At 41.1% G+C, this 288358-nt stretch overlaps 4 protein-coding genes across 5 annotated transcripts; all 4 read left to right on the top strand.

Moving 5' to 3' along the window:
• The first annotated feature begins 129942 nt into the window (after nucleotides 1–129942).
• On the top strand, nucleotides 129943–150377 carry stx12l (syntaxin 12, like). The gene is made up of 10 exons (XM_049583214.1): nucleotides 129943–130272; nucleotides 134160–134319; nucleotides 134445–134514; nucleotides 134638–134737; nucleotides 140750–140887; nucleotides 141029–141072; nucleotides 143134–143239; nucleotides 143332–143404; nucleotides 143491–143573; nucleotides 149226–150377. Exons 2-10 carry the CDS (start codon nucleotides 134220–134222, stop codon nucleotides 149316–149318), a joined length of 807 nt encoding a protein of 268 aa, XP_049439171.1. The 5' UTR covers nucleotides 129943–130272; nucleotides 134160–134219; the 3' UTR covers nucleotides 149319–150377.
• A 19312-nt stretch (nucleotides 150378–169689) lies between these two features.
• popdc3 (popeye domain containing 3) lies at nucleotides 169690–184174 on the top strand. Its single transcript, XM_049583211.1, has 3 exons — nucleotides 169690–170322; nucleotides 174583–174691; nucleotides 180449–184174. Exons 1-3 carry the CDS (start codon nucleotides 169817–169819, stop codon nucleotides 180725–180727), a joined length of 894 nt encoding a protein of 297 aa, XP_049439168.1. The 5' UTR covers nucleotides 169690–169816; the 3' UTR covers nucleotides 180728–184174.
• A 2922-nt stretch (nucleotides 184175–187096) lies between these two features.
• On the top strand, nucleotides 187097–207102 carry bves (blood vessel epicardial substance). The gene is made up of 8 exons (XM_049583199.1): nucleotides 187097–187267; nucleotides 192943–193206; nucleotides 195020–195144; nucleotides 198889–199076; nucleotides 199929–200037; nucleotides 200753–200920; nucleotides 201081–201222; nucleotides 205656–207102. Exons 2-8 carry the CDS (start codon nucleotides 192978–192980, stop codon nucleotides 205769–205771), a joined length of 1077 nt encoding a protein of 358 aa, XP_049439156.1. The 5' UTR covers nucleotides 187097–187267; nucleotides 192943–192977; the 3' UTR covers nucleotides 205772–207102.
• Nucleotides 207103–227730: 20628 nt separating this feature from the next.
• hace1 (HECT domain and ankyrin repeat containing E3 ubiquitin protein ligase 1) lies at nucleotides 227731–279571 on the top strand. Of its 2 annotated transcripts, XM_049583129.1 has the most exons (25): nucleotides 227731–228044; nucleotides 232008–232062; nucleotides 232287–232376; nucleotides 234960–235064; nucleotides 239471–239546; nucleotides 240385–240516; nucleotides 242771–242853; nucleotides 243105–243201; nucleotides 243301–243402; nucleotides 243523–243629; nucleotides 245406–245556; nucleotides 247815–247889; nucleotides 251048–251352; nucleotides 257101–257169; nucleotides 257346–257433; nucleotides 259357–259468; nucleotides 261069–261166; nucleotides 261308–261395; nucleotides 261542–261691; nucleotides 264148–264344; nucleotides 266289–266420; nucleotides 270890–270988; nucleotides 274210–274280; nucleotides 274368–274481; nucleotides 276078–279571. In XM_049583129.1, exons 1-25 carry the CDS (start codon nucleotides 227954–227956, stop codon nucleotides 276178–276180), a joined length of 2790 nt encoding a protein of 929 aa, XP_049439086.1. In that variant the 5' UTR covers nucleotides 227731–227953; the 3' UTR covers nucleotides 276181–279571. The 2 variants fall into 2 exon arrangements, with proteins under 2 accessions (XP_049439086.1, XP_049439087.1); XM_049583130.1 differs by lacking the exon at nucleotides 247815–247889.
• The last annotated feature ends 8787 nt before the right edge of the window (nucleotides 279572–288358 follow it).

The following is a 288358-nucleotide window of genomic DNA, read 5'->3' as shown; positions in this document are numbered from 1 at the left end:
AAATAACTGGTCTTGCTAAAATAACGTGGTCTGGGGGGGTAATTTGTAATTTTAATTTTGGGGGTGGGGGTGGGGTGGGGGTGGGGTGACAAAATCTTTAACTTGGAATAAAATTCTGGGGTTCGAGTGGTTTATTAAAATTAAGCTAGAGAAGAGGGATGCTCTTGCTTCTTTAACTGCTTTTTGGTAGGTCTTCACCACATCTCTCCAGATCTCATAAAATACATGTCAACCAGTTTTTTTTCCATTTTCGTTCTTTTCTCCTACAGTCTCTCTTTAATTCCTGGTTTGAGTCATTAAGCCTGGGCTGTGATGTACTCCTTGCCTCTTTGTAGGGCTGTGAAAAAAAAACTTGGCGGTGGACCAGCGTACTGCAAATGACAGGAAGCTGGGATAAAACCACACTAAATAAAACTGCTTTGTGATCAGACACACAGCTATCCTTAGTCTTAAAATTATCAGGGCTAACCAAATCCAGAGTGTGACCCTTTGAATGTGTAGGTTCTTGAACAGCCTGAGTGAGGTTAAAAGACCTAAAATGTCAATAAAATCTTTGACAGAAGTCTGAGAGGAGCAGCAAACATGTATGTTAAAATCACCTAAAATAAGAATTCTGTCAGATTTCAAACTAAAATGGGATAATAACTCAGCAATCATGTAAGAGGAGTACAGTCACCCTGAGTTAACCATGTCTCTGTGAGAATAAAAAAGTCCAAGTTATTAAAAGTAATAAAATCATGACATAAAAAAGATTTGTTGTTTAGATACCTGATGTATAAAAGACCAAAGTTTACGGGATGACAAACAGGTGATGTGGGTAACAGAGGTTGCAGGGGGACTTGGATTAGATTATTATGATTGGCAGCAGAGGGGTGGGATATCGAGCATGCTGGATCTATGGTAGGAAATGATGGTGGAAATAGAAGAAGGTATACCAGTCCAGTTAGCAAAGATAGGGGGTGGTGGAGGTGACTTGTCATTTCCTACCGTGTAAGTCTCTCAGAGCAGAGTCCATGTTCTCAGACAACATCTGGGATCAGCTCCTGTTTGGGTGGTGTCTGTCGTGCTTCAGAAAAATGGGCCTCGCCCAGAACAGGTTGAAGTTGTTGATGAAGGGGATCCCAGAGGCAACACAGTAGTCTTTCAGCCAGATATGAAGGTGAAACAGTCTGGACCACCTCTCAATTCCTCTGTTGTGGGCAGGGATGGGGCCTGAGATTATGATCTTGTTACCAGTGTCCAGTAGTGAGTTAAGGAGTGACTCAAAGTCCCATTTTAAAACCTCTGATTGTCCAGTTCGGATGTCTTTTGTGCCAATATAGAGGATGTCATGGATGATGGAGCTGCCGATGACCAGGATGGAGGTAGTTGCGTCCACAGAAGGGGGGTGGGGGGGTGTCAGACAGCCTGCGCTGAAAAGACTGGGGAGAGTGGAGAGGGGGGTGGGATTGGGGTCTGTAGGGACCAGGCTGCCTGGGAGCAGGGGGGGCGGGCAGATGAGGGCTGAGAGGGATGAGGTGGAAAAGAGGGGGGGTGTGCTGGGGTGGGATGTGTGTCGTCCGAGGCCAGTGCATCAAAGCGATTTTGACAGCTGGAGGGGAGGGTGGTGTGAAGAGATCTGACCCTGTGATCTTCCCTGATGCCGAGGTACCTGCTTCCAGGGGAGAATTAGTGGGACAAGGGAGGGTAGATGAACAAGGGAGAGAGGCTGTGGGGGCAGGGGGGTCCAGAGGAATGGCATGCGTAGTGGTGGTGCTGGGGGTGGGGGGGCTGAGAAGCGTGCGTGGCGGAGATGGCAGGAGGGTCCTGAAGTTGCAGAGTAGCAGCTAAAAGTCCAGAGTGGAAAGGTCCAAGTCCAGGGGAGCCAACTAAAACAGTGCTGTTAAAATTGTCCAGCATTTTGGATTGCTCCTTTGAAATATCATTTCACTCAGTCAGCAGCTTGATTTGAGCACAGGTGGGAAAAGTACCGAATAATTCTACTCAAGTAAAAGTACCTTTACTTTAATGAAATTCTACTTAAGTACAAGTAAAGCTACCAATCTAAAAATCTACTCAAGTAAAAGTAAAAAGTAGTTAGTTTAAAATGTACTTAAAGTAGAAGTTACTTAGTTACTTCCAACAACTTGATGGGGGTCACTATGCAGTGCAAACATGGTCCAGGGGTCATAAATCCGATCCAAAAACTGGTTATTTTTGTATGATGAACCATAGAATTCAATTCAATTTAGGGCTGCTCAATATCATTAGAGCCTCACCATCACAATGTGTTCTTGTGCAATAGTCACATTGTGAGACTCTCAGTATAAGTTCATCATATCGATATAATATCAGTCAAAGGCAATATGCCATACTTAAAAGGGAAATTCAATTATCTGTCAGCTCATCTATTGTATGTCAAAAAATTATAAAGCCTGATGGCTGTTGGTATATAGGATCTTCTGTATCTCTCTGTCCTGCATCGTAGAGAGAGGAGCCGTACACAACAGTTTTTTGGTCCATCAAGGTGTTGTGGAGTGGATGATCTGGGTTGTTCATGATGGCCTCAAACATCTTCAGTGTGCATCTCTCCACCACCTCCTCCAGTGTGTCCAACATGACTCCAATCACAGAGCCAGCTCTTTTGACTAGTTTGTCCAGCCGCCTTGCATCTTTGTGTCTGATGCTTCCTCCCCAGCAGACTGCAGCATAAAACAACACACTTGCCACCACAGACTGATAAAACATCTGCAGCATCTTACTACAGATGTCGAGAGATCTGAGCTTCCTCAAGAAAAAGAGGCGGCTCTGCCCCTTTTTGTAGAGAGCGTCTGTGTTTAGGGACCAGTCCAACTTATTATCCAGGTGTACATCTAAATACTTACAGCTTGGCACCACCTCGATGTCCACCCCACAGGTATTCACTGGCTGAAGAGGGGGCTTGGACCTGCGGAAATCTATCATCATTTCCTTGGTTTTTGAGGTGTTCAGGAGGAGACAGTTCTTGTGACTCCAGTCACTGAAGGCTTTTATCAGGTTGTGAAGTTCTCAATTTTTGACACTTTGATTGTAAAATGTATATTTCATGCAAATACAGCCTTTCCAAAGCCCAAATGATGACTTCTTTCCAAATAGAGCTATTCAAGTTATTGCACTACACTGTATATTGCAATACATATGGCAGTATACAAAATCGTCTTCACTTTGTCAGTTTTGTCTAATATTGCGCAGCCCTCATTCATTTTGACTCACAACTGTTAGACTGATGATACACAGAGCAATTTTTTGAGCAATGTTGTTGGGCATTATTCTCAGGGATGCACACAGGTGTATGGTCAAAAAGAGAGAGCTTGTTGAAGTGAAATTCTTAATATTAAAATACACTAACACGAATTTGGAAGAATACTGTGTATTCCAAAACAGAACAAATCCATTGAGCAACAGTGTTTCCCCTATATGCAACTAGCAGCGGTGGTGCTCCGCTGCTGAAATATGACCGCTGCTGCTGATTTATTTTAAGTTTGTTTTTTTTTTTGCTCTTTAGAAACTAGCCTACTGTTATATTATTTGTTGCTATGGACGCTTCATATCCAGGTCAATTCACACACTTGTGAGTAAAGCATAGAGAGGAGAGGGCTCCTTCTTATCTTTTCATAAACTAGAGTTATATTATTTTGTGCGACGGACGCTTCATATAATAACATAACAATATACTATTTATCATGTTATATGGTGAAACGTTTCACTTTATAACGTGATGACTTATATTGTTTACATGACTGCATGTCATTTCTGTCTCTACATGGTCGCACCTTTACAATCCTCTTCTGCTCTCTGTGTCATGCACGGTGGAGTTCGGCCCTGATGCGCACACACACACACACACACACACACACACACACACACACACACACACACAGAGACAATGGTGTTTTGGGTCAATTCCCCAGTTTCCCAGATTCAACCTTTTGGTTTCCATTTACCTGAAAACTTTTTTTCTTTTTTTTTTTTTTTACTCAGTAACGGATGTGATTTCAAATGTAGCAAACCACAATACTTCAGTCAAAATTTACTTAAGTAAAAGTAAAATTACAGATTTAAAAAACTACTGAAAAAATTACAAATTACACAAAAAAACTACTCAGTTACAGTAACGTGAATAAATGTAATTAGTTACTTCCTACCTCTGGATTTGAGCTTATGTACTTCTTTAAGGACACCCCAGCCATACCATAAGGAAACCCATTTTGCACGCTTGTATCTATGATTTTATTCTTTTGGTAACGACCTTGAGCTCATTACGACGGGGACAGGTTAAAACGTACATCAACTGGTAAATAAAAGAGCCTATCCTCTGTGCTCAGCTCTATATCTTCTATAACAGTTTGGTACAATGGCAACATCATGGTTGCACCAATCCAGCTGTTGATCTCATAATGTTAGACCTACATGTTTCTGGTTACTTTAAAGGCTTAGTATCCATGCTGAAGTTTTGTCACTCATTTTGCTTGTGGTTTTTATATTTGTAGCATGTTTGTAAATCTTTGGCTATTTTCAAGTACAAAGGCCTTTCTTTTGCATTTCTTACTTTGTCTTTCTTTTATGGGAAGACGGTGTAAATTTGAAACAACAAGTAAAGGAACTATGGTAGGCTGATCTCAGCCTTCTCATTCTGATAGTGTTCAGCTCAGAGCCATTTGGCAGAAGTACCCCTCACCTGACAGCTGTTCAACTTGACATCCTGTTGCAGAGTTAATTTATTGACTCCACATCCCCCAAGATGGTCCGTAGGAACCCTGCTGCAGTGAGATAACCAGAGAGGTTTGCACTTGAATGCTGAGTCTGCAGAGGTTGAGATTAATTAAAACAAAGGTTCACAACGCAACAGGAAAGAAAGGATATTATTTTGCTCAAAAAAAAAGAAAAGTTGCACAGCTGCACAGAGCTAAAGGCTAAATGGAAGGACAAATGGACAGTGTGGGAAAAGAACCTAAAAGCAGGAAAGTACAGTCACAGACAGAGAGAACTTATGGCAGACAGAAACAGATGTTGTCCAGTGAACACAGGGAAAACACAGAAATCCACAACCATGTAAGAAATCACATCAACAGAATAATAATGAGGAGGATGATTGTCTACAGAGAGCAGAGGGCCATAGACTTCGAACAGCAAGCCGCTACGGAGCAGTCTTTGTCATATGGTGGTGAATGCATTACATCTCTGATCTTGCTGTCCGCTCAATGAAAAGTTAATTAAGTCGCCAATAACCCAGCAACCCCATACACTGAGCCAACAACTCCTCAACTAACAAGTTGTTTGTCACTGTCTTCAAAAACAACCTGTATAACTGTTTTCTCAATTGTTATCTCTGTGGTTAAGGTTCAGTACAGTGTAGGCAACTAGACTACATTACTTGGTTAAGGTTAGAGCAAGACAGGGGTTGAGAGTAATTAAGTGCATTCACTCAAGTACTATACTAAAGTGCAATATTAAGCTACTTGCACTCTACTTGAGTATGTTCCTTTCATGCTAGTTTATACTTCTATTCTACTACATTTTAGAGGGAAATATGGAACTTAACTGACTGTAGTGGATAGTGTAAAGTCCCAATTGCAGCACACGGGAAACCAGGAACAGTTGGTATTGACAACTGTGAAGTGACAGAATGTCCCACCATCATGGTTCTTATATTGCCAGATTCCAGAGAGTCTCCCCTTGTCATACATGGCAGAATGTGTCTACTTCAAACTTGCTATGAGATACATGTAAAAATGTAAGAATTTAGTAACACAGATTTTTTTTTTCATTGATATAAAAATTAATATAAAATACAGGCACATAGAAGGACATGGAATGATGGCAAATCTGGTTAGCAGGTTGTCTTGAAAAAAAAACAAAACAAGATATAGCATGTGTATGTAGCCTTTGTAGTGACTGTGATATGAGCTTAAAAGTAAAGGCAGTAAAAATACCCCCAAAAAGGCCTAGGGCCCAAAGGGTTAAAAATCTGAGTAATTCTGCAGCACTGGAGAAAGACCATGGTCATGATTAAAAGACATCAACATAAATTGCAGTCTCTTGTGACAAAGTAGGTACAATACATCCAATTATCTGCTCAGACATCCTCCCACTGCCTTTCATAATTGTATACCAATGTTGCGCTGGTTATGCTTTTGATTCTCAGGGATAAAATACATAATCGGAAGCCACAAGAGGTTGTTTGGCAACGATATGTCGACATAGTATTTCCAAAAATAACTTTGACTGTGGTGATGGCAGTGTTGGTCAGTCGAGGTGCTCACCAGGAGACAAATGCTTAATATTTTTGTAACCCTTTTCTCTAGTGCCACCAACCAATCAAAGTTTTCATTTCACAAATACATTGACAAGTTACCAATGGATTGACACTACATTTAGTTCAGACATTGTACAGGCCTAATGACTCCCTGAATTTTCCTCTTGCACCACCAGTGTGTTCAGTGTGAATTGTCTGTTGGATGGGCCGCCATGAAATGTGGTACAGACATTCACTTCCCATCCAGAACACTCAAGTCAGAAATCTGAATTGTCCAAATACACACAATATTAATAATATTCTCACCAGTCCCTACTGTTCTTTGTGTTTTGTGCTAATTAGTTATGCATACTGATATTCATTCATTTTCCATAACCACTTATTCTGTAAGGTGTCGCGGGGGGGTCTGGAGCCTAACACAGACATTGGGCGAGAGGCTGGGTACATCCTTGACAGGATGCTAGACTATCACAGAGCTGATACATAGAGACAGGCAACAGTTCATGCTCACATTCACACCTACAGCCAATTTAGAGTCACCACTTAACCTAGTCTGCCTGTTTTTGGACTGTGGGAGGAAGCTGGAGTACCCAGAGAAAAAACGTGCTGACAAAGAAAATTAAAAAATAAGTTTTAGTTTTTTACAGATTCCACAAATCAAACAAATTGCCTACATTTCTGTATTAAAAATTCACGAACCCTTATAATGATACTGAGCTTCATCAATAATACACTGATAAAGGTTGATTTTATGGTGCCATACCGTTTCGATGGCCCAAACACCCAAGGTCCCATTAGTCCAGAAAATGTCCCATCGCTCCAAAGACTTGCTGCAATTTCGGGTTTCCTGCAGCATTTGAGCCACTGTTCCCAAGTGTTTTTACCATCTCTTCACAGCCTTTCCTCGAAGTGTTTAACCCACCAATTCTATGTGTTTTTGCCAGCACCTCTCAGCAACATTTTAGCCGCCAAACCTGGCTGTTTTTTCTGAACCGTCCCTGCTTTTTCAGTGGTTTTTGTGCTTGCAAACATGGTTGTTCTCACTTAAAACATCATTTTTTTAACCATAACCAAGTGGTTTTTATGCCGAAACCTGCATTGATGAGAGACGTTAAGTTTTAAAGTAGCCCATCTGCTACAAATTAGTACACAAATGTGTTAGAATCTCAGCCTTAACACGGGCCTGACTTCGTAACAGATCTCCAAATACAGTATCAAAATGGAAACGGAAATAATTATTAAGTATTTCTGCACATTATTAATTATGTTAAATAATGCGCCTTATTTTACAGTTAGTGATATCAGTCACATAAAATACACTAAACTATCAATTTGGAATTTTGATTAATAGTTAAATTAATAGCCATAACCAAAATTACCATATTAATAGTAAAGGCTGAAGGATTTCAGAGTTCTTGACGCAGCAGAGGTTGACCATTCATTCACTATCGTCCAACATTAAACAGACAGCAGGTACAATTCCAAATATATTTATTCATAAAGAAAGCAAAGCAACAAACCACACAAATTCTAACTACATACAAGCATGGGTGTGTATGTGTGTGTGTGTGTGAGAGAGAGAGAGAGAGAGAGAGACACACACACACACACACACAGAAAGAGAGAGAGAGAGAGAGAGAAAGACGAAAGGTGGGTGTGTGAAACAAAAGGCTATCTGGCCTACTAAACAAAATGGCTGACAACAGAGAACTTCAACATGACTAAATCAAAGATGGCTTCAGATCGGGGGAGGTTTGCTTGACTGTGTGGTCAGGACAAAGACAAAGGAAAAGAAGCGGGAACTTTGAGTTGCCTTTTTGGTGTAGCTATGTTGAAAGTCAATTTGTGAGTGAGTATGTGTATGAGATATGTGTTGCAAAGGGTCTGGATTAGTGCAGAGGATGTTCAGGTGCATGCAAGACTCTCTGTGAAAAGCATTAGCAAACTAACATCACTTAGCTTTGGTGAAGCCAACTAACTCATAACCTAACTGCAAACAATCTCAACAATAATTCGATAACAGCATTAGATCACAACTGACAAAGTTATACAGTCTTGCTTAGCCTGTACAACTACAATAATGCTATGCCCAGTTGTTACATTATCACTCCTTGTTTGGTCATTAGGTTCTGAAAGGAGAAAAAAGACAAGAGTCAAGGAACAAGTGCCCCCTTTTATGGTTCAGGGGCAAGAGAAAGCAAGACAGGAGAAGTTTCTCCTTAAGTTTATTTGGTGACATCACAATGATATGTCACTGCGTCAGTAGTGCCCAGTCTGATTTGAAGACTGGTCTCTCACTTAGATGTGACAATGAGGCACGCTGTAGCGAATTGGCTGTCCTTTGTTTGAAGAACAAAGAACATGTAGTCTCAGCCACCATTCCAGATAGCAAGACCCAGAGGGAAAAAACTTTGCATGTCCAGTTTATATCACCACAAATGGAAAATCATCTGTGGTCCAGTGAATCCCAACAAATGTATTAATAGTTTACAGAAACTTATAGCTTGAACATTTTTTCTTGTGATTAGGTTGTCCCACTGCAGGGAGTGTGTATTTCCAGAGAAATGGTACTTTAAAGAAAGTGACATATGGAATGACAGGTTGTCAGAGAAATGGGCTTTCAGTTCAATGGGACATTTTTTTGGACTTACAGGGCTTCAGAAAATTGGGCTGTTGTAACAATTACCTTATTACATACCTTAGTGGTAGTTAGGAGTGTGGTTCCAAAGTTCAGGAGGCAGAGGCAGCTCTTAGGCATGCAGAGATTGTAGGTAATGTTCAGTTTGGTTGGGGAGGCCTGGGGCTTGGCTCAGGCAAACTGGTATGGAATAAAGCAGGTCTCAAAGATAACAGAAAGCTGGTCGTGGAACAGATACGTAGACAGGAGGAGAAAGGTAGTGGCCCGGGCTAAACAGGGACAGTGGTTAAATTGGGAAAGTGTAGAGAAGAGGAAGCTTAGTTGGAGGGACCTTTGGAGTATGGAGGAGAATCGTATTAGATTCCTGGTAGGGGCTACATACGATGTGTTACCAACCCCCCAGAACCTAAAACTGTGCGTAAATGAGGACCCATCGTGCCCATTGTGTTCAGGTACCGCAACCTTAAAGCATATTTTGTCAAGCTGTAAAGTTAGCTTATCACAAGGCTGGTATACATGGTGACATAACCAGGTGTTGAAAAGTTTAGCTGCAGGCATCGAAGGGAAACAAAGACAGGTGAATTCAGAAGGTGTTAAGGATAGGAGTTTAGTAACTCAGTTTGTCTGTGAGGGAGAGAAATACAGAAGGGATAAGTTAGTAAGGAGGCAAGGGTGTGGCCGCCTAGAAGGTGCTTGTGATTGTGAAATGCAAGTAGATTTAGGGGGAAAGCTTGTTCCCCAGGAAATAGTTTGTACCAAGCAGAGGCCTGACATAATGTTGTGGTCAGTGAGTCAACGGATAGTTTATTTTATTGAGCTGACAGTTCCTTGGGAAGACTCAATGGAAGAAGCCTATGAAAGAAAAAAAGCTTAGATATGCAGACTTAGGAGCAGAAGCTGAGCAGTGAGGATGGAAAACTAGGATTTGTCCAGTGGAAGTGGGGGGTAGGGGATTCATAGCAAGATCAGCTGTCTCGCTCCTGGGGGAACTCGGAGTGCAGGGACAGAGTTTGAGGAAGACAGTGAAGGAAATGTCAGATGAAGCAGTTAGATGTAGCCAATGGATCTGGAAGCGACAAAAGAATGTCAGTTGGGGGCCAGCAGGGGGATCTACTAAGCAGGGTACATAACTCCTTGAGATCAGGTGGAGAGAGCCACTTCCTCTCAGGAGGAAATCCAGGAAGAGGAATGTTATTTAAGTGTGGGAGTGGCCTATTTGAATCCCTTTTGTTTGAGACCATGCTGCAAGGTGAGTGTGTTTGCTGATCCTGTAAGTTTATTTATCTCCTTTAACTTTAGCTTATATTGTAGCTATGCTATGTAGCCTGTGAAATAGAGTATGGTGAATGTGCTAGGAAAGGTAGTATCAGCACTGCTTCTACCTGGAGCTCGCATGTACGGAGCCTGGGTTTGGTTGAAGGTGGCAGTGCTGTTTGGCCTGAGAAAGTCATGTGTAAGTAAGGTAAAGGAGGTTATTGGGTTGGTGTGGGGAGCAGTGAGAGCTGGCATTAGGGGAGTGTCTCTGGGACACCAGAGATCACTGTCTAGCCTCCTGGAGGTGTCGTGGGACCAACTAGATGAAACACTGGTGAAAGGAGGTTCCCGCCCAATGACCCCAAAGACATGTTAGTTATCACTGCTCACTGGTCTGTATAGTTAAGCCTTGCCATAATAGCTTATCATAGGGCTTAGGAGGTTATTCACTGAGTGCTGATCCTTTCTCTAGAGCTCAAACTTCTTGTGTTTATTTGAATGAATTCACATCTTAAAGGGGCAAAATGCAAAATCATTTCACAGCTAGGTTTGCTGTAGACCAAAACAAAGAGTGTCATGAGTCACTCCTCCCTCTACCTCTGCTCTCCACCCCCCACCCTCCCACTCGCCTCATCTAGCAGTTAGCGATGTCTCGGTCTCTGCTGTGTTTAGCTATTCCCCCGCCTACTTCAATGATGATGGTACCTGTAATAAATGTAATATATTTGCTGAGATGGAGGCGAGGCTCATTGACTAGAGGAACTGGTAGAAGCGCTCCATAGCTGTTAAGTTACTCTAGTAGCTGGTGTCAGCTGACTCGGCTAGTGCTAACCCCGGGAGCTAACGCTAACGTTCCTCCTTGCAGGCCTCGCGGGCAGCCCGCGAGCCAGTCCATGAGCCAGCTGCCCGCTAGGCTAAAACGTCGCTCTCACTCACGGAGAAGAGGAGGAACGTTAGCGTTAGCTCCTGGTGTTAGCACTAGCTGGGATCCGGCAATGTCTCTAGCCTAGTCGACTGCCACTGGCTACTGGAGTAACGTACAGTTATGGAGTGCTTCTATCAGCTCTTCTAGTCACTGAGCCTCGCCTCCATCTCAGCAAATATATTACAAAAATGTAGCCTCGCGGGCTGCCCGCTCCAGACATTAACCCATCCCGGTGTTTCCTCCGCAGCCTCCACTTCACCCAGCTTCACTCAGCTGCCCGATAAACCCGCTGCTTCTTCCCACATTAACCTGAATAACAAACCAGGGCTCTGTGCTCCGGTTGGATCCAAAAAGAGAGCCGGGGCTAGTTGGGAAGCTAGCGGAGGCTAACTGGCTGGATTCACATGAACGTACATGAATGCGCAGCTGGACCGGCTTGTAAACAGTGGGCTGGAGATCAACACAGAGAGAGGATGTGTGAGGTCATGCTATACTCCAGATGAAATTACACCTCTAGTTCTTCACATAGCAATTTTTTAATTCCTTCAATCTAGAAATGATTAATTTTGCTTATTGCTCCTTTAAATTTACAGCTATTTAAGTACAAGTATACGAATTATAATTGATGCAGATTTGCAATTTATTAAAAGTGTCCTATATCCAGAGTGGGACATTGGTCAACCACAGTGCAGTAAATCAAATCTAAAGACAGCCTTTTTATTTGTGTATTTATTTTAATCAGACAAAAATGTAATGCAAAAAAAAAGTAATACATGGATATGTGTCAGTCCACACTCTCAAATGCATTAGCATACAATGATTTAATCACTTTAATACTTTATAAACAAAACCAGACATACAGTCTTAGTTGGCTCTGTCTTGTGGAGAGACAAGCAAAGCTGCAGCCAAACCATGGATAATTGCCTGGGAATCAAGCCTATGTGTAAACTACTTGTACAAACAGCAGCATTTACTCTTGATCCCCCACTCTTGTTTGCACATAGACAGACTGCCTGCTCTTCAAAGGATGCATAACAATAATCTAATGGGTTAAACATTTTATTTTACGTTTTTAGTTTGTTTTTCTCTCTCTCTGCTGTCACTCCGGTGCTTATGTCTGTGACGCTGGTGGCGAGTGAGGCTCACGATAGTAAAAGCTCAGTGTTGACATCAGCAAGCACTGGCTTTTTTTAAGAAGGTGGCATACCATTAATAAAAATAAAGAAAATGATACCACAGATAAAAGATATTTGATTTCATACAATTTATTTGTAAATGTTTCTAAGGGTAACTCCAGGGTTTTTGGCTCTTGTCACAAACTAAGGAGCGAGAATCTTAATCATGTCTTTCAGACAAGGACACTTCTATAGAACAAGTTAATAAAAACAAGGGCTAACTACAACCCCAATAATATATATTTTATTGAGTTAAGGTCTCTGTGACAACATCTTCAAAAACTATTGGAAGCTTCATAACACTTACGGCAGTGTTCTGTTGGATTGCATTAGATTGTACTCTGTACCTAACAAAGTGTCCACTGAGTGTGGTTGCACACACATCTGTCACATCTGTCCTTCAAGTCCCACAACAACAAAATATATTATTTGCAATTGCTGTCTTGATAACCCATATGCGTGTTTTGTGATCTGTCACCTTTATGTTTAATGTTTTGTTACATTTAGGCAAGTGAGACTACAAGGTTAGGGTCAGCGAGATGCAGTGGTGGATGATGTACACTGAGTGTAAGTAGTGTCGTAAGCCACCCCCTCTGTTTATTGATGAGACAGAAACTTGTCCACCCCAAGGACAAAACACCAAGACATAAGCAGAGTAATGTAGTGCATGCAGTTCACTGCAGCCAGGAATGCACAGACCTATACACTGGGGAGAAAAAACAACCACTCCACAAGCGCATGGCACAGCACAGGAGAGCCAGCTCCTCGGGTCAAGACTCAGCTGTCCACTTACATCTACAGGAGAAGGGACACTCCTTTGAGGATAGCAATGTGCACATCTTGGCCAGGGAGGAAGGATGGTTTGAAAGAGGAGTAAAAGAAGCCATCTACGCCAAGTTGGAACGACCAGCGTTAAACAGACTTCAAGTCTACATCTACATCAAGTCTTGAGATCCCTCCCCAGACAACTTCACACCCATTCACCCCTGGTCCCACCTGACCCTAACGACTCACATGGTGGCCAGGTGGGTCAACGACTCACATTGTGACCTGAATGACTCTGAAAGTAAGAGCTCATGTGACCCCTACGACTCTGCAAGGGTTCCCACCCACACAGGGTTTATAGCCTGCAACTTCGTACCAGTCATCTAGAACTGAAGAAGCTTCTTGGATGAGAACCGAAACGTCTTCAAGAAACGCAAGCAAGTCCAGTTGCCAGAGGTGGAAAAAGTACTGAAAAATTCTACTCAAGTAAAAGTACCTTTACTTTGATGAAATTCTACTTAAGTACAAGTAAAGCTACCCATCTAAAAATCTACTCAAGTAAAAGTAAAAAGTAGTTAGTTTAAAAATGTACTTAAAGTAGAAGTTACTTAGTCACTTCCAACAACTTGATGGGGGTCACTATGCAGTGCAGACATGGTCCAGGGGTCATAAATCCAATCCAAAAACTGGTTATTTTTGTATGATGAACCATAGAATTCAATTCAGTTTAGGGCTGCTCAATATCATTAGAGCATCACCATCGCAATGTGTTCTTGTGCAATAGTCACATTGTGAGACTCTCAGTATAAGTTCATCATATCGATATAATATCAGTCAAAGGCAATATGCCATACTTATTTGCTGGTTAATACTTTAGGCACAGACACGTGCGCACACACACACACACACACACACAGGTGAGCACACAAGAACGCGGCTCGGCCCGTATTTTTCTGACCGACAATTATAAACGGCACTGTGCACACGGGGTTTTCGTTTGTTTTGTTCGTTCATTTCAACTGCTACGTCTGCTTGTGCTTCTGCTGAAGCACTCCCACCCTCCTCCATCTCTCTCTACAGTAACTCGCTGCCACGGGCCACTTGTTCTTGGACAATTCCACGCGAGATTTCCGAGATTCACCCTTTTGGTTTCGATTTAGCTGAAAACTTTTTTTTTTTCCTTTCTTTTTTTTTTCTTTTACTTAGTAACGTATGGGATTTCAAATGTAGCAAAGTACTTCAGTCAAAATTTACTTAAGTAAAAGTAAAATTATAGATTTCAAAAATTACTGAAAAAATGATAAATTACACAAAAAACTACTCAATTACAGTAACGTGAGTAAATGTAATTGGTTGCTCTCCACCTCAGCCAGTTGCCTATGATATAGCACTTACGATATATAACTTATTTGAAATATGTAGTAGAGTAAAAGTGAAAATTGACAGGAATATAAAAACTGAAGTCCAGATACTCCCAAAAAAGTGCTGTAACAAAGTATTACTGCTTCATTACATTACACCACCAGAAGTGTGTCTATGCAAGGACTTGCTTGTTTGACTGCAAATGAGTGTATATCTCTAATCCCCAGTGACAGCTGAAAAGCACCATTGCACTTGATGAACCTGTGTGAGTCAACCACAGAGGGAGAGCAGCAGACAGATGCACGTACTGGAAGCCAAGCCAGATCAAAGGTTTTCCTCTGACGAGAATAAGAGCAGACACTGGTATGTCAGTTCTGCTGGTAATGTTATCCTTAGAAGAGTTCAAACTCTTTCACTCTGACACATTTCAAATTCATACAGTTTAATAAAATGAAGTTAATATTTCTCACCAGGAGGGGTTGACAATGTAAACACTTCTTGAGGAAACATAGGAAAGGTTATACAAACAACACAGATAAAACATGTTTCATACAATGCTGTTACACCAGTAAGAGGCATACATTCCTTTGTCTCAGTGATATTATGAATATGTACTGCATTTATATAACACAATTTGAGGTTCAGTATCTTGCCAAAGGATGCTTCGAGATGTAGACAGCAGGAGCCAGAGATCAAAACATGGACCCTCTGATTGGTAGACAACTGTGCTACCTCCTAAGCTTCAGCTGCCCCCTGCTACACTGTAAAATTTTGTACTATTATAGAAGTATTACATAACATAACAACATCCGCCTGTGTTTGTGGTAATGTAAACTTCTTAGAGCATCCTCATCTTGCTTAAAGTTATTTGTATTAGCAGAGAAATTGTTTTATCAAACAACATTATAGCCACATATAGGGGAGGGAAAACAAAGTGCAGTAGATACAGCATGAGTGCAGCTACACTCACGGATACCTGAGCCTCCTACCTGCACCTTTCTCCCTTGCTTTTTATTTTGTACACAGACAGCTGCATCTCTTCTAAAGAGAGTAGTAACCTGGTAAAATTCTCTGACCATACTGCACTTTTGTCTCTTCTTCAGAGCTCAGAGTCAGACCATGATCATGCCCTACCTGCTTTTGTTAACTTATCCATGAAACTTATCGATTTTAGAAAAAATAATGATAAACCCAGAGCTAGCACTATGCACTTGACAAGGAGGTTCAGATTGTTTACACTTCTATCTGGGGACCCTGTTCGACTCTTAACTGAAGTTCGATGTGAACAGGAAGTTGATCGTGAAACATCAACAACAAAGAACACACCTACTGCGATACTTAACTCCTTTATGTAACACCATTTTAAGCATTTTTTACCAGTCATTATTAACAAAATCTCTCAACTTCTTTTATTTGTTGATTTAATGGGTTGTCTGTGAGGGACAGGAACAGTCTCAACAGTATTGTTAAGGCCTGCTCTAGGGTAATCAGAGTCCAGCAGAGGGCCTTATACACTCTTTGGGAGAAACATGTAGCCCAGAAAGCAAAAGATCACATCCTGTCTAGCAAATTCACCCTAATGCCTTCAGGCCGGCATTACAAAGCACCCCTCTGGAGAACAAATCCCTAGTTAAAGTCTTTTATTTCTTCCACTATCAGACTGCTAAATGTTGACAGTAGTCTTTTGAAATTAATGGCTTATTTTGTAACCGCATAGTTGGTTCACTCTGTCTGTTTTTCTTGATATGGCTCGCAAGACCATTCATATCAATGTAGTTAAAATGTAGTTAAGTAATATGCAATGTACTAGAATGTTGTTGTGTTTTTTTTTACTTATTTATCCATTAAAGAAGGTGAATTTTTATTCTTTGCCTCGTCAGTACCCACTGGCCCACACAAGGTGCTCGAGTGCATCTTTTTCCTATATATCAATCACTCTGACATGTGTGGTCTGTATAGATTGTAAAAATGAATTGCCCTTCTGGGATCAATAAAGTTGTCGGAATCTGAATCTGAATTTTCGGTGCAAGTTTTCTACAGGCAAACAAAACACCCTGGTGCTGACTATTTACTGGAGTTTATCAGTGTTCTGATGTTGCACTGCTCATACATTATGAGAAAATAATTGCAAGCACGGCTGTTCTCACCTTCCTAGTTTAAAACATTTTGCTAATACTTTTCAGAAAATAATTGATCATTCTGTTCCTCTCTTATTTTGAATGTCCGAGAGTTCACCACTTTCATTTTAGTCTTATCTTTTCTTGTCAATGAAAACAAAACATACACTTCATCATAGTTTTTATTATCACAGATCTTTTTTAGCTCATCATTGTCTTGTCTTTGTCATGAAAAAAGGTCATTGACAAACATTTGTCTTCATGGTTGTTGTTAATGACATTAACACTGCTCAGAGCAAATGTTCAGAGCTTCAGGGTCAACTGCTTATGGAGAGTCTTGAACCCTTAAAAGAGCTCTGCCTTTGCACAATCTGCCTTTTCTTTTAAGGCTGTTAAAGATCAGTAGGTAACTCTTGTAAGAAGTAATTTTTTTATGGGTGGAGTGGTTTGCTGATGTTAGCGTTGTGAACAGAGTGCCCCATGGTGGTGGTATGGGCTGGCATTAACTATGGACAACACAGGCACATTTTATTGATTGCAGTTTGAATGCACAATGTGAAGGGGATTTGTCACACTGCATGAGGCAAATGGTGTCTCACCAGATACTGACTGATTCTTTGAGGGATCAGAGATCAGAAACACACTTCTGTAGCACCAGCTGTGAAATCCTTTTTTTTTTTTTTTTTTCTTCCAGGATCAAACTGCACATTAAGAGTGTGCTTTTATTGCGACCATTCCAAGGTACAGTTGTGTAGTAATGATGCTGTTTTATCAGCATCTTGATATGCTACACCTGTCAGGTGGATGGATTATCTTGGAAACGGAGAAGTGCTCACTAGATTTTAACAAATTTGTGCACCAACCTATGTGCAAATAAGTCTTTTGTGTTTATATAAATGTCTTAGATCTTTAACTTGAAGCTGTGGAAAAATCAGAGCAAAAACAAAAGTGAAGGGTTTAAGTTTTTTGGGGCAAATAATTGCATTAAAATTAAAATTTTAATGCCAAAAATTAATTAAAGTTTTTGGCATTTACACTGAGGCGGTGTTATTTCAGTTACTTTGTTATCATTTTCGTATGACCTTTATCCTTTTCTCTGTTCATTGTGATTTTTTGGTTAATGAATCCCCCCCACACTTTTTTTTTTTTTTGCATAGACTTCTGTCTCCTGAGCCATTCTTCAATGTAACATCTTTATCAGTTACCTCCAGTGCCAGCCATTTACACTAAAATTAATACCAGTAATGCTACATACATATAGCATTCTCACTCTTCAGTTCACTGCCCCTGTAACTGATGGTTAAAATCTTTCTGTGCATGCACATGGTTCCCAACTTTGTGTATTACTTAATGAAACCACTGTGTACATTTAAGTCATATATGCATACCTTTTCATAGTATACTATGCATCTCACATTCAACTAACTGAATTCTAGATCACACCCAGTATGTAATCAACTGTTATCTTTTGGTGAAACTTTAATATTATTTCATATCAACAACACAATTGATTGGGAAATATGACAACTTCCTTGTGGTGTCTTGCCGCCCTCTGGTAGAGTTTCTGTGTTTGACCAAATCTCTGCTTTGTGGGTGTCATCACAGGATTTGCATTAAAGCTTAGCTCAGTCTGTAAGGGACTGGACTATCATATGCAACATCATTTTATGTTGTGTTCCATTCCTGTCCCAATACAGCTTATGTCAACATGTTCCCTTTAAACAGCAGAAGTGGCTGCCAAAACACTCATGCATTTTCTTCAGGAAATGTGGTTCTGATGCTTTAAAATAACCCATTCCTCACAATTACATATTTTCATGTAAGAGAGAAAAAAACACATCATGGGTGGCCTGTGGTAATAGAAACTAAGGACTATTTTAACCCATTGAGAGTATATGCTCTGAGAAATTACACGACAAAATGCAAAAATAACAATGTTAAGCTCAGCAGATATCTAACTTTTTTTTTTCTCAAGTAGAACACTGAAAATTACAGTGTAAATATTTCAGGTCATTTGAATTTGATTTCTGTTTCGTGAAGAATGACCTTCAAAATGTAGCTAGGCTGAAACATTTTGGCAAAGCCCATAGGCGTTTCTAGCCCATTTTTGGGGGTGCTGAAGCCCCTAAATTGAATCCCAGAACCCCTAAAATTTGAGTTGTTTTTTTTTTTTTTTTTTTTACTGTATGTCCCTTTTTAACAAGCTAGAAAAGTGTCAAAACCATACAGTACTTGGTTGCAACGTAATATTTTAACAACAAAAATGCAGCACCAGTCCTCATTTTTGCTGCATTTAATCGTAGGTCACTGTTCATGTTGTCAGGTAGGAGTTAGCTGATGTTTTTTCTAGCTACAGGTGGTCAGTAGTCTACCACTGTCCTCTGTTTGAATTGGAATGAGAGAAGCTAGCTGTTGTGTCATGTGCATGTGTTAATATTAAAGCCATAGGCGTAGGATTGGGTAGGGACGGTAGGGACATGTCCCTACCAATATTCAGCCCCTTCTGTATTGTCCCTACCAATGTAAACACTGGCTGTCGGCGTCCGCTCAATATGGTACACAAAGGGTTAACAATTGTTGGCGTCTACCATACGTCCCGCCTCTAACCTCGTATTGCTCATCGATTGGCTCTACCATTATTTTGGTAACGTGTGATTGGTCCTCCCCAGCGCCGCTCTCTCCACTGATTTTGTGGGTGCGCGTCACCGTACAGCTCACGGCAGTTCGTGAGGGAACGACACATACAATAATAATAATAATAATAATAGCTCCTTCAATGACCGTCTTCAGCATCCATGGTGTGTGAAGGAGAGACTTAGGAGAATAGAGATCCACTGCTCCCAGTAAAAACACCAACACTGACTCATATTCATGTAATAGATATTGGGTGTAAGTGCAACATTTTGCACACAGTTGTATTATAATGATTTTGGAGCATTTACATTTTTGTTGATTTATTTTATTTATGTTTAACATGATGAAGCTGACTAACTTGTGTTGACATTATGGCTGTTTTTTAGCCTATATACATTCAGATGTTGTTTAATGAATTACACAATTGTAAAACATACAGTGTGTTTTCCTCAGGCTACAACAATCAAAATCTATGACTGTTGCATCTCAGATTGTCCCACTGTTCACATGTCTTGCATCAATATATTTTTTGTCAGATGACAAGTAGTAGAGAGACTGGAGGAGATGGAGGAGGAGAGGCAGGAAGAGAGACAGAAGGAAATGGAAGAGAGACAGGGGGAGAGAGAGGAGAGACAGGAGCCTCACAGGTGAGATTGAATCGTGAAGGATATATGTTGATAGTGAGATTCAGCATTGTGACTAGGGGTAAGTAAAAATATTGATTCATGCATAATGTATGTTTTTACCCAATATCAATATCAGTTCGGATCACTGTGACCAACCCAACTGCAGACCGCAGGCTGGTACTGAAGTTAAGCCCTTCGGAGTATACTGTTATTGTTATTATTATAGTTTACCCTGGGAAGCACATACGGACAGATGTTTTTATCTGTGTATATTCATGTAACTGATAACATTAGAGAATACAATAACCAAGACATTGCTGTATTTAGTGTAGATATCTAAATATGCATTATAAAGCAGTGATCAGTTTCACATAAAGTGAAACGGCATTAAAAATTCATCAGCATACAGGTCGCCACCATGGAGCACTTTAATGTCCCTACCAATGTGAAAATCAAACCTACACCCTTGATTAAAGCCATGGTGCTACTGACTAGCTAACTGACTGGATGCCCATTAACATTATAACTCCTACTGTGTGTATTTATTATTATTATTTTGTAGATTTCAAGCACTTTAATTTTTTGAAGTGTATTTTTATTTATGTATTTGTATTATATAATACAGACAAGAAGGAAAAGGCAGAGACAAACATTGAAAAAGTCAGTTACTGTTGATGTATTAATGTTACATGTTGTGCATTGCATTTCAAACAAAAGTCCAAAAAATAAGTCCAAGGTCCATTTTTGGTATTTTTGGTACTCACTATAGGGGGCTGGTTTACTCCAGAAACATACATACTGTTTATGTGTATGTTGAGGAGCTGCTGTATCAAAATGAGTTATCTTCCCCCAGAAATTAGGGTTACGATATGTTTCTTTTATGATTCCAATCCATTCCTCTTTTGCTGTGGCTCAGCATTTAAATAACCTTTATCAGATTTGATGGTTTAGTCACAGACTTTCCCAAAAAGTGTTGTGCTTTACTTTCACAAATGTGGGAATGAAATTGAGTTTAAAGGGACATTGTGTAACATTTTCAGTTGTTTATTGGCAAAAATTGATGTCTGCATTCATAAATATGTCATCACTGGTGTACTATTACCTCCACCAATAATCTGACTTATTCTCGTAAAAGGAGAATTTCGGATTTGTTTGTACATTGTGCAAGGGACATACAGCACCGCCTTCGGCGTTTTTGTTGAGAGCCAGGCCAGCACGTGACTGAGGAGCCGAAGGAGAGGAGCAAGAGGCACTTCGCTACTACCCTGGCAAATTTGAAACAAAGTCCCACTCTTTGAGCATAATGCAGGATCATGCATATGCAGCATCATGGGAGACGGAATCCTTGTTGCCAAGAAAGCGCAAAAGGGAATAGAAAAGGCAGCGTGAACGGCGAATTAAAAAAACAAAGGCCCACATCGGGGTAACCTTTCCCAGGTAGAGAGAGCTGCTGAGGGAGAATGGTAATGCAATCACAGGCTAGCGCCGCTGTTGGCTGTTAGCCGCTGTTAGCGGCCAGTCGCTAACAGCCTCATCCCTCTCCTCGCATCACTGCGCCGCTGTTAGCTGTTAGCTGCTGTTAGCCGCTGTTAGCGCTGGCCTGTGATTCTATTACCTTTCTCCTTCAGCAGCTCTCTCCACCTGGGAAAGGCAACCCAATGCTGACCCTTGTTTTTTTAATTCGCCGGTCACGCTGCCTTTTTGATTCCCTTTTGCACTTTCTTGGCGACGAGGATTCCGTCTCCCGTGATGCTGCATAATACATGATCCTGCATTATGCTCAAAGAGTGGGACTTTGTTATGCGGCAGTAGTGCCGCTGGCCACTAACAGCTGTTAGCGGCGCAGTAATGCGAGGAGAGGGATGAGGTGTGTGAGGTTGAGCCACTTGTCAGTTGTCAAAGGACAAGACGTGATTGGTTTGTTTCAATTTACATCCGCCCCAACAGTCCTACGTTGCAAACACAGCCAGCAACTCGCGTCACGTGTGTCTGTGTAGGAGCCTGAATGAATACTCCATGTAGTATCGCATGACATGGTTTCATCAGTGTTATCATAGCTTTTTGGTACACAGCGGCTACAGTTGTTGCAATACGTGTTTGAAACAGTGAGGCGCTAGAGTGCGCCATCTGTTTGAATGCAATATATGATTTCAACGTTAGATGGGAGAAATTCCTACACACTGTGGCTTTAAATGTACAAAACAGTAAAAGGTATTTTGCCTGGCCGGGCAGCTCTCTGGGTGCTCAGCACCCCTAAACCTCTGATCCTAGAATTGCCCCTGAGTAAAGCTAGAAAAGATAAGGTTTGCTCTACGAGTAAATTTACTTGACTGAATCACCAGGTTTCATGATCTGGGCATCTATGCCTGTACTGATGCAGCTAGTTGGCAGTGGGAATGTTTAATGGGTTAGAAAAGTTGGCATGCACTAGCAATTTGTTTATCCCCAAATGCCTTGGAAGTGTGTGTTTGACAATGTGCGGCTGCATCACCATATAGGCCTACCCACTGTAAATGACTTAAATAAAGTCTTGGAAATAGGGTTAAATATTATAGAATCTTCGAGGAAAAGATTTGAAAATTCATTGGTAAAAATGTGTCGGAACTCTGAGTTAGAAACAGAACCAAATCAAAAATTGACATTAAAAAGCAAAGCATAAATATTATCAATAATAAACACTGCAAACTATTGCCAGGAAGTTACATATGCAACTGTAATATTTCACAATAAATTACATTATTATCACGTCAAAAGCGTTTACTGTGATATTTAACAAAATTCTGAATTTTATTATGAAATTCAGGCAGGTAAATATAGTCATTTTACAGAAGCATACTGCTAAATCACAGTAACAAAACCTATTTTAGCCTCCTAAAAAAGTTACACCTAAAAAGAATCACTATCAGTTTAAGTTAACACTATACTGGGAGTGTTTTAACCACTGTACCTTGCTGTCAGTAATTTCCAATTTTCCCAGCATTGTGTAATAGAAGGCAACGCGCAGGTGGAACAACATTAATGATGACTCCATGCCAGCAATTACTGCAGTGCAGCTGTTCATGGGTTTGAATGTGACAGCCTATGATTTACTTTTATATTATGTTTATGTTAGTATCAAAAGTAATAAGAGATAACAGCCAGTCAGTTCAGCATAGTCACAATGAATCGAGCTTTCACACTGTTGTAAACAGCTGTGGCCAGGAGGGGGGAGGAAGTGGAAGTGGCAGAATGGGCAGCTCAGCTGTGTGAGGCAGGAAGCCAGCTGCAGCTGGACCGCAGCATGCAGCAACCTGCGCCCACTGTCACACATGATACAAGAGAGAGCACACATCCCTGCTCACTGCCACACACACACACACACACACGTGCGCGCACGCGCACACACGCACACACACGCACACACGCACACACACACACTAGTCCAGGCTGTGCCAGGGCCCAGTGTTTGCTGTCACCACCCCTCCTTTAATCAACTTCCAGCGACAAAAACGCTGCTGTGCTACTTTCAGTATCTGCTGTCAGAAGTCCCATGACTTATTGTCTGAATTTAGGAATAAACAAAACAGAAGTGTTCTGATGTTGCGATTGGACTTATCACAGTTAAAAAGTCACCGGTTCTCATTCATGAAATGTGAGCAGAACAAATTTGTCTGTAAACTGTTTGCAGAAGGAAATTGATGCATAATTCAGCAATCATTAATATGTTGGTAGCTCTGATCTTTTCTTATAGGTACTAACACAATCTAAACCTGCTTCTCACTGATCATAGTGTTTGTTTAAATTAAGATTGCACATAAACTTCATTTACTATGGGACTGACTGTGAGCCCCACGTTGCTGACCAAACACTGAGCTGTCAGTGGTGGCTGTCAGAATGTACATTGATTTAACACTTAATATAACACATACATCACCTTACCTTCTGAGTTTGCTGTTGACTGCTCAGACATGTCGCTCTCTCCATCAGGAATAATTCCTTAAAGAGACGGGGAATTATGCCCTCAATTATGTGTAACTTTAAGCTTTGATAAAATTTAAATGGATGGCTCCCGTACTGTTGTCATGAAGAGGAAATTTGTTATAGAGACCAAAACCATTTTTTGTACCAGCCTGTAAACATGTTTACATCTGTTGTAAAGGTTGGCATTTCAACATGGGGGTCTATGGGGACTGATTGGCTTCTGAAGCCAGCCTCAAGTGGTTGTTTGAAGTTGTTTGAAGAGCTACCGTTTTTGGTGGCACTCTAAATTTGCTTCATTTTTCAGTCAATGAGGTTGCGGCTAAGGGACCACACAAATTTGGCCATTCTATTAAGCAAGTCAGTTAACATATCACCATGGTGGAAAAATTCCTGCAAAAGCTATGGTAATCACCAACAAGGCCAAGACACTGCATCGACCATTTCTTCATGGTAAGGGAAACATATTCTCCACTGCCCAAACCTTTCCACACCATACCTGACCATACTTTGCCCAACCACTCTGCCAGGATACATCGCTGCTGCCTTGGCAACTTCACACTTCAGCAGATTGACAGTCAAATCAAACACTGTTTAAGACAACTGGACTGTGATAGCAATATCAGAGACTTGGCTTAATGAGGAGCAAACTGATATGGTTGAAAATGAGGGTTATACTATGTTTTTTATTAACAGGACTCAAATAAGAGGTGGGAGGGTGGCTATATACATATACATAGACAAAAGTTACAAAAGTAAATCGGTAAACACTATGTCATTTGCTATGGATAATATAATGGAGTGCATTACAGTTGAAATAGAGATGGAGAAATCAAAAAATATTTTAAGTTGCATATACAGAAAACCAGGATCTTGTATTGACACATTTAGGGAAATGCTACTTGGAATGTGTAACAATATGAATAAGAAAATTATTTTTATCTGTGGGGATTTCAATATCCATCTATTAAACCCACAAGAACTCATTATAACCACAGAGTTCATCAATTCAATGTACAGCATCAGTCTATATCCCTCAATCACAAGGCCAACAAGAATGACAACACACAGCGCCACAGTACTTGATAACATCTTCAGCAATATAAATGACAAGCAAGTAATGAGTGGAATATTAATAAACGACATAAGTGATCATCTGCCAGTCTTTGCAATAGTATGCAATTTTACCAAGAAAGGGACCAAGAAAGACAAAATATTCAAAATAATCAGACACAGAACACAAGATTTCATAAAATCCTTTGTATAAGACCTAAGGGAGCAAGACTGGAATAATGTCTTTGTGGAAGATATAGTTGTAGCATATGATACATTTTTGTCGATAATAACCAGCCTCTATGATAAAAATTGTCCTCTAGTAAAGAAAGTAGTAGAACAAAAAAATGTTGCGAAACAGTGGCTAACTGAGGGAATAATAAATGCTTGCAAGAAAAAAAAATCAAATATATAAAGAAGTTTTGAAGAAAAGAACCAAAGAAGCTGAACACAGATATAAGACATACAAAAACAAATTAAACAATTCTCAAAAATATTGGATAAAATATACTATAAAAGACTTGATGAATTCATCACGAAACACAAAATACTGTATGATCAACAATATGGATTTAGGAAAAAAATAGGACAACCTCACTGGCAATTAGTGACTTTGTATATAAAATAACAACAGCAATAGAAAATAAGGAATATGCAGTAGGAGTATTTTTGGATTTTAAAAAAGCATTTGATACAGTAGACCATGAAATTTTATTAAGAAAATTACAAAACTACGGCATCAGAGGAATGGCACTTCTTTGGATAACAAGCTACCTACAGGACAGATATCAATACATAGAAATATAAAATATCAAATCACAATCACTGAAAGTTACATGTGAGGTCCCCCAGGGTTCAGTGTTGGGACCACTACTGTTCATTTTGTACATAAATAACATATGTGAAGTGTCAAAAACTCTGGAAACTGTTGTATTTGCGGATGATACTAACTTACTTTGTTGTGGAAAGAACCTGGAACAACTCTTGGGTACAGTGGAGAAGGAGCTGGGAAGGATGGAGTAATGGTTTGATGCAAATAAATTAACACTGAATCTAAATAAAACAAAATTTATAATATTTGGAAATCAACCAACTAACTCAAACAAGAAACTTATGATGAATAATGTAGAAATAGAAAGAGTGTCTGAGATTAAATTTCTGGGGGCAATAATAGACAATAAATTAAATTGGAAGCCACACATAAATTACATTAAAGCCAAACTGTCTAAATCAATTGCAATACTGTATAAAGCAAAAGCTCTTCTGAATCAAGCATCACTGTATATTTTGTACTGTTCCTTTAAACTCTCATATGTTACTTACTGTGTGGAAGTATGAGGGAACACATATATAACAAATACAGATCCAATCTTCATCCTCCAAAAAAGATCAATAAGAATTGTAAGTAAAACCAACAACAGACAACCCACAAACTTTCTCTTTATTAAATTAAAAACACTAAAATGTAAAGATGGGCGGCACGGTGGTGTGGTGGTTAGCACTCTCGCCTCACAGCAAGAGGGTTGCCCCCTGGGCGTAGGGGCCCTTCTGTGCGGAGTTTGCATGTTCTCCCCGTGTCAGCGTGGGTTCTCTCCGGGCACTCCAGCTTCCTCCCACAGTCCAAAGACATGCAGATTGGGGACTAGGTTAATTGATAACTCTAAATTGTCCATAGGTGTGAATGTGAGCATGAATGGTTGTTTGTCTCTATGTGTCAGCCCTGCGATAGTCTGGCGACCTGTCCAGGGTGTACCCTGCCTCTCGCCCGATGTCAGCTGGGATAGGCTCCAGCCCCCCCGCGACCCTCAAGAGGATGAAGCGGTTAGAAGATGAATGAATGAATGAATGAAAAATGTAAAGATCTGACAGACTTTAAAATTGCTCAATTCATGTACAAGGTTAAACATAATAAATTACCCAAAAGTATACAAGGGTTGTTCCAGCCAAAAGAAACAAAATTTGACTTGCAAGGAATCTATAACCAACCAGTTAGGACTAATACAAAATATCACTGTGTCACAACAAAAGGAGTTAAACTATGGAACAACTGTAGCAAAGAAATGAAAACATGTGGCACATTAATTAAATTCTATAATAAAGACTTTTTAAAAACAATATATTGAATGGATATGGGATGGACCTGTGATGTTCTGGACTGTTTTTTAACTTGATGGATCCGAACTCGTAACTGAACTTAGTTCTTCCTTGTTTGATTTGAAGATTTAGTTTGTAGACTCTATGATCACTTTGATGATCTGTTTGTGAAGAATTTATACTGTGTGTTGAAGGAAAAAAACCATCAATCTGCAGTGTTGTACAGACATAGTGCTCGTATTTTGAAAGAGACTGTATGCAAACTGTACATTTCCTGTGAAAACAGAAGTGTACTTTGAAAACAGACAATGTATGTAACAGGCTGAAGTTGAGACGGGTCCATGTCATTGGTCCGACAGCCCATTGGTCCGACAGCCCATTGGTCCGACATCCCATTAGTCCGACGGTCCGCGGTGCTGATTGGCTCCTGGCGGGCGTATTTCTACCTTGATGGTACGCTGCGACCGGCTCTGGGTCAGCTGGGAAAGGCTTGAGGCGAAGCAGGCACACAGCTTATGTGTTTGTCACTTTCTTTTTCATTTTAAGCCACACCATGATCTTTTCCTGACCCTAACCAAGTGGTTTTTGTGCCTAAACCTAACCAGACCTTAACCACAGGGCATCATGATGATTTCGGAATGGACTTCAGAACAATGGGTTTAATATGGTCGGAACAATGGGATGTCAGACCAATGGGCTGTCGGACCAATGGGCTGTTCCCAGTTGAGACGGCGTGCATCCCAGAACGTCAACACCCACAATGCAGCCAGCATACCTTGCATGTCATATGTTGGTGTGGAAAGTCCATGAAAGTCCAAACGTCGATATGTAACAATAAGCGGATTGTTCAGACAGCTGAGAGGATCATCGGCTTCCCCTTACCAAACCTCTGTGACATCCACGCAGACTGTCGTTTCACACTGGCCACAAACGCAAGGTCAGACCCCTCACACCCCCTCTTCATCACCCTTCCCTTGGGCAGACTGAGAACCCCCATCACACACAAACAGGCTACGGAACAGCTTCCTCTTCAGAGCTGTGGACAGACTTCTGAGACTATATCTCATGATTAACAGAGATTTAGAGAGTGAGCAGGGCATGGAGGAGCTGAGCAAATCAAAATTATGCAGGCAGCTCGACAATAAAATAAGATTTTACCAGTTTTAAGATGACAAATTTGTGTTAAAATTGCAGTGACTGGACAAAATTGCAAGGTTGTGCAGGATTCACAGGAATTGGGTGAGTTGACATTAAAATTATTCCTAAAAACACATATTAGGCCACCACTATGACCACTGACCCTGGGTTGATTAAAACACTCATAATGAGGAGGACAGAGCTCAACAAGTTGGCTGCATTCATTAAGTTGCAGCCAACTTTCAGTTAAAAACAAAAGGCCTAAATTTGCTGACACAATAAAATCATTTGAAGGTCTTGTTGGACACCGATCTGACGTTGAACAGGGCCATTTTAAGAGAAGTTTTTTCGGGAGAAGCTGGAGTGATGGTTTGAATCTGTCATAAGTCATTAATATTATTGTGACTTGGAGCACTTTGGTCAATGGCCCGCCCATCAGAGTTGTCCTGACCAATAGGCAGAGTTGGGCAACAAGCAGTGACTCTGACTGGGATCATTTGAGGAGAGCTACTGTCCATGGTTTCTAGGAATAATGAATAAAGTGGTAGTATTGACTGGGGCCTCTGGGGGGAGCTAGAGAGAGGAACATTGTTGTGATTGGATGCTAACACAGACATCGAAGCAGAGAGGTGTGTCTTGTAAACAGTCAGTCATGAGGTGTGCACTGGTGTACCTGTACAGCATGCTGTGTGTTAGCCGCCAACACTGAACTGAACCAACATTTTGTGATGGTATTAAAAAGGCGAATATTTCTGGTGATGCTATCGCCCACTATCAGTGTGGTCGGGGTGAAGAGTGGGCGAGGAGAGGGGGAGGGAAGAGTGGACTCAATGGTGGGAGGAGTTCCCTCTGCACAGCCAGGGCAGGACGGCAGGAGTGGTGGCGCTCACGTGTCATTGGAAGCGAGCTCCAGGGAAATGCCTTTTTTGACTCCTTGGGCTTTGCTCCTTCCTGCAACCAGCGGGTTTCGGCACTTCCTGTGGTAGCTGAGCTACTGGGATGGTGTCGTCTAGCTCAGCCATGTTGGTGGTAACAGCCGCAGGTCCTACCAAAACCAGCGATTCCATGGATACCTCACCATCCTCGAAGGTCTTAGCAGAATGGATGGAGGACTGCAACACTTTCTGCATGTCATCCCCCCACTCTCTCTCTCTCTCTCTCTCCAACTGTCTCTATCTAATAAAGGCAAAAAAAGCCCTAAAAAAATAATCTAAAAAAAAAGAACGTGCAAAATCAATCAGCATAGTTTTGTTTGAATTAAGTTCTTTCAAAGCATATTCATGTCAAATGTCTTTGGGACTAAATACTTGAAAGGCTCAGTCATGAACCCCTGCTCTCTAGAGGTTCTGTAATTGTCAAACATTAACATCTCCATCCTCATATTTCACTCTGCCTCGTCCAGCAGAGTTTGTGTTTTGTGGTGTGATTTGTCATCGTGTCTGTCTCAGTTGGAGCAGCTCTTAAGCCTGTCGTACAGATGTTCCCAGACTAAACATCCGCCCATCACCTATCAGACAGCGGTCTGATGGGTGAATGTCACAGCTTGGCACAGCTCTGATACGAGATGGCAAACAACTAAAGCAGGGGGACGGACGAGAATTTTAAGATGCTAGCCAATTTCAAACACCTAACAATGAAATCTACAGCTGTGCCAAGAGTAGACTAAGAAAGGGCAACATATTGATGTTAAAATACTGTTTATCATATAGGACAGATTACCTGGCTCTTAGTGAGTAGGGTTGGGATAACTTTAACTGCTAAATCTTTTCTTGCTTTAGTGATCTTACAAAATCAGGATGGCTTTTGGTTTCAGCGCATGGTTCCCCCCATCTCCCTCCTTCCTCCCTGTGAGGTACTATGATGAGCTCCAGATGCTGGGAATTCAAATTGGAGGTTGGATTTGAGGCTGGTGATCAGGCTAGGGCTCAGGTTGAGACTTGGGGCAGCTGTGGCGTCAGAGGTAATATTAATGTTAAACAAGAGTCCTTGTTAGTCACTGTTTCATTGCAGCTTTCATCTTTGCAATGGCATGCAATTTAATTATCTCTTATCTTTTTTTTAAATAAATTAGTAATTCAATTAATCTGCTTATCACTTTTCTGAGAACAGGGATACAGACATGCACAAAACAGTCACAGCTGTTTTATACAATGGGAGAGACTGTCTTAAATCATTCAGTGGGACAGGAAATATAAAAATTACAGTGCTGATCCACGTAAAAGGCACATAATAAATTCTGAATTATTTAAACTAAATCTGAGAACACACAATGAGACTAATAAAAACCCACCAAGACCAGACACCCAGACACAGAACAGACACACATAATGACGCTTTCCACCAACATACACAGACTTTTTAGTCTCGACAGTCTGAAAGGAGCACATACAATGTAAATGCAGCAAGATGGAATGGGACATCCATCAAAAATAGTTTGACTTACCAGTTAAAGCTCCAGTAGGCAACATTGTTTTGGTATAATTGAGTAAAAATTTTATAATCCTCTAAGCATAATGTAAATCAAGTGGTCTGAGACAAACAATAGGTTTCTGCACCTCACCATGGCTCTGTGTTCAGCCCCTAAAGAATCAGTATCATGCCGATGTGCATCAACCAATCAAAGGTCAGCTCAGACCACTGCGTTCCTATTGGCTGTTCTACTGCATATGCGCGTTCCTGTGCCGCCGGCAGAAGGGGAGAGCAAGCGGCAATGGCGAACAGTGCACCAGGTAAAATAGCTATTCCAGCATTGGCTACAACTGCCTACATGGCTAAACCCAAAAAAGGAAGACAGAACTCGGTTCCCCGGAGCCCCAGAGGGAGCGGAAGTGTGAGATGGGGCCCGGCCCGGCCTGAGGACGTGAGGGTCGGCCATGGGAGCAGAGCCAAGGGCTCACCACGGAGAGTGAGAGGGAGAGGGATGGGGAGGGCTGCTGCGTGGAGAGGGAGAGTCAAGTCTTGGGGTATATGTGTGGGTCCACGAGGGAGGGATGGGGCGAGCTGCTGCGCTGTGAGGGAGAACCGAGGCTCCCAGAGAGGGAGAAATAGAACCAAGTAGAATAAAATACTCGCGTGCTTGTCTGGTAGGAGGGGCTCAGGGCGGAGACAAACGAAACCTAACTCAGATGAGACTCAAAAAGGCTTTGTATCTACTGCAGCTTTAAGGTACAATCTAGAGACCGAAAAGGCATGGGAAAAAATGCAAAACTTCACTTGCAATGCATTCTCACTCCAACTTTGTCAGATATCGACATTTGGTTTAAGACTTTCCCCATGGAGATGTGATGTGTCAGGTATCCTGGGTAGGTTGGTTGTTGATGTTTCAGGGCACCGTGTCATCTTCAGCCTGTTACATGTATTGTGTGCTTTGTAAATATTGCAATATTCTACTGTTTTCACAGAAAATGTACAGTTCACATACAGTCTATTTCAAAATAAACACTGTGTTGGTACAACACTGCAAATCAATGTCTTTTTCCTTCAACAGCAAACGCACGTGGTTACGTTTAAACAACAAAAGCATGCAGTTGGGTTCAGGAAAAGAGAACAGGGTTTGGCTGTACATCATACAGGAAGAAAACACTTACCTCCTGAGTGAAAGTTGGTGGTTGTTGGACCCATCCACCACCCCTGCCACCTGCTCCATTTGGACTTTCGCCTGCTAAACATTGTTCCCTGGTGATATCGTCTTACCAGGGAGAGTTTCGGGGCCCTTGACAGCAAAAGCGCATTCTTCTTTAGTTTTAAATCTAGATGGGAGGACTGTTAGTTAATTTTTGTCAAACGATCTGTGAGAGAGATTGCTTTCAGGTAGATAGGAGCGTAAAAGTTCACAGATGTACAGTGGTGCTAGATCATGTAGTGTGCTTTAAAAGGAATGAGTAAAACTTTAAAATCAATCCCAAAGTTAACAGGAAGCCAATGCAGGGTAGCTAAAACGGGGGTATTGTGCTCTCTTATTTGATCCAGTTGACAGTCTTACTGAGGTGTTTTGTACAATCTAAAGGTGTGAGCGTGCTCTATTGTTCAGGCAGGTAAAGAGTAAATTACAGTAGTCAATTCTAGAGAAGGGCCACACGGTGGTGTGGTGGTTAGCACTCTCGCCTTGCCGGTTGGGTTGGGTTGCCGGTTCGATCCCGGGCGTGGGAGCCCTTCTGTGCGGAGTTTGCATGTTCTCCCCGTGTCAGCGTGGGTTCTCTCCGGGCACTCTGGCTTCCTCCCACAGTCCAAAGACATGCAGATTGGGGACTAGGTTAATTGATAACTCTAAATTGTCCGTAGGTGTGAATGTGAGTGTGAATGGTTGTTTGTCTCTATGTGTCAGCCCTGCGATAGTCTGGCGACCTGTCCAGGGTGTACCCTGCCTCTCACCCGATGTCAGCTGGGATAGGCTCCAGCCCCCCCGCGACCCTCAAGAGGATGAAGCGGTTAGAAGATGAATGAATGAATTCTAGAGAAAATAAAGCATGAATAACTTTCTCCATGTCACAGAATGATAAATATGATCAGATTTTTGAAAGCATTTGAATTTGATAAAAACAGCACTGGAGTACATTATTGACATGATTGCTGAAAGTTAAATTTGAATCAAAGCTAACTGTTAGGTTTCTAGCATTAGATTGGGCAGAAGATGGTAAGTTAGGAAATGTATCACTGAATACTGAAGTGTCTAGTGGCCAAAGTAATGTTATTTCAATTTTTTTATTACTTATTTGAGTTCCAGTTGTTTGCCATCCAGCACTTGATTTTTCCTTCAACAGATATTCACGTACAAAACTACTGACATTCCCTTGCTGTACTTTGTGTTAGTGCTAATAATGTAATGTTAGCATGCTAACATGCTAAATTAAAAGGAACATGATGGGTTTGCTGAATTTAGCTAAGCTGCTGTGCTTAAGAATAACCTCACAGAGCTGCTAGCATGGCAGTAGATGCTCCCTAAATACTTATTTTTCCCCAAACTGTCCACATATGCCAACCTGTATTTTAGGCAAACTCTCTGGTACTTTAGAAACTATGGTACCTCGTTAGTGTAAGTCTTTCTGTCACAGCCCCACCTTGTTATTTATACCAATGACATAGCTGGATTTGTACCTAACCAAGTAACCCAGTGCAGCTTTAAATCGAGCTCCCTGTGCTGTCACTTTCTTGTTGTTGCTGCCAATATGTTTCACATTGTGTTTGTTGTTCCAGCAATAATGAAGTACCTTATGGTAAATTGCACAGTAAATGACACATCTTGGCAGTATCCATTGCCCGACCACGTCTGTTGACCTTTTGACGCGGAGGCCGCAGTGAGGTGGGGCCCTGGCAGCAGCACTTGTTTCAGGCTGGTTTTCCTCCACAGCTGTCTGGGAGCCCCACAGACATGAAGGAAGAGGCTTGTCATGAGATCACATACTCATGGAGAGCGCACGGTTCGGGAGTCTTTGATGTCTCTATGAGCAGCAGTGGTGTGTAGGCAGGGAGACACACATGGCACACTGATGGTTAAGTGTACTAGCTGTTGCATGAGATTTGTCAAGGCAGAAGCCTTCTTTCTTAGATTTTCTTTCCACCATATCCCACTTCATCCAACTGGACTCTCCCCTTTCTATTGTCTCCCTTTCTCAGCAGACATCAGCTCAGTAAATCTTTAGCTTTGTCTTGCATAATCAACACCACGGAAATTTCTACACTTGCTTGTGTGTACTACATAACTCTGAGCACAACATGGTGCTGTGATGAATAGCAGCTGTTACTGTGTGGACAATTATTAGTAGGTAACAAGACTAACATCTTTGGGGGAAGATCCTCAGTGCTCCTCTGATGTCACTTTTTTTTTATTCTATTTTTTTAGCATGGTTGTAGCAATGAGAAATAGAAAAGACTGTGAAAGTATCGCATCAAAATCAAAAGAAGAGAGGTATGCACAGAAAACCTATTGTTAGTCCCTCTAGGATGTTGCTTAGTTGCGATTGCAAATCAACACAAATTCAGCCAATCCCCGTCAATTCTTTACGACCTTTCTGTAGAGTGATTTCGTCCAATCCCTGCAACTTTGTCACAAATTTAACTATTTAAAACTGATAAAATCTCATTTCATAGAGTGCCCCAGAAATGAGTCCTAAACCTAGAAATGAATTAGCATTTTAGCACTCCTGGTTCCCTCATATTAAAGTCAATGGGGATTTTGAATGGGTTTTTGGTTAGACGCCTGAAATAAGGTCTGTGGTTAACACAGGCATTCACATTTTGTTTTACGACATAAAATACGTAAGAAAATACCCAATTTGTGAACTTTGAAGCTTAACGTGTCTTTAAAAAGGCGGTCCCTAACAAGTGGCTAAATGAGACTACAGAACAGGCGACTGTAGTGTATTTCATTCATAGACTAATGTTGGATTTTTACTTCTGGCAATTGCATAAAGGGTTCAAAAATCATATAAGTGGTGTTCATTTGTGAAGATCATCATGCTGAAGAAATGTATAAGTATCATAAATGTTTGTTTACCACGCAACTTATTTGCAGCAATCATCCAAAATCCAATGGAAAAATTCCATAATGTGATTCCAACTTCTGTGTCAGTCTACAGAAAAACCATCTCGGTGGCACCCTATTGTACTCTATTGTAGAGCTGCATGCAATGTTTTGATTTGCTCATCCTCACTCTCTCTCTCACTCTTATCATAACTATACGTTCACACCAAAAGCTGCCAGAGCTGCAAAATAGCTGAATTCACTCTAGCAGCGCAGCTGGTAAAATATTAGTGGCAGCGAAAGCAGCTCAAGTTGCTCATGACACAAATTTTGAACTTTCGATTACGCTTCTCAATTTAAAGGAGCCGCAAAGCAGGTTACTGGCTGGAGCACACAAAATTTGACTTCGTGCATTTGCCTGAGTACAGAAACTTTCATGTTAGGACAATGAAAACATTTGGACATTAAACATTAAACACACACAGCCTGCGTTGCATTCAGGCGTTGTTACGTAAATAACAAATTCCAGCACTTGAATAAGCCGTAGCACAACACAGCAGCATGTCAAGTGGGCTGAACCCTAACCGAATATGAGCAAAAATTTTTGATTTGTCACAACCCCCCAAAAAAAGCTGTAAACCTCAGGGAAACACTGTCAGTTGTCAGTGATTTGGGATAGAATGCCTACAGTGTGATTAGTTAAACTAGTGGTAAGGAGAGGAAATGAATTGCATTCCCGCTAATAACAAGCATTCCAGAACACAAAGAAATTGTATAAGTACATGCGCTTGTCCACACTTGTTTATCGATTCAACATGGAAGAAGACACTCTTGTCATTTGTGCTGCCATGTGGTACCTGCGCCGCTGTCGGGTCTGGGTTCACGATATCCTACAGGCCATGAATGGTGCGGGAGCTGCGGCTGGATGGGGAGAGGTTCCAGCGCTACTTCAGGCTAAACAAAGATCAGTTTGACAGCTTGTTGCTTGTTTTGAAGTAGGAACGAATGTGTGGTAGGAACTAAAATTTTCCTAGGATGTTCTCTGGGTTCCACACAAGCGATGGACATGTACATTCGAATTGGTTGTTGGTCATTTGCAGCTCAAACGTGTCAGAGCTAATTTGCATAAATGCCTCTGGTCACCACATGTCCATTGAAAATGAATCAGACTTGACGCCTTTGCAGTTCTGGAAGCTTTTGGTGTGAACACACAGTAAGACTATTGCTGCGGGACTGGAGCTCAGTGCCTAGGACAGAGTAACACATACACACTGTGACAAGGCTAACTCTCAGCATCACACAGCTAACGTTGCCCAGTGGTAATTATTGGGTTTAACAGAGTGAGATTAACAGCTCAGTGTCGGAAGTTGAACACTGCTGTGGGACTTTGGCCCAAACGGCAAAATATAACATGTAGTGATGAGATCATGTTGTGCTGTGTTAGCAAGCCTGTTCATATTTAGAAGTTGAAAGTGGATGGGTCCAGCAAACCCTGGACTTTCACCCTGGAGCCCAGTGTTCTCTCCCATATGAATGTAGAGCCAAACCATGATATTTTTCTTTCTAAACTTAACCATGTGCTTTTGTTGACATCCTGGTGTTGGTAGTGGTGGCCACAAACGTCAACAGCAGATGTGGGAGGATACCGAGCACGTAACATGTAGACATGAAAGGCCACTGAGAAAGCGGTGATATGCAATGACTTGGGATGAAAATGTGTTGCGTTAGCTCACGCTAACCAGGCAAAGAGAGCAACAGGGGAGAGTGGCTCATGGGGACGGTCCCTTACCGCTGTGTCAAATGACCACAACAGCTGATTGTCAGTGATCAGATCATAACTTTTCTGTAATTTTCACTTGTCCCCCAATATCAATGCAAAAAAAAGAAAAAAACACAAACATCATTACATGCCTTGCAGTTGTTGGGTTTTTTTTTGGTTTTTTTGTTACAAAAGCTGCAGTGAAATTAGAGGCTTTAGGCTGCAACAATCCTAAAAACTACCCACGATATCCTGTAACTGTAATGTGCTAAATGAATATTGTACATTGAATGTTATGCACTTGTTAAGTGCAATGGAAAAAAAAACGTGTAATACACAACTCCACTCACACTTACAATTTGGTATCTTTTGTGTATTTATCAACTGCACGGCAGTGAGTTGCACTGCAACTCATTTAAATCAGGGCTTAAAACATTACTATTTACTGCAGCTTACCAGTGAACTAGATATGTAACTTATTGTTAGGATAATCTGTAGCTATTGTTTTTATATTTGTCTGCTGTTGCTTTTGCTTTATGTTTGCTTTTTAAATGCATTTTCTGCACTGTTTTTCTTGCTTTTAGCTTTTGGTTTTAATGATCTATTGTTCCTTTAATGTTTTATCTTAATGTATTTCTCTTGTAAAGCACATTGAATTGCCTTGTGTATGAATGGTGCTATATAAATAAAATTGCCTTGCCTTGCCTTTGGGGAAGAAGCTCTGAAAAAAAAGATGTGAAAGGAATACTAACCCAAAAAATTAGTTACAGTCAGTTACTTACCCTGTGTTAAAGGGAAATTTCGGTTTATTTCAACCCATCTCCTATCGTTCTAAATTTGTTTCAAGCAACTAGTGACATAGAAATAATAGTTAGCATGTTAGCCGTTAGCCTAGATACAGCCGGGGCACATAGTAGCTTCAGACCTGTTTAAACGTAAGTGAACAGGCAACCTTCAACTGCAAAGTTAGTCCACTAAACAAGCTTTTTCTCCACAAAGACCGCCTCATATCGTTAGGATAAATGTCAGAGAACATATAGAAAATGACATGTAAACGTGTTATCTTACCCCAGTGTGCTGCCATGTTTGTTAATCCCTGTAGTTCTGCTTTCCAAAGCGTGGCCGAAATATCGCGAGAACAAGCAGCAATCTCATAGCGTGCCTGAACAAGCAGCAACAACTGGAAGGCAGAACCGGACAGTAGCCTGAAAAGTTCATTCATTTATTTTATGAAAGATTTATAGAATAATGGCTGACTTTTTGCCAGACTTCGACTTTGTGGAGGAGGAATTTGATTTTGCAGAGTTTGATGGCCGCCGTTATTTATTTGAGCCAGAATACACTGACGAAGAGCTTTGTGAAATTAAAGAACGGAGGAGGAGAGAGAGAGACGCAACAGGTAGAGGACGAGAGAGGAGGAATGGGTGCTGGAAGGCTGCGTAGCTCTGGAGACTGGTGCTGTGCCCCAGTGCCCACAGAAGAGGAATGCCTCTGTTGCAAGGAATGGGACCGGTTGCAGCCTTATTTTCAAGGTCTGGATGTGACCGAGGACGAGACACCTCCACCTGGAGTAACGTTAGTATCCAGCTGGGCTTTATCTAGAGCTGGTGAGATATATTTCGGCTGCGCTTTGGAAAACAGAGTTAGAGGGATAAACAAACATGGCACCACACCGGTAAGGTAAGACAACACGTTTACATGTAATTTTCTATATGTTCTCTGACATTTATCCTAATGATATGAGGCGGTCTTTGTGGAAAAAAACGCTTGTTTAGTGGACTAACTTTGCACTTGAAGGTATGCCCGTTCACTTACGTTTTAACAGGTCTGACGCTACTATGCACCCCGGCTGTATCTAGGCTAACGGCTAACATGCTAACTATTATTTCTATGTCATTAGTCACTTGAAACAAATTTAGGACAATAGGAGACGGGTTGAAATAAACCGAAATTTCCCTTTAAGCTGAATTTACGAAGAAAACTTTGCTTTCTTCATAAAATGAAGTAGGTTCTTTCCTGCATTTACGCATTATTCATTGTTCTCAGATCACAATGTTTTGGATATTCACCATTAAAAAGATGACAGCACTGTGGTGCAGTGGTTAGCATTGTCGCCTCACAGCAAGAAGGTTCCTGGTTCAAACCCAGGGTGGGGGGTTTGAACCCAGGGTGGGGGAGCAATTCTGTGGAGAGCCTGCGTGTTTTCCCTGTGTCAGCATGGGTTTTCTCCGGGTACTCCGGCTTCCTCCCACAATCCAAAGACATGCAGGTTAATTTGGTGACTCTATATTGCCCGTAGGTGTGAATATGATTGTGAGTGGTTTTCTGTCTCTATACGTCTCTGCAATAGTCTGGTGACCTGTCCAGGGTGTACCCTGCCTCTCACCCAATGACAGCTGGGACCCCCAACAGGATAAGCAGTTACGGTTACATTGTATGTACAGTTTGGTAGGCGAGTGACACAAGTACTGTAGGACAAACAGTGAAAAAAGTGGTGCTGATGTAATTATTTTTCTTTCACATTTACATGAGATTTAAATGTATACACACAAGTATCCATGTCCTGATCAGGAAACCACAAGATGGCTCCCAGTGCCTCCAATGACATCACAGTTTTTCAAATTACACCACTGATTGTGTTGACTCCTTTACTACCTTCTCTCTCACACAGTCATCCATTTCCATCCTCTGTGCCTCCCTCTTTCCCCTCTGCTGTCCCGCTGTGAGGTCGGCCTCTTAAACTCTTTTCATGAGAGCGTCCCCATTGGGATTAATCTCTTCTCCCACAATACCCTGCTGTAGATCAAACCACCACAGATGGACGTGTCAGCCATGTGGAGTAAAGGAGGGAAGAAAGAGGGCTAAGCCTCATTCTGTGTCAGTCAAACGGCCTCATGCAGGAGATTTCCAAGGCTTTGAAGTGCAGTTTCATACAGTCAGTCAGACACACACACACACACACATACACACACACACACACACGCACTAAAACACAGAGCGTCCTGTCTGATTTACTGATGTTTCCTACAGTCTCCCTGAGACTCCCAGAACAATTGTATGACTGAGAGGACAGCAGAGGAATTTTAGGATATGGAGCCTTGTGAAAGCTTGGGTGTCACACAAAGTTAACCACAGTCTAATTAGCGTCTTTAGTGGAATTTTACTGGCTTCCTAAAGAGCCAAGCTGACAGGTCCAGACCAGACGGGCCAGATGAGAACTTCCGGACGACAGGGCCTTCTTAACAAGCTTCTTTTCTTATTCTTAGCTGTATGACAACCGAGGTGTGCAGCTGATTTCCTCTTAAAAAGACCAGATGATGCTTTGCCATGACCAGTGTGCAAGCTGGTCACCCTCTGATCCACTGCCATTAGCATCAGCAAAGAGCTCCGATAAGCCAAAGATGTGTAATAACTAGATACTGACCTCCAAGATGGCGCCCATTCATTCCAGTGGAGTTGCTTGCTGGCACATGCGCCAAAAAGATTTTCTGGCTTCTGGGTTTACTTCCGTGGTATGCTGCCCACTGAATTTGCACAGTAGTGTTGCTCCTGCTGGTCCCGCCCATGATTTCCTGCTCAGTTTATAGACATTGTGATGGTCTTGTTTGCAGTTTGATGTCTCTTTTATATGAAGGAGGATTAGGGCAGTGTAAAGAAAAAAAACTGAGATTTCGAGAATAAATGTATAAATCTATGAGAATTAAGTCTAAATATTACGCGATTAAGTGAAAGTCGGGTAAATGGTATAAAAAGTGACAAATGTGTTCAAACAGTGTTGGGGGTGACAGTAATAAACATTTTAATAATAATAATAATAATAATAATAACAATAATAATAATAATAATAATAATACATTGGATTTATATAGCGCTTTTCAGGATACTCAAAGACGCTTTACAAAAAATAACAGCAATCAAGAAAAGAAAATGAAACAGATTTTAGAGGTTATAGGCAGTTTTGAAAAGGTGGGTTTTGAGTGTTCTCTTGGAGGTGGAGAGCGAGAAGTCTCTGATGACTTTAGGTAGTGAGTTCCAGAGGAAGGGAGCAGCAATGGAAAAGGTCCTGTCTCCCCAGATGCAGCGGTTAGTCCTGGTAGGGGGGACAGGAGGTTTGCATCAGCAGACCTAAGAGTGCAGGAGGGAGTGTGCCGGTAGAGGAGCTCAGACAGGTAGGGGGGAGCCACGTTGTGGAGAGCTTTGTAAGTGATGGTTAGGAGTTTGAAGTGGATACGTTGGGGGATGGGGAGCTAGTGGAGGTTATGAAGGACAGGGGTATGTGATTATGGGTGCGGTAGCATGTGAGAAGACGAGCAGCTGAGTTCTGGATACTGTAGTTTTTTTGAGTGTTTTGGCTGACAAACCGTAGAGGAGAATATTGCAGTAGTTGTCAGGGTTCAACGCTAAGGTTTTTTTTCACTTGCCCGGTTGGGCAAGTTGGTCAGAGATCTACTTGCCCTAAAAAAATTGTTTAATTTAAGCGGCTATCAATTAACAAAGACTGCAGTTATTTGTATGTTATGTAATCGTTATTCACACTGTATTTATTAATTAAAACAACAGATGTCATGTATTGTAGCTTAATTCCTACACAAATATGACAGTGTCAGGGCTTAAAGTGAAAAAATTGTCACTCATTCTCCGTCTATAATTTTGCACCCTACTTGAGCCATGCCCACCTCTATTTATTTTTCACCCTTCTCTCCAGTTCTGCTGTATTAACACCAGGTTTAATATATTTTGCTTCCATCTCTCTGCCCTGCTCTACTGTACTTCAACGCTACTTAGCTCTCTCTCTACTCTACAAGTAGACTACCACATCCACCTGTTGCACAAAACACACACAGCAGTGTTTCCCCTAGGATGGAGTTGTAGCAGCGGAGGTGAAGCACACTCATGAAAAATAATTTTCACATGCGTGAAACTTTTTTGTATGCTTGCAAAGCACAGCCTGCTGGGATGTTTCTGTGTATCTACTGGCACCAGAAGGGCTCTTTAGGACTAAGTACATACAGTACATGTGTGCACAGTAATGAACAGGTGAAATGTCTGTCTAGCTTACATATGAGGTGTCTCAAGATTTAGGAACATACAATTGTATTGAATATAATAAAAGTAAAAAGTCACTTGACATGCTGCTGTTTTGTGCTATGACCTATTTAAGTGTTAGAAGTTGTTATTTACGTGACAACGCCTGAACGCAACACAAGCTCAGCATGAGTGCCGTGCTGCGCTGCTTTACGAGCAGCTGTTTGTCTGTGCGTAATCAGTCTGTCGATGGTTATTTAGGCTACACACTGTCCATAACAATAACTTTGTCAGCTGACAAACTGCACCAGGCTTGGGGTCAGGTTTGGTCAGGAAAATGCGGCCCAAACCGCTCTAGCGTGCTCACCTGTGTATGGCGGAACTCCGCCGTGTATGATACAGAGAGCAGAGGAGAACTGTTAACGTGTGACCATGTAAAGACAGAAATGACACGATGACATAACACCATAAATAGTATATTGTTATGTTATTATATGAAGCGTCTGTCGTGCAAAATAATATCAATGGGGGCTGTGGGCAGGACATTGTTACGTGTGCCTGTGACTTCAGGCAGAGAGACCGCTGCATCAGAGCCGAAGGAGCACGTTTTAAAATGCATTTATTTTATCAATTACTTATTAACTTTTACTATTTTTAGCAACTTGCCCAATCGGGCAAGTGAGTTGTTAGTTCACATGCCCGACCTTGAGTTTTACTTGCCCCAGGCAATCGGGCAATCATTATTGTTGAGCCCTGAGTAGTCATGTCTGGAAGTAATGAATGCATGAATGAGAGTCTCTGTAGCTGAAAAGGAGAGTGATGGATGAAGGCAGGCAATGTTTCTGAGATGGAAGAAGATTGTTTTGGTGATGCGTTTGAGCACAGTGGAGCCATTAATGAAAAGGGAGAAGTTATGGGTGGATTTGATAAGAGGGTGGGACCAATGATGATGACTTATGATTTGTCACAGTTAAGTTTGAGGAAGTTGGTTTGCAGCCAGGATTTTATTTCAGTGATGCAGTTGGTGAGGGTAGAGTCAGTGGCAGGAGTGATGGCTTTGGAGGAGCTGAATGTCATCAGCGAAGCAGTGAAACTGGAGTCCATGGTGATGGGTTAAATGACCAAGGGGAAGAATGTACAAGATGAAGAGGAGGGGGCCGAGAACTGAACCTTGGGGCACACCTTGGCAGACGGGAGCAGTGGGGAAGTTTGCAATTGTTGATGCTGATGAACTGATATTATATTTGAGCCAGAAGAGAAGAGAAGAGTGATGCTGAAAGTAGTTTCAAGGCAGGAGAGAGGGTTTGAATGGTTGATGGTGCCCAGTGCTGCGGCAGGTCAAAGTTCAGCAGTCTACCACAGAGCAGAGTGGTTGAAGGAGACAGTTTTGGTTTTGATGGGAACAAGATGGCCAAGGCAGGAGGAGAGGGTTGTAGTAATTGGTGAGGTCAGATGTGGTGTGGGGGTTGGGGTTGTACATTTTTATTCATAAGAAGGAATGAGACAGAGGAGGAAGAAATGGAGTGGTGTTGATTGTTCATTTTTGTTTAGGCATGGGGGTGGGAGAATTAATGTCAAAAGTGATAGTTAAGTGATCAGAGATGGTGAGAGCTAAGTGGTCAGAGATGGTGAGATCAGAGCCAGTTAGTTGGTGTATAGTGAGACCACTGGGACAGACCAGGTCCAATATGTGTCCGCAGATGTGGGTAGGGAAGTTGACATGTTGAGTGAGGTTGAAGCAGTTTAGTGTTTGAGTGAAGTTGGTGGTTGCTGCAGAGTCTGTGGAGTCAAGATGTATGTTGAAGCCTCCAAGGAGGAGGCTGGAGGGTGAGAGAGAGAGCAGAGCTGAGTCAGGAAGTCAGAAAAGTCAGAGAGAAATCATGGATTAGGTTTGGGAGGGCGGTGGACTACAGCTATGTTTAGGTATGAGGTCCCACAAAGTTTGAAATCCTGGTGTTCAAAAGTAGGTGGGATGGAGATGAGAATAGTATTGATGTCCTGTCAGTGTACCACAGCAATGCCGCCACCTTGGCTGAAATATGTAAATCCATTGGGTGTGGTCAGATTAAGTGAGAGGAAGTCCAGTGGTTGTTGGCAGGTGTCAGTGAGGCAGAGAAAATCAAGTGTATTGTCAAGTATGAATTCCTTGACAATATCACTTTTATCGTTAAGGGACCGGGTGTAAGGCAAAGCAAATTTCATGTCATTTTGAATGGTTTGAAGTGGGTGTGGAGCTTTAGCCAGGGAGAGCGCACGTGTGTGTTGTTTTGATGATGACATAACAGTGGTGGGATGGAGCACTCAGATGACCAGAGTGATGGGATGGAGTGACCGGTCTGGGAGTAAACAAACTTGCAACGGGAGGTTCTGTGGATGTATCTGGGCCGATGCAGCAGTCCAACGCCGGATTTCCACTGGATGCGTGTCCGTTGCAGAAGGGCAGCGCTGGTTATCTGCTGCATGCTCCGCCGTCCGTCAATATCCACCGGCTGCGTTTGCTGTGCGGTGCGGTGCAGCTCCGCCGGAAGACATCTCGGTGCACTGCCATGATTAATATCTCCTCGTCCATGGTGTCAACGGGGTGAAATGACATCTGAAAACCTCTGACCTGTTGACTTCAGGCCTGCCTCTGCCCATTATGTAGTTTTTAAGGTGTAGTGCAGGGAAATATGATCCGCTGTGAACACTGTGTATTTTATTTTGAAAATTAACCGGATGTTTTATCGTGTTTCTGTGCACGACTTCCTGCCCCGCACGATCTGCTCTGTGCTGAATTGCTGCGTTGTGCTCCGGCGTCCAGCAAAAATAGAAGTCCTGCGTATCTGTTGCGGAGGGCTCCGGAGTGCCGGAGCTGAGACGGAGCCGGAACGCAGCACAGCCGCAGCCGGTGGAAACACACACATTGACTAGAATTGAATCCTATCGGCTCCGCTGCCGTGCCGGAGCGGAGACGCAACCAACACGCATCTGGTGGAAATTGGCCTCAAGAGTTTTGATTGCGTAGATGCATGGAGGAGTGGAGTTACTGATGAGTTTTACTAGTTGTGAAGCAGAGTAGGCTATTTCAGTGCCATGCCAGCCGGGAATGATGTAACGTTGAGCCAGGAGTTAGTAGCCAGTAGCCAAGGGCTGGTAGACTAGAGTGCCAGGCATAATAGGATGACCATAAGCATGGCAGATGAGGAGGGCTGAGTGCTGTAGTTGTCCTCAGGAGGAATGAGCTGAAGTTAGCAGCTAATGTAGGTGTGGAGATGGGAGAAGTGGCGACCCAGCCAGCACACACATGTGGGGCCCAGATGGGCTCCACCAGGGCTGATATGTGGGGCCCAGTCTGGCTGCCCAACTCGGGCCCAGCTAAATTTGTCCTCAGTTTCCATGGAGGCCCCACATGTGCCCTGATGGGCTGATGATGGGCCCTTGCTGGGCTTCATCCGGGTCCTACATGGGCAGAACTGTTTTTCCCCATGTGGGTCCCACAGATTTTCCCTTACATGGGTTGATGACGGGTCCCATGTGGGCAAAACCAGTTTCTCCCATGTGGAGCCTATGGAGTTTTTCATGGGTTGGTGATAGGACCCAACTCAGTTTTATGTAGTGCTTGTGTGGACCACAGCAGATGCATATGGACTAAATCACATTCACATGGATTCCTAATTACAAATATATATGTACATATATATATATATATATACATATATATATATATATATATGTATATATATATATATATATATATATATGTACAGTCGAGGACAAAATTATTAGCCCCCCTATGAAATTTGAAGTTTCTTCAAGATTTTCCCAAGTACTTTTTTAACAGAGCAAGGAATTTTCAACATAGCATTTCTGAACAAACTAGTTTTCTTTAGAAGGCACAAAGTATTTATATTTGCATACCAAAACAGAATTATTTAAGAAAAAACTAAAATGACCAGGGACATTATTATTAGCCCCCTTTAAGAAATGACCATTTATTAAGTCATTGCACAAACCACTTTTGTGCAATGATGTGCTTTAACTTCACAGGTGATGTACTTAAAGGTGATCAGGTGAATCAGGTGATTTCACTCAACAATTAAGTTAAAACATGGTATAAAAGCCTCAGTATGGGTCATTGAGCTGTCAGTTGAGAAAGCACCATGCCGAAAACTGAAGAAATCAGTTTGGACTTGAGAAAAAGAATTATTGATGCACACAAAGCAGGAGAAGGATATACAAAGCTATCCAAGCGTTTCGAAGTGTCAAAAACTGGAGTGAGAGGTATAATCCAGAAATTCAAAGACAGCCACACAGTACAGAACAGGCCTGGCAGAGGTAGGAAGCGAAAGATTTCAAAGACCCTGGAAAGAAAACTAGTGAGAGATGTGTCTAAAGACCCCAGAACAACTGCCAAGACACTGGTGAATGACTTGGACACATCAGGAATCATAGTCTCTAAGAAGACAATCACTAGAGCTCTGCAGAGGAATGGACTGTGAGGTTGCAGACCAAGAAAAACTCCACTTTTGAAGAAGAGACACCTTCAAGCCAGACTTAAGTATGCTCAGGACAACCTGGAGAAAGATTATGCATACTGGAAGCATGTCCTATGGTCTGATGAGACTAAACTAGAGCTCTTTGGCCACAGACACACTGTTTATGTTTGGAGAAAAAGGGAGAGGCATATAACCCAAAGAACACCGTCCCCACAGTGAAACACGGTGGTGGGAGTATTATGCTGTGGGGATGCTTCAGTGCATCTGGAATTGGAAATCTTGTCAAAGTGGAAGGAATCATGAACAATGAAAGATATGTGGAGATTTTGAAAGAAAACCTTAAGCAGTCAGCAGTAAAACTGGGTCTAGGTCGTCGCTTCGTCTTCCAACATGACAACGATCCAAAACATACATCTCTCTTGGTGAAGAACTATCTCCAGAAGACCAAAGTGAATGTAATTGAGTGGCCTGCACAAAGCCCTGACTTAAATCCCATTGAAAATATGTGGGGTGACCTAAAGAAGAATGTCCATGCCAGAAGGCCATCAAATCTGGAGGAGCTTGAGAGATTTGCCAAAGACGAATGGGCTGGGATTCCTCAAAAGAAGTGTCAGAGAGTTGTTGAAACAACAAACGACTGCAGGCTGTTATCCAGCAAAAAGGATACAGAATTGACTATTAGGATCCGGGGGGCTAATAATTTTGACCCTGGTAGTTTTTGTTTTTTGTGGAATATTTTCATTTCTGTGTGCAAACTAAAATAATGTAAGCATCCAAAATAAAACTAGGATGTCTTAAAAAGCTGTGTTAAAAATGTGTTGCTCTGTTTAGAAGCACTTGGGTGTGTGTGTGTGTCTGTGTGTGTGTGTGTGTGTGTGTTACATATAACATTTAGTTTAGTAAGGAAATGTGTGTAAAAGTAAAACTAAAATGTTTTTCTATATTCAGTGAACAGAGACAGTTGATTTTTTTCAGTACAGTAGCAGTAATGAGGTTGGTATTGCATAGTGGTGATGATACATGATGAAGTCTAACTGAAGAGGAAAACAATGATTAAAAGACTAAAAAGCTAATGTAGCAGCCTTGGGTCAAAGGTTGTAAAACAAAAGGGAAAAAAGGAGAGAGGCCAAACACATTTCTAAGGAAAACAGTTTATTCAACAACTGTAAATATAACAAAAACGGTGTAAAGCACAGAATGTTGTGTGTGTGGGTGCAAGTGATGTGTGTATGTGTGCTATGTAATGCACTTTCTAATGCTCTTATCTTAACACCTGAGATTTAAGGAGCAAACAAATAAACAACAAAATGTGAAGGTACAAGGCAGTTTGTAAGCTTCTTTCATAGGAGACATGTGACTCAGTATGTGTGGATGTATGTGTAGGTGTGTATGTGTGCTATGTATTGCATAGCGAGTGTGTGTGGGTGTGCATGTGTGGATGGCCTTCTTGTACTTGACCTACTCCTGTGCCATCCCTGTTCCAACGGACCTTTGAAAAGAAAAAAAAGATGAAGCCAGACCTTACCACATTTAATAGTGCTTTGAGATAGCTGATTACTGTGATCTGTTAAGTATCTCAGGGGTGCTCCAAATTGAATTTAAGACTTTTATAGACCTATACAGCCTATATAGCGATTTGAATCTATCACAGCTAAATTGTCATGAAATTTAAACCCAAAATGGCAAAACAACAGATGGAAAGGGGTTGGGGTGATCATTCTTGTAGCAAACATGATTCCTAACTATAAATAAAAAATATTCCTTAATTATTTTTTTTAAACCTTTAAGTGCCGTATTTGTTTTGATGCCAAAATTCACACCGTGATCATGAACACAGCAAACACTATAGAAAAAATAAAAAGTAATGAGTGTAGAAAAAGCACTGAGCACTGTGTCTGTCATTTATATCTTGCATATTGTGTGACTTACCGGTTTTGTTCTCCTCCATGTGCTCTCATGGCACAGTTGCCTCCCCTGTCCCTGGCACCAATCAGCCATTTTGGCACTGCCTTTTCCGCATCCTTCCTTGTTATGTCTTTGGTGAGGGAATTTTCTTTTCAAACTCCCTGTAAGTGACATCCGGAAAAAGCATAAGGGCTCATTTACGGATATGGGCCAAATGGAGCAGTACCACGGTTCCCTACCACTGGGAACCGTGGGGGCAGTGTTACTGTCACTACCCGATACGTAGCTCTAGTGAGACACAAAGAATAAATAACAATTCAATTTCTCTCATCGGCAGTACTAGAGAAAATAATTGGGTCCATGTCATTGGTCCGACAGCCCATTAGTCCGACTGTCCGCGGTGCTGAATGGCTCGCGGCGGGCGTATGGTGCGCTGCGACCGGCTCTGGGTCAGCTGGGAAAGGCTTGAGGTGAAGCAGGCTCACGGCCTTGCTTGTCACTTTCTTTTTCATTTTAACCCACACCATGATCTTTTCCTCGGCGTTCTCTCACATCTGGGTAATTAAATGTTAATTAAATGTTTTAGCAGTACCACAGTAATATAATGCGTCACCAACAACATTTACAATGTAACATAATGCGTTAGCACCCAAAAACTGTTTTCATTTTTCATTCATGCAGACTGATCCACACCACTCCACTTCCACCAACAGAAAAAAAATCCACTGAAGGCTGTAGCGTCATATACAGACTACATTATAGAAGGCTTCCACCGGTAATTACATATCTGGGGGATGCTGCACTAGGAGCTATAATGTTCAGTGTGTTCCTAGTCATATACCTACAATGCATCCCATTCTTCTTTGCATCCTAAGGTTGCCTGAAAGCAGGTTGTCCCACGTCTGGGTTATGCCATTGTATGTGCATTAGTATGTTGGATGTTTTTCCATTCATATCCCTACAACAGCAGAGAAACACCAGTACACAGTCCCGTTATTTTGCATAACTCTCTCTCTGGCGCTGCCGTCACTGACTGGCACACCAAGAACCAGCAGGTGGGTCTTCCAGCTCCAACATATTAATATGCACTCATCACCTGAGCATTTGTCTGTTGTGTCTCAAATGATAGCAGGCACGTGCACAGATAGACCCCAGGTGGTGCTCAAGCACCTGCCCTTTTTTGCAAGACAGTTATTTACTTTCTTCTTTTCATTTAATACTTTAGTTTTTAAATATTATGGCAATAATTCTCCATTAAAAATTGTTTTAACGTCTGACAACTGCATTTGAGGTTTAATTCTGTCAGACCGCACAAGCCCCTGCCCCTCTGACACTATCTCCCTCCAAACCTGTCAGATTCCTGTTCACCAACCCCACAGTGCGAGCAAAGACAGACACCGAATTGTTTTGCCACTTCCACATGTATTTAAAAACCAAAATTCAACTCAAAATAATGTTTAGATCTCCCACGCTATGGCTCTGATAATTCATTTAAATTAATGTGAAATGTGGTTTGGTGCTGCACATGCCTTGTGCCAATAGCACAGAGAAGGAGAGGAGAAGCCTGAAGCTGTAGCCACTGCAGGCATCAGTTCTCTGGAATTCTTTATGAATATTTAAAGCCTTTCATTCATTCATCTTCTAACCGCTTAATCCTCTTGAGGCTCGCGGGGGGGCTGGAGCCTATCCCAGCTGACATCAGGCAAGAGGCAGGGTACACCCTGGACAGGTCGCCAGACTATCGCAGGGCTGACACATAGAGACAGACAACCATTCACGCTCACTTTCACACCTACGGACAATTTAGAGTTACCAATTAACCTAGTCCCCAATCTGCATGTCTTTGGACTGTGGGAGGAAGCCGGAGTGCCCGGAGAGAACCCACGCTGACACGGGAAGAACATGCAAACTCCGCACAGAAGGGCTCCCACGCCCGGGATCGAACCGGCAACCCTCTTGCTGTGAGGTGAGAGTGCTAACCACCACACCACCGTGCCGCCCCCTATTTAAAGCCTTTTTAAAGGATAATTTTAAGTATAAGTACGTGACTAATGAAATCACAGTAGTTTTCTCGTATACACAAACTTTATTGTTAACTAATTCTTGGGCGGTAGATTGAAATTTTAAAAACATGAATGTAGTTTTATTTCTGAACCAACAGGAAATAAAGAATTTAACTGGATCACAGTTTACATTAAAGGGTTCAGATGGGAAAGTACAGGAAAAAATAACCACAGGAGAACACAGGAGAAAATATAAAATAAGCCTTGCATTTAAGGCCAGAAGAAAACGTTTGCAAGAAGCTGAATTTGATGCAAACGAACCAAACTTCCCCCCAAAAGGCTCTTGTCTCTTCAGCACTCTGGTAACTTCCTATCTAATTGAAGAACTTTGAGATAGAAATCATCCTTCCTGTGTCGGTGTTTCAGAGCAGCTTCTCTTTGTACATCCAGAGCCATTTAAACCTCCCTGCAGAACATGGTCCCTCATTTATACACAGTAAAACGTGTTGACTCTGCAGACAACATGAAATAAGACAAGTTTATCTACAGGAGAATAAATATTTGAAAGCAGTACAGAATGTGAATGAGAGTCTTACTGTATTACACTACATTTTTATTTTTATTTGTCACCTGCCACCTCAATTTTGGTTTCCTTTACATAAATACATAAATACACTTCCACCATAAATTGATCCAGAAAACCTCACCATAATGAATGGAAATGAATGGTTTAAGGCTCAAAATTTCATGGGGGAGGACCCCCAGACCAGCCACTAAATGTGTCCCCTGCAGTGTTTATACAAAATGATGTTTGCATCACTGTATAGGTATAGAAATAAATATGCAAGTAAGCAAGACGCGTTACTATATAAACCTTCATTCATCTAACCTCTTGAGGGTCGCGGGGGGGCTGGAGCCTATCCCAGCTACATCAGGCGAGAGGCAGGGTACACCCTGGACAGGTCGCCAGACTATCGCAGGGCTATATATAAAACTTACTTTTTTAAAATAAATAATTATGAGTGAGGTGTCTCTTTTTTTGAGCACCTACCTCCAAAAATGGCTGTGCATGGGACTGTATGATAGGCCAGAGATATTGATCACTATCTCATAATTGATCAGACTTTGCTATTGGATTTTAAAGGCGCTGTATGTAAGAATGTGGCCAAAACGGTTACTGCACTCAAATTCAAAATACTGCCGCGAGTCGTGTCCGCCCCCCCTCCCCTACAGATTTGAGGTTGCTGGACAGCGGCACGCTGGAGACTGATTTGTTTGCCCACGGGCGGCTGCCGTGGCAGGGCCGTGTCGCCGCGTCTGTGATCTTCGGTTTTCCAGCGGACCAAGCAGGTCAGGCTTCTCTGCTGCTAACGCTGCTGCCAGGATACAGCGGAGGAGAAGTCGGCTCCTAATGCTATGTACTGGGACACTGCTAACGCTGCTTGCCGTGCTGCTGTAGCTCAGTCGTAACTGTAACTGATGCTGAGACTCTACTGACTGCGTGACTGGTAGACGACGGTGGGTGGCGCAACAGGCCAAAACACAAATTCAAAACATAAACATGATTTGCGGACTGTAAAAATGTTTTTTAAATGCGCATATTCTGGCTGTACTGTTGTTGTCGGTGAGATCTGTATGTTATATGAACATTATTCCTTAGTCTCTGTGACATATTAGGAAGATTTTACAATTATTTGCTTTAGATTTCTTACATATAGCTCCTTACAGTGGAACTTTAAATTTAAACGTCAAAGGTCTGAAGTTTGACAATGAAAAAAATAAAATAAAATCTAGGGGTGTTGAGTTAGAAGGAAGTGATTTTTTTTTCTCTTTTGGCCAAGATCCATTTCTTAAAGTTATGCTCCATGTCCTAAAACTCTTAACACAAAAGTCTAACTGCTCACTTATCTTCACAAACTTCTATGTCAAAACCACACTCTCCATGCTGTGTCTTCTTACCTCTAAAACAAACTTTGCCTTCAGACAAAAAAACGAATAAACGCACACACTATAAAATAGCCAACCCTTTCCCATTTCGAACTTGTCAATTACCGCCACTTGGTTAGTGATTTCAGACGCTGATGCCAAAAGGTACTTCTCACAGTGGCCACAGTATGATACGCCACTGGACAGCATAAGTTTGAAACACTGCCGGTAATAACATAATATACAGAGCAGGAAAACCCTTAAAGGGCAGGTGGGAGAGGCGGTGGATCGGTCCAATGAGCCCTGGCTGGTGTTTGTTTACTGTATAAATGTAGAGCCAAACCAAAGACTGTAAAAATAATGAACGTAGCCACGGTGACATCACCCAGTGGTTTATGGACTGCTGTTTTGAAGCCTTGAGTTTGACATTTTGGCCATCGCCATGTTGAATATCTGGAGCTAGAGGACACTACAATGCCCACCTACACCGGCAACCTGATTGAATACTGCACGCTGTTGCCGTGCTAAATCGCTGCTAACAAAGTGAACTTCCATAATACGAGGTAAACTTTAGAGGTAAGTATTAAAGTAATCTTAGTGATGGTAGCTAATTGCATACATGTCCACAATTGGTAAATAATACATATACAAGGAGTGATGTTAACCTTGTAATGTTATTGCAGCATTAGCTGAAGTTAACGTTATTGTGTGTAAGCTAATGTAAAAGTGTGTGGGGTGTAGTTAGCATAACTGCGATTAGGCGGTGGTTAACACGTTACAGTAGGTGTCTTGGTGTGTTGATAGCTCAAAACCCAGCGGATGAAATTAAGTTTATTTAATATTATATTACAGTTCAATGTCTAGTGAGCGTGAGTTAATATTAATATACTGTGGTTAAGGTTGGTATTTGTAGTTTGTATTTTTTGTAGTTGGTGTTTGTAGTTTTTGTATTTTTTTGAATGCAGGTCCTGTTCATTTCAGTGTTGATGACAGTTAACTAAATAACTATCTGCTGGAATGATTCTTTCTCTTTCAGAAAAGGAAACAATACTGAGAGCTGCATCATTTCATGTGCGGCGTCACAAAGCCACAGAAGTGAATAATAGTTACTTTTCTATTGCTGTTTAGTGTAAAACAATACAGCATACTTTTTTTTACATGTAAACTAAGGGAATAGTGAATTTTCAGACAATTGTGTCAAGCTCATCTAATACATGGTTTTCTTTTGTTATTTTTCTCCAGCCTTCAATATGATACATTCCCTGGTATGGCAGTGTTGTTGTTTTTATTCATCCAGCCACTGTCTGGATCACTGGAGAAAGCTCCAGAGACCATGGGGAACAACTTTGGTGTTGATGATATGTCTGTCCAGTGGTTGGGCTGAAGTGGTCTGAGGTGGAAGAGCCTTCCCCCCTTCTTCACCTAGTCTCTACAAGCCAGCGCAGTCCCGAATGTCCTCCTCATCCACTGTGGTGGGAATGACCTGGGAGATGTCTCAAGTGTCAACTTTGTCACAGCAAAAAAGGAGGACCTGCAGCACCTCCACCTGCAGTATCCAGACATGGAGATCATCTTTTCTGGCACCACCCAGAGATGCAGGAGGAAGGCTGCTGCCAATCTGGGGAAGATTGATAAGACCCGCAGGTTTGTGAACAGTGTAATGGCTACATATGTTTGTAATAACCTGATAAATATCAGTTACACATATTTTTTTCTCATAAAGTGTGCTGTTATTTAAAGTTATTGACAAGATGCCTGATTAATATTAATTTGTCAAGGTTAAGTTGATATAACATGCAGGTAAACATTTAAATAAAAAACTGTCGTTAAAATGTATTTCATGGGTTTGTTCAGTATTTTTAAGACTAAAAAGCCTAAAAGTAATTTTTGTTATGTTATATTGTTAGTGACTCCGAAGAGTTAATTTCCGGTTCACCTGTCAAAAAAAGGGGTGCACTGCAGAAGAAGAGAGAGGGACGATTAATGGCGTAGAGGAGGGGAACTGCCCATTGGTCTGACAGCCCATTGGTCCGACAGCCCATTGTTCCAACCATATTGAACCCATTGTTCCGAAGTCCGTTCCGAAATCATCATGATGCCCTGTGGTTAAGGTCTGGTTAGGTTTAGGCACAAAAACCACTTGGTTAGGGTCAGGAAAAGATCATGGTGTGGGTTAAAATGAAAAAGAAAGTGACAAACACATAAGCCGTGAGCCTGCTCCGCCTCAAGCCTTTCCCAGCTGACCCAGAGCTGGTCGCATAACAAAACATAAAGTAAGCACAAAAAATTAAGGAAATTTGTGTTTGGTACATTATTTCTTTGTTGTAACAATGCTTCTTGGCAATAAATCTTATACTGTTGGAAAGCCTGTTTATTTCCCTTTAAATGGTGCCACATTTGTAAGGAACATGCATTTGCAGAGCTGAGTATGTGGGTTGGGCCCATGAAAAATTTGCTAAATCTCAAAACAGCTTTTTTTTTGCTGTGGCTACAGCTTTTGGTACCCCAAGATGCCGACAATCAGGTGTCTGATTGGCACCTGATTGTCGGCACCTGTGAGCATGGGCCCGTGCGATAGGGCAACTTCAAGCTAGTGTCCGTAAAACACATTGCAGCATTATTGGGAGTGAGCCCTAGTGCTATCTGCAAACTGAAGGCCAAGTTCCATATAACGAGGATGTCAGAGACAGGCCACGAAGTGGGCGTCCCAAGAAGACAGCACCCCAAGAAGACCGTTTCCTCATCTTGTCAGCACTTAGGAACCGTAGGCAGTCTTCTACAGATTTGCAGTCAAGGTTTGCAGGACGGTATGGCTAACGGCTCTCTGCCCAGAAAATCCGGAACAGACTGTATGCAGCCAATCTCCGGTCTCATAGGGCTGCCAGGAGGCCTGCTATGACTGCCTTCACTGGCTCGTTTGCGCTGGTGTCGGCAGCACGTGCACTGGAATCTGAACATGTGGAGGAACTTTATGTTCAGCGACGAGTCCAGATTCTGCCTACAGCAGTTGGATCGTAGGGTCAAAGTGTGGAGAAGATGTAGAAGAAGAGAAGAACATTTTGCTGATTGCTGCAATGACAGAGTAACATCTTTTGGTGGAGGCAGTGTGATGGTGTGGGGCAGCATCTCCCTCACTGGAAAAACAAAGCTTGTCATCATTGGAGGCAATCTCAATGCAGAGAAATATCGAGATGAAATTCTGCAACCAGTGGCACTCCCATATCTCCACAGTCTGGAACTGAATTCTATCCTCTAAGATAACAACACTTGGCCTCACAGAGCGGGGTTTATCAGAGACTACCTCCAGAATTTGGGAGTGGAGAAGATGGAATGGCCTGCCAGCAGTTCTGACCTCAACCCCATTGAACACTCGTGGGATCAGCTTGGGCGTGCTGTTCGTGCCAGAGTGACCAACACAACAATGTTAGCTGACTTGCGACAAATGCTGGTTGAAGAATGGGATGCCATCCCACGGCAGTGTGCTATTGAGGCTCCTGTTTGTTAAATGAATAAATTGTTAAATTGCCAATATGTCTTGTTTCTTCAGACTTCAATCATCCAATCCACCAAACAACACCATACAAGAGTCAACACCAAGAAAATAGTTGTCTGACATTGGCAGAGAAGATTTGGCAAATTTTTCTTGGGGACAACCCACATACTCAGCTCTGCTTCACATCCCACAAATGCACGTTCCTTACAAATGTGTTACCATTTAAAAGGGAAATAAACAGGCTTTCCAACAGTATAAGATTTATTGCCAAGAAGCATTGTTACAACAAAGAAATAATTTACCAAACACAAATTTCCTTACTTTTTGTGCTTAATTTATTTGGTTTTAAAGCTTTATTTGGAGCACAGAGGTCATCTAAGGCCGCCTGCCAGCCAGGGTTTCACAGGACCCTGGCCCTCCTGCAACAATGTTTCTGGTGGCCCTCCATGTCTGCAGATACCAGAGAATTTGTTTCTTCCTGCTCCATCTGTGCCTGCAGTAAGTCATCTTGCTGTGCTCCAGCTGGCCTCCTCCGTCCCATACCCATTCCTCACCACCACTGGTCTCATATAGCTGTGGACTTTGTAACTGGACTACCCCCATCTGAAGGTAACACCACCATTCTAACCATAGTTGATAGATTCTTCAAGTCAGTCCATTTTATTCCTCTGCCAAAATTGCCTTCAGCTCTGGACACTGCCAATCTGCTCAATGCCTCCCAGTTGTGGAAGGCATTTTGTCAAGCACCGGGGGCCTTGGCCAGTCTCTCCTCTGGTTATCATCCACATACTAATGGCCAGACAGAGCGGGCTAACCAGAACTTAGAGGCATCCCTCCAAGGTGTTGCTTTTCGTCACCCAGCCTCCTGGTCCACCCAGCTGCCTTGGGTTGAATATGCCCACAATACCCAGGTTAGCTCTGCCACAGGTATGTCACCTTTCATGGTCTCCATAGGTTTTCAGCCACCCCTGTTCCCCAGTCAGGAAACAGAGGTGGCAGTTGTGTCTGTCCAGGCCCATCTCCGCTGTGCCCAGCCAAGCCTGGGCTGCCCTCACAAGGACAGCTGCCTGCTACCAGCGGATAGCGGACCGTCACCGCTCCCCGGCACTCGACTACCAGGTTGGCCAGAAGGTCTGGCTGTCTTCGCGGAACCTCCCCCTGCAAGGTAAGGCCTGCAAATTGGCTCCCAGGTACATTGGTCCTCATGAGATAGACTGTGTAATCAACCCCAGTGTTGTGAGACTTAAGCTCCCGACTTCTCTCAACATGCATCCTTCATTCTGTGTGTTCTCTTCTAAAGACCGCAAAGCGTCAGGCGCGAGTGCCTCTGTGTTCCTGCGTTTTTCTCCTGTGTTCAGCTGGATTCAGTACCAGTACAGAGGACTTTCCCCACTCCCAAGCCAGCCTGCCTCCTGTCGCCTCATCTGTGCCTTTTTGCCTGTTTGGTTCACTAAAACCCTTAAGCTATGTAACAGGCGTTTGCACCTGCCTCAGTTGGTCCAGAACACTAACTCATCCTTAACACAATGTCACTTACTGAAAAACTGGAGCAATGGTGTCTTGGATGGTTAGTTGGTACAATTATTTGCACAGCAAGCCATATTATTTGTCCGATATTTGTACAAAAAAAAATCTCCGACAGGCTCCAGCCAGCCAGGTCCAGCACTTTATAACATGGCAAGGAGGTCAAGTTGAGCGGCCTGCAGTGAGGCCAAGCAGACAGCCTATCAGTCAAAGTGGCCATGCCTTTAATTATGTAGAACTTATAGAAAAATCCCCCCTTGCACTTGTCATGAATGATGACATAAGCCATAGAGATCAAACTGTTTTTTGTATCAGGATGCATGTATGTTTATTGCTGCTGTAAAGTTGGGTGTTTTAACATGGGAGTCTATGGGGATTTGCTCTGTTTTGAAGCCAGCCAAATCGCAGTTTTTGGCACTTCCTCATTGGCTTCACTCGTCAGCCATGGAGGTTGGTGATGTTTTTTGTCTAAGCCTAGCCACATGCTTGTGTTGCATAAAGAAATAAACATAAGTATGATGTGTTTTACTGGTGTCATAAGTTTATTTTGAAAAAAAAACTGTATGCATCTAATGAGCAGAAACTGTTCATTTACTGTGAAAATGGGAATGTATTCAGAAAAGATGCGATGCATTTAGGAAGCATGAATTGACACATCATTCCGGAACATTAACAACAAACGCAGGAGGATACTTATCTTGTAATATGAAGATGTAAACAGCACTGACAAAGCGGCAATATTTTATGAGTTAGGATGAAAACGTGTTGGGATAGCCATTTCACACTGGTGAGAGCACTTCGAAACACTACTGTAAAAACCTGTTACTGAAGAGAATATTGGTGCTTATCCCCTTACATGATGAACACAATATTAAGACACATCAGGGCTGCAGAAATACAAGTACTTATGGGATTACAGTAAATCATCCATTTTACAAAATGGGAGCATACAGTAACTCCAAAGTGATGTGATATGGTACTGTAATACAATGCATTTTAAACAGCATACAGTGCAGTAGAGCAAACAGCTACAATACATGAATGTGCTGTAACAGCAGAGAGTACAGCACCCCAGTGTGTAAATTACCTACCTAATTTCCTTTATGAAGGTTCAGATTATAGAAACTACTGTCATGCAGCTCACATTCAGTTGCACTCTTTGCCCAGCTTACCTAATGGACATCCCACTGACAAGTAGTTCTTGTCCATGGGAGTTCCATCCTCTACTTCAGCCACAGTTGCACAAATCTCATTGGAAATTGTCTCCTTGCCTTTGCCCTTTGTCTTTCACCTTCTCTCCTGTGTCCTCGTCCTCTGCTTTCAGGTCTTTGTGGAGCCATTGTTCCAAAACAAGTGAAGTGACCCATGGCCTTTGTATCTATCTGTCCTGAGGTTCTAATGGGTGTGTGAACAATTTTGACCCTTGAGCCCAATTCAGACCAAAGATTTGTGATGAGACACGTTGAAACTTGCAAGTACTTGCAATGTGCCAGTCTGCAACATTCTTAATGTGATAGAAGACAGTGTATTATCTCCATAGCAGTGACTTCTTGCACTTTTTTTCCGGCTTTTCAGGTACAAGTAATGACAGAAAACATACTTTGTTTTTTTGAGTGTGTGTGACATGCACACATACAGCCAGTAGCAACAACAACCCAACACCAACAAGACACACCCTGAGGATCAAGACAGATTCAGGCTCAGCACAGATGGAGGGCTGTTATCAGCCACAGTATGTTTGTTTTAATAAGATCCCCATTAGCTTTTGCATAGCAGAAGCTATTCTTCCTGGGGTCTTCATAATTCATGTGACAATACAAAACACACACATATCACAAAAACAACAACAAGACAGTACACACATCTAAACAAAAACACAACAAAACAATAGAAAAACACACAATATAAGCTCCAGTTTTGAATCATCACATCCAGCGAATGTTGTCGTCACACTACAAAATGCCCTGATCCTTAATGAGAAATACTAATCCTTTGATAGGAACCTTTCAAATTCACCTACATGTCCACAAGCAGATATGCATACAGAGACCATATCAGTTATCATACACTAACAACAAAATTTTTCATATCATTTATTCAAAACAATCAGCACAATCGGAAAAAAATATCAATTACTAAAGTTCTTTGTTAAATAATATTCTTTAAGTTTAATTTTAAAGCTATGAATATTTTCCTGTTTTGTTATGGAAATCGGGAGTGAATTCCACTCGTTCATAGCTCTATACATTACTGTACGTTGTACAGATGTCTTTGATTTGGGTAAGGTAAAACAACCATGACCAACATACCTCGTTGAATAATTGTGTGTCTCTGAACTAAAGGATAACTTTTTGTAGAAAATTAGTGGAATCTTAGTTGTGATTACATTTCTTATAAAAACCATTAACAAATACAAAAAGCTATTTTTTACATCAAGCCAAGATAGACACTCATGCATTTTTCCTGAACCCATAGGAAAGAGCAACACGTGCTGCTTTATTTTGAACTAGTTGCAGTTTTCTGATATTTCCTAGTGATGCACTGGACCAAACCACAGAACAATAATTTAAATGGGACAAAAACTAAGCTTGAATTACTTGTTTAATAGTTTGTTGTGTTAAATATTTTGTACATCGTCTGATCACTGACAAAATAGTATCCATTTTTACTACTGATCTCTGTATTTGTTTTTCCCATGATAGTTTATTATCAGTAATAACTCCCAATAATTTACTTTCATCCACCTGTTTAACACGTTTTGTATATTAAGATCAAGACTTGGATTTGAGTGCAGAGAATGATTTGTTCCAATTACCATACTAGTTGACTTAGACACATTTACGATAAGTTTATTACCATTAATCCAATCTAAGACCAACTTCATTTCTTGACTTAGGTTAGTATTTCAATCACCAACTGTTGTTTCAGCTAAATAGATTGTTGAATCATCCGCATACATTGAAATATGAGCCCTTTTCAATATTAAAGGAAAATCATTTGTAAAAATAGAATACAGAAGAGGTCCATGCCATCTGCTTACAGTTTGTTACTGACTTGACCAGCTGACTTTGCTATAAGCTGACTGGTTGTTGAAGCAGGTGACAAGTGCCTTCCACTGGATGCGTGTCCGTTGCAGAAGGGCAGCACTGGTTATCCGCTGCGTGCTCCGCCGTCCGTCAATACCCACCGGCTGTGTTTGCTGTGTGGAGCGGTGCAGCTCTGCCAGAAGACATCTCAGTGCACTGCCATGATTAATATCTCCTCGTCCATGGTGTTCACGGGGTGAAATGACATCTGAAAACCTCTGACCTGTAGTTTTCAAGGTGTAGTGCAGGGAAATATGATCCGCAGTGAAAACTATGTATTTTATTTTGAAAATTAACCAGATGTTTTATTTTGTTTCTGTGCACGACTTCCTGCCCCGCACGATCTGCTTTGTGCTAAATTGCTACATTGTGCTCCGCCCTCCGGCAAATATAGAAGTCCTGCGTATCTGTTCCGGAGGGCTCCGTAGTGCCGGAGCTGAGACAGAGCCGGAACACAGCAAGCCACAGCCGATGGAAACACACACTAGAATTGAATCCTATCGGCTCCGCTGCCATGCCGGAGCAGAGACGCAACCAACACGCATCTGGCGGAAATAGGCTGTTACATCCTAAAAGCCGCCACTGGTGACTGGACAAGCTGCAGGCGACACCATCAGCTGGCTTGAGTTGAGCTTAGACAGTTGACGGACAGTTGACTCAGACAGCAACTTCCCCCTGTTACGCTCTAAAACGGTTTCATATTGTCTAATCTTTGGTCTGAACTGGCTTTCATGGGGCGGCACAGTGATGTAGTGATTAGCACTGTCGCCTCACAGCAAGAAGAGAACATGCAAGCTCCCTCCTGGTTCCAGAAGGGAGCTTGCATGTTCTCTCCCCTGTCAGCGTGCAGGTTGGGGATAGGTTAATCTGGGACTCTCAATTGGCCATAGGTTTGAATGCGAGTGTGAATGGTTGTCTGTCTCTACTGTATGTGTCAGCCCTGCAATAGTCTGGCAACCTGTCCAGGGTGTACCCTTCTTCTCGCTCAATGTCAGCTGGGATAGGCTCCAGGCCCCCGCGACCCTCAAGAGGATAAGCAGTTACAAAAATGGATGGATGGGCTTTCATGTTCCCAGCTGGAGAATTGTGTGTTAATTGTGTTCAAATTGTGATTATGTAAATATATGACATTGAATGCCAGCGCTTCCTAATGATGATGTGACAAGTAATATCTTAAGAGATTTCTGCTTATTTTCACACAAAGTTCAACAAATCTGAATCATGTATGAAAATCTAGAAAATTGTGTTTATAGTTTTGGGGAATTAATCTTAGTCTTCTGGTAGATGGTGCCATGGTTTGGGATGTTCACAGGCCCAGCAAGCAATTGAGGAAAACTGTAAAAACAAGGGGATCTGTCATCCCTTTTACATTTTTTTAGCCTCTTAACTAGACAAAGCACAATAAGGTAGATACAGAGAAGACAAAGAGAGGTCAGATGTTCAGATGGTTGAGTCTTAGCATAAACCATTCTCTTACTTATGACAAGGCAGCTGCTTCCTCTCTGGTCAGATTTGGTGCTGCTGCCCAAGCCCTGGCTCACAGTTGTACATCTGCAGCCTCTCCACTGTTCAAGTCTCACACATGATTCCAAACACAGTCACAAGAGAAGATAAGGCTGACTAAAAAAAATAATCAAGAAAAAAATCCTGTTGGACTGATACTGGACACCAAATAACGTTTTTGGTGACAGAACCGGTGATGTAACTTGCAGTGACCTGGTCAGTCTTCTGGTTTCCTGAATTAAGAGCGCCCCCTAGTGTTCATGAAAGTTGTTGACAACCTTAAAAGGGTTACCCTGCAAGTTGCATCTTCCTGTTCAAGTTGTATTGTTGAACCACAGGGTGAGCTGAACTCACATGATGAAGCATTCTGGGGTAGAGTGCATATTGTCAGAAGATGTGTCATCTGCCAATATCTTAATGTAAACCATCCCTAAAGTTGACTGGTCAGTCCAACAGAATTCCCTCATGACTTGATATGCACCATTCTGTCTTTACTTTAATTTCTTTATTTTCTGTCATGTGTAATGTTACAGTGTCAGATATTTATAATAAAAGTGTCCAAAATTTCACATAATAAGTATGTAAAAATAATCCCTATGAGCAAAAACCTCAGTTTTCCTGTTGTTGCTTTGTCAATGACCTGCATCTGCTGTTGACAAACTAGGATGCTGCTACCAACGCCGGGACATCAATATAGCACATGCTAAGGTATAAGCAGCAAAAGCACATGGCAAGGTTTACAAAGAAACATCATGGTTGGGCTCAACATTCATGCGGTAAGTGAACACTAGGCACCTGGGTGAAAGTCGGGGGTTTGTTTGACCCATGCACCACCTGCCTTATGGGGACTTTCAGCTCCTTATTGTTATCCGCAGCTTAACAAAAAGCCTAACAAATGCCGCAGGTCAGCATTATGATATGCCAACCTGCGGCATATCATAATGCCGTAATAGTTTGCGTACAGCTGCATTATTAACTGATGCTCCTGCTGATGATGTTTTTTTAAGCATCTTAATATGTTCTAATAAAAACCCAAAACACAAGTGTGAGTCTGAAAATTAGCATAATGGGTCTGCTTTAAGTGTGCGAACAACTGGGAGTTCCTGTACTTCAATAATGGGCAGACACTAACACAAAGGCGCTTTTTTTAAAAAAATATGATAGGCTACCATGCATTGTTAGTTTGTGGCACTGCCAGAAAGCGTCAGTTTGTAATACTAGCAGCATAGGATGGGTGGCAGGGGAGGTGGATGGGTCCAACAAATCCTGGATTTTAACTGGGGAGCCTGCTGTTCACTTCCTGTGTAAATGTAGAGCCAAACCATGATGGGTTTTTTTGTTGTTGTTTTTTAACTTAACCACATGCTTTTGTTGCACAAGGAAATAAATGTGTTATACCAATGTTTTAAGTGTATTTTGAAAAAGACTATGCATCTAACACAGTGGTTCCCCATCAGTCCAGCCACAGGGTCCACATTTCTCCTTGGACATTAGTTCAAGGTCCACACAGTTTAATACATTTAACGTCATACTTGAGGTTGGCCATGTCGTCAAACTAGTTCTATGTCAAGTGGTTTTCCATTAGTAACTTACTCTATAGCAGCAAACGACACTTTAAAATAAAAGCTCTGTACTGGAAATTCACTATACATAAAAATGAACTTTGTTTTTTTTTTTTTTTTACACACTTGACACATTTGCAAGTCACCTGAATCCATTCATAATGGACCCATAACCCACTTTTGGACTTTGACCCACCAGTTGGGAACCACTGTTCTAACAAGCAGAAAGTGTACATTTTTGTGAAAATGGAAATGTATTTTGAAAAAACACTGTCCTGAAATGTCAACAGCAGACACAGGAAGGTCCCTGATGGTCCATATTAGATATGAAAGTTCAGTGACGAAGCGGGGATGTTTGACAGGTTGGGATGAGAATGCATTGCATGATCAACTGATCGGTCCTAGCAGCTACAGCACCACCAACACAAACATCCTGCATAATATTTATTACTTACTTTATTTAATACTTTATTTTCATGACTATTTACATTGTAGATTCTCACTGAAGGCATCAAAACTATGAATGAACACATGTGGAGTTATGTACTTAACAAAAAAAGGTGAAATAACTGAAAACATCTTTTATATTCTAGTTTCTTCAAAATAGCCACCCTTTGCTCTGATTACTGCTTTGCACACTCTTGGCATTCTCTCCATGAGCTTCAAGAGGTAGTCACCTGAAATGGTTTCCACTTCACAGGTGTGCCTTATCAGGGTTAATTAGTGGAATTTCTTGCTTTATCAATGGGGTTGGGACCATCAGTTGTGTTGTGCAGAAGTCAGGTTAATACACAGCCGACAGCCCTATTGGACAACTGTTAAAATTCATATTATGGCAAGAACCAATCAGCTAACTAAAGAAAAACGAGTGGCCATCATTACTTTAAGAAATGAAGGTCAGTCAGTCCGGAAAATTGCAAAAACTTTAAATGTGTCCCCAAGTGGAGTCACAAAAACCATCAAGCGCTACAACCAAACTGGCACACATGAGGACCGAGCCAGGAAAGGAAGACCAAGAGTCACCTCTGCTTCTGAGGATAAGTTCATCCGAGTCACCAGCCTCAGAAATCGCAAGTTAACAGCAGCTCAGATCAGAGACCAGATGAATGCCACACAGAGTTCTAGCAGCAGACCCATCTCTAGAACAACTGTTAAGAGGAGACTGCGCGAATCAGGCCTTCATGGTCAAATAGCTGCTAGGAAACCACTGCTAAGGAGAGGCAACAAGCAGAAGAGATTTGTTTGGGCCAAGAAACACAAGGAATGGACATTAGACCAGTGGAAATCTGTGCTTTGGTCTGATGAGTCCAAATTTGAGATCTTTGGTTCCAACCGCCGTGTCTTTGTGAGACGCAGAAAAGGTGAACGGATGGATTCCACATGCCTGGTTCCCACTGTGAAGCATGGAGGAGGAGGTACGATGGTGTGGGGGTGTTTTGCTGGTGACACTGTTGGGGATTTATTCAAAATTGAACACTGAACCAGCATGGCTACCACAGCATCCTGCAGTGACATGCCATCCCATCTGGTTTGCGTTTGGTTGGACGATCATTTCTTTTTCAACAGGACAATGACCCCAAACACACCTCCAGGCTGTGTAAGGGCTATTTGACCAAGAAGGAGAGTGATGGAGTGCTGCGGCAGATGACCTGGCCTCCACAGTCACCGGACCTGAACCCAATCGAGATGGTTTGGGGTGAGCTGGACCGCAGAGTGAAGGCAAAGGGGCCAACAAGTGCTAAACACCTCCGGGAACTCCTTCAAGACTGTTGGAAAACCATTTCAGGTGACTACCTCTTGAAGCTCATGGAGAGAATGCCAAGAGTGTGCAAAGCAGTAATCAGAGCAAAGGGTGGCTATTTTGAAGAAACTAGAATATAAAACATGTTTTCAGTTATTTCACCTTTTTTCGTTAAGTACATAACTCCACATGTGTTCATTCATAGTTTTGATGCCTTCAGTGAGAATCTACAATGTAAATAGTCATGAAAATAAAGAAAACGCATTGAATGAGAAGGTGTGTCCAAACTTTTGGCCTGTACTGTATATATACACATTATATTATATGTATCTATTAACACCTTTGACACCTGGCAGAGCTTGGTGGGCATGCACAGTCAGGAATGGTGCACAAGTTTCTGACTAACAGCAGGCAAAACATAACCTCTTTTGCATAATTCTCACACAATCCATGTTTAACTTTTCAAGTATTTCTTGAAGATAAACAGAAAAACTCAATGCAGAAAAAAGCTGAGCTCAAATACCAGGAGTATGTGACCTCCCCCACACAAGAGCTGGTTGAGTGAGGAATACCATGACAACGCAAAATTTTAAAGACACTTAAATGAGGCGTTGCCAAAGTGTTGTAAGTATCTCTCTCAGAGGATGTCGAAAGACATAAAGCTGCCAGGAAACAGGCGGTTTCAATCCCCTCTATTTACACATGGGATAAATAATGACTGCCATAAACTTCAGTGGGAAATTCACCTAGCTCCACCCTGTCATTCTCCTATATCAAAAGGCCCTGGCAAGAAAGAGAGGCTGGTGTTACAGAGAGGAAACACGAGGGAAAAGTCTTCAAAACAAATTGAAAAAAGCTGCAGCATCTGGTCATGATTCCCCGAGAAAGGCCTTTTTCACTGAACCAGTATGTTTTCCCAAGGTTAAGTCAGCCAAGAGATGCCCATTCATCCCTGCTCGTAGATAATACATCAAAAAGACACAATCAAATCAGTAATTTGTTTCAGTGGTTGGCAGACTGAGATCACAACATGTGTTACTTATATTATCAGATTATTCATTATGTCCTGTTTTGTAGAAGTCTTTGTTTCAGTTTTTTCTTTGAGGTATGATTCTTTTGGCACTGCTGTAAGGACCTACTATGTCTACTGAGTTCAAGAAAGATTAAAGTATAAATCTGGTGAGAAACTGTTTTTCCTCTTATTAACAAATTCCATGTGCAGATCAAAACCGACAGTGAATGTATCCCAGTAACAAGTATCATGTGTGTATCAAAGTCTGACAGATTGTATCCCTCTGAGCAATAGAGCTCCATTGTTGTCCACAAACTATAGATCTTTCCACAGTCCCAATATGTATATTTCCCCTCTTTGCCTCCTCTCCTCGCGATTTAGTCCCACCCACAGGAGATGCAAATGGACGAGTCTAGGAAGAGATGCGAGGAGAGAGGAGTCAAGGAAACAGGCATCTCATAAAATAAGACATCCTCTCCGTGGAGACATTATTTCAAAGTAATATCAATTAAATATGATGTGGGACACAGCTGCATCAGCTGTCTATTGCTTTATTACAGCCTGCTGCTGTATTTATGATCTTTGTCTGAGCATATTTACTTTTTATTCAATTCACAGTGTGGCATGATGTGACAAGAATGATTAGATGTAATAACGAATTGGAAAAGAAGGGGGTTCTGTTTAGACTATGAAATGGTCAGGAAGACCAACAAAGAATCCAGCCATGACTACAGGGAAAATTGTTCAGGATGCAAGAAGAGAGGAAAAAACACAACTTCAGCTTAAATATAGGCCTCTCTGCAGGAAAGTGGTGTGGCTGATAACAAAATTGATAACATAATTAAGGAAACATGTTCTCAGAAAATACTGAAGGACAATTTGCATTCATCAGTCCAGAAGCTGCACTTGGGATGCACTTGGATTTTCCATAATGACAATAATTTCAAACATAAGGCCAAATTGACCCTTCACTGACTACAGCAGAAAAAGTGAAGGTTCTGGCGTGGCCATCACAGTCTCCTGACCTTTGTACCATTGAGTCACTTTAGGATGATCCCAAACTTGCAGTTCATGCAAGACAACCTAAGAATAACAAGACCTGGAGGCTTTTTGCCAAGAAGAATAGGCAGCTTTACCACCTGAGAAAATAAAGGGCCTCATCTACTACCTCAACTACAACTATCACAAAAGATTTCAAGCACTGATGCTAAAGGGGGGGCAACATGCAGTATTAAGAAGTTAGGGTTTGCAAACTTTTGAATGGGAACCATCTCAGTATATCCTTAATTGCTGTGATTTTTTAATAATTGTGCTATTCTGTGATACTTTACACTTCAACTTAAATCTCGTTAAATATATAACAAATGTGTTTTGCCTGACGATGAATGTTTTCTTTAAAGACTGGTACACATCTTACAAATTCTGCCAAGGGTATGTAAACTTATGTTAGTGAGATGAAGTTTACTTGCAGCCATCCCTGCAGAAACATCACGTGTATCCCTTTTAAGAGACGCTGTGCATTTGTGCATGAGGGAACGCAGTGTAAGTTTTAGTTCTGTTTCCTGTTAAATTTAGAACTGCTTTTTTTTTTTTGCTGTCGAAATGTCCCATGATATTGCTCCAGTGACATTACTTTGTGCATGGAAATGTTTACAACACTCTCTCTAATCAATAAAGTAATTTGTTAAATAAAAGATACATCAATAAAATACATCATATGACATCATGACACAAATTCCCTCTCAGCAAGGGAGAATGACCTGGGATTGAGAATAATGAAATAAGATGGAATCCCGGCAACCCCAAAGCCAATTACCAAGGCTAAGCAACAAAGTACCCTCTGAAAGTTGGCTAGATGATGTGAATGCAGTACTACAAACTGTCCCCACTAGTACCATTACTGACATGAATCAGCTGATGTACACCACAGTAACAGTGATCCTAGAGATGCTTGGCAACAAAATGAACATTATGAGCCACAATAGTTTGGAGGTCACAGCCCCCAGTGCTCTGATAACCACTGGGACCACTGTTGCCTTTACTCTCCACATCTTTTCTAGCTCCTCTTTCAGCCCTTAGTATTTTTCGAGCTTCTCATGTTCCTTCTTCCAGATGTTCCTTTTGCTCGGAATTGCTACATCTATCACCACTGCCTTTTTCTGTTATTTGTACATCACCAGTTTGTCAGTCTGGATCTAGAAGTCCCACAGGATCTTAGCTTGGTCATTCTCAACCACCTTAAGGCCCAGCTCCTGTAGTAGCAATAGTTGTCGTGGTCATCCTGCGTTGTGTGTTTTCCTCTTGGGCCCCGTCTTTTTCCTCGTCTTTTGTTGTAATTGCCGGTTGGCAACCAGTACCGGCACCGAGCGGACTGGAGTGTGCAATAGAAATCCGGTTGACGCCTCGCAGCGCAACGCTTTTTGTGTGTGTTGGGGGCTATACTTCAGAAGTAAAATCAATGACATCGATCCATTCTTTTATCTCAACAGATTTTAACTGTCGACACACCTGGATCATTGCTTTTACCTGAGGAAACACTGGAGAGTTTTGCCCTGCTTGATGCAAGGACACTTGGTCGAGTTTTCTCCCAAGTAAAGCCCACAACCTGCCTTTTAGACCCAATTCCCAACCGTTTTTTAAAACATTATATGGATTCTTTGAGGAACAGCTACTGTAGATGGTGAATTGCTCTCTTCAGACAGGTGTCTTCCCGGCAAAATTAAGCAAAATTTTAGAAAAAAATGGTTTTCACCTAAGTAAATGATTTTTTAGATACAAATAACACTTTAGAGAAGTATCAGTCTGGTTTTAGGATGAACCACAGTACCGAGACAGCCCTTTTAAAGATTTTAAACAACATCAGGTGCAATTTAGATAAACTCACAGTCTTGGTTTTACTGGATCTAACCATCGCCTTCAATACAGTAGACCATCACATTTTATTAAATAGACTGAGGCACCTGGTCGGCCTCTCTGGTACTGTCTTTAACCTTTTTACCTTACTGATCGACACTTCTTTCTAAGTATGGATACATGTTCCTCAGGAATCCATGAGATAAAGTGTGGGGTCCCCCAGGAGTCAATTTTAGGTCCAACTCTTTTTAATCTCTACATGCTTCCCCTGGGGGACATCATCAGGAGGCACGGCATCAGCTTTCATAGTTATGCTGATGATACGCAACTGTACATCGCCGTGTCTCCTGATGACACAGGGCCAGTTGATGCCCTTTTTAACTGTATTTTAGACATAAAGTCATGGATGGCAGCGGATTTCCTGCAGCTCAACCAGGACAAAACAGAGGTTTTAGTCATTGGTCCTGAAGGCAAGAGAGAGAAACTTTTACCAAAACTACAGGATTTTAAACCAACACAATCTGTAAAAAATCTGGGTGTGATTTTTGACTCTGAGCTCTGTTTTATTCCACATATTAAAAACATAACAAAGGTAGTTTATTGTGTTGTGTGTGGTGTTATTTTAGTTATAGGTTTTAGTTTTGATGCATTTTATGTCTCTGTTTAGATCATTCTTCAATAGCTTTTTGTTTATTTGGTTAATTTTATACCTTTTATCCTATCTTACTGTTTTAGTCTCTCAGTTTTTAGCTCCAGTGTTTCCTCATGGGGGCCTACCACACTGAGAGTTGTTCTTCTCTTTTCGTTTTTGTTTTCTGTTTTGGTTCTTTGTTGTTTTTAACCTCCTTGAGGCACTTTGTGTTACTGTCGTATGAAAAGTGCCATATAAATAAAGTTGATTTGATCTGATTTGATGTCACCTGTGTCTGATTGTTGGTCCTGTCCTGATTAACCCAACCTGTGTCCTGTTATCCTTCCCCTCACCAGAGTATTTATTTTTTTTGCATCAGGTGTGCTTGAAACACATCAAATACTTGGACTGGCTATGGGTTTGTTGACGGTGGCAAAGTCAAGAGAATTGTCAAAAAACTTAAGAGATGCTGTCCTTGCCTTGCATAAACAAGGAAAAGGACACAAAAAGATAGCAAAGGCACAGAATGTTCTTAGAGATACAGTTGGAAGCATAGTTCACAAGTTCAAAGTTAAAGGAACACTGGCTACACTACCTGAACATGGCAGAGAGAGGAAGCTGTCAACGGCTGCCACCAGATTCCTGAGGAAGTTGGTGGTCAAAAAACCCTTGAGTGACTGCAAATGACCCGCAGCAACACCTGGTGGCAGCAGGCACTGAGGTTTCAGTTTGCATAGTTAGGTGCATACTAAAAGCAAAAGGTCTCCATGCCCAAACTCCAAGGCATACACCACTGCTGACCCAAAAGCACAAGAAAAGTTAGGTCCAGTATACTCAAAACCATAGATGATGGTTCAAATTTCCCACACCATCCGAAAGCCTTCCGGATTCCTGCCAACTGCCAGCCAATAGCTCCTCCCACAAGTCTTCAACAGACCGCCTCGATCTGTTTAAACTAAAAGGGTTCCGCCAATATGTCTACCCTATGAGGCGGAAAATTGGGCACCTCGGATCAACTCGCTAATCCGGCTCTGTGTGTCTGAACGCTTGCAGCTTGCCGGCAAAACGGCCCAACATTTGTGGAAAATCTGGCAGTGTAAAAGGGGCATTGTATGTCCTGCACATATAGCAATTGACAATGAAAACCTTTTGAATTTGAACTTTGAAATTATTAAGGAAAGCCTAAAATTTTGTTTTAATTGGCCCAGGTCTCCCTGATCTGAAAATATTGAGTTAGTCTCTCAGAATAATGAGAAACGTTCTGAAAAATAACTTAGTGCCTGAAAATAATTACTTAAATCATTTTGAAAAAGTTGCTCATTAATTTTAAAATTACATTACCTTAATTAAGAGACAAAATCATTTTCTTTGGTTTATAATGTGAAGAATTGTAAAATGTCCCTTTTACGAGGTTGTTCAGACATCGACAATGATGATGTGTTGTTGAATGTTTGCATCCAAAGTTCGTATAGCCCACTTAGTGTGATGATCTGAGTGACCAGGAACTTATTCAGATGGAAACACTCACCAATTCAGAGGTAATGAAAAGTTTCGTGGTAATGGTAATAATAATGCTAATGCTATGTGTTTGCACTCTCTCACCCAAGATAAACAGGACCATGTTATGTTGCGTTAAGGCCAGTTCACATTACACGATTTTCACCCTGATTTTGCGTTGCGGAGACTATCGTAATCTTTTGAGTGTTCCTACCTGGCGACGTGTTTCTGTCAGCAGGAGTCCCGCCAACTGCGTTACGCCCTGTGTGTGCACACCACAAGATTTCTCCACAGAGCACTTGCCAACAGAGCCCAAGCTAACACGGTGACGTCACCAAACTAAGTTTTTTAACTTGGAGACGACACATGGTAAAGGCATGGATATTCTTTCCAGTGTTGAATCAGATCTGTCTCCAGGGCCTGGGTCCAAACACAACGCACTCCCTGTGATCCTGTGGACAGCGCCATTGTTGTTGTTCCTTGCCGGCTTGTCAGTATTGCCATATCTTGGGAGAGAAACAAGCAACCAGGGCTATGGAAACAAGCCCAAAAGAAGTGACTCCCAACATACTATCATGAGTTTAAATAACTTATTATACAGATATATATAGCGAAAGGCAACATTTAGAGAGCAAGTCCAAATAAGCAACTTCACTTTAAAAGCAAGCCCAAAATCGCGGCTAATAGGCGGACCTGGCAAACCTGCGGCTTGTCCTCCTTGCATTTCTTCCGTCCCCCTGCTTGCTGACTCTTTGTGGGAGACTATCTGCCGACTCACCCCCAAACCAAGGTGGCTCTCAAGATCCTCTGCAACGTCAAAATCACGGTGAAAATCGTGTAATGTGAACTAGGCTTTAGTGAAAGTACTTCACTCCTTTTCATTTAAACTCTGCAGGCTACGTGCAGCTTGACCATCGTTGCGGCTGCATGTGAGGATGAAATGTTAATTTCAGCCTGTGATCTCTCACTGACTGACTGACAGCCTCATCGAAGCGACCTCTTTCATAGTCATGATTAATGCCATGGAGTTATTAAGTATCAAAATATGCACGCACAAAAAATAATAGTTTGCTCTAGGCTTTCGCACATATTTGACATTGACATTTGGTCTAACAGCACCATAAATTAAATCTATGTAAATACTGCCTAGCCACAATAAGATATACATATTATTGGTATTACTGAGCTGCTTAGTGTGGGGGCTGGGAATCTTGTTCATATGGCCACTCAGTGGCATTGGCCCATTCCGTAGGAACAAAAGGGTACAACATAATGCTATAAGCATGTGATAAATAGAAGAGCCGAGGAGTCATTTTGACACTATGTCTAAACAAATTCATGGAAGCAATCCTTCACAAAGCGCCACTCATTCAGCTGTTTTACAGACAGCGACAGATAAGATAAGATAAGATAAGATAAGATAAGATAAGATGGACTTTATTGTCCCAAAGGAAATTTGTCTTGGATACATGCGGTATCTGCTGTTAAAAGACACAAAAAGTTGACACATACAGTTCCTACATATATACAATCCACAAACAGAGCTGTCACTATTCACAATCTCACACACTCACTATCTACAGTACATGTACAGACTACCATCAGCCAACAAATTGCACACTGCCCATTGCACACACACACCTGTTTTACAAAGTCATCATAAAAAAAAAAGTTACATAGTTACGTTAAAATGTATATACATATATACACGTATACATACACGTATAGTTAAGCTACAGTTAGCTTCCCATTTAAGGCTTTAATGGACAGGGGGACAAAAGAGTTCTTAAAGCGGTTTAGCCTGCACTGGGGAACTCTAAAGCGTCTGCCTGAGGGGAGAAGTTGGTACTCATGATGGAGGACATGGGTGGGGTCTGAGATAATTTTCTGCGCCTGTCTGATTATGGTTTGCTCAAAGACAGACTGGAGCGTGGCATGCTCCCTGACTCCCATGATTTTCATGGCTCTCTGGATAATCTGGGCCTTCAGTTGTACGCTGAGGTTGCCAAACCAGGCTGATATGCCACACTGCAGGATGCTCTCAACTACGGCATTGTAGAAGAGGAGCAACACTTTCTGGTTTATTCCAAAGACCCTCAGCCTCCAAAGGAAGTGTAGGCGCTGTTGAACCCTAGTGCACACATTATCAATCTGAACACTCCAAGTTAGTTTATGGTCAATGTGTATGCCCAGGTATTTATATGATTCAACCCGGGCTATGTTTTGGTCATGGATAACCACTGGTGAATGGTCTCCAACAGATTTGGGGTCGAATATCATCTCCTCTGTTTTATTGATGTTTATAATGAGGAAATGTTCATTGCACCACCGGACAAAATTCTGGATCTCATGTCTGTACACAGCTGTGTCACATGTGTCAGACATGAGACCCAGGATGGCTATATCATCAGAAAATTTTACAATGTAATTGTCAGTGGTGCTGCTTGTGCATTTATTGGTGTACAAGGTGAACAGGACTGGTGAACTAACACACCCCTGGGGTGCACCAGTGCTGATAGACAGGGGTTCAGACAAAGTCCTGTTCACCCTGACCTGCTGGGTACAGTTAGTGAGGAATGAGTGGTACCACTTAGTAACGAAGTGGTTGACATTCATCAGCTGCAATGTTTCCAGGAGAACATAAGGCTGTAGGGTATTAAAGGCTGAGCTGAAATCTGCAAACAACAGTCTAGCATAAGCCTTAGGATTCTCAAGATGTTTAGTTACAAGGTGCACTATACTGTTAATTGCATCATCAGTTCCTCTCTGGTGTGTGTAAGTGAACTGGTAGGGATCTAGCTGTGGGCCCACATCCTGCTGTACATTGCTCACCATAAGTTTCTCCAGACACTTCATCACAACAGAGGTTAAAGCAACAGGCCTGAAATCATTATTCTCCTGTGGACATGGTTTCTTGGGAACAGGTGTGATGATTGCCCTTTTCCATTGTGCTGGTACAGTGTGAGAGTCTAAGGATCTCTGGAAAATGGGGGCCCAGGCAGTTGTCAATTCATCTGTACATGTTTTTAATAAAAAAGCAGAGATACCATCTGGACCTGTGGCCTTGTTGACATTGACTTGTTTAAAGACCTTATTGACACACTTAGGGTCGGTGTACTGTATAGTCTCTCAGCACCATCAGTATCAATGCCATCAAGCACCATGCCACATTCAGAAGAGAAATCATAATTGTCGAACCGCTTATAAAAAACATTCAGTTCATTGGCTTTAGCCAGTTCATCTATCACATGAAGAGATTTTAACATTGGTGGCTGTTTTTAATGAGTCCCATAACTTTTAGAGTTCATAGCCTGAAGGTTTTCCTCTATTGTCTCCATATAATGTTCCCTAGCATCTTTCAGTCTCTGGTTCAGCTCCTTTTGTACTGCTTTTTTTTGGAGGTGGTCCTTTGCCTTAAAGGCGCTGTATGTAAAAATGTGGCCAAAACGGTTACTGCACTCAGATTCAAAATACTGCCGCGAGTCGTGTCCACCCCCCCTCCCCTACAGATTCAAGGTTGCTGGACAGCGGCACACTGGAGACTGATTTGTTTGCCCACAGGCGGCTGCTGTGGCAGGGCTGCGTCACCGCGTCCTTGATCTTCAGTTTTCCAGCGGACCGTTCGAGCAAGTCCGGTTTCTCTGCTGCTAACACTGCTGCCGGATACAGCTGAGGAGGAGCCGGCTGCTAATGCTATGTACTGGGACACTGCTAATGCTGCTGCCAGATACAGCTGAGGAGGAGCCAGCTGCTAATGCTATGTACTGGGACACTGCTAATGCTGCTTGCCGTGCTGCTGTAGCTCAGTCGTAACTGTAACTGATGCTGAGACTCTACTGACTGCGTGACTGGTAGACGGCGGTGGGTGGCGCAACAGGCCAAAACACAAATTCAAAACATAAACATGATTTGCGAACCGTAAAAAATTTTTTTAAATGCGAATATTCTGGCCGTACTATTGTTGTCGGTGAGATCAGCATGTTATATGAACATTATTCCTTAGTCTCTGTGACATATTAGGAGGATTTTATGATTTATATTGCTTTAGATTTCTTCCATATAGCTCCTTTAAATGCCTGTTTTTTCCTGTTAATACAGTCTTTCACCTCCTTTGTGATGTAGGGTTATTGGCCTCTTTGGGATCACAGTGTCAACACAGAATTTAATGTAGTCTGTTGTAACTTCTTTGGCATTGTCCAAATTTGACTCTCCGGTAAAAGTATCCCAGTCTGTGCACAGAAAACATCCTTTCAGTGTTTCTATACTGTCCCCTGTCCATGCATTAACATATTTAATCAAAGGCTTGCTGCTCTTAAGGGCTGCCTTGTATGTGGGAATTAGATGGACAGTATTATGGTCAGAGTTAGACAGAGGTGGTTTAGCTATGGCTGTGTATGCGTGTTTTACATTCCCATAGCACTTGTCTAAAGTCCAGTTTTTCCTCGTATCACATTTAATATACTGTTCAAAACCTGGCAGTGCCATGTTTAAGTTGCAGTGATTAAAATCTCCCATAATGAGAATCGGGGCGTTGGGGGTGCGCTGTAGTTGTTCATGCACTGTCTGCCACCTGTGCTGCAGCTCTCGAGGCATTGCCACTGGGAGGCACATAAACAGAGCAGATGAGGATATTACCAAACTCCCGAGGTAAGTAGAATAGTAGGAAACTCACGCATAACAGCTGCACATCAGGATTACAAATCTTCTCCCGGACTGTGTGCTGTATGCACCACTTGTCATATACAAACAGGCAGACCCTGCCCCCTTTGCTCTTCCCTGACAGCTCGCTTCTGTCAGAGCGAATGAGTGAAAATCCCTCTATGTCAACACAGCAGTCAGGAATCTCTGGCTGTAGCCAGGTCTCTGTGAAAAGCATAACGCAGGACTCACGGTACTCAAAGCACGTATGGTCATCAATATTACAGCGTGCATATGCATTTTCTCCGGTTCATAATAAGGCTACACGATCCAAATCCCTCTCTTTTCCTCTTTTCTGTCTGTCTGTCTGTCTTCTTTTCTGTCCGTGTGTCAAAAGTATTTGAAAATGGCAGGGGGGTAAAAAATAATGACACCTTGGCGGTTCTAGTGTTAATAAATAGTAATAGAAATTTTATCACAAATTCCTCTTGCATCAGATCTTGTGAAATATCGCTTCCATGATTCTGTTTAGACAGACAGCGACAGATCAATGAGGTGAAGCCATGCTGCGTGTGGTCCGAACATCAAAACAATTATTAAAAAAGAAAAGATCTATGTAATCATTTCCAATATTCACAAGCTGTTTTTATCTCACGAAAGATTCTGCTACAGCCCATATTTGTTGGCATGTAGTCTTTGAAAAACAACATTATCGCTGAGGTTAAAAAAAATCCTCTCGTCTTTCGCACATTGGGGTGGTCTAACAGCAATCTAACAGCACCATAAATTACATTTATATAGCCATAATGATATTATACATCAATACATCTCTCTCTCTCTCTCTCTCTCTCTATATATATATATATATATATGACATTATTATCATTACCACTGCAGATAAACTCAGCTACTAAGACTATGGCTCAGTTCCCAGCCATATCACTTTAATTTTCATGCAATTCTTTTTAATAACAAACCACTGAAGCATTATATTTATGACCTATGATATGGTAACCTGATAATCATTTAATATGCTCTGTGTGGGAAGCTCTGTCAGTAATAAGAGGCGCAGTAAATGTGACAAACGTCATATGAACTCTGTTTTTAGCCTCACTGTAGCCTGTAGCTCTGACTGCTTCTCTGTGCTCCGCACTCACGTGTGCGCGCGCTCAGGGTGATCAGTGATCTCTGAAGAGCAGCAGTCTCGTCAGTACTGATGTCCAGATTCTCAAGTGCAGGCATCGCCAATTCCCAGTCTGAGCAGCAAAGACTTTCCTCATCCGTTGGCATTGCTTTGCATTTGAAACAACTACACCACCAGGTTTCCAGTGCTCGACTCCGGTATTCTGTGGCTGGCTGAGGGTTAGGCTCATGAGCTACGGCGGCTGCTTCGTCCAGTAGCCTGAGTTCCGTCCGTGTACTCTGGCTCAAACAAATATGGCTCAACAAAGAAATGCTGTTCCTCCTCAGTTTCAAAGTTTTCAGACGTGTTGGGCTGTCCTTTGCTAAAAGACCAAAGTGCAAATTATCTTTTAGCCACTGTGGTTACTGTTGTCTCTCCCTGTGGTGCACGTGTCATGTGATGTAAACACGGGTGAGCAAAGCTCATGCTTTCGCTGGTCTCGCACAAGCACGCACACGTGAACGCAGAGCACAGAGAAACAGTCAGAGCTACAGGCTACAGTGAGACTAAAAACATATGACGAGTTCATATGACGTTTTTCGAAACAACTTTTTATGTCGGGGCTTCAGCACACTTGGATCACTACGGATGAGCAGTTTGTGGATTCAATTTCGTGTTCTTGGACATTAGTGTGGGGCGGCATGTGCCATTAGGTGTGCTAGCCGCTCCCCCCTCCAATTTCCGCAAGGGATGTGAGGACTCTAAAACTTCACCAGGACCTCCCTCGGCATCAGGGTGAGTAGATAATGGCAGAATTTTCATTTTTGGGCGCACTATCCCTTTAAAGGACAAGGAATATTACCTAATAGGCTGACCAAACGTCTTCTTTTGCCCGGACATGTCCACTTTCACATCCCGTCCGGGGCGTCCGGGGGGTTTTTATAAACTGATGATAATGTCCGGTTTTCCGTGTGTTTGTGTGTGTGTGTTAGAGTGCGGCACGGGCCGCATATTTCTGTCCAAACCCGAACCGAGCCCGACATTATTTAATGACCAAAGCACTGAGTTTGTGTCACACAGTGGTTACAGGCTATTTAACAGGCAGGGCGTGCGCCGTGGGTGCTCAGCAGAGAGGGAGGCCTCCGTGTTTGAGATTGGAGCGGGCGGCGGGAGGTCCGAGGCTTCCAGTGAGAGGAGAGGGAGAAATATAACAAAATAAGATAAAATAGGAAGAACCTGTCTCCCTCTTTTATTTTATTTTCAGCGTTTAATCAAGGCAGAGGCGGGCAGCTGGAGGTCCAAGACTTCCAGCGAGGGGAGAGGTAGAAACAAACAGCCAATGACTGTCTGTGTGTTCAGGTGTTGTCACGTAAATAACAGTGCCCAAGCAATAAACAGGACAGACAATAGGATTTTATTTATTTTTACACTACATTTTCACTGAAAGCTGACCGAATCCGACCCGAGCCCAAATACAATTTATACATTTTTGTCCAAACCTGCGGGTACCATCGGGCTCAGATTGCCACACTCTAGTGTGTGTACTGTATGTGTCCCTATTGGGGCCTATCTGAATTTCTGTCTTTGAGAGATATTATTTTGTAATATAACTGAATTTTCTATCTATACATATAAATTTTAAATATTAAAATTATAAGGCATCTTTGAGTAAGCTGAGAGTATCATTTAAATAGGCTATGTCGTGGCTGGCCGAGTGTCCTCTTTTCTGGAAATCAAAATATGGTCACCCTATTACCTAACATTTACAAATTGCAGCCGAAGGATGATGTCAAGCCTGTAGTGCATGCCCCATGGAAAGTGCCAACACCACTCAGAACTGGCTTGAAAAAAGAGCTGGAAAGAATGACACAAATGGGTGTCATTTAACGAGTGAAAGAGCCCACAGATTGTGTTAACTCCATCGCATGTGTCAAGAAGAAGAATACAGGTGCATTATTACTCTGCCTTGATCCCAAAAATCTGAGTTAAAATATTCAAAGAGAACGTTATCAGATCAGGTGCCAAGTGCACCACTGTTAACACACCATTTTGATGTTTCTGTTTCTTGAGGCTTCCATTTGGCATCAAGTTGGCACCTGAGATCTTTCACAGAGCAATGGAGTCCATAATAGAGAGTCTGGAAGGAACAAGAGTGTACATAGACGACTTGGTGGTCTAGGGAAATATACGCCATCAACACGATAAGAGACTGGAGAAGCTTTTACAGAGAGTCAGAAAGAACGGACTGAAACTGAATAGAGAGAAATGCCTTTTTGGAGTTGCAGGGATGACTTTGTTGGGAGACAAGCTTACAGGTGAAGGAGTGACACCTGATAAGTGAAAAGTGCAAGCCATACTGGACATGCCTAACCTCACAGACAAATAAAAAGTATTACGAGCCATGGGAATGATCAACTTCCTGGGTAAGTTCATTCCTAATCAGTCCCTCCAGGATCTCGCGGCAAAAACCCCTTGAATTTGTGGCCAAAAACCCTTGAATTTCTGAACAATTTTGTCAAAAATTGTGATAAAAAATGTCGCATTTTAACATGATTTTTTTGGCAGAAAATTGTGGCAAATGACAAAAATTGTGGCTAATGACAAAAGGAGTAAAAAAAAAAAATATATATATATATTTAAATTACTACCTCCAAAAAAACATAAGTCATGTAATCACTTGCTATAATAATCATACTGAATATTACAAAAATAGCTGCAAACGTTTTTTATAGTTCTCTTCTAATATTGTAGCTCTCAAACCAGACAATGTGACTGTAAAACAACATGTAAGCTACATCTTCTGTAAACATAACATTTTAATACATTCAGCACTTATTGTATGCATTTAAACAGTGTTTCTCCATACTGCAATGCCATTAGCACATTTGATGACGCATTTGATGACGTTTCAAATGATGTCGCATGGGTGACGACTTCTGGTTGGCCGGAAAATGCGGAAAAACATGGAAAAATTGCGGGACTTCTGAAAAATTGTAAGCCCCTGCAAATATTGTGGACCTATATTGAATTTGCGTTAATCATTGCGATCGCAAGATTGAGATTTTCTGGAGGGACTGCCTAATCTTTCCACAAAACAGCATGCCCCAGAGAGTTGTTACAGCACAACACAGTATTTGAGTGGACTGTAGAACAATGAGATAGTGGAAAAAAATAAAGGAAGTTGTGACTACAGAGCCAGTCCTCACATTCTTTGATCCTTCAAAACCAACAAAAATCTCCACCGATGCTTCAAAAGATGGCTTGGGAGTGGTGCTGCTCCAAAAGAATCGAGACAAATGGCAACCTGTAGCATACGCATCCGGATCAGTGACAGAGACCGAGAAACACTATGCTCAAATAGAAAAACAAACTTTGGGCCGAGTGTTTGGGTGTGGAAAGTTTCATAGGTATGTGTATGGATTCCCAGCTTTTACGGCAGAAACTGACCATAAACCACACATATTAATCAGAAAAAAGGACCTCAATGATATGTCACCCAGGACTCATGGGGCGGGTGATGATGGCTAGCGTTTCGACTTTGAGCTAATCCATACACCTGGAAAATACACTGCTCAACAAAATAAAGGGAACACATAATCATCACAGTGTAACTCAAAGTCTATTAAACTCTTGGGATTTCAACCTGTCCAGTTAGGAAGCAATACTGATTGTGAATTTGTTTCACCTGCTATTGTGCAAATTGGACAGATGGAAACAGGTGGAAAGGAGAGGCAACTACCAAGACAACCCCTATTTAGGAATGGTTTTGCAAGTGGTAGCCACAGACCATTTCCCTCTCTGCATCCTTTCTGGTTGATTCTTGGCTAGTTTTGCATTTTTCCAGTGCCCTCACCACTAATGGTATCATGAGGCGGTATCTGCAGCCCACAGAAGTTGCTCAAGTAGTGCAGCTACTCCGGGTTGGCTCATTTATTGAGATCTGGGATGTGTGATTTAACTCTTCCCTTTATTTTTTTGAGCAGTGTACATCGTGCTGGCGGATGCTCTATCTCGGGCACCAACACCAAACAGTAATATGGTGGCTTTACAACTGATGATGCTGAGACACACATTTACATGGTGACTAATTCGCTTCCTACATCTGATGTCATGCTGCAGCAAATTGTGCAGGAGACTGCGAATGACCCTATGCTGCAGAAAGTGTTCCACCATTTACAAAGTGGCAGGTCAAAAGAAGTCTGCCCACAGTTCTGTCCAGTACGTGCAGGTCTGTGTATGACTAATGGCCTCCTATTAATACAAAACAGGATTGTTGTCCCACAATCCATGCTTCAACGTATCCATGAGCGACATATTAGCGTCGAGAAATCTAAAAGGAGACAAGGGAAGCAGTTTATTGGCTGGGGATCAACACTGATATTGAGGAGATGATACAAAAATGTGAGACATCATTACAAACAAACGAAAGAGCCAATGCTAATAGCAGACCCACCCACTACACCGCGGCAAAAGGTGGGCACTGATTTATTTCATCTACATGGCAAGGACTATCTTTTGGTGATTGACTATCACTCTATCCAGAAGTGGGGCAGCTTCTCAGTACATCAGCACAGAACAAACAAGGGTTTTTCGCAAGACATGGAATACCACAAAGCATTGTCAGTGATATGACTGTGGTGAATTCAGAGAGTTTGCCTTATTGCTGGGACAAGAACGCTACAGTCCTCAGTGAAGTAGGACCCAGGTCTTTTGTCGTGAAAACGGAAAATGGACTAATACTGAGGAGAAACAGGAAGAGTCTGTTAAAGATCCCGGAGGACACTAGGAAACAGGTCGAGGAGGCTAGTTCTGAACAGCAAGATGGTGTTGCACCAGATGTGAATCACACAGAGCCTTCTGCACCTTACCCAATGACTGTGACACTCAGAAGGTCTACTAGACCTAAAAAACCACTGAGAGACCTGAAAGAAAAAAAAGGGACATATTGATTCTGTGTTGAATGTGATGTGTTGTATTGTAACATGTTACTGAATGTTTAGACTCATTTGGTTTGGTCAAGGATATTTAAGTTAGCATACATTTTCTTTGTGCGGCATTCAGATTTGTTGGTTGCAGATGTAAGTGCTGTTACATCAATTCTGAGTTCATTATAAATTGAAAATAATTCATAAGTGACATCATAACTTCATGCAATAAATACCCAAATAAATGAATAATTAATCTGATGTCAGGTTAAAACTGATGTGTTGAAATCTGATGTGAAACAGGTAAAAGTTTATGTAAATGACTAAAAATGTTGTTGAACTGTATGGTTTTGCCCAGAACTAATGTTCCTTGTTTGCAGTTCCCCTGCGGTCATGTTCATGGTGGGACTGTATACAACACAAGATGTGCCTTGTCTCATTAAACGATGCTGTTTCATTCATTCGGGTTGCGTTCATGTCTGAGGCTTGAGCAGATGGTTTGGGGACTTAAGGAAACCTCCAAGAAACTTCCAAAGAACTATTCAAGAACTTAAAACCTCTTTTCACATCAAGCGGCCAACAAGTTCTCATGGTGTAAGACGTGGACGCAGCAGAGAAACGAGACATGGCCAAGCAATAAACGCCTGTTTAAAAGAACCGGCCTGTGTTGTGAAGAGAGCTACAGCAGATAAAAACAAAAGACTGAGATATGGAGTTAAAGTACTTAAAGAGTTGTAGTTTGTGAGTATTGTTGTGTTCACTTGTTGGAAGGGGGTGTAATAATAGGTGCTAACAAAGATGTGACCATTAGGTGGCAGTATAACATCTAGAGAGACCTGATACAGACCTTGGGTATATACATGTAGTAGAAGAAGAATGCAGAGCTGAGCATAAGATGAGTTACAATAAACAGCTAGCTGAAGGTAGCATGAAGTTCCATCTTCTTCTAACCGCTTCATCCTCTTGAGGGTTGTGGGGGGGCTGGAGCTTATCCCAGCAGACATCGGGCGAGAGGCAGGGTACACCCTGGACAGGCCGCCAGACTATCGCAGGGCTGACACATAGAGACAAACAACCATTCACGCTCACATTCACAACTATGGACAATTTAGAGTTATCAATCCCCAATCTGCATGTCTTTGGACTGTGGGAGGAAGCCGGAGTGCCCGGAGAGAACCCACGCTGACACGGGGAGAACATGCAAACTCCGCACAGAAGGGCTCCCACGCCCGGGATCGAACCGGCAAACCTCTTGCTGTGAGGCGAGAGTGCTAACCACCACACCACCGTGCCGCCCCTGAAGTTCCATCCTGTTGTCTTTATTCATAATAGAATTCGAACATGACACCTAGTTGGTATGTTAACTTGCTAATATTCTACCCTATGGACAAGCTAAACATTACAGCGTTACTTGTTAGTATATCTTACCTAAAACAGAAAGCTAACTCATGAAATAAAGTTTAGCACATTTTTCATTACAATAAAGTGACTCAAAATGTGCTCTACCAAATGGTTGAGCACAGTGTTAGTATACTTATTGTGTATTCTAGCATATTCTTTTGTTTTCTGTAGATATTATATAGCTGAATGTTATCCTAAGGTACTTTCTTGTATTCTGTATTAGAATGTATCTTATTGGTTTTATTTGTTGTGTTTATTTTTCTGTTGATAAACATTGCCCTCTTAGTGTTATGTGTATTTACTGTGTATCTACTGTTCCCATGCAGTGCCTGACTTTCCTGCTCCTGTATACCAACAATTTCCCAATCGGGGATCAATAAAGCTTGTCTGCCTCTCCGTTTTATATGTTAAACAAAAGAAGAAGGAGGCCTACAGGGCATGGTTGGTCTGTGGGTCTCTAGAAGCAGCTGACGGGTACCGGCAGGCCAAGCAGAGCGCAGCAGCAGCAGTCACGGAGGCAGAAACTCAGGCGTGGGAGGAGTTCAGGGAGGCCATGGAGAAAGACTATCGATCGGCTCCAAAGAGGTTCTGGCAAACCGTCCGGCGCCTCGGGGGGGGGAGGCGGCAACTTACTCACACTGTTTACAGTGGGGGCAGGGAGCTGCTGACGTCAACTGGGGACATTGTCGGGCGGTGGAAGGAATACTCTGAGGAGCTCCTCAATCCCACCAACACGTATTCCAGTGAGGAAACAGAGACGGGGGTCTCGGGGGCGGTTCGTCCAATTTCGGGAGCAGAAGTCGCCGAGGTAGTGAAGGAACTGCGCGGCAGTGGGCCCCGGGGGTGGACGAGATTCGCCCTGGATATCTCAAGGCTCTGGATGTTGTAGGGCTGTCCTGGCTGACACACCTCTGCAACATTGCGTGGACATCGGGGGCAGTGCCTCTGGAGTGGCAGACCGGGGTGGTGGCCCCATCTTCAAGAAAGGGGACCAGAGGGTGTGTTCCAACTACAGGGGGATCACACTCCTCAGCCTACCCGGTAAGGTCTACTCCAGGGTGCTGGAGAAGAGGGTCCGGTCGATAGTTGAACCTCGGATTGAGGAGGAGCAATGTGGTTTTCGTCCCAGACGCGGAACTGTGGACCAGCTCTTTACCCTTGCCATGGTGGTGGAGGGGGCATGGGAGTTTGCCCAACCAGTCCACATGTGTTTTGTGGATTTGGAGAAGGCTTACGACCGTGTCCCCAGGGGCATCCTGTGGGGGGTGCTCCAGGAGTATGGGGTTGGTGGCCCTCTGCTAAGGGCCATCCAGTCCCTGTACCGAAGGAGCGTGAGTCTGGTTCACGTGGCTAGCAGTAAGTCGGACCTGTTCCCGGTGAGGGTTGGACTCCGCCAGGGCTGCCCTTTGTCACCGGTTCTGTTCATAACTTTCATGGACAGAATTTCTAGGCGCAGCCGAGTGGTGGAGGGTGTCAGGTTCGGTGACAGGAAGATCTCGTCCCTGCTATTTGCGGATGACGTGGTCCTCCTAGCTCCATCGAACAGTGACCTCCAGCTCTCGCTGGGATGGTTTGCAGCCGAGTGTGAAGCAGCTGGGATGAGAATCAGCACCTCCAAGTCTGAGGCCATTGTCCTCAGCCGGAAAAGGGTGGATTGCCCACTCCAGGTCAGGGGGGAGGTCCTGCCTCAGGTTGAGGAGTTTAAGTATCTCGGGATCTTGTTCACGAGTGAGGGTAGGATGGAGCGGGAGATTGACAGGCGGATTGGGGTGGCATCAGCAGTGATGCGGACACTTAACCGGTCCATTGTGGTGAAAAGGGAGCTTAGCCAGAAAGCGAAGCTCTCGATTTACCGGTCGATCTACGTTCCAACCCTCACCTGTGGTCACGAGCTTTGGGTAGTGACCGAAAGAACAAGATCGCGAGTACAAGCGGCCGAAATGAGTTTCCTCCGCAGGGTGACTGGGCTCAACCTTAGAGATAGGGTGAGGAGCTCAGACATCCGGGAGGGACTCGGAGTAGAGCCGCTGCTTGTCCACATCGAGAGGAGCCAGTTGAGGTGGTTCGAGCATCTGGTAAGGATGCCTCCTGGACACCTCCCTTGGGAGGTATTTCGGGCATGTCCAACCCGGAGGAGACCTTGGGGCCGCCCCAGGACACGCTGGAGGGATTACATCGCCCGGCTGGCCTGGGAACGCCTCGGGGTTCCCTCGGAAGAGCTGACAGAGGTGGCTGGGGAGAGGACTGTCTGGGCTTCTTTGCTGAGGCTGCTGCCCCCGCGACCCAAACCCGGATAAGCGGAGGACGACAAGACGAGACAAAAGTTCTTCCAGGTAATGGCAGCCCACACACAGCTCCATCCTTCCAGACACAGGAACGAGTGTATCCACCAACACTTAAAAACAAACCCAGTGTTGCAAATCAGATACTCAACATAATGTAAATAGAATGTAAAAACTGTCCTTTAACAAACTGGCATCTTAATTGATGCTGTCTGATTCACAAAAAGCCCTAATGATATCCTAATAGATCTCCCACTGAGATAAGTGCCACACAAATATGAACAAACTGTACAAACTCAAACTGGTATAACACGTCTTTCTCACTTCCAGCCTGCTCCCTCTACATGTGATATACCTGTCAGGAAGGCCCATAATCTTTCCTGACTAGTGATATTTAGCCAAAGCAGAAGGCTCAGGAGGAGTTTGTTTGTTTTTTTCATCAAAGCCTGTCTTTCTCCTGCTGAGAGAGATCCCAGTTGCAGGCAAGCTGAGGATGCTCGCTCTGAATCATTCACAGGTTTATGAGGACTTGCAGACATGACACACACACACACACACACACACAGTGTGCTGAGCAGACAGGGTACTGTAAGCAGTGCCTAGACATATGAGCAAGGTTTTGCCTGTCCTCAGTTTAGCCACGAAAACGTGACTGTTGATTTTATGATTTTACTCACAGGCTGCTACAATGAAATGGTGATTTGACCTCCTGCTAGCACGTGAAATATCTTCCATCTGTTCAGAACAATTAATCTTGATATGTCAAATGTAGATCAGCACTCCCCTTAGTAGTGTAATGCCAGTTGTAATATCATTTTATTGGCTATTTCAGTATGTGGTTCAGGGGCAGCGGTTGAGAATTTGTCTGTTTAGTACAGCAAATTGACTGCCCCACTGGCTGTGTTATGCTGGGCAGTCATCTGTTTTTAACTCTCAAGTTAGTCACTCTATAGTGCATCTCCAGGCTATCAGAAATAACATGGTTTCCATGGTAAAAATCAATGCCATTTGGAATCGCCAGAAGAAAATGTTGGCATTGTATGTTTCTGCAAACGATGAATTCATGATATTTATAAGTCCTATACAGATCATATCAGCGTTTCTAAAGTGACGTAGTATGTGAGTTGGCTTTGTCATCGCAGGTGGAGGGGATGGTTGGATAGCATGTCGTCTAGGCAATACTCTTGTCAAGCTGCAGGCTTTAGCAAACCACTGTTCAAGGTCAACAAACAACAAAATCACTTTTTTTTTGCACAAATCATAGGTGTTTGTAGCAACCCATCACTGTTTAGAAGATGGGTGTTTAGTAGAGACCCATTGCTAATTTTCCAGCAGCTTCTTCGACAACAAACATGTTTAGTAGCAACCCATCACCGCTTTTTCAGCAGCTTCTTCGGCACCAAACATAAATGTGTTGTAGCAACACGTCGCTCTTTTTCCAGCAGCTTTTTGGGCACCAAACAAGGGTGTTTTGTAGCATCCTGTTTTCAGTGGAGATAGTGGCATAAAAAACTTGTTTTTACCAAGACATTACTGCTTTTCCAGCAGGGATTGTGCTCCCAAATCCAGGTATTTCCTGTCAATGAATGAACTATATACACATGAGAGTACCTAAATCTGCTACTACTGTATGTTATTCAACACTGGATTTTCCTTCTAAAGCTTAACTTTAACTTTTACACTCTCCCACTCCAACACTAGTTGTCTGGAGTTAACACAGATGACAACTTTGATGGTTCTCAATAGAAACAACAAGGTAATGGTACTGAAGAACAGTAACCATTGCTGACTCACTGGCCATTCACAGCTCTGCACATATACTGATGCTAAGCAAACCTTTTTTTCCCATTCTAACCTTTATGAGAGACTGCTGTGTTTGACACATAACTAAGCCTAGGATTTAAAAGATATATTGTAGGGGTTTCTCAATTTTTATTTATACTACAAGTAAATATTAGTACTGTGTAAAAACACCAGGATGACTAAAACAGCTGTGACAACTGAAACTCCCTCCCTGTCTATAATTTCTTTCAGGCTAATAAGAAGAAATTGCCTGGCTTGAGTTATTTCTATTCTGCCACTGCATGATTATGTAATGTATATCTTCATGTGATGTACTGTATATTTCAAGCTGGTAATTTCCATGTGATGTATCTGGAAACAATAACTTGAATCATGACATTGAGTTAGTTGTAGCAATTATTATTAATGAATTAGATTAACATTTACTACCAAGTGGGTTTTCACTTACAAGAAATTTGCCTTGGCATTTGGTGCATACCCACCTGGCCATCATATGAGTCATTGTGGTATACTGATTTTACACTTTTACATGACTATCCAGTTCTAATTTAAATGAACACTATTTTCTTAATTATTTTAAAACATGGAACATGGAATGGGAGTTATTTCTCTGGGATTAAGACAGGACAGGATTTTTTTCTCTTTTTTTGTGGCAGTGGGGTGGGACAGGGGTAAAAATCTACTCCCATGTCACCATTACTGGGGCAGCACTTCTTTGGCACCTTTGGAGGAGCCTGTTACACCTGTTGTTATTATTTGGTCTGGAATTGTAGACCAGTACGTGAATTGTGGTGAAATTGTAAAACTTTTAAATCAAACATAAAACAGATGGTCAAATTCTGATTACATTGAAAAACAAAATCAGGTGAGCTTTGGGAAGAAACAGAGGAAAGAGGTAAGGACTGAATCATGAGGGGAAGCTGCAGTGTTTTCAAACACATTTGAATGGGTACTCTAAAAAAGCCTGGAGACTGTTCTGCTGGCAGTGACGCAGGCTGCATACAATTACCATTAATGTGGCTGAAGCTCTCCAACAATGTGTATGTGTGTGCCTGAAATCCAACATTGGTTTGTGTGTGAATTTGTAATACAATTGTGCCTGTGCGCGTAAACACTGTGACGGTGAAAATTGGGTAATGTGGGGTGATGTTAACTCACACAGTAAGGGGTGGGGGGTAGGGGGTAAGGGGGGGGGAGAATAATTGAGAGGAGAAAGAGTCTGGAGCTGAGATGCTGCCAGTCCGCACGTAGGCCACCAGAGAGGGGAGGGTGCGCAGGGTGGTCAGGAGGGTTGGGGCGGGGGGGCAACCAGCCTGGGCTCCGGTTGGCAGAAATTTGATCGGGTGAAGTCTCACGTCGCCTGCTGGCACGCAGTGATTTGAGTGGATCACGTCACAGGACGAGCATGAATGGTCATTGTGGGATATGATGAATGTAATCATTCATGCCGTCTTCAATTTGAGCCGAGCTGAATTTGAGCTGATGAGGAAAAGGGAGGGCAACGCTGAAAAAGGGTCTTTTCTGGTCAAGGAAGTTGATCTGTCGCAGCCAAATGTGGTTTATGAATTTCTCCTGCTGCTGTCCTGGATGCTCAAGAAGGAATATAAAAGGATCGTGTCCTGTCAATATCCTGCTAGCCCATGAAGATCCATTTAATGCCTCCTGCAGAAGAGGGATTCAGCTAATCTCCAGTCAGAGTACTTACAAGCTTGTCTGGGTTTCCTCATGGCTCACTGAATGCTGATCACATGCAACAATCATAGCTCCGGAACTGTGTTGGACTTCTTTACAGCTGCAGTGAGTCATACCTGGGACTCAGGTTCAGAGTCAGGAGATATACCATACTGTAATATCAAAGGTGGTGCTGGCCATCACACCACATCCAGCAGGGCGGGGCCAGTCCCCTCACACAGATTCCTGTTATCGCTGCAGCTACCATGACAATCGAACCAACATGTCTGCATTGTTCCCCGCTACTCCCCATGAGATGTCAGGGCCCCTCTGTTCATGTGACAGAAATTCCTTTCACTTTCTCCTCGGTGCCCTAGTCGCCGGCCTTGTTTGTGCAGTAACGTGTGTCATTTAAATATCAAAGAAAGAAAGAAGGTGGCCAGACAATCTCAACTCACGTCTCCTGGCTTTACAAACAGTACAATGTGACTGCTGGTGCAGAAGCAGTTAAACAATACATGCTTTGTTAGCGAGGAGGCAGAATTTAGGTTTCTCATGTTGCAGAGCAAGATTTCACAGCAATACACTTTGATCTTAACAAACCATTAAGGCTGCAACAATCAAGTTTTCTTATATCAATAAAAGATCAAATAACTGATTAATGTAAAAGCTGTTACATGACACGCCGCCGCTCCCCCAACCCTCTGGAACTCCCTCCTACTCAACATCAGAAATGTGGGCTTCCTACAGACTTTCACATCACTGTTAAAAACCCATCTGTTTAAACTGGCTTTTCCCTAGTTTCCACCAGTCATTTTTCATTTTTATACTATTATGATTGACATTTTTCAGCACTGTAAAGCGTCTTTGAGTGTCCTGAAAAGAGCTATAAATCTGATGCATTATTATTATTATCACAAATACTGCACACTGTTACTTAGTGAGTATGGTTGTTTGTCTCTATGTGTCAGCCCTGCGATAGTCTGGCGACCTGTCCAGGGTGTACCCTGCCTCTCGCCCAATGTCAGCTGGGATAGGCTCCAGCCCCTCCGCGACCCTCAAGAGGATGAAGCGGTTAGAAGATGAATGAATGAATGAATGTATGGATAGAAAATTCAGTTATATTACAAAACAATATCTCTCAAAGACAGAATTTCAGATAGGCCCCTATAGGGGACACTTACACACACTAGAGTGTGGCGATCCGAGCCCGATGGGTCGGGCCAGATTTGGTCAAAACTATTGTCTGTCCTGTTTATTGCTTGGGCACTGTTATTTACGTGACAACACCTGAACATAACACACACACACATTGGCTGTTTGTTTCTACCTCTCCCCTCGCTGAGTCTCCCGCCAACCGCCTCCGCCTTGATTAAATGCTGAAAATAAAATAAAAGAGGGAGACAGGTTTTTCCTATTTTATCTTATTTTGTTTTATTTCTCCCTCTCCCTTTGCTGGAAGCATCGGACATCCCGCCTCCCAATCCCGTCTCAAACATGGAGGTCTCCCTCTCTGCTGAGCACGCCCGGCCTGTTAAATAGCCTGTAACCACTGTGTGACACAAACTCAGTTCTTTAGTAATTAAATAATGTCGGGCTCGGTTCGGGTTTGGACAGAGATATGCGGCCCGTGCTGCACTCTGACACACACACACACACACACACACACACACACACACGGAAAACCGGACATTATCATCAATTTATAAAAAACCCCGGATGCCCCAGACGGGACGTGAAAAGTGGACATGTCCGGGCAAAAGAGGACGTTTGGTCAGCCTACCCGACATAAAAAGTTGTTTCGAAAAACCTCATTTGAACTCTGTTTTTAGCTTCACTGTAGCCTGTAGCTCTGACTGCTTCTCTGTGCTCCGCACTCACGTGTGCACGCTCAGGGTGATCGGTGATGCACGGTCTCTGAAGAGCAGCAGTCTCGTCAGTACTGATGTCCAGATTCTCAAGTGCAGGCATCGCCAATTCCCAGTCTGAGCAGCAAAGACTTTTCTCATCCGTTGGCATTGCTTTGCATTTGAAACAACTACACCACCAGGTTTCCAGTGCTTGACTCTGGTATTCTGCGGCTGGCTGAGGCTCATGAGCTGCGGCGGCTGCTTCGTCCAGTAGCCTGAGTTCCGTCCGTATACACGGGCTCAAACAAATATGGTTCAACAAAGAAATGCTGTTCCTCTTCAGTTTCAAAGTCTTCAGACATGTTGGGCTGTCCTTTGCTAAAAGACCGTAGTGCAAATTATCTTTTAGCCACTGTGGTTACTGTTGTCTCCCCCTGCGGTGCACATGTCATGTGATGTAAACACGGGTGAGCAAAGCTCATGCTTTCGTTGGTCTCACGCAGGCGCACACACGTGAGCGCGGAGCACAGAGAAACAGTCAGAGCCACAGGCTACAGTGAGGCTAAAAACAGAGTTCATATTTTTTTAAATTCAATTTTACACTCTGTTGTCAATTACACACAGGTCCGAACACATATGACAAAGTTGTTTCGAAACAACTTTTTATGTCGCGGCTGCAGCACACTTGGATTACTACGGATGGGCATGTTGGAGATATTCTGTGGTTTCAAGTTTGTGTTCTTGGACATTAGTGTGGGGCGCCGTCAGCCTATTAGGTGTGCTAGCCGCTCCACCCGCCGATCTCTGCAAGGGATGTGAGGACTCTAAAACTTCACCAGGGCCTCCATCGGCATATGGGTGAGTAGATAATGGCTGAATTTTCATTTTTGTGTGCACGATCCCTTTAACTACATTTTAGTCCTTTTTTTCTCAGTTTTACATCAACCAAAACCATTTTGTTTATCTGTTTGTTACATACTGAAACATATCTTTTGATTTTGAGGGTTTAAATATTTGTGTTTATCCCAAATCCAAGCCAGTCAGTAAAGCTTTTGTAGATACAATAGAGTTTACTGGTTTTACACAGTATGTTCATATACTTACTCAACTTTATGGTCACATGTTGACCTAGTTTGACATGTGATCTTTCTTTCTCAGAGTCTCACCACATCTATCTGTGCTTCCAGATAATTGCTGTCTTACTTTTAAGGTTACACTGTCTAGGCATTGTTTTGCCACTCTGAAACCTTTGCTATCCGTTGTATTGACTCAACTACCATTAAAAACAGTCCCTCCAGAAAAACTTGATTATGGGATCACATAATTCAACGCATAATCAGCCAAAGTCTGCATATTTATGCAGGGGCTGCATTTTTTCAAAGACGCCGCACTTTTGCTGCATAAATTGCCGATTTCCACACAAAATGCGTGAAATATGCGAGGCTTACATGATTTCATAATCCCCGCATTTTTGTTGCAAAAAAGTCACGTATCTTAGCAGAAAGTTGAAAAATGTTGTGTTTACTTCACACAAGAGCAGCCATTGTCCCCTGCTGCCTCGGGAACATTATGAAGTGATGTAATTACGTGATGTGAACGTCATCGAAAAGATGCGAACCACCTTTGAGAGGGAGGAGATGGAGGAGGGGGAGGAGATGGACGTTGAGGGAGAGGGGATGGAGGATGAGGATGGCAAATGATTGGCCAGTGTTAGAGGCTATGCAGTTATAGTTTTTATTTTCACAGTGGACTGTTGTAGTTTCATTCAGGAGTTGATGCAACTTTACAGTTGTAAGACTGCACTTTTTTGTTACCAGTGGGTTAAATCATACTGGTTTCAAAAACCTTACAGTTGTAAGTATATTAGTAGTATGTAAATTTACATAACAGTAAGAGATTGCACTTTGTGCACTGGAAGCACTTATTTTAAAGTAATACGCCAACGATTTTGGAGTTATGCCCTTTCTCTATCATTTTCATAGTGAGGCAACATGATCGATATCTTTTTTGTGTCTGTACGTCCAGTGGCTGGGTCTCAGCGGTTAGCATTGCGGCTTAGCTTAGCGAATACAAGTATCTCGCTGAGATACAATATAAAAATACCTTTGCATGCGTGCCCTCGCCCACAGTATTTTACTCGATATGCGTAAATCCAAAGGTAAAACTAAATGTTGAAATAGCAGTAATACCACATTCATTCAAAAAATGACACAAGGGATGGAAAGGGGGAATGGCAGTATTAAAACGGGGATGATTTTGATCGTTTTTATTTCAAGGGGATGCCATCCCCCTCATCCCCCCTCAAGGGATGTGAGGACTCTAAAACTTCACCAGGGCCTCCCTCAGCATATGGGTGAGTAGATAATGGCTGAATTTTCATTTTTGGGTGCACTATCCCTTAACTATATCTTAGTCCTTTTTTCTCAGTTTTACATCAACCAAAACCATTTTGTTTATCTGTTTTTGTTACATACTGAAACATATCTTTTGATTTTGAGGGTTTAAATATTTGTGTTTATCCCAAATCCAAGCCCGTCAGTAAAACTTTTGTAGATCTAATAGCCCAGCAAGCATTTTTTGGTTTAAAAAACGTCTAATAGCCGTCTACATGAAGACCTGACATCTGGGCTAAATCACGGCTGAATTTGGGCTGTCAGTGAAAATTTGGTAGATGTCTAACCATAGCCAAAATGTAGACGTCATCAATTATACGTCTAATCAACGACTTCATGTATACGTCTATTAGATGTCAAAATTGAATTTGGGCTGTCAGTGAAAATTTGGTAGACGTCTAACCATAGCCCAAATACAGATGTCATCAATTATACGTCTAATCAACAACTACATGTATATGTCTAATATACGTCAAAATTATGTCTAGGCTAAATCAAACCTGAATTTGGGCTACCAGTGAAAATTTAACAACTACATGTGTAAGTCTAACATATTGCAGAAAAATGTCTTAAGGGTTCCTTAGGTTCAAATATTCTGTTAATAATTCAACTGAAACAGATGAAATGTAAAACATTTATTAACATAATTACCACATTTTAACAAACAATATTTAACAAACAATTTAACAAAAATAAGATATAAAATATATAGATATAAATACATTTAAGACGACTACACACAATAAAAATTAGGGGAAAATAAAGAACATTGTAAATTACATTACTTAAAATAAATAAAATTAATAACCAAAAATGTGACCCAAAAACAGTGGAGAAAAATGCCCACTCACTTACAACTTCACAGCCCACAGGTTGGGAAACAATGATCTAGATATTAATTGGGTGAAAACTCCAAAGGGGTAGAACCCTATTGTTTTCCTCCCGGTTTATCATTATTATTATTATTATTATTAGTAGTAGTAGTATTAATATTTTTCTTCTGCCTTGTGCTAAATTCCTGTGAGCCAAAATTTTGAAACTTTGCCCAATAACTGGAAATGATGTCCATCAGGTTCTCAGTGAGCCCAATTGGCCAGATGGTGGTGCTGTACATGGCCAAAAAACTATAAATATAAGCGATGGTTGGGGGATCCCGCTGTACTATAACCGAAGCATAGCATGTGTGTCACTCAATGCTAGAACTGCAAGCAGTTATGAACAGGTTCCAAGCCCCCCGCGCGCATCAGTCATGGCCCTGCCCAGCGGCTGACAGTCGGACCCTAAAATTCCCGGGAGTGCTGGCCAGGGCTGGACTGGGACAAAAAATAGGCCCTGCCATTTGGCTCAGACCGGATCACAACAACACCGCCCATCAGTACAACATCCTGACAATCTGTTCAATATGCATATGATGCATACCATTCATCAAAACCCCTATAGAGCGAACAATCCATCTAGATTACTCTGCTATCAACCATGATACTGTTGCTAAACTAGCAAAAAACAAACCAGTGATTTTTTTCATGAGACCTTATCGCTGCATTACCGAGATGATTACAGTACGTCTCATTAACCAACACTAGCTTGCCAACTGAAAAACTATTTTACCAAAGCCTGTATACCAAATATCCACGCTCCCTACACACTATGCATACGTTGCACGTCATATGCATAAGTAATACCACGTTATCACGTCATATGCATAAGTAATATAGACCATATGAAATAAATGATCCTACCACTTTTATTTATTATTGACATGCCAAACATCACGGGATATTAATCATTTCCTGAGCTGCATATAAAAAAAAGAACAATAATGAAAAACTTTTGTCTAGAAGTGGTCTACAAATAGACGGTCTAATTAGAAACTAAATCACGGCTATGTAGAGACCATGTCCAAAAAATGGAGATAAACATATTTTAATTACTGTTGACTCTCCATACGTGATTGAATATCATACCGCCCGCCATCTGCAATGGCTAAATTACATTTAATCAATTTCAAAATTAAATCAGCTAGATTTGGGTTACATGTAGCTCGACTAAATCAGAGCTAAATATAGCCAATACATTTAAATCACGACTGTTGCTTGCTGGGTATACAGCTGTTTTCCTGTTCGGTTTCTACATTAATATATAGCCATTTTTACCAGCTCAAGAAAAATACATTCAAGTGAGTAATTAATTTACAGTGTGTGTGTGTGTGTGTGTGTGTGTGTGTGTGTGTGTGTGTGTGTGCCGCTTTTGTTATGTTGATTTTTATATTGTATTTGTGTTCTAACACTGTGAATTCTTTGCAAAAGTGCTATAACGTTTATCATTGTTGCTGTTATTGTTATTATTAGCTGACAAGGCCAGTGTCAGTCGTGGAGTTGATGCAGAGGGACAGGATAATGCCAGTCATAGGACTGAGGAGGAGGAAGAGACAGATGAGGACGGACAGGAGAAGGAGGAGAAGAAGGAGGAAGAGGAGGATGAGAAGGAGGAGGAAGGGGAGGAGGAGAAGGAGGAGGAGGAAGAGGAGGAGGAGAAGGAGGAAAGTGGAGCAGGAACCAGCAGGTGCAGTGCAGTGCAGGTACAGTGTGCAGGACTGGGTTGGCAATAGGTGTTTGCATAGAATTATATTATATTCAATACACTCTACGGACTGACTAATCTGTGTGTGTTGTGTTTAATATCATTAGATTGTTTTTATACTGCAAATAAAGTATTTGTGTTAAAATTACGGTTCCACTTCCGTCGTACGATCGGAAAAAAGGCCCCTCAAATCAAGCTCCCGGACTGAATTTCAAACTCAGCCTGCCCCTGAAAATAAACCAATCATTTACTGTAAACACAATCTGCTTTATTATTTTTTGGGTAACACTACTTAATACGGCCCGCGTCTTTAGTGTGTTCCTCCCGTTCTCTTACCACCTACTTTACCCCAGCGTCCACAGACATACAGTGTAACTTCCGCTCACTTCCCGCACATATTTCCCTGTGTCTTACAGTATAATTAGGCTGCTTCTTAGAGCGTACCTCCCGTTCACTTATGTCCTACTTTGCTCGGACTTCCAGTGTAACTCCTGGTCATTTCCCACCTACTTTCTCCAGTCTTACAGCATAACTCACGGCCACTTACCATGTAATTCACGGAAATACAAAGCAAACTTACCTCTCTCAAATGCACATCTATGGAAGTCTTGTATTGTCATCCCAGGACGAAACACAAACAATACAGTAATGTGAAAATATACATCTATTTTTAAATGCACAATAATGAGTCATTCAGAGAGTTATAAAATGTTTTTATTATTTAATTACACAGAAACCACATGACAGGTGCTATTCTCTCATCCATACTCTGTAAGTACAGTAATGTAATTAGTGTGTAAGTAGAGAATACTTTTCCTGTAATTACTGAGTAAGAAGAGTCTACTTTCCCTGGAAGTACAGACTAACACTGGGGAACCTGGCTGGATTATGAAGTTTGCACTGTTCTCTCCTCCTTAGTGTGTAAGTAGAACCTACTTTCCCTGTAATTAGTGTTGAAGTAGAGCCTACTTTCCTTGGAGGTACAGACTAACATTGGGGAACCGGGCTGGATTATGAAGTTTGCACTGTTCTCCCCTCTTCAGTGTCTAAATAGAACCTACTTTCCCTGTACTTAGTGTCTAAGTAGAGTCTGTCTGTCTGTCTGTGCTAGGAAAGGTAGTATCAGCCCTGTTTCTACCTGGAGCTCGCATATACGGAGCCTGGGTTTGGTTGAAGATGGCAGTGCTGTTTGGGCTGAGAATGCCATGTGTAAGTATGGAGGAAGTCCAGGAAGAGGAAGGTTATTTAAGTGTGGGAGTGGCCTATTTGAATCCATTTTGTTTGAGGCCATGTGGCAAGGTGAGTGTGTTTGCTGATCCTGTAAGTTTATTTAGCTCCTTTAACTTTAGCTTAAGTAGTTATGCTATGTAGCGTGTGAAATAGAGGATGGTGAAAGTGCTAGAAAAGGTAGTATCAGCCCTGTTTCTACCTGGAGCTCGCATGTACGGAGTCTGGGTTTGGTTGAAGGTGGTAGTGCTGTTTGGGCTGAGAAAGTCATGTGTAAGTAAGGTAAAGGAGGTTATTGGGTTGGTGCGGGGAGGGGAGCAGTGAGACCTGGCATTAGGGGAGTGTCTCTGGGACACCAGAGATCACTGTCTAGCCTCCTGGAGGTGTCGTGGGACCAACTAGATGAAACACTGGTGAAAGGAGGCTCCCACCCGATGACCCCAAACACATGCTAGTTATCACTGCTCACTGGTTTGTATAGTTAAGCCTTGCCATATTAGCTTATCATAGGGCTTAGGTTATTTACTGAGTGTTGATCCTTTCTCTAGAGCACAAACTTCTTGTCTTTATTTGAACTACTTTCCCTGAAAGTACAGACAAGCACTGGGGTAACCGGGCTGGATTATGAAGTTTGCACTCTTCTCCCCTCCTTAGTCTGTAGCGTGGCACTCAGATGTTAACCCTTTAAACACAGTTCATAGTTCAATGCTTCACAAGGTAACAATATTACCAGAAAATAATACAAAGACAAATCAAAGTGTCCCTGACAAAAAAATAACAGAGTTCCACTTATTCAAGTTCAAGTTCAGTTTTGTTCCTTCTGGTATAAACTGTTCAGTTTAGTTTTAATCCTTTATTGTGACAAATGCACTTTTTAAGTCAGAAGTCAAGTGGAAAAGGTTTTCATGATACTACTACCACACTGGAGTGTGACGCTCAAGTGATGGAGATGGAAAAATGGATGGGCTCCTGCGGATAAAAGGTGATCTTGATCCAACTCCTTGGGTCAAGGCAGAGATCAGGTTCATGGGTGGCTCGCCATCTCTCTCGTCAGGTAGAATCTCAAATCCATATGTAATTTTCCATGGGATCTCAAAAACCTCACTTGTGTAGGACCAGAGCTGTTACTATTTTGCATCATCAACTTCAATTGTTTTATGGCCATAATCAATATCACATAAATACATCACAGTGACACAAAGTGACCGTACAGTTTTTCTCAGCATGGAATACTTTATCTTGTCTTTACATTTCACATCCTGAGTTATTAGCCTTTTAATCCATAACTTGTGATTATTAATCGTATTAATCAATTACAAATAATATGCATTTCCTTTTGAACTACAGAGTTAATGTTTTTAACCATTTGTTTAACGTTTTTCAACTTAACTATGAATAACAAAATCATGTATGCTATTAACACACATATTTCGAAAGTGTAGGTTCTCACGTAAGCAATCCACACGCAACACAGCACACATGACCCACACCTGCAGCTGATCAGCTAATTACAAGCGCTTTATTACTTACCTGAATCTCGAGTGCTACCGTTTGTGTCTGGATCCCAGAGCTTTAACACATCTCCTTGCTCCTGGCCTGCTGAGCGTATTATCCTGATTCCCTGTGTGCGTCTCCAAAACGTGAGTGCGGTTTCTCTTTTCCTATGTTTGATTGTTGCCGTACATCCAACAGCGAGCGTGAGGTCTTTGAAATAGCCACGCTACCGCGGGTGTTTGTTTATCTTGGGCAGCATGTGAGGTAATAATGCGTAATGTGCCGGTAACCCGGAAGAGGTTCGTAATGTAAATAATGTAAATATTTAAATGAGTGATTTAATGGATTATTGTTATTACTTTAGTTATGTTAATACTGCCATGGTAGTTTAATGATGTCATGACTATGTTTTGTGATATTTAAATAATAAAGAGATGATTAGGTAAAAGTGTAGACTAAGTGTGGATACGGCAAGCCAACAGTGCCACAAGTCTTCATTAGTGAACTATGTGCTGATTACTATAGACTATGCTAACTGTGTTGTGATGTGCTATAGACACGTAGGCTGTAATATAACAGAGTGATTATGTAGAGTGCATAATTGTCATGATGATGATGATGATCATTATTACTATTACTGCTATTACCATTATTGTTATTACTAATATTATTTCCCATGTTTTTCTGTTCTTTCCTTTGCTATAGCACACACACCTATACCTATGTGCAAATGTCCAACCTTTGCCCATGGCAAACTCAATAAATGCCCATTGGAGGCTAAACTGCATTTCAACCTGCTGTGTTCATCTGACTCTACCAATCATCTTATCGTGGTTCCCCTGCTCACCTGTGTCTTCCCACCGTGTCCCAGTGCCCCTTTACCCAGAGTGTCCCACTTGTTTTCAAACTGTAATGGTGTATACAGTACACTACTAACACAAACGGCAACGACCTTGAGGCAAAACAACTGCAGCACTTTACAGTTACGAGTAGGTCGTGAACAGTAATTGCAACGCCAAGTTAGTGTGGTATAGAGGGAAGCACACACTTTACATGGCGGGTGTCGATATCATCTGCTGCACGAGGTAACGTGACTATCTGTGTTAGCATTAACTTACCAAGACTTTGATAAACGTGGTAAAACTCATCGCACAGGTCCTCGGTTCCTCCCTCACGTCTCCTGCGAGTATCTCGGTGTTAGCTTTGTGTTTACATTTCTCACCGTAGACATTGTGTAATTTCACTCGTTTCTCTTTGTCGTCTGCTCGTGTCATTCCTGTGTCTATGAGTACAAGCTCCTCGCTGAGAGGTGGGACTTTCTACCTTTAACCAATGGGTAGTGTGCACCTCCCTGTTTGACCAATGATAGCTGGTCTAAGCAGAGTGACTGTGATTGACACCTTGTTTGATCAACAAGACTATGCCAGAACGATGGAGTTAGATTGACAGGTAAAAACAAACAAACAAACAAACATTCAAGCAACTTGAAGACAACTGAGGGATGATACGGGAATATTGTAAGAAATAAACTCTACTTACAGAGAAAGTATACTGTACTTTGCATTGAACTAACTATGTTTAAAGGGTTAACATCTGAGTGCCAAGCTACAGACTAAGGAGGGGAGAACACCACAAACTTCATAATCCAGCCTAGTTCCCCAGTGTTAGTCTGTACTTCCAAGGAAAGTAGGCTCTACTTCGACACTAATTACAGGGAAAGTAGGTTCTACTTACACACTAAGGAGGGGAGAACAGTGCAAACTTCATAATCCAGCCAGGTTCCCCAGTGTTAGTCTGTACTTCCAGGGAAAGTAGACTCTACTTCGACACTAATTACAGGGAAAGTAGGCTCTACTTACACACTAATTACATTACTGTACTTACAGAGTATGGATGAGAGAATAGCACCTGTCATGTGGTTTCTATGTAATTAAATAATAAAAACATTTTATAACTCTCTGAATGACTCATTATTGTGCATTTAAAAATAGATGTATATTTTCACATTACTGTATTGTTTGTGTTTCGTCCTGGGATGACAATACAAGACTTTCATAGATTGCATTTGAGAGAGGTAAGAGGTATAAGTTTGCTTTGTATACCAGCCGGCCTGTTATGAGCCATTTTCCATAATATGTACCCATTTCTCAACATATTCTTATTCCAAATCATACAGTAAGTGAACAGGAGGTACGCTCTAAGAAGCAGCCTAGTTATACTGTAAGACACAGGGAAATACGTACGGGAAGTGAGCGGGAGTTACACTGTACGTCTGTGGAATTTGGGGTAAAGTAGGTGGTAAGTGAACGGGAGGTTCACACTAAAGACGCGGGCCGTATTATGTAGTGTTACCATTTTTTTGTTTTGAATAAACTGCAACACAGAGGGGACAGTGGGCACAGTGGAAGGAGCAAAGGGTGGAGATGGACCTAAGATGAAAAACAACAACAAAAGCTAGTCATGTTAGATGTCATATTACACTTGAAAATTATGCTGTTAAGCTGTTAAGTAAAATAGTACAGCTATAGCTTGTAATAAGAAAACAATCTGCCAGTGGAACAACTGAAAATTGCTTGAGAAGTTTTGAAATAATATGCATTTGTCTAAAAACATGTCCCTTTTCATATGATTATATCTTATATTAAAAATTATTCATCTCAGAATGTTCTGCAGTACACTGAGCAATTACAAAGACTGTTTAGTTGTTAACTTACCAGGTAGAGCTGAGGTTGCAGCAGACACAGAGGAGACAGTGGGCACAGTGGATGGAGCAGAGGATGGAGATGGACCTAAGATGAAAAACATGTCCCTTGTCAAATGGTTATATCTTATATTAGTATATCTTAATGAGATAATTTGACTAGAAATTAAATATATATGGTGACAGTTTTTCCCTCACCTGATTCATTAGCCTTGGCTGAGCCTGAGGAGGTGGACTGCCCCTGGGCTGAGTCAGTGCCTCCTCCACAATACTTTAACAGTGCTCCTGGGGAAGTTTCATATAACTTATATAACTCACATAAATTACTATGCTCTGCAGCAAACAACATATCTTAAACTATAAGTTAACTAAGTTAATTCATTAATGCAAAAACATATTGCTAGCAAACATCACCGTGTGTGTAATTAATGTTAGTTGTTATTAAACATTAAAAAGTGACCCAGAATATATGTATATATATATATATATATATATATACACATATATATATATATATATATATATATATATATATATATGTACAGTACAGGCCAAAAGTTTGGACACACCTTCTCATTCAATGCGTTTTCTTTATTTTCATGACTATTTACATTGTAGATTCTCACTGAAGGCATCAAAACTATGAATGAACACGTGGAGTTATGTACTTAACAAAAAAAGGTGAAATAACTGAAAACATGTTTTATATTCTAGTTTCTTCAAAATAGCCACCCTTTGCTCTGATTACTGCTTTGCACACTCTTGGCATTCTCTCCATGAGCTTCAAGAGGTAGTCACCTGAAATGGTTTTCCAACAGTCTTGAAGGAGTTCCCAGAGGTGTTTAGCACTTGTTGGCCCCTTTGCCTTCACTCTGCGGTCCAGCTCACCCCAAACCATCTCGATTGGGTTCAGGTCCGGTGACTGTGGAGGCCAGGTCATCTGCCGCAGCACTCCATCACTCTCCTTCTTGGTCAAATAGCCCTTACACAGCCTGGAGGTGTGTTTGGGGTCATTGTCCTCTTGAAAAATAAATGATCGTCCAACTAAACGCAAAACGGATGGGATGGCATGTCGCTGCAGGATGCTGTGGTAGCCATGCTGGTTCAGTGTGCCTTCAATTTTGAATAAATCCCCAACAGTGTCACCAGCAAAATACCCCCACACCATCACACCTCCTCCTCCATGCTTCACAGTGGGAACCAGGCATGTGGAATCCATCCGTTCACCTTTTCTGCGTCTCACAAAGACACGGCGGTTGGAACCAAAGATCTCAAATTTGGACTCATCAGACCAAAGCACAGATTTCCACTGGTCTAATGTCCATTCCTTGTGTTTCTTGGCCCAAACAAATCTCTTCTGCTTGTTGCCTCTCCTTAGCAGTGGTTTCCTAGCAGCTATTTGACCATGAAGGCCTGATTCGCGCAGTCTCCTCTTAACAGTTGTCCTAGAGATGGGTCTGCTGCTAGAACTCTGTGTGGCATTCATCTGGTCTCTGATCTGAGCTGCTGTTAACTTGCGATTTCTGAGGCTGGTGACTCGGATGAACTTATCCTCAGAAGCAGAGGTGACTCTTGGTCTTCCTTTCCTGGCTCGGTCCTCATGTGTGCCAGTTTCGTTGTAGCGCTTGATGGTTTTTGCGACTCTACTTGGGGACACATTTAAAGTTTTTGCAATTTTCCGGACTGACTGACCTTCATTTCTTAAAGTAATGATGGCCACTCGTTTTTCTTTAGTTAGCTGATTGGTTCTTGCCATAATATGAATTTTAACAGTTGTCCAATAGGGCTGTCGGCTGTGTATTAACCTGACTTCTGCACAACACAACTGATGGTCCCAACCCCATTGATAAAGCAAGAAATTCCACTAATTAACCCTGATAAGGCACACCTGTGAAGTGGAAACCATTTCAGGTGACTACCTCTTGAAGCTCATGGAGAGAATGCCAAGAGTGTGCAAAGCAGTAATCAGAGCAAAGGGTGGCTATTTTGAAGAAACTAGAATATAAACAAAACAAACAAAAACATGTTTTCAGTTATTTCACCTTTTTTTGTTAAGTACATAACTCCACATGTGTTCATTCATAGTTTTGATGCCTTCAGTGAGAATCTACAATGTAAATAGTCATGAAAATAAAGAAAACGCATTAAATGAGAAGGTGTGTCCAAACTTTTGGCCTGTACTGTATACATATATATATATATATATATATATATATATATACACACACAGAGAATCAACTTATTCAAAGTAGGTTATTACACAAACACAAAAACGTTAGCTTGAATAGTAAGCTATCTAACCTACCAGTTAAAATAGAAATTTCTCTAGTTTTGAACTAACGTTAGCTACTTTGCTATTATAGGCTAACGTAGTTGAAACAAAATATCAACAATTAGGGACTTTCCTAATTTGAGGAAACTTTTTAAAATCTCCTTGACACCAAACGTTACATTACCAAGACATGCAAACAGAAATACTTTATTGATCCGTGAGGGGAAATTATTTATGTTGTTTATGTTACATACCTTTATCTTGTCGTTTTTTTCTCCTTTTCCTCTTTCTTCCTTTTTCTGCCCCTGAAGGGTATGTCCTTTTTAAGCGACATTATTAGGCCTTCCACCTGCTCCTAGCTCCTTGGATGTGCAGTGCGCACTGCACGGCTGGATGCACACCTTACTAGCGGAGCTCTGACATTTAGAGCAGAGAGGCAATAGGAAACTACACTCTGTTAACATAATATTGTCTTTTTGTACAACAACGTGCATTTGATAATATATGAATCATCATCACTCACACGGAAAAAAATAATTCTTTTTTTCTTTTTTCTTTTTTAAGTTAATTGCTCTTGGGGGCCCCCTAGTGGTCATGGTGCCCTAAGCAGGTGCTTAGTTCGCTTATGCCTTGGGCCGGCTCTGCTAGGAGTACTAAAAACTTTTAGTCTGGGTTTTAGGACTGATTTCTGCATCACCTTATAGCTAGACCTTCATCTGGTAACCAGAGGGTTAGGATAATGGCTGTGGCAGCCTGATGAAATCTCCTAGCCTCCCAAATTGATACATTTGTCTAAATGCTGTATTTTTGGCTGAAGTTCTCAGTTGCATTCTCCACCAGCAGAAGTCAGTGAGCCGGTTGCTGTGTACAGCCAGCTGGTTTCCATACATCGTAACAGACCATATGGAGTAGGCTAACACCAGTGAGGGGCCACAGCAGGCTTCTGGAATTGGTCTCCACAGTTTCTGTGATCAATGGTGCTTCTACAGGACTTTTGAGTATTTTTTTCTGAAAGTATTTCTGGTAAAGCATTAGTCATCAATACTTAATTTTAAAGTTTCATTTCCAATTAAATGCTTCTGTCTAATTAAAATTGCAACAGAAGAGAGTTTACCCCAGATCACTGCTACATATCTGTTTCTGTTTCATTTCTCAACATTTGAAACACACACATTCACTCTTTTTTGCCTTTCCAGATTGCTTTCATTTGGTCTCATCTCCTGAGGCTTCACCACCCTTTAAAACAACAACAGCTCCATGTATGAGGGTTAATGGGAATCAGGTGCTGGTTTCTCCTTAGGCTCCCCCTCCAACTCTCTCCACTTTGCAACCAATGCTGCCCCCGTTTGCCATGTTAGTATTATTACTAGTGGCAGTAGAATTGTCAGTGGTAGTAATCTGCAACCTGATGTCTAGTATGACCTCACTATTGAGCAATGCACATGCGGGCACTTAAAGTTTGGAACAAGCTAGGAGTTAATACACTTCACTTTTGGTGCTGTTAATGGTTTAAAATTCAGTTGAGTTTCAGAAAACAGTGCATTGACAAAGTCAGGGAAAGCACCTTTAAACACATTTAGAACATACGAATATTTTCACTTAAATACATTTTCACTCACTTACACAGTCACTCTCACATACATTGTCAGTTCCACACATATGTGATTTGCTATCCTTTCAGTCACATTGACCCTGTAACATGTTTTGAGTTTTAATACATTGTTGGAAATGGCAAATTCTTCGCTTTCTAATCATATTATTATTGTTTTCAACTACAAATAGTAAGCAATATGAGTCACGTTACATAGTAACTGTCACCAAGCCATGATTTTGAGAAAAGGTCTTCAAAGTTTGCTGTACATGGTCACAAAGATACAAGACAGCCCACTGGCCCACCAAACTGGGAGGGCATGCTGTACTCCAGGGACTGTTCCAGGGTGAATGATACCAGGGCTGTATCCAGCTCAGAATAATGTCAATTGAATCGGTTTTGGGGGCGGCACGGTGGTGTGGTGGTTAGCACTCTCGCCTCACAGCAAGAGGGTTGCCGGTTCGATCCCGGGTGTGGGAGCCCTTCTGTGTGGAGTTTGCATGTTCTCCCCGTGTCAGCGTGGGTCCTCTCCGGGCACTCCGGCTTCCTCCCACAGTCCAAAGACATGCAGATTGGGGACTAGGTTAATTGATAACTCTAAATTGTCCGTAGGTGTGAATGTGAGTGTGAATGGTTGTTTGTCTCTATGTGTCAGCCCTGTGATAGTCTGGCGACCTGTCCAGGGTGTACCCTGCCTCTCGCCTGATGTCAGCTGGGATAGGCTCCAGCCCCCCCCGCGACCCTCAAGAGGATGAAGCAGTTAGAAGATGAATGAATGAATGAATCAGTTTTGGCTGGTCAATACAAATATTGGACTATTTTTTTGAGAGTCTGAATGGGGTTTGCTTTGACAGTGTTGTTTGCAACCTAATCTGATCTAAGATTTGCTAACTATGCTAGCAACTGATTAGATATGTGCAGCAACATTTTTTTACTGACACTAGAAATAAAACAACAGCCAGAGACTGTATCATATTAAGTGCCTGTGAGCTATAAATTCACCAATTCTGTGCAGAAGGCAGAAGATAAAGTTATTTCAATCAGGAGAGACTCGTTCTGAGAGAAAATAATATTCATTTACATGTGCACATAAGTATGAGAAATGTGGAAAGTCTTTGGTGATTAGACCCCATCGTGATGTCATACATTCCAGTATGGTGATAAAGACGTAGTAGATTAGAGAACCCCCCCTGTGGAGTCTGGATGCTGGTGGTGGTAATGGTGGTGATGAGATGAGATGAAGAGGGAGCTGATTATCTAGATGAGAAGAGTGGGCTTTTGATGACCTTGTTCTGTGCTCTGGATCAGGTGACTGGAGATGAGTGAGGTGGAGGAGGGCATGATGATTCCACCTAAAATGACAGCTGACAGGAGCAGATAGGAGAACAGTTTTAAAATTCAGCAGTAGCAACACAAATGGCTGAAGGAGATCATGGCAAACTTTGATTGGCTTACTAGGAGAGGGAATGTCCGTAATCAGCTGACTGCAGCAAGCAGTGGGAGTGAATGAATATTGCACAAAGAAAGTCTTCCTGGGGGGTATTCCAGAAAGCGGGTTATGTGAAAACTCAGAGTAAGTTAACCCTGAGATGAGGGAAACTCTGAGTTATCCGTTCCACAAAGAGAGGTAACTGAAAGTCTGAGTCAGTCACCATGGTAACAGACTCTGTGAACATAACCTGCTCGCTGACAGGTTTTCTTCAATAAACCCTGAGTTTTCCTCTGTCTCCTCCCTCTTACACACTGATTGAGATTTACCATCTGTCAGTCTAAATCCTGCTGGATATTAGTTTGTTACTCAGGACTGTCTGTACTGAGTAACAAGTACTGAGTTTATGCACATCAATCATCTCTTTGGACATCGTTTTTTGTCTTTACATTCAAATATTACACAGCGAGAATTCACCCTCAGCTCAGAATCAAACCTCTGTCCTTTTTATATTTATTATTTTTTATAACACTGTGCACAAGGATCAGACTGTCAGTCTGTTAGAGCAGCTCCCAAATGTTTATTGCACATAATGTGTAGGTCTAATTATTTAAATTTTAAAAATCGGTATGAAGCTTTAGACACGTAGTATCAATGACTAATGATCTCTATCACTGAGGTCATTGGTCGCACTGATGGAACATAATTCCTATAGCCTAATATTGGGGATTATATGTTAATATTTCTGAGTGAGCAGTGGTGCAGCATTTCAGTGTCTTTAAATTTACTACATTTGTAGCTGAAATAAAGTCACTAAATGCTGTTGAGTCAAGATACAAATAGATGTGCAGCATTTTAAAATATACTGTATTTTAACCTCAACATCTTTTCAAGTGCAAATCACCAAACATATTATTACTGGGTCAGACTGTGAGTTTACAGTCATGTCTTTATGTCTTTGATCTATAGTCTAGCCCAGGGGTGCCCAAATACTTCTCAGTGGAGGGCCAAAAATGAATCAGGGTGGAGGGTCACGGGCCAAAACTAAACATTCATGTTGCAGTGCATTTAATTAAATGACTATGATATATATAAATGAGACCTGTTCTCTTACCGACCATAGCCGGGGCGCCGTCGGTCGTGATGCCAGATAGCTTTTCCCACTTTAAGCTGTTCCTATCCATAACTCGCTATACTGCCATAAAAACATCCACTCCTTTTGTTGTCCCTTTCAGTGTTTCAAGGCCCGCGAGTTCCTGACACACTTCAAAGTCCTCATTAACGCCTCGCAGGAAGACGAGCAGCTGTGCCGAGTCCGATATATCCGTGCTTTCATCACACGCGATGGAGAAGGCAGAAAATTGACCTGCTTTCTGGACAATTTGGCCCCGAACGTCTTCGGCCATATCCTCCACACGGCGGGTGACGGTGTTCCGTGACAAACTTATCTGGGAAAAAGCCCGCGTCTGATTTGGGCACACGGTGTCAGCAGCAACTGTCAGACATTGTTTCACAAAATCACCCACAGCAAAAGGTCGTCCGCTTCTGACAATTATGGAGCTAAGCTGATAACTTGCCCGAGTGGCATTCTCTTGTACAGTTGACGGCTGGAGTAGGGTACATTGTTGGGAGGTTAACTTTGATAGCAGGTCTCCAGCCTTCACCTTTCTCTCGTCTCCGGTGTATTTTGAGAACTGATGGGAATGTTGGGTTTCGAAGTGGCGACGGAGATTGTATTCTTTTAAAACAGCGACTCTCTGCTTGCATATTAGACATACTGCCTTGGAATCAATTTCAGTAAAAAAGTACTCATGTTCCCAACAATTTTTAAACTTTCTTTTGTCAGTGTGCCAATTCCTCACACGCTCCATGCCTCCATCCCAGCATCTTCTCCCTCTCTGGTCAGTTCCGGCCGGATTTGAGCTGACGGGAGCTAAACAGCGCCACCCTACCCTCAATGTAACACAATGCTGATTTGTGGTCAGTAGAGGAAGTGCAACAATAAATAAATATTTAAAGAGATATTCCGACTGCTGGCAGCGGGAAAATAATAATTACTTAATTATTGAAAATTTGAGCATGGGCCGCGGGCCAAAACTAATCGGTTGGCCCGCGGGCCCCAAATTGGGCAGCCCTGGTCTAGCCTATATGTTTTAAATCTTCCTATTTTTCAGTTGCTGCCTCCTGTGTTTTTCCCCATCACATTAAATCTGAACAAATATATTATTATATATTACTAATATAATGTAATGTATCTACAGCCTGATACACAGTCAGATCCCACCACTTTATCTTCATTAAGAATTATGTAAGTCTGATAAATGATGAATAAACGGACAACACTGAATAAAACTTTTTTTTATTAACTTTATGGTTAACTTATTTACACTTTCCTCGCTCTGACTCAGGCTCTTCTTTTAAAGATAAACGTGCACCGTCTGCTACACATGCATTAATATCTCTACATCCACTGGATTAAAATGGAGGCACTGTCTTTTATTTACCTGTTGCCATGGTGAATCGTGGAGTCGGCGCTCCATTGATGATGGCTTTTTATTGTCGGCTTAACTCAGAGTGAACATACTCAGAGTTGACTGAACTAACTCAAATCAGCTGTTCTGGAACCGGTAACTCAGAGTTTACCATCTCAGGGTAAATCAACTCAGAGTTCAGGGTTAGACTCAGAGTTTGTTGAACCTCCTACCTGGAATACCCCTCTGATTGATCTTACGCTGAACTTCATCTCCACTGCAACAACAAACAACAACAACAAAAAAAAAACTGACTGTCTGACTTGAAGGAGTCTTGGACGACTGAGGGGTCTCTGATGGATAATTCCAATCTTCAGCTTTCAGGGGGCACTTCAACTTTCTAAAAGATACACAGTTAAGCTTGTGGACACTTTGTTATAGCCAGCAAGGTAACAAAAACAAGCATACACAACAACATGGTGCATCTGTTTTAAGTTCTACAAGAATATTATTCATTAAAAGTACAGGCTTGGCAACTGTCAACGCCGGATGGCTGTACCATGAAGCCATTTCAACAGAGCCAGGCTCTCTTTGGACCTTTCCAAAACCAGACCCTACCATCTTCTACTTTGTTGTGGAGTGTTAATTGTAATGGTTTTGGGTCCGTGTAGCTCTTTGGAGTGAGACGACAGGCAGAAACTCACGTCCACACGAGTGCGGGAGTTCACAAATGCTCGTCATTTATTTTTACATCAACTTAAAAACACTCCAACCTTACCAAGCCCGGTTGTACGGCTACTATATTTTCATACATGAACAGAATAGTCGCCACACGTACTTATTACCATCACTGTTGTGTTGAGAGATAAAAGAAAAAGCAGGAGCTCATACGTCAGACCAGCGTTGGGTGCGCTGTCAACAGGCTCAAATCATAACAGGTGCTGTTTGATGACATTGCTGCTAGGCGACACAGTATACACTATGTTAAAGGCACATTTCATGTATTCGACTGTTACAAACTCCATTCGTAGTCACCCTTACAGCTGAATGAAGTTCCTTCATTAAGATGTAGGGGATAAACAGAACAGCAAGCTTTGGGACAAACTTCCCTCTTTGCAGCAGTAAGAGCAACTGTTGTAACTTTTCGGAAACATGGAGACAAAAATAAAGCTTAATCCAAGTTTGTGTTCTTTGTATGTATTATATATATATATATATAAAAAGAAGTAAGTAATCAAAAATAAAAGTTACTCGTAAGCTTCTTTGGTAGCATTTGTTTTTCTTCTCTTCTTTTTTGGAAAAATATGCTGCGTAAGTTACCACAGGGATCTAGCCAGGTTAAAAGAGAGCCCCCGTCATTTTGCAAAAAACTTTGGCTTTAGACTCAACATATACCTTGCTATGACACTCATCTTGCTTCATGGTACACCCCTCAGGTCACAGATGTTGTACAGCCTGAGATCCAGCCTGATAATGTAGTGCACCCACACCATAGACAATTTCTGCTGTGCTAATTGATATGTTTTATAGAATTCACAAACTGTCAAATATCTATACTAGCTTAAAAAAATTATAATAAGAGAGTTGAAGATGGAGTATTGCATAAACTGACAAACAAACAAAAAACTTTACTTAAACAAAAGTACTTGGACCTAGATATAGAGATAAAAAGAAAGACACTGAGGAAATTAAACACTTTGTGTCCTCTCTTTGTTGTTTCATGAATGTAGCCTACAGTATGTTATACGCATAGGTGCAGAATAAACAACGCAAGTCAGGCTGTGCCTCAATGCCATGTAAACAACTGAAGCATACTTTCACATGAGGCAGATATATCAGGTGAAATCCACAGGGTGGAGCTGTTGGCTACGTAGCATAAGACACCTTGTAACACAGTACATTACTGGTCCAGCCAACTTGGACTATGAAGTGGGACAAGACTGTATGGCTGCAGCCTGGAGCCTCCCGTCTCATGGCTCTCGTATCATGACCCCTCGTCTGGTGATAAAGAAGCCACGCCCCCCGAGCTTCTAAATTTCAGAATAAAAGCTCGCACCTTACACTATAGTTGTTTTAAACATAACATTGTATTTTGTAAAGCTCGCGTCTGACACTATAGTTGTGTCAAACATAATATTGTATTTTGTAATGTATTTTAGGAATCCTGGTAGATTTTCCTGGTAGAAAAGTTGTTTTAAACATATGACTGCAGCCTGGAGCCTCTCCTCTCATGACCTCTCCTGTGTTAAACATATGACTGCAGCCTGGAGCCTCTCCTCTCATGACTTTTCCTGTGTTAAACATATGACTGCAGCCTGGAGCCTCTCCTCTCATGACTTTTCCTGTGTTAAACATATGACTGCAGCCTGGAGCCTCTCCTCGTCTCATGACTTCTCCTGTGTTAAACATATGACTGCAGCCTGGAGCCTCTCGTCTCATGACTTCTCCTGTGTTAAACATGACTGCAGCCTGGAGCCTCTCGTCTCACGACTTCTCCTGTGTTAAACATGACTGCAGCCTGGAGCCTCTCGTCTCATGACTTCTCCTGTGTTAAACATATGACTGCAGATTGAAGACTGAAGATTTGTTTTTTTTGTTGCAGACACAAAGTCATTTTACCTAGTAACATTTGAACATTTGAATTCTGTTAAAAGTACAGTGTGAATACCTGGCATGCAGCTCTTAAATGTGCAGTTGCACTGAGCGCAGTTTTGTACATAACGTTAGGTATTAGCTAAAAAAAAAAAACGGTAAACGCTAACGTTTCTTCAAATAAAGATGTATGTGTTAACCCAAGGGACACGTAGAATCATCTTATGTTTCAAATGCAACATTACAAACTATCCGGATGGTTAAAATTGTAAAGTTAAGAGTTTAACCGTTTCATTTTTTTAAATGGATAGTAAAAAAAAACTGGTCTCTTTGGGAATTTACCTGTAACGCTGTTGCCATCTTCTTCTTTTTCTCCTCTCGGTTTGATTTATTGGTGGCAAGAGTGTCAATAAATCGCGAATTTGCATTTTTGACCCTGTAGACTTGCTGGTGTACACGCCCAAGTCATGGGACAAGAGGTCATGAGACGAGAACCATGAGACTAGAGGCTCCAGTTTGCAGCCATACCCGTCAAGTGGGAGGTAATTGAGTTGAAATTGTGCATCACCTGGTGGCTGTTTCTGGTATTGCATGCAGTTAAGTAATTGTATGTCCTGTGTAGCACAGAAAAAGAGTGTCAGACAGGAAGTTCTCTGTGCGTTCAAATACCCATTTATAATGCTTTATAACTACACTCAGAAACAGTCAGAAAACAGAAAACAGTCATAAAACATTACATATGTGACTTATGAATTATCAGTTTCAAGTATTTTATGGATGCACTTGACTACCTATAAACCAGAGGTTGACTGATGGGGCTTGACTGATGCATTATGAATACCTGTACTCATCTACACAGCTCGACAATCAGCTAGAGTAAGGACTAATAGTATGTTAGTCCATGCAGTATCAGAAGTTATCATTACATGTGTTGAGTAAACTGAAGTACATATTGATGCATCTTTAATAATGCATGCTTCCTCATAAGGTTTAATAGTTGGTGTTAAGTAAGGTGTGATACATTTTCATATATTTAAAATAATCTATGCTGCATTATCGTGATTAATGCCTACCATATACTAGAATGCTTTGATAAGGACTTTGAAAAGATTCAAGTCTGACACCCTCTCATGTCTAAAGACAATGTGTCATGAGTCAGAGAGTTTTTAGTCACAGAAACAGATTTTGTAAAAACTGGGGATCTTGCAGGGCCTCTATTTGCAATATTGTTTGCTTCATAGAGGAAAAAAAGTGGACAGAAATTGTTGCAGCCTTCAAAATCAGCAGGGAGTATGCTTTAAGCTAACCACGTTCCCCATTTCAAACAACGTTGCTTGTAAGCTGACATCAGCCACTGGGATGTTTGCAATAGCTGAAGATTTCTAGCTATTATAACATTCCTACTAGGAGTGGGGAAAATTATCTTTTCTTAGATGAATTGCGATGCGGACATGCACAATGCGGCATTGATTCACTAAAGTCAATAAGCTATTTTCTAAATGTTTGTTAATAACGTGATGTTGAAGGAGTCAAGAGGCGGAACTGTTGAGAGCAGTGCAGCACCCGGACCGTCTGCAGCACAGCACACATCAGAATTATAATAAAACTTCAGTTAGTAGCCCGGGCTAGCTTAGATCACTGGACTTAACAGGCCTATATTTGGGACAGATTTCTACTGGACTGGCCTTCCTGTTGCTCAGCAAAGGTGAGAAATACAACCAGATAGAGGGAGAGCTATGACACTCATTTGGCATCCGAGGGTAATGGCACCTGACATACCAACACAACACCACTTTATCTTGTTAAAACAATACTCTCAACTTGGCTTATTTTTTATGAAAAACCCTTTTGATTATTTTGCTTGGTGGACCCTTATGGACTAAAGGAATATAAATAACATAGTAGTCGAGGAATGGACACATATTCTGACTTTATGACAGCTTGAGAGGAAGATAAGATAAGATAAGATAAGATAAGATACACCTTTATTGATCCCATAATTGACAATTTCCAGTGTTACAGCAGTCAGGGGAAAGAGTCAGTCAATATTTAAAAACTTAAAAAACTTAAAAACACTAGGCATGCAAAAAAGTACAAAAAAATACAGAAAACAGCAATAAATAATAACAATAATAATAATGAGCGGATGAGTGGATAAAAAGTGAGCAATGGATTAAAGTGAACATATTTAGTGCAAAGTGAACATTGAATGTGCAAATAAACAACAACATGGGGGACAGCAATGCTCATAGTGGTGTTTAAGAGTCCGTGCAGTTTATTGTGAGCAGTGCTGGTTGTGAAGCCTGACAGCAGCAGGCAGGAAGGACCTGCGATAGTGTTCCTTCACACACTTTGGGTGAATCAGTCTATCGCTGAAGGAGCTCTCCAGAGCTTTTATCTCCTCCTGCAGAGGATGGGAGTCGTTAGTCCTCAGAGATGACAGCTTGGCTGTCATCCTCCTTTCTCCCACCACCTGCACAGAGTCCAGAGAGCATCCCAGGACGGAGCTGGCCTTCTTGATCAGCTTATCCAGTCTCTTCCTATCTGCAGCCGAGACACTACTGCCCCAGCAGACCACTCTGTAAAAGATGGTTGATGCCACAGTGTCAAAGAAGGTCTTCAGGAGCGCCCCCTGCACTCCAAAAGACCTGAGCCACCTCAGCAGGTAGAGTCTGCTTTGGCCTTTCCTGTACAGTGCTGTTATGTGATCAGTCCAGTCCAGTTTATTGTTAAGATGAACACCCAGGTACTTAAAAGATGTCACCATCTCAATGTCCTTTCCCTGGATGGGGAGGAGTCTGCGCCTGCGGTAATCCACCACCAGCTCTTTGGTTTTCCCCGCGTTGGTCTGAAGGTGGTTCCTCTGGCACCAGTCCACAAAGTCCTGGTTCAGTTCTCTGTACTCCCTGTCGTCCCCATCTGTGATGAGGCCGACTATGGCAGAATCGTCAGAGAACTTCTGCAGATGACAGGTGGGGGTGTCGTATGAAAAGTCTGCAGTGTAGAGGGTGAAGAGAGATGGTGCCAGCACCATCCCCTGCGGGGCCCCCGTACTGCAGACAACCAAGTCCGATACACAATCCTGGGTCCTGACATACTGCGGCCGGTCCGTGAGGTAGTCCAGGATCCAGGATGTGAGGTGATTAGCCACCCCTATGCGCTCCAGTTTGTCCCTCAGAAGTGCAGGCTAGTGTTGAAGTAGTGTTGAAGGTGCTGCGACAACAGCTTTGTTCATAGGTCGCCTGCTCTATCCACTAAGCCACCGACACCCTTTCACTGTGTAATGTATCTTTACGTTACGGAGTGGGCAACGTAGGTGTCTCTGTTAATGCCTCTTTACAAAACTGTAAATGCCAGTAAGTCGGTTACAAAATGTTCCTGTCATCAGTCTTTATCATATATCATTATTAATTCCATATCAAGTGGATCTGTGAGCTGTCTGTGCTTTCCCACAGCCTGCGAGTTACACATACGGTCAGAAGTGTTGGCGTGTAGTGTGGAGCAGCTCACTGTGGGAACATGTGATCCGCTCAGATTAACTTGTGATACTATCATCGATCATGTTTTACACCAAATGCTACACACTGTAATTTCGCTCAACACAGCGATATTCTTTACAGTTCATTTAAACTCATTCATAAACATTTCACATGACTGTGAACTGTAATTTTAAAGCGATGTGGATGCACAGGTGCGCACAGGTGTAGGAAACGCTAATCATCAGAGGCATGGACTAATGTTAATATTGTAGCCTATAGACTTAAATCGTGTGACTTTAACATATCAACCCGTTCACATTTTGGATGCATTCAGGTTTTTGTTACGTTATTGTGAAGTGTTTGCTGAATGTCACAGGTAATCGTGCTCTCCTGGCTCTCGTCTTGGCTTGACATCTCCGTGGCTCAACGTGTCTTTGGAGGATATCAGTGGAAACGGCAATTCATTAAGGTGAATGATGTCCAGACCGACAGCTTTAGATGAATGAAATACAGATGCGAAGCAATCGCAATGTTTATTTCCTGGTGAGCTGACAACGGGTTCACAAAGGCCACGCCTACCACACATCTGTCTCACCAGTTGATTCATCAGTTAATCCGGCACACCTGATCCCCGCACGCGATCATGTCCAAAGAAAAGTGGGAGAAAAACCGCTATAAAGAGAGCAGTCTTCGTTTCCATGCTAAAGCAAAACATAAGTGCTAGCTAGCTAAACTGAAAAAAACTCAAAGTGATAAAGTTTAAAGAAAAAAAATAGAGAAAAGCTCGGTGGTGAGCAGGAGCTGCTGTAACAGGCATCCGCACCGGGGACGCCATCTTTAGGACAAGGGAGTCACCACCTTTGTTTTTGGTCTCTCCTTTTTACCATGCCAGTAAATCTGAAGAATTATGTTCTTCTGTGGTGCTCATGGTTATATCTATATGCATGATTGAAGCACCAAACTAACGTTGCCTCAAGTGGGCAGCCAACAACCCAGTTTTATACATCCAAGAACTTCTATAAAAATGAATGGCTTGGCAACCAGACCAGGCAATGGTTGTCAAGTAATGAAGAGACCTTGGGTTATTAAAGAACTTGCAGAGGATTTACAGTGTGTGGATATTGCAGCTACTTCCTAGTTTCTAACAGCACAAAGACACTGGCTCCTTCCCTACTGACACTCCTTCACCTAGATCCACTCTCTAAGTGAAGATGTCTCACTCTAAACAATTCTATTTCCTTGACACCTCCCTCCTTTTACTCGAAAACAGTCTTACAGAAGAACTTTTGAATATTATCATATTATCAATTATCATAACAACAATCCTCAAAGGAAAAAGTAACTCTTAACAAAATATTTGACAGTATTAGTATTTTAACAACTGTATCCCTAGCAAAAATAAACATTCTGTTTCTAACTAACACAGGATGCTTGTAAACTGCCATTTTTACAAATTCAACCTGTTAACTGGCTTACAAGCTCTTCCAGCTCTTGTGACATTCTTCTCCTTCTCCTCCTCCTTCTGGGGTCTGTTTTTGGGATGTGTTGGTGTTTGTTCCTGCTGTTGAGGTGTTCACAACTCGTCTCTGGTCCTAGCTGTGTCTCCTGGACTGTAGATCTGCTTACATCAGCCTCTTGAGGGAGAACTGCAGATTCTGACCGTTCCTCCATTTCGTTCCTCCAGCGGGAGACTGAATCACATAGGCGCGCTGTGTGGCGCTCTCCTATATATATATATATTTTTATTTTGTATACTTTTATTAATCCCCCTGAGGGGAAATTCAATTTTTTCACTCCGTTGTCATTAACACACAGGTCCGAAAGACACACACATGCACAAACAGGACCTATACATGCACAAAGTGGAGAGATGTCAGAGTGAGGGGGCTGCCTTGGTCAGACGCCCCGAGCGGTTGGGGGGCTGCTACTCCAGGCAAACTCGCTTGTAGGTATGAAATCTTAAATGAATGTTTCTAGGTTCTAAAGTGTCTTGAATGCTACAGTGTAGTGGTTTTAAAATGATGAAGATCTACAATGGTAAGGTACAATTGTAGAATGTTTTGAACAAAGTGATGTTGTTGTTGTTCACACTACGACCCCATCCTATATGGAGTCCTGTGGCGGGCACTGCAGAAATGCAGTGCTGTTTGTACTAGCCATCCAGTCCTTGTATAACCAAAGTGAGTGCTGCATCCATGGCAAAAAGTTTTCAGTGGGTGTTGGCCTCTGCCAGGATTGTCCCCTTGTCATCGATTCTGTTTGTGATATTCATGGACAAGATCCCACCTCCACAGAAGGGGGGAGCAGAGTGTCTGGTTGGGGACCTCAAAATTGCATCTCTACTTTTGCAGATGATGTGGTTCTGTTGGCTTCATCAGACTGTGACCTCCAGCATGCACTGGGGTGGTTTGCAGCCAAACATTAAGTGGTCAGGATGATGTCAGTACCTCCAAGTCTGAGGCCATGGTTCTCTGGCAGAAAATGGTGGCTTGCTCCTTCTGTGCTAGGGGAGATTTATGAATGACAAATGAGACTCCTCTATAGGGTGGCTAGATAGTCAGCTTAACCCTTTAAAATCTGCAATTGGATTGGTCCGCCAGTGCCTACATTTTTTTTTTTCGCTTACTGTGATGGCATTTCTTGTATTTCTAGTATCTTCAAATGCTTTATATTCCTAAAATCTATACAACCTATGCTAAAAGGTCATTTAAGTCAGTAAACAAAAATTGGATGGTTTTTTTTTCATTGGAATTTACAAAAATAAAAACACAAAACACATTGATCCCAAAAGCTTTTTAAATAGAAAAACATGAAGAAAATATTTCTTGAAATACCATAAGTTCTTTGAATAATGTACATTATTACATAATAGTTTTTGAGATACACTTATTTTTATGAGCAGACTGAAAAAGTGTTCATTTGTTCTTCTGGCACTACTGCGCATTTTCGTGCAGTTGATGTCATTACAAGCATTCAACATGATGACAGAAGACAGAAACTTAAGCTTTCTGCTGAAAAAAGAATGTATGCTGTATCTATTATGGTTTTTATTTTAGACTGATATAGTGTATATCCAGGATTATGGAAACACTGACCTCCCACAGCCATTATAAGGAAATACTGGCATAATGACATAATTACAGTGAAATACCACTTTTGCAAGAACTGATGCTCTATCTATTATGGTTCTTGTTGTAGACCTATGTAAACACGCAGACAACACTCTCGCCTTTCACTGGAGGTCCGTTTTTTATGTGTTAATAGCCAGGATAAGGTGTCTACATGCAACAGTGTTCTGCTTTCTTCTGGAGTACTCCAGGTAACATATTCAGGGTTCTCATCAACAGGATAAGGTCTTATCCAGGTTCCTGAAAACGGGATAATGTGTTTTCATACTCAAACACATAAACAGGATACTGAAAAATCCTAATCATAAATGGGCTATTCATTCCCATGTAAACATACTCTGAAAACACTCTGACCTTAACCATGCCATAGCTGCCATGTGCAGATAAATTATTTTAAAAGCACAGGCCTCACACATAAAATGACATTGTCACTGATCTTAATACAGAACTTTCTTTACACATTTTTTCAAGAGTTTTTGGATTTGTCATTTCAGTCCATGGAACTGTCACTGCTTGTATTTGTTACACAAACATGTTACTTCCCTTGCATCACAGGGCTTTTTCCATTGAACCACCATGCAGTGCCAACAACTGTTTCCTTTTCCTGAGAATAAATAAGCTGTTATTAACACTATCATGTTATACGAGTCAGTAACAGGGGCATATTCTTTAACTAGGCTCTTCAAATAAAAATGCTGCAGGTAATGACTTTACTGTGTGTCTTTTCTAAAGTCTGGACGCAGACAAAGCTGCTAGCTGGGTGTGGTTTTTTTGATTTTGGAATGCTGACACGTTGTGTGTCTGACAGGTTTGTAGCACATTGCTTGTGTTTGTGAACACCTCCTCCCCCTGACTCTTACCAAGGAACTCATCTGCACCTTGATTTCATTACACTGCTGGCAGGGGGAACTAACAATGTATGGAGGCCAGATGGCTGTGTGACTGCACACAAGCAATAAGCACTTGAAAAATATCCTGTACATAATGCAAGACTATGTGTAATTCAACTCCACCTTTAATCAATCAAATAATGTGTACCATAGATACATTAGATTATCTTCTTTTTGAAACATTTCCTTTCCAAAGTCCAGAGGCCAAAATGCAAATGACCTCACATAACACTGCAAAAAGTTATAATCTCATACTGGAAACAACAGTGTTCTTATTTAATGTGCTCACATTGAACATGTAACTCCATGAATAAACAAATGACACCTGGTATTCTGTTTTGCTCTGAAGCGCTGGGACTTTTCCACAGCTGCCTCCCCATGAGCACTTCATCATCAGGGTTTTACCTGTTTCGAAAACAGATATTATTAGTGGTTATCAGCCTCAAATGTGGTTATGCACGGTGTTGCTGAGCCATCTAGTGGATTGAGAACGCCATATCATCCCATTGTCACCCGTTGTCATCTGGAGCAGTTTTATTAGGTTTAACTTTCTCTTTTGTTAGGCCTGGTCATCAATACCTCATGGTTAGGTTTAAAAAAACATCCTCCTATAAATAATTTTTGTTGTTTTCACTAGAGTCAGGCCAATTTCTGCTTTTGCTGTTCCAGTCTGGTGTACAAGTTCAAACAGGTTTGATTTTATGCAAGTCGGGTGAACCAACATTTGTCATCATGACACGTTCTGGCAAATTAAAGAGTAGCCTACATTACCAACCTGTGCTGAAAGTGTCACAGTGTTAAGTCCAGTGTGTATTGCAGTAGTAATAGGCAAGGGCAAAGGTCTCCACCTCCTCCACCCTCCGGCTGTAGGAGAGACGGAGACACAACGACTTGAATGAGGCTTCTGCTAAATGAGGCAATAACAAACAGGCTGGATCAAGTGAAAACCAACCATTACAGTGGGTATTCAAGAGCTACGGACCGTCGGTACCAGCACATTTGCTCCAGTCGGGACCATAACAAGCTCTAAAATGGCTCTGCACACCGGAGACAGCGGGATCAGTAGAGGATTTCCTTTGTGAGATGAAGATAACATCACCGTTAAGGAGCTGGGGTCTGAATGTGTAAAATAACGTGAGCGGAGCCCAGTATCATGGTGTTAGCCTAGCCGCTGGCTTACCCACTGATCGCAATCCCACTACCGCCTTCACTGCCACCTGCAAACATGACAACAAAACCAACCAAGCGGACTGCACATCCAGGATATATATGATCACTTGCCAAAGCCATATCAGTAAGTGATCAATCCCTTCCTGCCTCCTGTCTACAGCTGCAGTAATACTGCTCCACTATCTACTGCCTACAGCAAGACACCTGTACTGGCCATTGTCTTTTTTTTTCTGTCCCTTCTCCACAGATTTCCGCTGCACTCACAAACAACAATCACAAATTTTAATCCATACTGGGGCCAATGACATCAGCAAGCCACACTATCAGTCTTTTTGACCTGCTTGCCAACACTGGGAAATTCATTTTAATTTCCAGCCCCACCCCCACGTTCCGTCGTTGAGACATGCAGTTCAGTGGCCTGCTGGCTCTCCACACCTGGCTCCACTCTGTCTGCGTCACTCATAACATCACTTACATCAATAACTTCAATCTGTTTTGGCAAAGTCCCTCCTTCTATGCTCCTAATGGCCTCCACCAGAGCCTGTTGGGGGTCATGGTTCCTCGGTACAAATCTACATCATGCCCTGGCTGTAGTGGCGTCCAGAATTCCCCACGTTTGACTGACGGTACTGGTCACTTCCGGCCAGACCCAGCAAAGCCCCCCTAGCTGCATAACTCAAACCCCTAGATCCCCCCCACGGCCTGCACCCCGAGACCTGAGAGGATTACAAAATCTTTAAAACTGCTCACTGGATTGTCGGATCATAACATGACCCTTATTTCTAGAAAGCTTACAAAAAAGGTTTATTTATCACAAATATAGACGTCAATATTCTCATAAAATACCACAAAGAAGTATGCATGATTTTGAGGAGGAACTTAAACAACTGGATTGGGTGCATGTTCAATATTCCAAAAATCTGGAAACTTCATGTCAGTTGTTCATAAGCACAATAAATAGCATTACAGAAAAATTTGTCAATAAAATTTGAAATAGTCATAGAAAGAGTAATTTGCCATGGCTGAGTGATCAAATTTGGATCTTGATGAAAAAGTGAGATTATGCTCTAAAAATAGCATCGAAATCGGGTCTAAGACAAGACAGATCAATTTTTAATAGTATATGAAATAAAGTAGTACAAGAATTGAGGAAAGCCAAGGCACAATTTTTCATTCATAAAATAAATGAAGCCAAAGGAAATGGTAAAATGATATGGACAACCCTCAAACAATTAACAAAGAAAGACTATAAGTCTAGTGATAGAAATAACTTAGCTTTGGACATAAGTGGACACTTAATTCATGAACCTGATGAAATCTCAGCTGCGTTTAACAACCATTTTATTGACTCAATACAGAACCTGGCACATGGTTTTGGAGCTAGACTAAGGAGATGTTTGTTTCTGATCCATCTTACCCTGTGTTATATGCAAGCTCCTGAGCAAAAAATCCACAAGTTCCTAAGTGCTCTCAAAAACTCTAAAACTAAAGACATTTATGGATAGGATTCCTCTTTTTTTAAAAAGCAATAAAGTGTGGCTAGACTCACAAGTCAGTCTTTAGACGCTTTGCTTAACTAAAGACTGATGACTTTCTCCCTGATTTTGTGTTTAGATGGGCAGATACAATTTCAGAGTTTAAAAAAACTCCCTACGTTGCAGAACCAGTAGTAAATCTGCAGGGCAGTCCTTCGGTGGCTCGCTGAACTCTTGTGCTTGTAAACATAGTCCCACTAGAAACACGTGTAGTGGTACAAAATGGCTCAGCGGTGCTTGCAGAAAATGCCATCAAAGTTAGTGGATGTTTGTCGCGTTTGCGGCGACACATTCTCGCCAACTAAAATAAACAAACATAATCTTTTACAAGGCCATGACTCATCCATCTGGCCGGACTATAACGTTAGAGGGAATTGCCTTGTTGTTTACAAATACTTCCGGGTAGAAAACCAGCAGAGCTTTTAGCTATATATATATATATATAGCCTGTATATCACATTTTTCACATCACTGTATCACCGTTTAAACTAATCCGATGTTTGTAAAGTCTATAAACACAATAATTGAACAAACATTACTATTTCTGTGTGCACGTTTAGCTGGGCTAACCGTTAGCTGTTAGCCCTGTTAGCCGTTAGCGGTGTCTGTAATAGGTAATAAGTCATTAAACGGTCTGTGAAAAAAATGTCTTTTCCAGCGGATATCTTAGTTACAACATGATTGAGCTAGCAAAGCAGTTTTGTGTTGCTATGTGTGGTATTTATTCAGTTTTGGGAAATCACAATGTCTAGAAAGCATCAGTGGCTGCAGCTGACAGGGACAGCTAACAGCAGCAGCAAAGCTAACAACAGGACGTCATCTGTTAAAAGCCTCCCGCTGTCGGATACGACATGAAACTACTCCAGTTAGCTCAATCATGTTGTAACTAAGACATCTGCTGGAAAAAATATTTAAATTCTTTTCTACGGATGAGCACACGTTTGATTAAACGGAGTGAAATCTCTCGGCATCCATTTTCAAGCACTCTGTGTGTTTGTTTCCTTGCGGACGAAAAAGGGGGAGCGCACATTTCCGAGAAGGCGTGTCCTTTTCAAAAATGCAGGAGGCGTTTCTCTGTTGCTGGCCGTTTTCACCGGTGTGTTAAACACATTTTAGAAAGGAGACTATCAGACTATCACAAGGCGGAGATCTCTGATTGTCTGGTGGTGAGACTAAAGTGTGGCACCTCTCACCCATCTTGTTAATCTTTCTTAAGCAAATCAACTGTCCCAAGTGTCTGAAAATCTGTAGTTGTGTTACCTATTTGCAAAGCTGGCGAACCAACAAATGTAGCAAACTATAGGCCCATTAGCATTTTTTAATTCAGGAAATGTCTCCCTCCACCCAATGCAGTTTGGGTTTAGAAAACATCATTCAATGGAGTCTGCTAATTGTTATATCATATAAGAAATTAAATCAATGCTTGACAGTGGTGGTGTTGTGGGAGCAGTATTCCTGGACTTATGAAGAGCTTTCAAAGCTGTATACCACAATGTCCTCTTGTCTAAACTTTCTCGTTTTAATTTTTCAAATTTATTAGGAATCAATTGACAATCAATCAATCAATCAATCAATCAATTTTATTTATAAATACAGCCCAATATCACAAATCACAATTTGCCTCACAGGGCTTTACAGCATACGACATCCCTCTGTCCTTATGACCCTCGCAGCGGATAAGGAAAAACTCCCCCAAAAAAACCCTTTAACGGGGAAAAAAAACGGTAGAAACCTCAGGAAGAGCAACTGAGGAGGGATCCCTCTTCCAGGACGGACAGACGTGCAATAGATGTCGTACAGAACAGATCAGCATAACAAATTAACAGTAATCCACATGACACAATGAGACAGAGAGAGAGAGAGAGAGAGAGAGAGATGCAGGTAATGACAGTAGCTTACAACAACATTATTGAAAGTAATAATATTATAGTTATAGTTCTGGCTACTGTGGTACAATATGTTGAAAGTATGTATTGATATCTGGCAGTATACATGTGTGACAATGGTCGTGTATAATAACAGTAGAAGTATGACTAATGACTAATGATGGCAGCAGCAGCAGCAGGAGGCATCTGGCAGGACCACGACAGCAGCACAACCACACACGTCACGCTGTCCAGGCACCGCTGCGATATGATTTAATCTGAGAGACAGTGGAGCACAAAGGCTCCGGAGAAGAAGCCAAGTTAGTGACATCCAGAATGGCCGAGTTAGCAAGATGCAGTAATAGAATACGAGAGAGAGAGAGAGAAGAAGAAGAAGAGAAGGTGCCCGGTGTATTATAGGGGGGTCCTCCGGCAGACTAGGCCTGAGTCAGCCTAACTAGGGGCTGGTACAGGGCAAGCCTGAGCCAGCCCTAACTATAAGCTTTATCAAAGAGGAAAGTCTTAAGTCTAGTCTTAAATGTGAAGACGGTGTCTGCCTCCCGGACCGTAACAGGAAGATGATTCCACAGGAGAGGAGCCTGATAGCTAAAGGCTCTGGCTCCTGATCTACTTTTGGAGACTTTAGGGACCACGAGTAACCCTGCGTTCTCAGAACGCAGTGTTCTGGTGGGATAATAAGGCACTATGAGCTCTCTAAGATATGACGGAGCTTGACCATTTAGAGCTTTATAAGTTAACAGTAGGATTTTAAATTCAATTCTGGATTTTACAGGGAGCCAGTGCAGAGAAGCTAAAACAGGAGAACTATGATTAGTTCCTGTTAGTACACGTGCTGCGACGACAACTGATGCTGCTAAGTTATACATGCACGCTATGATTTTTCGACATCTATCATATTGCATTACTACCTGGTCTCAATCTGGTAAGAACATCCTTAGGCCTATACACAGGTTATACAAAAGAACACTCAAAATTTTTGATAAATAACCTATGAGGTATCATCATTGTCATATAATTACTAAGTATAACCTCCTGACTTTTGATAATTTGTTCACCTTGCCAACTCTTGTCTAATGTTTACTTCTGCACCGAGGCTGTACTGGACACCAGAACCATCAGGGTGTTCCCAACCCAGAAACCCTGGTTGGATAATAACATGAGGTCTCTGCTCAGGACAAGGGATGTAGCCTTCAGGTCAGGAGACATGTTGGCCTACAGTACTGCCTGGAGGGACCTGAGAAAGGGCATCAGAGAGGCCAAGGGCAGGTACAAGCAACGCATTGAGGGTCATTTTGAGAATAACGACCCCAGGAGCATGTGGAGAGGAATTAAAACCCTAACTGACTACAAGAGCAACACCACACAGGTCAGTAAGAACAGGGACCTTCCGGACACCCTGAACCATTTCTTTGCTCGGTTTGATAAACAGCACTGCGGAGTGAGAGCTGTAAGAACTCAGCCCGAGGAGGAGCAGGCACTCATCCTCCCGTACCATTAGGTGAGGTCCACCCTGAAGAGGATCGACATCACCAAAGCCACTGGACCGGATGGGGTGTCGGGCGGCACACTGAATACCTGCGCCAACCAGCTGGCAGGGTTGTTCACAGTCATCTTTAACCTCTCCTTGCAACAAGCTGCGGTCCCCACCTGCTTCAAATCCACCACCATTGTCCCAGTGCCCAAAAAGTCCGCTGTCACCCAGTCGCCCTCACTACAGTAATCTTGAAGCGCTGTGAGAGAATTATACTAGCCCACATCACAGACAACATCCCTGCAGACCTGGACAGCCACCAGTTCGCCTACCGAGTGAACAGATCTACGGAGGATACTGTCTCCATCGCACTCCACACAGCCCTGACACACCTGTAGCTTCCAAACGTACGTGAGGATGCTTTTTGTGGACTTCAGCTCCGCCTTCAACACTATAATCCCCCATAAACTGGTTCATAAACTCACTGGCCTTGGTCTTTCCACCTCACTCTGTTCATGGATTATGGACTTCCTCACCAACAGACCACAGAATGTCAGGATAGGGAACCTGACATCAGCAACCATAATCCTGAACACAGGTGCACCGCAAGGCTGTGTGCTCAGTCCGGCCCTCTTCACTCTCTTCACCGAGGACTGTGCCCCCATCCACGCATGTGTTATCGTGTGCAATATCTGCAATATTTTAACTCCAAAAATGCACTTTATACAGCTGCTGCTCTTATCTATTTATTTTATCTGTTTTATTTTTTCTATCATTTATTGCTGCCATTTTATACAGTTTGTGTCCATGTTTTTGTATTGTATTTTTTTCAGTTTATAATATGTGCCTTGCCGCTGAGAGTGTACCAACTAAATTTTGTTGTGGAAGCACAATGACAATAAAACTAACTTCTTTCCTTCCTTCCTTCCTTTACTTCCTTTTGGAACACAATACCTAGTACTATCAGACAATGCTCTACCTTTTCTAGCTTTAAATAACAGTTGAAATCATTGCTGAAATGTAACCAATCATGTGACAATTAATCACAAAGTAGCCTACTTAAAGGCGCTGTATGTAAGAATGTGGCCAAAACGGTTACTGCACTCAAATTCAAAATACTGCCACGAGTCGTGTCCGCCCCCCCTCCCCTACAGATTCGAGATTGCTGGACAGCGGCACGCTGGAGACTGATTTGTTTGCCCATGGGCGGCTGCCATGGCAGGGCCGCATCGCCGTGTCCTTGATCTTCAGTTTTCCAGCGGACGGTATGAGCAAGTCCGGCTTCTCTGCTGCTAACGCTGCTGCTGGGATACAGCTGAGGAGAAGCCGGCTGCTAATGCTATGTACTGGGACACTGCTAACGCTGCTGTCGGGATACAGCTGAGGAGAAGCCGGCTGCTAATGCTATGTACCGGGACACTGCTAATGCTGCTGTCGGGATACAGCTGAGGAGGAGCCGGCTGCTAATGCTATGTACCGGGACACTGCTAACGCTGCTGTCGGGATACAGCTGAGGAGGAGCCGGCTGCTAATGCTATGTACCGGGACACTGCTAACGCTGCTGTCGGGATACAGCTGAGGAGGAGCCGGCTGCTAATGCTATGTACCGGGACACTGCTAACGCTGCTGTCGGGATACAGCTGAGGAGGAGCCGGCTGCTAATGCTATGTACTGGGACACTGCTAACGCTGCTGTCGGGATACAGCTGAGGAGGAGCCGGCTGCTAATGCTATGTACTGGGACACTGCTAACGCTGCTGTCGGGATACAGCTGAGGAGGAGCCAGCTGCTAATGCTACGTACTGGGACACTGCTAATGCTGCTTGCCGTGCTGCTGTAGCTCAGTCATAACTGTAACTGATGCTGAGACTCTACTGACTGCGTGGCTGGTAGACGGCGGTGGGTGGCGCAACAGGCCAAAACACAAATTCAAAACATAAACATGATTTGCAGACTGCAAAAAAATTTTTTAGATGCAAATATTCTGGCTGTACTGTTGTTGTCTATGAGATCAGTATGTTATATGAACATTATTCCTTAGTCTCTGTGACGTATTAGGAGGATTTTATGACTATTTGCTTTAGATTTCTTACATATAGCTCCTTTAACTTAGAGTACTCTTGTCTGCTTGTTTTTCCTATGATGTAATGTTTTTGTAATGAAGTGTTTTTATCCTTTAGTTATGTATTTTTTATCCTCTAGCTTTGTATGCTATAGTGTAGTCAACATCTGTGTATCTGTGCCTTGTCCAACCTATTACATCTGAAGCCATAATTCTTTGATGTACCTGCCCAGGGACTGCAGATGAAATTTATCTATTTAGCTAACTCTGGGACATGCAATGGCTGTCCATTGTTGTTAAATAAACAAAAAAAAAAAACATATATATATATAGTTTCAGTAGAGTTGGGAGGGGCAGAGCTGTGCACTGTGTGAACTAAAAAGTTCATGTGTTTTTTGGGCTGACTCCTGAAGAGGAGACATGGTGGAGTCTGTCAAGAAAACTAGCTGCACCAATATGGCAACATTTGGGATTTGAAGCTGACGAAAGAGGTGTCCTAACTGGCCACAGGCGACGTGGTGTGATGTTTACAGCTGAACTTTTGACGGCATTATTCTATTAATAGACTGCCTGTCTTTTGCTTTTAAAGTATCACAATAGACGACGATGGCTGATTTATGAGGTTGAATTGAGGAGTTATCTACACAATACCTCATTTAACTACAAAAACCAACATAGGGTGGAAGCTAGCTGGATATCGATCACCAGGGAGCTTAAAATTTCTGGTGAGCTAAATGACCATGGCCAATTTTTTAAGTAATGTTACAAACATAGGTAGGTTGACCCTTTATCTGCCACCTGCCATCTGCCACCTGCCACTTTATTCCATTCAACACTTTGTCATTTTTTAGTCACTTTATTCATCTGATGTATCAATTTTATTGATGTAGCAATTTTATTTTATCTTTTATTTATCTAATATTATCTTTAATTTTCATTTTTTTATTTTCACTCTTTAATCTTAATCTATTTAATGTCCTTTGATTTTGTCTCGTGCTGCTGTGATACTTGAATTTACCCCCTGATGAATCAATAAAGTATATCTTATCTTATTTACAGGGGTACCGCACATGTTTACCGAGGCACGTGCCCCGGTGAAAAGTGTCAGTGGCGACGCACCTGGTTGTGTCAAATCATCAGTGGGTACAACTCCAGAGAAAGCAGGCTCCCCCTCCTGGGCCATTGTGTCGAAGTGTGTTGTTCTTCATTTTAACGCTGTAAAACCCACTGTTGCAAATTTACAACATCACTTTTAAACAATTCTAAAAAAGGCCTGCAAATGTTTTTTTTTTCTCAAGACATTTATATAGTTAATGGGTCCTATTGTTTGTCCTCACAGTGCTATTGGATAGAAGAAGTGTTTATAGGTCTGGTCATCTGGCCATGAACTCACTCTACCTGCAAACTTCCTGTTGAGCTCATCTCCTTTTTTTGCATGACTGGATTTGTCAAGATTAAGGTAAGTAAAATTCCTTAAATATTTTTTTTGTGTTTATTACAATGTCTAGAACATGTACATATTTAGTTATTTTGGAAAACATTCATCAAATTTGATTTATAGCTTATGTCTATTTTGTAATTCTACAACATTGGACTTTGGGGCATCATTACACCAAAGTGTAATAACATCAGCTGGTTCAAACTAACTGATGAACAGAGGCAAAAAAACAAAAAACAAAACAGGCTGTTTGTTACTTTAGAGTAAATAACACCAGAAGTCCTGAAGTCAGTGAAGATGTGACGGGCTGGACAGAAACCAGAGGATCTGTAACCTCTGTGATGGTGATGACAATGATGGTGATGGTGTGGGACATGAGTTTCATATTCAGTTTGAATGTCAGAATGAAGCTTAATGACTTCCAGAAAAAGGTATTAGCCAAAGTATTATTTGAACCGTCCATCTAAAGTCATCTGTTAACTGGGTGTTTTGTCTAAAGAACATTCTTCCTCTGTTTGAGTAACATTGGTTGTACTTTGCCACGTGTGCCATCCTTCTGTTATTGTATGTAATGTGATATGGTCTTGAAAATGAAAATAAGAAACTGAATGTATTTGCCATCATCCAAAGGTTTTTATCACCTTAATTGGGATCAGTTGACCAACAGTATCTCTTTAGCCCATGAATTTAACGATCCAATGCCTGTTGCATTGTTCAGGGACAGGTGTGAATGGTCTTGAATGTGAACCTGTAAGTGCTCTGGGGGATGCATGTGTTCCTTTTAGTATGATAAGCAGAGAGCATAATAGGCCAGCCAGACAGTATTGTTTGAATGTAGTAAACCACATTGAAAGTGACGGAGGAAAAAGTTTTGTGAATGTATTTTTTTCCAATATTTTTATTTATAAATGCTTATTCATAAAACTATGATTGTTGTGTGATTATTACTCATGATATATATTGTTATGGGGCTAAGTAAGCAATCAACCCTGCAAATGAATACTTAAATGTTCTGTATATCTGTTCAGACAAAGTGAGTACAAACACAGAAGTTCTGCTCCCAACTATGCCCAACGTTGCAAATTTACAACATTTCCCTAAAAACTTACTAAAATGTAAAAAATTTGAAAACTCTTTGATTTCTACATCAGAGGCCTCCTAAAACAATATCTGAGAGGTAAAAAAAAATTGCTCATTTTTTTCTGTATCTGGGTCTTACAGGGTTAACATCTATTTACCGTGATTTTTTGACTGGCCTGCAACATTTAAAAAATGTCTTAAGATCTGGAAATAATTAATTGATTTCTAATGCCAGCTTTTGATGTTTCTATGCTTTAATGCTTTACTTAGGCTATGTGCCACAACAACGTAATGTTTGCGAGTTCCTCAATAACACTCTTTCAATGGTGGAAGGAACATCAAACACGTTTTCTAATCAACATGTCAAGGTGATAAGATGATAAAAATGACATATTTACAATTTGAAGAAGGGCCTCACATACAGCAACATGGAATACACTCATTTTTCTAGCCTGTAGCCTGACACATCGTCCTACCATCACACTGAGGGAGGCTTGATGGGAAATTGGGCTGACGCTTTGAGGTGAAAAATTTGGACTCCTGAAGTCAACATTCCTGCCCTAGGCCCTGCCGGTAATTAATGTACAACTACAGTTATAGGTCTTTTTCCCACTGCTCTGTATTGATTCGTGTCTGCTGTGTATGCAGTCATGGGCCTGTTGTCACATGCAGGGATGCACACTGCTGCATAGGCTTATTATTAGAGTCCGTGTGAAAGTCATGAGACAGTCATGGGGTTATTCAGAGAGACACTGCCCCATCACACTACGTCACTGTCGAATTTATTAAATGAACGTTTTGGGTTCTCACAACTCACAGTGGGAGGTTCCAGGTTTATGTGACGAAATAACGAAACGTATTCTTTATCAGAAGCTTTTCTGTGGCTGTATCAGTCCCAACGGTACGACGCGGGGCTACCCAGTTAATATTTTTGAATCCTAATAAAACTTAATATTCCAAAGTGGGTTTGAATGGTATCCAAACCTGGTAGAAAGTATTTTCTACCACTAATAATGACATGAAGGTCTGCAGTAGCCTTTATCTGACAGGGAACTTGTGTTGACCATCTTTGCTATGGACAGTGAATGCAGCACCAACACTACGTCGGATTAGTGCTTTGGACGTGTGACGTCACAGACGGGCTGGGTTTGCTATTTCTGATATAGAAATACTAATCTGAGGCATTTGGAGCAACAATCGCTGCCGACGTCACCTTCACCGCAAAGTAAGAGCATCACTGTCAACATTGTAAATATTTATATGAACCGACAGAGACCCTGCTGTTGAACCTGCTGTAGCTATTAAACCCCAATATAGGCTGACACTGATAAACGACACACTGCGACCTGTTATTCACGCCGAATAACGGCTGTAAATAGAAGCTTCATACTGTGGGTGTTTGGAAATGTTATCTACATTACAGTAGTTTTTTTGTGACAGTATGAATCTTGTGAATCTTATGTTGGTGCGCTTTAGTCCGTTTGGCTGGTTCGTTTATTTTCTTTCCAGAATTGTCTGTAACGAGGTTAATCCACGTGATGACTTGGGTTTGGCTCGCGCTTGCCTCTGTTTTTCTGTATCGTCAGTGCAGTTAGTGCCAGCCTCTGTTATTGGAGGATAAGCTGGGGGATGCTGTTAACATTCTGGGCTGTGTCTGTCTCTTCACATGGCGATGTAGAGAAATAAATACAGCGAAGAAGAAGGAGAGAAGAGCAGTGACACATTCAGTTAGCCTATAGTTTTGGCTCTGTTGCTTCATCATATCAGATGAATGTATAAGTGAGAAATGGACTATGACCTTACGTTTTGAGGTGCTTGGAGCTACATTTAGGGTCTATAAGCTCCGTAGAATCGTGAATGGTTATGATGTTTTTTTAAAAGGATAAAGTTAGACGACTTTACTCGTGGATGGAAGTTTGTCCAAATGTGAATGAGAAAACTGAAGATTGAATCCAGGTTCTATAGACTCCAGACAATGCATTCATTAAGTGATTTAACAGGCTCAAGTCAGGTAATTTGGGACAAATAAGGTTTTACTTTAGAATCAGAAATCAGAAATAGGCCTACTTTATTGATCCCCGAGGACTGTGATTGGTTACAGTCGCTCCGATGTAGAGCATAGACAATTCTAAGAAGTAAGAATAGGAGTATGAAATAGAAGCATATAAAGTAATAAAATGGAATAGAAATGAAAATGTGCATTGTGTTACAATGTATAACAGTGAATATATTTTTATTCTTAGCATATTCAAGATGCTAATGAATAAAAATATATTCATATATATATATATATATATATATATATATATATATATTAGTCTGTAAGTGTGCAAAATATACAAATGTGTACTGTACTACATTACACTGTAAAAACTAGTATGTGAATTCAGAAATATAAAGTATGTGCTATGCTATAATGTTCATTACAATATATAGCCTACATTAATAGAATAAAGACAAGAAAAAGAAAAAAAACATAAAAACATGTTCATCAGTTCATCTTGGGCTTTTTTGGAATATTAACAGCCACACCATTTAATAAGTACAGTTACTAACTTTTAGTTATATAGCACCTTTCAGACAAGAAATGCATAGTGCTTCACATGAAAATAGAGGCAAGCCAGTAAGGCAGTTCAGTACAGTGATTCAACAAATTTCATTTAAAAGTGGTGGTGATTTGAGATCCTATTAATCGAAATCTCTCAAAGTATTTCTCCTTCAGTTCAATTTAATAGAACTTAATATACCCCGAAGGAAATTCTTGTGCCAGAGAATGCTTCAAATTACAGTAACAACAATTAATGTTCACAAACCAGTAGCAACCAGAACAACCAGTGGGTTCCCCAGGTCAGGGTCACACACCAGGCCCAGTCTTTAAAACAATAGAGTTTCAGTCGAAATAAAAAAAAAAAGTGTTTAAGGAGCAAAAATCAAAAAGCAGTGCCTAATAGAATAGCAATAGCAGCAACAATCAGAGCCTATAATTCCCAGTGGGCACAGACTCACCAACATATATATCCAGGTATGGCCCACAACTGGCCTATTATCTAGCACCCAGTCGTGACACTGTGGATCAAATAGAACTCACCACAGTCTGTCTCCCTCAGATCCACCACCCATGAAGCATAGCAAAACCATAAATCTTAAAGCCATTTTTTAAATCATTAAATAAATCATAAGATTAAATAAATAGAACTGTAAAACCATAAATCATAAAATCAAGTAAGATACAACATTTTAAGAGAATTGCAGCAGTGTGAAGCATAAAAGGAAAGAGTTTTGGACCTGTATTAGGAGAAGTTGGTAAGGCTACAGTGAACAGATACGTTTTTTTACTTTCTTTTAAAAATGGTACTGTATTGATAATACAAATGTGCTTTACCTTTTTGTACCAGAACATCCAAGGTAAACCATATGGAACATTGAGTTTCTCTTTTTTGGTAATGAGAGTGCTGCAGCTGAAAGGCTATAACAACAACAATGGTTGTAAAATGTTGCATTTTATTAACTATATGACTTAAAATTCAAATATTTCCACAACAAACTTTACCTTCAATAGGAAAGGGTTTTGAGTGAGTACTTTATGCATTCAGGTAAAATGGGGGAACAGTTAAGTTAAAATAGGACATTGTTTCAAAGTGAAAGCATCAGATTGTTGGGCTACTAGGTGTCATAAAATCATGACTTATGCTGTTGTGTAACCCTGTGATATTATAGACATTTTTTAGCATTTTGTCAGTTAAATAATATCATAGGTGGCACAGTGAGACTATGTCAGCCGCAACAAGGCAACAATAGGGTCTAGTTCTTTTTTATGTATTTTAGACAGAGTATGGAAGATATTTGTAATGTTTGTAAGTGAGGGTCCCTATGGACCACCTTAAATTGCAATAAGCAATGTCTTGCACAAAGTGAAGATTTGTGTAGCCTATTGTTGGAAGAACAGAGACCCATTGGTCCTCAGATATAGGTCCCAGATCTTGTTCTCAGGCTGCCTTAATCCTGTCTAGAGGTGAACATGTCATTATTGAGCCGTTTCTATATAAGTTAGACAGTGCACCTCGAGACAGTGGATTGAAAAAACGTAATATGTCAATCAGGTCGGTATCAGGCTCTGCAGGAAAGCAAGATAGGTTTGAGTGAACATATTGTTTGACCTGTCTGTAAATATTGAAAAAAATGTGTCTTGAGTAGGTTGTACTTTGCAGATCATTTTATCAAAAAATTCAAAGCAGCCGTCTTCAAACATTTCTTTAAAACAACTGATGCTTTTTCTGTCAGAGCAAAAAAGTTGAGTCAGATTGAGTCAGATCAGCGACTCCGAAGGTAGAAGTCTCTGTGGCCAAAGGACTTCCTAAACAGGGCCACAATTTAAGGGTATGATGCACAACCAGTTTGTGTGTTGATTTCAACAAGGAGTAAATGAGTGGGGCTTTGATGAGTGCTGGCATCATTGTAGCTGCTGGAGATAAAAGTGGGTCCAGAAAGCGAGGTAACGAATATTGGAAGCCTAATAATATGATGGAGAACAGAGGAAACATGACTTTCAAACCTGGCTTCATCCAATGTTCAGATTTCTGCTCTGGAAATGTATTTAGATTACTGCATATTTATTTATTTATTCAGTAATGAACTGGGGGAGGGATATCTATCCTCTTAGTTAAAGTTAAGCCTATTGACCCTGGTGTCTCCCCTCAAGGTCAACTTTGAATACTTTAATTGAGCATTTATAATAAATGCAATTTCATGCTTTTTCTTTTGAGAGAAATATTGGAATTGGTATTATTTTTGACAGCTGTAGATGTAGCTAAATAGTTACTTTGCACAGACATGGATTTTAAAGTCTTAAAATTACTTTTGGTTTTGACGAACGGTTAAATAACATTAAGATATTTATTTTACCATAATGTAAGACAAGGGAAAACACAATCACTTCATCAGAAGCAGGAACTAGCACATACTTGACATAAATAAAACAGCAGATTAATTTTCTCTCTATATGATGCACTGATAAACATGTCACAGTTTCAAATATAAAACTGAAGTTCACCGAAATGAAAAACTATTTTATTTGTGACCCAGTGAGATTTCTTCTCTTCTCTTCTTGTTTAGGTTGTGCTTGTTTAGATTGTGTTCCTCAGCAGTGTGACAGGCCGGTGGGCTATAGCCAGGATGTCCTATATGAGCGCCGACAACAGCTGGTCACAGCCATGGGACTTCAACAGCCTCATTCGGACATGCAGCTCCAACATCCAGAAGATCAGCCAAAACAGTGAGTCCAACAAACACAGCAGGAAACAACCTGATCAGGAGCAAATCACTAGCAAACACCTCCACACATAAATTAATTCCCCAAAAGATCTGCATGTTTCCTGAAATGGTTGCTTTTCTTCGCAGCTGGTCAGATCAAAAATCTCCTCTACCAACTGGACACGAGACAGGAAACCCCAGAGCTTCAGGAGAGACTGTAAATACCGACCTGGCATTATCACTATCCCAGCTAGTCTCACATGTTGTCGTTATCTGAGTAAGTGTATGATCAGTAAAACCTTCTGAGTGAGCTCTCAGCAGTGTTTGTGTTCCCTTGCAGCCAGCAGCTCCAACACTACACCAACCAGCTGGCTAAAGAAACCAACAGACACATGAAGGAGCTGGGCTCACTGCCCCCACCAACGTCTCCATCTGAACAGGTCAGTCTATAGATGCTGTCATCACTATATCAGTCAAACTGTATATTCAGATATATCACATTTTAAAATAACAAAGCATTGTATGCTGGGGCATTAAGATTTCCCTTCATCTGAATCACACTAAGCCAGTGTTTATAGGCTCACAGGGCCACAGAGCTGAGATTCAACATGGTCCATGCTGCATTTTTTTGCACCCTCAAATCCATTGTTTTCAATGTCTACACAAGATAGGGATGTAAAAAAGAAAGCCAAAGTGACACCATCACAGCACGCAAGCATTCCCAAGTGACTATTTTTCAGGGTGCAATGGCATGTCATGTGACAAGAAATGACCAGCCACAACTGGTAAATATCGCTCTCTCATAAGTATCAGTCCATCGTAAATATGGAGAAGATGATGATTTAAGTGCAGGGCTACCCAGAGCTTAACATCTGTACCACGGACAATATTTTAGGTCTAATACACACTACAAAACAATGCCTGAAAAAAGATGAGCTCTGCACTCAGGACTTCTGGTAAGTAGGTTATAATACATGCTGGTTTTGGTTGCTTAGCAACCTCAGACACAGTCTGCCTCTGCGCTCTTGAAAATTGGCATAAGAGTAGCGCCCAGCGTCGGACCTCACATTTTCCAGGCAGTTTAAGATGCGCCATGTGTATGGGCCCTTTTGGAGGCAGTATATCTGTCATTAAAAACCTGTCAGAACCATGGACAGCTTTGGGAGAGAGAGAGGGAGACATTTAAGCAGGCAAGGGGTGAGCAACCTGTGGCTCCAGAGTCGCATGCAGCCCTTTGCTCTAGGACACTCTTACTCTAAATGATATGGAAATGAATAATGCTCATTTTCTGACATTTTAATTCTTATTTATCTTTGTTGTAGGTCTAAAGTGATTCTTACATTCTCCAATTGTAAAAATGTGTACCCTACACCAGAGTCCTGCACAGATCCATTTTTGAAAACCTGCACCCACCTATACCCGTAAAGCTTAACATCAGACCCGGCCTGTTACCAGTCATTATGTCGAAGTCAATAAAGGTCCCGCAACCCAACCTGTACACGTGATTAAACACACACAGGCTACAGTCACTCACATTAAGCTGGGTCCTCGGTTCTTGAATTACAAGTCCAGCAGAAGAAAAGTCTCTTTCATTGGCTGCACTTGATGCCATGATGGCAAAAACATTTTGTGCAATCACTGCCATGTGAGGAAACATTTTAGCATGCTCCTTCCACCACTATAATACCGCAAAAGGATCCTCCTTGGGTGTCTTGAACTCGATATACACTGTCACCTCATCCTCGGGCTGCACGGTTCATCACTGGACTCCTCCACGTCTGTGATGAATGTGACGATGGGGTCAAAGGTTCAACTTGTATTATTGACTTTCAAAATAAAAGGAATCGCAGCTTGATAGTAGTGATTTAGATGTCAAAATATTACACATATACTGCACATCTTTTTTCATTTGTTTTATTGTGAAAAATTAAGAATATATATTATTGTTCTCACTTGCTGCCCGCCAGACTGTAGTTCATTTTTACCCATGCCCATACCTGTACCTGATGCGGTGCAGTATCTAGCCTATACACTAGTCTCCACTGGGTCAGCGCTACAGAAACGTCTGGAAACACCCACCCATTTTCATTCTGCTATGTAGAGGGAAAGGCTCTAGGTTGTTTGTATTTCTCTTGACCAATCACGATCATCATGGGCGGCACAAAGCCAAAGATGCAGTGACGGTGCCCTTGCAAAACGGTAGAACATAGATAGCAAAAGGGGAGGGGAATGCGGGACGAATTAGCCGGCCAATGGTAGGATTACACCCGTAGTCTACACTCAAGAAGTCAGACTATCTTCATGGTAGCAATCTCAAGAAAATACCAAAACAAAGAAAGACAAAGAAAGACATTATTTAGCTTGGTGTGCAAGTTACAAGTCACTGATAACGCAGTGAGCTCAACAAATTACTCACAACCACTACAACCACAAACGCATTCTCTATGGTAATTAGAAGCCTGCTTCAACGCACATAATAGAGAATATGCAGAAACAAACTTGTCAAGGTATTTTAACAGTGATTTTTACAGATCAACCCACCACAGGGACAAGATTGAAAGACTGCTTACAGAGTTTGGGGTGCACCGCTCAAGTCTGAAGGCGCCCCAGCAAAGGGTGCTCATGTTACACACAGCACACCAGTCCCTCTGGGAAACTAAAAAAAAATAATATAACAATAACAATAATAATACAAAAACACTAAAAGTAAATAACATGATAGAGTATTGCAGAAAAACAAACTCTTTCAGTAATGGCTAGTAATGGCATTTATGGCAAGTGTAATCATTAACTGTGCTACACCTGGGGGGTATTTCAGAAAGCGGGTTTAGTGAAAACTCTGGGTATGTTAAGCCTGAAATGAGGGAAACTCTGGGTTTTCAGTTCCAGAAAGAGAGATAAGTCAAACTCTGAGTCAGTCACCATGGCAACTGACTCTGTGAATCAACCTGCTCGCTGGCAGGTTTTCTGTAAGAAACCCTGAGCTCACCCTGTCTCCTTCTGCCGAGCCTGAAGCGAGCTGTCAGACAGACATGGGTTGTTCGTATAGGAAATCCGATCGATATCGAGGCAGAATTAATTCACATTGCTTTACACCGGGAGAGGATCTTCAGACCCCATTTAGATGTGCTGTCATTCCCCAGTGATTATCTGTTTGAACTGTACCGTTTTTCATTAGAGTCAATCATTTACCTCAACAACATTCTCCAGCCACACATATCAAATCTGACACACCGCGGACATGTGCTCTCATCAGAGCAAGTGTTGTGCATCGCGCTACGTTTTTTTGCAAACGGTAGCTCTTTGTATGATATTGGTGATGTTTTACGGCCTCTGCCTTCTTTCTGTTGCCTGAGTAGAACTCAAATGTTACTAAGCAGGATATTAGGCAAAAGGACATAAAAGTTGCAGCAGTATTTTGCAGCAGTATTTAAAGTACTAGTGACCTACAGTAGCTACATGATGAAATAGCCACTGAATGACAGGTTATTTAAGCTACTTTCTTTAATAAATCAAATATGAATAAAACTAAAGAAAGGTACAATCATGGCCAAGTAAAATATGACTTACTTGTTTGAATGATGTTTTTATATTTCATTTAAAGCAGCTTCCAAGTGTGCTTTTCCCCTGTGAGATTGCACCTACATGAAAATCAGATTTTATTCAAAACCACTCCACCACTTTTTCACCTGTATGCTACGATTTTAACTAAGTGTGGTTAGATGTTAAATGAATGGACTAGTGCATTCAAACTTAGGCGTTGACTCGGGCAGCAATTTTCTCCCATGCTGCCTCTCTCTTCTTGGCAGCTTTAGCTGTGTTACTTTTTTTTATGAAATATATGCTCATATTCGCTGTAGGCATTCATGAGAACCTCCAATTCCACAGGTGTAAAATAAGTTGAGTGAATCGAGGTATCAGGGCTCCATTGATGATGGCTTTTTATTGTGGTTGTGCACACGCTTAACTCAAGGTGTGCCTACTCAGAGTTGATCACTGCAGATATCCAGTATCCCTGCAGCCATGGGTGATCTATAACTACACACTCATCTAGATATGGTGAGATATCTATCCATCATCCATCTATCTATCTATCAATCACGGCCAACACCAACCCAGGAAAAACAGATTCAGAGCAAAAGTACACTAAAGTATGTGAACACCTCAACTACAAATATTTATGAGGAAAGTTTTTATGAGTACATGTTAAATATCAAATGTGAAGTGTAAATGCCATACTGAGGAGCAATCATGAAAAGCACAAATAAAGCAAAAATTCACAATGAGAATTTAAAATTGTGAGTTCTACTGGGCAATCGGAGAAAATCAGATTCAAAAGCGTGTGCCTTTCATATATATTAGATTATGGATTAATCATGTGAGTCATCATGGAAGGAATGCGAGGAGAATCACATTAATTTTACTGACATATTTCAGTCACGTGAAGCGGGAGTGGGCTGGATGCCTGCAGATCAATCAGTCTTTTTGAGATGCCTCAGTATAGTGTGATTGATGTTGCAGTTACAAATCAATGCATTTAAATTCTCTTTGTTGTCATTATTGATTTGTCTGCCAGTTATATTTTTGCCCACCATGTTATGAGGTCTTTAAATGATCTGTGTTTTTTTCTGACCAACAGTCTAAAACCCAGAGATATTCATTTTGTCATCATATAGTCTTTTCAGTTCTTAATTCTTGGCTTTGGAACAGCCTCCTACTGAGTGACAGATCAGTTGACTCTGTTCACAACTTTAAATCTCATCTGAAAAATGACTTTTACAGATTGGCCTTTTCTGACAGTTGATGAACTTATTGTGTGTATGGGAGTGTATGTATTTGTAGCCATGTGTATATGTACAGTATACATGCTTGCAGGTATATAGGTGTTTAAGTGTATATGTTGGTGCAAGTATATATACATTCATGTGTTTTATTGGTATCGCTTTTGTTTTGTATTTTATTCAGCTGGCTCGAAAAGTGCTTTACAAACAGTTTTATTATTATTATTATTACTTATTTATTCACTTATTTATTTTTATGAAACAGAGAAAAGCAGCTGGAGAAGCTGAATCCAAATTCAGCTCAACCCTAATGGGAACACATAAAGTCCAACTACTTAGCATGTAGACACAGTATAGAAACAAAAAAAATACCAGACTGTATTTGTAAGCAGAAGTGAATATTAGCAAATATTTTTTCAAAACCTATAACTCCTCCAGCTGGCACCCATAAGTGGAGGCTAGTGCATGAACAGATAATTAATACAATAGTAAAACATAGCTGTGATAATATAACTTCATATGAGAAGTTATAGTAAGTGACAAATACTGTACATTAATAAACGCTTACACATGTCCTTATAAGCTTCATATAGCTACAATAAAGTGTATTAGCACCCATTCATGAAATGTTTGTATACTGCTTTGTAAATGCTTGATAGGAAGACTTAAAAAAAGCCACCAGCATACTTATTTCAACTTTACATGAGATATTCCTTGTTCAAGTACACAAACAGGTTACACTATTAAAGATTTAAATATCATGCCATGAACTGGAACCTGACTAATGTGGCATGTTAATGCAAGCTCACTCTAGAGAAATGTTGATCACGAGAATCCCCGCTGACAGCTTACACGGTGTGTTGGCTGATCTGGTTCTGCTCTATGGTAGTGCAAACCCCATTTATGTAGAAGTGTTCACTGGCAGTTGGTGATTACATGTCTGATGCTGCTGTTTTAAATTATGTCTCAAGGGTCTGTTCTTGGCCCTATTTTATTTTCTATCTCGATGCTACCTGCTTGGCCTTGAAGTTGTTTTAATTTACTTCCTTCCACTGACAACATGGAAGTCCCCAAACGGCCTCAAATTAAGTGAGGATAGAGGTCACAGGGAGAGCAAAGGTCCTGTCAGCTCTGAGAGTGTTTAAAGACTTGCAGCAGTCTGTGGCACCTTCAACCTCTCATATACAGTGATTGGTGAAAATGAATGAATCTCTTTGAGTGACTTTTGTTAGTGTCCGATATATACCAGGATATTCTCCCAATATCTAGCAGGCTAAACATGTGGAACTGACTTGAACTGTTACTCTTACCTCACTGTTGGTGTGCCGTGACTCTGCACTCAGTCTGTTCTATACCACATTATGAAACCATATTCTCTAATTAAAAGACCATGCTCTTCATTAGATGAATATATATAATACTGATGCTGTTTTTCTTTGGAAGACAGTTTCAAGCACAAGCACAAAGCAGTGTTTAGTGCGTTAATTAGTAAAATGCCTAGGGGTTGTCTGTAAGAAATGAGGATCACATTTTCCAGTGACAACTATAAACCCTCTTAAAGCTCCTATAAAGGCACCATACTTGTGCAGCACTGTGCCCAACTTGAGGAAATTACAGGACAACATTCAGAAAAGACTAAAATGGTCTTTATTCTTTCCTTCTTTCTTTCAGAGGCAGCAAAAGCTGCAGAGAGAGCGTCTGATGAACGATTTCTCTGCAGCACTTAACAACTTCCAGGTGGTGCAGCGGAGGGCAGCTGAGAAAGAGAAGGAGTCAGTGGCCAGAGCTCGAGCTGGATCCAGAGTCATGGTGACTGCAAGGCTTTACATTGGACTTCACGACCAATAGCATTTCTCCGAAACACACGATGATTGATTGAATTACTTCTTATACATATCAGAAAAGTGATGTGAGCTGATATTGATTAAACTTCTTTGTTACTGTCTACAGGGAGATGGAGGCAATGTGAATGAACAGCTGGTCACATTTGAAAAGTAAGTTTCTTCATCTTCTTTAAACACGTGACTTTCATTCTATTCTCTACTAACCATTTGTTCTGTATGACGTTTGATGTGAAAAAGTACAGCAAGGCCAAACTGTGTTTCCTTCTGTGTATCTAAATGTATGTCACATCACACTAAGACATTTCAGCAGATCAATACATTGGCACTTCCAATACAGTGGAAACCGTATACTGAGCATGGTTGATCCTTCTCTGGATCAAAAAGCTGGGACAGAATCATTTTGATACAAATGCTGTTTAAATAATTTGCGAATAGTAATCAAGTAGTCAGTGTACAGTAGTCATGTTGGGTCTTTTCATACATTCCACTACTTCTACTTTTTATTTTCATTTTTATTTTACTGCCCATTATACTTTGCCTCTCACTAACCTGTCTGCTTCCAGCTGGCTACCTGAGGCTGCTGCTGGATGTATATTGAAGTCATGATGAAAAAAGAAAGTATTTTTCTCTCAATGTAAAACAAAGTCTGCTCGAAACTCATAGCTCATGGGTAGAGACTGAAAAGAAGACTGAAAAAGAATGCATTAGGGGAAAGCACCTGTGATTGAAGTTGGCCCTCATCTCGTGGATTGATAATGTGGTCACGTAATGCCTCTGTGATAAAACAGCTGTGCTATATTTTGAAACAGTCAGTATAATTTTGTAAATAGCGAAGCTGTCCTTTTTATTTATTTACATGTGTCATTTAGAATTTAATCTGCATGAGAAATAAAGAAAAAATAAAAGATCTTTGGTTTGCAGATAGTTTAATTACTGTTTTTTCTGGTTCAGTATCACCAAAAAAATTTCAGCTGCAATACAGTAACCTGGGATTTAAAGCGAATGCCAGCCAGGGGCTCAAAGTCTGGGGGCCATGGCCCCTTCCCTCTTCAAACTTGACCTTCATTGTGATCTCACCTACACTCCTGTTAAGTTTTGTAACTGCATCTTGCACAGTTATAGTATTGACAAAAATCAGTCCACAGACAGACAGACAGACAGACAGACGGACATATAGATATAGATAACATGCCAAAGTACTCAATACAGCTTCTGTGGTAGTTCCTGTTACAGTTGGTTCGTATGGTATCCTACAAATTAGCAAATCAGCCCATGGTTCTGAACATGTGTCTCCAGTGGAAAGTCCCACGTGAAAGTCCCAGTTTTTGTGGGCCTCCTTACAAGCATTCTGTCAGCACACTTCTGTCTTTGCATTGGTCACATGATCGCAGCTTTTCAAAATGCATGGGATATGTACGAATTTGGGTGCATTGCTTTTTGTGAGAAAACAGTTATTGAGAACAGCCTGGATTATGCCATAATGACACCAAGCTGCAACCCTGAGGCTGAAAGAAGAAGCCAACATAGAAGTGCCAAAAACATGTTTACAGCCCAGTACAAAAAAAAGGTTTTATGCTGACTGTTCAGGGATTCATTTTTATATAAATCATCTGTTAACATTTTATTATGGCGCAGGGTTACACATAATTAAGGATGGACCACTTTGAGTGGCAGGCTGTCTGCAGATAGTGTCCTCAGCTTCTTAGTCAGATCTCGCTCCTCCACAGTGCCTCCCTCTTACCCAAATATGGTCACTTTTGGCTCCAAAAAATCAAGATGGTTACAGCTGTATTGCCTACCACGAGGCTTCAAAACAGGAGCCCACAAACCAGTGGGTGACGTCTTTGTAGCCACTTCCATTATTTTTACAGTCTATGGATGACACACACACAAACACAGACTCATGAGGTAAAAAAAAAAATCCAGCCGTCATGAGGCAGAGCAGGGACATGTTTAGAGCCCGGCTATTTTTACTGACAAAATAATATGAATTATGAGCTCATATACAGTCATTGAACAATTGTGTGGCAAACATAGCTATCCACTCCCCTCACTTATACCAGGGGACCTGGCAGTCACATACATACACTGTATGTTACACTGTAGGCTTTTAGAATTTCTTGATTTTCTTTTCCCTTTCTGGGCCTTTTTGAATGCTTCTTTGAGCTGTATATTATGGTAAAATAAAATGGGACGTGTATGACTATGCAGGGAAGATGAATGGGGTCAGAGCCAGACTCAGACTGGGGAGCCCAGCATTACAGAGGAGGACCTGGAAATCATCAAGGAGAGAGAGACTAACATCAAGCAGCTGGAGGTACCAAGTGTCACCCACAGGAGCAGGAACTCTGCCATACTGTCCCATGTAGTTGTGTTCACCAGTTAACCTCCTCCTCATGTCCTCTCAAGGCCAACATTATGGATGTGAATCAGATCTTCAAGGACCTGGCTGTGATGATCCATGATCAGGGAGAGATGATTGGTAAGTCAAAGGAAACTCAGGTTAGCACTGAGTTATTGAGTACATCTGATTTTACCTGAAAGCTCCTCCTGTGATCTGATTAACAGACAGCATTGAGGCCAACGTGGAGAGTGCTGAGGTCCATGTAGACAGAGGGGCCGTCCAGCTGCAGAAGGCCGCTTATTACCAGGTAAGATAGAGGGGCTGGATACATACAGTAGTGAGTGAGGCATTTGCAAAGCCAGCTAAAGATACAAGTAATATGAACATAAATAATACACAATGTTTTCAAGTAAGGGTAAGTTCGCTGATATTCTACATTACATAGCATTGGATAAAGAAACACCTCAACCTCATCACATTAATGCTGGTAGTCTTGGGACTCTTACCTGTTTGAAGGAAGAGGACCGCACACGGATTTGTTCATTTCATCAATCTCTTTTTCCATTTCCACAGTACTCTGCGCATCCCAATACCCAATGCAACCACACTGTTTAGTATGCCAGGAAAAGTTTTAGTATGCCCATCTCCCAATATATAGTATGTCAAATACAGTGTGCCAGAAAATACCAGGATGTCCTGCTGTATCCACTCACATTTTGCAGTATGCAAGTGGCAAACTTAGGGACAGAAGCATGAGGTCAATACAGAAGTGCTATTTGAGTTTGGCTGTATTTGAGCACATTAAGAGACAGGTGGTGCTTCTCAAAGTCAAGAGGTACATCCCAAATCTCTTATTTGTCATTTCCTCACTCCTCGATCCTTGCTTTAACCAGAAGTCATTCTGGTGCGCCATTTGAAACACAGTTCCAAAGCTCTTATTTGTGCTCAGAGGAGTGATGAGCGAGGACACACGAGAGCAACCTTCACAGAAGTCTTGTATCAGCCAACACGCCCCTGTATTGTATAGATTGGATGCTGCAGCTGTTCTGATACGACTCATCATATCGGAGTTTCATATCAGAGTGGTATGACAGATAAGAGATTAAACTCAAGTGTATCACTACCAAGTTTTATGTATATATACTTTTTCTGATTCGTCATCTAGTTTAAAATATCATCTGTGTAAACTGTAGGTCTGAGCAACAAAAGACAGACAACTTTCTTCATTTATTAGAAAGATTTTTCTTTACCCCATTAACCTTTATTATGGAGACAGTAAAAGTCAGAGAGAGTCGGACTGTCTGTCAGTAAGAAACACTTTCACATCACTGATTGTTATTTTCATTCAGCTACACGTGATCAATTTAAATTTTTTTAATAAAACATTTAGCCTAATAAACCATTTCCAGTGTTCAAAAGACACCATAATCATAGTCTGGGTTACTAAATAACAATTTCACAATTAGTATATTGGTAAATACAGATGCAAGTAATAAATAAATAATATAAAGGCATTCTACACTTCTAGATGGGACACAGTACATACATATTATAAATACAGAATGCAGGTTATTCGTGTGCAGGGCCTCTTCAGTGTTGCACACCTATTTAACTTTTCCTGTAGCGGAACATTTTCAAGAACACAGTCTGCATCTCCTCTGCCGAGGCACTGAGGAACAAGCATTGTAATAAGCGAGGTGGCGGTCTGGATCTGTTGCTTTTGAAATTTTAAGCTCTTTGTACATTATTTAACACACTATCACCACATGGACTTAGTGAAGAGCTAGACTTGACATGTTTCCTTAAAAGTTTATTTTATTTGTTATTATTTAGTTGTGATATAATGTGTTTGAAATTATATTAGAGTTTGATTTTTGGTGTGTTCTCTTGGCTGGATTGATGTGCTTTAATTTAACCACAAGATGGTGCCACAACGTATGAAGCAGACAGGTGGCAGTGCAGGGGATACAGATGATGACCGGATCACCAATCATACAACGCTCTTACAAGATGCCTGTTATGTCTGAAAATGTTTGTAAATTTATTAGATAAAATCAGGGCAGCTGATGTTTTTTTTTTTTAGATGAGAGATTGATGAAATGTGTTTGTGTGTATGGTCCTCCTTTTTCAGCACTCCATGAAAGCACCAAACCAACAATGATTTGATACTACTTACAAGTACTATGTATCTGTCAAGCCTCATATTTCCTCCTTCTCTGTGCTTAATAGCTCCATTAAAAACACATCAGTGAGCCACACTGTTACACTGGGTGACATGGTACTTCATTACCGTGAACACAAACACTGTAGTTCATTTTGATTTAATCCCACATGCACCGTCTTGCTGCCCCAAACAAACAACAACTAATATGCATTAATCTGATGCTGTTGTCGTGTTTGAGTTATGTTTGACAAAAAAAACACAGAGAGCAGCAATTTAAGAAAATTAGTGAGCTTTTTCAAAAATAAAACCAGTGTTTCCCACAGAATTCCGATGTGTGTGTGGTGGTAGCTCATGTCTCTGCCCCAGCAACAGCTGTGGTTGCTCTGGGTTGTCCATCCCATCCTTGCGAACATGATATCTCAGTAGCATCGCAAGGGATTTTATTTAAATTTGGCGTAAATGTCCTTTTGGACTTAACAATGAACTGATTTCGTTTGTACAGTCATAAGTCTCATTCTTGTCAACACGATATCTTGAAAATGCTGTGAGCACAATATATCAAGAACACACTGAGGAAATTTCTTCAAATTTGGCACAAATGTTTACTTGGCCTCAACAAAGATCTGATTGGATTTCAGTGGTTAAAGGTCAAGGTCAGTGTGACCTTGCATCTGTCTCATTCTCGTGGACACGATATCACAATATCTATCTATTCCGAAGAATAAAAGATTAGAACTTTGTGGTTGAAGGTCAAGTTCAGTGACCTCACAAATATGTTTTTGGTCATAACTCAAAAATGAATTCGCTAGATATGACAAAACTTAAGTTTCAAGTCAAGTCAACTTTATTTGTCAGCATCACATATGCACTGGACATACTGACAATTGAAATTACGTTACTCTCAGACCTGTATTGCAGCGATGTATACATAAATCTAGAACTAAAAATAAAGAAAATACATACAATATAATTCCAAAATATACAATATAGATCTAACTAAGCTATACAGAAAAAAACGAAGTCCGGAGAGAACTACAAATTTAAATAATAAAAAAAAATAAAGATAAAATGCAAAGAATGCAGAGACATGAGGCACGCAACTGATAAGAGTCTATGGTGTGACAATAGTGCAAAAAGAAATGTAACAGTAGTGCAGAGACAGAAGTACCTTACTCATTCTGGCTAAAGTGGTGGTGTGCTTACAGTGTTCTGAGAATTGAGGGGGGGTCCTGTGTATTGGGGGGTCAGGAGCTTGTGTGTGCGGTGGGCAACAGGAGGAGGGGCAGAGCAGGGAGGGAGCTGAGTGTCCTGACAGCTTGGTGTATGAAGCTGTCCCTCAGTCTGCTGGTCCTGGCCCAGAAGCTCTGTAGTCTCCTCCCCGATGGCAGCAGGCTGAAGAGGGTGTGTGACGGGTGAGTGGAGTCACCAGCGATTCAGAGGGCTTTGCAGGTGAGGCGGGTGATGTAAATGTCTTGGAGGGTGGGAGAGAGGCACTGATGATCTTTTCAGCTGTTCTCACGATGCGCTGGAGGATGCTGTGCAGGCGCCGTACCAAACCGTGATGCAGCTGGTCAAGATGCTCTCGATGGTGGCTCTATAGAATGTGGACATGATCTCATCATCGACTCTGATGAGACCCACCACGGTCGTGTCGTCTGCAAACTTAACAAGGAGGTTAGAGCTGTGCAACAGTGTGCAGTCATGGGTCAGCAGCATGAAGAGGAGGGGGCTCAGCACACATCCTTGAGGGGCCCCTGTGCTCAGAGTAACGGTTCTGGATGTGTTCTTGCCAACCCTGGACTGCCTGTGGTCTCCCGGTCAGGGAGTCCAGCAGCCAGTTGCACAGCGAGGTGTTCAGCCCCAGCCGGTCCAGTTTGAGAATGAGCTGTTGGGTGATGATTGTGTTGGGCAGTCTTGAGATGTTGCATGACTAGCCGTTCGAAGCACTTCATGAGGATGGGGGTGAGTGCAACCGGACAGTAGTCATTGAAGCAGGTGGGAGACGACTTCTTTGGGGCAGAGATGATGGTGGTGGTTTTGAGACATGTCGGGACAACAGCCTGACTCAGCAAGGTGTTGAAGATATCTGTGAAGACATCAGTGAGTTCAGTGTCTAACAGGCTAAATTAATGAAGTGATGACATTTTATATACAAAAGGTCAAAGGTCAGCTTCACTGTGACATCATAATGTTCTGCATAAAACACTTTCCTGGCCTTTGTTTATTGTTATATCTCAGCAACAGAGGGGGAAATATTTGGTCAGATACTGAATTGTATACTGTAGATCTTCTGTGTGCAAAGCATCCGTATTGTCACAGACATGGATTTAAACTGTTAGTGAAACCTGACGTGCCTGGAGGCATACAACTACAGGGCGGTATCCTAGTTTCTTTTTTGGTTTTGTATTTTTTGCCTTTGTGTATCAGTCTGTGTACCCTGTCTAAATTCGGAGGTTTTCGCAGGTCCGTGAACGCAGCAGACGAAACTCTTCATGAGTTCCGTTGTTTCTTCAGCAGCGGTTTGTGGAGTTTTGAGTCATGGGGTGGATAATTGATCAGTCGATCCAATCAGAGCTAATCAGATCAGAACGATAGATGAGAGGAGCAGCTGTATGTGAGTGAAAGCAAACTTTAAGACTCAGTGAACAGTTACGTTTCACTTTCACTGCTCCTGGTTTGGTGCAGTGCAATGAACGAATGGTATAAATATCGCAACAGCGCTCCTAATGAACAGTGCAGCTCAAAAAATAGAAAATCAAAATGTGGCAGCAGGTGTTTTAATCGTGGTGGGCTGCCACAAACGAATGTGTGGGAAACCCTGAAAACTAAATAATTGTGATCAGTTTTGTAAGATTTCTGCCTTCAATAAAAAATGTTGGTGTTACAGCTGAGAACCACAGACAGTGGGGAATCACAAAGTAATAAGAGACAGACAAACACATTTTTGGTTTGGAGCTTTTGATGTGATTTGTTGACAATTACAAAAATATAAAATAACATCAGGATCAACATCATGTGGTATACTAAGATAATAAGCAGGCCTATACAGAATCTGCACCCGCAGAACTCTGCAAGATTTTAGGAATATACAGTAGATGTGGTGAGGAGAAATGTCAAAAATAAGATTTACTGGTAATAGATTGTTAATAGATTGTCAGATAAATGTTTGCTCTCTCTGCTCTATATTGAACCTTCTATTTTAATGGCCATGTGTCCCACATTTTGTTGATTGACTTTTCTAACAAATGTTTACATTTTTTCTTGAAGTATTCGCAATTAAATAAAATGTCATATTCAAAGTTTCTACTAAAATCTACAAAGTAGTTATCTCAGCCTGCTTGAGCTTAATGACTTTAGTTTTTCTTTTATCTCAGACATGTTAAGATGTTAACTTGACATGTTTCAGCAGAAACTTACGCCTTCCTCAGGAGTGTCACTTGGTGGTGGTTGTCTTTATCAGCTGATCTGTCAATCAGCCGATATTAGGGAGGCCGGCGTGATGTCTGAGATAAAAGAACAACTAAAGTCATTATCAGAAACTAAAGACATAATGAACACCATTGAACTGCTTGAGCTTATTTTAGGTTTAAATGTATTTTGTGAGTTGTTGATTTTCTTTTGTTTAGAAACGATTGTTATCATAAATGAATATTGTCTATCACATTACGAGTAATTTTTTTTTTTTTTTTTTTTAATTAAAATGATGCCCTGTCTTCAGTCAGAGTGAAGCTGCTGCTGTTGTCATGTAATACACTGATGCAGTTTAAATCTGACATGATACTTTGTTGTGTTCAGAGGAAGTCCCGTAAGAGGATGTGCATGCTGGCCATGGTGCTGTCACTGGTGCTGATCATCCTCATCATCATCATCTGGCAGGCCATCAAATAAGAGGAGAAGCACACCTACAGATGACTTCCAGTGTGTGTGTGTGTGTGTGTGTGTGTGAGAGAGAGAGAGAGAGCGAGAGAGAGCTGTATGTGTGCATTAGTCTGACAAAGGAACCCTACTGTACATTCCAACACAAATTGACTAAATGTTCCTGCTTCTTCTAACGTCATTCAGTCAGTGTGTGTGACTGAATGTGGATGTATTTATTTGGGGTAAATGTGTGGGAACAAAAGTGGGTGTTTAAAGTGTTGGGTTTTTTAAAGGCTAATCTGCCAATATGTTGTGATGTTATCTGGGACATTAAAACTCCACTGAAAGCATGTGTGACTATTGCTACTAATAACACAAACTCATGAATGTCGGATGATGGCCTACACGTGCACAGAATATTTATCTCAAGGGGGAAGAATGCTCTAGTTTTCTATGTGTGTGCGTGTGTGTGTGTGCACGCCTGTGTGAGTGAGAGGGCTGTATGTGTGTATTAGTGTGAGTATGATGTGAACCTTAATTCCAGCACAAATTATCCTCCTTCTTCCTCCTTTATTCAGTCTCTGTGTGTGACTGAGTGTGGATGTATTTATTTGGGTGGGAACAAAAGAAACAGTACAATGTTTTCCAGTGTAACCATTACCACTACTGTAGGATTATGTCCTATCAAATGCAATCGTGCACATCATTATATACAGCAATTACCCCCTGTCTGAGTGTCTTAGAAAATTTCGAAAGAAAAATGGACTGTTAGCAGCTGGAACAATGTGTATCCTCACTGAACTGTCTACTTCACTGGATGTGCCCGTCTTGAAGAGAATTTAATACAGTTCCACCTGATGAAGTGCTGCAGGTGTCGTGTCTTATGTTGTCCACCAGAGGGGAGCAGAGCATTTTGAGAGTTAGCAGGATGTGTTCAACAGAGACAACCAATCGACCTGATGTTACAGTTTTTCTCAATCGCTTTGGTGCATTTCTCACATCAGTATTAACATTTGCACAAGAGTTAGTGCATTTCTCAAAACAATTAGTGCAAACTGCAAAACCTAGTTGATAACCTGCAAAACTGTGTCACTTGCTCAAAATGGATAGTTCATTCCTCAAAAGCAAGTATTCATGTCAATGAAAGTGTCAGTGTCATCAAAATGAAAAGTCCTGACACCATTGTGTATGAACAAGAGAGTCAAATGGCTTTGTCATGTTTTCATTATGACACTTGACTCTGTGTTTTCCAATGCAAAAAAGTCAGATCTTGGTGACGCTACCTGAAAATACTCAAGACAGCACTATACACTATTTGCACAGCCATTTGAAAACTACAGTAAAGTTACACATTACTGTATTTAGTGAGGTCATAGAGTACAAGACACTGAATACATATGTTTCACATTTTTACTACAATTCTAATTTGTTCACAGCATTGTGCAAAAGAAAAATACACAATTAATTATTACTTCCGTATGACACAGTGACAGTAGTGCAGATTGTTTAGTGCTGAATTACTGTCCAATATACACATCAGTTCTCCCGACAAAATGTTTGAATAATTGAATTTACAGTGGTTCTCCCAACATTTGGCTGCATCCTTCGACCAGCCTCAGCCATTGGGAGGCCTTGATTGACAACATGGTCCACAATTGTAGCTTAATTTCATCAGGAATCCGCCTATATACTTGGCCTCTTCTTCCTCTTCCCTCGTTTTGTCCCCTTCCCCTTCCTCCCCGCATCCTCACCCCTCTTCCACAACGTTGACCTTCCATTTCTGTGTCACAGTATTGTAGAAATGGTACACACTATGTCCTGCTTGGTTCATATATGTTTGCCAGGTGAAGGTTAATGGGATTCAGCTTTGAGTGACTGTGGAGAAGTGGCTTATTATTGGTTACAACTAGTGCTTCACACACTCCTCCTCATCAGTGAAAGCTGAGGTTCACCTGAGAGAAATTGTTCAATTTAGGAGACATTCTCAGGACAAAATGATAAAGAAATGTATAAAATTTGCATGACAGATTTTGACAATTAGTTCAACATTTTTGTATGTGATGACTCAAGCAATGAAATGAGGACTATTCATTGCATTCATAAGTATAGTTAATTTTGACTGACATGACATAAGCAAATGATAATGTTATAAAACAGCAGAGAATTGTATGAAAGAAATTGATGCATGTCCTAAAGCATCTGCAATTTGTTGGAAGGAATGAGAAACTGCTATTATGATGTGCACAAATAACTAAATGTTGTGGAGGTTGAACTAACAGTTATGAGAATTTTAATTCTGATCAGAGAAATGCACTAAAGCAACTGAAAAAAACTGTAGAAATGACCAGCAGTGGGAGAAATACTTTATTGTTATTTATTTATTTATTTATTTATTTATTTGTTTGTTTGTTTGTTTGTTTGTTTGTTTAACAGGGACAATGGACAGTCATGGACTGTCCCAGAGTTAGCTGTTAGCAGGCAGGTCTTCCAGCTCCAGTGTTATTTTGCGCTTGTCATAGTGACTGACTTGCATGCCATTCCATTTGTTGTGCCAACCTCAATATAATATAAGCAGGGGACTTTAATCCAAAGTGGAAACCACTGTATGTTAATGCATGAATGGGTCTGACCTGCGCAGCACTGGATTTGAAATGAACTGTAATAAACTGGAGCTCCTGTGCTTTGATTAGCTGCTGTGAAACAACATGACACTCATCCATTTAAAATGAACATTAGTTCTTCTGAGGTGATTTTGATCAAAGTAACGCAAAAGTAGTGTAATAAGTAACATATTACTCTACACAGATAGGAATGTTGTAAAGTAGCATTACTTTTAAATAAAGGTAAGTAGTAATATGTAATACATTACATTTTGAGAATAACGTGCCCAACATTGCAGATGACAACGTATTCAAGTACTGGTGACAAGCTGAATAGTAACAATAGGAATATTGATTGTTTAAGTGAACAAAATAATCAAAAGTACTACAAACAACAATAAGACATAACTATAGAAATAACTGACAAAGAACTGCAGATACAATTTAATAATATATAAATAAACATAATATGTTAGACTCCACAATGTATGCAGTTATAACTTTAAAGTTAAACTACATACATTGCAAAGTAACAGCAGCAGAGCTCTCCGGGTTGGTCTCCGTGTCTGGCGAACTTGAAGTGGCATTTGTTTTATCTCTGAGGTAAAGGATATAAAAGCCAGAGGGTCAAAGTTCAGGGTGTAATGTTATGAGAAAGTAGTATGTCCTGATTGTGTGCATACTGCAACAGTATGCACTTTTTAAAGGGCAGCTGCAGTACCCTCTAAAAGTAAAAAAGAAAAAGTATGTGATTTGGACATAGATCATTTAGTTGGTTAAACAGATACAGACACAGATACAGATAATGGTGTACTTGCTTATCCCTACATTACAATCTACCAAGTATTGAGGCATCACAAGTTACCGTATTTAGTAACACATAAACCTGTATGAAGTGTTATACATTGTTGCAGGCTGTCTGCAACATACACTGCTGGGTACTTTAAGATAATGTAACATTAGCTTTTTTATTTTAACAACTGCAACCCATTTGCCAGAATAAATGTCCAGATTGTACATTGTACATTATTTCTAGCTGATACGTTGAAACTTTTGACTGAAACTGAAAGTTTCTCGACCAACTCAAAAAACAATTGGTTAAGGTTAGGAAAAGACAATGTTGACTTCAAACACCTATGTTTTATGGCACATAGGCTGCTGGAAAAGTAGGAGGTGGTCTATGAAAAACACCCAGATTCTTTGCTACAAACACCGTCGGAAATGCCATGAGGGGTCACCAAAAAACAACTGGTTTTGCAGTTTGTTTGTCATACAGTTCTCTGCGGCTTCACAGGTGTCTCACCTAGGTGCACAGCATCCACCATCCCGTCCAACTGCCAATGACAAAGTAAGCTCATATCAAAGGTGTAAATATAGACAGTGTGGGTAGCAGGTAGTGTTGTTGCATTGGGGCGTGTGGGGTGGGGGGCATAGAGAGAGCTGGCCCTCCAACAATGAGTTGGGCGGAGAAGGGGCCATTGTCAGTGATTGCCAGCTTGGATTTATGTCCATTTTTCAAAAAAGAACTCTCATTAGATTATAAAAAGGTGCCATTTGCTATATATGCTCTTGAAAAACCCAAATGAATTTTTATTTTTTTTTTGGTCATATACAGATGCAGTGATGATTGCTGGGTAATATATATACTGATGTTGTCCAGTGTTGACGATGAGACGATATGTGCACAATAGTGTACACCAGGACCTATCATGGTAGCATGCACTGGGACCCATTGTAACTACCTTATGCCACTGGCTCATGCTACGCCACTTTAGAAACATTATATGACACACAAACACATTAGTGGTTTGCAGAAATGTAGAATGTCAACATTAGCTTCTAACAAACAGCTTTAACTTGATTATTAGAGTAGTATATATAGCATACATATGAGTAAATCTCAGGCTGTTCGGAGTAAAAGAATATTAGGTTGTTTTAAATGTAATGTTTGAGCAGCACAACAAGTTTTAACAAGTTCCATTGATTTAAGGTGGATAGATAGATAGATGATAGATAGATAGATAGATAGATAGATAGATAGATAGATAGATAGATAGATAGATAGATAGATAGATAGATAGATAGATAGAACATCTTTTAATTCAATCATTTATATAGTCAGTGTGTCAGCATTATGCTGCTGTCCTGGATATCATCAGAGGTAAGTGACAAAGGAGGATTTGTGTAACACACGTGAACTGATCCTTTCAGAAAAGTGCCAGTCCTTTGAATTTTTATCATATCTTTCCAAGGTTGGTTTCCACCAAGCAGTCCAGTATGGTCCAGTTCAGCTGTGAAAAGTTGTGCATTGTACCAATGGAACCATTACTTACCGATACCATTTTTGGTCAACATTAATTCTAATTATGACCTCACATCGCATGGACATTTATATCGCCAACGGATCATTTTATATAATCCTTCCTTAATAGCAACATTTTTACATTTTTAAATGCTGAAAAGTGAAAAATAAGTACTACATACAGAAATATAAGCACTATATACAGTAAGTATAGTCCCATTCTTATCAAAACATCCACATCTGATATGGAGGGGGAAAAAGCAGGAAAAAGAGCTCCATTGTGCAGTCATGTGTCACATGACAGTAACTGAGTACATTTACTCAAGTAGTGAACTTAAGTGCAGATTTGAGGTACTTGTATTTTGCATTTTATGCAACTTCATAGCTCTACTCCACCACATCTCAGAGGCAAATGTTGTAATTTTTACTCCATTAGATTTGTCTGACAAATGTAATCACTAGTTACTTTTCAAATTACAGCTTTTCATACCCCCTCTGCCCCCCTGCTCCTTGTTTGGAAGCTCTACTGTAGATTTAACTAGCCAGTACATAATGTAGTTCAAATGGGCTCAACTTTAAACATCTACAGCAGTCAAATGCATAATATACATTAATGGAGCATTAACATTAATCCAGAAACATCAGATATAAGAATAAAACACTAATATTGAACACTTTAATGTACTGTGTACTTAAACATTTCACAGATTTTGCTGACTTTGTTGAATACTTTGATGCCTACCAGTCCATGTGATCCCTGGCCCTGCTTTGCTTTGCTGAGCTCCATTATCTGCGGGTCGTACTTAGTCTCTTTAAGTTGCACGCAGGCTTCAGAGTGGTCAACTGTCAAATGACTGCGGGAGGGGCTGAATGCATTTTTCATGTGTGGGAATATCTGCTCACAGAGATATGTCGATCCGAAGACTGTCAGCAGAGCCAGTGCAATGTTCTTAAGACAGCTAAATTTCTCCGGTAGAGACGTCCAGCAAGTGAAGATGCAAGGTCCGTGATCATGCCCTGCAGTGGTTTCCAGCTGTTTCCGTATCTCTGCAAACTTTGCTGCCCACAGTGTGGAACTTTTCAGCTCAATCAGCTGCATTACCATGCCCTGTGTATCCAGCCAGTCCATCAGAGATAAATCCAGTTCATGTCCTTCAAAGCTGTCGGGATTGTGAACTCGGTCTCAAGCCCGCTGATGTATTTGCATATGTCAGCGGTGTTGATGCTGTGCTGTGTGGACAGCTCCCTTGTGGAAGTTGCAACGTCTCTTGAAAAAACTGCCAGCTTTCCAACAAAAGTCGCCCATGTGTGGTACATGTCCAAAACAGTTTGCCCTGCACCTTACAGTTGGAGATTGAGCTCGTTGAGATGTCCCGTAATGTCCGTGAGAAACATAAGTTTCACAACCCACTTCTCGTCCTCGAGTTCTGGAAAGTCTTGGCCTTTCTCAGCCAGGAAGGTCTTCATGGCATCAAAGCAGCCAACAAACCGCTCCAAAAACTTTCCGCAGCTTAGCCACAGAACCGCTGAGTGGAGCAGGATATCTTTGTGTGCGCAGTCCATTTCCTCAAGTAGGGACCGAAACTGACGGTGTGTCAAAGCAGATCACTTAACTATGAAGTTAACAACCTTCACCACTGTAGCCATGACCTCGTTAAGATCTGAATTTGACATCTTTGCACAGAAGTTTTCTTGATGTATAATGCAATGGAGTGTCATGATGGGGTGACCGACTTTTTTCCTCGTCTGCCTCGTCCCTGAAAGTCTTTTGGTGTTTGGTCTGAAAATGGCATTTAACACTCAATGTTCGGCAAACAACATTTTCAAAACATAAAGTACACACAGCGCGGTCCCTCTGAAGCACAAAACCCCATTCTTCTGTCCATGAGGACTGACAATATCGAACTTTGGCTCTCTTGGCCAGCAAGCCTGCCATCGTCAACCGAGCTAGGTCCAAAAGAGTTGTATTTTCCCCACGGTTGTTCTGTGGAAGACGGCCACAAGGGGGGTACTAGCCAAACAGAGACAGAGTAGGGCAGGCCATCGCAGCATGCAGGTGTGGGAAAAATATCAACAAATTAGCATAAATATCTTGCCGCGCAACTAAATGCTGTCAAAGAGGTTATTTGGCATGTGGATGAGAGGGCGCTTCAACATTTCCATAACTCTCTTTCACACTTATTGCTGGCATGCCATTGGTTAAACTGCTACATGCCAATAGCGGCACGCATGCCTAAGGTTGCCGACCCCTGCACTACAGTGTGATGATTGGTCAGTAGAGGATGGCCACTCTTGTTCAGGGCTGAGTTGTGGTTGGTTTTGAGGCTTATGTAACCACTGTTCATACCATGGCAAGTCTTGCCCATATTAGTAAGCTATAGCAATGAAACAATGATGTTTAGCTGCCTCTCGCAGAAGCTGTAGACTGAGAAAAAACAACTTTATTCACTGGGCTGACTGACGGCAACTTTTAAGGTGGAATATTGACTTGTTATGTTACTCAGTGCATAAGCTAATAACATGAATACATCAGCTCACCTTAAATTTCAATATGACAACTTTGACTGTTCTATTAGTTTTTATTTCCCTCTCTTGTATGACATACACTTTTAGTAATGAGTAAATCTTCAGGCATCTAAAACTATATATTTCAACTAGATTATGTAAACTGCATATATTCTAATCCTCACTTGAAGAAAAAAAAGCATTGTTCCTGTGGGCTATGGCAACATTAAACCCCTGCGCATGCCTGAGAAGGAATATATGCACAAACCCTCTATTTTTGAATATCTCATCGAGAGAGACTCTCACTGCAGCCTGTTCTATTTTGTTCTGAAAATGTCGGCATGCAACTTCGTTATGTGGACCATAAATGAGGTGCAGACTTCCCTCCGGTGATGAGGAAATTCAGCAAGCGCCCACATTTAAGAGTACTGTTTCTGGTGGAAACACTAATGGACCTAGGATCTAGGTACCATGTCTGAATGGTTACTTTTGGTACCAAAGGTACCATACCAAAAGGGAACTTATGTCAACTACTTCTACAGTAGTTACAGTATTACATTTTTATACTCACAGTATACTGTAAGTATTGAAAATAAAAGAAATGCTTAAGGTTACTCCAGTGCAATCAAACAATTCATTATTTATTTCTGTTCTGTCCCTTGCAACTCCTCAGTCCCCAAGGAAGTACACCATTACGTTACTGGAGTGACCCTTTAATATTACTCAAACACAAATGTGATGAGTAAAAAAGCACTCTCTCTCTCTCTCTTTTTTTTTTTTTTTTTTTACAGTTTAGAGTTACTGCATTTTCTTCTGTAAGTAAAGTATTCAGCTCACTGAGAACAAAATGAGATAGGACTGGCTTTTTTGTACTATTTCCATAGAAACAGAAAGTTTTGAAGACTATGTTTTCAGTGCAGCACATACAGCACCTCCTGTACTTCAGCTCAGCTAATCACTTAGATTTGATTGCCAATTAAATCAGTCCTGAATTGCACTTGCAGCCACTAAAGTGGAGCTTGAATTGATGTCATAACAAAGATTTCTAAAGTAATCGTAAGCTGGCTATACTCAACAGTAACCAACTGTAAATTGCACTCTGCAGTGGTTTCAGAGTGCCTTTCTTGTTTTTGTACTTCAGCCCAGTCGCCAGAAGAAAATGTTGGCATGCTATGTTTCTGTTAACCATGGCTAAGTTATATTTCATATATTTTATCAACATTTCTAAAGTGACACCACACAGTAATACATATCAACATATCACTACATAATAACATACGAATGAAGCATATTCAGGGTTTGCAGAAATGTACAATCTCAACATTTATTCTGGCGATTGGTTTGTGTACTGTAGATATTTAGCTGTTACTTGCATCAGGTTTCCTCAGAGGTAAAGTCAAGATACTCAAAGGGCAGAAAGCAGTGAAATGTCTGAATAAGACACTAAGCATCATGAGTGTCGACAGAATAGCTAATGAGCAGTAGTAATGAGAGTGTGGTGGGATGGGGTTGTCTTGGTTACACACCGTCTTGTGGCTCTTGAGGAGCACTGAGTGGTCCTCAACATCTCTGTAAGGTCATCAGGTCCCCTGCTCCCCCGCTGACATGACTCACCATGATGCTGTGATCTTTATCTGAACACACTCACACTGGCCTTTTATGAAAGCTGGGCTCTCAGCAGTCACAACCTGTTAGCTCTGGAAAGGTGGAGGAAAAATTTAGTTTGATCATTTATGAAAACTTTTCTCTCAGGACACTCTTACCCTGAACTGATTTTAAGACATTTTGATCCATACAATTACGCACATGTCAATACCTGATAGAAGATATCCCAAATTTGATCTCAATGTGCTGCATGAGAAAATGATCTCAACCTATTGTTACCTAACCCAAGCTGCTCAGATAATCAGATAATAAAACAATGCCACAAAATCCAACCAGGAGACTGCATCTGTATCAGCACTCATTAGAAAATGTCCAGAAGAAGTCCTAGGACTCCCACAGCTGATTACAGAGGAGCAATGACACTTAACTGGAAGGACCATTAAAAACTGGAGTAGACTGTACCCACCATGCACAGGAGCCTACAGATGCCACAAATGACACAGTCATCAAAGACAAAAGTTATCATAGACAAACCAAACTAATGCAAATAAAGACATACTGCAGATCTGCTGCTAAAACTCTCAGAGTCTCTCTCAGGTCTGTTTTAGTTTTACAACCTGCAACATGTTGCTCATTAGTAGATGCTTTCCAGCAGCAGCAGTTGTTAAGCTCTGATAAACCCACTGTTACAACCTGTCCAACACCAAAAATAAGACAGACATTTAGCAACTAGCTAATCTCTATAAATAGATACCTGTACTGATACAGAATCTGTCGGCAATGGGACAAAATTTTATTACTGGAAGTACCCTGGTGTCTTATTGTAGTCTGTAGTTAATTTGTAGAAATATTGACCAATCATGTTTGAGCAGCAGGTATACTGTCCAAGTGGAGAGCAAAACGCATTCATGAAGATGCAAAAGGAATCCAGCAACTGATTGGCAACAATTTTGCTTTTTAGTAGCTGTTTTTTATTGATCTGGATTCATATGCATGTATCTGTTTATAGAACATTATGAAACTGTCTGTATCGCCTCACTTTGCTAATGACCAGCGCACAGAAGATCCATTGTCCAGATATTGGCTGGCTACAGTGGAACCCTGTATGGCTGTTGACCTAACAGCCTAGCCAACCTAACATCAGAGCATGGGCATGGCTGCTGCTGCTGGTCAGTCCTTCGGCAATTCTTTTGTAACTCGGCCCGTCCTTCACCATCTCTGTCATCTGAAGGTTAATGGCCTCTTTATTTGTAAGGACAAGGAAGGCGCGCAATTCTTTGTCTCCCCAGTTGCTCATCTTTACAGTGTCTGTCAGGTTTGCGTTTCCCTCTTGCTACTAGCTGTTCGCTAATTCCTGCTATCAGCTGTTTCCTGTTTATCCACTGCCAGTGGGTCTCACATGCGGCGTCATCAACAGCTCCTCCCACAAGTCTTCAACAGCCCCTCCCGTTGCGGAAGGCTGCCTTGGTCTTTTTAAACTAAGGGTTCTGCCAATATGACTACCCTACGAGGAGGAAAATTGGGCACCTTGGATCAACTCGCCAATCCGGCTCTGTGAGTCTAAATGCTTGCAGCTTGCCGGCGAAACGGCCCAACATTCACAGAAAATATGGCAGTGTAAAAGGGGCTAATGTTGGAATTACTGAAATGCTCCAAAAAAGCAATTAATTCAAATTAACCACTGATGCATGGAGAACTTTGACATATTATGAGTAATAATAAAACATGTTTACATTTACCAAATACATTTTAAAAAGTATTGTTTTTGGTACTGAAACCAGTGGTGTAGTGGATGGTGTTGCCATTTTCAGTTCACCCACCTATCAGCCAGAAAGCTATTGGAATATATAGGAGAACATACCAACTTCCTCCCCAGTAGCCTACCTACCTATGTAGAAGTACACCCACTTCATCAACCACCACTACACCAGTGATTGTAACTAAAGGCTGGATTACCAACCAGGCAAAAGAGGCAACTGACCCCAAAAGCAAATCTGTTAGATCATTTGCACCACTACCACTACCGTACAATACTAAGGATGCTAAGTCTTGTGTGATAATCTATTTGGTTTTTAATTGTGGAAAAGATTTACAGCAGGTGGATGCAAACAATTACAAACATTTTGTCCATCAATTACCCTTTAGAGCATAAAGGTTAAAACAAATGTTAGAGACGTTTTTCGTTGAACTCACATAATGCATATTTCTACTACAGTATTTAATCTAATTACTACAAACTAATAAAAATTCTGTATTACACCAGGATAGGAGTACGGGTTATACTGGACATAATAATAGGGACCAAAGAGCAATTTTTTTTGGCCTTGGGCCTAGTACAGGTTGATCTGGCCATGCTGAAACTATCCCTATGTCAGTACTCAGCCATAGTCTCCTCACATTTAGTCTAGTTTAGCTGTTTATCTCTGCTTATTTCTTAAGATAACATACAACTTCAATTCCAAAAACAGTTGAGACGCTGTGTAAATGTAAAGAAAAACAGAATGCAATGATTTGCAAATCCTTTTTGACCAATATTTAATTGAATGCAGAACAAAGACAAGATATTTATGTTCAGACTGATTAACTTTATTGTCATTCTGAATTTGATGCCTGCAACATGTTTCAAGAAGTTGGGACAGGGGCAACAAAAGACTGGAAAAGTTGTTGAATGCTCAAAAAACAACAGTATGGATCATTCCAAAAGTAAAAATGTTAATTCTTAACAGGTGATAGTATCATGATTGGGTATGAGAGGGCATTCTTGATGTTCAGTCATTCACATGTTAGGATGGTGTGAGCTTCACCACTTTGTGAAAAAGTGGTGTTTTTGTCAAAGCACAGTTGCACAGAATTTAGGAATTTCACATCTACAATCCAGAATATCACCAGAAGATTCAGAGAATCTGGAGAAATCTCTTCACATAAGGGGCAAGGTTAAAAGCCAGCACTGAATGTCCGTGACCTTCGATCTCTCAGACTGCACTACATTACAAACCTACATTATTGTAGAAATGATATTACTACATGGCCCCAGGAACACTTTAGAAAACCACTGTCAGTAAACACACTTTGTCACTGCGTCTACAAATGCAAGTTAAGACTCTTACCATATGAAGCAAAACAACATTCATAAACACAGCTGACTTCTCTCGGCCACAGCTCATCTGAGATGGACTGACACAAAGTGGAGAAGTGTCCATCATGGACATTGTGTCCTGCAGGCATAGTGGAAACGACTATCTAGACTGCTACCAGCTCAAAGTTTAAAGCCAGCATCTGTGAAGGCACCATTAATGCTCAAAGGTACACACAGGTTTTGGAGCAACATATGCTGCTGTCCAGACGACGTCTTTTTAAGGGACGTCCCTGCTTATTGCAGCAAGACAATGAAACACACTCTGTACGTGTTACAACAGTGCGACTTCGTTATTAAAGAGAGCAGGTGCTAGACTGAACTGCCTGCAGTCTAGACCCGTCTCCCATTGAACATGTGTTACACATTATGAAGTGCAAAATATGATACAGAGACCTCGGACTGGTGAGCAAGTGAAGTCGTATATCAAGCAAGACTGGGGAAGAATTTCACTTTCAACAACTTCAACAATTATTGTCTTCAGTTTCCAAACACCTACTGAGTGTTGTTAAATTTAAAGGTGATTTAACATGGTGGTAAACGTACCACTCCAAACTTTAGGAACTTGTTGCAGGCATTACATTTAGAGTGAGTGTATGTTTACAAAAACAATGATTTATCGGATTGAACATTATTTTGTCTCTGTATTTAATTGAATATAGGTCAAAAAGGATTTGCAAATCATTGCATTCTGTTTTTATTTGCATTTTACACAGCATCCCAAATTTTTTGGAATTTGGGGTTACAGTTGAATGTCTGTTGGTTTCCTGGTGTATGTGTGAATATATGTTAGCTTTCTCTTCCTTGGTTCCTCTGTCCTTTAGAGAAGATAAAGTCTGTGTTCCCTCAAAGAATAGACGTCTCTAGGGTATCCAGGAAAAAAAGGTCAGAAAGAAATCGCCTGTCTACTCTTCTCTCATTATGCGAGGAGGATAAAAGGAGGGTGAATCTGATTTCCATACTCTCCTTTGTTGGTTGTTGAACCCATCGTCTGTGCTCTTCTTTCATTTCCTGTGTGATAAAGACTTGAACACACTTTCACACTGTTCTGCATCGCTGATGGACAGACAGCCAGCACGAGTAACAATGCTCTCCCCTCCATGTATGAAAAGAGGAAAAGGTGGCTCGTTTTATTGAGGGAAATGAAGAGTAAAGGCTTCTTTGTTCTTGCAGATTTCATGTCTCTTGAATGATGTTTGATGGGTTGGGCAAGGAGGAAAGCCTTATGAACATCTTTGATATTACCATCACATCAGATAGCAAAAAATCCTCTTTCTTTATCAAAGAACACATTATCAAAAAGCTTTCAAAGACAAAATAATGAGTGACCACCACTTTCCCGTCACCTGCCTCTTACTCACCTTTGTATCTTGTCTTCCTACACCTCAAGCCCACGTAAAGTCCCTCCTCAGCCACAATGTATGTCATGCTTTGTCTGCGCTGCTCCTCCCTGGAAATCCCTGCTCCCTTAACAAGGTACAGCAGGCCTGTCAAACCATATCTGTGGACTGCTTAGTCCAGCTGTGGCGCACAACCCTCCAAGTAGGAATACGTCTCATTGTTATGCCAGAGGTGGGAATCTATTACAGGGAAGGAAGACCAGGGTCAATTAAAGCAGGGCTGGAAAAGTCTGTGAGTTAACAAGCAAATATCCTGCTCATTGCTCCCAACATCCAAAGCTATAACAAGTAAATGTGAGTCTGATCATGTTATCATTAGGTGTTTTCAGACCAAACAGCTCTAGGTACTTGCAAGAGGAACTGCCTAAGGAGCTCTCCAAGAACTGCGGACTAAAATACAGTTGGAACACTGACAAGATGTGCTGTACACCAGCCAGCAGTTGGTAGGCTATAGTGATGCCACTTTTACTTTGACGAGTCAGAAATGCATCATTTGTCCCCTGTCGCAGTAGAGCCTGGAATTCACTGCTGGTTAATTTGTCCATGTCTTTTTCCATTTTTTTTTTTCACTATAAAATGTTGTTGATTTTGCATGGCCACTGGCAGCTACGGTAATTAGAGACTTCACCTAATAAATTCAGGACCATAAAGGACCATAAATCTGTACTTGCAGAAGAGTCCAATACAGCCGTAATTCCTCGAGATACCTTGTCAATTATTTGAGAACATGGTGACCTAACTACTCTGACAGATGAAGAAACACAAGCAGTCAGACTAACAGAAACACTAAAACATTTCCTTACTCAGCATTGCTGTTTAAGCTGTGGTTGAACTGTTGTATAAAAGCAATATCACACTCAGGGTCATGATGTTGTACTGTATATCGTATATCGCCTGCGGCCTCGTGCCTAGGACCGAATCACAGCCGTGATGATATACAGTACAACATCAGTCCCTCTCGTGTGATATTGCATGACACAATGTAAGTTCAGACGTTTAGTTGCCTCTCTGGCAGCTCTACCATATTTGTACTAAATTTGTGCTTTATGTCTACTTCGCAAGTGTGCACTGCTTTTTTTTTTTTTTTTGTGGCGTTGCAGGGGTGGGTAATGCATTGAAACGCATTACAAGTATTCAAAGGAGTTCAAAAAGTATTTTTCTTTAAGGAACGAGTACTTTTTATGTTCCTTTTTTTGAAGTGTACTTTTACTTATTGCTCAAATATATTTTTAAACTGGTAATCTACTTTTTACTTAACTATGTTTGTCGTGACGATATACAGAACAACATCAGTCCCTCTCGTGTGATATTGCTTAATTATACAGTACAGGCCAAAAGTTTGGACACACCTTCTCATTCAATGCGTTTTCTTTATTTTCATGACTATTTACATTGTAGATTCTCACTGAAGGCATCAAAACTATGAATGAACACATGTGGAGTTATGTACTTAACAAAAAAAGGTGAAATAACTGAAAACATCTTTTATATTCTAGTTTCTTCAAAATAGCCACCCTTTGCTCTGATTACTGCTTTGCACACTCTTGGCATTCTCTCCATGAGCTTCAAGAGGTAGTCACCTGAAATGGTTTCCACTTCACAGGTGTGCCTTATCAGGGTTAATTAGTGGAATTTCTTGCTTTATCAATGGGGTTGGGACCATCAGTTGTGTTGTGCAGAAGTCAGGTTAATACACAGCCGACAGCCCTATTGGACAACTGTTAAAATTCATATTATGGCAAGAACCAATCAGCTAACTAAAGAAGAACGAATGGCCATCATTACTTTAAGAAATGAAGGTCAGTCAGTCCGGAAAATTGCAAAAACTTTAAATGCGTCCCCAAGTGGAGTCGCAAAAACCATCAAGCGCTACAACGAAACTGGCACACATGAGGACCGAGCCAGGAAAGGAAGACCAAGAGTCACCTCTGCTTCTGAAGATAAGTTCATCCGAGTCACCAGCCTCAGAAATGGCAAGTTAACAGCAGCTCAGATCAGAGACCAGATGAATGCCACACAGAGTTCTAGCAGCAGACCCATCTCTAGAACAACTGTTAAGAGGAGACTGCGCGAATCAGGCCTTCATGGTCAAATAGCTGCTAGGAAACCACTGCTAAGGAGAGGCAACAAGCAGAAGAGATTTGTTTGGGCCAAGAAACACAAGGAATGGACATTAGACCAGTGGAAATCTGTGCTTTGGTCTGATGAGTCCAAATTTGAGATCTTTGGTTCCAACCGCCGTGTCTTTGTGAGACGCAGAAAAGGTGAACGGATGGATTCCACATGCCTGGTTCCCACTGTGAAGCATGGAGGAGGAGGTGTGATGGTGTGGGGGTGTTCTGCTGGTGACACTGTTGGGGATTTATTCAAAATTGAAGGCACACTGAACCAGCATGGCTACCACAGCATCCTGCAGCGACATGCCATCCCATCTGGTTTGCGTTTAGTTGGACGATCCTTTATTTTTCAACAGGACAATGACCCCAAACACACCTCCAGGCTGTGTAAGGGCTATTTGACCAAGAAGGAGAGTGATGGAGTGCTGCGGCAGATGACCTGGCCTCCACAGTCACCGGACCTGAACCCAATCGAGATGGTTTGGGGTGAGCTGGACCGCAGAGTGAAGGCAAAGGGGCCAACAAGTGCTAAACACCTCTGGGAACTCCTTCAAGACTGTTGGAAAACCATTTCAGGTGACTACCTCTTGAAGCTCATGGAGAGAATGCCAAGAGTGTGCAAAGCAGTAATCAGAGCAAAGGGTGGCTATTTTGAAGAAACTAGAATATAAAACATGTTTTCAGTTATTTCACCTTTTTTTGTTAAGTACATAACTCCACATGTGTTCATTCATAGTTTTGATGCCTTCAGTGAGAATCTACAATGTAAATAGTCATGAAAATAAAGAAAACGCATTGAATGAGAAGGTGTGTCCAAACTTTTGGCCTGTACTGTACATCCCATCAGAGAAGCCACTTGAGACCAAGACAACTCCACCTCTGGGCATTGCTATATTGTCTGTTACTGCATAGTGTGTATGGGTGTGGAGCAAAGTTGAAGTTGAAGCGTTTCCTGGGAGTTAAGTACAGTCTGTGAATACATTTGTCATGAACCATTTGGTGGTTCAAATTTCTTGATGAGATTTTGATGTTTCCCCATACTCTCATCCAATTAGTGACTTGTTCCCATTCCTTTACGTCAACATTCCAGACTTTGGTCACACCCATTACAGGACCTGTAGCTTCCTGTAACTTTTCATATAAATTGAATATGAAAGCCCCATATTTAGGTTCAGTACATAGAAGCTTAAGAAGCAGGTGTACAGAAAGAGAAATATTGCATGATGGATCTCCATAACTTTGAAAAGCAGATTTCAATTGTAAATAAAAATAAAAAGATGTTCTAGATAAATCATATGTGCTTTGACAATCCTTGAATGGTCTCAAGCCTCCATCATTCATAAGGTGGGAAAGAGTATGGATGCCAGCATTAGACTGCACTGCCTTTCTTGTGATTTTGCTTAATTGTCTGATTAGCCTACCTGCTCTAACAAGGTTTGATCAACAAGTGCTGCTTTTTGTCATTATTTGGCACATAATAATATGCAAATGTAATGTATCTGTGGTTTTCAGAAACGTAAAATGCCAACCTTTTGTCTGGCAACTAGGTTGGACAAAATTTGGGGTATCAGGTGTACTATTTGGTACTGGAAAAAAAGTCACAGTATGTGCCATTAATTTTTGGCTTAATGTGAATCTTTACTCTAACCAAATTAATTGAACCATAAGTGTTCCAGTGCTGGAAGTCATGTAGTGCTGGAAATGAGTCAGTCAGATTTAGTGTGTTGTTGAATGCAATCCAACACACATGGATAGCTGTCATTTGTTCATTTGTAAGATGGAACCTGAGAGCCTCTGCCACCAGAATGGATCACTGCAACTCCCCTGCCCAGTGAGTTAAGAGTTCTATCCAGGGACAGCTAAAAATAGGAGAGCACTGACAGAAAACACCATGGGTCATCTTCTGACGGAGATTAATTATTGCTGTTTGTCTCTCAGGAGTGTGTTTTGGGGAAGGTGGTGTGTGTGTGTGTGTGTGTGTGTGTGTGTGTGTGTGTGTGTGTGTGTGTGATTGGATGGATCTGCCTTCCCAGCAGCAGTGACAATACAGCCGTGCTCCCTACATACACATCAACATTAGTGCTAATTGGCAATGTGTCATCTGTGGCTATCTGAGCTCTCAGCTGCTCAGCCAGACTTACTGTAAAAGCAGGTCTGCATGTCTGCACACACACTTTCCTATGAGTGCACATAACCACACATAAACGCACACAGATTCCAGGGTGGAAAAGCTGGTGTCTGGTGACATGTATGGAGATAAATCCTGATGAATGAGCCATGTGCATTTTGTCATGTATTCAGACTCCAGACACAAACTTAACAATTCTATCAAGTTCTCTGGTGCTCATTAAAAATAGCTCCAAACTGGCACCTGATGCCCTGGGTATTAGTTTCCTTCGTCATTACCCCCATCTGAAAAAACCCCAAAACAAACAAACAAAAAAAACACAGGACCAGCTCCTTATGTCTGGCATGATGTGAAACACACCCAGGGGTGCTCTGTCCTCCTCTGCCCCAGATATTTCACCAACACTCACTTTCTCCCATCCAGCAAATAGTCAAAGTCACCTTGACCAGAGACACACAGGGGGGGATGCTGCTATTCTGGTCACTCTCAGAAGCCCTCATACTTCTGATTAATGAGGAGAAATCAGTCCAGTTGATCTCTGGCCCTCTTTCACTCGGGTGCACTACTACACACTCACTTATTGTGAATATATTCATATTAATATTAACTTATCTTATAGGTTTTTAATTTTATTTTTCACCACCCTACATGGCAATCACCATTTCATATTTATAATAAGGAGGACGCCAGGATCAAGAGGGCCACTGCTATCATTTTTAGATCTGTTTTTTTTTCTTTTGGTTTTTCTATGTCAACCCACACAGAGACAGATACATCGGAAATGAGACATTTGGACTGTCAGAATAAAAGTATTGTCATTTTGAGTATTGTATTTGGAGCACCTCCATCATTCTTTTCCTAGTGTGACCCACATCTGAAGCCATAGAAACAGAATGAGGCCCAAAAAAAGGCTAGGCAGCAAAATAAATTATATTGTGAGTTTTTGACAGACACTGCATGTGAACTGCGATTTCAGTGGGAGTGGTAATTATTGCATTTCATTTTAACTGAAAAAAAGTAGCCCTGTGATAGTCAGGCGACCTGCCCAGGGTGTACTTCACCACACCTCTTACCCTGAACGGGACAAGCGGATACAGACAATGAATAAATAATTGAAAAATAATTTAAATGATGACATGATTTTTCCTGGGTTCTGTACCAAACAATCATATTACCTTACACATCTAGAATGTTTTTTGTAGGCCGGGCCATTTCTGCAGTGCTACAATGCTTCATTTGTCATGGTATGTTGTGACACATTTTACTTGTACCAAAAAATTGCAACCCTTGCAATCTGGGTTTGTACTTGACCATAGTACAATTTCAATAAAATATTTTGATTAATTGCACAGCCCTAGTAATAATTATAATCTATACTTGGGAAAACACATCTTCTCATATTCAAACATGCTCAAGCAACAGGCAACCATGTACCAATGCCAGAGATAATCATTAACAAATGTAATGATAATCATACATAAATGTAACAAATTTCTGTTATTATTACTGGTTGTAGTCCAGTATTACTGGTTCTAGTATGAGGCTGCTTAAGTTCTGCTTGTGGCTTGTGCAAGTGGCAATGGCGTACCCCAACAGAAGCCACTGTTTGACTGCTGAGGTACAATCATTGTTGAACACTGTACTTTCTCTGTATTTACATTACTTTCGCTGCACGAGTGCTGTCATATGTCATTAAAAATGTCATAATATAATGTCACTTTAAAAAAGGCACAGTGTGTACATATGCTACCTCCCTGAAATGATTTTTGTTTCAAAACACTGTAAAATGGTCAGTTTAGCTTTCTCCTGTGGAGAATTCTCCCCTGACCCCCCTCAAGGGTTGGGTTGCTGATTTTAAATGTTCCCTCATAGTGTTAAATGGGTGATTACAGCCCTGGATAAATGCAATAAATAGGCTGCAGGAAATTGATTTTTATATGTAAAGGTTAGGGAAAAAATGTAGTTTGGGTTAAAATGAAAAGATTTCTGCCAGAGCAACAAGTGTGCGAATCTACATCATTCTGAGTCAGCTACAAGAGTTATTGTTGCCCAGAAATAATAACAGGCCTATAAGGGACTGTTCATTATGGGTGGGGGGGGGGGGGGCACATCAAATAATTGTTTAAGCATAGAGGAGGGACTTAGCTGTATTTTTTACTTTGATTTAGGGGAGGGGCACACAAATTAAAATGGTTGGATTTTGCATTTAATTTAACTGTCGATTTAAAAAAAAAAATTAAAACGCATTCCTGGATTTTTAAATATATGACAGTCCTTGGACACATCCCGTGCAAGGAACACTTCCATAAAAACAAACAAACAAAAACAATAACTCTAAGTCACTTTATTCTATATCTCATTTAAAATTTGGCCAGAAATAAACCATTAAACCAACTAACCAGCGTGCACAACACATGAAAAACCCTATATGTAAAGAACAGTGCCTAATTCAAAGCATTAACGGAAACACGGTTTCAAGATATATCCTAGTCTGGCACTTCTTTTTTTGCCAATGAATAAATTCCTATCATTTTATTTTTTCTACTTCCTGTCGTATCTGGGCTAACTCTGTGCTCTTCACACAGTCAGGTGTGTGTGCGCTACTCTCAGACTGTATAAGGTTACTCTGTGTTTGCGCTGCTGTGTTTGCAGAGTTTTCTGAGCTGTGCGCGGGCTCTGACAGACCCTGGAGGACATCTGTGTGGAATGTGCTGGTAGTTTTATTGACTTTAACAGACATGGAGCCTCCAGATTTCGAAGCCATGAACTTCACGGTGGAGCCGGCGGCGGCAACGTACCCGTTATGTGAGGAGTGGAGAGACTCCTCGGAGGGCTCCGTCTTCCACCTCGCCAACATTTTCCTCTTCCTCGGCTTCATGGGCGGCAGCGGCTTTTACGGGCTCATCTACCTGTTCACCTTCCTGACTCTGGGCTTCTTCTGCACCACTCTGTGGGCCTGGACGGACTCGTGCACCACCGACTCGTTCCTGTGGAGTTTCGCGCTGTTCGGGGTGTGTTTGGGACAAGTGCTGCATGTTGCCTACCGGCTGAGGAGCGTCTCCTTCGAGAAGGAGTTCCAGGAGCTTTACAACTGTATGTTTAAAAAACTCGGAGTGTCGCTTACACATTTTGGGAAGATAGTGGCCTGCTGTGACGGAGACATCCACACCATAGAGAGGGACCACTGCTTCGCCATAGAAGGGAAAACCGCGATAGACAAGCTGTCGGTGCTCCTGTCTGGCAGGTGACTAACTTCCATCACCCTTATGCCAAACTCCATTCCTACATCTTTAAAATGTTTTGTTTAAAGCTAAAAGATTAAAGAAAGAAAACGAAACTGTCACAGTGTGACGTTTTGCCAGATCCCGTCAATTCGGCATTGACATTTGAAATAGTTTTGACTGAGTTTTTCCTCTAACTGGTCACCAGGCCACAGCAAAGGTTGAGCTGAGGTTATAGGTGCCACTATTTCACTTACTCCACATCTCAGTGCTCCAGTGGGACAGGGGGTCAAAGGGTGGAAACTAGTTTAGTATCTTTTTCTACATTCTGATAAAAATCAACTTTTTATTTTGGTGCACATTATCTTTACTCCACAGACATGGATCTGATTAACATAGGCCTACATGTTAACTTCTCAGTAATAAATCTCTAGTAGGCCTAATATATTTGATAAATAAAATGTTGGTCCTGCTGATGATTCAGTTTTTGACTGAAAGCATCTGATACATTCAGGGCTTGGTGATATGGAGAAAATTAAATATTTTGATATTTTTTATCAAATACCTCAATATCAATATTACCATGACATTGCAGGGCTGGCACTTTCACAAAATATTTACACAGTGAGATTTTTGATGAATAGGTTAATCATCAGTAATATGATTAGAATGACTAAGCAAGGCAAATAATAGAACAGCTACAACAGTATGGTGAGATCATAAAATGACATAACTTTACTGTAATGCAGTGTTTGAAGCCAGCAAAAGACAGTACTTATGATGTTACCCTAGGAGTGGGAGAAAAAAATCGATACAGCATGGTATTGCAATATTTTTGTGTGGCAATGGTATTGTCACACAGTGCCACGTATCTGTTTTGTACTGTACATGATTAATATAATATACAAATTCAATTTTAGGTAGCCTACTAGAATAATATAATTAGCTGAAAATTATTATTATTATAATTAACTGAAAAAGCAATTGATTATATTATTCTAGTTGGCTACCATAAATTTAATTTGTATTTGAAATAATTTATATAATAAAAAAATCAATACTTGGCACTGTGTCATGATACAATATTGCCACACAAAAATGTTGTGATACTGTGATGTAGCCTATCTGTTTTTCCCCCACCTCTGCCAAACTACCAGATCATAATCAGCAACCATAACATCAAAGTCTGTTTCTTGAACAAAAGGGATGTTTTTAACCAGATGGTGTTTTTAATTCTACATTTTTTAACACATTTTGCCTATCTTGCATAAATTTAACAGTTATTTTCATACAGTCATACTAAGTGAGATTCATGCTAATAAATTTAAGTGGACAGGCGGGTGAGCAACCAATCTCAATGTGACAACCATTTGGTTTTACTTTTGTGACCAATAGCCCATATTCTTTTTATTTTCTTTGTCAATTCCTACCTTACAATGACGTAAAATTGATGGTAGAAACACGCAGGACAAAGTATCTAAGGGTACTTTCGGACCTAACCTGTTTGGTTAGTTTAAAATGAACTCGGGTCTGTTTGTGTGGTTAGTACTGTTCGTTTGGTCTGGTGGGAAAGTTGTTGACTGAACCCTGGTGAGCACCAAACAACCAAACAGAGACCGCTCAAACAAGTGGGTCTCAGTCTGCTTCCAAATGGACTCTGGTGTGGTTCATTTGTGGTGTTAAAGAAAACGAACCAACCACAGGATTTTATGATAGCAGATATGTGATTTTAGCATGATTTTAACAGCTTAAACAGTAATAAATCCATCTGCTGATTAGGGCTGGGTATCGATTCAGATTTTCCAGATTGATTCGATTCGATTTTCAAGGACTCAGTTCAATCCGATTCACGATTCGATTCGATTCGATTCAATTCAGTTCAGTATCGATTCAGTCAAGTATATTTCAATTATGATACAAAATTTGCTTGGATATTAAGATATTTTCTGAGAACTAACAAAGTATATTTAACAAGGAACCCTCTGACCTGGTGCATTACTATTAAAAGTACTGTTTACATTAAGAATTGACCCCAAAGCAGTACATTAGTCATCATGTACTTTTATTTAACATTACCTGACACATACAAAATAAATATTTTAAATTAAATCTAATCACAAGGCAGACAATTTAAATAAAGTGGCTACAAAAAATGTAAACAAAGGACATCCACAAGTTTGCTGCCTGTAACCGTCTTATAAAGCTTTTTCCGCAATACACTACAGTGGTTGTGATGCACACATTGACTGTATCAGAAGAGAAACAATATATGTAGGTGAACCCTGCAGCAAAGTGAACCCTTTTCCTCAGACAGGATCTTTGCCTCTCAGTTTGTTCCTGGCGGCAGAGCAGAGTGAACCGTCTTTCTTCTCAGAGGATCTTTGTCCCATGAGAGCAGGCAGCTGTTCTCCATGTCCGCAGTGTAAACAACGTTTGCTGGCAATTTGACAGTCACTAGAAGCACATTATGACCCTTTGTAAAAGTTTCTGTGTGGTACCTGTGTTGTACATGAGCTAACGTTAGCGGCTAAGGACTGAGAGGCTGTCCGGTATGTGTGTGTGTGTACTTTTCGATACTCTTCGGTACTTTTCCTAAGGATATGCTCCAATAGGAACAAAGAAGGCGTTTGTGTGCATAAATGAATTAAATAAATGAATGAATTGAATCAATTTAAAAAGTACCGGCATTTTCCAAATGCAGTATAGTACCATTTGGAATACTCTATTACCACGGTACTATTTTAGTACCGGTATACCTGTGTGTTTACTGCTACAGAAAAATAATAAATCTTTGGTTTATTTGCACAATGTCGCCTCTCTGCCGTCTTTTATCACGCTTGCTAACGCTAAGTTAACTTTACCAGCAGATCTGTATGAGGTACAAACTGAGGCTACAGTTAGTAGTGTGCTGATGCTTAGTGGTATTTCTTAATCTTTTCTGTGAAACTGATGTGCATTTAATAAACATGCATACATTATTAGCGTTATATTTTTAGGGGAAAATGTGAATGGAAATACTTGCACCGTAGACCCATGCCTTCAGTGGACACGCTCCCACCATTGTTTGCTGCTCTGTCTTCATTCAGTGTCCGGCCATCTCGCGAGATCTCTCACCATGACCTCAGGTGTTAAATGCTGATCTCGCGAGACTACCTGGGTTGATAGTACTGCAGGCTGCTGCAGGCTGCTACCGGCTGTACAACACGTCCACGGAGGAAAATAGTCACAGTAAAAGATCGATTTTTTAATTAATGAATCAATATTGTGCCATTTAAAGGAAAATCGATTCGAATTGATTAAATTGATTTTTTCAACCCAGCTCTAAATCTTATAGTAGTGGTCTATCTTCGCAACATTGTGGTTTCGCCACAGCATATCCCCATCGATAACATCCACTGTCACATAATTATGAAGTCTAGTGTAAGAGCAGTTGGATTCTCTTGTCATCTTGGGTTCTCATTCACATCTTTCCTTTACCTCATGATGTTTTCCATCGAGGTCAAGGATAAATGTTGGCCTTTAGATGTCCAAAATAAAGGGGCTTCCTAACTCAACACTTTGTCACACTAAACTGTATAAAGTCAGTAAAGGTTGAAACTCTCCAGCCTGCTGCAACACCCCACACACTGATGTCACATAGCAGCTGTGTTCCCTCAGCTGTTGGAGGCAGGACAGCTGCTGTGATCTGTATCACTCAGTATGTTTACATGCACAGTCAAGTGGAGCTATGGTTATAGCTCAACTAAGCCATTTAATTGGACTACTGTCCTTGTCCCAGTATACAAGCATCGAGGGAGAATTGATTTATGAACCGAAGTATGTCTGACTCTGCTACAGTAGGTGGCGATATGCCCCTTTTCAGATTTTTAGTATTGGACCTTTTTCCGGTTGACCCATTACATCACAGCTACAGTTAACCAGTGGCAAACTGGTACCATGGTGGACAACTTTAAAGGTCTGTACATTTCGTCTGTCCAAAAATGCACGGCTCTGGATGTAGATTTCGCCATGTTGTTACCGGTTTCTTCTTCTGTTACCTATTTAATGATTTATTATGATTTTAGTCAGACCGACATATTTACATGTATTTTAAAAGTCTGGTTTTAGTCGGACTAACACAATAAATCAATTTCCTTTAATGCCATGTAATCGTACTGACCGATTTAAGTTAGCAGCAGATTTTGTGTTCGGTGTGGTGTATTGTTGACCAGCCCTTTATGTTATAGTGTTGGCCATTGGAGAGTGAATTAGTGAATAATAACTTTGCATCCATTCTTCTGCAGAATCCGTGTGACAATTAATGGAGAGTTTCTGCATTACATCTACCCTTTCCAGTTTCTGGATTCACCTGAGTGGGACTCTCTCAGGCCATCAGAGGAGGGCGTCTTCCAGGTGCATTTTATGTCATGTACATGTGCAAACTAACTTTTCAAACATTAATAACTCAGGAGTGTCAGTTCACTGAACCCTGTGTTAGCAAGTGTGGAACTGAATTTTAAATTCAATCTTCGTTACCCTAACAAGAACTCAGTCAATTTAATATGCAGGTAATAGATAAGGCTCCACAGCGCATTCTGTCTTAATCTTGTCAGCAAATCTGAAGGACTCAAACCAACTATGATTTGTTCCTACAGAGAATTATTGTGTGTATACCCAAAGCCTGATATTTCTTACTTCATACTGTTGACATTCATGGGCCTTTTTCACAACACTTTTGTCATGTCATGGCATAAAAGCACAGGTGTAACAGTATTTATTATGCCTGCTTTCTGTTTAGGTGAGACAATTTTAAGGTCCTGGTATTGTGACTGGTGTGTCACTGGAATGGCTCACTTGAGCTGTTGTGGAAAAGCTCCATTGTTGTCCGGAAACTATTAAAACAAATCAATAAGTCACACTGTTGTACTGGCTGACATGTTCCTTCATTACCATGAATATACACACTGCAGTTTATTTTGGCTCAATCTCACATACACCATCCTGCTGCCACAAATACTCACTGGAGCATCAAGTGTGTATTAATCCACCACTTAAAATAGTCCCCAACAAATGCACAAGGTCCTCCTTTTTGAGCAATGCTTGTTGCAACCACATAGTAATTATAACACCTTTTTATCAATCAATCAATCAATCAATTTTATTTTTAAAGCCCAATATCACAAATCACAATTTGCCTCACAGGGCTTTACAGCATACGACATCCCTCTGTCCTTATGACCCTCACAGCAGATAAGGAAAAACTCCCCAAACGGGGAAAAAACGGTAGAAACCTCAGGAAGAGCAACTGAGGAGGGATCCCTCTTCCAGGACGGACAGACGTGCAATAGATGTCGTACAGAACAGATCAACATAATAAATTAACAGTAGTCTGTATGACACAATGAGACAGAGAGAAAAGACAGAGAGAGTTAGAGACAGAGGGAGATGCAGGACAGACGGTAATGACAGTAGCTTACAACAACATTAATGAAAGTAATAATATTATAGTTATAGTTCTGGCTACTGCGGTACAATATGTTGAAAGTATATATTAATATCTGATAGTATACATATGTGACAATAATCATATGTGTATGATAACTGGAGAAGTATGACTAATGATGGCAGCAGCAGGAGGCATCTGGCAGGACCACGGCCGCAGCACAACCACACACGTCACACTATCCAGGCACCGCTGTGATATGAGTTAATCTGAGAGACAGTGGAGCACAAAGGCTCCGGAGAAGAAGCCGAGTTAGTGACATCCAGAATGGCCGAGTTTGCAAGATGCAGTAATAGGACACGGGAGAGAGAGAGAGAGAGAGAGAGAGAAGGAGAGAAGGTGCCTGGTGTATTATAGGGGGTCCTCCGGCAGACTAGGCCCAAGTCAGCCTAACTAAGCCCTAACTATAAGCTTTATCAAAGAGGAAAGTCTTAAGTCTAGTCTTAAATGTGGAGATGGTGTCTGCCGCCCGGACCGCAACAGGAAGATGATTCCACAGGAGAGGAGCCTGATAGCTAAAGGCTCTGGCTCCTGATCTACTTTTGGAGACTTTAGGGACCACAAGTAGCCCTGCATTCTCTGAGCGCAGTGTTCTGGTGGGATAATATGGATAAATTTTTATGTATTTATGATATGTTTTTTACTTACTGGGGATCTTGGTTTGGGTTTCATGGGATTTGCTGACAATAACAAAACTGCCCTGTCCTTTATATGCAGTATTATATATTCTATATTCCTTCTTGGCATGAAGAGAGCTCCTGATGAATTATATTTAAAACCTAATTTCATGTACTCTATGTATTACAAAATCTATACCGATCAGCAAAAATATTAAAACGTCTGGTGGTTTAAGTGAATAACATTGATCATCTTGTTACAATGTAATGTTCTCCTGGGAAACCTTGGGTGCTGGTGTACATGTACTTGATGTGCTACACCTACCCAAACACCATTTAGGACCAAGTACTCCCCACAGGCACCTGACACCCAGGTGCCAGACACAACAAGACACCCCACAGAGGTCCTGTGTTCATTCATCTACAGATCTAAACTAAGTCCAATCCAAGGAGGCCCCACCGTGAAACAGGAGCACCTCTGTGGTACTGGCACATACCATTAATGCTTGATCAGATTGGGATGTGGGGACAAGTTGATGCTTTGAGGTCTTTGTCACGTTCCTTGGGCCATTCCTGAGATCTTTTTTTATGGAGTGGCATGGTGCATTATCCTGCAGGGGGTGCTACTGTCATCAGGTAGTGCCATTGCCATGAGATGGGGTACTTGGTCTGCAATGGTATTTGGATGGGTGGTGCATGTCAAGTGGCATCAACGTGAATACCAGGACCAAAAGTTTCCTAGCACAACATTGCATTATAATGAGATAACCAATGTTATTTGCTTCACCTGTCAGTGGTTTTAATGTTTTGGCTGATGGGTCTATATTGAATATTAAAGCCAAAGAATTGTATCCACCTTATTCCTAGCCCCCATGAGCCCTTGTGCGAATTATGTGTGTGACTTGCGGCGTTGAACTGATACCGGCAATTTCCAGTGGTAACAGTTTGTTTAGAAAACTCTATTCTTCTTTCCAAGAGCAATAGGGAAACAAAATGTGTAATCAGATCATCCCTCTGCCATCTCTGCCAGTCATCTCAAAGCATTTTTTTTTTCTTTTCAACTGAGCACGTTAGCAATTAGCTTGCCATGCTCTGTTTAAATATTGTTAACTTTAACATGGCCTGAGCTGGCTTAAGGTAAACATCTGGTCCTCTTAAAGATGATTTCTGATTCTTGGTGACTTATTAAGAGATACTAACACGTTTGGCAACATAATTCAGTATTAACTGTAGCTCCATGTAAAGTGAATGAATGTGATGTTTCCCAGCTAATCCTCTGCTTGTTTGCATTAACAACCCAGTTTACATGTTTTTTTAATTTTTGATTTCTTAAGAACTGTATTCTGAGTGAACCATGATGCTGAATTTAGCAGCAAACTTCAGTAATAGTAATATAAAGTAGAAGTAAAAGAATAAACTTTTGGCATTCATTTTTGATATTCATGATATGAACGAAGTATGGTCAATCATTAACATATGCTCAGCCCTAATGACTAAATACATTCCAGGTATGTTGCTGAATTTATTTTATAATGAGCAATTTTCTGATGTAGGTTGAGAATGAAGTCAGATGGGGAAAGTCAGGGATATCATGTACTGACATTGAGTGACGGTCCTGTCAGTCTTCATGTCATTCTCTTCTGCAAATTCTGATTTAATACTTTTTGGCTATGTCTAGTGAAACTCTTGTGGTTTTATTTCTCATATCTATGGTACCTTTGGCAACAGGAACAATCCCTTTTTGTTCTGGTTACATGTTCAACACACAGTTGCTGAAGACAAAAATTTAGCTTAGACTGGTTGTTAGTCGTTACAGACACAGACAGTGCAACAGGGCCCAGAGCTCCGCAAAGACATTTTAGAAAATGCTAAGTTAACATTAGTTAAATATTTGTCAAAAAATAAATCAGTATTTGCTAAACTGAAGGCAAATTACTTTACAAAAGAACCAGCGTTGGCAGTTAGCCACTGTAGCCAGAGTAGCCACTGGGACTAACTAGCTTATTGCTACTTCCACTATCTCACTGAAAGTTGCGTACATAATTATTTCTACAGTAGTGCCCTCAGGAATAAGATGGATATTGGTAGCAAACTAGGAGTGTGTCTCAAATCGCATGCTTCTGTTAGTACACTTCAAAGTAGTGTACTATGTACACTGTACTTCTTGCGTGGTGCATAAATGTCAGCAGAGTAGGCTACTTTTGTCTCAAATTGTGCACTGCCATTTTGTTTTAACTGCCTCTTCTTCTTTGTCTTATATTTTATACAGCAAATTGCAAATGGACGGGAGCATTATCGGCAACACTTGGCCGCTGTCTCCGCCCACATAAAACCAAACTTATGCCACAGCGCCAATTAAGATGTGTTGCCGTAGCTAATAGCAAGTTAGCTAGCTAGCGAGTGCTAACGTTGGCTAGCAAGCTAACATTAGCACTCACATTATTGTTCGTTGTACCGAATCATTATAGACCCAACAAACATTACTGACGGCCTCTAGTACTTAGTGCAAAAAAACATGTATCACTAACAGGCTCCATGTTGTTCCCAGCCACCATGTCAAAAGTTGAGAAGCTTGCTACATCACAAAGATGGTGACCGTTGAGGGTGAGAAGTGTCCATTATTCCACACTCAACTTTTGGAGTGCTTTGAGTGCCGCAGTAGTGCACTCAGTGTTGCCAACTTAGCAACGTTGTTGTTATATTTGGTGAGTTTTCAGACCCCTCTAGCGACTGCTTTTCAAAAAATGCGACTAGTGACTTTTTCTTGTGTTATTGGAGACTCTTGGAGACTCTGACGTGAAAGCACATATCGTTCTTAAGGCCTTTACATACTCTGCAAGAACGGAGAAATTTGCTCTCTCTCTCGCAAGGCTGCAAGAAAAGAATGACGTCATTTTTTTCTTGCAGCCCTGGTTTGGGAGTTCTTGCAGCTTGTTCTCCACACATCATCTAGGCAGAACTTTTTGCTTGTGTGGTGTCCGAGAACTATTGTGTGATTGGTCAAAAATCTGAAGTGGGCGTGGTTAATGTGGAAAAGCGCTAATGACGTGTGCGGCAGTGGGAGGGGCCCATGAGGACTTCCCAGGAGTTCTGCACTTGAGTTTCTCTTGAACTGTCCTGGCCTGAAAAAACTTTGTTCTTGTTCTTGCCACCTCGAGAAAAAGAACAAATTTCTCTGTTCTTGCGGAGTATGTACAGGGCTTTACTCTTCTCAACGAGTAGCTGGTGCTGCCGTGCACCCCTCGCATGTCACAGATCACTCACAGGCGGCCCAGTCCTCCCGCAGCAGTCCCTCCTAGCTGCAGTCAGAGCAGGAGATGTCAACCTCTCCACGTCCAGACTGCAAATGAATCGCGCATACACGAAGCTGCCGCTGCCTGGTCCCACCCTGGCCTACTGTCCGGGCGGGATGTAAATGTGAAATTTTCTTTGTCTAAAAAAGTTCATTTGTAGTTCTAAACATATTCAGGGTGTTTTTTACTCAGTTTTTGTCTCTCCCACAACATTATTCCTCTCTCCTTCAGCGTCCATTACAATTACATGCATATGGCAAATTATGCAAATTAGGTGATGACATCATTTAGTGACTTCAAGCAACTTTTAGGACAGCCATTGGCTTCTTTTCTTACTGAGGAGGTGGCAACAGTGAGTGCACTGCATTTTCCCATACTATGCAGTGTGAACAAACTTAGGGCACTCCTGCATTCAAGTACAGAAGTATGTGATTTGAGGCACATTGTAGGTTATATGTACACCTGATTTTTGGAACCAATCTAGGTGATGACTTATGAGTGTTCGTAGTACTAGTCAGTTTGATAAATTATCAGACTTTGATTGTTGAAAACTAAATTTAAATGGTGTATTTGTTCTTAATTTTACACTGTTTCACAGTTTAGTCCATCTGTTTCCAGATCACAGCAATTACAACTGCCAGCTTAGATCCATGTTGTAATAAACCAGAAGCCTTTAACTGACACACATGGTTGCCGGCTTGTTTCCTTTCAGCCTTTTGTCTTTACCGTTTCCTCTTTCTGTTTTCATTCTTCACAGGTGACCCTGCGTGCAGATAACCCCTGCAGATATGTAGCATGGAGGAGGAAGAAACTTTATCTGCTTTTTGCTAAGCATCGCTACATAGCTAAAGTCTTTGCCCTGGTAGTACGCAATGACATTGCAGACAAGCTGTACTCCCTTAATGACAAGGCTTTCGACAGGGCTGGGCACCGCTATGATCTCCGTTTACCAAGTTACTGTCACATGCCGGGGACCGAATTAGAAAAGGCAGATGCCTTACTGCAAGTGCCAGTGCAGGGGGCAAGGACTGCCTGAACACACACACACACACACACACACACACACACTGCTCCAAGCCATAAACACTTAACTGAGTCCTTGCATGTAGGAATATGTGTCAGCTAGGTAGGGCTTGGTGTGGTTTTATCTGTACCATGAAGGGTAAGAGTTTCAAGTGATGCTATCTTAAATCTGCCTGCAAGATCATTACACGTCTTTATATAAATTACATAGGTGGAGCTGACAGACTTGTCAACAAACACGGTGTGCCAGGTCAAGAGAATACTCTCGGGGGACTAGACCAGGGTCATGTGACTGATAAAAAGCCTGAGACATCCACAGGCTTTCAGGTAGCCTTACTAACTAGGCCAATGTAACTTATAATGTTAGGAAGGAGCTTTTTGTTGGGCAGTTTGAGATAGCAGGAAGAAGCCTTTCAACATGTGGGTCAGATTATTTTGTAAATAATGTGATGACAATGTACTCTGTGTGCCCTTCAGGGCAAATGTAGGCTTTAAGTGAAGAGACATTTTTTGGATACTTGTGCTTTTTGTCTTTTGTTTGATATTTGTTTAAGGGCTTTTTCACACCTCCCTGTCTAAACCAAGGCCGAACAAGGTTTGCATATTTGGTACTTTGTATACATTTGATTCATACCTGACATACCTATATCCTGTCGTCATTATCTACGTAGCCCGCGTCTCTATGCTTGGTTTGTAGATGGCCTATTCCCTCCTCTAATATCCTCTCTCTCTCTTGGAAAATATTTGGAAAGTGTTTGAGTTTTTAGTGAGTTTTTCCAGCGAATGAAGTCCTTCCCCCGTGTACTATTGCAGCTCCTTTTGTTATGTTGCATTGTTCATGGACAAATTGAAACCTATTTCTCTTAATCTCGGATCATCATCACCAGGGTAATAATAATATTTTAATGCATCCATGCCGGTAATAGCTGTGGCCACAGGAATCATGTTTTCGGGTTGTCTGTCCATCTCAAGAACGCCTCAAGGGTATTTCTTCAGATTTGGCACAAATGTCTACTTGGACTAATCAATGAACTGATCACTTTTTGATGGTCATAGGTCAAAGGTCAGAGCCACTGTGACCTCATTCTCATGAATGTGATATCTCAAATCTGATTAGATTTTAGTAGTCAAAGGTCAGTGTGACCTTGCATCTGTCTCATTCTCATGAACACAATAATGATAACTTGACTGGTGCGCGGAGGCAGTAATTCTAGTTTGGTTTTGATGTCATTACTCAAAAACTATTTAGGGACAGTTGTTATGTTGGTAACTTGCATCTTTGTTCTGCTTGTTGATAGTCTGAATGTTTTTGCAAGCAATGATAAAGTCTCAGAATGGACTGAAACATTAGACGTCAAATGTCACATCTGCTCTCACACACAGGGGTGACAGTAACAACATGTAATACCTTCATATGAATACCAAATACAGCAATAAACTGCCAAAGATGTAGATATAGTTCAAATTCATCCATTAAACAATTAATTCCAGATTATTCAAAATTAATAATATAATCAAAGAAATATAAAAACATCAGTCTGTCTGTTGGCAGACAAAGAAGGATCACCACAGAGCACGTTTCATGAGTTTCATCGTTCTATCTTGTTTCAGATTGGTGCAGTTTGAAATATTATAAACGTAAATATATGTTAAAAAAAAAAAAGTCTCTAACCAAATTTTGAATATGAGTTTTATGGAGCCTAGAGGTGCTATGGAGAGAAAACAATACATAAAAAAAGGCCATGTTTTGTTTGTTTCTAAGTGTAATGTTACAGAGAGTAGGCACAACAGACTATCCTGTCCACAGGGGTTAAGTTAGATTAATGTTCGAATTTAGTTTTGCAGCTTTTATCCTCTGTATCAAAGCCTCAATTTCTCCCAGTTTTTGGATAAGTTGAAAAGCTAATTTAGACAGATATTTCACAGTTTTCATCAACTCACAATAATCAATAAGAAGAAGAAGAAGAAGAAGAAGAAGAAATAAATAATAACAAATCATGGTTATGAATAATCTATGTCCTGACTGGTGCACATTTCAAGGTCGATAATAGCAAATGGCCCAGCTTGACTACCCACTGAGCAAGCAACGTCTGTGGACATGATATCAACTAGTCTTGGACGTCCACAGACGTTGCTTGCTCAGTGGGTAGGTATTTAATTGGACTACTGTCCTTGTCCCAGTATACAAGCACAGCAGAGGAGTTGATTTATTTCACTGAAGTATCAATCAATCAATCAATCAATTTTACTTATAAAGCCCAATATCATAAATCACAGTTTGCCTCACAGGGCTTTACAGTATACAACACCCCTCTGTCCTCAGGACCCTCGCAGCGGATAAGGAAAAACTCCCCAAAAAAAACCCTTTAATGGATCCAATTGATTGTAAACGTGGGAGTAATTTGACTTCCAATTGCATTATCTGGGTGTGTTAGTTAGACTTTGAGAAATTCAATTTAGTATGATCTCAGTCAAACTAACATGTTGACATGTACTTTAAAAGTCTGGTTTTAGTCAGACTAACAAAATAAATTGATTTCTCTAATGTCATATAAACATACTGAGTGAAGGACTCTGAGGGTGAAGTACCTGAACCATGGCCCTGCTTGAATCATACATTCATACAATTATCATCATTATACATGATGACATTCAAATACTTTCATATTGAATCATTTTTCAATCCATATTGTGACCCTGACATTGCTTTTTAAAAACGTGATGATTGTTAACAAGTCAAACAGATACGTATCTACATAAAAAACTGTATCCAAATAGATGAGGTTCTTGAGTAATGACATTGTTACTACTGCCCCGGTCTCCCCTAATCAACTCTGCATTTCCAGTCACAGAGAGCAAACGACTCAAATCCCAGAGAAATGCTGATTGTTTGGGGTCAGATCATGTTGGTCTTGTGGGGACAATACACAACAAGACAAAACTAAATGTAAACACTGTCAGAACACAGCCGAGTGTATTGCAGCCTCTATAGAAACGTTCAGTGCTGTGTGTGTGTGTGTGTGTGTGTGTGTGTGTGTGTGTGTGTGTGTGTGTGGAGAGCGAGGACGGAGAGAGAGACGGTCTGTTTGTATTGGAGACAGTGAGCTGGATGTCATGTTATCAGTAAACCATGAATGTAACTATGAATATTTAGTGTGAGCTACAATTTGTCAGAACTACCAGACCAGTGAACTCAGTCAAAAGCACATGCCCCGTGCACAGCACTGTCAGTCCTGATAACTTGGTGCAGGTGATGGAGGTGATAAATAGATGCACCGCACACAGGAGGGCTTCTTCTTTTAATTTAATCTTCGCCCATGGCTTCATCAGGTCATCATCTATAGTGGTGTTCAAATAAATTGTCTCAAGTGTTTTAAGTCATCGACCGTTAATCTAACACTGCAGATGTGGAAGTGTGGAATTGTCTTGTAATGTAATAATAAATTATACCTGACTTTAATGTGACTGTGTAGATTTTTCTTATTTGTATACTCACCGGCAACTTTATTAGATACAACTGTTCAACTGCTCATCAACGCAGATAGCTTATCAGCCAATCACGTGGCAGCAACTCAATGCATTTAAGCAAGTAGACATGGTCAAGACGACCTGCTGAAGGTCACACCAAGCATCAGAAACGGAAAGAAAGGTGATCTAAGTGACTTTAATTAAACATGGCATGGTTGTTGGTGCCAAACGGGTTGGTCTGAGTATTTCAGAAACTGCTGCTCTACTGGGATTTTCACACACAACCATCTCTAGGGTTTACAGAGGATGGTCTGAAAGAGAGAAAATATCCAGTGAGCAGCAGTTCTCATTCATTCATTCATTTTCTAACCGCTTCATCCTCTTGAGGGTCGCGGGGGGACCCTCAAGAGGATGAGGGAGCCTATCCCAGCTACACCCTGGTCCACCCTGGACAGGTCGCCAGACTATCGCAGGGCTGACACATAGAGACAAACAACCATTCACGCTCACATTCACACCTACGGACAATTTAGAGTCACCAATTAACCTAGTCCCCAATCTGCATGTCTTTGGACTGTGGGAGGAAGCCAGAGTGCCCGGAGAGAACCCACGCTGACACGGGGAGAACATGCAAACTCCGCACAGAAGGGCTCCCACGCCTGGGATCGAACCGGCAACCCTCTTGCTGTGAGGTGACAGTGCTAACACACCACTGTGCCGCCTGAGCAGCAGTTCTCTGGGTGAAAATACCTTGTTGATGCTAGAGGTCAGAGGAGAATAGCCAGACTTGTTCAAGATGATAGAAAGGCAACAGTAACTCAAATAACCACTCGTTACAACCGAGGTCTGCAGAAGACCATTTCTAAATTAACAACACGTCAAACCTTGAAGCAGATGGGCTACAGCAGCAGAAGACCACATCAGGTGCCACTCCTGTCAGCTAAGAACAAGAAACTGAGTCTACAGCTCCTTGGGCTCAAAGAAATTGGACAATAGATGACTGGAAAAATGTTGCCTGTTCTAATGAGTCAATTTTGGCTGCAACATTCAGATGGGTCGGAATTTGGCATTAACAACATAAAAACATGGATCTATTGTGTCTTGTCTCAACAGTTAAGGTGTAATGGTGTGGGGGATATTTTCCTGGCACACTTTGGGCCCCTTAGTACCAACTGAGTATTGTTTGAATGCCACAGCCTACCTTAGTATTGTTGCTGACTAGGTGTCCATCTCTTTATGACCACAGTGTACCCATCGAATGATGGCTACTTCGTGTTAAAAAAAATAATGCATTTAGTTACACCTTTTCTCAGTTCCCTCATTTCTGCCACACCGGTAACACTGATGCACACAGTCCAGCCCTGTAGGTGGCGGTAATGCACCTAAAGTTCGTTTGCCAGCAGCGAAGACGATGCACAGAATGCATTGAGTGACATCAACACAGAAGAAAGTTCGGTGAACAGTGACAGCATTGCTTGGCTTGTTGGGCAGAAAGTTTTTTTTGTGGCACCTTGGACAAGAGCATGGCTGTGTGCAAATTGTGCAACAAAGAGTTTTCTTATCACAGCAGCACTTCAAGCACTATGATATCACCTCAATGCAAAACATGTTGCTGCAAGCATGGACATCAGAGCTAATGTTAGCTCCGACAGTCCTGGTACAGGCAAACGATGTAGCCAGCCCACAGTAGACCAGATGATGGGGTTTAGAGCCAAAATAAGTAAGTCTCTCTAAGATCCCTGCAGGACTCCACTCAGTTTGGAGTCTGAACTCAGCAGCACAACTGCACACCTAATGACCCAGATTAAAAAGTCCAAGAACGCAGAATTGAAACCACAAAATATCTCCATACTGCTCGTCCGTAGTGATTCAAGTGTCCTGAAGCCCCGACATAAAAAGTTGTTTGGAAAAACATCATTTGAACTCTGTTTTTAGCCTCATTGTAGGCTGTAGCTCTGACTGCTTCTCTGTCGACCGTGCTCACGTGTGCAAGCTTGCGCACAAGACCAGCGAAAGCATGTGAACACACATGAAGGTGGTGCCCATGTCTCACGGTCTCGCACAAGCGCACACACGTCAGCGCAGTGTACACAGAGGCAGTTAGAGCTACAGGCTACAATGAGGCAAAAAAAAAATTTAAATGACGTTTTTTCAAACAAATTTTTATGTCAGGGCTTCAGGACACTTGGATCACTACAGACGAGCAGTATGGAGATATTTTATGGTTTCAATTATGTGTTTTTGGACGTTTCAATCTGAGTCGATGTCAGCCATTAGGTGTGCAGTTGTACTGCTACCCACTTCTCCCTCGGATCTCCGTAAGTGTTGTGAGGACTCTAAAACTTCACCAGAGCCTTGACAAAGATGGGTTTGCATTTCATAGCAAATGCCACCATTTTTAATTTAATGTGAATTTTTCTGTGAGTTGTGGTTCCAGGGTGGTAATAATAATTTTAATTATAATGATAATAATAATAATAACAATAATTACTATTATTATTTTATTTGTATAGCACAGTTCATACAGCAAGTGCAACTCAAAGTGCTTTACATGAAAAACAAAATAAAATAAAAAATAGAAAATACACATTAAAGACAGGATACGATAGAGTAATCACACACTCATGCATACTTTAAAATACGAATTAGGTTTGATACCAAGCTTTATCATTCACAGCCCAGTGTCTTTTTTCTCAGTTTTCATAGCCCTAAGATGTAGAATATTTGATGGTGTTTTTTCTGTTCAAAAGAAAACGATAAAAAAAAAATATTGATTATAAAAAGAAGCCTGCACAGATCATAATATTGACGGGTTTGCCATAGCAATTAACAGGGTTAATATGAGCTCTGTCTCCCTCTGCCGCAGCTGTAAGTCACTGCAGGTGCGCTGCTCTCCCCCGTTGCCCATTTTAGTCTGTCCCTGTCAGCTGTGAGGAATGTGCGACACACACTGTGCAGCCCCCATCTGAGGGTCCAGCCTGCAGCTTCAAGCTCTGGCTCAAGTTTTGAACAGAAATCATTCCTCCTTCCTCACCGTAGCCCACCACCGGGTGCTGCTGCTGCTGCTGCCGCTGCCGCTGAATCGGTAAGTAACAAGGCTTTTTCCTCTCCGTACTTTATCGAGCAGTTCGAAAGTTGTGGCTGGGAGAAATTCCTGCGCTGCCTGCATGTTTCCCCACAGCTATTTTTATATGAGAGCGCTCCCACAGCTACAGCACATCAGGCTGACACAAAAAAAACCCACAGCAGCTGAATGCTGTTACAGGGACTGGACTGTCTATTGTGACATGTACAGTGGAAAAGTAAAAATGTTTCATTTTTTTAACAAAATGTGAGGATGATTCTGAGAGCACCGTAGGCTACTTACGTTAATCATTTAGTAGAACAGATAAAGCCAAAAATGTATAGGAGAATTCCTGTGCGAATAATGAAATGATCACAGGATGTAATGTGACATCAGGACAGGACTTTTTTTTAAAAATTAATTAATGTAACCCAACATAACTGTATCTGCGATGTCAGGCAGACACAAACTTAAAGATATATATATACACATATACTACATGTATGTGTGTATATATATATATATATATATGTATGTATGTATGTATGTATGTTAAAAGAGAAAACCTACTAAATGAATAAATACAGTGAAGGTCTTGTCCATAAAGATGGTAAAAATTTAGACGCTCTCAACAAACACTGGCACTCTAGGACATTTGCAATTTCAATTTTTTTCACAGAAAAAGACATTTATAGTCATTTGCTTCAAACTCATTTTTGTAGGTTTTTTTCAAAATACAACAGTTGTGTTTGCAGGGAGGCTCTTTACATACCTGTTTTCATTCCCAGGTCATCACATATTCACACTTTGTCAGTCCCCCCGGCGTTTCATGGCAACACACAGGGCACTGTCTAGAGTCTCAGCCAGTGCATTTACATAATGATAGAGAAAATCGATTTATTGTGACTAAAACCGGACTTTTAAAATACATGTTAACATGTTAATCCAACTGAAATAATATAAATTGGATTTCTCAAAGTCAGACTACCACACCCAGAAATGTGATTGCCCTGACCCTGCACGATCTACATTTCGCCAAGATTTGAGTCATTTGGTCTCTGCCACTTGAAATGCAGCTGATAGGGGAGACCAGGGGCAGTTGTAACAGTCAGTAGGTTTACATGCAGCTTGAGAAAATCGAATAATTGACTTACTCTGACAGAAACCAGACTTTTAAATGCATGTAAACAGCTTAGTCTGACTGAAATTGGACTATCCGATGCTTGACAAACACACCTAGATAATCGACAATCGAACTATTGCTGCATGTATCCACTTAGTCCGGCTGGAGTCGGAACTCGGCATTCTGCACATGCACCATTTTTTCTTTTGCGGGCTTTCACCTGAAAGAAGATGACGTAGCAGCAGTTCAGTATATAGCAGTGCAGTAACTCCCAGAAAAACAAACAAACACCATAGCGACTGAGAAGCAGAAGACGCACTTCTGGACGGACGGGGAAGCTACATTCATGCTCTGCCATCTTCATTCCTTGTTAGCTTCCTCTTCGGGTCATTCAGAACTAGTTCAATATGCACTATATTTAAAAAAAAAAAAAAAAAGGACACAGCGGCGCCTATCAAGGTGGAGTCAGATGTACTTGGTCAGAAATTCGATTTTTTCTTCTGCTTGTATATTTAGACAAGACGAGAAGTCCAACTTGACTGATTATCCAAGCTATGAGCTAAGCTCGACTACTGTGTATGCAAACATACTGAGTGTTTAGTTTTGATGTCATTACTTGAAAACCTCTTCTATTTGGATACATTTTTTTTTAATGTAGATGAGTTATACCAGTTTTACTTGTTCAGTCATTACATTTTTAAAGCAATGTCAGAGTCACAATATGGATTGAAATAGTCATGGAAAAAAAGATTCAGTATGAAAGTATTTGGAGATCGTCATGTATAATGATGATAATTGTATGAATGTTTGATTCATGCAGGGTCATGGTTCAGGTACTTCACCCTCAGAGTCCTTCACTCTGTACATTTACATGACATTAGAAAAAACTGATATATTGTGTTAGTCCAACTAAAACTGGACTTTTAAAATACATGTCAACATGTTAGTCTGACTGAAATCATACTGCATTTTCTCAAAGTCAGACTAACACACCCAGATACTGTAGGTGGGAGCTGAATTACTCCCACATGTATACAGTCAATTGGACCCAAACAGGCCTTGGTGCTCTGCGCATGCTCCACAGTTTCCGCACATAAGTTGAATCGTATTAAATGCATAACAGAAAAAGTTGGTAACAACATGGTGAAATCTACACCTAGAGCTGTGCATTTTTGGATGGACAAAATGTTCAGTGCTGTAAAGTTGTCCACCATGGTACCATTACTAACAAGCTGAAAGGGGGCATATCTCCACCTATTGTAGCAGAGTCAGACATACTTTGGTCATTAAATTGATTCTCCTCCAGTGCTTGTATACTGGGACGAGGACAGTAGTCCAATTAAATGGCTTAGTTGAGCTACAACCATAGCTCCACTTAACTGTATGTGCATGTAAACATACTGAGTGTGATGCAAAGCTGAAACACACTGTGATACGTGGTTAATGCTGTGTAACAGTTACAGTTAGGGTTAGGCAAAAACTACTTGGTTAGGTTTAGAAAAAATATATAATGTTGTTTGTTAAGGTAATGCAATGTGACATAAATATGCCACTTGAGTGACATCAGTGTGCGACGACCATACATAAGTTATGTTATGTTTGCATAATGTTGATTTTTGGTTTCAAATGGGACACAATCTGTGGTCCCCTGGGTAAAAGTCTTGTGTTGTGTGACCCATCCACTTCCCCTCCCTCCCACCCTACACAGACTTTCTCACTCTTTACTTCCTCAGTTGCTGCCAGTATTGCTGTGGATAGGTTAACATGGAGTAAGGTCAAAGCCTGCTGCCCGCTGCACTTCATAAAGATGCTTAAGGGTGCCTTTGGTACTGATCTCATACTGAGGGGTGTGACAAAGCCTTGGTATTTGCAGGCTGTTCTCACAAATGATTTTGGATGTTTTCCTATGAAAACCAATGCACCCAAATTCGTACACATCATCGTACACGTGACCAGTGGGCTGACGGCAGTAAACAAGGAAGCAGTCCCGAGCACTTGTCAGGAGGCAGGTTGGGGTGGTGCATGGGTCACAAAAAAATTACTTTTGCCTGGGACTCTCCCCTGGAGTCACGTGTTCAGATCTGAGAACTTTGAGTCATTTTAAGGTACATCCTCACCATGTGTCTTTTCCTAAACTTTACCTCCATAACTTATATTGCCTAAACGTAACCTCTGTAACTTTATGTTAACTACGTGACTGTATGTTAAAGACTTAATGTCATTTGTGCGGCGCAAACTAGTAGGATATGATACAAACTGTTGTGCATGCAGTTTTTTAATAGGATCTCATGAGAACCATTCTTCAAGATTATGTTGGTATTTGAAGACCTGTGAATGAGAATGGACTGAACTTCTTATATATGAGAATTTTTTTTTTTTTTAAAAAAAGTAAAAGCTACAAGGGGCACTTATTTAAAAAAAAAAAAAAAGAAAGTACAAAGCTACAAGGGCCAACAGGTAAGCCAGTTTTATGTCCATGAAGCTCAACCCTACAGTTGTCCAGACAAATACAATGTGTATGTCATATCGTTCAGACTGTACATGGTAGTAAAAACCATTCACACAGGTCTCAGAGTTGTTCTGTGAGCTGGAGATACTGTCCCTGGCCCAAAGGTGAGACAGCTCTTTCCCCCTATAGACCATTTTAGGGCCAACGTCACAATGACATCAGTTTGTTGGCTGGAGGCAAACAGGACTCGCCACCACAGAGCTGTTGGCTACATATCTACAGTGTCATCTTGTTTTGTTTTTGCGAACAAGAAGGAGTCATGGCTCAAAACTTAAATTTTATCACATAACAGCCGCCACTGCCTGTCAACAAAAAATAAGACAACTATGGTTAAATTCAATAAGACGAAAGGACTGGATAGCGGCGAAGGCAATCATCAAAAATGCTTGAGTGTGCAGCGCACACCTTAATATCAGGTTAGGGAAAAAATGTTTACTGTTGTGGGGATGAATAACGTTACGTGTACTAAGGGTTATCATGTCCACCTAATCACAAATTTGGGAGGTATTAAGAGGAACATCTGATTTCTCCGTAAAGCTAACTTTTTAGCGCATTAGCAGATATTAGCTTGGATAGCAGTTGTCTTTGTGACAGCGGAACTAGTTGAAAAGTCTTTTTTTCCCTTTAATAAGGTGATAATATCTCTGATGTTGTGTTTGCAGCTGATTTTTCAGTTCCAAAGTGACAGAGAAAATCAGTAATGCTGCTTTAATTTACATAAAATATGAAAACACAAGAATTCTTGAGGTCATATTCAAATGAATCAATTAAAGGTGCCATCTCAAGGTTGTACAAAGGCCTCCTAACAAAAAAGCCTTACACCACAGAATATATCCAAAACAAATGGGAAAAAGAAGGACAACTTGACATAACCAAAGAAGAATGGCTTAACTACTGTGAAATGCTGTGGAGATGCACAAGTGCACACACATGGAGGGAATTTGCGTGGAAGTGTTTGATAAGATTTTTCACTACTCCAAAGATGAAAATTCACTGCACGGGGGAAGACCCCATATGTTGGAGAGGATGTGGAGGTTGAGATGCAAATCATTGGCATGTGTTCTGGAAATGCCCAGGGTTGCAGATTTTCTGGTCAGGGGTTCATAAAACAATGGAGGAGATATTTCATATAAAGATACCCAACCAATTTGAAACCTTTATCTTAGGCAAATCAGATTTTATAACTGGAAACACTAATAGATATCTCTTTATAATTATGGTAACTGTAGCTAAGAAAAATATCACCAGACACTGGTTGCATCCCAAACCTCCTACAGTGAGTGAATGGATGGACACGATTGACGACATATATCGAATGGAAAAAATCACACACTCTTGACCTAACCGAAGGGACACAACAGACTGACCCTCATTAAACAACAAAACATTGGACTTTTCCCTTATCTAAATACACAAAAAGAATATAGGCCTACTACTGTTAGTTCAATCTCCCATATGTGTTGATATTCTCTAATCAGCTTGTGTTTTTTAATATACATCCCAGTTCTTATGTTTCTTTCTGTTCTATTGAAGGTTATCTTTTTATTACTATTATTATTTTTCCATTGCTGGTATTTGTGCCATATTTTAACTAAATATTTTATTATTTAGGGGGTAAATTTAAAAGGAGGAAAAAGGGGAAAAAGGAAACAGTAAGGCTGAGGTTTATGCGGAGCAGTAAAGTTGCTCTCCACTTTTGAAAGCAATAAATTGTTCTGTGAGGTTTTGACAATACTCAGTACCCAACTGTCTGACTTTGTTTTTTGACAAACATTTACTTCCCTTAACAACTGTACTGGATGTTTCAAATGTGTACTGTACCTTGCATTGAATAAAAATTGTAAATTAAAAAAAAAGAAAACACACCAAGTAGAAATAACTTTGGGCTCACAGAAAGATCATAATTTAAAAGCATACACCAGTTTCTTTCAACCATCTCTGCCAACAGGACAATGATGAAACAAACTAAAAGACATTTTTAACAGTGAGCAGAAATCCACCATGACCAGCATGTTGCCTGTACGCCCTTAGCAATTCATCATCCTCCACTCACATTATCTCCAGCCTTGCCCTAGTTTTCAAGGTGACCCTGCTGCAGGATGTCTTCTACCCCAGAGCTGCCCCCTCTCCTCTTCACTGCGCTGCCCTCCTTCCCCACGGCCACTCCAGGAGTCCCGACTGTGGAGCTTAATGCCACCTCCTGCCAGGAATGGGAGCAGGCCCACCATATCCTCTTCCATCTGGGGAGCCTGTCCCTGCTGCTGGGTCTGGTCATCCCCACCACCCTGGGCCTGCACATGATCCTGCTGCGCCTCTTCCTGATGACAGGTTCGTCCACAGCGCCCCCTGTTGACAGCATTCCTGTGCTGATAACACTGAAGCTGGGGATGTTTGCTAATTAATACTAAATTTATCACAGCCTCAACTGATCTTCACTCTGATCAGAAGTGCATTTAAGTATTGGTCAATAATTTCCACAGGCTGGTTGAGGATTTGGTTTAGTCGGTTAATATTCAGAAGAACTGGGAAACTGTTGTGCACACAGAGGGCTCTCTTCATCAGAGCTGAGGCCCTAAAAGGCTCAGATGGCCGATAAAGGAAGGAGAGAATGGAAAAAGCACTTTCAACATGTTTATCTTTTGCTTGGAAGGAGAGTGGAGACAGGAAGCAGCCTGATTTATGGGATATTTTGACAGTTAATTTATTTATATTGCGCTTTGGAGCAAGATAGTCTCTGAAGGTTTTAAAGAGAAACAGAAATAGAGGAAAGAGGAAGAATAAACCAACAGAGCTATAGTAGTTCATCTTGTAAGGGTTTTTTTAATCAAAGACTAGATGGGGCATAATTATGTTACTAAAATAGACATAATTAAATAAATTAATCAGTTCATATGATAAATAAATGAATAGATAAATAAATGTATGAGCTGCACCTGAATTAAATATTTTCAATTTTTATGCCTTTGTGATGGCTACAGCCGTGGCCAGAGATATTATGTTTACAGGTTGTTCGTCCATCTGTCCTTCCAACTCTTGTGAATGAAATATCTCAAGAATGCCTTGAGGGAATTTCCTCAAATTTGGCTCATCAACTTGGACTCAAAAATTAACTGATTAGAATTTGGTGGTTGAAGGTCAAAGGTTGTCATATCTCAGGAACAGAAGGGGAAATATTTGATGAGATACTGAATTGGTGACACTAATCTTGGCTGTTCAACTTAGAGCTGTGCTGAATGTATAGATCGTCGTGCTGTCGTGGAGGAAGATGTGTGTGAAGCATCCATGTTTTCACAGACATGGATGTTAACTGTAAGAGAAACTTGACTGGTTTGCAGAGGCCAACAACTGCGAGGCAGTTGTAGTTACAACTTTGAGGTCAACAAAATGGCAGGATGTTATTTCATATTACACACAAAAACCGCCAGTCTGCAATGTCTAGACTCCCACAAGTGCACATAAGCAGTCTACTTAGTAATCGAAGAAATGACAGAAGAAAAAAACAGACTGATTTATGGTTATTCATTTAAATTTTTTTTCATCCTGTGACATTTTGAGTCTGATGTCTCTGCGCATTAAGCACCGTCTCCCAGATCCGAGCTAGTGCATAATTCAACCTTCAGTGGTGGCCACTTAGCCCTTTTGGCCTGAGACCCCCATGGGCTGCGTCGACGATTGCTCCAACACAAGCAATGGGGGAAAGCACAAAACGTGCATGGCCAAAATTGCACACCAAAAAAAAAAAAAATATATATATATATATATATTCACTTGGTCTCTCAGAGCTTCCCTAGGAATAACATTCATAACTAATAGATGTCTTTATGTGTTGTCATACAAGGTGTACATAAACTGCAACTCCAGGTAAACTAGTTTTAAGAATGGAAAAATCCAGACTTATAAATCATCCACAATTCCGCATACAAGGAACAGAGCCGTAGACTGCTCTAGAAATTAGTTTTGTGACATGTTTGTTGTAGTGTTTTTTTGAAATGACACCAACACTAGCTATACTAATGTTGTCTTAATAAATTAAACCAGACTGAAGTATTTACTTTTGAATTAAGACTTTGAAGTGTTAACATTATGTGTCTGGACTTATCTTCACCTAAATCCACATTGTTGTGTGTCTTAACCCTGACAGGATGTGGTCTCTTCATCGTGTGGGCGACTCTGTACAGGTGTAACCTGGATGTGATGGTTTGGAACGTGGTGTTCCTGGTGGTCAATTTCATGCACTTGGCCTTCCTCCTGTACAAGCGCAGACCGGTCAGTTTTGCATCAGCATGCCCTCATTCACATCCCAACAGTCGCTTTACATTCAGGCTTTTTGTGTGTTTTACTAAATTGGAATACGGGCCCCAGGTGTTGAGGGAACAGTTTGTTCATTTGTATTGAGTCTCAGTGTTTGTCAGCTCTGTCCTGGGCAGGAGGCAGCGTATCCTCCTGGGTCTGCTCCTACGTTATGCTAATGGGATGCAGATAGAATTCATGTGTAGGTGAGGGGCCTCCAGCAGGCTGATAGAATCAGACCAGGACTTTTCATAATGACACAGGAGACCTGTCCTCCTCAGTCACTGCAGATCACCTGCTCAGTTCAGCAGCACTACTGAAGGAAAGCCTGTAATTAGGTCAGAGCCAATCAGTCAATGCCACGCCTACTGGCTAATCACTCCAGCTGACCTGCGTGTGCAGACAATGACTACATTTACATGCACAAAATATTCATCTTTTTTGTCCTCATTCCAAAAAAGACAATATTTCTATCAAGCTGTTTACATGGCTCATGAAAACAAATATTCCACTAATATTCCTGTGGTCTGTTACGTCATGCCATTAGGCCCAAAAAGAAAAACTTTCTCATAGACTTACATTGGGAAAAAGCTGTCTATAAATCAGTGGACAAACTTTTTTTAGGGTCACAAGCCCTGCGAAATGACTTGTTCCACCATCAAGATTCAATCCATTCAGTCTGATAACATTTGGAACGTTTAAAAGAGCCACAAATTTAAATTACATTACCCCCACTGGAGCTAGCGGAGCGATAAACTGGAAGTCACCTGCTGAGCCCCACAGTGATGCGGAAGCAGCGTTGATCATTTGGGTAATTTTATACCACGGAAATAGAGTGGTTTTGGACTTCATGCACAACTTTCATAGGAATGAAAGAAGCTCCACCTCCAATGCTGTATTCAGGTCTCATATATACATGGTTTTCCACCAATGGAGGATTTGTTGGACCATGTGAATACAGCCTTCCTCTTTCAGTCAATCAGCCACCTTCTTGAAAAGGTCAGTGCTGTGGTATTTGCTCCGATCCCAAAAACCTGTTGATATCCAAGTCTTTAAATAAAGTTTAAAATTAGGTTTCTCTTTCTGACCAGAAATGTGGGCTTTACTTCAACCTGTTCTCATTCCCAGGTTGTCAAATACCAATGCTTTGTCACACCTCCCAGATCTCATATCGATGCAAAGGGCACCCTTTAGCGTCTCTGTGTGACGCACAGCTGAAACTCATTGTAACACATGTTTAATGTTGTAAAATGGCAACACATTCTCATCCCAAGTCTTCACATATCGCTGCTGTAAATGTCCTCTCACGTCTACATATTACATGCTACATACATATTACATGCTGCTCCTTTGTTTGCAGTTGATGTTCCGGAATGCTGCTGCCTAATCAGGGATGTCAACAAAAGCACATGGTTAGATTTAGAAAGACACATCATGGTTTGGCTCTACATTTAAATGGTAAGCAAATCCAGCAGGGTATCATACCACCACGACAGGTGCCGTTTGGCCAACCGGTGGCGTATCACAACACCATGAAAGGTCACGTACAGCAACATTACAAACTGACACCAAAAGTGGTTTTTGGTGCCAAAACCACTGACATAGTAGCTGTATTTGGAATGGTTTTGGTTAGATTAGGCAACAAAACTACCTGGTTGTGTTTTAAAAAAAAAGAATATGTTTTGGGTTTAAATAAGTACATCTTTTACATAACAATAACATAATGCAATGTAAATACGTCAGGTGACGACCGTATGTAAATCGCATAACTTTATGTCAAAGCAACACTGATGTTTGGTTTCACACAGGAATATATGAACTGTGGTCTCCTGGATGAAAGTCTTGATTCGTTGACCCATTCATTAGGATCAGGTCAGTTGCTCTCTGCATCAAGTATTGCTGCAGATGGGTATTCACTGAAGTTAGTTAAAAGCCCAGTGCTGCTTTTGAACATACTAAAGAGTGCATTTGGCGTCAATATCACATGCAGAAGGAACATGACAAAGCAGCAGTATTTGACACCCTTGGAATGAGGAAGGGCTGATTTCTTGTGGGCCTGCATCTCTACCCCAGCCTTCCAAACAGTTGGCAAGGTGGTTCATGTAGGGTACAGTGCAGCCATGAAAACACACAAAGCAAACCTTAAACAGAAGGCCGAGTACCACAAACTGTGGAAACACCCTTTACTGAGATGCATGTCCAGAGAATGCTTTACCCACGTCTTGATGGGAAAATGTGACATTCTATAAAAAGCCTAAGTCATGTGAACAGCATATGCTGTTCAGATGACCGGTATCATATTCAGAATATTGTTTTATTCAGAATATCAGTGTAATATTAGTGTGCATGTAAACATAGTCATTGTATGCATGAATGACATACCTCTAAGTAATCATTAGCCTTGATACGTACCATTTGAAAAATGCACTTGTTATTGGTTTGTTAAGCCCCGTTCAGACCAATGATTGGTGACGAGACAAAACCGTGCTGCGGCAGATGCTCCACCCCTGCCGAACCTCTGTTTCCATTCTCATGGTGTGCCTGTGTCGGACAGTGGGTAGCTGCTACTGCTCGCTCTATGTGCTTATGTCCCCCCATCACGCACACACATTCTCATTGACTGAATAATTGGCACTGGTTATTCATATTATTGTGGTGTATTTCTTATAAATACAGTTCATCTGATGCTTTGTTGATGGTTTTCACTGTTTCATCACTACTACAAATACAACTAGTATCTCACTATCACTATCCTCATTCATATTTTAAGAAGATACAAATTATATTCAGCCACAAAATCAGCCTGAATAGCTGGAAATGATACACTGATGATGATACACTGTCTTTTTTAGTTGCATTGGTGTGAACCAGCAGGTTTTTAGAACATTGCAGAATGATATATTGCAAGTAGTTGTTTTAACTCATCTTGTTGCAAATCTTTTGACTGAACCTTAATGGTTCTGTTTCAATTTGCTATGTAAAGATATAATGGAGTAGAGACCCCTGAGCAGAGAATGAAGTCACACTGACTCTGTATGTGTTGTGATCTGAGCTTCTCTGTGGTTTGCTATGGTAGCCAGTTTGGCCATGCGTTCATGTTAGCGCATGTGTGTATCAACTGCTAGCTCATCATGGCTGCTTTGCACTGCATGCACACGGCAGTAACATCTGATATCAGGTGTGTGTCACTGCAGAAGTGTACCACCAGCCCTTTGAATCGGTCCGTGGTTGACAGCATTGGCTCTGTCAACACTGTTGCCATTGTTTAGCTCCCTTTATGAGTCAGTAACATTAGCTGCTAGCCCCTGGTTCAGCCTCCTCCATGCTGGGAAGGGTGTGCAGACAACGCATACACTGTGAATTTCACATAGAGCCCCTTTGATGGTTGTTGTGTAATTATCTTGTTGCTAATGTTTTCTCTTGAGCTTATGCTAATGTTCTCTAATCAGACTGTTTCAATCAATGGTACTGGGATGAATCTACAGTGTGCAAGACTGAGGTCTGAAACTGTATTTCATTTATATAATAAGTCAACCTCCTAAGCATTCTCAAATATGTTTCAATGTAGTTGTTAAGCTGCACGTGAGTTTATTACAATACTTTAGTGACTTCTGATGTGTATTGTTTATTTTCTATTATTTTCAGACTACAAACACACACGCACTTAATGTCAGATTTTCAGTAGAACAATGATTTAAGGCTGTGGCTCTTCTCTGTCAGATTAAGATTGACAGGGAGCTGCGCTCAGTCTACAAGCGGATGTTTGAGCCCCTCCATGTGCAGGAGTCTCTGTTCCAGAGGCTCACAGGACAGTTCTGCACCATCCAGACCCTGAAGAAAGGCCAGGCCTACGCTGCTGAGGACAAGACCTCTGTGGACGAACGCCTCAGCATTCTGCTCAAAGGAAAGTACGTACTGTGTGTCTGACTTTGGATGCAGCCATTGGTCTGTGTTGTCCACCTTCACTTTGTGCTGAATATGTCTCAGTGATTGATTCATTATATAGAAATTGTAAATATTGAGCTGTCTACTTGTCAGAGATGAAGCGAATGAAGTCTAAGTGCAAGATTTCACTGGAATGGAAATGTGCATGGAATATCTTTTTATTACTGTTCTTGATATTATGGTTTGGTTGGTTAATTGATTAATTCTGTAACTGACTATAATTAAAACTTGCCTTACATGATCTTTTGAAACTTAACAAAGTTCACAATTGAGTTTTAAAACAGTAACAGTGAGAAGGAGCTGGAGTGTAGAATAGATGTTTTATAATTTGCTGGCATAGCATATAATGCATTTAAAATATTGAACATAAGCACAAAGCAGTGGTTTAGGCTAATGGTTTAGCCAGTCAATTTACAAAATTTTGGAATTATCTTAACAGTTAATGCAGGTCTTAACATTTCAGAGTGAATTTGAAACTTTTTATGCCTCCGCACCTGCGATAGCAATGGCTGGCCATAACTCAAGAACTGATATGCTGATATGAGGATGAAATTATTAAATACATACATAAAGTACAGCACTTAAGTAAATGTACTTATTCACATTTCACCACTGGTTCTGAGAGTAATTAAGGACTTACTTTAGATGGCCATTAGAGGAACTGGGAGTTGAATTGACTTTGTCCTTTGGCATCACCAACCAACCCAAGTGCCTGCCACATTTTTAACACAAGAAGATTTAAGGCTCACTTAAAAGAGATTGTATTTTTGTTTTTTAAGATGTATCAGAGTTTTCTATGATTTTTTGTGTGACAGGATGAAGGTGTCATACCGAGGCCATTTCCTTCACAACATCTACACCAATTCATTCATTGACTCTCCAGAGTTCAGGTCCACTGAGATGCACAGAGGAGAGAAGTTCCAGGTAAGAAGAAAATCAGATCGAACGGTGACATGAACAACCCCGTTATGTGCCTTCATTGCTCAGTTGCACATCTCTGAGCTTAAATCAAAGACTGTACAAAATACTGGATATAGCCACAGTGAGGTCACCCATTGGTTTGTGGATTCCTGTTTTAAAGCCTCAAATATGGCCTTTTTGCCATCGCCAGCTTGGATTTTTGGAGCCAGAAGAGACCAAATTTGGAAGAGAGGGTGGAGATAACCATACGCTAGCTGATAGCTTGGTTAGCATTGTGCATTGTGATTTTACAAATTTTAATGCTAATTGCTAATAAATTGCTAATGAATTAATTTTCACTCCTTAGTCTTTCATAAAGTAAAAACACACTGAAATAGCGACCCCCCAGTTGTCAGACAGTTGTCATAAATGTTGATTTAGCTACAGAGACCTGTTAGGTTTTTTTGTACCAGACTGTAAACATTTTTATTTCTGCTGTAAAGTTGGGCGTATTAACATGAGTCTGTGGATAGTGACTTGCTCTTGGAGCCAGACTCAACTGGTTATTAGAGGTTTGACAAATAGAAAAATAGAATTATAATACAATTAAAGACTTAGCACTATTTAGCCATGATGACTGCAGTGGCGAAATGAGATTCCACCTGCTGCGCCTTCTGTTTCATAAATAGATCATACAATCCTCATTTCTTGAAAAACCAATGTTGAGTTTGATTGCCAGGTGACCATCATGGCAGAGGAGAACTGTAAGTTCCTGTGTTGGTCTCGAGAGAGGCTCACCTACTTCCTGGAGTCAGATACTTTCCTCAATGAGGTGTTCAGGTACCTCATCGGCAAAGACATCACCAACAAACTGTACTCTCTGAATGACCCCACACTCAGTGACAAGGTAGGTCCAGTTCTGCTCTCAAATTATAATGAAAAACTTTTTATTGGCATAAACACTGGAAGTATTAACACATCAACAACACCATAATGTGACAGCTACAGTGAGCCTCATTGTACTGATGGTGGTGATGATGATGATGATGTTGGTGGATGTGTCCCAGGCAGTGAAGAAGATGGACCGTCAGCCCAGCCTGTGCTCTCAGCTGTCTATGATGCAGATGAGAAACAGCATGGCGAGCACCAGTGACACTGATGATGTCCTTAACCAGATCCTACGAGGAGGGTCTGCTGGATCATCGCTCCGTAAGTCACAGTATCACCCACCAACATGTTTTCTTGTCTTTCCAAGGAACTGTTACCGAGAGTGCCTTACATCACACCAGTTTACAGGAGAGCATTCCATTGGTTGATTCCTTAATCTAAATTTAAACCTCAAAATTGTCAGATGTATTACAGTAATACAAATAATTGCACTTTTAAAGCTGTTGCAGATAGTATGTTTAGAAACTTCGATCCAAATTAGTCTGCACCAAGTATCAAAGAGAGAATGAATAAGTAAGAGATAATAAGAATTAACTACCATAAAGTTTTCTTTCCTCTCATAGTGTTGTCTACTGTTTACCTATTCTCCGGCCTGTTCGTGATGTCGATGTGACACGCCATAAAAATTAATAAATTCACACGCACACACACACACACACACACACACACACACACAGATAGGCCCACTCGTCTGCTGCAGAGCTGTACATAGCCCTGGTCAGCTGGCAACGGAAAAGGAGTCTATCACCTATTTTGAGTGGTTTTACCCGTGTTTTAAAAACTGAAGTACACGCACTGAGCACAAAAGTTCAGAGGTTCAGTTTAGTCATCCATGATAATCGGCATGAGCATTTTTTTTCACCGATAAAATATGTTTATTTTAAAACACGTTGCTTTGGCGCTGATGCAGCCGTCTCTATGCCTGAAGTCCCCACTCTTGGCTGTGTAACAATGTTCCGCCTACAGCCCCCACTGATTGGTTACACTGATTGGTGACAGGGCACAAGTGATAGCCAATCAACACTGAAGCTTCTACATGCAGCGCCACAGACTGCTCCGTGAGCCATGGCAAAAAGAAAAGAAAAAAAAAAAAACACGATGTAGGCTAATTGTCATCAAGTGAACATGACCAGGAGCTCCTTTACTAAATAAAAAGAAGACAGAAGTTAACTCAAAATATAGCTGGCATGAGTGCCTTAGATGCGTTAACAGAACTAGCAAGTCTGCATATTCTTCATTACAATGACAAACAATAAAGTGCAAGTGAGCAACTCTACATAACGTAAGCAAATAAACTCAGAGCAATATATTTGTACTTACAGACATGCATCAAGAGGGGCGGCACTGTAATTATATGTGTGTGTGTGTGTGTATATATATATAGTATATATACATATATATACTATATATACACACACACATAGTGTATATATATATATATATATATATATATATATAGTATATATATGTATATATACTATATATATATACACACACACACACATATAATTACAGTGCCACCTCTATGTGTGTGTGTGTGTATATATATATAGTATATTACTATATATATATATACACACACACACATATAATTACAGTGCCGCCCCTCTTGATGCAGCGGCTCCACCACACCGCTAGGTGGTGCACGAGTTGAGTTTAAGTCGTTATACCTTTTCAGTGTTGTGTAGTTTTTGTGTAGTATAAATATATATATATATATATATATATAAAATGCTATGGGCAGCTCCCTGCACTTTTCATTTTCATTTTTCTGTTCATTGTTGTACTCATTTACTGTTCAGTGTTTTACTAATTACAGTACTTTAAACCTCTTTAAGTACTTTTATATTTTCCATTCATTTGTTTACTTGTCAAATGCTGTACTATTTCACTGGAAAAGTTCTCAGAACAAATATATGCTTAATTGCATTTGAATGTAGTGCTTTGTCAGTGTTTGTTTTTTTTTTTTTAAATTCTGTGTCAACTATGATTTTTACAGCAGACATATATCGGTTGTAAATATCGGCTATCGGTATCTCTGTTTCATAATAATCGGTATTGGCATCAGCTCTGAAAAAACCATATCGGTCGATCCCTAATTCTTATTCAACACTCAACACAATGCAGGAAATAAATACCCACAGAATAAAACTATGCTTCCATGGAGGAGGGAGCTGTTCTACTATACTGTTTTCATTCACTAATCATTTCCGCTTACTTCTACTTTGCTGTTTCTAGATCTGTGTTAAGGTACTACCAAAGAACATGAAACATTCACCTTAGAAGTTTGAGACACGCCACAAAATTGGCCAATCACCACACGGGGTGGGAATAACGTCACTGTCACGTTGTTATAAAGCAACAACAATGGCAAGTGCAATAGACCAGGGGCCTGTATCACGAAGCAGGATTAATGTCTTAGTGATTTAACTTCAGGGTTAACCCTTGGTTTTCGGTCTCACGAAGCCGGTTCAGTTCTTATCGGGGTAGATCACCATGGTAACTTACTCTGCTCCGGAGGAGGGTAAGTTCAGGGTTGAATCTGATCCTATAAAAAGCACCACCCACTGGCCAATCAGCTGTTCGGAAAAAAATGACTCCGCTGACTGAAATGCAGCCCAGTCATGACGGGAAGTTTAATTAATGTGATTGATTTTAATTTGAAAGTTTAATTTGAACAATAAAAAAGAAAAGAAAGCAACAACAACAGACAATAAAAAGATTGTTCAAAAAGGAGTGGAAAGAAGTCGAAATTTCATCCCACCCCTTCATAAGAAAGAAACTGATCATTTGCGGACACTTAATAGCACCATTAATTAGTGCCAACATTTTGTTTTGTTGGAGGAAATGATCCCTGTTAAAGATAATGGGCCTAATTGACAGCTTTGCTGCTGGAAATGTGGAAAGTAGCCTATCATGTCTACACTTCATGGTGTTTGAGGGATTTTCCTTTTTGTTTTTTAAAGAGGGACACTAAGTATATTTTTGCGCAGCTGTTAATTTCTAACCAAGCTCAATATCAGGATGATTTTATTCTGACTATCAATTTGGTGTTGATATGATTTAATTGTGGCATCAGCTTTAAGCTTTATTGTAGCATAACGTTATGACAAAGAAGACCAATTTATCAGACGCAATGATGTTAGACGATAATTCTAATACACACAATTCATCTGCGCAGCATTGATTTCATGGGATTCAAGGGTGTGACCAGTGTCAGATGTACAGGTACAGGTACTGTAGCTACTTGAACCTGTGATGAGTAATTTAACCTACACATCATTTTATTTGCTACCTTGTTTTGTCTTGATTTTTCCCTCTCTCCTCCTCTATTTCTTCTTTCCTGACCCGTTTTTTTTTTCTTCTCTATTATGTGATTTCATTGATGTTTTGACAGGGGAATTTCTTTGATAAGCTTTTAGTGGCTTCTAACCTCTCCGGCACTTTTCTTTTTTAATCTTGTAAATGTTATACTGTCTGTTTTTAACATTATGTGCAAATAAACTAATCTAAACTAAAACTAAACATTATTCATCCCGTTATGCGTTGCCACGCATGTTTCCTCCTCCTGCAGCTGCCACGGTGTTGGCCTTTTCTGTAATGTTGCTTTTCTCCTCCTCATATTTTAGCAGAATTAATCTCTGATCCTCACATGAGAAATACTTTTTTTGCCCTCATACGGCGCTCTGTGAGGACGCTCTGTGAGGACGCTCAGTGAGGACGCTCAGTGACGCTGCGCTTCTCTCATGATTGTGATTGGTCCGCTGCGTGCGCGTTCACAGCTCTTGATAAAGCAACCCTGGGTTGAGTTACAGAGCTGATATCCAGCGTGGTGATACCGATTATCCTGATTGCCATTGTTAGGGTTAGTCAACCCAGGATAGGTCTGGGTAACCCAGGAAAGGTTGATCTCGCTTCGTGATACAGGCCCCAGGTAGACGCTGCTATCAAGGCTGTTGTAAATCGATAAGTCTTCTCTACATTGCCAAACATCGTATCTTGTTTTACTTCGCTCTGCTCCACTCTTATTACCCAGTCCAAACCATTATGTTGGCATGGCTATGCATCAGTGTGGACCTGAAGTTACATTAGATTCAGACATATTTGTGGGTTTCTAGTGATTGTTTAGGGAAAATCAAATACTCCCTCCTCCATCAAAATTGGCAAGACTGGACAGTGTCAGACTGAAAATGGGAAAGGAGTGTAAGGAGGTAACAATTCTGTCTGATGTTAGGCAACCAGTTCTTCCCTCTACGACACATATTTGTTGAACCCAAGTGACATCACTCTAACATTCTCGGAAAAAAGAGTAAAAGCATCATGTGTATTAGGAGGGGACACATTGTGAGGCCAAATACAGTTTTTGTATCAGTCATAGCCTGGATACAGACTAAAAGCACCTATAGTAAAGTGTTATTCTTCAAAATGCTTTTAGCCGTGAAGAGTGGCTCAGTTTCTCTTCAGCAGAAGGGCTCTAATGCAGTAGCTGTTAATGGTAATGGAAACACATTCACAGGGCTGTTTCTAGTTTTACATTATCTGTTCAGCCACTCATCCTGTGTTGGGCTCTGGGGTGTGTGTCTCTGTGTGTATGAATGTACATTTGATTATAAATGTGATAACTGTGCCCTTTGTGACATGTGAGCAATTCTGCTGGTTATTGAGCCCAGATCATTTTTTTTTTTTTTTTTTAGAAAAATCACCTGGCACCAAGGCCTCCTCAAAGATGAAACCCATAGAGGAAGGCATGGAGGATGACGTCTTCGAAGAGTCTTGTAATATACCCAGCACTTCCACTGATGAAATGTAGCTAGCACTGCAAGAATATATAGGATGAAATTTCTATTATATAGGTCTGTTAGCTCTGCAACCAAACAACAAGAGCCTGATTGATACACAGGCATGAGGGAAATCATCATCTGTGCCATTTTCTCAGTGAACTTAGATCTGCCTATATTTTGGCAACAGATGTCAGTACAGAAATGTTAAAGATATGTTTAAGGTCATTTAGAAACAAATGTCTCCAGTACATAGTTTATCCACCACAAAGCACTGACAAGATTATTTTTTACTGTTAAATGTAAAATGTTGCAAAATGTGCATATCTGCTTTGTTTATGTGTTTATGTAAAAAAAAAAAAGACAGATATATTATTATCAGTTTTTTAAAGCTACCTTAATTGATTTCCTTGACCACTTGTGGGCAGCAGATCATGCTGTAAAACACATAATGGACATATTATCACCTTACAAAGGCTTTGTGATGACCATTGTTTGCTAGCAATAGCCCATCGAACAGACACAAATAACACATGCCTTCCAATCTAAGGTCAACTGTTTTAATATTTTCTTCAGATTTTTAAAGAAAACATGAAGGCATGGTTTTTTTTAGAACTCAAAACAAAATACAACCATTTAAATTTGTATGCCCCTCCCTCAAGCCAAAGTAACAAACGTAAATCCCTCCCCGGTGCTTAAAACATTATTTGACATGCCCCCTTCATAAATAATGAAGTCCCTTAGAGCTTTTTCCACTGAAAACAGCTGCCTGTTGGAGACAAGGCTGATGAGAATACTGAGACTGAACCAAATATAAAAATGGGAGCTGGAAAACCAAAATGATGAGCTAAAAAATAAAATCTCTGTAGAGCTGAGGGGAATGGCAGGATTGGGATAATTCTTTGTGTGTTCATCATAAAGAGCGTTCACATTACATACAGTTATTTGATCTATTGATAATGTGAAGACATTGATCAGTGCAGCTTTCAGTTCTCAAATATAATTATAAAAAAAAACAAAATCTAAAACTAAACTAAACTAAATCTGTCTCAGAAATCCTGCACTGGTCAGGCTCTAACAACTGCTCATAAGTGACAGATCCATATAAACTCTTCAAATTGTTTCTGAAAAACATAACTGGTCAGCACTGATGCAAATCCATTATTATGTTTTTGATTATGTAGACACAAACATTTTCCTGTTTTATCCACAAGCTCACATTTCATAACTTTCACATCTTAATCTTTGTTAGTGAGGATTTTCTTTGGAAATATTATTTTATTTAACAATGTATTCTTTTTAAAACATTTGAAAGAGACAGAAGTGCACTTTGGGTGTTAAATAAACATTTAAAGAAAAAAGATTTGTCTGTGTGTTTGCTGTGTGTCAAATCTTTATATTCAGTAATTATCTCTTCTTTATTCTTCTCATCTCTGTCTTTTCCAGATGATAATAACCTTTGAGTTGCATCTGAATTGCCAAAGTCAGGGCAGTGGGTGTGATGTTGTAGTATTTGTAGGATTGGAGTGCCCTCTTGTGGCCATGATGTGCCAGCCCTGCTTCCCTCATTACTTTGAAGTCAGTGAAGCTGCTCATGAATCATCAGCCAAAGCAGTGTGAAGGCATCCATCTCAGATAACAGGTCATCAAGCTCTTATTCAGCCTTGAAGACTTCTTCTAGAAAACAAATGGGGGATAAACTAGGTCCAAGAGCAGTTTCTTTAGTTCCACACATTGGTGAAGAGTGTCAGTATCTGTAAGCAAGTCAGAATAACTAATGATTAATATGACGGTGACACCTTATAGAGAATCTTGAAACAAACAGATTTATTTTGTTATGGGTAAAATAATTACACATACATACATTGCCAGAGTTTTCTTTTTACTTTAATTTGGAAAAAAAAGCAGGGCGGCTCAGTATCACTGTTTCTACCTTAAGAATTTGTGAGACTTGCAGTGAAAGCTTAAGCACAGTGAACTTCACTAGACATCACTGCCTGAATTTTGGATTACCTCATGGGCCAGTCAGGGTGGATGGCTGCGTATCTCAGGTGGTGTCAAGTAACACCGGGGTGCCCCAAGGTATGGGGTGCCTTTTGTAAAGTGGCTCACGCTGAAAATAACATCAACATTTTGCCACATTTAGCTTCAAACAATGTTTAAAAAAGTGTTGTGAATTTTTTAACATCACCTTTTACCACATGTACAGCAATATTTGTTAACTTAGAAATATATTAACTGGTTAAATCTAAATATTAAATGTGGCACCTAAATGTTAAATCTAAATCTAAATGCTAAATCTAAATCTAAATATTAAATCTAAGTCTAAATGTTAAATCTAAATGCTAAATCTAAATGTTAAATCTAAATATTAAATCTACATGTTAAATCTAAATCTAAATGCTAAATCTAAATCTAAATCTAAATATTAAATCTAAATCTAAATATTAAATCTAAATGCTAAATCTAAATCTAAATGTTCATTCATTCATTCATTCATTCACTGAATGAATGAATGTTAAATCTAATGTTTTGGCAACAATTAAATCGTAGGTAATTGGACTTTGATTTTGTCTAGAAGACGTTTCGCCTCTTATCCAAGCGGCTTCATCAGTTCTCAACGCATCGGTCTGACTAGTCCTCACTAGTCTGACAAACAGTGGAGTAAGACTCAGGTTTTTAACCTCTGTGGAGGTGTACACCCACCACCCTCATAAGACAATACTTCGTTAGTGGAGTTTCACTGGACCATTGTTTGGGTCAGGTGAGTCACACTAGTGAACAACAGTCGTTAGGAGTGAGTGGGGCCACTGGTGAGCAACAGTCGTTAGGCATAATGTGTGGTTACCAGCGAACGACTGTCGTTGTGTTTCTTTGAGCCACTTGAGGTTAGTTTCGGGCAGTCTTTGTTGTTCAGTCTCTTAGGTACAGCAGCAAGGGCCGCATTGTAAATGGGGGATAGGTGGTGTCTCAGGCCACCTCCCCTATTTAGAGACGGCTTCTCTATTTTAACGTAGATGGATTCTTTTAACCCTCTTTCGAACCATCTGTCCTCTCTGTCCAAGATTTTCACATTGCTGTCCTCAAAGGAGTGAGCCTTCTCCTTTAGATGTAAATAAACAGCAGAAACTGGACCTGAGGAGTTTGCCCTTCTGTGTTGAGCCATGCGCTTGTTTAATGGTTGTTTGGTTTCACCAATGTATGAGTCCTTGCATTTTTCACTGCATTGGACAGCATATACCAAGTTGCTTTTTTGAGTGTGTGGTACCCTGTCTTTGCTGTGTACCAGTTTTTGCCTGAGTGTGTTACTTGGTTTGAAACACACAGGAATTTGATGTTGGTTGAAAATTCTCCTGAGTTTCTCAGACACCCCGGACACATAGGGTATGACAATGTTCCTGCGCTTGTTTCCTTCCTCAGCCCTCTCTGAGTTATTGTTCTTGTTGGATCGTTTTGTTCTGTTGAACGTCCAACTAGGGTAGCCACAAGTTTCCAACGCTCTCCTCAAATGTTTGTGCTCCCGTACCTTTGCCTGAGTGGTGGTTGGTACATTATCAGCCCTGTGCTGTAAGGTTCTGATAACTCCCAGTTTGTGCTCCAGAGGGTGGTGTGAGTCAAAAAGAAGATATTGGTCTGTGTGTGTGGGTTTCCTATATACCCCAATGTGGAGGCTCCTGTTCTCATCCAAGTGTACATCACAGTCTAAGAAAGGTAGGTGGTTATCATTAACATCTTCTCTAGTGAACTTGATGTTCTTGTCCACTGAGTTGATGTGCTCAGTAAAAGCCTCTAGTTCCTGGGATTTGATCTTCACCCATGTGTTATTGTCTTTGCTCAGAGACACCACAGCTTTTCTTTCTTGAATAGTAAGGTTCGAAGGTGGGGCTTTAGCACTGGACAAACTTGCCGACACTTTGAGTCTGAGCTGCTCTGCTTCAGTCTCGTTTAGATTGTTTTTCCTTATAGCTGACTCTGTCGCCGTGATGAGTTCAACTATAGGGACTTGTTTCGGTGTTACAGCAAAGTTCGGTGTTACAGCAAAGTTTAGTCCCTTGGCTAAACTTGTTCTTTACCCATCTGTTTTGTAATTGGTAAAGAACTTGTCAGACCGGGAACTTACTCAAGTTCTTTACCCATCTGTTTTGTGCTAAGACTAAGGAGGTGGTGGTGGACTACCGGAGGAACCGGAGGCAATCTACCCCAGTCACCATCCAGGGCGAGGAGGTGGAGGTGGTGGACTTGTACAAGTACCTTGCGGTCCACATCAACAATAAACTGGACTGGACTCACAACACAGATGCCCTCTATAGGAAAGGACAGACCAGGATGTTCTTCCTGAGGAGACTCAGATCGTTTGGCGTCTGTAGTGGGCTCCTCAAGACCTTCTACCAGTCTATGGTTGCCAGTGCACTCTTCTTTGCTGAAGTGTGCTGGTGGGGTGGAGTTGAGACTGGTGAGGTCAACAAGCTCAACAAGCTTGTGAGGAAAGCAGGCTCTGTGGTGGGACTGGACCTGGACATTCTGGAGACAGTTGCTGAGAGGAGAGTGAAGGACAAAATCTGTGCAATCCTGGACAATCCTTCTCACCCCCTGCATGACGAGCTGTGGCTGATGGGCAGCTCATTCAGCCAGCGGATTATCCCACCCAGGTGCAGAACTGAAAGATTCAGACACTCCTTTGTGCCCACCGCCATCAGACAGCACAGCGGTTTGGCTTAAGCTACCTCCAGCTCTGAACGGACCTATCTTGCATTTGTCCAATAATGACACTTTATCTGCCACCTGTCACTTTATTTCATTCAACACTTTGTCTGCCATTGTTTAGTCACTGTATTCATCTGATGTAGCAATTTTATTGATGTAGCAACTTTATTTCATCTTTTATTTATCTATTATTATCTTTATTTTTTTATTTTTTTCTCTTTAATCTTATTCTATTTAATGTCCTTTGATTTTGTCTTGTGTTGCTGTGATACTTGAATTTCCCCCCTGGGGGATCAATAAAGTACTGTATATCTTATCCTATCTTATCTTATACTGACCTTAGCCCAACATAGGGTGCCAAGTGGCCTCCCAGCCATTTTCTATTTCACAATGAAGATTTAAAAAAAAAAAAGTTAAAATATGGCTTGTTTATCAAAAAAAATGTGCTGGGGGTGGAACTGTCTTCAAATCCTTGAAATGCCTCTGTGTACACCTGACATGTGTGGGCTGCTGACTGGCCCCTGGCCTCTTGTCGTTTTGCAAAAGTGGCAAAGCATCCCTGCTTTAGCATAATTATGACAGCATGTTGTCTATGCAAAAGCAGTAGCAGTCTTTCATTATCTTTGTCAGTTACCTTAAAACAACACACATGAACAATATGTATGATAGACTCTTGCAGTGGGTGAGGGTTAAATATATGCCTATATGTAACATCTTCTGTTCTTTAGCTGTAGGAATATGAACATGGTTAACATAGTACATGTTTACTGTACTGTTTTTATTACATGCTTTCATTTTATAATTGTATGGTTGTTGTGATTTTATTAAGTTTTACTTCCCCTGTGGTCCCACTTCATTAGTGCCAAATAACCTGCATGTGGCAGCAAAGTCTTTTACAGATGGACAATGCAGCCATCCAACCAGACCAGACTGTGTTGGCTCATTTGCACAACTTTCCCAGCTGTGTGATTTACCAAATTCTCAATTACTTTTTGATCTTTTCAAATTAGGCATTTGTCTCGAAAAGTATTACCTCCTTCCCTGACTTTCCAACACATAACACAGTATATCCTATTCTCTCACAATCCCCACATTGCAGGGGTCTAATCTCTACTCTTCATAACACAATACGTGATACTGTCCCTCACTCACCCCAAGAAGCCGGTGACAGATGACCTGCGGGAGGACGTACTTCATTTAGTACATACCTCCTCTCCTTGTGCTAGGCACAGTCTGATTCAACTCAAAATCGTTTTGAGGGTGCATTTGACCAAGGCAGGACTGGCAAAAAATGTCCTAATGTAGACCCATCATGCCATTGCTGTAAAGGCCAACCAGCAATTACATACTTATGTTCTGGTCCTGCCCCCGACTTTCTGGACCAACATTCATCTCATCTCATCTCATCTCATCTCATCTGCCTTATTTGGACTTACAGTAGATCTGAAACATGTCCCTGCGAGTGCAACATTGCTGTGGTCATAGCATTCACCTCATTGATTGCCAGACATCTCATTCTCCTTTCTTGGAGCACCTCCTAACTTCACGAGAGTCTATGTATTTCCTCAAACTTCAGAAAATCAGTTACACTCTTAAAGGTGCTCGCAAAAGATTTTGGATTTTACGATATTTGTTTCTCTTCCTTTCTCTCTCTCTTGCTGCTTTTCAACTCATCTATTCATGATCATTATGCAATATTGTATGTACCTCTTTTGTAATAGTTGCCAAATTAATCCCTGAAAGATGTGGACTCAACAGTACAAGTGGGATGAGCAGTAGGCTTGGGCTGGGCCGGAAAGGAGCCAGTTATCCTCACAGTTATATTCATTTGTCAAGTGCATCTGTCCTATGCTCAGCAGTACATTGGTTGCCAATGTACACTGCATACAAATATGCTGTCAAATGAAAACTCAATAAAAACTGTCAATGTAACGTTCAAATATAAGCACAAGAAATGTGTGCTCTAGAGAAAGGATCAGCACTCAATGAATAACCTCCTAAGCCCTTTGATAAGCTATTATGGCAGGGCTTAACTATACAACTATACAGACCAGTGAGCAGTGATAATCTTTGGGGTCATTGGGTGGGAACCTCCTTTCACCAGTGTTTCGTCTAGTTGGTCCCACGACACCTCCAGGAGGCTAGCCAGTGATCTCTGGCGTCCCAGAGACACTCCCCTAATGCCAGCTCTCACTGCTCCCCGCACCAACCCAATAACCTCCTTTACCTTACTTACACATGGCTTTCTCAGCCCAAACAGCACCGACACTGCTGACATCTTGTTGGTGTAGTTCTGTCTTTGTAAATGACGCTTTTAGTAAGTCATTGGTGTCTTCCTCACACTGTAACAGTTCTTCATTCTCTGCTATCGTAATTTCCTTTCCTCTTTTCCCTTCACTAATATTTTCCAAACTGTGAATTTTAAGAGAAGTCTTTGCCAGCATCTCAGCTTTCTCTTCATCTTTCACTGCTGTTGTTTCACCATCATTTAAAACTGGATACCCATATTCTCGTTTAATCCCATTCATTCTTTTTTATCATTCTCCAAATTTTCTCTCTTCCCACTGAGTTACAAAATGTCCTCCAAAATTCCTTCTTAGCATTTTTTATGACTCTCCTTACATTCTTATATTCAGTAAGATTCTGATAACTGTGATTTCTTTTCAACATTTTAAAAGCTTTATTTCGAGACTTGATTGCTTTATCACACTCCCTTGTCCACCATGGAACAATCTTCTTTATGTGCTTACCTCCCTTCTTCTGAATGGACTTCTTTGCAACCTCTAAAATAGCTTCACAAACAGAAAGATTTAAATTATCAACATCTTCATTACTATCAATTTTCTGCATTTTATATCACAAATATACCCAAATTTCCCAAATTTCTCCCAATCAGCACTACTAAAAGCCCATTTCTGCAATCCCTCATTATCATATTCTTCTACTATCAATCCTACAGTGATAATAGGATAGTGGTCACTGCCGACAGTCGTGTCTTTGATCACTTCCCATGAACAAACACCTGCCAATGAATCTGACACAAGTGTAAGATCTATAGCTGATTCTGAGCCCGTTCTGATATTAATTCTTGTACCACTACCATCATTTAAGCAGACTAAATTTTTACTCTCCATTAATTCCTCAATCACCATACCATTAACATCATTACAACTACCCCATACTGTACTGTGAGCATTGAAATCTCCACAGCATATCACTTTCCCTCCTAAATGTACAGCTAATTCATCCATTAACTCTACTGATGACCTATTACATGGACTGTAAAAGTTAACAATTTTGATATTTCCTTCTTTTGTCCAAATTTCAATTATTAAATACTCCAACTCTGAATCTTTCCCCAAAACTCTGTATTGTATCCCTTGCTTCACAAATATTACACATCCTCCTCCACTTCCCTCCCATCTATCTCTGCAGATAATCATAGCCTTTAATTACATAATCCAATGATGGCTGAAGACAGGTTTCTTGAACACATATTATTTCTGTTTATTTTTTTTTTATATCTTTAATGAATCCTTTAAATTCTTGGCCATTTGCTATGAGACTTCTTGTGTTCCATTGTAGAATAATCAGCTTGCTTTATCACCTGAGCCTCCTGGTTTCCCATCTGTTTCAAGTCTTTTGTTAATATGCTCCCAAGATACACCTTTCATACCAAAAAACTTTTCAGCTCCCCTCACAATTATTTTAATCTTCTCTGTTTTGTGTTTGACTTGATCAGTACAATTAGTTACATAGGCCATGAACAAAATCAGTTTATCAACTGCCAGTAGCTTCCTCTGTCTGATCTTCCTCTGATCTAGGGAACAGGTTCACTCTGTCAGTGTCACCCCTTCCCTTTGTCCTTGTACCCTCTTCACTGCTTCTGCATAGCTTATGTTGTTAACTGCTTTGACTTGCTCAATTTCTACAGCCCTCTTCCTGACTTCACAGCCACCAAATGTAACCCTGTGTTGCCCACCAAGGGGCGCCGCCAGGGATTTTGGGCCCCATGAAAAGAATTTTTACTGGGCCCTATACTTAGAATATTTTTGACTATCATTCCCATATTTGTGAAAAAAGAACAATCTCTTCCTCCACTTCCACATTCCTCCCTGACAAACTTGAAGAGGATCCTGGACCTGGCTCTGTAGAGTGTACGTTATAGGGCTGACCCAAAAAATTCGAAGTTTCGTTCGATGGCACGGGATTTGATTGTGAAAAAAAAAATCGAATATTTGGCCTTTTTTTTCTCCCGTTTTTTGAGGGGGGACGTTGAACGCAACACCATCTCCAAAAAGGAAATAGAAAGCCCGACGTGCAATGAATGGAGACCTATCCACCTTATTTTCAAACACGGAAGTAAATAGTGATCAACTTCCGTTTTTTTGTGTGACTTCCGGTCAGCCGCTTTCCCTCATGCTTTCCCTTACCGGAGCTAACGGTGCAAGCTATTTTTTTTTTTTAATTTTCAGTTGTTTATGTTAGTCAGTCAGTTAGTTAGTTAGTCTGTGTATTTTGTATAGATAACTGTGCCCACATTTCCGTTATAATGGAAATTTATTCCCTCTAAACGCGAATAAATCGCACGTCAATCATAAACTATAAACTGCTTGATCCCCGTCTCCAGTGTACCAGCAGAGAACCTGCAGAACCGAATCGGTGAAAAAACACACCGGGCTACACAGCCTCTCTACCTGAGCAGCTGAAGCTGCAGCTTGCACCCTCGACACACAGACACACAGACGATGCTTCTGCATGCCAGCCACACGTGTGCTCAACTGTGAGAAATAAATATGTGAGGTGTACGCTGCTTTTCTATCTTTTTTTCCCTTTTCTTTCTTTCTTTCTGTCAGCGACATACACTCCTAACACAGGATGGGTTGTTTTAATTGACTGAGTTGATCATTAAGCCATAGTGATGCGCGGATCGGCTCTGATAGCACCCGAATCAGCATGTACGCATCAACCATCCAACCGTTACAACATGATTGAGCTAGCAAAGCAGTTTAGTGTTGCCATGTGTGGTATTTATTCAGTTTTGGGAAATCACAATGTCTAGAAAGCATCAGTGGCTGCAGCTGACAGGGACAGCTAACGTTAACACTAGCAGCAAAGCTAACATCAGGATCGTCATCCGTTAAAAGCCTCCCGTTGCCAGATACGACATGAAACTACTCCAATTAGCTCAATCATGTTGTAACTAAGACATCCGCTGGAGGAAATATTTTTTTCACGGGCCACTTTGTGAGTTAAGTGAGTTATTACAGACAAGGCTAACGGCTAACAGCTAACGGTTAGCCCAGCCAATCTACGATAACCATGTTATTAATTACACACAGAGAAAATACTAATGTTTGTTCAGTCATTGTGTTTATAGACTTTACAAACATCAGATTAGTCTAAACGGTGATATAGTGACGTGAAAAATGTGATATATACATATATATAGCTAAACTCACCAAGGTAAACAAGGCGATTCCCATTTACACAGTGGTAAGAGGGCTGGACCGGAAGTGTCGCACAAAAAAACGGAAGCTGGCTGCGTTCTGTTTTGCCTCTGTGAAAAATAAGATGGATTATCCTGCTTGAACACAGACAACTAAATTCTTTCAACAATGTGACTCAAAATAATGATAAAATAGATTTTAGTGATGTAAGATAATATGCTGATGGTGACATTTTGATCTGATTGCTATAATTAAATTCTAGGGTTCCAAGAAACGACCTTTTTTGCCATAATTTGTAAGTTATTAGTTAGTTTTTGCTCAGCAAAAAAAAAAAAAATGTTGTTTGCTTGCCCATCCCTAACTAAAATGATCACCTTCTTCTGAACATTAACTTTGTCCAGGGACAAAGTTAATATTCCATAACTTTCCACCACATGAACCACTAACAAACCCACTTTGCTTTTTGCAACATACTGTCGACCCTTTGCTTCTTTCTCCTCTATTAGCTTCCTTTCTTTCCGTTTTTGGCTATCTGAGAGGCCGTTTACACGTTGCCGGCTATTTTCATAAACGAACATTTCACCGTCTCCGTTTTCAAAAAGATCTTCATTTACACTTACCCGTGTATATATACACAAGAGCACGCCAAACCTGTAGGTGGCAGTGTAACGAGAGACTCAAGCCTTCCATGTATCCATTGTCACCATAGCAACATAGGTCGCACTTTTGACACAGGCGCAAGTTACGGCGCATACTGTGACGTCGACTGCCTATAACTTCGTTTATCTCAGTTTACATGCAAACGCGCAACCGGAGTTTTCCAAAATCTCCACTCTGGCCGGAGTTTTTAGAAAGACTCGTTTTCAGAGGAGAAATCTCCGTTTGCGTGTAAACGAAGGGCACAAACGAAGGAAGATGTCTCCGTTTATCAAAATCACCATGTACATGTAAACGGCCTCTGATTATCGAGGCATATTGCCGTCTCCGCCTCCTTACCCGCTGTCTGTGACAAATTACCAGCGCGCTGCAGCTGATCCAGACGGACTGAACCATTTTACGTAAATAGAGAGGGGGGCCGTTAATGTTTCCAAAACAAATAAAGTTATTGTTACCAGTACATTGTAAATAAAATATATTTGTGATTATAAGTTAGTTAATAACTTAGTGTCATATTATTTTTTGTCAGTATTATAATTTTATTATTATAATTTTCTCTTAATCATGGGCCCCTAGAATCCTTCTCCTTTTTCCCCCCTTTTCGGCCCCCAGTGCCCACCACAATTTAAACATTTATTTTGTACATCAGATCTGCATTTCTCAACTCTATGTTCACCTCCACATTTGGGACACCTCTGTTTTCCTTTACAAACCGCTATGCCCATACCTCTGGCATTTATAACAACGAAGTGGGGGAGGGATATAGGGCCTAACTGGGAAGCTCATACATCCTATTTTCACTTTTTCTGGAAGTACAGAGCCCTGAAACTCCAGAAGCACAGACATACTGTCCACCCCCCCCTTTTTTTTAAGATATTTTAAGGATATTTTTGGCCTTTAATTAATAGGACAGACAAGTGTGAAAGGGGGAGAGAGAGAGAGACATGCAGCAAAGGGCCACAGGCTGGAGGCGAACCCAGGCTGCTGCAGCAACAGCCTTGTACGTGGGGCACCTGCCACCAACGCCCCGGTGTCCACGCTTTTACCATTTATTGTTTTTTGCATTCTCTTTGCTCTATTCAGTAGTGGATCCTGATTTGGGCTGAATGGGCATTTGCCCAGGCCTCTGCACCCTGACAAAGACCTTAGAGTTGGTGTTTTAATGTGTTTTGTTTTGTTTGTTTTTTTTTGTTGAAAAAAGGCTTTTTAACTTAATTTGTTCCTGCTCAATGCATGAGAGCCTGAAGTTCATCTTTTCTCCTCGTGTGCTGACCCTTGTCTTCAAGATCACCTGTGTTTTTTTTCTCGAGTGTCATATAACAAAGGCAGTCTTCAAGCACACCACCGCCTCTTCTCCAGCAATTCTTTTTGTTTGTGCTGGTAGATTTTAGGTACAACTTAAAATCTGAATGGATCTGAGCCACCTCATTCAGCCCCACGAGTCCAGAGGGTCGTCAGAGGGCTACTGACATTGTTGAGCTTGCACTGTAGGAAGGCATCACAGGCATCCACTAATGTAAAAATGAAGGCCTTGGGCAGCTACAACACATCTTCCAGCATCAGCTTATGGTAGTGAGACCTTGGCAGTGCTTGGTATAGAGACTTTGGGTCAAAACAGTCATACTTTTTCTGGTTTTGAAGTGGTCACCTACTGATCCACGCTGTTAGCTCGGTCTGAGTTTTCTGCCCAATTTTTTCTTTCCTCTAGCTTACAAAGTTAGTAGTGCTAACAGGACTTACACTGGGGTCCAGGACAAAGTGAATCTTGTCCTGAACTGACTCAATGGGAGCATGGAAGTCATCCTGGTCATGGCTGCTGGGAAAAATCAGAAGCAAGGCTCAGCTGTGCCATATCCAGTTCTAAATAATACATCCATGGTTTAAGCTATGGACTAAATTAAAACTGTCTGAATAAATGACTTAAAAGATTGAACTTTGTGTAAAAAACAGTGACAACTCTCTGGGACTCCTTTCACCTCTTAATGATGAAAAATGGTTTAGTCCCCTGCACTAAATGGAGTGCCGAAGTCACGCTCCTTCCGGTGAAGCTCATGGGACCTTAGATCGGAAAAAATATGAATGGCAGTGAATGAGGAGAAAATATTATATTTTGGTCCCGTTTGAGTTGCAACATGAATTCCAGATATGTTGTTGATGAATTTAAAACATACATTTTAAAGTCAAGAAAGTCAAAGTCAAACATACGATAGTGAAGAATTTAATCATTTTCTGTGAAAGCACTTAGTGGACTTCAACTATCGTTGCGCATAATATATGTCATCATTGCTAACATGGCCGTCAGTGTGACACATTTCACCACTTTCTTCCAGAATAAGGGAAAAAGTATTAAAAGAGGGGAAAATCATTACGAGTCTGGACATGTTGAGAGCTGCAGCTATGCCAAAGGAGAGCTGATCGGATCCGTTAGAGCAAGCATGCGGGACCGGCTCTACAAGGTTTCGGTGAGTATTAAATGAGTGTATTTTTCAATAGCTAATGTTGCTAATGTTAGCTAACATTACCGAAACCACGCAAAAGTTAGCAAAATGGAGATCAGTAAAATTGTATTCAAGATTAAAATGAACTGTAGAACATTGTACAAATCCACTTAACTAGCTGCAGAGTCATGTAATAAAATTATCAAATCAGATCACAAAAACTTTGATAACACGTGACGATAGAGGCTGTGACGTTAATTTTATTGCACTCGGTTGTGAGCTATTCAGACATAGCTGATGCTTCAAACAAACGTTACTAACACAATTTGGATCATATATCCTGCTCATTATTATTTTCACTGTGCACCTACATTCATTCTTTTTCTTTTTTTTTTAAGAAAAAAGAAAAGGTGGGCACACCAGATTTTGCAGGATTGCTGCTCAGGATGGCTATTATAGTATACTAAAACAAATATATTTTCCTTTTACAGATCCACGTGGGAAATGATGGCACACTCTTAAGCTCTGCCTGTGAGTGTGCTCGTGGGGAGTTTAAGTGTAGCCATGCTGCTGCTTTGGCTATTTTTGGAATGTGGGAGATAAGCTCCACAGACGTGGAGTGCCAGTGGAGGAAGCCTGGCACATCCAAAGTCATCCAGCAAGTGTCTGAGCTTTACCCACAGCGTGACCAGACGTGCAACCCCCTGGCCAGAGATGTCACCTCTGAAGATGTGGACTGGTTCCGATCTGCGCTGAGGGGCACACAGTGCGGTATGGCATGGCTGCTGTCACCTGAGCCAGAGCTGGAGCTTCAGCATCAGGCTGCTCTCACCGTGCCGGAGCTGGTGAAGAGGCACAGGGGTGAGGGGCTTGAGGCAGTTCTTGCCTCTATGCGACTGTCCAGGGACCAACAAGCTGCCATCCAGGTAGCCACTGTGGGACTGCGGCAAAATCCTTAAATGGCAGATGCAGGCAGGGCAGGTTGACAGCCAGCAATTTTGGTGCTGTGCTGCTGTCGCGGCAGTCCTCTACTCCATGTCCGTCCCTCATGAAGAGGGTGCTTGGGGGATATGACTTGGGTGGAGTCCTTGCTGTCAACTGGGGCATTGTGAATGAGGCTGACGGGGTGAAGGCTTTTAAGCAGGCATGTCAGCTAGAGGTGCTCGAGTGTGGTCTCTTTGTGAGTGAGTCGGGCATCTTGGGAGCATCACCTGATGGACTTGTGGAGCCATCTGGCCTGCTGGAGGTGAAGTGTCCACACAGCCAGAGGAACATGACCATCGCGGAGGCAGTCCAGTCACCTTCCTTCTGTCTGCGTGAGAAGGGTGGGTCATATGTCCTCAAGGAGAATCACCCATACTGGCACCAGGTCCAAGGACAGCTCTACATCACCAACTGCGATCTGTGTTACTTTGTAGTGTGGACCACAAAGGAAGCAATCGTCATCCCCATTCCCAAGGACCCTGCATGGTGTGGAAATCTCCAGGTCCTAGAAAGCTTCTACACCCAGCACATGCTCCCTGTGTTAGTCAGCAGAGAGGAGGACATATAAATATGTAAATAGTGTTTTTTTTTATGAAATCAGTTCTTTGTTCCGTGTTTCAGTTCCATGTTCTTTGGGAGACACCGGATCAGCATTCTTGTCACGTCTCCTGCCAGTACCTGTCAACAAAACAGGGAAGCTAATGATCCTATTGGTTGCACGAAGGTGGACACCATCAGGGAAAAGGAAGCAAGGGCGGTTCAACACAACTTGGTGGTAAACTATGACAGCCGAGTTAAAGGCGATGGACATAACATGGGGTATCTCTGCCAACACTCCTACCCCTTGTAGAGCATTCTGAGGAATCTAAGAAGCGGAATTCTTTCAGAAACATTATGTTGGAGTCTAAACAGAACATATTTGTGAGAAAACAAGAGCACATGGACCCACGTTAACACTGACCTCAATGCATAAAAATGTCAGAAGAAACATGGAACAAAACTGCAAACCCAGCTCTCACCACCAGTCATGAAGGCCCGAATGGACTGTTTTCAACACACTCTCATAAAAAATAATCAGTTTGAGGAAGCACCTGGATGTTTCGTTTACACAGGTGAGCGGAGATTATATGCCCTTTTTACACTTAACTATGAAGTCTTTAAAATATGAGCTTTTGATGCTCTGTGACTGAGGTTTGAAGTGTGTTATGTTTGTTTTCTGTTCAGTTTTAGCCCTGAATGAGCAAACTTGACAATGGTGTCCAGTGTCTTCAGAAGGTCATTGCCTGACATTCTGGTGACCCATTGTGACTAGCCATGGTGAGAGACTCATAAATGAAATACAACACTTTGAACTAGATTTCTCAGATTTTAAAGGAACTGTGCAAGCTTCTAATACTTTGTCGTTTGCAGTAAATCATCGAGAAGAGAGCAGCAGATTTTTTGGAGGCCCTGTATAAAAATCTCCACAGTAACCAGGTAAGTGGCTGCAACTGCTTTGACAGTTTTTCCTTCACTCATTTATTGTTGATTTTGCCTTTTTTAAGAAATTGACTGACAATAAAAATGTAGACCTCTAAATTTTAAATAAAAGTAACATAATAAGAATACTGACTATTCTGCTAGCCTTAACGTAAGTGGATAATATTTTTCAAAATCGCATGTATGTAAATGTATTCTTTTAACAGACGAAATGTGTGGAGTCGCCTCTTTCAGTCACCAGCATCTCCAGCACCGTTGGATACAACAGGAGCATCTTCCTACCCCAATCCCCCTCATTGTCTTCCTCTCCTCTTACGTCCATCTGCACCCTCCTTTAACCATCCCTCACCATTCCACCTCCCACCCTCAGAATTCCCCTCACTACTCCACTTACTCCTGAGCAAACTTGACGATGGTGTCCAGTGTCTTCAGAAGGTCATTGCCTCACATCCTAGCCATGGTGAGAGACTCATAAATGAAACACAGCACTCTGAACTAGATTTCTCAGATTTTTAAAGGAACTGTGCAAGCAACAGTTCAGTCCAGACTGTATGCCACAGGGTTCGGGGTCTGTGTCAGGCACCTTCGTGTAGTGGTGGTCAAGCAGAGATGTTGGGTCAACTGACTGGTTTGCTGACGGTAAGGTGACACAGCTCTTTGTCCACTGAAAAAGACATGGCCCTTTGTCTTTTCCATGAGGAAAATGGCAGCTGCATATGCAGGCATTTGCATCAGGCTCCCTGTCTGCTCGTCTGCAATGAGAAAATCATATAATGTGTCACTACCTGTTTTTCAGATACCTGGTGGGTGGGGCAGTGAATTATCAGTGCTGACAAAGAGCTCCTATGTTCCCGGCATAGACCGCGGAACTGGGGGGTCCAGGGGGGCCATGGCCCGGGTAACTTTTGTACTCTGACATAAAGGACTGCATTGGGACCCGGCGGGACCCAACGCAAATAGTAATAGTCATTTTGATCCACACTCAACCAGTTGGTGGCGGTAATGGGCCAATTCGCTGTTTGCCAAACGCCATTAAACAGTGGAAGAAGAAGAAAAATAAGAAGAAGAAGATGTAGCCTAGCGACGGGATGTCAACACAGGAACTTGGTGCACATGTATGAGCGTTTCCACTCCATATTTATTCATAAATGGACGAATATGCCCTGAACCAGCTTTCATACCAATTTGCCGCTTGCTCCACCTGTCTGTCTGTCTGTCTGTCTGTCTGTCAGCTCCATCTGTCATGAGACAAACATGAAAGAAAATGTGCAGTTTATTGTGTTTCACCGGCGACAAGCTCTCATTACGAGCGACTATTACGTACGTCTGCGCGCTCTTTATAACTCACTGTGTGAACCTATGTTGCATAATAAAAATTTGCCCCCTCGTAATTTTTAACCGCTCCCTCAGTAACTTCATCCTGGCGCCGGCTTGCCTTAACCTCAATCACTGCGTGATTATATAAAGGTAGAAAAATAGCCTAAATAAATACAGAGGAGGAGAATAGAATATGAAACAGCCTTTAGGCCTATTTCATTAAAAACTAAATGAAAACAACGAAATAGGAGCGCTATTCTTGACCAGTGTGTCAAAAGACATGCAGGCCAGGGGAACGAAATAAACAACCCCATGAATCTCTTTATTAATAGCCTATAAAATGACGTGTTTTCTCCTGCGGGATGGGAGAAGACACAAAATCAATGCATCTCTATTATTGTGCGGGCATAAATTCTCAGAGTTTTGCGGGAGTGGGTGGGAGTGTAACACACACGTTGCGGTTGCGGGCGGTAATGGTCAGAAATTCAGAGGAGCAGGCAGGAGCGTGATGAAGAAAACAGTCCCACGCAGGGCTCTACTCTGACAAACTATTTTATATGAATAAAAGCCTAACTTGTAGCCTATCTGTGTTTTTTACGAGCCAAGTCACCACACACCTTCACTCACTCTCACCAACTGCTGACAATAAAAAAACTCCCACTGACTGCTGCATACTGTTTTGATATTAGTGTGCCTATCAAGTGCATTGTTTATCAATACGTCATGCATGAGCGTCGCGAGCTAACGGCGGGCACCTGCGCTGGCTGCATCTGGGAAAATGAAGAGACAGAAGTCGATATCTGATTTTCTTCAAGTAAACAGAAAAAACAAAATGATCAAATTACTCCAGCTTCCACTGTGGCCTCATCTGTGCCTTTATGTATAGGCTTGGCCTGTTGTGTGTGAATGTTAGAGTGGGATCAGAGGGGTTAATCTGAGCAAGCATGTGTTCGTGTTCATGCGTGTACTGTAGATGTGACTGTGTGGCGTCGGAATAAAAAAAGTGCTCCGCAACGTCAGTAATATTGTCTGTTTCAATGCATATGCCCCCCACCCCCTCCGCGTGACTTGAAATTATGCCCCCCCTTGTTCAGATGCGTTCCGCAGTCCATGGTTCCCGGTATGGTATATAAAGTTCTGGTTGCTACTGTCTCTCTCTCTCTGTCTTCCCCCGCCCCCCCCCCCCGCCATGGAGGTACCCAGCATCGCAGCAATACAGCTAAGCAATGGCCCCAAACTGCGACCCTGGCCCCCACCGGGCCTGGAACATCACCTCAAATGCCCTGCAACACCCGCCAGCCCCCCATTACACAACACTGAGTGCACGCCACCACGCCAATGCCACAGAGCAGCCACAGAGTGCAGGAAGCCACACACCACTGCCCACAGAGGCATCTAGCCCCCGGGGCCTACTTACTTTGTTCAACTTTTGAAAATTCTAAATTCAAGTTCAAGTTCATAATTCATAGTTCATATTTTTATTTAATGTGAGTGGAGGCCTCAGATAGGCCCATGCGGGTCTCTTGCCTTTACTCTGCACAAATTTTGTTTTTTGTTTTCTGTAAATAGTTTTTTTGTTGTGTGCTGAATAAATAAACTAAAAAATGTTTTTTTGTTTTTTTTTAAATGTTGTCTCCCACTTTGTCAAGGCCTTATGAGCCAGGTTGTGACATATTAGTATTAATAATAAAATTAGTGGTAATATTTGAATTAGTAGCAGTAATATTAGTTTTAGTGTTAGTGTTAAAGTTCTTTTGAAAGAAGTGTTTACCTGAAAACTTTTCACACGGATGTGTGTTGATAGTCATCTCTCTGCTGTGGTGGTTGTTTTTTTTTTTTTGTTTGTTTGTTTTTTTGAGTCCCAAAGTTCAGCTGAAAATGATTTCCAAGAAGTGGAGGAGTTTATTTTCTGATCTTCACACCTTGAGTAGTGCGTTGGTTTCCATCATCATAGTGTTTGGCTGGATTGGTTTTTATTTTATTTATTTACAACACACATACAATACTTACACAAAAGAAAAAACATAAATAACAAAACCACAATCAGAAACATAATTAAACAAATTACAACAGATATTACATATACACAAATACAAACACACATATACTGTATGTACATACAGATATTATATGTAATTGTAATACATAAATAAATCACTACTACCCAATTCAAAATGCACTTTCATCTGAGAGCAGAAAATATTAACCCAAATATTAGGTTGTGATCTAAAAATCACTGCTCTGTATCTCAAGTTTTTGATATTGTCAGGATCTCCTATTTATTTATGCCTGAGCTTTTAACTCTAGCTTTCAAAAATGTTCTCCTGCAAATAGAATTGTTCGAGAAATCATATAAAGGAACTCCGAAGGTGATTTTTGGGAGCATCAAATATATCAATTTTGCTAAGTAGCACAAAAGTGATGATGCAATAGTGATAATCCGACACAATATTGAGAGGTGATTAAGGTAAAAAGATTGCTTGTTCAGATAACCACCTCACCACCTGCTGCCAAAGGAGAGAAATGGTTTACATTTGTTGAGCTGCAGTAAAACAGAGAAGTGATGCTTCACTTGTCTCCGCTCCTACACTTTACTATAGAGGCTTTGTGAGATCTGGCAGTATAAAACATTGGATCTGCTTGAAACATTTCTTAGCATTGATAAGTCTGCTTAAAAATATGAACAATACAAGGCAAAGAGTCTAAAGGCCCTGCCAGGGACCATACTGCTCCTAACATGAGATTCAATGGTTCTATCAACCATATATTCATCATTATCTTTTGTTCCTTTTTTTCACAAATCCAAGGTGGCAACCCTACTGTGAGCTCTGGTGAATTCCATGCCCAAAAGGGTTAAGGCAGTGCTAGATAATAATGGTTGGCACACAAAATATTGACACTTTAGGCCCAATTTGGACATGCTCACTGTGGGGTGTACTCACTTACGTTGCCAGCTGTTTGGATGTTGATGGCTGTGTTTTGAGTAATTTTCAGAGGAAGGTAAATCTATACTACTATACAAGCTGTACACTGACTACTTTAAGTTATATCAAAGTGTCATTTCTATAGTGTTGTCTCATGAAAAGATATAATGAAATATTTGCAAAAATGGGAGGGGTGTACTCACTTATGTGAGATACTGTACTCATTCAGTTACTAGTAGTATGATAATTATTAATTAATTATCATACTACAATATTGCAATAAATGAGACTGACTCACCCTAATGAAAGACGTCCAGAATATGTCATGCAAGGCTGCCTTCTTCCCCTCAACTCTCCCTGAAATGCCTTGTCTTTTTAAGGTCGAATGAACTCTCTCTCTCTCTCTCACACACACACACACAGACAATGCTTTTCACATTAACCTTTTCATTCAACTGTATGTGACCCTAACACTCTTCCTACATTCATGACAAACATTACGGATAGGGGTAATAATACTGTTACAATATATTAGGCCTATATATGACATGATAACGCCAAATGATGCTACCATTTAACGTTATCATTAACCAGGTTTTACCATAGACTGTATATAAGAAGGGGTTTTACTCACAAATATAGCTTAACAGTTACCTGATTAGTTCTATCCAGCAAGTCCTCGTCTTTTTATCAGTTGGGAATCGATAAAAAGAACAATTCCCTCTGCTGGAGTGACTGCAACTTGGTACGAAACACGCAGGCATCTTCGATCTTCAATTTACGGCGGGAAGCTGCAGTTAGCTTGTGGGAGAGCGAAAGCTTTGACGTCACATACGCGACTGTATTTCTAATTACGTATTTTCAAAATCGTATATTTCAACAGTTTTACGACAAAGTGTGACTTTCTTGACTTTAAAATGTATGTTTTAAATTCATCAACAACATATTTGGAATTCATGTCACAACTCAAAGGGGACCAAAAGATAATATTTTCTCCCCATTCACTGCCATTCATATTTTTTCCGAACTAAGGTCCCATGAGCTGTACCGGGAGGGGCGTGGCTTCGGCACTCTATGCAGCTAGAGCTGAATGAGTGAGCACCACTGGAGAGCCAATGCACCAATCTTTTCTTAAGACAGGGAATGTGGGGTTCCAAGAAGTGAAGAAAGAAAAGGGAAAGGAAAAAATGAGAGAAAAGGGAAAGAGAGAATGAATAAGAGACAGAAAAGGGAAAGACTTTTAGATCTTTATTAAAAACATGTCCACTAAGCACTAATTACAGCACTCTACACCAAAAACCCCGTCCCACCACCACCACACATGCACACACCTTAAAACTCTTTAAACTGACATCTTCTCATATCCAGATAAACAGTTTAGTCCCTTGCAGACTACAAACAGCCCTGTCTACACACTGCATCCTCTTAAACATGTCCGGGTTGTTAACAACAACATAGTATTGATCCTCGGCTCTAAGGCGTGCAGGGACCAGCCCTCTGAACAATAACTCAGGGTTTACTTGTCCTGAACCCTGCAATCTGTTACGCCTTGTGAGCCAAGCGGCCAATTTAACACCTGGGCCTAGAGCCCGTAGAGAACGCCAGGCCCATCTTCCCACAGGCAGCTGAAAGTACAAACAACAGAGATGACACAAGACATTTCACAAACACATGAACAGACTCAGGCAAGAGAGAGGAAATAAATAAAGAATTAAAGACACAGAAAGAATTAGATAAAAGGGAAGGAAATTAAGAATGAAAGAAAGAAAAGGGGAAAGAAAGAAAGACTGGAAGGGAAAGAAAGACTGTCAAAAAAAAAAAAATCCAATGCTGCTCGAGGGTGACATGGTTGAAGAGAGGAAGGGGAGGGGTCCAGAGAGACTGCTCGTGGATAAGGCCCAGAATTTGGTGTTACGCCCCTGCGTCCATGACTACAATGTGCAAAAACCGCTGGTCTTGTTCTTTAAGCCGAATGGCCTTTGAAACTACATCACCCACATTACACAGCGCTCAACGTCATCACAACAGGGAAGTACAAGACGCTGGGCAGTAACGTTGTTGGTGTCTGAGCAGAGCAGTGTGGCAGGAAAAAAAGCTGTAACGTTAACGTTACTGTAAATCTGTGAGTCTGTCGGAGAATCGGTTCCTCTTCAGCCAGCGCCCATGGACGACGCCCAGGAACAACACACCCCCATCAGGAACAAATAAACCGTCAGGGCGAGGCTTTGTTCCCTCGGTTTATCCCAGTGGACCGTTCACCTATGATGGAACGGGCGATGGAGCAGCTCAACGTACAGCTCAACCGGCTGACCCGTTCCCTCCGCCGGGCCAGGACCGTAGAACTCCCGGAAGGTAATTATTTCAAAGGCTCGAGCCAAAACAGCGTAAGCTGGCACTGTAAACAACAGTGTTCACGTGCTAATACCGTCATACAGAGGTGTCATAGCACCCTGCCTCGGCCTCTGCCAGACACACACTGATTTTATTCTACAGTCTGTCGGTACACTCATGTCAGTACACACCTGGTTGGTGTTTAGTTTGACTGTTAGCTGTGGCAGCCTAGCATACAGGAGCAGGTAGAGAGTGTTTCACTGTTTGTTTCATTCAGTCTGACCTGCAGCAATTGAGGCTGAATTTAAATAAATAAATGTAACTTTATATAGTCTGCAATATGACGAGCTCGTGTCCATATATGGTGTCTTATTACTTCTGACTTGATACGAGGAGCCAGGGATATCTGACCTGTAGTCACAAAGGTGCCACTGAAATACATATATAAGGACTGGACAAAATATTCATATCATATTGTGAAATGAGACCAGATGCCGTCTTACATTTTGGATATGATAATATCCTACGGGACTGTTCTTTACTGATCAGAGGAGGGGATGGCTGGGGTGTGGCTTTTTTTTTTTTAACCCTCCCCTAAGCTAAAAATATATTTTTGAACCTCCCTAAATTACCGGTGAAAAAAGCATTATCCTCCCTCCACCATAAATGAGTTATTAGGGTCTGGGCTGCTAAGCTGCCAGGACACTATTGTAATCCTAGGTATTCTTCTTCCTCTTCTTCTTCTTCTTCCGAGGAAATCATACTTCCCATGGGTGAAAACTCACCAAACAGCACAAAGGTCCAGTCTCATGCCAGATATCCTCAGCTGTAAACTCAAGCCAATATTCCTGATGGTGGCGCTAAGCGTCTAAAGTTCAAAACTTTGAAAATTCATAACAAATCAACCATACGTGCTACAACTTCACAACTTTCATCAAACTGTAGCCCCAATACTGAAGAAACTTTGGTACACACAAACCTATTAAAAATTATTAAGTTCATCACACTGTTTTTTTCAAAAACCGTAAAACTTCTTAAACCTATCTCCTCCCACAATTTTTGCTCAATTAACACCAAACTTGCTACAGAGCATCTTCAGACTGTCCTACACAAACTATGTTTCTCAGATTTTTGATTTACAGTGCATCAAAATGTTTGACTGTAAACGGTACTGTAAACATATACATGCAAATTCTTGCTAAATAAATCTTCAGTGTTCATGAAAAAAATGATAAAATTCTAGAGTCATGGTAGATGATGTGTGGCAAATTTCAGAATTTTATCTCAAAAACTGAATTTTTGACAGAATTTTGAATTTTGCTCAAATTCACAACATTGGAGTTAATGTAAAAATGACAATTTTAAGCATCAGTTTTTCACTTATGGAGCAAATCAATCAGTGTTACAAACACATTACCAACATCTCCATGCTGTCTAGATGCAATATGTGTATTTTCAGATTTTTGTTTTGATAACTGAATTTTTTACAGTGGTTTCAAGTCTGCCTTTCCATGTACGGATGGCTGCTTTCCTACACAACAGTGAATGGTTTACTCAGTTTGTGAAGCCACTGTTGAGTTGCTACTTGCCAATTAGCTCAGAGTGGTGGATGACCGGCTTAGGTTCGAGCCTCAGCTGGTGCAGAATCCACATTGTAATGTAAACATCTTAATCATCTTCCTGTGCTCCAGTTTATTACTTAGAATTGCTTGAGACTGACTCATCAATTTTCAGCATTTACAAGTCTTCTTTCTGCTTGAAAATCTGCCTTCTCATGCTTGAAAATAAACCAAACTTTGCACAAAGATTCAGTGTCAATACTTCAGTGTGAAACCATCTGAGGCTTCTCACTTTGCACATAGCTCAACTAGTTAAACATCAGTTTTTCACTTATGAAGCAAATCAATTGTTGTTAAAATAAATGACCAACATCTCCATGCTGTCTAGATGCAATATGTGTATTTTCAGATTTCTGTTTCGATAACTTAATTTTTTTTTACAATGGTTTGAAATCTGTTTTCTTTAATTTTTAAAGAAAATATGGAGGCTTTTTTTTTTTTTTTGATAAATCGGTGGTAGAATAAATACAAAATACAACCATTTAGGCTAGATTCATATGCCCATCCTCTAAGCCAAAATAAAAACATAAATCCCTTCTTAGTACTTAAAAAAAGATTTATATTCCTTTACACCCCCCCAATAGTAACTAACAGTCCCTAAGTATTGTCTTTTCCTGGTGTTAAAGGCCATATTACAATAAATTATGTAATTTTCTAAAATTACCAAACTGTTGTAACTGTTCTATTATTTATCTTTACCCACTTACACATTATATCCAAATTGCTAATGATTACTATTTAAAAATCTCATTGTGTAAATATTTTGTCAAAGCACCAATCATCAACCCTACAAAATCCTCACAACATTATAATTGAGGTATCTGGTCAAAAATATTGTGGTATTTGATTTGTTCCATATCATCCAGCCCTAGGATTTACATAAACATACAGTTACCCATGTTAGTTTGTGTAGGGTTAGTGTTTGGGAATGGTAGAGCATCTTACATAAAGCTTGTTTAACTGATGTTGTGAATATAACATAGAAAAGTGCCATCATCCTATAAATAATGAAGTTTGCTATAAATATGCATTTGTGCATTTGATACATTTTTTGTCAGTGGGCATAAATGAACTCAGACAGGAACACTGGGCAAATAGAACTCAGTGCATCCTCTTTGACCCCCACCTCCTATTGCTTTGTTGCTGTACCTCCATTTCTTCACTATGTTGTTTCTAACAACAAATTCATCTATAATCTCAAATATCACTGAAAGAGCAATAGTCTCCTTACTGCAGTTTTTGAGACCTTAACATTACACACATAGCACTCACCATAGCAAATGACATTGATCACCCCCTCAATCCACAGTTCACATCCGTCAGTCGGGTCACAGATACAGAACTTATATATAGGGTAATCAGTTTATATGTTATGGAGGTCCTAAGGGGACATGGGGGAGAACAAAAGTAGATGGGTGAAAAAAAGATGAGAAAGAAAGAAAAAAAATAGAGTGGAGAAACTTTTGCGTTTCTTGCATTCTTCTGAGAAATATTTTGAGCCTCCATGCATATCTTCTGCAGCAGTACAACATGCAAAGGGCTTGATTAAGGTGAATATCGCCAGTGCATATGGTGGTGATTATTAAATAATCTCTCAGTCAGTCACATCACTGGCCTTTGCACTGCAGTGTGTTTCATTGATGAAACATTAGACAGTCAGTTTGCTCAAAAGAAAGATGGAAAAGAGGTTGTGATGAGCTCTGGTAACTGGACGTCTTCTCCATTAAAAAAAAGCAGAATATCATGTTATAACTGACGAGTCTGGTGTGTGTAGAGGTCTGTATGGTTATACTTTAGCAGCGTGGTTTAATTTCCAAGTGATTTAATGAAGTTAAACAGTGAATAGACTTGTATAACGACCTTGAATCAGTCAGAATGGCATCTGTTTTTGTGAGCAACACATAGACTATTGATACAGTTTGCTATCAGGTACCCGTGCTTCAAACAAAATATTTGCAGAAGACAACAGATCAGTGCTTGAAATATGAATGATTTCTCCAAAATCAGCACAGAAGATGATGTTTGTGGTTAAAGTAGGAAAGTCAGTTAATCACTCTGCAGAATGAATTTGTGAATTGAATGATTTTTTTTAATGTCATTGATTACTTGTTAAGTTTAAAGCCTATCACAAACTCTGAGAGCCCAAGGAGATGACTTTAAAAGTCTTGATTATGCTATCAGTGGTCCACAACCTGGAGACATTTAGAATAATATAAAATTGCGGGAAATCCTCATTTTTGGGAAGTTAGAACTAAGAAATGGTTGCCTTTTGTTGCCAGTTTGGAAGTGCTCAAGTTTTGTTCGGTTAAGTTTTGACAAGTTAAAGTCTGATAGTTTTCTTCCTCCTCTGTTTCCCCCTCAACAGACAATGAGACTGCAGTGTACACACTCATGCCAATGGTCATGGCTGACCAGCACAGGTAAGCATCAAACCACGCTGCACAGCATTAGCAGTGTATTAGAAAGATTTACACACTGTGATCTCAGAGCTTGAGGCAAAATGCATTGTAAGATGTTAATCTACTTTAGCTAACAAGTCATGTCTTTAGTGCCTTCTTCACATCTGTTGTCACTGAGCTGTAGTGAACATATGTATTTGGCCCCAGACGAGATTGTTTACTTGTTCCATCCTGTCTCTTTAAAGGTCAGTGTCAGAGCTGCTGCTTAACTCCAAGTTTGATGTCAACTACGCCTTCGGACGAGTGAAGAGAAGTCTGTTACACATCGCTGCCAAGTAAGATGTTGTTCACTCTGCTCTCACTTAAAGAGTAAGCACGCCCTGGATTTCTGCCAGGAGTCTTCTTCTCATCCAGCATATTTAAAAAACATTACAACAAAGATGGAGAAGGTGGGAGGAAATGTCTGTTTGACATGCAGCCTTGTGCCTAAGTAATTCATGATGACACAGGGGTTTATAGTAGAGCTAGACCAATATATTCTATATTTACTAGATCATTGATTTTTCCAACGGCAAAATGTCCCGCTAGGTTTTTCTGTACAAACAAAATTTAGATGTAGATATTTTTCTGTCAGATTTTTTAAATATCAAAATATTATTACAGTATTACTACAAGAGGGATTTGATGTTCTCTCCAATTAGGTGGAAAAATATACAGTGGCATGCAAAAGTTTGGGCACCCCTGGTTAAAATTTCAATTACTGTCAACATTTTAAGCAAGATCAGTGTATTGTTTTTGTTTTGTGCAATTTTAGAGGGAAAAAAATGAAAGGAGCACCATGCAAAAGTTGGGCACCCCAAGACATTTGAGCTCTCAGACAACTTTTACAGGGTCTCAGACCATAATTAGCTTGTTAGGACTATGGCTTTTTCACAGTCATCGTTAGGAAAGGCCAGGTGACGCAAATTTCAAAGCTTTACACACACACACACACATATATATATATATATATATATATATATATATATATACTCCTGAAACCCTGTCCCATCAATCAGAACCCATGGGCTCCTCTAAACAGCTGCCTAGCACTCTGAAAACTAAACTGATGCCCCCAAAGCAGGAGAAGGCTATAAGAAGATAGCAAAGTGTTTTCAGGTAGCTGTTTCCTCAGTTTGTAATTCAAAAGAAATGGCAGCTAACAGGGACTGTAGAAGTCAAGTTGAGGTCTTGAGGACAAAGAAAACTTTCAGAGAAAGCTGCTTGTAGGATTGCTAGAAAGGCAAATCAAAACTCCTGTTTGACTGCAAAAGACCTGCAGGAAGATTTAGCAGACTGGTGGTTCACTGTTCTACTGTGCAGTGACACCTGTGACCTTCGTGGAAGAATCATCAGAAGAAAAACTTTTCCTGTGTCCTCAGCACAGAATTCAACATCAGAAGTTTGCAAAGGGACATCTAAACAGGCCTGATGCATTTTGATCCTGTGGACTGATGCAGTTTAAATAGAACTTTTTGGATGCAATGAGCAAAGGTATGTTTGGAGAAAAAAAGGGTGCAGAATTTCATGACAAGAGCACCTTTCCAACTGCTAGACACTGAGGTGGATCGATCATGCTTTGGGCTTGTGTTGCAGCCAGCAGCAAATTCCAGCAGATTCTGGAAGCAAACATCACACCATCTGTAAAAAAGTTGAAGATGAAGACAGGGTGGCTTCTACAACAGGACAGTGATCCTAAGCACACCTCAAAATCTACAATGGACTACCTCAAGAGGAGCAAGCTGAAGGGTTTGCCATGGCCCTCACAGTCCCCTAACCTAAACATCATTAAACATCTGTGGATAGACCTCAAAAGAGCAGTGCATGCAATACAGCCCAAGAATCTCACAGAGCTAGACGTCTTTAGCAGGAAGAATGGATGAAAATCCCCCAAACAAGAATCTAAAGAAAAACCGAGTACAGACCATGCAGGGTGCCCAAACTTTTGCTTCAGGCCCTTTTCCTTTTTTGTGATTTTGAAACCGTAAAAGTTTGAAATTAAAAAGTAATCTTGATGAAAATATTGAGAAAATGTTTCATCTTTCACTTCATGCCTTTTGGAAATCAGGTCATCTTTTACTTAACTATTCACAGCAAACGAAATTTCGACCAGGGGTAACAAAACTTTTGCATGCCACTGTATGTGCATATATTAGCATCAGCAATCGGCCAAAATGAGTTGGAAAATATCAGCATATTGGATATCAGCAAAAAATCCAATATCATGTATCCCTACTTTTAGTAATTTTTTAACCAGGTACTTCTTTACTTTTAGTTGAGTAGGTTTTTAAATGGTATTTTTTTTTTTTCACTTTTACTTGAGTCATTTTTATGGGAGGGTAGTTGTACTATTCAGTACTCTGCCCACCATTGTTCATAGATAAAGTTTTTCATTGGAAACATACACACCTTCACACTTCATTAGTCATATTGCCCAGATGTAAGAGTATATCCCCTGATCCTCAATCAAGCTCATCTCAATAACTGAAGGGTCAGTTCATCCAAAATGTAGAAAACATAGAATTTGTAATTGGGGTCTATTTTTTAGGTGCTTTCTTCAATAGTTCTAATGATAACTGTCTCCAGTGAGGTGTAGAGATTATCCAGAGTGACGAGGACAGTGTTTCTGGAAAGATATGTCTGCTGAAAATGCTTTTCAGTGTTAGATACCACTAAAATAGAATGAGAAAGTAAATCTGTGGTAACCATGTCTACCTCCTGGTGTTTATAATATGGTTACATGCTTAGTTTGAAAGCCATGCTGAATGGATAGTTTCTTGATGTGTCACATATGGAGCAGATGTGATTGTGAGTGCATGCAGGACAGTTGTGTTGTGTGCTGCTGTGACTGTAAGCTGCGATGTGTTGTCTTCGTACAGCTGTGGCTCAGTGGAGTGTCTGGTTCTGCTGCTGAAGAGAGGAGCCAACCCAAACTATCAGGACATCTCAGGCTGTACTCCTCTGCACCTCGCTGCTAGGAACGGGTAAGGGCTTCATACATCCCTACTGTTTACATGTCTGTGTTATGTTCAGATTTCGTTCAGGGTCTGTGAGACTTTCAGTGGGCTCACTTTTACAGACATACGGTGCTGACCTTTTTTTTAGTTATTTCTTGATTCTTGTAAGGTCCAGCAAACACACTGAATGCATTTTCTTCCTCATAAATAATCCAATTTATAATGAAGTGTTGTTTATATCTGTGTTTGCTGTCGTGCAGTCTTCTGCCCTGCCTTTTATTGGCACTTTGCTGCCTGTCTGGGCACATTAAAGCCACCTGTTAAAACCACTGGCAGGAATGTGGATGGCGTCATGCATGTGCATGTGTGCATGCATTTGCATCCTCATGCTTGTGCACGAAACAAACAAAACGAGGGCCCACTCATGAAAACGCAGCTTCTGGTTATTTCAAGGAAACTGTTCACATTGGAGTTTGGAATTCTAAGATTTTTGATCCAAACCAAGTGCAGAATTTTGTATTTGATAGCATAAATAATATGTTCGCCTTACAATAAAGCATATTTTACAAGCACAGGTACAGTTTTATTTTTTATCCATTATATCCAGATATCAGTCTGTGACAGGATGTAGTATGGCCAAAATTCTCTCTATGGTCAAAGCTCACACCTTATTTAGCATGCAGCTAAATGGAACAGTCATGTTTTATACATTTGGAACATTTCTTTAAGAAAAAAATTATCCCATATTTTTTGCGTGACTGGGTGGATACATTCTATTAGACAAAGAAGGTTTTAAAAGAAAAATGTACCAACAAATGTTCTAAAAGAAAATCAACACTCAGCAGCATTGATCCCCCCCCTCAGTATTTCTAGAACATGCGCTTCAACTAGTCGCCGCAAAGTCTGGTAGCTCTGCAATTTTACTTTGTTTTATTGAATTTTTATTATATTTTTCTCAACTTCTAATGGATACTTCTGTGGAGAGAAGAGTTTATTCAAGAGAGGAGCTTTTTTCATTGAAATGGAGCAGGTCTGGAGGACACCATCCTATTCCAGCCGAGATGAAGAGGTGTTTTCGTGGTTGCCGTGCTGGTGCAAAGGTGAAGGCTTGGAAATGGAGATATAAGCCCTTTCTGCCATCAGTCATCATGGGAAATGTCAACTCTCTGCCCAACAAGAGTGATGAACTTGAGATATTGGTGAAGACTCAGAAAGTATACCGTGAGTGCAGACTCATGTGTTTTACAGAAACGTGGTTGGATCTACCTGGCTTCACTCTCATGATCGGACAGAGACTCTAAAGCTAGTGGCAAGAAAAAAGGTGGGGGCCTGGCTTTATTTATGAACCAGAGATGGTGCAGTTCTGCACATATTACTGTCAAAGAGAAGATGTGTTGTCCAGATATTGAACTTTTGGCAGTTGGTATGAGGCCATATTATGTACCAAGAGAATTCAGTCATATGATAACAATACTTGTGTACATCCCACCCAAGGCAACTGCTGAAGCTCCATGTGAAGTTCTCCATGAACTCGTTGCTAAGATACCTAAACATCCTGAGGCACTATTGATAATATCAGGAGACTTCAACCATGTTTCCCTCTCCTCTCACCTGACTGGATTTACACAGTTTGTTAACTGTCCAACCAGAGACAATAAAACCCTTGATCTGCTGTATTCCAATGTCAAAGAAGCTTACAGAGCCATGCCTTACCACCACTGGGCAGGACAGATCACAACTTGGTTCATCTGCAGACATGTTACAAACCCTGTGTGTGGAGGCAGACTGCAACTAAACTCACAGCCAGGAAATGGACACCAGAGGCTACTGAGGCTCTAAGTGACTGCTTTGAATGCACAGACTGGGATGTGTTGCTGGAAACAGAGGAGAACATCATGGACACTGATAGACAGGTTGACTGTTTTACTGATTACATCAACTTCTGTAGAGACACAGTCATACCTACAAAGACTGTACACTGTTTCCACAATAACAAACTTTGGATTACCAGTGACATAAAGGCAATCGTCAATGAGAAGAAGGCAGCTTTTAGAGATGGTGACAAAGCACGGGTCAAACAAGTACAACATGAGTTGAAGAAGAGACTTAAGATGGCAAAGGTGGAATACAAAGAGAAACTGGAGAGGAATCTACAACACAGCAACATCCGTGAAATGTGGAGAGGAGTCAACACCATCTCTGGTTACAACAAGAAGAAAAGACAGCCAGTGGTGGGTGATGCAGAAAGAGCTGATAAACTCAATCAGTTCTTCAATAGTTTCAATATGGCAGACACTCCCACTTCCAATGCTGCTTCTCCTCCTCCTCCTCCTCCTCCTCCTCCTCTTCCTCCATCAAAGACAAACTTGACCCCCTGCAGTTTGCATACAAACAACACATTGGAGTGAACGATGCTGTCCTCTACATGCTTCACCGTGCCCTAGCTCATCTGGAGGAACCTGGCGCTGGAGGAACCTGGCGCTGGAGGAACCTGGCGCATTCAACACCATCCAACCCAACATATAGACAAGCTCACAGAGATGGCAGTGGATCTTTCTTTTATCTCCTGCATCACAGATTACCTGACTGGAAGGCCACAGTATGTCAGGTTGGGGAACTGTGTTTCTGGGACATTAATGAGCAGCACCGGGGCTCCACAAGGGATTGTCCTGGCTCCATTCCTGTTCACACTGTACACGGCGGACTTCAAATACAACTCTGAGTCCTGCCACATCCAGAAATACTCGGATGACACTGCTATTGTGACGTGTATCAGGAATGGGCAGGAGTCTGAATATAGGGACCTGATAAAAGCCTTCAATGACTGGAGTCACAAGAACTGTCTCCTCCTGAACACCTCAAAAACCAAGGAAATGATGATAGATTTCCGCAGGTCCAAGCCCCCTCTTCAGCCAGTGAATACCTGTGGGGTGGACATCAAGGTGGTGCCACGCTGTAAGTATTTAGGTGTACACCTGGATAATAAGTTGGACTGGTCCCTAAACACAGACGCTCTCTACAAAAAGGGGCAGAGCCGCCTCTTTTTCTTGAGGAAGCTCAGATCTCTCGACATCTGTAGTAAGATGCTGCAGATGTTTTATCAGTCTGTGGTGGCAAGTGTGTTGTTTTATGCTGCAGTCTGCTGGGGAGGAAGCATCAGACACAAAGATGCAAGGCGGCTGGACAAACTAGTCAAAAGAGCTGGCTCTGTGATTGGAGTCATGTTGGACACACTGGAGGAGGTGGTGGAGAGATGCACACTGAAGATGTTTGAGGCCATCATGAACAACCCAGATCATCCACTCCACAACACCTTGATGGACCAAAAAAACTGTGGTGTACGGCTCCTCTCTCTACGATGCAAGACAGAGAGATACAGAAGATCCTATATACCAACAGCCATCAGGCTTTATAATTTTTTGACATATAATAGATGAGCTGACAGATAATTCAATTTCCCTTGGGGATGAATAAAGTTATTCTTAAATGATGTAATTTTCTCATAGTGATGTCACAGTGCAGTATCTCTGTGCTGAAATACATTGGTGTGATGAGAAGGAACATAAAACTTATGGACACACAAATCATGAATGATCCAGAATACAGAATGTGTTTTCTTTAATTTAACATAATTCCTTTATAAAAATGCAGTAGTTATGGAATATTTGAATTTTACATCATATGAATGCGAAAAGTGGTCAGAGTGGACATGAGAAAATGAAAAAATCTTAAAAGTAAACAGATGAAAATATAAAACCCCCCATAGTTTTCTGATTACTTTTTGCTTATAAAAACACTTGAATTAGTGCCATCCGCCATTGAAAACAATTTTGACAGTTTTATACCGCCTAATTTTTTGCCTTAAATGTTGGGAATCTGAACTTGGAGTTTTCATTGAATGACTCGCACTACTATAGGTTAAACAAAAAAAAAAAAACGGCCACAAGATACCTTGAAGTCTCCTTTAGAAATGCTGACAGTGGGATTAGTGTGTGACAGGATTGTTTTGTCCTAAATTAGGCCCCTCACTGATTATTCCAGTAATATGGACCATCCCAGACAACCTCCAGCCAGTTTAGTATTGAAAGGTCACGTGTGGTTATTAGCTGGCACCGCATGCTGTAATCTGAGCTGACCCAGACATCCAGTGGCTGACAAGACCAAAATACCAGCAAACATAACATTTTACCCTTTCACATCTTTCCCGTATTTCTGCTGCTGGATTCCTCTCATACATTATTATATGGTTGACACTGGTGAGAATGTAACTGCATGGATTCATCCCTCAGATGATTCTTTTTAAATACCTGGGTATTAGACTCGTAGATTTTATTTGCATGTATCATGAACTGAAGATAGTCATGATTGTTGACAGTGTTGACTGTGTGTGTGATGATACTGATGGTTAACCCTGTCCTTCACTGTTCACTCAGACAAAAGAAGTGTATGGGCAAACTGCTGGAATATAATGCTGATGTCAACATCTGCAACAATGAGGGACTGACTGCTGTGAGTGGACTCTTCTCCAGTTGTGCTTCATGTTTCTGTTGAATGTCTTAAAATCAATGCAATCATCATTGTTAATCAAGTTATTGTAGTTATCTCTGTGACAGGTGGTTGTTTAAAGGGACAGTTCACCCCAAAAATACATATTTCTTCTCTTACCCGTTGTGCAATTTATATGTCGAGATAGTTTTGGTGTGTGCTGCAGAGTGTTGGAGATATCTGCCTTCTCCCAAATATAATGAAACTAGATGGCACTCAGCTTGTGGTCCTCAAAGTAACGATAGATTTGAAAAACTCATCAGCATTGTCTCCTTCCAGAAATCATGTCCTGGTTAGAAAGAAGTGTGCATCTACAGCTAGCTCACCTCACAGTAGCGAACTAGCTGGCGTTACAGCTCAGCCGAGGAGGACGCCATTAATGTGCTGTCACAAGGTGGAGCCTCTCATCCATGAGTAGATGAACACTACCTTTTGCGAGGTGATATGGTTGATGGGTGTAGTTGGGTAGAAAGAAAATAGTTCCAAAATAAAACTGCTCTCAACAGGCTCTGTGGATTATCTTGAGTAACTTGGTCATTATCTCTGGAAAGGGACATTGCTGTTGAGTTTTTCAAATTTGTTTTTTGGTCCTTTGACAAGCTGAGTGCCATCTAGTTCTATCATATTGGAGAGAAGGCAGACATCACTACAGCTGATATCTCCAACACTCCACAACTCACACCAAAACAGTCTAGATTGATAAATAGCACCACAGATAAGATATGTAGTTTGATTTTTGGTAAACTGCCCCTTTACCTCCTGTAGTCAGGATAGTGATTGTTCATGTAAACCAATGCTACAGATCCACTGGTTGGCAGTGAATGGAAGAACGGAGCTCCTCCATGATCTGGTCCAGCATGTATCCAATGTGGATGTGGAAGACGCCATGGGACAGACAGCTCTACATGTGGCCTGTCAGAATGGACACAAAACTGTGAGCCAATTTTAAAATACCTCTTTAATTAAAAAGCCATATAGAGCACAGGACTCAAAGCTTGGCAACAGATGTCGGTCTTTAGTTGGATCAGTTCAGTCCACTTTAGTCCATTTGAGCATTAGGAGCAGCATGGCTTCTAGGGGCTGCTTGTCAGGCTTTTAGGCCTTTATGGCCGGTAGTTTGAGGGCAGTAAATATTGGGTTTTACTGGCAGGGCACAGTTGTTGACAGGATTTTGCATTCTCTTTGATCCAGGGGTCAAAGTAGATTGAAGTTCTTGCTATTACTACTACTCCAACCTTTATCGCTTCATGTTGTTCTCCTCCTGCCTTTAGCTTCATGGATCCCTAAACATACATGTCCATTTTTTAATGCCTGTATAGTGTAGAAAGAAATTAACACTTAACATCATGTTTAGCAAATGATTCATTTGAATGGTCAAAGTGCCACCGAAATGAATGTTGACAAAGCTTTCAAAATCATAACAATTTGTTTTGTTTTAAATGAGGAGAAAAATACAACTAATTTTAATGGACTATAGTTGAACAAATCTCTGTCTTTGAATTCATCGATCATTGCGCTCAGAAACAAATAGAATAACTACTTCTTGGTTGTACGCCTCCACTAACCAGTCAAATTGCTGTTTACATCTATGTCTGTCCAGATTCTTATATATCCATGACAGCTGACAATGCTTCAAATATCAACGTCACTGCAAAGAAGCTAAATATCTTAAAACGTGGATGCTTCACACACATCTTTAACTCAGCAGCACAATATAATCAGCACAGTTTTAATGTGGACACCCAAGATTAGTGTCACCAAATCAGTATCTGACCAAATATTCCCCTTCTGTACCTGAGATGTGACGTTGAATAATGGCCAGAAAAGTGTTTTGCAGAAAACAATGATGTCACAGTCAAGTTGACCTTTTGAAGATATAAAATGTCATAATTTCATTTTATCCTATTAGACATTTGTGTGAAATTTTGTTATCATTAGCAAATGTGCGGTCGGCTTATGTTGTGGCCAAAAACATGTTTTTGAGGTCACAGTCACCTTGACCTTTGACGGGGTGGATAGTCAACCTGAAAATATAATGCCTGTGACCACTAGTGCAGAGGCATAAGAGTTTCTAAGATCGAAGTTATTTAATATTTGGGGACACTACACTTAATGAGAGTGAATTTGTTCAATTTTTTTTCTATGAAAATTTCCCCAAATGCAAAAGCACATTTTTCCAAGCTGTTCCAAGTGTTGTGGTATAACCAACAGGAGAGCATTGATGTGTGTAGTGATTTTTGGGACATAATACTTTATAAGAATTAAGCTCTTGAATAGTTTTGTAGCATCTCCTTTCAGTGTTGTACTTTGTAGACAGCCCCTGTGTACTCGTCTCATAGCCAGATGCACACAGGGCAGTGTTACTGCCCAGCTTGAAGAACGCCTTGTTTTGATGTAAATTTGGTCATAGCTCATTGTCTACCTAACTACGATTGGAAAGAGACTTGAATCTGTTAACAATGTTTGCCCTGTAAGTTATTGATCTGGGAAGTTTGAATCTGTGGTTTCTCTTTTCTACAGTAACAAACTGCTTCAGGCAGACAACTGCTGTCCTCTCCTTTCATTACAGCGTGTCAGCACTCAATCTTTTAGTGGTACAGTGTACCAGACTGTACCGCCTACTTTCACCCCTGCTTTGATCCATATTACCGGTGGAACTCTGAGATGAATCACAGCCACTGGGTGCTTGGCTGTAGTTTTGGAGCTAAAATGCAACTTGGCTATGGATGTGGCTGTTCCTGTAGCTGTAATTGTGACTGGCTGGCTGTAATTTACAGCACATAAGATTGTTAAATTGGCCAAGTGTTGTTGTAAAGCCAGGGGCGCCTGCCACACATCCTTGTCATTACAATCATTAAATACATGTGTGTCACAGTGTCATAACGATGCAGCCTGCTGTGAGCATAGCATGACCCAGCCACAGCAGAGGGCTCACCCACTTAGGCTGTGCGCACTGCTAGTGGATGGAGCTGCTGTCCATGCCTGGCTCTCCTCCAGAAATATGAATAATACACCAGATATTACCCATTACAGAGATCCTCTCATTTTACAACCTTTTATCCTATCGATAATTCAGCCATTACATCATGAGAATGTAGACCCAGAAATCATTTCTGTAAATTGTTACTATCATCCAGTATATCAGTGTGTGATGTGTGATGTGTGTGTGTGTGTGTGTGTTTGCTCAGACGGTGTTGTGTCTTCTGGACAGTGGAGCTGACATCAATCGGCCCAACGTCTCTGGAGCCACACCCCTTTACTTTGCCTGCAGGTGATGTCATCAGTGATGGTATTGTAATGCTGATGATTCATGGTGTGGCACTGATGCATATACTTAGACTCTTAATTTCAAAAAGTGAACCGGAGTTGGCTTTTTACAGTTAGTAACTCACATGTTAGAACCTGGAATGTGAGGGATTGAAATATTGTAAAATACCCATGGATAATGCTTTGTATCATAGTGCCAGTATTTGACAGTCCGTTACTGTAGTTGTATGAAACTTGTCTTGTGTTGTTCTGTAGTCATGGCCAAAGAGACACAGCGCAGATCCTGCTCTCTCGAGGTGCCAAATACCTTGCTGACAAGAATGGAATCACTCCTCTGGATCTCTGTGTGCAGGTGAGTGTGTGTTTTTTGCCTCCTTTTTACCATCCACGACCTTTACACCTTTTTCTGTTAGTGTTGTGTGTTGTTACTGTACCTCCTGTGTGTGGTCAGGGTGGATATGGGGAGACCTGTGAGATCCTCATCCAGCACCACGGCAGACTTTTCCAGACCCTCATCCAGATGACACAAAATGATGATATGAAGGAGAACATGGTAGGACCACTTTGTCTCTACAGTCATTCAGTCCCTGTGCATACACTTCTATTGATGTGTGTGTGTGTGTGTGTGTGTGTGTGTGTGTGTGTGTGTGTGTGTGTGTGTGTGTGTGTGTAGCTCAGGCAGGTCCTGGAGCATGTCTCTCAGCAGAGTGACAGTCATTACCAGAGGATCTTGACCAGTCTTGCTGAGGTGGCTACCACCAATGGACACAAGCTTCTCAGGTATAACTTTATATATTTGATTCTCATATTTGCCTCTTTTTCTTGTTTGTTATTGATCTGGTATACAGAATGTTTTAACTTATTCACAGTTTTAGAGGCAGGAATCATTTGACATGTTTTGGGAATCACTTTTTGACTTTTTCAGAGTGAGATGTTCAGATTGGTATGAATCTCATGTCAGCATAAAGACTGTCAGCAGGGAGAAACAGCCTGTTTGACTACATCCAAAGTTCAGAGTTCTGTGTTTAATGACTTACTGTATCTTAGGGATGGGCGAAAGAAAAAGATTTGAAAAAGATTCAAAGCTTTAGGGCTTCAAACGCAGCAAACACAGTGACATCTGGTGGTTTGCAGAACGTACAGCAGCCTTTTAAGACTGACAGAAGCACCTCAGCCCCTCTCAGAATTTAATAGTTTTATATGTGTGCAATAAGCCTGTGTGTTGTCATTAAATCTGAAATTCTTTTGATCAGAATACTTTTTACCATCAGCTGCATCAAATGTAGATGCAAGATTCCCATAGTCATGGAAAACTTGGAAAAGTCATGGAATTCACATTTTCCAGGCCTGGAAGAGTCATAGAATTAGTAAAAATCATTGACAGTTTTAAAAAAGTTGTGGAATTTTGTTGTGTGTATAATGACATTGTTAAAGTTATCTGCTCTGGATAACCTTCAACATAACGTCAAATGTGTTTTCTGAAGCTATCAATGTAACGCAGCTCAGATATGCATCCATGTGTGACAACATTTTGTTTACCATCACATACCTTTCCTCGTTTTCTCCCTGCGTTCTTACTCTTCCTCCACGTGTGGCAGCTAGCTGAAATTTATGTTTGAATTGAGTTTGAATCTGATATGTTTGGAAAACGCTGGGCAAGTTTTTTTTTCTTATTATGGGTCCTTAAAGTCATAGAAAACCTGTCTTTTAAACCTGTCCAACTGAATGAAGCGCTTTCGGTTGCATCAGTGACATTTGACGCTTCAGATGTCATCAATCACGTGGTGTTCTTGATTTGATACAAACTCAGACACAATGTATTGAAACAGTGTGCCTCACAGGAGTGAAACAAGTTTTGTAGCTTTGGTATCATGAACCCATCTCTATTGTTTCTCCTTTCTTAAATCACATTACATAAATTTAAAAACAACAATTAGTGGTCTCTATCATTCTATCCTGTCATGCTTGTGATGTAGATAAAAATTAAAACCAGTACAGATTATAGATTATTGAACATTGTGTGTCCTGGTCCTTCGTGATTTCAAACTGTGTCTTTCCTAACGGAAGCCTTACCCTCTACCAGGATTCACCTCAATAACCAATTTATTATTTTAAGATTTAGAATTTAAGATACAGATACATATTAAAAATCAAGTCACCGACAGTCATAGACACTTAACTAGAATCAGTAAATTGAATGTGTGACTTTCTGTGTAATTCTGAGTGTTTCAGTGATGACTGATGGGCAGAAGGGAACTGTTTTCCTTCTTTAGATATTTCTCAGAGGTTGTCTTTGTGTAAGACAGCAGTGTGACATCAGCATCTCACAGCGAAGCTTTAAAGATCAATGCTGAGAAGAAACAGAGTGATCAGTACTCCTCTCCCTCACTGACTGCAGACAGACTTGGAAACAATTACAAATGTCAAACATTACAATATCGTGCCTCCCTGTACTGCAGCTGTCTTATCTGTGACAGTGTGTTTGATTTGATGGAACTGCATTACAAACTGATTGTTGAGTGGTGCTAAGATGTGTTTGACTCTGTCCCTCCTCAGCCTGTCCAGCAGTTATGAAGCTCAGATGAAGAGTCTGCTGAGAATCGTTCGTATTTTCTGCCATGTGTTTCGCCTGGGGCCTTCATCCCCCAACAATGGCAACGACATGGGGTACAACGGCAACAAGACACCTCGCAGCCAGGTCTTTAAGGTTAGTACAAGCTGTATAGAAAGTATACTGTGATCTGTAAGGGCTGTAAAACCACTGAGTAGTCTGCTGGGATGGAAGTAGTGTATGTTCTGTGTTATTTGCAAAAGTGTGAGATTCAAATGTCAGCAAGAATTAAGTAAATATTGAGGCACAAAATAGGAAAGAAATCTGCACACTGTTTTGCCCCCATGATTCTTTTAATGGAGTGCAGAAGTCACGCCACTTCCAGTAGAGCTCATGGGACCTTAGATTGGAAAAAATATGAATGGCAGTGAATGGGGAGAGCAATATTATCTTTTGTTCCCGTTTGAGTCGCGACATGAAATCTAAATATGTTGTTAATGAATTTAAAACATAAATTTTAAGGTCAGGAAAGTCATACTTTGTGGTAAAACTGTTGAGACGAGGATCCCCTCCCCCGTGATGCTGCATATGCATGATCTTACATTATGCTCAAAGAGTGGGACTTTGTTTCATATTTGCCGGGGTAGTAGCGACGCGCCTCTTGTTCCTCCTCCAATGTAACGGAAAAGTAATGTAACGGAAATTCCTAGTAACGGAAATGTTATTGCAGAAATACTGAAGAAATTAGTTTATTTAGATACAGTGTCTCCATTGCAGAGTTTGCCAACAAGAGAGCACTCACAAATAAGTAAATGTTACTTTTAATTATGTGTGACAGAAGAAGACAATGGACATGTTAACCAGGGTTGGAAATTAGCACCAGCCACCAGTCAAATGCTGGTAAAACATGCATCGAGTGGCGGCTGGATTGGCTTCACTCACCAGCCAAAAAAAAAAGGTGATATATTGGGTGGCTGGTCTATTGTGTAATCCACCAGTGGCAGTGGCAGGTGGACAAAAAAGTTAATGTCCAACCCTGGATAAAGACGTTCAATGCATTACATGTTAAATGGATTAAATGTGATGAACACGTCTATTGTCATTTGTGAGTGCCAACAAATGTATTCGTTTTTTTGTGATTTATTTTTTTGTTTTTTTGTTTGGACAGCACCCATTATAGACCCATTACAGACCATTATAGATCACAATGTGTATTTACAACAACTTCAGGGTAGAAAACCCTTACGTCACATACATAATATCAAACAGCGCTGAGCAAATGCTGCCGCACATGGTGAGTTTTTAGTCACCTCAAGAAAGGCCCACCCAAAAAAAATCAACACCAGTTTAAGTGTATGGTGTATTTAAAATATTTTCACTGCTTTACATCAAAGCCACCAGACTGAAACGGTAATTTTACTTAGCGCAACTGGTCTACCGTGTCCTCAGTTGGTTAGTGTATGGTAAGTTGAATAGATATTAAAATATAGCATCCTTGTCCACAGCAGCACATTGTTTAGCATCAGTGCTGACAGGTCGGACCACAGTGATTAACTGAGTATCTTTTAAATGTTAGTTATGGCTGAAAATGACAACAGAAAGAGACAAATGTACTGATTTGATATATCTAAACAATTGAAAGTAATTAGCAATTGTCCACCTGAAGGTGATTGCTGTTTTTTTGTGCAATGTCACATTGATTTGGTCTTTACTTATGAGACATTTAAGTTGAGCCTGCCTGTTCTTTTGTTTCACCAGAGAGCACTAACATGTTTATTTTTGGACTGTAGAATGTCCTGCTCACTACATATCTTGGTCACTAATTGACGAACCTCATTTATGTGACAGTTATCAAAAATGTTTGTGTTATGAGTTTGTGTTATTTTAAAAAGAATTTGGGGTTTTCTTTTTTTCTTTTTCTTTTTTAACTTTTAAATATCAAGATTGGCCTCAAAATAACATATTCCAGCTTTTAGAATTTGTAATGAAACTGTTACTATGTGGTTTAAGTACTTCTATTTAGCTTATGACTTTTGAAGTTGATGAAAGTGGTGAAAGTAAGCCAAAACAATGAGCTAAAAGACTAAGCCACTAAGCTGCGGAGTTGGTTATAAGTCATTGTGGGTTTGTCCCCACGAGTGACCCCTTTCATATAACACTGAGTCATGTGAGCCTTTGTTAATATGAAAACATTGATGACAACAGCGCTCATGTGTAGGGTTTGAAAATGTCTGACTTTGCCATGTTCTGGTGGTAGTACAAAAACAGCAGAGGGGCAATAGTGAAACTTTGTGTAGTGTATTGCATCTTGTATTGAAAGCTAGTTGGCAACAGTGGCACATGATAATACTGACTCGACTTTGTGTCCTTTCAACTAAAACAGCAGCAATAAGAACTGACTCCATTGGTTACAGATGTGTGTGAGACAGATGGAGATGGAGACGGTACAAAAAGCTGAATGTTCCTGGACAGGTTCTGCTGTCTTTGATGTGAGACATGGATATTTTTTTTTATCATTTGCAGTTAATCATAAACCTCTGCATGTCAAATACACTGATGTGTTAAAATCTGGGAAATTTGATCTGTGGAAACCTTCCTACCGTCAAGGTAGTTGGAGCTGGGTATTTAAATTTCATCTTCCACTGAATGAAAGTCTGACAGGTGATTTACTCTGATATTTAATATTCCATTTGAAAATGATTGGTACTTTGGTGGGTTTGGACAGAGTTAGGGTTGGGCAATATTGATAAAATCTGCTTTCATGCTATCAAGGTCCTTCCAATCCTATAAATCTATTACGGTCATAAAGCATTTCTGCTCAATGATTTGAACTCTGCCTGCAATCACCTGACCCAACAAATTTCTTTTAAAGCAGCAGTGACTTTGGCATGACTCTTTAAGTTTGACAAATGTCATAGCTTATAGTATACGTATTTCAGAATTGCTCAACCCTAAATAGTTGTCATTATCTTGGGGTTGGGATTGTGTGATTTTTTTTGATTTGCATCAACACTACTCAGACCGACTTCTAACTTCACCCCTTTAACACACAGAAAGGAAGGTTTAGATACTGTAGTGTTTGGGTTTGCTATCTGTGGCACACGTCTGCACGTCCATTTGCTAACTGTAAAGAGCCAAAAATCTTTAATTAAATGGAGAAAAGAAAGCAAACCAGAACAAAATCACCATAAAAAAGTTCACAGTTGATGTGGAAGATTTTATTTATTTCATTTATGCTTTATTTTGCCAGGAAGGTCCCATTGAGATATATACGATTTGTTCTTCCAGGGAGTCAAGACATTTAATGACATTTAATGATTCCATAGTTAACCTTTTATAAAAATTGTTGTTGTAAGACTTAAACAGGATTCTGTTCTGACACTAACTTAAAAAGAAAACCTTCTCATCATGCAACACATTTGTTTAAAGGGTATTTTCATCCAAATAACAAAAATCTTTCAGATTTCACCCTCCACCCAAATACAGTAAAGATGAAGAGTATTCATAGGGATTTATTCTCCAATAGCAAGTAGTTACAACAAACTCAGGACCTCAGAATGTGGATTATGCAGAGAAACAAGGTCACTGTGTCTGAAACGAGATTTTGCTGTTTACTTTTTTGTGCCTCCATGCTAGCGATAGCTACGGCTGCAGGTATTATGTTTTCGTGTTGTCTGTCCATCTGTGTTTATTCTCGTCAACGCAATATAAGAACGGAATTTCTTGAGATTTGGCACAAACGTTCACTTAGACTTAACTATCACTTAGACTTAACTATGAACTGATTTTGGCTTTCAAATGTCAAAGTCACTGTTACCATGTCTGTATTCTCAATATCTCAAGAACACCTCGAGGGAATTTCTTCAAATTTGGCACAAATGTCTGCTTGGGCTCTGCTATAAACGGATTAGATTTTGGTGGTCAATGGTCAAGGTCACTGTGACCTTGCATCCAGCTCATTCTCATGTCATGTGATATCTCAAGAACACCACGAGGAAATTTCTTCAAACTTGGCACAGAAGTCCACTTAGACTCAACAACAAACTGATCAGATTTTGGTAGTAAAAGGCCAAGGTCATCGTGATCTTGTCGGTCTTATTCAAGTTAACATAATATTTAAAGAACACCTTGAGGGAATTTCTTTAAATTTAGCACAAATGTCCATTAGAACTCAAGGATAAACTTATTACATTTTGGTGGTCAAAGGTGAAGGTCACTGTTACCCCAAAAACATGTTTTGGCCATAACTCAAAAATGCACAGGATAATTATGTCAAAATTTCATAAAAATGTCTTTAATGATAAAGGTTTTTTTCGGCCATTATTCAGCGTCATAACTGATGGACAGAAGGGGAGACATTTGGTTAGATACTGAATCTTGGGTGTTCACCTTGAAACTGTGCTGATTGTATAGATCTTCTGTGCTGCTGGGTTGAAAATGTGTGTGTGAAGCATTCATGTTGTCGAGTGTGTAGCTTTTTTGCAATAACTTCCACATTTAAAGCACTGTCATGGCTACATGAGTGTGGACAGACATGGATGTAAACTGTAACTGTAGGCCTACAACTGCGAGGCGGTAATTCTATTATCTTTTTTATTTTTTTTAACTGTCATTTTTACCCTCTTATGAGCTCTTCAGACAGAATACCATTCACCTCAATTGAAGGCAAATAATCAGAGACAATTAGAGACAAATATCTAAAAACGTGGTCAAAGAAAACACAGCTATCTTGGGAGAGTTCACAAAAGGGTTGCGCAGCTTTTGTGGCTGTCTCAACCTGCACAAATAGGACGAAAAGAAGCCATGTAATTCTCAAAGCACCTGCAAAGGGTCAAATGCAGCCCAAACTGCACTGCCAAGCAAATAGCGTCTTGGTGCTCCTGTGCTATTTACATGTATTTAAAGGTAATTTTGTGCAAAATTGGCCCCTGTCTATGCAAATTAGCATTATTGCAAAAAACAGTCCAATTCATAAAGAGCAGCACTAAGAGCCACATGCAGTTACAATGTAATTATTAGCATCTTCAGAGGGTTGATGGTAACTGAAGGGCACTGACAGACTTGGATATTAAGCCCAAATATAGTTTCTGCCTGTCAGGTATTCCTTGCCTGAAGTGAACTGGTCAGGTCCTGTCACTTCAGTTTGAAAATTTCAGTTTTCTTTTTTTCTCTGCCATTGTTCTACCTACAAAATTTATACTTTGGCACATGGATGATTGTATCCAGTGACAACATGCAATTCATAGTGCTGTCAGCAGCCACCATCCACTCTGTGAATTCACACCTCCGTTGCTACTGTAGATGGCACAAGAGGTAAGAAAGAAAATATGTATTTTTTTGCGATTTGGATGGCCTGACAATAAAAAGCAAACTTCTCTGCTGGTGCAACTGACAGGGTCCTCAGATCTTTGAAATCCTGATCCTGATTTCAACGACCTTTAGTGTAGTCAGAACGTTCTTTGCTTGTAGTCAGTTGGACAAAGGGCATTCTCTAGAACTTTTTCCTCTTTGAAATATGTCTTCACTCAATCCCAGATTCTGTGGAAAAGGTGAAGGCTAAAGTTAGTCTTCATATATCTTCATTGATCACTCTCTTTGTTTTCTCTTTGATCCTGTGTACCTCTCACCTATTGTCTGTCTCTTTTAGCCTTTGGAGCTGCTGTGGCACTCCCTGGATGAGTGGCTGGTGCTTATCTCCACAGAGCTGGACAGGAACAGGAAGAACCCGTCTTCCTCCTCATCCAGCAGCGAGATAGCTTCTCTGCTTCTGAAACAGCGAGAGGTCGACCACTCCGGATCCACACCTAAACTCCCCTCCTTACTGGACCCTCAGACTGTCATGGAAACAGAGGTCTATGCTGACGGCGAGGATGTCATCTCCATGACGGCCAATCGACTCAGCGCTGTGATCCAGGCCTTCTATATGTGCTGCTCCTGTCAGATGCCACAAGGGTCTGTGCTCAGACTTCACTTGTCAGTTGTCATATGTAGTCAGTATACAGGAAAAAGTTAAATTTTGGTTCTATACATCTGGTGTCTGTTAAGATCACAGCTGTACTACTGCTACTACTGTACAGCCACTACTACTCTTGGTACTACCACTGCCACTACTGCTGTACTACTACTGACACTAATACTATAGCCACTACTACTACAGCAACTGTACTACTGCTACTACAGCCACTACTAATACTATTCTTGGTACTAGTAGCAACTGTACTACTGCTACTACAGCCACTACTAATGCTACTCTTGGTGCTACCACTGCCACTACTGCTGTACTACTACTGACACTAGTACTATAGCCACTACTTATACTACTCTTGGTACAGCCACTACTGCTATGCTACTTCTGATACTTTTACCACAGCCACCACTTCTGGCCATATACTGGCAGTAGTACCAGTATATGGCCAGTACTAGTATAAAGCAGGGCTCAAAGTACCACATGCATATGTACACACAGAATTTGAGCTGTGCACATGATTCTCAGCTCTACATGCACTGGTACACATAATTTGGTACAGGTGTCAACTCACACATTGACCACAAGACTCACGCAATTGATGAGCAGCACAGCTTCAACAGCAAAACTGGATATTGCTAATATGGATGGGATATTGGATATTGGATAGACATTCGCTCTGTATCCAACAGCATTTGTAACTCAGTTTCAGCTGATGTTGGCAGCAGGAGGATGGTTAGCTTACCCCCCAGCTCTACGCTTAACTACTGGGGACTTACTTATGGATCATCAAATAACATACAACCAGTGTTTTTTCAATACCTTGCCAATATTAGGGAAAATTATGATTTAAAAAATTATACTAAATTGGTCTCATGTAGCACATTTATTTATAATAACTTTTTTTTACATGAATATTTTAATAGAAAATAATGGCAGTTTCAGTGTAATTTTTTCTAGTGATCCAAGTTTAATACCTAATTGCCTACATAGGACACATTTCTTCACATAGGATTTTAGTGCTTCCTCTGTTTTTATGCCTCCACACCAGCAATAGCCATGGCAGGAGGCCAGTGGCGGCTGCTGGTCTTTCAAACAGGGGAAGCTCACTTTAAGTTAACATCATAAAATTTGTCATATTGTAGCGAAGCAGTAACTTATAAAAGGAACATTTAATTGAAGCTGATTTTCAACCACACTCATGCCATAGAACCACAGCCAAAGACAGATGGGTTTAGTTGTGTGTACTTTACAAATGATGAAAATGAGCTATATTGCTTATGGAAATAAGGCACTCTGGAAGGCACTCTGTCAGAAGACTCCACTTGCAAATATCTGCATGGGACTGAGCTCGCAATGCGACGATGCCTCTCGTCCAATCAAATTAGAATGTATGCGTTTGAAAACTGCTGATAAACAGCTGACGTTTGAACATCATAGTCATGATGTTAAACGCATCCTAGCGCACGTTTAATGCAATGTAAATTCTTATTTTAATGTTAATTATACAACGGTTGGTTCCGACTGACTAATTTGATTGGATGAGAGGCATTCCGTGAGTGCTGATATAGAGTATAACATCACTGGGACTTGTAACAGTAAAAGCACTCCGCTAACAGGTGTTATAAAAATAAATACAACCATTAATTAACCAACTGTCACACTCGCTACATTGACGCAAACTGGCACTATAACGTTACACCACGAAGATGGATATTTTCCCCAAAATTACATTTGAATTAAATTATGAGTGGTCGTCAGGAGAGGACGAGGAAAAGGAAAGCCAGGACTCTTCTGTGCAGACCTCCAGGTGTGTTTGTGTAACATCAGCCGACCTCGACACACTGGTGAGGAGCAAAAATGAAGCCAACACGGTCAGGAATTGTCAATGATCATCTGATGAGGTACTGATGAGGATGAGGGAGAGTGGAAGCTGAATCTGGCCGTGCCAACATCCAGGTTTGCCAACGTTTCATCAGCCGAACTGGACGGAGTTACACAGCTGCAGATCAATGTAAATACAAAGTAGGCTAGCTTGTGAGTTCCTGGCGCGTGTGCTGCGTTGCCTGGCAACAGACTGGGGGAACTGTTTTTTTTTTCGTGGAGCTACATAACATACTTAAATAATTTATTTAATCACCTTTTGTTAACATTTCCCTACTCAGCATTGCTGTTTAAGCTGTGGTTGAACTGTTGTATAAAAGCAATATCACACTCAAGGTTGTGACGTTGTACTGTATATCGTCACGGCTGTGATTTGGTCGTAGGCATGAGGCCGCAGGCCGTTTCACTCCCTCTCGTGTAATATTGCTTAATTCAATAGTACATATTTGACCATTTCTTCTATGAAGTTTTAGGGGAACTTCAGCCTCCCTTGTTATCTCAGAGCAATTGCCCCTGCAGGAGACATTATGTTTTTGGGTTGTCTGTCCATCCCATTCTCGAGAATGCGATATCTCAAGAGCCAAGGATTCAACAATAAACACACACAATGTCACAGGTCAAGGTCACTGTGACCTTGCATCTGTCTCATTTTGTGAACGCGATATCTCAAACACCTTGAGGGAATTCTTACAAATTTAGAATAAACACCCACTTAGACTCAACAATGAACTGATTAGATTTTGGTGGTCAAAGGCCAAGGTTTCTCTGACCTTGTGTCTGTCTCATATTGTGAACGTGATATCTCAAGAACACCATTAGGGAATTCTTTCAAATCTAGTAACAATGCCCACTTGGACTCAGATTTCCATTGTCAAAGGTCAAGGTCAGTGTGACTTTACATCTGTCTTATTCATGTGAATGCGACATCTCAAGAACACCTGAGGAAAATTTCTTTAAATTTGACACAAATGTCCACTTGGACTCAATAATTAATACTTGTCAAGGTCAAGGTCACTATGACCTCACAAAACGTGTATTCGGCCATAACTCAGGAATTCATACGCTAATTATGACAGTTTCACACAAATGTCTAAAAGGATAAAATTATTACATTATATATCCCAAAGGTAAAAGATCAGCTTCACTAATGCAAAATAACATTTCCCAATGACTTCCAGTGTGTTTAATTTCATTCATATTCACAAACTGCACATTCTCGGAACCCTTTGGCTGTATTCAGCGTCTGACTTCCGGCAGTCTGGTTTGATTTGGGCAGAGGAGGCGAATTTTCGTTTCCGACTTCCGTTTATGTATAAGTAAATATGCTGAAACATTGCAATAGATTGCAGTGACGCCAATTATGTTCCGCCTCGTTAGTTCACCGCATGGACCATTTAACCTGGCAACAACTGCAGCCGGCTCAAACATGATTGGTCAATATCACGTGGACTACAAACAGCCTAGCACCGGAAACCAGGGCTCTTCCGCTCTTCTTCCGGCGGCAAGATCTCCAGGGTTTGCCTGCAGACTCTACATTCACTGAATGTAGAGTCTGTATATAGAGAGTACAAACTGCATAAAAACTTCTGTAAACATTGGAAGATGGTAATTGAAGCGTAGAGGTAAATAATCAGTCAGTTAATATCTATTTATTTAATAACATGGGAAAAAGTGTACACCAAGAAGACCCAGTATGAATTATTTAAAAAGGTCTCCATTTAAGGTTTGCTGAGAAGCTGCTTAAAATGCAACTATGACCATATAAAGTTTGAAGTAGTTTCACTGAACTTAACTAGCCTGGAAATCCAGACCCAAATCTAGAAAGATTTAGGGTCTGGCTATGAGTAATGCAAATGGCCCAACTCGAGGGGGCGGCACCAAGCATGCATTTTAAAATATCACTGCATGCAATTGGATAACACTACGACCAATCAGAACAATACACAGGGTGACGTATCCAGAGCTAACTGGTAGATTAGACTCTTGCCGTATCCAGTCAGCAAAACAGCAAAAACGTCCTTCTTGCAAAGGAAAGATTTGTGCGCCGTCTTCTGTTCCTCTTTTAGAGAAAAAGCCAAGTCTAACTCGTTCATTGTAGCGGCCAAAGCCATTTCAAACAACCGGTGTTCATCCGTAGCCATTTTGCAATGTTTACTCACTGATTCCGGACTTCGTCATCACAGTGCTGTCGTCATCTGTTTAGCTCGCCTCTGGCCCGCCTATATCAGATACACCAATGTGATTGGTGCAGCTCGGCTACAAGGGCATGGGTAATGAGCATCTTTACTGATTGCCAGAGTGACTTGCTGAGCAAATTCAAATTGTGCTATTGCGAGAACTCTGGATTTGGAACTTAACTGTAATTTTGGTCAAATCCAACCATGGTGGAAATGTGGATAAAGGAGAACAAATAAACCACATGGTACAATAACAAGATTTTCTGGTCCAAGTAAGAATATTTTGGTGCCTGTAACTTTAAAAGTCTAATGCACTCATGCATGTACACAGAAGAAAAGTATTTCTAGCTCTGAAGCCTGCTTTAATACGCACTGCAACGTAGATCCAATGTGATGTGATGTCAGTGATCTGCTCACTCTTTTCTTTATGCTGCTGCTGTTTGTAGTGTCTCATAAGCTTCATCTCCACCCTGCATCCATCTGTAGGCTCAGAGTCCACAGTAACACATTGTCTACAAAGGCTGTGTAGTGAAATTAATGCAAAAGCAGCAGCTTCTGTCTTATGTCAGCGACACACCACGTGTCACCACAGCCATTGACAGAGCTCACAAACACATCCACTGTTGTTAAAAAAAATAAATAAAAAAACATTTCAAGCTTAAAAAGACCAACCACATTGCTGTTATGTGCTAAAGTGTGAGTGAAGCTGTTACACAGCAGGTGTAAACAGCTGTATTGACAAACATAGAAGTGTATCTGTTCTGTCAAATGTATGCAAGGCAGATGAATGAGTAACACAGCTGAAATGTGTCCTCTGTAGACAGCTCAAGTTCCCCTGCTGAGAGGTGTCACTCCTCAGTCTCTGCTGTGCTGAGCCTGGTGTCTTCTTAGTGACAAGGAGAGATGTACTGTATGCCTCGAGTGCATTTATCTTTATTGATAGTCTGCATTCAAATGGAAAACTAATGCTTATTCTGCTAGCACACTGATGGATTACTACAACTACTACCAACACTTGTACTTTTTTGATTCCTGATACAGCTGTCCATAAAATAGTGTGGCTCAATGCTGCAGTATTTGTCTGATCTATTAGCAAAATGCTGTGTACAAACTAATATATATATGTGTGTGTGTGTGTGTGTGTGTGTGTTCATTTATATATATATATATATATATATACACACACACACACACACACACATACACACATATATACATATGTGTATATTTTCAAAGTGTTATTCTTTCACTACTCAGTTTTCAAGAACTTAAGATAGCTCCCACTGTGATCTGCACTGCTTTGTCTGCCTCCTGTTTGCATTTACATTTCACTCTCTTTGTTTAAACTTTTCTCTGGGTCCGGAATTATACACAATTCAGTCATTAATGATTCTTACTAACAGTCAGTAGAGACCTGTTACTGACCTGCCTGCTGAGCTGAGCTCTCTCTGTTTCTGTTGATGTTGCTCTCATCTTCTTTACTCTGCTCTTTATCACAAAGTGATGTCTTCTGTTATGATCCAATATAATTGTCAGTGTAGGAGAATTTGCCATTTCAGATAAAACTGAATGATCTGATTGTAAAACAGATGCTGGTACTGAGATGGTAATGCTGTCTCTTTTTCTCTCTCACTTCATCCTCCTCACTCTTCACCTCCCTCTCCCCTCACCCAGAATGACGTCTCCTCGCTTTATCGAGTTTGTCTGCAAGCACGATGAGGTGCTCAAGTGTTTTGTAACCAGGTGAGTCAATGTGGCCCTCTGCCATACTTCAGCCTCCCCGCACAGCACCCAGAGACTGAGGATTGATCTAGCGGCTTCTTTCCTCCTAATTTATTTCCGCTCTTATCTCTCCGTACTCTCAGTCCCTCGTCATGTTTCTTGCTCTGTTCATCCCTCTGCCTCTTTGTTTTTTTCAGGAATCCAAAGATCATCTTTAACCACTTCCATTTCCTCCTAGAGTGTCCAGAGTTGATGTCACGCTTCATGCATATTATTAAGGGCCAGGTAAGGATTCATTTACTAAAGGGTTTTAGAGCCTTTACATGGCAGCACAAGTTTGTAAGCTAAATTCAGTCCACCGGAAAACATGGTCTGTTCTTCTTCGAGCAAGAGATAACAGTTGTTTTTCATCAGAAAGTGCACACTTGAAGTATGTAACACACAACATCCATAAACCTTTTCTTATCTGTATGTTGATTTGAATGTTGTCGCCTCATATTTACTACAGTTACACACTGAAACATTGCAATATAGTAGATCTAGTGTACGTATAAAGGTAGTAGCAAAAATACTTTCATAATCTCAATATTGAAATTCAGTCATCTACCTAAATTTTACAACCTGGACCTTGTTTTACCATGTTTTTGTTTCAAAGGTCAAGAGCTAAGGTCACTGTGACCTCATCTGTCTCATAGTGAATGCGATACTTCAAGAACATCTTAAATGAATTCTTTCAAATTTGGCACAAACACACAATGACGACTCAAAGATGAACAAATTAGATTTTTGTGGTCAAAGGTCAAGGTCACTGTGACCTTGTTTGTCTCATTCTTGTGAACGCGATATCTCAAGACCACCTGGAGGAAATTTCTTAAAATTTGGCACAAGCATTCATTTTGACTCAACAATGAACTAATTTGATTTTTCTGGTCAAGGGTCAAGGTCACTGGGACCTTCCATACATCTCATTTTTGTGAATTTGATATCTCAAGAACACCTTGAGAGATTTTCTTCAAATTTGGCACAAATAGCCACTTAGACTCAAAAATGAACTGATTAGAATTTGGCGTTCGAAGGTCAAAGGTCAATGTGACCTCACAAAACATGTTTTTGGCCATATCTCAAGAATTCATATGCTAATTGTGTCAACATTCTCACACAAATTTTGAAAAAGGATAAAATGATGACATTTTATATTCAAATGGTTAAAGGTTGAAATCACTGTGACATAATTTTCTGCAGTTTTCTTTGTCTTTATTTAATGTCATATCCCAGGAACAGAAGGGGAGACATTTGGTCAGATACAGAATTGGTGACACTGATCTTGGATGTTCACCTTGAAACTGTGCTCATTGTATAGATTTTCTGTGCTGCCTAGGGGAAGATGTGTATTTCTAGTTATTAAAGGTCCTCACAGAGAATGTACACAGGTGTTCAAGCTGATCAGGACCTTATAAAATCAGCCATCATTTATTAGCTCCCAAACTGAGTGAAATACATTAAATTTCCCCCATAGGCCTGGGCAGCTTGATTTGTCTCTCTTGTAAGCAAACTACACTGTGGCTCAAGAGTATGTATCTTATTCTTCATTCTTTCCTTTGATAAGTCAGAGTCCCTCTGTGTCTGTATGTGACTGTCTTCAGGGACTTTATGGAAAGTGACTTTGAAAGTCCCCTGTATTCACTTCAGGATCATTTAACAGTGTTACAACCATGGCGATAACACTTGTCTTAAGTTCCATTTATATGGCTTCATAAATTTTAAGTGCTGCTCCGAGTTGTGTGCTGTTCCCTCACTCTTCAGTATTCATATTTGAGCTGCAGCGTTCGAGCCTCGTTACCCATGGATTATGGCTCGCCTGGGAGTAGGCCCTTGTTTTAATTACAGACTTTAACCTGGTGAATTTGATTTCATCTCCTGATTCCTCTCTCAGTACGCCCCGCAGCCCCGGGGGGAAAAGCCTTTCTCTCTCTTCCTCGCTCATCCTTCACTCTACCTCCAACGCCTAGAGAACAAAGGCATATATTATGCAAATAGACCCCAGCCTCATCTCTGTATTACAGACGAGTATTTCAGCACTGAAGGCTTTCCGAGTCGTCGGCTGAGACTGAAAAATCCACAGTCTGAGAGTTGAAAGCACATAGAAGTGGTAATTAGTTTAGGAAAGTGCTGTGCAGTGTGGGATGAAGTCTTTTTTTTCCCTCTCAGCCCTTCAAGGATCGCTGTGAGTGGTTCTATGAGCATCTGCTGGCCGGCCAGCCAGACTCAGACATGGTTCACCGTCCGGTCAACGAGAACGACATCCTGCTCATCCACAGAGGTAGAAAATGTCCTCTTTATACATGAACAGTGTCAGTGTATGGTGGGGAGAAGATCACAACCAAATCCATTCACAGATGTAATTTACGCTCCAGTGTAATGTTCCCTGGCTTACTGGCAAATGCATACAGAATGAGTACAGGTGGATATGTGCCAGTTGTTGCTACAGTAGAGTGCAGTACAACATTTAGTGTCATTTTAAGACCACATTAATGTCAAACAAACACCAGAAAAACCTCCCTGAAATAAGTCTTATTAGTTGCACCCTGCAGGTTGAGGCATGTTTTATTTTAGACACTGCATGATAAACATGATTGGAGCTCAGTTAGTGTAGTAGTGTTTCTGCAGTCACAGGTGAGATGATAAAAAGCCATCAAGAAGGGCAGTTTAAATATATAAAGCCATGAATTAATTACACTGTGAGACATCTTATAGTACATTGTGACTGCTGCAGCCTTTTTGCAAAGTTATCTATCAGGAATGAACACTTGTATGCTGGCTAACAACAGTGCACTGCTGGCACATCTGCTCTACCAACACAAAGGTCTAATGGAAATGAATGAGGGGGCTGCATTTTTTTTGCACTGCTAATGTTGATTTACACAAGGCCTTAGAGTTTGAATCCTTCAGAACCCAGTCCTAGTTTACTTTGATTGTAACTTAGACACTATACGCAGGAAATGACAAAAGGAACCTTAATCATAAACATTCAATGTTCAAGAAAGAGTGTCACATTTTTTCAGAAAAATGTAAACTTTAAAGGAGCTGTTTGCGACATTCAGAGCATTTCTATGATTCAGAGTCTGGAGCGGGTTTTTTCTGCACACGGTTCTCATCATGGAATAGTTGAGCTGACAGCTATCAGCTAACTGTGCTAACTCAGTTAACAGCATTAACAACAGAGACAGTGCTGACTGAGCTAATGTTGTTACCAAGGTGGGACCAGAGGGTGGGCGAGACGTTTCCTTGACAACGCAGTCACTGAATGCAGTAGAAAACAGTAACGATGAGTTGGCCATTGGGATACATACATGCATGTGTGGCCAGACTGACTTACCACAACAAACCACAGAGAAACTTGGATTACACATAGACTGTATAAAATAATGGACATAGCCACTGCGATGTCACCCATTGGTTTGTGGAGTGGTTTTAAGCCTCAAGTTCAGCATTTGGCCGTCGTTGTCTTGGGTTTATTGAGCCAGAAGTGACCATATGTGGACAAGAAGGTGGCATTAATGCTAGCTGCTAGCTTGGTTAGGATGGTTCAATTGCAGCTATGATTAACTGTGATAATGCCATCGCTAATGCTAATTTTCACTAGTGGAAAAACAGGCTTAAAGACCATTAAAAGAAAATGTACTTACTGGGAAAACTGAATATCAGACTCTGTAGACGGTCTTTTGAAACAGTGACAGCGATGGTTACATCTGTACTTTGTGAATTGGAGGTTAACTAAGTTTGTCCTGTCAGTAAAATGGAGAATAGAAAGCATGTGGCTCCAGCTCTGACCACCATATTGCCATCTGTTCCCCACATCTTTTTCTCCCGAATGTTTTGTTCTGCAGTTTACTATTTCTACTTTTTAATCTCACTAACAGATTCCATATTCAGGAGTAGCTGTGAGATGGTTTCCAAGTCCACCAATGAGAAACTCAAACAGGGTATTGCTGTTCGCTTCCATGGCGAGGAAGGCATGGTGGGTTTCAGAAATCATGACACTGCACAAGTGTTCAGTAATAAAACTCCTTCTGTTGGCCTGTTTCAGTTGATGGATCAGCTGCCCCATGTCTCAGTGAATCCACAGTAACATGTTGTGTTGTTTCTCTGTGTGTTTCAGGGCCAGGGTGTGGTTCGGGAGTGGTTTGACATCCTGTCCAATGAGATCATCAACCCAGACTATGCTCTGTTCACCCAGTCAGCTGATGGTACAAGACATTTTTCCTTACTGTGATAACATTGAGTGTGACAAGCAGAGCTGTATCATGTAAAATGAAGTGTGTGTGTGTGTGTGTGTGTGTGTGTGTGTGTGTGTGTGTGTGTGTGTGTGTGTGTGTCTGTGTCTCACCTACAGGTACCACTTTTCAGCCCAACAGTAACTCATCTGTGAACCCAGACCACCTAAACTATTTCCGGTTCGCAGGTCAGATCCTGGGTCTGGCTCTGTACCACCGACAGCTGGTCAACATCTACTTCACCCGCTCCTTCTACAAACACATCCTGGGTATGTGTTGATACGAAACAGACTAGTGCATTAGTGAATATGGACATTAATCATTCAGACACTGCTGGAATCAGCATGACTTCAGGCCCTGACACACCAAGCTGACGGTCAGCCATTGGTCAAAGTTGAGTCATTGGTGTGTTTGCCGCCCTCCTGTGGTGTGTCCCACACCATTGGCCCTTGTCGATGCTAGTTTTAGTTTGCTAGTGCCTTTTTTCCCCGCTGATTCATTTATGATTTCAGTTATATAAAAAAGACACTTCTTCAACTTAAGATCCTGCCTCAAAATCACAAAGAACTATATCAATAGTAATCTCGGTGCTTGTTATCTGTATTTGGGTTAGGGATGTTAGTTTTGGTTAATTTTGCTTTCAGATGCCCATTAACTGGCAACTAATTGCTTAGTTATTACCAAAAAAAAGCAAAATGACATGTAATGTAAGAGGCCTAATTTCTTTTATGCCAACACTTTATGACTCAGTGAACTTCAGCTCAGCATTTCATGGTGCTATCCGTGGTGGTGAAATTTTAAGGATTTTCATGTAAATGTCTTCCCTTTTATTTTATTTACTGTTTGCTTTGCTGACAGACAGCTGGCTGGCTGTGTTAACATGTGAAAGACATAGTGCCCATGCGCCCCACTGAGGCTGAGTCCTCTGCAGTGGCCCAAGTTCGATTCCGACCTGCAGTCCTTTGCTGCATGTCATCCCCCCTTTCTCTCCCACATTTCCTGTCAATCTACAGCTGCCCTATCAATAAATGCAAGAACTGCCCAAAGAATAATATTAAAAAAAAAAACAACACAGCGCTCTCTGCCCACCCTCTGATCTCCACTGGTTAGCTAACTGCACTGTGCACCAACTGGGTCAGGCAAAAGCTAGCTCAGCGTTTACAGCTGGTAATACTCTCCTGACACATGTAGATGGGACGCTGTTGATGTGGAAATATGGTGGCCACTCTCTGTTAATGTATGTTAGTACTACTAGCCGTAACTGTGTTAGTAGAGCTAACAGTTAACAATGCTAAAGGGAATGTTTTGCTCAAAATTCACCCTTTTTTCTCACTGGGGCCACCGGAGGGGAGGTCGTAGGTGAGCTCAGTGTTTCCACAACAATGGCATCCTGTCACCATGGGTCGGCTTGGGAACTGAAAGACCCTGGTGGTGTGCAGCGTGGCCAAGGCTAGCTAATCAGTTTAGCATGAATACCTTTTTAACTTGGTTCTTAATGTGGTACAGCATAGTGCTAAGACTACTACTGAAATAGAAGTTTGCAAAATTAACCTGTAGATCAACATGCATAACTAGTCATGTATTTTCAGCAGTTAACAGACTAACAGTTAACCATTGACATCCCTAACATGGGTATAGTGTGAACAGGAACTCTTAGTAGCTAATTCAGCATGATGTTCACTGACTTCACAGCAACATTATATTTCAAGATTACATCACTGAGAGCTTTTTGAATCTCATAATCAATCACATTAATCAAAGTGGAAATAGAAGAGCAAATATTTTGAACATTACAAAGGCTCTGAATGTTGCTATGGTTGCTATAGCCCTGGAACTCTCTCCTCTGTCCAGTCATAGACAGATATTTTCCCCATTGAAAACCTGATGAATTGGAGACAATAAACTCATCATTTGATGTCTTTTAGAACTTTTTTTCTCTTTTAACGCAAAACTGTTCTTTAGCTGTCCTTCACTTATGTTAAATGGACTGCACTTGTATAGTAATACTTTTCTAGTCTTCTGACTACTTAAAGTGCTTTTACACTGCATGTCACATTCACCCACTCACAAACACATTCATTCACTGGTGGCCAAGGCTACCATACTTACTACAGCTACTTACTACAAACAGCAATGGAACAGCCTTGTAGAGCAATTTGGGGTTCAGTATCTTGTTTAAGGTTACTTGAGGCAGATACTTGAACAGATACCGAACATGCCGATGGGAGAAGCCAGGGATTGAACTGCCGATCTGCTGATTAGTGGATGACCCGCTTTACCCCCGAACCACAGCCGCCCCCTGGTGGCCAATGGGTATACAGACTGCACCGGTTCATGTGTCTATTGTCCAAATAAAGGCAAAAAAATAGACAGAAAAGCTTCTAAAACATTTATAGAACCACTGGCATAACAATCTGTCATTTCTAAGAAGCCCAACTTGAAAGTAATAATATATTGTTCGACAATTTGGTAGCAAAAACATGAGGTGACGTCAAGAGAAAACGTAGCGAAAACAGTTTGAGGATAAAAGCATTCAGTGTTGGGAAAGATTGATCATTTTTATTAGTTTTATATATTTGTAGACTAGATTTGTAGACTGATGTTTTGATCATATTCTTCATAAGTATGTTACTCAGCATAACACTAATAGCATTACTATAATATTTGTTTGTTAGATTGTGTTAGTTACTAAGTTTGTATTGTTGTCTGTATGTGTGTTTTCCAGGTATCCCAGTGAACTACCAGGACGTGTCGTCCATTGATCCAGAGTATGCAAAGAACCTGCAGTGGATCCTGGACAACGACATTAGTGATCTGGGTCTGGAGCTCACCTTCTCTGTAGAGACGGACGTGTTTGGGGCCATGGAGGAAGTGCCGCTGAAACCTGGAGGGACCAGCATCCTGGTCACCCAGGACAACAAGGTCAGCACCCACAAACACAGTCATGCAGTATCAACAGAACAGCAGCAACTTGTATGTTTACTGAAAGGTCAAGGTTGAGTGGCAGGTGTTGATGCCTTGACATATTTTCTAATAATATTTTTATAAAGTTTACTGGAAAACAACTTCATATCGACATTAATTATAGGTAAAGAAAGAAAACCCCATCAGAAAAGTGTTTCTCATGTTGGGGTTAAGGTCCCCGTAAGGGGTTGTGAGGTGATTATTGGGGAGGGAATCAATAAAAACAAAATCATGTGAATGCTTCAGGTATTTGCTTTTTTCTTTTGATTGCATTGTTGATGAAAAAAAATTAGGGAGACATTGCTTCTTGTGAAATGGTCACAAAAAAAACAAAGGTCAGCAAAAAAAAACCTCTACAGCATGGTATCGTGATATTTTGCGTGGCAATATTGTATCGATACACAGACGCCAGGTATTGATCTTTTATAATATACATTGTTAATTTTTGCAAACACACGATTTGATACAACTTTTGGTACTAAAATAATGAAATCATTTACTTTTTCAGTCCACTAGATGGTACTGATTTTTTTTTTCCTTCCTGGTGAGGTCAGCGGAGGTCTCATTCAGCGGCATTTAGCAGGAAGTTCATCAAAACAAAGATGGAGGCACTGGAGAGAGAGAAATTAGAAATGCACCATTGGCATTTAAATCTGGACTAATTTTGGATTTTTTAACACAAAAGGAAAGAGGGACTTGGATATGACACAAGGGATTTGCAAGCAGTGTCATATGAGGATAAAATACTCTGGGGATACTACGAACACGAGGGCTCACCTTGTGCTCCACTATCCAGAGATAGTGTTAGCTGCTGACAGCCAAGCTAACACTAAGCCCGCTCTGCTGAAAAAATCAACCAACACTAGACACGCGTAGCTTAACAAAACTACCATCTAACTTTGAGAGAGCTAAGAAAATAACACAGTCCATCACCTACTTAATGTGCAAAGATCTGCGTCCATACAGTGTTGTTGAAAACAAAGGCTTTTGTTACATGCTAAAAATACTGGAACACAGGTACTTGACGTCCCAATGTGTTTTCACCGACACAGCCGTACCCAAGCTCTATAGAGAAGTGAAGCATAAAATAAGGAAGCACTCAAAGGAATTTTTGAGTACAGGAGGAAAGGTGGCATTAACTTTTGACGCCTGGACTTGAATGTTTCATATGTGACTGTCTCACGTTCTCCAAACTAGAGCAGAACACAAAAGTCACAGCGGAGCAAACTTTTCATGCTTATAATTGGTTGTATAGTAATATGGTAAAATGGTGTTGGTCAGTCTGTCTGCTTTGCATCACATTCTGCTGCAATAAAAATGATTTAAGTCAGATGCTTTTCAAAAAACTAAATAGAAAATAAAAAGTTTGTTAATGTTAATTGTAAGAAAATGCTTTTTTTGTGGCCCGGATACAATTGCCTGTGCATGCCATTTCTTCTACATTTGCTATTCTAGCCCACGGTTTGTACAAACTAAGATGGTACGTTACATTTCTCCACTGGTTGCCTGGCAATTTCTGTAAAACCAGAAGTTGACTTTTTTTAATCAAACATCTGTCAGATTTTATAGAGGTGGTTGTTTTGATTTGAGTTAAAGTTCTACTCTATTATATTCATCCATATTTGGTCTCCTCTGAGCAATTGATCTCTCTCCTTCAGCTCATTGCCTGGAAGAGTCCTAATTAGAGGATGCAGTACTGCAGTGTTCCTGCAGATGGCACTGACTTATAAAGCAAAAACAGACCAACAGCAGCTGAAAGAATCATTCTAAATGAGCTCTGTCTCTTTCTGTTGTCCATCAGTATTTCTGAGGACTTTGATCTGTGTGTGTGTGTGTGTGTGTGCGCGCGCGCGTGCGTGTGTGCGTGCGTGCGTGCGTGCGTGCGTGCGTGTCCTCTCTCAGGCCGAGTACGTCCAGCTGGTGACGGAGCTGAGGATGACACGAGCCATCCAGCCTCAGATAAACGCCTTCCTGCAAGGATTCCACACCTTCATCCCCCCCTCGCTCATCCAGCTTTTCGACGAATACGAATTGGTTAGTCATCCTCCCACGACCTCCCTGTCTCTCCATACTTTTTTCTCCTGCTCCTCCTCCTCCTCTCATCCATCGTCTTTTACTGTTGGCTTTCTCCTTGTACCCCCTCCGTTCGTGCGCTCAGTTCGCCTCTGATGCAGGGATTGATTAGCTTCATCTGTATGGGGCGGGGTGGGGGTGCTGGGGTCACCTTGAAGCCCATCCCTCTTCTCCAACTCCATTAGAGGGGTTTTTTTTTCTGTGTTGGCAGATTTCATGTCCTCACTTGTAAAAGATCAATAGTGTAGCATGATGATTATCCCGTCTTGGATTTGTTGGACATGCCTCGGCCATGCTGTCATTGTAGGGCAAATGACGACAGACCAGCCTGTTTTGTGTTTTCACAGTACAACAGCTGTTTCACTCTCACTCTGATTTCAGCCCTGTAAATGTGCCCAGGGTTTAAATGATGGCAGTATTCTATATTTTCATTATTTTCAAAACATCCCATGTGCATGGATAAAGAGATATAGACAGGCATATGTTTATTGGTTAATTGTGTCCTTTGTCAAAATAACAATCTCTCCTACCTTTACCTTCCTTTCTGAGATCTTTTCTTGTTTTATTCTGGTTCCAAGAAGATGGCCTCTGTTTTTCCGAGATGAAGAGACAGCTCGTTACCAGTCATCCAAGTCTCAACATTTTGAAGCTCTTGACTCAGACACTTTTTCACAACTGCTAAATCTTAATGAGACACCAGAGTAGCTAAGTCATCCGTATATAAAACAGGCTTCCATCATTAATACATAATAGGAAAAAAAATTGGCCCCAAGACAGTCCCTTGAGGGACCCCAAACCTTATAGTTTTAGCTTTGGAAAATGTTCCATTAACATCCACTATCTGTGTCCCTTTCTGAGAGGTAACAATTGACCCATTTATAGCTGACTTGCTAAACCCCTTTGCCTTGAGCTTACACAGCAGGATACCATCGTATACGGTATCAAAGTCCTTTTCCAATGTGTAACATTCCACAAAATTTGCTTGCCTCAACCTCATATATCTTTTTCATGGGTGCAATAGTGCTCCATTGTTCTCCAAAAGCTATTAAAAACACATAAAACACGCACTGTTGCACTGAGTGACATGTTCCTTCCAAGAACACACACACTTGGTTTATGTTGAATCAGATTCACACACAACATCCTGCTGCCCCAAATACTCAATAGAGCACCAAATGTGGATTAATCCGCTACTGGAAATAGTCCCCAGCAAATTCCAGTTCCAGTTGGAATTCCACAATTTCCTCTTGTTTGAGTAACCCCTGTAGTGCTCTTATTTGGGGAGATTAGTGATCATTCTCAAAGAAAACTATGTATTGCATGATGTTTTTAAAGATTTATATCAGAACCCACAGACAGGGTAGAGAAGTCCAAAATAATTGAGAGACGGACTGACACAGGTTGATGTGGCTCTGCACATGGGATCTGTTGACATTAAGAAAAATATAGAATTACACCAGACTCAGCATTTGACAAAAGAAACCGAAGTTCTCAAATGATAAATGTTGTCTGACCACAAGCAGCTGTACAAGAAGGAAATAGAAAAATCAAATGGCCTAACACCTGGGGAACCAATATTTCAGCAATACTATAAAGTTAACTTAACTTGCTTTCACCAGATATTTACACAATGATAGAACAGCTGCAACAGTCTGGTAAAGTCAGAAAATTACATCACTCTACTATTATGCAGCCTTAAAAACCAGGAAAAGACAATGCTTAGGATATTACGATACCCAAAATTTAGGACGATATCTAGTCTCATATCATGGTATAGATATAACAATGTGCTCAGCCCTATGAGTACTGTACATTAATAAAAGAGGCTTTCACTGAATTGTTCCTGATATAAATTAAAATCATGTCAATTTTAGAGTTAATAAGTTTTCGTTACTCAGTGTTACAGACACATGTTGGTCTGTATCAATGAATAGGGTTAGTGTTGTTACTTCAACAAAGTAATGAATTACAGAATAATTTTAAAGAGTAATGCATTACTTAACTTATTTCCAATAGAAAATAATTTGTTACGCTACTTGTTACATTACTGTCGTTTTACTCCGCAACATTGCCTGAGACGCACTGACATGTAGCATGTTAACAGTAATATAATATTAATATATTAAACATTACAAATGTCCACATATCAGAACAAATCAAGCATCAGGAGACTCAAGACAACATTGCGGCTTTAACTGTCTCAAAATAAAACTATATTAATATATAAAAGAGGCTCCTAACACTGCTCAATACAAATATTAGTTTCCTCAAAATAACATATCAGTAGGTCAGCGTGAAATAATAGGGGATGTCCCCTACAAAGAATTTACATAGTCAGATCTGATTTGTCAAGTTTTGCCTATAGTCGACTAATAGTCATGTTTTTTTTCCTGGCTTGCATTAATCCATATTCTCATTTGTGACATCAGTCTTTGTTTTTACCACCCCAGACAAAAGAGCTGAAACACCTGGGGCAATCTCTAGCTCACCTGGTAGGGTGTGTGCCCCCATACAGACAGAGTCCCGGGCTCAATTCCAACCTGTAGCCCTTTACTGCATGTCCTCCCTCTCCTTACCACCTTTCCTCTCTCTATAGCTGTGCTATCAACAAAGGCAACAAAATGATAAAAAAAAAAGAGCTGAAACACTTAGTAAACAATTTGTCCTTTTGACTTGGCATAAAATTTATTTTATAAGAGAATGTGTTCCATCCTGTACTGTTTTGTGTGTATAAGGGGTGTGTGGGGGGGTGCGGCAGTGGTGCTGTCCACAGTACTGACAGGGAGCAGAGAAGATCAATGGACGGACAGAACAGTTTACTTGGTTTGGTTCCTGCTTGCTCTCCATGGTTGTAAACAGAACTTTTGAATTTTCCCACTGATTTTGACAGTGAACCGATCCTAAGTTAAAAAATATATATATTTTGCCCTCTGCGAGTGCCATGTTCATATGTGGGTGCTGTGATTAATACATTTACACCAAAATAGGTTATATGTTAGGATTTATTTGGATAAGCCAAACAATTCATGTAAAATTAGACATTCAGCATTCCCATATAACCATCATAACCACCATTCATCTGTGAGACTGGCAGTCAAATAAGGCTGCTTAGTTTGAACAGTTGACTATTAGGGATCACCCCCATATAATAATAAAAGAGACTGGCCTTTGTAACATTAGATATTGACAGGCATAAATGATAAAAAAAAAAAAAAAAAAAATTTTTGAAATGGCCTATGAACTATATTTAATGGGCCGAACTCACTCGAGTGGCTTGCTTACCAAACCATGACTTCACAGCAGACCAGTCAAGCTAATTTGACCTGTTGATCGCTAAAGCAGTGTTAATTCCTCATGAGGATGACTCTCTCAATATTTCAGTATGTAATAATCAGCATTTAGTTATTATAACTCAACATAGGCTGGGTTCAGACTACATGACATTTTTGTATGTTCCAACAGACTTTATGTCAGATTAGGCAACTGTGGAGTCATGAAATTGGCCAACAGACATGTTAGACTCACCAGGTTGCTAAAGTGCCTCTGCTGCTTCATGCCATAATTTTTTCCTTTTTACTCTGTCGTGGTAACATCACGAGAGGAAATATCAAAAAGGCTGGGGTGTTGTTGCCATACAGTTGTCCACAGCAGCAGATCGCTCTGTGTTTCTATTGGTCAAAGAAAAGTGGTGGAAGACAAAAAGAAAATCAAATATGCTAGACTTAATGTCAGGACGTCATGAGGCGTCCCAGATGTGGCATTGGTTGTCATCCACTATGACACACTACACAGGATATAATGATGGATTATTGCGTACGACACTAATTGTTGCTCATGATCCAAGCAGACACCATATGCCGCCGCCATGTTGGGCTATAATCGGGCTGATATTGTGTAGTCTGAACCTGGCATTATTCAGTGTCATTACTAAAATTCAGTGGTTCTGCCAGCAGTTTAAGTCCCAGCATACAGCCAGCTGAGTTCTCAGAGCCACAAAAGTCCTGGAGTCACATTACTTTACTTGAAACTTCAATTCAGATGAGCAGTACGCAGTAAGGTTTACAGGTTTGAAATGTGAGCAAAAGAAGAGCTTTGGTATCAGATCAGTTCTCAGTGTTGGCACATACTCTGAGGTGAGCTATGGAAATCTGTATCAGAATCAATGCAGGTAAAGGGCTATCTTAGATAATCAGTTTAGCTCAAACTGCAACATATTGATTGTATCAGATGTGGACAGTATCTGTAGAATCACCAAGGACCATGGGATTTCTGCTGCTACTAATATGAACGTGTTTTTAGCTGGAGTTTTATTCATGCCGTGTGTGTGTGTGTGTGTGTGTGTGTGTGTGTGTGTGTGTGTGTGTGTGTGTCTCTGTGTGTGTCTGTGTGTCTGTGTGTCTGTGTCTGTGTCTGTGTCTGTGTGCGCACAGGAGCTCCTGCTGTCAGGGATGCCAGAGATCGATGTGCAGGACTGGTGCAGGAACACTGAGTACACCAGTGGATATGACCCTCAGGAGCCAGTCATCCAGGTGGGCTTCTTTTCTGCCAGCCTCCCAGGGGCTGAATCCTCTCAGACTGAATTACCTGGTGACAATGATGTTTACCAGTTACTTACACCTTATTGTATCTTTGGATTGATTTTTTTTTTTTTTTTTTTTTTTAAAAAAGGAATTCAAGGAAAGCAACAGTGTCTGTTAATATGTGTTTCGAATGTTCAGTGAAGATTGTTTCCAGAGTGTGACAGCAGGTCATACATAAGCTCGTCTGCTGTCTCTTTCCTCAGTCTTTACCTCTGTAGGATGTATGTAGGATCTTTCCCATTATATGTGACCAGGGATGTAACGATTACTGGTAAAATGAAAAACGGGGGTAAAATTACCGACGGTTAGTATTACTGTTTCAAATTTTAATTATCATGAAAACCGTGTTTCATTACCGCACTTTGAAAAACTCACGGTGATACTGCTCATTGCCTGGAAAAGCAGCAGCAGTAGTCGCTCAGATACAGGCGCGCATGCGCAGTTTGCAATGTTTGGCCTCTGAAAACATGGCGGAAGGCACCCGCACAGACAGTGCTCTGGAGATTTTTGTGCCGTGACTTGGCAACAGACATGACACACTACACGTTGGTCCACACTAATTATCCCCAGTCGTCTTTCACAACGTGTGTGATGTCATCGGGTTATTCTTGTCCTATTTTATTACTTTTACGATTATTTGAGTCACTGTGTGTGTTCATGTGCCAGCCGAAATGTTGTTGTAGTAATGTAAAAAAACGCCAGCAGATGGCAGGACCTCCATTTGAAGTACCGTATGCAAACATTCAAGTTACTGAATCCTCCACAACAAGTTCCTACAAATGTTTCACAATAAAAGTCTATTTAGACAATGGAGGGATTCTCTCAGCCGAGGTTATAAGGGGCTTTTAATTTGAAACAAATTCAGGAAGTGTTGAGTTTGAAATGACGGTGCGATGCATTAACTTTAGCAAGGCAACAGGAGCGGATGAAAAGTAAATATATAAACACACAGAGGGATTAATAAATAACGGACCGTCTATAATGTAGTTTGTTTCAAATGAAGCTGGGAGCCTCTGCAGTTGTGGTGAGTAAAAGCCCCGGCGCTATTTTTCAATGTCCGTCTCCACTATGAAGAAATAACATTGTTTGCTAGCTTGATGCTAATGACAGTAAGGTTAACTCAGCGGGTTGACAAAGTGCCTCTGCTGTTTCACACCATCATTTTCCTCTTTTACTCTGTGTGGTAACATCCCTAGAGGAAATATTAAAAATGCTGGGGTGTTGTTGTCATACAGTTGTCTATGGCGGCAGCTAAGTCTGTGTTCCTATTGGTCAAAGTGACAGCTGTGATGGGAGTAACGTTAATCATGAACGACAAAAAGAAAATCAAACATGCTAGACTTTCTGTTAGACAGAAAGTACATTGTGCTCTTTATTTTCTTTGTTTTTCAAAATAAAACTTGGGTAAATGATTTCAGTGTGTGCATAAGTACTTTTTGAACATTTTGAGCACATTTCAACAATACTGCGATAATAATGATAACCATGATCATTTTGGTCACAATAACCGTGATATGAAATTTTCATTTCTGGGCTGGCTGTGGCTCAGAGCTAGAGCGGGTAGAGCGGGTCATCCACCAATCAAAAGATCGGCGGTACGATCCCAGGCTCTTCTAGTCTGCATGTTGAAGTATCCTTTAGCAAGATACTGAACCCCAAATCCCAATGGCTGTTCCATCGGTGTATGAGTGTGTTAAAACTGAGTAGCAGGTGGCAACTCATATGGTAGTCTCGGCCACCAGAGTATGAATGTGATGAATGTGTGTGTGTGAATGGGTGAATGTGACTTGTAGTGTAAAAAGCGCTTTGAGTGGTCAGATGACTAGAAAGACGCTATACAAATGCAGGTCCAATGCAGGTCCATACCGTTACATCTCTATATGTGACGTCAACATGCAAGAGTGTACACACAGCTTTTATTCATTAAACTTTGTATTTTTGCATTTTTAAAACTGTGACTTCTAAACTGTGCCTGAACCTGAATGTAATCCTGGCAGGTGCCTCTTAAAACTCCAGCTGAATGAATAAAGTGATTGTGTTACATCAGCCCAGCACTTTGAACATTTGAGCATCATTTTATATTTCGAGCAAGTTTAAGAGCAGCCAAACATTTGGGCAGTTTCTGTTTTCAGTTGTGTGATTAAAAGTCCACAGCCTACAGCAAAAAAAATACCATAGATCAGTGACACTCAACTTGCAGCCCGTGGGCAAAATATGGCTTGCAATAGGGTGCCAGGTGGCCCACAGATCATTTTTTGATTTACAGTTAAATTGCAATTAATTCACACTGGGATTTTTTATTTTCTTTTGTACTTTGAATGTAAATAGGGTGCCAGAGTGCAGTGAAAGCATAAAAATAGAGCTTGTTCACCACAACAAAATTCCCTAGACCCTCCAACCAAGATCTAGTGTAATTATTATATGTTAATTACTAAAGGGGGCAGCACGGTGGTGGAGTGGTTAGAATTGTTGCAAAACAGAGCAAAAGGGTTCCTGGTTTGAAGCTAGAGTGGTGGGTTCGAGGTGGGGGAGCCCCTCTGTGTGGAGGCTGCATGTGCTCCCCGTATCAGCATGGATTTTCTCCGGGTACTCCAGCTTCCTCCCACAGTTCAAAGACATGCAGGCTAATGGGGGACTCTAAATTGTCCGTAGGTGTGAATGTGAGGGTGAATGGTTGCCTGTCTCTATGTGTCAGCCCTGTGATAATCTGACAACCTGTCCAGGGTGTACCCCCACTTTCACAGTTGTCATTACAGGGGAATTTAGCTACAGAGACCAAAATTATTTTTTGTACGAGGCTGTAAACATGTTTATTTCTGCTGTGAAGTGGGGCATTTTAACATGGGCGTCTATGGGGATTAACTCACTCTTGGAGCCAGCCTCAAGTGGTCAGTTTTTTGCACTTACACATTAGCTTCATTTTTCAGCGCCAGAGGTTACAGCTTGAAAATTACTCCCAAGTTAAAGAACTAATTTAGTAGAGAAATAATGAGGATGATGTTGACAAAGATGGTTGATTGAGGAGAAATAGTTTCCCAACAGTGCTCATGTCCTGTTCTGCTCTGACACAGGTTACTAGAACTGCATTTATTTAATTTTGCAGAAGCACCTTAGATGATTGTGTTTCTCTCTCTGTTGTCATCAGCTAACCTGTCTCTGTTTCTTTGCAGTGGTTCTGGGAGGTGGTGAACAGCCTGACACAGGAGGAACGAGTTCTTCTACTTCAGTTTGTTACTGGAAGGTTTGCTGCTGGATTTCCAATCAAGTTCATAATATAGAAAATTATATAACTGTTTAATAGCTGCAATAAAGTATCCTTCTCTATCAGTTCCAGGGTTCCTCATGGGGGCTTTGCCTACCTGATGGGAGGCAGTGGTTTACAGAAGTTCACCGTTGCTGCAGTGCCATACACCTCCAACCTACTGCCTACCTCTAGTACCTGGTAATGACTTTATCTCTCTCTCTAACATTTGTTCTATTGCATTAGTTCTCCTCTAGCCTGTAGTCCTTTTGGATATGTTTAATCTGTTGATCAGGACTTGTCATGGTCTCATGGACGTTTTGACGCTACAATGAAAGAAAATTAGGAAAGTCATGTTCACATGTGGGAAGTTGGGCAGCAGTTACTCTATATGTTGAATGAATACTGTAAATATAAATCAAATACTCGCACTCATGCCCATCCTTGATTTAAACACTGTTAATGCCTTCTCGCCGGTGATAGCTGTAGCCAGAGGCATGTTTTCAGGTTGTCCGTCCGGCTAATCCTTGTGAACATGATCTCAAGAACGCAATGGAATTCCTTCAAATTTGGCACAAATGTCCACTTGCACTCAGCGATGAACTGATTAGTTTTTGGTGGTCAAAGGTCAAGGTCACTGTGACCTTGTTTGTGTCATTCTCGTGAATGGGGTATCTCAAGAATAGTTTGAGGGAATTTTTTCAAATTCGGCACAAATGTCCACATGCACTAAAGATTTAACTGATTAGAAGTTTGCTGTCAAAGGTCATATTTTTGCCCATAGCTCAAGAATTCATATGCTAATTGTAACAAAACTTCACACAAATGTTTAATAGGATAAAATAAAAAAAGTTATCACATCGATATACAAAAGATCAAAGGTCAGCTGTACTGTGGCATCATAATGTTCTGCACAAAATACTTTGCTGGCCATTACTCAACGTCATATCTCAGGAACAGAAGAGGAGACATTTGGTCAGATATTTAATTGGTGACACTAATCTTGGATGTCCACCTTAAAACTGTGCTGCTTGTATAGATCTTCTGTGCTGTTGGGGGGAAGATGTGTGAAGCATCAATGTTTTCACAGACATGGATGTAAACTGTAAGAGAAATTTTGACTGGAGCGTGGAAGCATACAACCGTGGGATGGTAATTCTTGTTTCCTTATATGTAATTGTTTGCCTGACATGAACCTTCCAAACTTTGAGTTAAATCCGTTAATTGTGTTGTGCATACACAGTATTTGATTTGATATCAAATTTTTCTAAATCCCAAGGACTGTACTGAGTGATTGAATTCTACCACAGCTCTCTTGTTTCTTTGTGCTCAGTAATGACTTGTTCATACAAGTGCTCACAGTTGGACTCAGACTGATCTTCAGTAGTCAAACAGCTCTACATCAGGATGCTGTTATTTTTTAAGCGTTGTAATGATCTCCCTCTTTCAACCCTCTCAAACAATAAGGAATGAATAAACAGACATATAGACTCAGTTCAAGTCGCTCTACAAGCCTCAGCTGAGGGACACTTAACAAATGTGACTGAGCACTAGAGGGCAGTATGTCTCTTCAGTGTAGTTGGACCTGGGTAGTGGCGTCCTCCAACACAGACAGCAGAGTTTGAAAACAGGGAGAGGTCTCTGCATGCTCCAGTGTGCAACAGGTAATATATACGGTTGCAGCCCTCTCTTTTAGATAGAAGACAACACAACTCCTCCACCAGCCACATATGTCATCATAACCACAGAAGTTTGACCAGGACTCCACCTCACCCTCTTTTTCTGTGCTCTCTACAGCATCAACATGCTGAAACTCCCAGAATACCCGAGCCAGGAGGTCTTGAGAGACCGGCTGCTGGTTGCGCTGCACTGTGGGAGCTATGGCTACACCATGGCGTAAACATCCCATCAGGTCCTGCTGCCGGCAGGGTCTGCAGACTCATGCAACACTCCTTCACAGACACTCTTTTTGCAGTCAGCCGCTACTTTTGCTGGACAAAAAAGGGAAATCCAGATTGTTATTAAAGAGCTGCTGAAGAGGCACACAGACTGATGGAGACCACAGGCTCTGGATCTCCACACCTGTGCCACAACTTCTATTTTTTCAATTCAAGCTGGCCATTTATGCAGAGAATAATTCAGTATCTTCTAAACTGGACTATTTTTCATATATACATTTATTTAAGAAAAAAACTGCATTTATACCCCTTCAAACACAGGTAATAATCACATATTCATGCATGCTTACTGAATGTCAGATATTTATTTTGTTTACAGAGCTTTCCATATGGAACCAGTGTAGAATTAATCCGTTTCAAACATGGAATCAATCAAAATGCATCATATTCATATCCTAGCTTCACAGTGCAGGTTTCTTTAATGGACCAGCATCAGGCTCACACGTACTGCTAAGTCTACAGTTTGTTCTGACTAATTTTAAGACTTTTATTTTTGTTTTTCGTTGTTTTTTGCATCCCTCTCACAGTTTTAACAGTCCTTGTCTTTTAGGCTAGTAGCTCTTCTCCTCTACCAAAAGCACTTACTGTCAGGGCTGGTATTATCAAAGGTTTAAGATGCCAAGCTGCCAATGTGATAGCTGATTTTAGTTTTTTGATACTTTATTGCACTGTGAAGAAACCAAAAACCTTTATTTTGTTTAACAAAATAAGCCAAACGTAAGAAAATCCAGTAAAAACCAATGCACTGAATGGTCAAAAGTGTGTAGACAGCGTAACATTCACGCCATGCGTCGTAGTTGATCTTATCATTCCACAACCAGAGGCGTTCATGTGCTGCTGTAACAGCCCTCACCCCATTGCTCTCAGGCTGAAGGAGTTTGCTCCCATTCAGGAGCATCAGTGAGGTCCAGCACTGATGTTAGCTGATCAGGCCTGGCTCTCAGTCGGCATTCAAGTTCATCCTAAAGGTGCTGATGGAGTTGAGGTCAGAGCTCTGTGCAGGCCGGTCAGGTTCTGAGAAAACCATTTCTTCATCAAACTGGCGTAGTACATAGTGAAACAGGACAGGGCCACACATAACTGTTGTAAGAGTTGGAAGAATATTACCATCTATCATTGTATGCTGTAGTATTAACATTTACCGTTATTGGAACTAAGGGGGCCCTAACTGAGAGAAACAAACCCAGGCCAAAATGCATGTAGTATGTGGACGGAAGTGTTTCGATGGCTGCATCCAGTGATTATTGTCATTTTCGATTAATCTATTGTTTATTTTCTCAATTAATGTATAAGTTGTTTGGTTTATTAAATGCTGAAAAATGTTGATCGTTGTTTCCCAAAGCCCAGCCTGACTTCCTCAGATTGTTTAGGTCACAACCCAGAGATATTCAGTTAACTGTCACAGAAGAGGAAAGAAAATATTGAATTTGTATATTATTGGTATCAGCCAGTATTGACTTTAGAATGAACTATCAGAATTAGCCAACATGCTTTTTCTTACTTTGCACAATGAATGAATATTGCATACATTGAAAAGCATTCTATTTCACGTCTCCATCTGCTGGTGGGCCTTCAGGATTATGCATAATATGATGCTAACTTCACTACAGAAGAGACTTGATTATCACTAAAATTAGGTGGGGAAAAAAGTGGATATATAGATATCGGTTATCGTTCAAATGAGTTGCTATGTATCGGCATATTGAATATCGGCAAAAAATCCTATATTGTGTATCCTTAAAAATTACTCAAGCCAATTAAGGAATTATCAAATCAGTTAGTAATTAACTCAATAGTTGACAATTAATTGATACACATTGCAGTTCAAGTGTTTATACAAATAATGATTATACTCATTATTATAACTTTATAAAGTTAAGAGTTAAACAACACACGCTTGGTACTTTAGAGTTTGGTTCCAGTTCTAGTCTGAAAATATTTTAATGTGGTGACTTTTAGATGAACAAAAAATTCCCCCACCAAATTTTTGGTGAAGGGTCTCAAAAATCATCTAGACCTCAAAAGTAATTCATTTACAGAAAATATCAATGAATATTTAAATCAGTAATTAAATATTTGTTACGTGATCTGAGGTGTTGAGGATGGATTCAAGACGTTAATGTTTATATAATCCTGGCACATCCTGATATTTTACTAATATTTGGGATGCATGATAATAGCAGCACATAGTATCAGCCAGTATCGGCTTTAAAATGAACTGAATGGGCTAACGCGCTTTTCTTATTTTGCACAATAAATAAATATTACATACATGGAAAGGCATTCTATTTCATGTCTTCATCTGATGGTGAGCCATCACAATAAGAGTATGCATGTATAATATGATATTAATTCCACGGTAGGAGAGACTTGATCACTAAAATTAGGTGGGGAAAAAAGTGGATATATAGATATCATTTTTTCTTATCGGTCAAATGAGTTGTTATATATTGGCATATCGGATATCAGCAAAAAATCCTCCCTGACTAATGATGTCAGTCGGTTAAAAAAATAACACTGGCCAGTACCAATACAGTCAGTGCTTTCATTGCAGGAAAACAAAAACTATTATTTATTGTTTTTTACCAAGTGAGTACACATATTAGAATGAACATCAAGGATAAATATTAACTAATTTCTCTGCAAAAAATAAGCTGAGTGAATCAAAGACTGGCCTTATCCAGCTGTGACAGAACATGTATTTGCAGAAGAGAAACTGTAGGTGTTTGACGTACTGTACGGCCAAGGTGTTTTCCATTGTAGCTGCATGAACACGCCCCTCCATCCCTGCAGCATCAAATGCACGTGATCTACTGTGTGAAACTCTTTTTCGTTTTTGAAGTATTTTGCTGTCATCTTTCTTTGTGCTTAATGAATGCATAGCAATCTTCTTTAGTGATCTGTTTGTGTTTGTCCCTATTAAGTAGACTTTCTCAAGAAGCAATACAATAACTCCACATGACAAATGTTTGGCTTGCAGTGCCAAAACCTCAAAGCTGAAATCCTTTTAAAGACCTTCTCTTATTTGTATTTTTGCCTAAACGAACATGCTGAAATGTGTTTTTATTCTGAGAGATGGGATCATGCCATGAGGTTTTACTTGTTTCCTCGTGTAAAGGGAGTGAACATGTTGATTTAATATTTCATATGATCTTTCAGTATTTCAGTATGTTTTGAATGCCTTGCCTGAAATGTAAACTGCTGTTAATGTTTAATATGGAGCCTTTATAGATATTTCTGTAAATGTCTTCAGTATCAAATGATGTATTTTACAATGAATACTGTATATGTTGTGCTTTGAGATATTATCCAATAAAACTTGTTTTGACAATCCAGGTGATTTGGTGATATCGCAAGCAAGCCGCTGAGGAGAATAGAGAGGGTAGAAGGAGCTTGTGTGTGTGTGTGTGTGTGTGTGTGTGTGTGTGTGTGTGTGTGTGTGTGTGTGTGTGTGTGTGTGTGTGTGCGGGTGGGCGCACACACAGCTGTGTGTTTTCCTGGATAAACATATGTGGCCGCAGCGTGAGTGCTGTGTTGGGTCACCAGTTTAGAGCAGCAGGTCTACTGGTGCTAAATGGCCCCTAACCACCATTCAGTGAGTCCAACATCTGCTGCAGCTCTGTCCTAACAGCACATTACACTGGCTGCGACCTCGGCCTGTCTCCTCAGACTGTTAAAGTATCGGACCAGTATGACTTTTTGAAGCCCAGTATTGGTACTGCACCAGAAAACAGCATCAACCACCAGTCAGATCAGTGCCTGCAACAGAAATGTTAAAGCAACAAAATATGATTCAAAAGCTCCAAAATGGGAACGCATCAAATAAATCCTTAAAATGAAGCGCCTATGGAAACATGAAATAGTCATAATAAGATAAAATATCTTACTACCAACTGCATACGTACATTTTAATATTTAAATTACTACTGACATATTTTACTTAAAATCTATCTAGCTAAAGTCATGTGGGTGGAAATCTTCATCTTCTAACCGCTTCATCCTCTTGAGGGTCGCGGGGAGGCTGGAGCCTATCCCAGCTGACATCGGGCGAGAGGCAGGGTACACCCTGGATAGGTCGCCAGTCTATCGCATAGTTTGTTTCAAATGAAGCTGGGAGCCCCTGCAGCTGTGGTGAGTAAAAGCCCCGCCGCTATTTGTTAATGTTATTACTTTATGTCCGACCGTGAGGATGTACCATTGTTTGCTAGCTTGATGCTAATGACAGTAACGTTAACTCAGCGGGTTGACAAAGTGCCTCTGCTGTTTCACACCATCATTTCCCCCTTTTACTCTGTGTGGTAACATCCCTAGAGGAAATATTAAAAATGCTGGGGTGTTGTTGTCATACAGTTGTCTACGGCAGCAGATCGTTCTGTGTTTCTACTGGTCAAAGTGGCGGCTGTGATGGGAGAATTGGATCTCAGTGAAGGGCAAGTGGTCCATAACTTTAATTTTGGAGACAAAAAAATGTAGGCTTAGTGCCCTGTGGTCCATTGCCCAATAGGAAATGTAGAATACTCAAAGGTACTTTAAAAGTGCTTGAGTTACTTTTCTCAGGGAGTAACGTTGGAAGTACTTTTAAAGTAATTGAGTTACTTTACTCAGGGAGTAATGCAGTAAAGTAACTGGTTACTTTTTTTTTTAAAAAGGAACGCAGTATGGTACTTTGATTACTTTTAAAGTAACCCTTACTCAACACTGGTTATGATACAGGATACTTGGTTAAATAAAAAATGCAGCTTTTCATACCAAAATATTTGATCTTATGTAGATAAAGTAACAGTAATAGTTCTACCATACATTTAAACTAAACTTTTCCCATGTAATAGATATTCTTTTTTCTTACTAGATGTACAATGCCCACCATGATGTCATTTAATTATTCATTTTGATTATAAATGTTTATTCACATTTCACACAATGTGCAAAAAATAGTGTATCAGCAGGGTTGTGCCGAGCTGCAGTGTAGATTCTGATTAACAAATGTTGGTTTTGTACAAGTGAAAATAAATGACTTAGAGCTGCATGTTTACACAAAATTTTGCCTTAATCTCATATGTATAACACCACAGTGCTCATGGGAGCCTGGACACAGAACTGTTTGCATAATTAGGTCATATTTACAAAAAATATATACACTGGACAGTAGTATTTTTTTTAGGAGTCCTTGCAGAGATGCTCGGGAAAATTGAATACAGAAGGAGTCACTCTGTCCCTTAAATGGACAGTCTGCCCAGTCCTGTCGAAGTCCTCAGGTCTGAAGTGACAGCTGCAGATGACTGAGGAGTCACTCGGGACAAAGTCCTTTGTCTTCACTGCTGCTACCCATGCCCGTCTTCGATCTGTGTTTTTTAACTACACACAAAATAAGTGTGTCAGAAAAACGCAGTTCCACACAATTTGTAGTTACAATTCAGGCCACAAGTTAACTACTAACGTTATGCTGCGGTATGTCACGTTGGTGCCATGAAACAGATAGTTGACAGTTTGGAATAACACATACACCGACATAGCTGTTTGACAAAGCATCATAATTTTAAAAGTAATATTATATAAATGTTAACCTTTTTTTCTTTAAGTTGTGTGACACAGCATTAGCTTAATTTGGCATTAGGACCAGATCAGGACAATTACTTTAGCTTAAAAGAAGGATCAGTTTTTGAGATATATATCTCATTAAACATTTTCGTAACAGTAAAATATTGTAAAACAACTTCTTACCTGTGGAATGTTATTCCCTTCTGCTTGGTTTTAACACTTCTTTCATTAGTACACCCAAATGCAGAGCAAAAATGTGGCATTTTTGCCAAATCTGACACGGGTCTGAACCGCTCAGAGCACCTAGGCAAGATGGCGGCGGTATTGACGCAGCCCACAAGCCAGGGTGCGGCATCTATGTATATATATCTATGCACATGAGGGTCAGAGGACCTTGTGCCCAGTGCGATCACACTCTCACTAGTTGCTCACTAGCATGCTCGCTAGTCATAATAGTTGTTGTGTCAGTACAGCTGGAGATATCGCTGGCAGCAGAATCCAACATGTAATAATAATAATACATTTTATTTGTTAGAGCCCCTTTCAAGCCACTCAAGGTCGCCTTACAGCAAAGCTAAAAAAAAAAGCATACATCAGACAAGAAACACAGCATACAAAACATCATACAAATACATTAAAGCCGTTGTATGTAAGAATGTGGCCAAAACGGTTACTGCACTCTAATTCAAAATACTGCCGCGAGTCGTGTCCGCCCCCCCTCCCCTACAGATTCATGGTTGCTGGACAGCGGCACGCTGGAGACTGATTTGTTTGCCCATGGGCGGCTGCCGTGGCAGGGCGCGTCGCAGTGTCTTGGATCTTCGGTTTTCCAGCGGACCGTTCGAGCAAGTCCGGCTTCTCTGCCGCTAACGCTGCTGTCGGGATACAGCTGAGGAGAAGCTGGCTGCTAATGCTATGTACTGGGGCACTGCTAATGCTGCTTGCCGTGCTGCTGTAGCTCAGTCGTAACTGTAACTGATGCTGAGACTCTACTGACTGTGTGACTGGTAGACGGCGGTGGGTGGCGCAACAGGTCAAAACACAAATTCAAAACATAAACATGATTTGCAGACTGTAAAAATGTTTTTTAAATGCGAATATTGTGGCTGTACTATTGTTGTCGGTGAGATTAGTATGTTATATGAACATTATTCCTTAGTCTCTGTGACATATTAGGAGGATTTTATGACTATTTGCTTTAGATTTCTTACATATAGCTCCTTTAAAATATAGGGGAAGACAGTAAGACGGTGTAAGAACATAGTGCATTTGATCAGGTGGAATGGGCAAGTCTGAACAGATGTGTTTTGAGTTTGGATTTGAACAGATTGACAGATGTGGTGTTGCGGAGGTCAGGGGGGAGTGAATTCCAGAGCTGGGGAGCAGAGCGGCTGAATGCTTTGCTCCCCATGGTAGCCAGGCAGGCAGGGGAACGGAGAGGTGAATGGAGGAAGAGGATCTGAGTGTGCGAGCGGGTGTGGCAATGTGGAGGAGGTCAGACAGGTATGGAGGGGCGAGGTTGTGAATGGCCTTGAAGGTGAGCAGTAAAATCTTGTATTGGATACGGTGTGTGATGGGGAGCCAGTGGAGCTGCTGCAGGACGGGTGTGATGTAGTGAGTGGATGGGGTCCTTGTGATGATACGAGCTGCTGAATTCTGTACCAGTTGTAGTTTATGGAGAGTTTTTTGTGGAAGACCGAACAGGAGGGAGTTACAGTAGTCAAGCCGGGAGGTGACAAGACTGTGGACCAGAATGGCAGCTGTGTGAGGTGTGAGAGAGGCGCGGAGGCGGTTGATGTTGCGGAGATTGAAGTAGGCTGACCGGGTTATGTGTTTGATATGAAAAGTGTAAGAAAGTGTGCTGTCGAGGATGACACCCAGACTCTTGACCTGTAGGGAAGAAGAAATGGAAGAGTTGTCAATAGATAATGTGAAACTGGGGGATTTGGATAGGATGGTTTTAGTGCCAGTGAATAGAATTTCTGTTTTGTCACTGTTTAAGTTGAGGAAGTTGGATGAAAACCAGGATTTTATTTCAAGGAGGCAGTCAGTGAGGGAGGAAAGTGGGAGGGTGGAGTCGGGTTTGGTGGAAATATGGAGCTGGGTGTCATCCGCGTAGCAGTGAAAGTGGATATGATGTTTCCGGAAGATGTAGCCAAGGAGGAGTAAGTAAACGACGGAGTAAATGAACAGTGGTTACAACAGCTTCAAAACCAGCTACAACTCTGCCCTTAGCAAGAGTGACCATCTGCTATTGACCAGTCATAAGACTGCAGTGTTTCTATCTCCACCTTTTAGTACCAGATCAGTGTGCTAGGTACCCCAACAGAGGAGTGACCAAAAATGGGGATGGTAAGGTACGGTTCCATTGGACCCAGCCACAACCTTTCGCTGTGGAAATGGAAAAAATGCCTGCTGAACTGAATCATACCAGACTGCTTGGTGGAAACAGGGCTTTAGTTTAACTTGTTGTAAAATGGGCAAGATATAGAGCATTAGTCACCAAAACAACCACCATGCCCTGCATTGATCACATAGACCTTCTCAGGAATGCATCAGGATGCAGTGGTGTTCACATTACAAAAGATATGTGGTCAACTGTGTCCCAGACTACCTCAACAAATGGTTTGATTGAGTGGATCACTTGGTGTTAGTTTACAGTTGTATTTAGCACTGTCCACTTGTGATCAGATCACCCAAGACACATGTTAATACCAGTTACTTACTGTCTTTTCATGTAACTTCTAATGCTCAACATTCTAAAATGAGGTGCTACCACTGCAAAGCATTACAAAAATAAGCCAGCTTCAGAAGAAAAAAAAAAGCTTTTGGCTCTTAGCCCAAACCAGACAGGTTTTCACTGTTGGTAGGATCTGATGATGTCACTAGGATCAAAACATAGTGACCAGAAAATACAAGAATCACTATTGGCAACAACAACAGATAATATTTGATTTTCTAATGACAGGAGGCTCTACTGGCAAACCCATACATCTGTCTAACCTTATTCTTCACCACAGTACCTGGTCCCCATGGCAACCCCTCCCCCTCACCAATAACGGACTGCACTCTTCTTTAAACACAGGATGCTTGCCATAGCAACACCGTCCTCACAACATTAGTCTGGTATTGCCATGGTCACAGCTTTTCAAGTGCTACCTGTTTCCTGCTGCTAGGCCTGAAGCACACAGGATACACAAAAGCCAGGCTTTGACTGAGCTCTGACATTTGCTGTTGGCTTTGTGGCCCTGTCAGAGTCAACGGCAGCATAGTGCACCTACTGTACATACCTTTTTTTAACTACTATATGTTGGTCTGCAGTACAGCGCTGTTTTATGTAGCTGTATAACGTGAAAAATGACTTCCCTTCTCACTATGTTTCCCTTGTGCAGCCCTTTAACTCATTCAATATACATCTGTATGACTTTAGGGATAGATATACAGTCCAATGGAAGGTGTGAACAGTATCTTACATAGCAAAATGGTGCAGGGAATATGATTGGTCTTTAAGCCTAAGATAAGTGTCAGGGTCTTTTGCTGTACACAGTGTACCTGTTATAGATGAGCCCACATAACTACCTGCTTTTTGTTACTGTTCAGCCAACATTCAGGTCATATGGGGCACACACTGCATGAAATGTTAAAGCCCCCCTTGAGTACACTTTCTGGATAGTGACTCAGAAAAGAAATATGTTCACAAAATACATTGTGAAAAAGTGTTTAAAGAACTCAGTTGCTGTTGGGTTTAAGCAACAAAATTACTTGGTTAGGTTTAGAAAAAAGATCATGTCCTGGGTTAAAATAAGTATGTTTGTCACATAAAAAAATAATGTAACATGATGTAAATACATCACACGAGTGATGTCATGTGAGTCATATCTGTGTGTGAAGACCGTACTTAAATTATGTACTGTTGAGTGAAGACAAAGTTTACTTTTAGTTTCAAACATGACGTAGGTATGAAAGTTACATAACGTTACGTTAAAACAACATTGACTTTTGGTTTTACACGGAAATCTTGTTTAGTTTGACCCATCCTACATGGACCCTCTCACTCTTCATACCAAGTCAAGTGTCAAGTACGGCCACGGATAGGCTACAATGGAGTTAGTTGAAAGACACTGTCTTTACTGTAAAGGTCATTCTGATTGATAATAATGATAATTATTGTGTAATACCGTGAAACAGTGATGTTTTCTGAGACGGTTATCATACCATTGCAACTCTACTGGAGAGTCTCATAAAGATGTCTTTGGGTGATTTTGGCGTCGATGTCACACGCCAAATGGTGTGACAAAGCTATAGTATTTGAGGACCTGAGAATAAGAGATAAGAGCAACCAACATATCTACATGTTAATAATGATTGGTTGGCATATATCATCCTACTTGGCATGAAGATTGGCTATCATCCTCAGTTCTCATATCAGCTCACCTTGGCCAAATTGGAACATGGAGCTTTCACACCTGACCTGTTTGCTGTGTTTTAAATTAACTCTGCTGTGTTTTTTAGGGTTCACTTAGAGTGCTGTAAGTGCAGTCAATTGACAAGAGGAACTGCAGACAAAATTTCCAGATCACTTGAAAAGTTGGGTCTTGGCTTTCAACTGAACTGATGCGAATCCTATGGGCTGTGAGAGCAAAGCAAGCCAACCAGGATCTTGCGATGGTGGTACCCATGATATATGAAAATCAGCACAGAGCAGAGTCCTGCAGCGGGTCGGGTACCCACAGAGTAACACAAGTTGAACCTTAGACCTTTGTCGTCACAGTCTTCAGTGACATGGAGGACTATGGCGATGAAACTTTACAGCCCAAGGATGAGGTGGCAGCCTTTATTGAGTTTAAGACACCCAAAGAGGATCCTTTCGAGGTTTTATGGTGGTGGAAGGAGCGTGCTAAAATGTTTCCTAACCCAGCAGTGATTGCACCAAATGTTTTCACCATCCTGGCATTGAGCACAGCCAGTAAAAGAGACTGTTCCCTCTTCTGGGTTTGTGATTTAAAAATGTAGAAGAAGCTTAATGTGAGTGACTGTAGTCTGTGTGTGTTTAATTATGGGTACGGGTAGGGTCACTGGACTCTGGTACTGAGCTTTATGGGTATGGGTGGGTGCGGGTTTTAAAAAAGGGACTCATGCAGAACTCTAGCAGAGAACGCATGGATTTTCCTTGATCAATCAGAGAGTGAAAGGAAATGAAAACAGATGTGTTGTCTGCATGACTTGCTTTCAGGACCCAACTTAATTTCCCTATGTTGGTCTATGGAGTGCTGATGATGCAGCATGATGATCACCAATCAATAGTTATCTGTCAGTCCATATGGGAAATGGACTGCATTTATATGGCACTTATCTAGTCTTAGCAACCACTCAAAGCACTTTACAGTACAGGCATTATTCACACACACATTAATACACTGGTGGCTTCTATACCGTCCTCACAACATTAGTCTGGTATTGCCATGGTCACAAGTGCTACCTGTTTCCTGCTGTTAGGCCTGAAGCACACAGAATACACAAAAGCCAGGCTTTGACTGAGCTCTGACATTTGCTGTTGGCTTTGTGGCCCTGTCAGCATCAACGGCAGCATAGTGCACCTTCACCTTTATACATCTACACTATACCTACTGTACATACCTTTTTTTTAACTACTATATGTTGGTACAGCGCTGTTTTATGTAGCTGTATAACATGAAAAATGACTTCCCTTCTCACTATGTTTCCCCTGTGCAGCCCTTAAACTCATTCAACATCTGTATGACTTTAGGGATATATATATATAGTCCATTGGAGGGTGTGAACAGTATATATCTTATAGCAAATGGCTAGTTTCGAGCAGCCCAGCCCGAGGCGCGCTCAGTTTGGTAGTTTGGCTAGTCTGAGTGGGCGGAAGTTCGCTGCATAGATCAGCCTCTCATTGGGTGGAACGAGCCACCTGCAGAAGTCCCGCCCTACCACCTCCGGTTGTGTAGCAGTTTTCAACCGTTTTCCACACGTCCTTTACTAACTTTTGCGGTGTTTGATCTTGCGGGGATGTAGCCATTTTTCTGCCATGGTTCACGTCCTGTAGGCGATATTTTTGTGGGCGTGTTACACCAAAACCTGTTTTCCCCCGGCAATATTTTTGCAAGAACCGCCCAGAACGATTGTGATTGGTTGAAAGAAATACAAGCAGCCGGGGCACTTTTTTTTCCAATCTTAAAGTGAGAGTCGGCCCAGCCAGACCTTTCTTTTCTTGAGAAAGGTCTGGTGAGCGAGACTATAGTTTGGCAGACCGAGGTGCGCTGAGATGGGTGTGGTGGCGCAGCAGGGGGAGGTGTCGACAGATACAGCTTGGTGCAGTGCCAGTTTTGTGCCAAAAGGCCACGTCTACTGTCAGCGCAGGTGGAGCGCAGCCAGTGTAGGGGAAGTTTGGCTGACCGGCGGACAGTGCGCACACGTCACCAAAACCTCACAGGCAGGTTTCCAGAATATCAGGCACATTAACAATGCAATAAATAGCCACAAAACCACTATTCAATGCAACTATCTGCAATCAGCACATAAATGTCTCTCTATATCGACTGTCCCGTCACATCTGAT

This window comes from Epinephelus fuscoguttatus, linkage group LG8, assembly GCF_011397635.1.
Source record: "Epinephelus fuscoguttatus linkage group LG8, E.fuscoguttatus.final_Chr_v1".
Classification (NCBI taxonomy): Eukaryota; Metazoa; Chordata; class Actinopteri; order Perciformes; family Serranidae; genus Epinephelus; species Epinephelus fuscoguttatus.
This window is presented reverse-complemented; position numbering and strand designations above follow the sequence as displayed.

Coding starts and splice junctions, on each gene's coding strand:
- popdc3 (XM_049583211.1), top strand. CDS start 169,817: ATGGAGCCTCCAGATTTCGAAGCCATGAACTTCACGGTGGAGCCGGCG. Junction 170,323..174,582: donor TCGGTGCTCCTGTCTGGCAG/GTGACTAACTTC, acceptor ATTCTTCTGCAG/AATCCGTGTGACAATTAATG. Junction 174,692..180,448: donor CAGAGGAGGGCGTCTTCCAG/GTGCATTTTATG, acceptor CATTCTTCACAG/GTGACCCTGCGTGCAGATAA.
- bves (XM_049583199.1), top strand. CDS start 192,978: ATGTCTTCTACCCCAGAGCTGCCCCCTCTCCTCTTCACTGCGCTGCCC. Junction 193,207..195,019: donor GCGCCTCTTCCTGATGACAG/GTTCGTCCACAG, acceptor TAACCCTGACAG/GATGTGGTCTCTTCATCGTG. Junction 201,223..205,655: donor GTCTGCTGGATCATCGCTCC/GTAAGTCACAGT, acceptor TTTTTTTTTTAG/AAAAATCACCTGGCACCAAG.
- hace1 (XM_049583129.1), top strand. CDS start 227,954: ATGATGGAACGGGCGATGGAGCAGCTCAACGTACAGCTCAACCGGCTG. Junction 240,517..242,770: donor GTCAGAATGGACACAAAACT/GTGAGCCAATTT, acceptor GTGTTTGCTCAG/ACGGTGTTGTGTCTTCTGGA. Junction 261,167..261,307: donor TCCATGGCGAGGAAGGCATG/GTGGGTTTCAGA, acceptor TGTGTGTTTCAG/GGCCAGGGTGTGGTTCGGGA.
- stx12l (XM_049583214.1), top strand. CDS start 134,220: ATGTCCTATATGAGCGCCGACAACAGCTGGTCACAGCCATGGGACTTC. Junction 143,240..143,331: donor CTAACATCAAGCAGCTGGAG/GTACCAAGTGTC, acceptor TGTCCTCTCAAG/GCCAACATTATGGATGTGAA. Junction 143,574..149,225: donor AGAAGGCCGCTTATTACCAG/GTAAGATAGAGG, acceptor TGTTGTGTTCAG/AGGAAGTCCCGTAAGAGGAT.